This window comes from Triturus cristatus, chromosome 1_2 (assembly GCF_964204655.1).
Source record: "Triturus cristatus chromosome 1_2, aTriCri1.1, whole genome shotgun sequence".
Taxonomy (NCBI): domain Eukaryota; kingdom Metazoa; phylum Chordata; class Amphibia; order Caudata; family Salamandridae; genus Triturus; species Triturus cristatus.
The window spans coordinates 878,808,544-879,096,901 of NC_140580.1; the positions used below are offsets into that span (position 1 = coordinate 878,808,544).

At 44.7% G+C, this 288,358-nt stretch overlaps 1 protein-coding gene across 2 annotated transcripts; it reads right to left on the reverse strand.

The window, feature by feature from the left end:
* Positions 1-34,880: 34,880 nt before the first annotated feature.
* Positions 34,881-174,108, reverse strand: SKI (SKI proto-oncogene). 2 transcript variants are annotated; one of them, XM_085609321.1, is made up of 8 exons: positions 171,622-174,108; positions 56,534-56,653; positions 53,785-53,900; positions 52,971-53,051; positions 51,592-51,878; positions 49,796-50,100; positions 46,871-47,101; positions 34,881-39,586 (listed from the first exon to the last, which is right to left on the reverse strand). In XM_085609321.1, the coding sequence occupies exons 1-8, from the start codon at positions 172,585-172,587 to the stop codon at positions 39,398-39,400; spliced, it is 2,295 nt and encodes a 764-aa protein (XP_085465447.1). In that variant the 5' UTR covers positions 172,588-174,108; the 3' UTR covers positions 34,881-39,397. The 2 variants fall into 2 exon arrangements, with proteins under 2 accessions (XP_085465447.1, XP_085465445.1); XM_085609319.1 differs by having other exon boundaries at positions 51,586-51,878; positions 171,622-174,105.
* Positions 174,109-288,358: the final 114,250 nt, after the last annotated feature.

The following is a 288,358-nucleotide window of genomic DNA, read 5'->3' on the forward strand; positions in this document are numbered from 1 at the left end:
CTTCGGCGTGCTAGTGGCACAGCCGCTCAGCCGCCCCCATTAAATAGTGCTGGGGAGGGCTGGACAGCTGGGAAGCGGGACACCGGAAAAACAGCGCAGGATGGGGGCAGGGCCACAGGGGACGAGCAGCTGCAAGGGAACGGAAAGGGAAAAAGGTGCAAAGAGCGGAGAAATAAGAGAGAGACAGAAAGCAAAATTAGAAATAAATTTGGAAAAAAGCAATAGATAGAAAAAAAGGAAGGTGAAAACAGAGCAGTGGAGCAAAGGGCAAAAAGCTGAAAAACAGGCAGAAGCAGCAGCGGAGCAGAGATGCTCCCCACTGGATCACTAGGGATCGGGCCTCGAACACAGGACCTGGAAGGGTCAGGGGGCAACGGCTACCTGGCGGAGCTGTGCAGAGAGGGAAGCAATTTACTGACAAGTTCAGTTAGATCGCTCCTTCACCACGCATCGCCCACCATTAAGTTGTGTTGGAGAGGGCTAGACAGCTGGGAAACAAGAAGCGGGGAAAACGGTGCTGGGGGGTTGGGGCCACGGGGGACGAGCAGCAGCAAGGGCACGGAAAGGGAAAAAAAGCACAAAGAGAGGAGAAATAAGAGAAAGTCAGAAAGCAAAATTAGAAAGAAATTAGGAAAAAAGCAATAGATGGAAAAAAAGAAGATGAAATCAGCAGAGGAGCAAAAGGCAGAAAGCAGAAAACAGAGGCAGAAGCAGCAGCAGAGCAGAGATGCTCCTCACTGGATGACCAGGGATCGGGTCTCGAACACAGGACCTGGAAGGGTCAAGAGGTAACAGCTACCATGTGGAGCTTACGGCGAGGGAAGCAATTTACTGACAGGGTCCAACAAGTTTGCTTGCAGCAACTCCAATAAGTCCCAATAAATGCATTGAAACATATAGTACATTACACTACAATTGCAATCGTAACAGTCAGAAACACAGTACTGGCATATTTAACCAAGTCTCAGAACAGCAGAAAGTACCAGGGGACAGAGGGAGTGGGTTATGGATAATTTGGAGCCTAGGGAGCCCTTGAGAGTGAGGGAGCTGGTAGGTGCATAGAATGGATTGCCTGAGAATGGGCAGACAGAGAATGTGGAATTTTTACATACTTTGCAGGAAGCACTGGCAATATTTTCCCAGTGGACATACTGCATCGGGTCTGCAGTACTAGTAGATAGCCCTGGATGTCTAATGGCTCATCATACTTGAGGCGAACAGGGGTCAGTTTGCCTAAGACCATCTTCTGGCAGATTAGAAAAATGTCCCACCATGCCACTAAAGGGCACTTAGGGAGGCCTCTAGCCTTCTCCCAACGCAATGTTAAATCCATTGGGTTCAGCCTATTTGAAAGAACTTGCTCTCAGGCAAAGATCAATGGAGGAGACCTAGACTTCCAACGAGAGGTAATCATGAATTTCACCACGAGAAGGGTGCGGAGTGGCCAACCTTGAGGCTGCATGGTATTTTTTAGAGTGCATGTATATTCCCAGTGCTATTGAAGTCCAATGTAGGGTAGTAGGTTTGGTTGTGGTGGTGGACAATGTTATATCATGTCAGTGGATTTGTAGAGAGCTGTTTATCCCCCGTGAGGGTATCCAGGCATAGTCAGATGAAAACGGTGTCTAGCAGTGATCGATGGAGGGACTAGAGTGCTAGTTGAAGAGCCAGGTCTTCAGCTTCTTTCCGAATTCCGAATTCCAGCAGCGACGTGGACGTCCTGATGTGGAAAGGGAGGTTGTTCCAGGACTTCGCCGCAAGGTGAGAGAAAGATCGGCCTCTGGTTCTGCTAATGTGTATGTGGGGTACTTGGGCAAGAGAGAGGCAGAGTGAAGGTGTGTGGTGGATTAATGGAAGTAGAGGCAGTGGTTGAGGTAGGAAGGTCTAGAGCTGTGCAGAGCCTTGAATGCCTTTGTGCGGAGCTTGACCTGGCAACGTTTCTGGATCAGAGCCAGTGCAGTTGTCTCATGTGGGGAGTGATGTGGGTACAGTGACAGAGGTCCAGGATACGTCTGGCGGCACAGCTCTGGATGGTCTGAAGTCTTTTGAGGTGGGCAGGTATGCCTGCATAGAGTGAGTTGCCGTAGTCAAGTTTACTCATGATGAGGGCCTGGGTGATGGTGCCCCTTGAGTCCTGGGGGAGCCACTTGAAGATCTTGCATAGCATGCGCAGGATGAAGAAGCATGAGGATGTGGCAGCATTGACTTGTGAGGCCATGGTAAATTTGCTGTCAAAGATGATTCTGAGGCTTCTGGTGTGCTCAGTTGGGGTAGGTGTGGAGCCGAGCTCTAAAGGCCACCAGGAGGAGTCCAATGCGAGTTCTTCTTGTTTCCGAAGATCGGCACTTTCATCTTGTTGGTGTTGAGCTTCAAGCAGTTTTCTTTCATTCATACTGTGACCCTGGTCATTCAATTATGGAAGTTGTTCCTGGTGTTGGTGGGATCTACTGAGAAGGAGAGGATGAGTTGTGTGTCGTCGGGGTAAGAGATGATGTGGAGTCCGTAGGATCTGATGATGTGACCCAGTGGTGCCTTGTAAGTGTTGAAAAGGGTGGGGCTTAGAGACAAGCCTTGTGGGACTCCGCAGATGATTTCCTTGAGCTCGGAGGTGAAGGCTGGGAGGCATACACATTGGGTTCTTCCTGTGAGGAAGGAGGTAATTCACTTGAGTGCTGCTCCCTTGATTTGAATGTGATGGAGTCTGGCAACAAGCGTATGGTGTGCGATGGTATTGAATGCCATGGAGAGGTCCAGGAAGATGAGAGCAGCTGTCTAATCTCAGTCAAGTATGGGCGAAGATGTTGGCTAAGGTGGCAATTAGGGCTGTTTCGATGCTTGGTTGCCGTGGAACCCGGTTTGTTAGCTGTCCACGAGTTGATGGTGATCCAGGTGTTTTGCGATTTGCTAGTTGACTGCTTTCTCCATGACTTTGTCAGGGAAAGGTAGTAGTGAGATGGGAAGCAAGTATTTGAGTTTGCTGAGGTAATGTAATGGTTGGAGAGGATGTAGACTTACAGCTAGATCAGTCGACCTTGAAGCTGGGGAACCAGCTTCAAATATCAGCAGAGACACTCAACATACTGTGATTCTGGGCAAATCACCTAAACTCCCTGTGCCTAACAAAAATGATTGTGTCCATCTGTAAAGAAACTGGTGCTCATGTAAAGCACTCTGTTACCAGATATCTTCGGGTCGAGTTAGCGCTATATAAAACAAAAAATATTTGTAATGCATGCCCAGAAAGGCCTAAGTAGCGGACAGACCCAAAGCATGTGCATGAAGTTAGATACTGGGTTCAGACAACAGGGGCAAGAGGTAATAGCTTGTAAGAAACATTTATTAAGGGCTGCCACGGAATGGTAGGCTCTGTGCGGTATGAAGTATTGTATTCATTTAGATTTATACCAACATGAAATGAGGTATTTCAAACCCTATGGCCTATTCCTTGTCATAAAAGGCTCTGTTTCTTACCTATCCCTAAGTTGGGTCAGGATTGGGAAAGCGTGCCTGTGATCCATCAAGTGAAGTGCTTGAACAAAGGGAAGAGGCTCAGGGGCTGAATCTGTAAAAGTCCATAATTTGTGTAGAGCATGCCGGACAGTATTATATAGTAGGAATTGGCCTCGGTACAGGTCAGATTCATCATTGAGCTCCTCAAAGGAAAGCATTCTGTCGTCCTCAAAGTGATCACCCACCATCGTCAAGTTTGACTCATGCCAAGAATTAAGGTCTCGGAGCCTGTGGGAATAGGTAAGCCCAGAAAGGGGAGAACCAGAGCATAAGGGATCGTCCTCGTGGTGATAACGTAATGTCACTCATAGAAGACAAGAATAAGAGCAAGAGCAGCAAGAGGGTGTTAAAAGTAGAGTATGTATGTCCCCCGCCTAAAGGGGGGGGGCAACTGTAAGATGGTATCCTCAAGGGAAGCCTTGCAAGGCACTTTCTTAGCCACTGGAGTTTGGCTGAAAAGCAATAGATCTAAAAATGCGGGGCTACTAGTCCCCCTGTGTATAGTAAAAGGTAGAGTTTGGCAATTTCCATTTTCCTTCTACCTGTGTGGCAGATTAAGTCATCATGGAGGCCGTCTGGGTCTTAGAAAAATGTTGGTGGTAAAATTAACAGCAGATTTGCAAAATATTATAGGTTGCGGGCAAGGACCATAATTTTTTAGGGCTATACAGTCAATCAGGGACAGGGGAAGGGATCTCTAGAATGAGATCTGGGAGGAAATGGCTGACACCATTCTTGTCAGGTTACCTTCTAGAAGGTCCTTACCTGAATGATAGACCGGGATGCCAAGATAACAAAACGTAGTTCCCTCCCAGCAGAAGGGGCCTCCACCTAGGTCTATTTCACCCACAGGGGTGCGTGGAACTAAAGGAAAGAGCATGACTTCGACCAATTGACCCAGAGGTCAGAAGGAGCTGTAAAGTCTTCCAAGAGACGCTGTAGCTCAGGGAGAGCAGCTTGGACATCCCCAAGATAAAAGAGGAGGTCATCAGCATGTAGGGACACTATATGTATCCCATTTGGCGTGAGAATTCCCCAGCTCGCCCAGGTCATACGCAGCCTGATATCCAACGGTTCAATGGCAAGAGCGATTAAAGTGGGGACAGAAATTAACCCTGCTGTATATTTGTATTTATTGAATGAAACAATCATCCCAAGGGACATCACGGCGTTAAGAAAGCGTTATTCTGATATGAGAATGATGATTAACCTGAAAATTTTGGGACTGAGACTTCAGTCAAAATGGTAGTAAGTGGCTTTGGCTATGTTTTGGGGAACAGCCATGTTTTCAGATTCTTCCTAAAGGACAAATATTCATGCGTTGGGCAAAGGTCTAAGGGTAGCTCATTCCAGTGGATGGCCGCCAGATTAGAAAAGGACCGCCCTCCAGCTCGAACCTCCTTGATCCGTTTGGTCTTGGTCATGGCCTGATGGTGAGATCTCAGATTTCTTGCGGGCATATAAAATTCAATTTTATCTCTTAAGATTCGAGGGCCATTCTTATGAAGTGCTCTATGAGCATACCACAGGAGCTTGTACTTAGCCCATTGGCGTACGGGCAACCAGTGCAGTTCCCTCAGATTTTTAAATGCCGAGCTATACTTGCTCTTGTTGCAGACCAATCTAGCAGCAGCATTCTGGACCACCTGCAATCGGGAGAAAAGGTAGTCAGGCATGCTCACGTAGAGTGCATTTCCGTAATCAAGTCTGCTAGAAAGTAGTGTCTGGGTAAAGTACTTTCTACAGTTTAAGGGCATCCATGAAAAAAGTCTGCGTGGTGGTTTCATCACAGCAAAGCTTTTTCCACATAGCGCTCGGACTTGGTCTTGCATTGTTAAAGCATTATCAATGAGAATGCCTACATTTTTTTGCAACTTGTTTGGGTTCTGGGGCCACCAGGTATTGTCCCAGATTATGTGTGCTCTACCACAAAGCAGGATCTCTGACTTTTCGGTGTTTAATTTCAGGCTATGTTCCGTCATCCAGGTTGCTGTTTCTGTGAGACAGTTAATTAGATTATGTTTGGTATTTTCATACCTTCCTTCAAAGGCAACTAGCAACTGTGTGCCATCCGCATAGGAGCAGATATTGAAGACCCATTTCCTGCTGATCTCCGCTAGGGAGGAGACATAAGCGTTAAAGAGAGTGGGGTTCAAGGAGGCCCCCTGTGGGACGCGTATCTGATAGTTTGTGAGCTGGAAGAATAAGGGCCTATTTGGATTTTTTGTGTTCTATTGGATAGAAAAGAGATGAACCACTGAAGGGCTTTAGAATATATTCCTTTTTCGTATAAAATATATAGCAGGTGGTCATGGGAAACAGTATTGAAAACTGCTGTTCAGTCCAAAAGGATCAATGCAGTGGCTTTACCTTGGTCCACCGAGGATCTGAGGTTATCTGATACTGCAACTAGGGTGGCTTCTGTATTGTTGCCAGCTCTAAAACCGGTCTGAGAGGGATCTCTAGCAGTTCATTAGTTTCTAAGAAGTTGACCAGTTGTTTATTGACCAGTTTTTCCAACACCTTAGACATGTAAGGTAAGTGAGAGATTGGTCGGTAGCTAGCAGGATTATAGATTTCTAGACCAGCTTTTTAGGTCTCGCGCCTAGCGATGCAGTGCGCAGTACTGATCACGCAGCGAGAGTCCTTTTGTCCGGGGTTCAGAAACGGCGCCTGGAATCGCACACGCTCATGCATGTGCTTTTCCTTTTGCGCTACTCCATTGGCCTTTGATTGCGTCTTTTTATAAGACTACACGCAATTGGCCAAAGGTGGGCGCATTGCTCCGCCCATGGCCTATTGGTGTCTATGACGCACTTGGTGCGCGTAATAGACACCAATAGGCCATGTGGTTTCAATTATCGTGCCCAGACACGGGCGAGATAATTGAAAGCACATGGCTCGCAGTGGCGCGCGCACCACTCGCGGGCTTCTTTGTTTTTCAAGCGGAAGTGAAAGCGAACGCTTTCCCTGCCGCTTGTTACTTATTCCCACTGTATAATTTGCCTTTCATGCCGAGGTATACTGAAGTCGTGGTAATAATAACAATTTAAATGATTCCTAACAGCCCTGCTGCTTTATACAGTAAATATTTATTGTCGCTATCCTGCTCAGTGGTACCCGTTTTATCGAACCTGGCAGGATGAAAGTCTTCACTACGCCCTCCAGGATTGAGACTTGTGACGCCTCATGCACTCACGACTGTCACAGATGCCTTAGTCTGCTGCCGTTCTGCCCGTGTTTTAGCAACTGCCGTATTCTGCCTAAGACTTCCAAGTTGTACATCTAAGAACTTGAAACAATAATAAAACAAATTACCCTTCCAGGAACTTTGGCTCAGTTTTTATTTTCCAAACATTGGAGCCCACTAAATCTTAATTAGAATATTAAGCAAGCTCGTAGATAGGTGCACGTTGAAGCTGATCATGTTGTCACAAATCTGCTGTCTTTTCCATTGAGTATTGTGTTATGTTATGGTAAGTGTGTAGAGTCTTTCCACAATTTGTAAGGTCCCAAAGCACTTTCGAACCTTGGCGTCTTTTATGTTTCCCGGGTTCTTGACGAGCAACGTCAGTAGCCTGTTAATTGTTATTTGGTTGGTAGTCGTATTTAGCAATGCTGAAAGATTGTGGTAGATTAACATATTCTTATATACTCTGTGGCTAAATCTGAATCATTTTTTTTTTTTAACAAACTGGTTCCTTCTTTACCGGACCTTTGAAACATATACCTAGTTAATTTGAAATTGCACTAAAGGTTTCAACATTTGCATAATGTGATGCATTCTATACTGCATGTTAGTTCTATTGATGGGAAAGATACAGGACTTTTTGAAAAATCTTAAATTGTTACACTGTTGCAGAGGTGCAAAAGTGTGTAATTTCTCTCTCTCAAAAATTACGCAAAATATGGGTTGCCAGCATCTTGAATGAAAACTGCTTATGAGGGCTTTCTTGGCTAGGAAAGTCTACGTTTGCTCAGAAAATATGTTTTTGCTGTTTCCCAGAGGGGAAATTAGAGGAACATGGGAGAGTTCACTTAATGCTATGATATGCCACATATTTCTTGTGTCTTTCTGCTCCCCTTCCTCCATTTGTATCTTTATTTACCCATCAATGAATAATTTGCAGTTAAAACGTAATGTGGCACCAGTGGATCCATGAGAGTTATAAGTGCACCAAGTGGATAATTGAAAGATGACCATAGCAGGTATTTGGTACTCCGTATTGTATCGGTTTCCTTCACTAAAACTGATTTGAAAGTAGAGAGGATTAGGTTGGTAGACAGTACGCAAAGAATCAGTTTATTGCCAAAGCTGTAAATGTAAACTTTATTGCTAACAATAATGACAACTTTCCAATGTTTACACATACTTTTTTGGTCTCGCATTATTAAAGTTTGAGCTATTGGTGTTGCATTATTTAGCAATGCCAATAGCTCAAACTTTAATAATGCGAGACCTATTGCATTGCAAATGCTTGTTTTAATAATGGAAATACAATGGTTTCTTTCCATATGTAGGGAATGATGCAGAGTCCAAGAATTTATTAAAAATGCGAGTGACAAGTGGGCTTAGGACTGAAGCAAGTCTTGAGAAAATAAAGTGAGGGTAGGGGTCGGGTGAAGAGCCTGCTTTAACCTCATAGCTTTTCTTGTTCTTCTGAAAAAGGGACCAGGTTGCTTAAATAAGCCTGTGCTTTGGCGTCTGGCGCTAATGTCTCCCTATCCAAATTGTTAACAGTGAGTTGGCTATTGAAGGAGGAGTATATTTTGGTGACTTAATCGGTGAAGTTGTTGTTAACTATCTCGCAATTGTCAGCAGGAGTCATAGTGTGGGACATACTAGCTGGTTTCCAGCGTCCCTTCACTATTTTATATAATTCTTTAGAACAATTACCATTATCTTCAATTTGCTTTGCCTAGTAGTTTTTTTTGTGCACTTTTGAGGGCATTATGGTAGGCTTTCAAATCCTCTTTGTAGAGCAGACTATCATTGTTTTCTTTGGATATTCTCCACTTGTGTTCCAGGGATTTACATCTCCTTTTTAGTAACTTTAAGTCTAATGAGTACCATTATTCAGATGGTGTTTTCCTGTTAGATTTACTTACTAGTCTAGGGGCGCACAGGTCCAATGCATTGCAGATTTCATCATGCAGAAGTTCAGCCTCAGCCTGAGCAGAGAGTGTTTCCGCAATGCTTGGGTCACATGCCAAAAAATGGGACGCAAACAAATCAAGGGTGATAAGATTCCATGGTCTTTTTACCGTTGTTGATTCCATGGTCTTTTTACCATTGTTAATTGTGTGGCCACCTTGGTTAACTTCATTGGCAAGTTGAGGGAAAATAAAATAAAAAGTGGTCAGTCCAGGACAGAGATGTGACCTCGGAGAAGCTGGTAGCCTCTATGTTACAAAATAGAAGGTCCAATGTATGCGCCTAGCCGTATTGGTTGGCCCTGTGATCCATTGTTTTAATTGCAGTATCTGCATGTCAATTTATAAGTGTTTCACCATCTGGTCCATGGAATTTTCCAAGTGAACGTTGAAGTTGCCAATAGCTAGAAAGTGTTCATGTTTTAGTCAAGTAGGGAATAGTTGGGACAACAATTTGGTGCTAAAATATGGCTTGTATCAGGAGGATTATAAATCAAAGCCCCCACCCCCTCTCCCCACGAGTAGTTTTTGATCGCCCCTGAACACTGAAAAAGCCAAGATCTCGTGTTCTCCGGCCCTCGTCAAAGGAGAGAGGGATACATTTATCGACACATTGGGCACCAATAAAGTAACTGTGTGAGTCGAATAATGTGGGGATCCAAGCCAAAATAATGCAGGACCTCTTGTTTAAAGTCTAGTTATAAGGTGCAATCAACAAATCACTGAAGTTGGAAGATAACTGCTCTTTCAATGAGTTTACTTGTAAAAGGTAAACAGTAGAAGGGGTCGAAATTAGCTGGTCTCCAAAAGAGGTATTACCACAGCAATTTTAAGCTCGGAGGGCATAGAAAAAGTGAATGATGCTCTGAATGATAGGGCTTAAAGTGTTTGCAGCATTTAAAGACTTTTCTGGACAAATGGTGTTGGAAGAGCCCATACACTTACTTAATGCCAAAACGTCCTCGATTTCAGCTACAATTAGCTGTTTAAAAGCTCTAAAATTTGAACATTGTGACATATAGGATGGGAAGAGAGGGTATTATAAGTGAAGCAGATCTTTTTTGTATCAATCTCTTCTCTGGCAACCCTGGCTTAGTTGTAGGGAAAAAAATGAAAAAGGGGGTCAACAAAATCTCTGGAAGGGAGTATTTCTTTACATAGGACCTTAGAATATGCGAGTACAATGATCACCTTGAAGAGTTTGTTCGGAGAGTTGGCAGCCAGACCAATCTTTGTGCAAGCGATCAAACTTTCTTCTTTCATCTTTAAGTGGTTATATTTACGAAATTGGTGTTGACACATAATTCATCCTTTTTGTTATATGTCTTGCGCCATTGACCTTTCCCCCTTAAAAGCATGGCTTTTTTGTTTACAAGGGGGAAAACCGAGGTCAGTTTAAAAATGTATAATAAACCAACTTAATTTCTAAAAGGATAAAGGGGTGTTAAGAGTCTTCCAATGACTGGCTGAAAGTTCTAAGAAATTGAGACGTGGAAGTACTGTTAACAATTCTTGAATAGCTGTGCTGCAGTTTCACAGGCAAGTTTTTTTCAGGGTCTAATAACATTCTTACAAAGTTTATTACAGCAGTTGGACAGTTTCTAATGGCCATAAATAACAAACAAAATAAGGCAGCTGCCATCTAGTCATTGAGTATGGGAAACTTTTAAAAGAAAATGATTTTTCTTTGCCATCATAACCGGAGTCAGCATGACTTACTATGATGTTAGGGGTAATAACACAGTGCCCCAGGACGCAGTTGCCATCTTCATAATCTTTTTTCCTCTGCACAGTAAATTATTTTTTTAATTGCCCTACTAATAAAATAAAATAATTTATATAGGCATCATAAGGAGTTATGAATGTCATGTGAATATACAAGACTTTTAAAACTATTTTTGCAGGTAAATAACAAGCATTGCAGTAAACCATTCCTGGATTGACACGCTTTACATAGATTATGCAGTTGTATTAGCACCCTGTAGGGGCAGGAGTGAAATGTGGGTAATGGCAAACAATTGTTTTAAGACTGTTTGATCCACACGAGCGGTTTTATATGATTGTACATACACACACTAGTTTAGTGAATTTACGTATTGATGACCAAGTTGCTGCCATAAAGGTTTATTTAATTGCTACATTGCCCATGCGTGTCAATGTTGTTCCTTTCTTTGTTGTGGGTTTTATTAGTTTAAAATCTAAGCGTTTCGCCAATGTAGTAACAAAGTTGAATTGTTAGGACAAATCTCCTAGCTATAGACAGTTTAATAACCCCTTCACCTTTCTTAATTTGCCATCTTGCATGTAAAACATGACTTCTTTCCTAACATATAACATTTGCAAAGTTCTTTCTGCTAGCATATTGGACGGTTGCAAGAAAGACAATTGTTTTGTCTGACTTATATGACAATGTAATGCCACTTTGGGAATTAATCTAGTATTTATTCTCACACCCACTTTGTTCCTATGAGTCTGTAAGGAATATGCTACTTACCAGTATGCATCTGTTCTTGGCATGTAGAGCTGCAGATCTACACACTATGCATAGATCGCCATCTGGTGTTGGGCCCGGATGTTTGCACTTGTTTTTGTCTTGGAAAGACTTTGGAAGTAACGAGATAGGTGACTCCTCCTTTGGATCATAGTGCGCATGGGCATCGGCTCCATCCTCAGATTGTTTTTCGCTAGCAGGGAAATGATGGAGTTTTGTAAGAAACAGGAAAGATGCCCATGTGTGCTGTATCTAAATAAGATAATACTGGAACAGATAAAGGTAGCCGGGGAGGCGGGTGGGCATGTGTAGATCTGCAGCTCTACATGCCAAGAACAGATGCATACTGGTAAGTAGCATATTCCGTTCGAGGCACATTAGCTGCAGATTACACACTATGCACAGATTGTATAGCAGTATCCCCTCCTAGCGGCGACCACCAGTATCTGTTGCAGTAGTTTGAAATAGTGTTTTGAGTACAGCTTGGCCCACACTAGCCCGTTGTTTAGTTTGCACATCTATACAATAGTGTTTTGTGAATGTGTGCGGTGTAGACCATGTAGCTGCTCTGCAGATATCATCTAAGGGAATGTTCCCTAAAAATGCCATTGAAGCCCCTATCTTTCGTGTAGAGTGGGCTTTAGGAGGAACAGATAATGTATGTTTTGCTTTGTGGTAGCAAACTTGTATGCATTTGACAATCCACCTAGCTATCCAAGATATTGATATGGGGTTGCCCTTGTGTGGTGGTGAGAAAAGACACGAATAGATGTTTGGTCTTACGAAAAGGTTGTGTTCTCTCGATGTAGTAAAGCAGTGCTCTTTTGACATCTAAGGTGTGAAGAGCTCTTTCTGCGACTGTTTGTGGCTGCGAGAAGAATACGGGCAGCTCCACAGATTGATTGGGGTGGAAGGGAGAAATGACTTTAGGGAGGAATTTAGGATTCGTTCGGAGAACCACTTTATTACGATGCATCTGCAGAAAGGGTTCCTGAATGGTTAGTGCTTGTAGTTCGCTAACTCTTCGTAGAGAAGTAATGGCTACTAAGAAAGCAGTTTTCCATGTTAAGAATTGTAGCTCACATTTATGTAGAGGTTCAAATGGAGGCCCCATTAGCCTTGTGAGAACGATGTTTAAATTCCACACAGGTGAAGGTGGTACTCTGGTGGGAATTTTTCTTTTGCGGCCCTCCATAAAGGCTTTTATGGCAGGTACTCTGAAAAGTGATAGATGTTGTCTATTTTGTAGATATGCTGCTATGGCAGCAAGATGCAGGCTAATAGACTTGTAGGCTAAGTTGCATCTTTGGAGTTGTAGTAAGTAGCCTATGATGTGCTGGATAGACACATCTAGGGATTTGGTGTTGTTGTATGACAATATATTACAAAACGTTTCCACTTGGCTGCATAGCATGCTCTAGTGATAAGCCGTCTAGCTTCTTTAATGACGTTCATACAGTCAGGGGGAAGGTTAAGGTAACCAGATTCTAGGACCTCAGGAGCCAGATCGCTAAGTTGAGTTGAGCTGGGTCTGGGTGTTGGATCTCTCCATGGTTCTGGAGAGAGGTGTAACTTCTGGTGCGGTACTACGGAGAGTTCCAGCAATGTGGTGTACCACAGTTGTCTGGCCCAAGTTGGAACAAACTAGGATGAGCGTTAAGGAATGTTGCTGTAGTTTGTGCACCACTAGTGGAATGAGTGGGAGAGACGGAAAAGCGTACGCAAATCTGCCTGACCAGTTCATCCATATCGCATTGCCTTTGGACGATGGGTGAGGATGTCTGGCGGCGAAGCTTGGGCATTTGGCGTTTTCTTGGGTGGCGAAGAGGTCTATCTGTGGTTGCCCCCACATTTGAAAAAACGGTTGAAGAACTTGGGGATGAAGTTCCCACTCGTGGATCTGTTGTGTCTGACGGCTCAACAGATCGGCTATGGTGTTCTGGACTCCAGGGACATGTTGGGCTAGGAGAAAAATGTTCTGAGGTATAGCCCACCTCCATATGTTCTGTGCTAGTTGAGAGAGCTGCAGAGTGTGTATCCCGCCTTGTTTTTGTATGTAGTACGTGGCTGTCATGTTGTCGGTGCGAACTAAGACAGCCTTGCCTGATATGTGTTTTTGAAATGCTTTTAAGGCTAGGAATATGGCTAGTAACTCCAGGTGGTTGATGTGGAGTAACTTTTGTTGAGGTGTCCAGCTGCCCTGCATGGTGTGATGTAGTAGGTGAGCTCCCCAACCAGAGAGTGATGCGTCCGTTGTCATAAATTTTTGCGGAATCGGCTCTAGGAACAGTCGCCCTTTGGAAAGGTTTTTGGTGTTCCACCACTGCAGAGAGCGAGGAGTACGACCGTCTACCAACACCAGATCTGTTAACTGACCTTGAGCCTGGTTCCATTGGCGTGCTAAGCACTCTTGGAGAGGACTCATCTGGAGTCTTGCATGAGGCACTATGAATATGTAAGAGGCTATCATCCCTATGAGTTGCATGAACACACGAGCTGGAAGAGAGTGCTGCGGTTGGAATTTGGTGAGAAGACTTTGCATGCTTGCTATCCTGGCAGGACTGGGATAGGCTAGCGCTCTTGAGGTGTCTATTGTGGCACCGAGGTATTGTTGTGTGTGGGACAGTTGCAGATGGGACTCGGCGTGGTTTACTGTGAACCCTAGGTGGTAAAGTTGTTGAAGAGTGGCGTGAGTGTGTTGTACACACTGATTGTATGAGCTGGCTTTTATGAGCCAGATCTGGGAAGACGTGTATGTGCGGTCTTCTTAGATGTGCTGCCACCACCGCTAGGCACTTGGTAAACACTCATGGTGCTGTGGTGACTCCGAATGGGAGTACTTTGAATTGATAGTGCTGACCGTCCACTACGAATCTGAAATATTTCCTGTGAGCGTTGTGAATGGGAATATGGAAATAGACATCCTTGAGGTCTAGGGTAGCAAGGAAGTCTCCCTGTGAAAGCAGAGGAAGGACTTGCTGGAGTGTGACCATGTGGAAATGGTCTGAGTGTATGTATAGGTTTAGGGGTCTGAGGTCTAGAATAGGCCTTAGAGAGACGTCCTTTTTTGGTATGAGAAAATACAGGGAGTATTGTTTTGTTGGTGCAGGGGAACTGGTTCTATTGCACTTTTTTGTAGCAGGGAGATTACCTCCTGCTTTAGCAGTAACAAATGTTCTTGTGACATTGGACGCTGTTTGGGTGGTATGTTGGGGGGGGGGGGAAGGGAGAGGTTAGTTCGAGACAGTAGCCTGATTGAATTATCTGTTGCACCCACCTGTCTGAAGTGATGTTGGCCCAGAGAGGAAGGAATTGTTGGAGTCTTCCCCCGACTGGAGTGGAATGGTCTGGGGGAAGTGGAGGAAAGTCATTGGGTGGGGGTGGAGGCAGAGCGGGAGTTGTTGGTTTTGCCTCTGCCTTTGTTGTTGTTTCCCCTGTAACCACCTCTTTGGTAACCTCTAGTAAAGGTTGATTGGGTGGGAGCCTTGTAAGAAGTAGAGGGGCTATCTGAGGAGTAGCCTCTGTGGGTGCTTCTGAAGGATGAGCGATGAAAGGAATGTCTGGGAGCTTGAGACTGCAAGGCTACCATAGTTTTGGCTGTGTCTGTATCCTTCTTCATTTTTTTGAGGGATACGTCCACATTGGGGCCAAATAGGTGTTGCTCATCGAATGGCTGATTGAGTACGGTACTCAGGACTTCAGGTTTGAAACCTGAAATGCGTAGCCAGGCATGCCTACGCAGAAGGACACTAGTGTTTATTGCCCTTGAGGCGGTCTATGCCACATCTAAGACAACGGATGGAGGTGTTAGTGATGGTTTTACCTTCCTGTATGAGTTCATTGGCCCTATTTATACCTGTCTGGGAGTTGCTGCATTATGGACTCAAGCTCATCATAATGTGCCCTGTCATACCTAGCTAACAGCGCTTGGGTATTGGCAATGCGCCATATGTTTGCAGCCTGTGACGCCGTTCGTTTGCCAGAGGCGTCTAGGAGTTTAGATTCCTTATCTGGTGGTGGTGCGTCGCCTGATGATTGTGAATTGGCTCTCTTTCGCGCATTGGAGACTACGAGAGAGTCTAGAGGTGCGGGGCCTTTAATGTAGGATGGATCAGCCTTATATTTCTTCTCTATTCTGGGGTTGATGACTCGAGCCCTGACCGGGTCTTTAACGACCTCTGGTGCATGCTTAATGACCCCTTTAAGCATGGGTAAAATTGAGGTGGACCTCTGTCTGTACTCACGGCCCTCTGTGCTGGAGTGATGTCTACGACGTTGGAGTCATCTGCTTCGCAGGTGCTGATGAGGCCTTCCTCGACTCGCCCCTGCTCTGGCACATCAACGCCCTCTTGGAAGATGTCATCGGGGATCGAAGATGACGAGCGAGCCATGGTTCTTCTAGCTCGTCGGTCCCAAATCGTCTTCTTGGAGCGGAAAGAAGCGCAAGCTGGACAGTCTCTGGCCTCGTGCTCCGGTGAGAGGCAGAGGTTGCACACCTCATGCAGGTCGGTGTGGGGAAACTTCGACCACATCGAGGACACTTTTTGAATGGCGTCCTTTCCATGAGCCAGAAGCTGGGGCTCAGGTAGGTCCGAAGGCCTTCATCGACGACCGGAATCGAAGACTTCGAAGTTGTTGAGAGTCGCGTGGATGGGGAAAACGCGATCGAGACAATACCGTTGAAAAGGGAAGGATTGCTCGTCGAAAGAGAAACCTGGTAACGGTTCCGAACTGGAGCACGAGAAACACATCCGAGCCCGATGGCAGAAAAAAACAATCTGAGGATGGAGCCGATGCCCATGCGCGCTATGATCCAAAGGAGGAGTCACCTACCTTGTGACTTTCAAGACTTTCCAAGACAAAAACAAGTGCAAACCTCCGGGTCCAACACCAGATGGCGATCTATGCATAGTGTGTAATCTGCAGCTCATATGCCTCGAACATATAGTTCCTGCACTGCTAGTGCTAGAAGCTCACTAACTCAATACAATAAAGTAACAGAAGCTTAGAAAGAGGTCTTTAAGGCAGTATGCGTTAGAATTGCTTTTACTCATTGCTTCAGAAGATGGTTTAACTAAATTTAACACAACATTCAAGTTGTGCATGAGTGTTGGAAGGGAATGAATATGCTACTTACCAGTATGCATCTGTTCTTGGCATGTAGGGCTGCTGACATTCATATCTGTGCATAGATCGCCGCCTAGTGTTGGGTCCGGATGTTTGCACGTTGTTGTCCTGGAAGAGTCTTCGAAGTATCCTTGGATAGGTGACTCCTCCCCTGGACTACAGTGCGCATGGGCATCCTCTCCATCCTCAGATTGTTTTTCGCCATTGTGGCAGTGATGGAGTAGATACAGAAAGTGATGACCATGCTTGCAGTAATTCTGAGAGCTGCAGCTGCGACAGGCGCCGGGGAGGAGGGAGGGCGATATGAATGTCAGCAGCCCTACATGCCAAGAACAGATGCATACTGGTAAGTAGCATATTCAGTTCGAGGCATGTGGGCTGCTGAATTCATATCTGTGCATAGAATACATAGCAGTGCCCTCTATTAGCGGCGGCTACCCGTGCCAGCTGCAGCGGTCTGAAAAAGTGTTTTGAGAACAGCCTGTCCTACAGCTGCCTGCTGTTTTGACTGCACATCTACGCAATAGTGTTTTGTAAATGTGTGTGTAGTGGACCATGTGGCTGCTCTGCATATATCATGCAGGGGAATATTTCCTAGGAAGGCCATGGAAGCCCCCAACTTACGTGTTGAGTGGGCTCGTGGTGGAATAGTTAATGTGCGTTTTGCCTTTTGATAACAGATTTGAATACACTTAACTATCCATCTGGCTATCCCTGCTTTGGAGATGGCGTTACCTTTGTGGTGTGGGGCAAAGGCAACGAACAGTTGTTTTGTCTTCCTGAATGGTTTAGTCCTGTCGATGTAGTACATGAGGGCCCTCCGTACGTCTAGTGTATGTAGTGCCCTTTCTGCAACAGTTTGTGGATTTTGGAAGAAAACGGGCAGTTCAATAGTCTGGTTCATGTGGAACTGCGATATTACCTTGGGCATGAACTTGGGGTTGGTACGTAGTACGACCCTGTTGGCGTGAACCTGAATAAATGGCTCTTGAACGGTTAGTGCCTGGAGTTCACTAACTCTTCTGAGGGAAGTGATCGCTACTAGGAAGGCCACTTTCCAGGTAAGGAATTGAATCTCGCATGAGTGTAGAGGTTCAAAGGGTGGACCCATCAGGCGTGTGAGGACCAAGTTGAGGTTCCACATTGGAGCCGGTGGGTGACTAGGTGGAATGACTCGTTTGAGCCCTTCCAAGAATGCTTTGATGGCAGGCACTCTGAATAGAGAGAGGTGCTGCCTGGTTTGCAGATAGGCTGATATTGCGGTCAAATGGACACGTATAGAGGTGTACGCCAGATTGCATCGATATAGGTGTAAGAGATAACAGATGATGTTTTGGATGGATGCGTCCAGCGGGTTGATGTCATTATTATTGCAATAAATGACGAACCTTTTCCATTTGGCTGCATAGCAAGCTCTGGTAGTGGGTCTCCTGGCCTCCTTGATGATGTCCATACAGTCAGGTGGCAGGTTGAGATAGCCAAACTCTAGGACTTCAGGAGCCAGATCGCCAGATTCAGCTGTTGCGGATCTGGGTGCTGAACCTCTCCATGGCTCTGCGTCAAATGCGCGGGTTTGATCCGCAGCCTTTGATGCGGCACCACGGAAAGTTCGAGGAAGGTGGTGTACCACGGCTGGCGTGCCCACGTGGGAGCAACTAGGACGAGTGTCAGGGAGTGTTGTCGGAGTTTGCGGGCCACTAGCGGTATCAATGGCGCTGGGGGAAAAGCGTACACAAATCTGCCGGACCAGTTCATCCATATCGCATTGCCCTGCGACTGCGGATGTGGGAATCTGGCGGCGAAGCTTGGGCATTTTGCGTTTTCGCTTGTCGCGAATAGGTCTATTTCCGGATGACCCCACTGCTGAAAGTACGGTTGGAGTACTGATGGGTGTAACTCCCACTCGTGCATTTGGTGGCTGTGTCTGCTGAGCAGGTCCGCCATCTGGTTGTCCTTGCCAGGGAGGTGTTCCGCCATGAGGAACATGTTCCTTTGAATGGCCCACTTCCACATGCTCTGAGCCAGATGAGACAACTGTGGAGAGTGTGTGCCTCCCTGTTTCTGTATGTAGTACATTGCGGTCATGTTGTCCGTCCGGATCAACACGACCTTGTTGCATAGATGTACTTTGAATGCCTTCATGGCTAGGAAGATTGCCATCAATTCCAGAAGGTTGATGTGCAACTTCTTTTGTTGTGTTGTCCATAGTCCTTGCACTGTGTAGTGGAGTACATGAGCTCCCCATCCCTGGAGAGACGCGTCCGCTGTCAGTACTATATGTGGGACAGGCTCTTGGAACGGTCGGCCCTTGCAAAGGTTTTGTGGATTCCACCAATGCAGAGAGTCGTATGCCCGACCGCTCACCAACACTAGGTCCTTTAACTGTCCTTGAGCCTGATTCCACTGACGTGCTAGGCACTCCTGAAGTGGGCGCATATGTAATCTCGCGTGCGGGACTATGAAGATGCAGGAGGCCATCATGCCTATCAACTGCATAAACACTCGCGCTGGAAGTGAGTGATTGGGTTTGAATTTGGAGATCAGCAGTTGTATGCTGTTGATCCTCACTAAATTTGGCTGAGCTGTGGCCGCCAGAGTGTCTATAGTCGCACCTAGGTAACTGTTGTACGTGTGCGGGCTGGAGATGGGACTTTGGATAATTTAGTGAGAATCCCAGACTGTGAAGAAGGTGAATGGTGCGGGACATGTGGCTTGCACATTGCTGGGCTGACTTCGCTTGAACGAGCCAGTCGTCTAGGTAGGGGTAGACGTGTATATGCTGCCTCCGTAGATGTGCTGCCACCGTAGCTAGGCACTTCGTGAAAACCCTGGGCGCTGTTGTCACGCCGAAGGGAAGGACTTTGAACTGATAGTGCTGCCCCTGAACAGTGAACCTGAGGTATTTTTTGTGTGAGGGGTGGATGGGTATGTGAAAGTACGCATCCTTGAGGTCCAGTGTGGCTAGGAAGTCTCCCTGCTTGAGAAGCGGAAGGACTTGCTGTAGAGTGAGCATATGAAAGTGCTCTGAAAGAATGTACTGGTTCAGGGGTCTCAGGTCTAATATAGGTCTGAGCGACCCGTCCTTTTTTGGAATTAAGAAGTAGAGGGAGTACACTCCCGCACCCTGCTCGTGGATGGGTACGATCTCTATAGCGCCTTTTAGAAGCATATTTTGCACTTCTTGCTGTAAGAGCGTTAAGTGCTCTGAGGACATAGGACGGCTTCTTGGTGGTATTGTGGGTGGAGTGGAGGTTAACTCCAGACAGTAACCGTATTTTATAATATCTTTGACCCACCTGTCCGTGGTGATGGAATTCCACGTGGACAGGAACCTTTGTAGCCTTCCCCCGACAGGTGTTATGTGGTCGGGAGGAAGGGAGAGGGCGTCACTGCTTGTTCTTGGGGGAGGACCTGGTGTTGCCGTAGCCGCGTCCTCTGCCCTTTGTGCTGGAGCCACTGTGGAAATGTGGATTTTCCTGGTCAGTTATGTCCCCTATCTTGGACCCCAACGGTTCTATATGCATGTTACAAGTACATGTATGTTCCCTCCAGTTCCAGTTTCTAAGACGCAAACATATGTGTGTCTACCGTCAACATGTTCTCTGTCAGATCCGCCATCAAAGGGCTGGATATTCGATTCATAAATATAAAAGGCCACCGACTTTATATGGCTAAATTACTCCATTTTTACAGTTCAGGCAAGTAGGCCCGATTCTGTCCTCAAAGCCTTTCCCTGCTCTCTGTCTCTGACAGCTTCAGCTTGAGCTCGCATCTGTATCCATGAACTTTGTCCTACTCCCTGTGCAGCTAACGGTGCCTGCCTCGGCCAGTTTTCGCATGCCTGCCAAGAAGCTGTATTTCACCTTCGAATTATCTATTTTGCTCTCCAGCCGATGCATTCCTGTCTAGTGATTTAGGTAAACATTTCCTTTAGCTCACAAGCAAAGGACTCAGCCTTTCCGTCCTCCTGCAAGTGATTCATAGCCCTGCTGCCATGGAAAGTTTTCTGCCCCTCGCATCTCATATAGACACTTAGACGTTTGTGCACGCACACAGTCAGTATAGACTAGATTCTGTCCGAGAGTCCTTCCTTGTGGATAACATAGTTCTCCAAACATAGGATGGTAGATATGATTTGGAATTAGGTTGACTTGACCCCCCAGACTTCTCGTCTCCACATGTAGAGCTAAATGTCAAGTCCCCTTCACCCCCTAGTTGCACGTCAATTACACGTCATGCTGCTGCGCGCGCATCCATGCCAAGTATTATCTTATAGATCCGCCTATGTCTGATAATCCTAACCAATCATGTTTCTTTTATTCCTTATTACGCCTAGTTTCAATTACGTACCTATTTTGTCACTTTTCTTATCAAATGTTACGCCTTCTACATTCGTTTCATTGTAATGCACTTATTATAAAAATACCTGTCTGTCAATAAAGTATTGTACTTCACTTCCTGAACCCTCGTGGTGACGGAACCTGAAGGCCGCGACTCGAGTCGGCCATTTTTGATGGAATAAAGCCCATTTAGAAAACCTCTTATACCACGGATTCTGCCTCTTGTTATTTTGAGCTATTTATTTTATTTTAAGATTCCGTATGAAATTCAGTCCGGTATTTTTATTTACCACATAATGGCGCCCGAACAGGGACACTTTCTCATCTCACGCGCCGGCGGTGCGTTGCAGGCCCGGTCTCCTGCCACAGCTGGACGGACCATAAACGCGTACCAGCAGGATTTCCTGTAAGCTCCCTCCGGTCAAGCGGGGGCGACTGAGGCTGCGATCAACCCAGACGAGGCGGTGAGAAGTGCGAAGTATCCCGACCAGAGCCTAGCTGAGAGAGCAAGATCCGAGGTATACAGAGGCCCACCAGGTTTTCCGAAATCCCGATGTCCAGAGGGTCCGCTGTCCGCAGTCATCGAGTCCTGTCCATTCTCTGAGGCCTTCCGTTTCAAGGAGCTACTCGGTGAGTACCATCGCCGGGGAGGCGTGTTGACGCGCACATAGGTTGTGCCGGTCAAGACGGATTTGGGTACACAAATCCGGTCTGCACTGTTTAGCAGTGTATATGTACTGTTTAGCAGTATATCAAGTATTCCGAAGTATCCAGTTATTGTCAAGAATTCAGCGTGGTGATTAGTTAGGCAGACTGTCATCATTGTCGATCATTGTTATAATGTTTAATGTTTAATGTTTAAAGTATTCAGAAAATGTCTTGCATATTGTGGTATGAATGACTGTTCATTGTTCACTGTTCATTTATTGTGTTCTTCGTATTAAGAAAATTCAAGAGTAAGTATCAGATCAGTTGTAAATATGCCGCTCTTCTCGAAGTTAAGACAGATTACTACTAGAAAAGGGGTGCTTGAAGAAGCAGTTCCTATTCCTCCTAGGGACACTCCAGGGCATTTTATGTACCATAAACATGGCTTAGATGCCATATTGTTTCTTGATCTATGGGTAGATTATACCAAGGGATTACCGGAAAGTCAAAGGTGGCCCATAGCGGGAACCTGGGATGCAGAGTGCATCATGAAAGTGGAGGAAGAGTTATGGAAAAGAAAGGTCAGACAGTCACAGAAAGACGCTGTTGAGTTATGGCGTAAAGAATCTCATAGACGAACAGAAAAAGCACGTAGACAAGAAGAGAGGAGTAAAGAAAGTTCAAATAAAGTTCAAGAAAATCTATTAATTGAGGAAGGTATCCGAGTGAGATCAGAACAAGTAAATAGACAAAGAAATGCTCTTATGAATGGTATGTATCCCCTACTAGCCGAAGGATTACCTAAGGCTGCTCCAGAGATACCAAAAGACTTGCCACCCCCATTATTTCCAATTAAGGTACATCCAAAGGGGCTTCCCAGAACCGCAGAAGATGTTTTTCTTTCCTCATATCTAGATGACGCAGCTCCCGAGTATGCTAACGCCGCACCACATAGACCGTCTGGCGGAGGGGTTCAACGTCAGGATCAGGTATCTGTCCCCGTGCAACAGCAAGTTCCGACACAAGCGTCGGCAAGCACATCTGTTTCCGCATCTGTCTCCGCAGTCGACTCTACAGAGGTATCGACGCCCATAGTTGCTGTGTCACGTTCGACGAACCCATTCACACCCGACGCCCCAGATGGGGCCACGGGAGGGGCTAGCAATACCTTTACACCACCCAGAATAAATAAACTTGTTTTTCAAGAGTCAGCGCATTCACGTACACCTAAATTCGTAAGTGAACGTACGCTTAAAGAACTCCTTGTAAATTGTAGATATGACCCGGTGGTTGGTAAAGAGGATGAAATGGTCCTGGCATCATTACGTATCAGGCGAGCCGCAGAGTATTTAGCGAGGTTACCAGGGATGATTACGCATCTAGATAACATATATCATTTTGTTCAAACAGGACGAGATCCAGGATGTATTAACAGAGCTATGGAATTCCAGAAAGTAGAGATACAGGGGGAACTGTTACGTTTCCTCATAAACTGTGTGATCAGAAATCAAGACCGTCCAGGGGTAGACCCGAATGCAATGCTTACTCTTACAAGATGGAGTCAGAATATATCAGAAGGGAGACACGATAAGCAAAATTGTATAATAGCCATGTGCCGAAAAATACGTAAAGAAATAGAGCGTATTCATGAAGAAAGATTGGGAACAGACGAGTTTGAGCCAGATGAAGTGTCCGAATCAGGGAATTCCGCAAGACAGTCAGAGACCATAGCCTATGTAGGCAGAGGAAGATACTGTGAAAGTACTAGATGTTTTTCTGATCCCATACACTCTGTATGTCCAAATAATAGCAGAACGTATCCGACGCCTGTAATAAATCTGAAGTCTCCTGAACATTCGTTTCAAGCCGCAGACAAGATACTACGAGAACGAAGGGGTTACCACCTCCTCGATTCCATGGATGAGCAAGAATTAGCCAGATCAGCCGTTCACTGGATTGACAGTCCTGAAAAATACGGTGATGAGACCGTAGCACACACGTTTTTTAATCTCAGTACAGATGAACAACGTTTAGCTGGAATCTATATGATTCAGCAACTCCTCATATTATATAAGAGCCAACATGCTGACCCTGGTCCTTTACCTGATATATTAACGGAACTACTCACGAACAGATGGAGAGGTTCTAGTAACAAGCTAATTAAAGAGATATTAGTGTCACGTAAACAGTATGTCCTTTTTGTAAGTCCGGATTCTCTCTCGCTGCCCCACAGAGAAAGAACGCCGTACTATATGGATAGACAAAATCCTTTACGGGAAGTGCACCCAATAAAAGGCGAAGACAATGAGTTTCACCGTGTATTTGTTTACACACCCATATCAAAAATGGAATTATTAGAAATGAAGAAAGTAGTACCTAGTCACGACAAGGACCCAGCGGGTTTCCACCGAGAAATTAAAGACATGTTACTGATGGGAGAGTACACCTTTCCTGATATTATGACGATATTAAAGGTGCTTTTGCCTGCTGGCATTTATGAAAAACTGAAAGAAAAAGAGTGGGAAGTGGGAGACCAAAAGATAGACTGGACAGCATTAGCAGAGGAAGAAAGGGGCCGAACTGCAGGTTCAGGGCTCGGGGATAAAGTTAAACTGTTACCAGGTTTACTAGTACAGGTACTGCCACGTTTATTAACTACAAAAAAGGAAGATTGGGGTGCAATCACAGCCTGCAAACAAAAGCAAGATGAAGACACAAGCGATTATTATGCTCGATTTGAAAAATGTTTTGGTATAAATAGTGGTATAAAAGCAAGTAGTGATTCATATCCACATTTATTTGTGACAAAATTAGTGGAAAATGCATTACCTCCAGTAAAGAATAGAATATTGAAATTCGAGAGTACCTGGCAAAGTAACACTCCGTCGCAAATGCTACAAATGTTACAGTATCATCACAATAGAATTAGGGATGAACAAGAACACGAGCATAGACGCATGAAGGATACAAAAATGAAAATGCTAGTTTCTCAGACAGTACCAGCAGATGGTCACAAAAAGGGTGTGACACATTCTGGTGATTCTGCAGTTCCTGTAAAAGGAACCTGCAATTACTGTAAACAACTAGGCCATTATGTACACGATTGTCCAGTCCTGAAACGTAATATAGCTACAGGTATTGCAAAGGAGAGACCACGATTAGTTAGACAAGATCAGAATGAACAAGGAGCTATGCAGCATGGACAGTCCATGCCAGTTCAGCAACAGTCCATGCCAGCCTCACAGCAACCCATACAGTTTGTGCCAGCTGCACCACCGTTGCCTGCTACTGCCACACAAACCACAACACGACAAATGTATCAGACTGCACAGTATGAATACCCTGAATATCAGCGCTACGCATGAACCAGCCTAGAGAGGGAAGTTGACTTACCGCTTATCGAGATTCCTGTAGATCAAGAAGGACCTTATGTACATAGTGAATTATTAGGTCAAGATAGAAAATTCTTACTCGATACAGGGGCAAGTCGAACAACTATAAAACGAAGTGAAGTTCCGGGGGCACCCCTCTCAGGCTCTCAAAATGTTTCCCTTGGTTTTTCGGGAAAACCTATTGTTAATGAAGTATCACAGCCTCTACCACTTACGATAGGACCTTTGACACGAACTACAGACTTATTACTTACTAAATCATGCCCAGAAAATCTGTTAGGAATTAAAACTCTGAAAGCACTAGGAGCCATAATATGTTGTTCTCCGGAAGGAGTAAGGTTGTTTTTGCGTGATTTTAAAGGTCACTATGTGTCTAGAGACATGGATCCCCGACTACAGACTTTACCAGTACATCTATGGGCACAAGGCCCTACGGATGTTGGCTGCATGAACATTACACCCTATCGAGTTACATTGAAAGCAGGAGTGGTACTACCACGAATGCGACAATACAAGTTACCGCATGATGCTGTAGTGGCTTTGCTGAAAATCATTGATGAGCTGATTGCCCAGGGAGTAGTTGTAGAAACAGACTCCAATGTATGTAATTCACCGATAATTCCGATTCTTAAACGAACTGATCCTACTGCTCCGCCAGTATACCGATTGGTTATTGATTTGCGTGAACTAAACAAGTGTATTGTACCACAATTCCCTGTGGTCCCTGATATATCATCATTGTTGACAGCAATTGATTCCGAAGCAACATTCTTTACTGTAATCGATCTCAAGAATGCCTTTTTCAGCGTCCCAATAGATCCGGAAAGCCAATACTTGTTCGGATTCAGTTTAAATGGGCGCAGCTTTAAATTCTCACGCGCTCCCCAAGGATTCACAGAAAGCCCCAGCATCTACAGCCAAGCATTGAAACGAGAACTTGACAGTATCCACATGCCAGTCAATACTGCACTGCTTCAATATGTCGATGATCTGCTGATCACCGCGAGAAGCGAGTCAGAATGTGAAAAAGCTTCTCTGACAGTTTTACATTTCCTAGCCGACAAGGGGCACAAGGTGTCCCCTTCTAAGCTGCAATTCTGTGTTCAGCGAGTTATTTATCTTGGTCACTCGCTGTCCAAGGAGGGAAGGCAGCTTACACCAGATCGCATCCAGTTAATTGCTAACATGTCAATACCCCAGACACAAAAGGAGGTGCGAGCTTTCATAGGCCTCACTTCATATTGTAGGCAGTGGATCCCTCAGTACGCATTTCTAGCAAAACCACTCATTCAGTTAACCACACAGGAGGCAGCCACATCGACTGTTCTCCCTTGGACTCAGGAACATACACAAGCTTTTGAAAGCCTAAAGGAAGCTTTATGTCAAGCACCTGTTTTAGCAACACCATGTTATAGCAAACATTTTACACTCTTTGTTACAGAACGCGAAGGTACTGCCTTGTCAGTACTCACTCAGGATCAAGCAGGATCACGCAAGCCATGTGCTTATTTTTCCAGTACATTAGATCCCGTAGCTCAGGCTTTGCCTGCATGCCTGAAATCAGTGGCAGCGACAGCTTTAGCAATCAGACAAAGCGATGCCATAGTATTAGGACACCCATTGACAGTTCAAGTACCACATGCAGTAGAGGTTCTTGTGAACCGAACACAAACACAACACTTGACCATAGCAAGACTTACCGGTTATGAACTGACATTGTTTCAACCACACATAGAGATCCGACGGTGTAATACATTGAATCCTGCTACACTATTACCTGTAATTGGAACAGACCCACTAGCTCATGATTGTGTTGAAATTATTGAAATAAAGACGAAACCTAGACAAGACTTGACAGACGTTCCATTGTTAGATCCAGACCTGACGTTGTATGTAGACGGATCGTGCATGAGAACAAGTACAGGAGATTTAGTGGCCGCGTATGCAGTCACAACAGACACTGAAGTTATTGAGACACATTGTATAGATACTTTGTCAGCCCAAGCAGCAGAACTTATTGCTCTAACGCAAGCCTGTATTCAAGCCACAAATAAGAAAGTTAATGTATACACTGACTCACGTTATGCATTCGGAGTTGTACACGACTTCGGCGTGCTGTGGCGAGAGAGAGGTTATTTAACCTCCCATGGTGCCCACATTCAGCACGGGCCCCTCATTCATGCTTTGTTAGATGCAATACATCTACCCACTGCTATATCGATTATGAAATGTAAAGCACACACGAAGGTTACTGATACCATTTCTCAAGGCAATGATTTAGCTGACAAAACAGCTAAACAGACTGCTCAGAATCGCACATTAGACATGACAAAGCCAATAGTTCAGACACCAACACAGTGTATGACAATTAAGGATCCCGCACTTGACGTAATTGACATACAGACACATGCCACAGCAGAAGAAATAAAGAAGTGGACTGAACTAGGAGGGATCCAGACAGATCAAGGGTGGATGACGAAGGAGAAATCTGTATGGTTTCTCCCTGATTCCATGGTTCAAGCCATTATAGCTACAGTTCACAGTCCAGCACATTTAGGAGAGAAGGCTATGCTAGACAGCATTCAGCACATTTGGTTCAATAAACATTTACGAGCAGCAGCTAAACAAAAAGTTCGTACCTGTATGATATGTTGTCAGTTTAATCCAGGAAAGAGTGTTCCCGTAGAGCAGGGTGGATTTCAGCCTCCTGACCATCCTTTTGAAGTCCTCCAGATGGATTATATTCAGATGGAACGTTGTCGAGGATTCAAATATGTCCTCGTAGTTGTCTGCGCTCTCTCCCGTTGGACAGAGGCGTATCCCGTATCAGATTACACTGCCCCGACTACTGCCAAGCAGCTAGTTCGAGAATTCTTCCCACGGTACGGTTTACCACGTGTTGTATATTCAGATAACGGTCAGCCTTTCTCATCCGAATTAATGAAACATGTCTCACTTTTGTTGGGATATCAGTGGAAATTCCACTGTGTCCGACACCCCGAGGCAGCAGGTCTCGTGGAACGACATAATCAACTTTTAAAAATCAGATTGTCTAAAATATGTCAGGAAAAAGGTGTGGACTGGATAGTAGCCTTACCAGTTGCGCTATTCTACATGAGAATGGTAGCACACTCTCGAACAGGGCTATCCCCTTATGAAGTGATCTTTGGTAGACCACCGAATATGTGGGGGACGCCTATACCCCGTAAAATAACTGATGTTGACTGTAATATGCTGACAGATTACCTGGCTTCCTTGATGTCTGCACTACAATCTTGTCGTTCACAGGTAGTCGCAGCTTTTCCCGACAACACCGAGGTGAAACCTCATGATGTAATTCCCGGTGATTATGTTCTCATCAGAAATTTTGATCGGAAAACCCAACTGGAGCCAAGGTGGAGGCTTCCTAAGTTGGTCCTGCTGACGACCAGAACAGCTGTGAAGATCGAAGGAAGAAAAGGATGGGTGCATTCCAGCCATATAAAAAAATGTAATGGACTTCCTCCTGACACAAACAGTACTTCCCGTGTGTCTTCCCCCATTGACTCAAAGCTACCTTTGGCTGAGGCCAGTAGCACCGAACTCTATAAACAGAAACTCAGGTCCAGATCTAAACTGTCGGACGATTTGATTGTTTAAGTCCTCTCCAAGGTGAAGCGGTTGAATCTGTCCCGACATGTATCCCTTAGGTCTGAATCATGTAGAGTCCAGAATCATAATGAAACGACATGCTTATTGTAAATCACTGCGTAGCCACTGTATTGTGACTTTATTAATTTTGTTTTCCTTGAGTTTTTTAATAGTTACTGCAAGTATATTGTTGCATATGTATTATCCTGTTTCTAAACGTACTTTCAATATAACTGGTGAACATTCTTTTAGTGACCTACCGCCACATGAGTTGTCCTATAGACTTGCGCTGCGCAATAACACATTCATTAGTATGTTACATCATTCCCATCAGACTAGTAATGCCACCAATTGTTGGGTGTGTGGCCGACTCCCTCCCTATCAGAATAACAAAGGAGTTCTGCCTTTCTTTCCACATCCATTCACACACAATGGCTCCTGTGGAGCATGGTTTAGTTTATTAAATTCCATAGACCCAGACACAGCCGTTTATCAACAACATTGGATATGGGGAAATCTGAATCTAGTTTTATTCAAAGTCTGTCACCCTAATAAGGAGGGTCACCCCAGTAGAACAGGAACTGATTTAGAGAATGAAGTGTATAAATTAGGTAATTTTACGCCTAATCTTATGATTCTGAATGTCAAATCCGAAGTTGAACTAATTCTGCCCACTATGTCAGTATTTCCAGTTAAGGGTGAATTATGTGTAAGAAAAGTTGGTTCCATACATATGGGCCATAGCCAATGCGTTACTACAATAGAATATAGTGATCAAGGTAAATCTTCATTTAGAGCTTCTCGCCATTCTTACTTTATATGTGGTCAGACGGCATATATGCGTCTGCCTCTAGATTGGGATGGTACCTGTTACATAGCATTCCTTTTGCCACCTGTTTTCCTAGCTCCCCCTGATTATTATCGAAATGTTCATTTAGTACATAAAAGAGAGCGGAGAGATCTCCCAGTTGTCGATTATACTGAGACGGCATGGGACAAGTATGTAGATTTCAATAAAGGTATCTTTCCCTATATAGGTACCATATCAAATAGTAAGCTGATACGCAGACTCACCAAGACTCTTGAAGCTGTAGTAAACGAGACTATAGCCGCCCTAGGCAATCTGACAGAGGAACAATCAGTGATGAGAATTGTTGTTCTCCAGAATCGTCTTGTCCTTGACGTCATCCTGGCCGATAGGGGCGGAGCTTGCAGGGTCATCGGATCCAGCTGCTGCATATTCATACCAGAAAATTCGCCATCTGTATATAAAGCTATAACACGCCTTCATAAGATTGTAAGCCAGATACACGAAAATCCAGGCACTTGGACGTGGTCCGGGTGGTTTTGGAATGTGATATCAGCCTGGGGATGGAGAGTTCTATCCTTCCTAGGTATTGGCCTTCTTATGCTCTTCAGTTGTTGTTTATGCCTACAATGTGGACCAGTGATTTGTGGTCTGTGTGCCACATCATGCATTCCATATCAAAGTTCTCGTTCAAAATGCCGGAAGAAGAAGGAAGAAGAAATGATGCTCCATGAGCAAATCGATGGAATGATGAAGATTGATATCTCTTGAAGGGCAAGAAGGGGACAAGGAGGGAATGTGGAAATGTGGATTTTCCTGGTCAGTTATGTCCCCTATCTTGGACCCCAACGGTTCTATATGCATGTTACAAGTACATGTATGTTCCCTCCAGTTCCAGTTTCTAAGACGCAAACATATGTGTGTCTACCGTCAACATGTTCTCTGTCAGATCCGCCATCAAAGGGCTGGATATTCGATTCATAAATATAAAAGGCCACCGACTTTATATGGCTAAATTACTCCATTTTTACAGTTCAGGCAAGTAGGCCCGATTCTGTCCTCAAAGCCTTTCCCTGCTCTCTGTCTCTGACAGCTTCAGCTTGAGCTCGCATCTGTATCCATGAACTTTGTCCTACTCCCTGTGCAGCTAACGGTGCCTGCCTCGGCCAGTTTTCGCATGCCTGCCAAGAAGCTGTATTTCACCTTCGAATTATCTATTTTGCTCTCCAGCCGATGCATTCCTGTCTAGTGATTTAGGTAAACATTTCCTTTAGCTCACAAGCAAAGGACTCAGCCTTTCCGTCCTCCTGCAAGTGATTCATAGCCCTGCTGCCATGGAAAGTTTTCTGCCCCTCGCATCTCATATAGACACTTAGACGTTTGTGCACGCACACAGTCAGTATAGACTAGATTCTGTCCGAGAGTCCTTCCTTGTGGATAACATAGTTCTCCAAACATAGGATGGTAGATATGATTTGGAATTAGGTTGACTTGACCCCCCAGACTTCTCGTCTCCACATGTAGAGCTAAATGTCAAGTCCCCTTCACCCCCTAGTTGCACGTCAATTACACGTCATGCTGCTGCGCGCGCATCCATGCCAAGTATTATCTTATAGATCCGCCTATGTCTGATAATCCTAACCAATCATGTTTCTTTTATTCCTTATTACGCCTAGTTTCAATTACGTACCTATTTTGTCACTTTTCTTATCAAATGTTACGCCTTCTACATTCGTTTCATTGTAATGCACTTATTATAAAAATACCTGTCTGTCAATAAAGTATTGTACTTCACTTCCTGAACCCTCGTGGTGACGGAACCTGAAGGCCGCGACTCGAGTCGGCCATTTTTGATGGAATAAAGCCCATTTAGAAAACCTCTTATACCACGGATTCTGCCTCTTGTTATTTTGAGCTATTTATTTTATTTTAAGATTCCGTATGAAATTCAGTCCGGTATTTTTATTTACCACACCACGATATCCACCTCGGGTGTTTTTATCATAGGTGGTCTGTGTATTGCCTTTGTTATATGTTTGTTGTGACCCCTGTCCTCTACCTGCTCCCTTGTTTCCGGGGCGACGAAAGGAGCCGCTCCGAAAGGACTGAGTTTGTAGTGCGCCCATGGACTTTGCAGTGTCCGTATCCTTTTTTATCTTTTCGAGGGTGGTGTCAACCTCTGGCCCGAATAAATAGTCGGGGTTGACGGGCTGGTTCAGTATATTGTTTTGTACCTCAGGCTTGAATCCTGAGATCCGTAGCCAGGCATGTCGTCGCAACATGACGCTTGTGTTTATGGCTCTGGCAGCCGTGTCTGCAGCATCTAGTGCGCATTTGATGGAAGCGTTCGTTAGTAGCTGTCCTTCTCTGATGAGCATTTCTGCGCCTTCCTTGAACTGGTCAGGGAGATGTTGGAATATTTGCTCCAGTGTGTCATAGTGCGCTCTATCATAGCGAGCAAGGAGCGCCTGAGTGTTGGCTATGCGCCATATGTTGGCAGCTTGGGCGGCAACTCGCTTGCCAGAGGTTTCTAACACCTTGGACTCTTTGTCCGGGGGAGGAGCGTCACCTGTTGTTTGCGAGTGTGCCCTCTTGCGTGCATTCGCTACGACGATGGAGTCGAGTGGTAATTGTCCTCTGATGTAAGTAGGATCCCCAGGTGCTGATCTGTATTTTTTATCAATCCTGGGGTTTATCACTCGTGCCCTGGTGGGTTCTTTGAAAATGTCCTTGGCTGGTTTGAGGACCCCCTTCAACATTGGCAGAGTCTTTACATGTCTTTCTGAGGATGCAAAGGTGTCCATTAGAAAGTCATCTTCAATGGTATCAGCGTGAAGCTGCACCCCATGGTTATTGGCAGCACGTTCGATAAGAGCATTGAACGCCGCAGTATCCTCCGTAGGAGATGTCTTTGCCCCATAGAGTTGTGGATCCTGTGCATCGAGAGGTGCACTGGGGTCTGCAGGGTCGCCCCAAGTTTGATCAGGGTCCTGCTGGTCATCAGGGTCCGTGTCTACATGGTAGGGGACCTGGTCAGCCATGTAGTCCTCCAATGCGTCTGTATCGGAGCGTGTGGGGGAGAACCGGTGTGGATCCTGGTAGGATGAATGGAAGGGTTCATAAAGGAGAGGTTCCGATTCTGCAGGCAACTTCCTTTTTAGTGGGATCCTGAAAGGGTCCAAAGGCGGCTCCGAAGTTATCCTTCGGTCCTGGAGAATCATCCTGCCAGTGCCGGCGTCGATGATACGCGCCGGAGACGTCTCAGCAGGTGTGACCGTAGGTTGGGTGACCCGAGTCCTGAGTTGGAACATTTTTGGGATTGTTGACGGAGGCAAGCCGAAGGTAATGTTGGTCGGCGCCGAAGAGGCTGCGGGAGCTCCGACCGAACCGGAGCCCGACGTGTCCTGGAGGACAGTTGTGGTTTTGCTGCCTTGCGTCGCACCAGGTCGTATTTGTGGCGCCTTCGAGGCTTTGGCACCGGCCAGGCTCGTAGAGGTGGCCGTAGATTTTTTCGGCGCCGGCGGGTCATCGAGTCGAGGTGAAGAGATCACCGTCGAAGTCTTCGATACCTGAGGCTTAGGTGTCGTCGAGGGAGCGATGTGAGACACAGCAGGCGGTACGGCCCTTGGTGTTGTCGGTGCCGGTAGCCGAGCAGGTTTGTCGGTGCCGATGGCTTTTTTCCGTTTGTCGACTCCAACGTCGCCCGCTTCAAGTTCGGCACCGAAGTCCCTCTTGGTGCGGTCGGTGCCGACGCGGTGCGCTGGCGTCGAAGGCCTCGATCCGACCAGCGCTACTTTCAGTTTCGGTTTCGGTGGAACCTGAGCAGCTTTCGGTTTCGGTTTTGTGGTAGGGAAACCAGCCTGTTTATGTAGTAATGGCTGCCGCTGAACGTCCGAGGCCGGGCCCGAGGGCGGGGCCGAAGAACTGCGGGATGGGTCTCGGGTAAGGCCCGAAGGCGATCCCTCGACCGGAGCCATAGGCTGTGGCACTGGTGTTTGAACGGTTTGAACAGGTAGGCCTTGTTCATCATTGGAGCTACTTTCTTCGGCCCCGAAGGCCTCCTCGTCGTCTCCTACCTCGGTGTCGTCTTCACCTCTGTGGAAGAGTGACTCGTCTTCCTCGTCCGATCCGGGTTCGTGTTCGGAAACGGGACTGGAGGGCAAGACTTCCAATTCCTCGACGTCTTCGGCCTCGCCGAAGATGTCTGTTGGGGCCGGTGCCGCGTGCTGCGCCTCAAGTCTCGCTGCTCGTCGATTCCGCAGAGTCTTCTTGGAGCGGAACCGGGCACAGGCCATGCATGTTGATTCGTCGTGGTCCGGCGACAGGCATTTGTTGCACACCGGATGGACGTCGATGTGTGGGTACTTCGCATTGCATACCGGACACCTTTTGAATGGCGTCCTGGATTCCATCGTCGAAGTAGTCGATGGACAGGTAAATGCGAAAGAAGTCGGTGCTGAAAGTTAGTAAACTAACAAATTCTATCGAAACCCGATCGATAAACAGTACCGACGCGAACTAAAGGCCTTTTGGCCTCGAAAAAATATTTTCCTAACTTGAGCTAAGATAGCACATCCGAACCCAATGGCGGAAAAAAACAATCTGAGGATGGAGAGGATGCCCATGCGCACTGTAGTCCAGGGGAGGAGTCACCTATCCAAGGATACTTCGAAGACTCTTCCAGGACAACAACGTGCAAACATCCGGACCCAACACTAGGCGGCGATCTATGCACAGATATGAATTCAGCAGCCCACATGCCTCGAACTGTGAGGATACATTAATTTGCCTTTTAATTACCGAGTTTAGACTGAGTTGTTTGTCCTTAGCACCGCTTATGCATGCCACGACTGAAGGCAAGTGTACTATTAGTGATAAACAGCAAATATCATACCTAATAAGTGCATTAATTACTGAATGATATTTGCCTAATATGACATTTATTCACCAGAACCTCTACATTGGCATCAATTGAGAAAGGGAAGCAATTGTCCAGGGGGCTGGCTTTTTTGCCTCTCTAATAACATCAATGCACCTTTGGGGTAGAGTTAGATGCTTCATTTGTAAGATCTATTTCAGGACTCTCACTGCTACATTTTGATTTTTTTGTTTCTAGGCGATACTTTCTTCCTCTTTCCATTGTTACGAGTTTTTGAAAGTTTTGCAGTTGTTTGACATCATTTTTATGGCTGTCTATCACAACGTGAAACCCCTGCATTTGTAGATGACTAACATCATCTGTGGTATTGGAGGAAAATGATAAGCAAATATCCTTACCATCTGAGTAACAGTGTGTTCTCCGGTCTTAGGGGTCATGGATTCCTATCGCTTTACAAATGCTCCAGTCTCCTAACTTAAAAAAAATATACACTAGCATTAGAGGTGAAGGAGCTAAATCCCATCAATCGAGCTTTCTAGCAGCGATCTGATCCTTGCTCGTCAAAGCATCCTCCCTTTCTAGATCCTCCATTGAGAATTGCATTTGTCTGTAATTCTCCAAAAGTTTCATCACAGCCACTGCACACCTCTCTATTGCTTTACTATTGTGCTCTTGTATATTAATTCTTTAACAGCTACTTTTCTTTAAGAACCTCAGTCTCATTCTAAGCCTCCAACACACTCTAGATCACCTACTATATGCATTGCTCACTTTTATTCTCGGACCTGCAATCATTCGTTTGTCTATTGCATTCGGCACCTCTGCTTTTTCACCTCCTTTTAAAGCTATTACCATCATGATCTAAAAGGCTTCAGTAAAAAAAAATATGTTTTACAAGACGTTTTCTGGACAAACAATTTTATTTTAGTTAATGCGTCTATACACTGTACATTCAGTCACTGTGGTATATGAGCATATCTATTTTCATACATAATCTCATAAAAGTCCTTTATCTTACAATATTATCTGGGAGTAGATGCGGAAAACCGGGTGGCGGGAGGGAGGGCGCAAGAGGGCTAACAAGGTACACAGCGGAATAGATAAATATGCCAAGTTTTTTTCTTATTTTCTTTCTGTAAAATCAGGCATTTATAAACAAGAAAGCATACATTACATAAAAATAGCTCTAGGATAGCAGGTAAGGTCATAATATTGTCATTAGCAGCAGCATAGGGAAAAAAAGATAAACGAAACTGTGCTGAAATGATATTGACTGTTATAACTGTTTTGGGAAATTATTTTCATCGCGCAAATATCTCTCCCTCAAAAACTTTAAAAAAACATGTGCTGACCAACGGGAATACAAAAATGCAGCTTTTTTTTTGTAATAACAAAATACTTTACATGGAAAATGATGACAAGAAAAATGACAAACCATGAAAACCAACAGGTATGATGCTGAAAACAGAGTGGTGTCTGCTTTTTCGTTCCCCTAACGCAAAAACAGACCACAAATATTTGGAGTAAAACACAACCCATATAAACAAAGCCATCTATTACATAAGAAAAAGTTTCTGCAAAAGGGATAACACCATATGCACTTATGTTACAAGAGCGTACAATAAAAAAAAAAAGTATTTACAGGCTGAAATCACTTTTGTACACTGGCTAAATTCCATTTGAGAAGGAGCGTATAGTGTGAGATAGATGACCTTTCAAGAAATATTATGGAGGTTATTGCTGTTGGTTGTGTCCTGTCCCTTTTCTTGAAGGGCTGTCTTTCTGCGATGGATTACTGAAATGTAAAATGCACAAGTACCTCAGTATCCTCCACCCTACCAATCTTCTGACCGGGTGCACCACCCAGCACCTGCAGAAGCACATTTCCACAAGACATGCCATCGCTGAACCCGTAAAGGGTGGTTTATGGGAAGTATGGATTATCTCACTTGAAGGCTGAAATATTCCACTCTAGCACCTGCCTTTCGAACCCACTAACACGCCCTCAAAGAGGACCATTCATGTTTTAACCATTTCTATAATCATTACTGAATGATGGTGTTCAAGTGTGGAGGTGGGGGTGGGACATGCAACTGGACAGACTCTTTGCTTAGGGTTTTGGGATGACCCTGCAAAGTAGCCGCTTTACGTTCGCCGGACAAGTCACAAAACATTGACTGACAAAATAATGGCACTATATTTCGAGCATGGCTTTATGATTAATCTCTTGAGGCAATTGGATGTGAGGGCTTGAGAAGATAGCCCATAGCCAACACAAAAAAAAGACACTCGTCCTCTCACCTGAATTCCATGAATGGAAAATAAAGGGACCACCTGAGGTAGCAGGACGTGTAGAAGTCATGCTTTACATTACAAAGGTGTCTATCACTTTAGTGTGTTGCAATGCTGCAGTTCCTAGAAATTCCATACAGTGAATTGCTCCTGTGGCGGTCCACAACCTGATATGCTGTTCAACACTGATGCTGAAGTACTGTTATCACCGTAAGACTGCCACAGATCCAGCTTATTAGACCCAACGAAACATTACAAAGATTTTTGATAGCATCTTTACTGAATAAAGATTATCCATTCGCAGCACTTTTTCCTTGAGAAAAGCTACAAATGGCTCAGACCTTGTGGCAGCCTCGAAACAACAGTCTGTGCAACTTTTTCTGAGGGACAAATCCATGACCCCACAAAAATACTCTTGATCTAACATGCACCGTACTGACCTTACACTCACCTCCTTAACCATAAAAATCCATCATTTACCCGTAGGCCAGTCCACCTGTCTCTCCAAACAGTTAACTAAACAAAAATAGGACCTCTTACCCTGTGTGTAACTAATTAAATTTCATTACACATCAAGAACAGAAGCATTGCAAAGCACTTGACACACAAGTGGTTAATTCTTCCTAAACCAGACCCCGGTCTATCAAAAACCTGTCACTTCCCTTTGAGAAGCCATTTTAAGTAGTTTGTCAGTTGCATGTGTAGATAGTATGAATAAAATAAAAAAAATAAAAAACTTGGTAAGACTATAGTAATGCCCATAATGAATACACGTATGACTTATTTTAAATTCCATGCATACGATTTTGTTTTAACAATGGCAGGAAAAAATGGCAAGCCCAAAGAAGCAGAAAAAAGATTAAAAACAAAAAAAACTGTAAAAAAATAAATAACATGTTATAAAATGCCACAAAAGCTCTTAGTATTTTGTATTTTTTTCACCATGCACTTCTGAATGTTTAGAAAGCTCAGACTTTTCAAAGGGGGTGAACTCTATGATGCATGGGCTAAATCTTTAATTTGGATACGAATTAAAGGAGCTACCTGGTTCCAAGTGAACCACCTGTGTATGTCATCCCTTGGAAATTCCAGATGTTATTATATTGACCACCGCTGTTTATTTCTATGAGAAAAGATGGAAGTGGTTATTTCACTGGATGCAAGTACCTACCAAGGTGATTTTTTGCTCTTTACTTTTCTACCTCCAAACCAGTACTAGTAATTTAAGTTTGGCTACCACTTCAGGTTAAAGGAAAAATCTTATAGGACTTGGAAAAAAACCTAGCAAAAATGTGACTGGAAGAACGCAAAAATTCTGTGATCAATATATTTCAATAAAGAGGAATTTTTACTGTCTATGTGTACTTTTTGGGGAAAAGTGATAAACACCGAAGGTAAAAGGGTAGGAAATAAATTATTGGTAGAAGGGGACCATTGAAAAAACTGGGTTATTGTCCAATTTTAGACACAGGGAAATTTGGACACCTTTTCACCACCTCCACGCCTGTCTTTTAACACTTAAAAACAATAAAAAGTCCCTTGTTCAATGAGCACCGTATGTAGCTTATAAGCACATTTATTTTGTCCTTACAATTTTAAGTATTTAAGTATGGTACAAAATTATTTTCACAAGAGTGTATGATAGAAGAGAGATAAATGAGGAATAACATTCAGAGAGGGTTTCTGTGTGTGTTTTTTACAAAGTGCAGTTCTACTCATTAAAAACAACAACATAAAAAGAAGAGGACATGTAATGCTGCATTTCTTTTCCAGTGCCGCGTCTTGCATCTCAGAAAGAACATAAAAAAAATAAAATGGTACTTTACTTAAAAAATAAATGAAAAAGCATTATTCACAGCAGCAAAGTGTTTTTTTTCTTCTTGTCTCTGTAGTATTTGATAATGTTTGCCGCACTTTCAAGGAGTAAAGGCAATTGGACTTAGACGGAATCAAATGATAAATACTGCATTTCGGAAAACTTGATTTAACAAAGAAATTGTTGAGTGGGCAAAACCAAAGGCTGAATTCAAGATTTCAGATGGACTTTTAAATGTAGGTCTCAATTCATCCATTTATGACCCAGTTCATTTATCCTACTTTATTTATCTCTTACAGTTTCTGTTCCATTTCATTCGCCTTTCTTTTTTCCCTAATTCTCTTCTTTCGCACACCAAAGTGCTCATGTCGTGAACACAGCAAGTTCTCAAGTTATGACAGGGTTAAGAAACACTGACGACGGATAAGGCTGAGCAGGTACAGTTTCTCTCTCGCTCTCTCTCTCTCTCTCATATACATTTTGACTCCTTCCTTTACTTGTTCCATAGCAGGTAACGGATCGTTGAAAGAGACGAACAAATTCAGAAAAGAAAAATTCAACATGATAAAAGGCATCAGAAATTCCCATCCAAGCGCATGTGACAGTTTAAGTGGTGGTGGCTTGCGAACAGCATTGCACGGAGATTTGGAGACCAAAAATGGCATCTGAACAGATTTTTTAATTTCTTTTTGTTTTGTAAATGAAGTAATCCCAACGTCTGTAACAAAGTCAGTAAAAATTGTGCACCAGGGTTATTTTTTTCAGGATTGTTATAAAACGAAATCTTGCAATTGGTTTAGATACCAAAGTCTTTATAATGTTTTTGTGTTTTTCACTTTTTTATTTAAATAGCTTATAACAAAAAAAAAAAAACTGATTTTGAAGTGTTCCAGCAAGCGGAAGATCCATGAGAGCTGCAGAGGAGGACGGGGCTGGGGTGAGGCCACTTGAATTCATTGGACGATGTCGCTCGCTTGAGATGTGATGAGTAGAAAAGCGGTATTTTTTTAGTCTTTTTTGCTGTGGGTCCAAAAGTAGTTTGCTTACAAACGGTGGGTGTGTTGCAGGCACAGTACGATTTTGTGCTATGTGAATCGAAAGGAGAGGCATATAATTCAGTGCTTCCGTTGTAACGAGTAACATTTTCTCTCCAATGTATAGTCCATTTTTATGTGTGCCCCTGCACACAGACGCACGCACATACACACACGCACATAGGCAACTCCCAGGCATACAACACGCATTCCCCTCTGCTGTGCATATACGTAGATTCTGTATATGTATAGATAATGTATATATTTAGTCTTTATTTAGTTCTCAGGGTCTTTCGTTGTGTGTTCACTGCTGGTCTGACTATTAGATTTAGGCCACAGTTGAGCCTGAAGTTCGTTCACAACTTTTTCTAAGTGTTCCCGGGCGTCTCGCTCACGGAGCAAGTCGGCACGTAGGTGTTCCCGATCTGTTTCAGCGTGCTGTAGCTTCACCTGCAGGTCCTCGATCTGTGGACAGGATGAGAAGGGTCTGGTTAGAAGGTGTACTGATCACAGTGCAACAAACTGTTAATGTCATTTGTATCAAAAGTAATGGATAATACACGTGTGTGCTAGTACGACCCACTAACTGTTCCTGGCCTCAGCAGACATGTATGGACTGAACTTTACTGTGTTGTCCATCGAAATGCAAAGATCTCAACTTGTGGAACAAGACAAGAGGTGCGTCGTTTGCAGTTTTTGGAGTCAGAAGGAACTTTTTGCCTGAGATGGCGGGGGGGGGGGGGTTCTGGTAACAGAAGCCCAGACGCACGATCACGCTTGTGTAGCAGCCATGAACTCCATATTAACTGACATGCCGCATTCTTTCCCCAATTTATTCAAATCCCACTCTAGGGCATAAGCTAAATGTGCCCCCAAATCTCCATGGTTTATCATGGGAGCATCTGAATATACAGCTTGTAGTCAAAATGTCTAGGGAACAGACCCGCTGAAAGCCGAGTGCGCATCTAATATTCAGTGTATCCAATAGGTCTACTTGAATTTATGAGGCATCAGACTGTCATGACATCACTACCCCTGAGCGATGAACTTTTAACTAGGAACACTGATCCAGTGGTTCAAATTCAAACAACACAGGCAATTTGGAGTTTTTTAGTTTTCTTCTTAACAGCATATGACAAACTATTTTTTTTAAATTTAAGCAGAAAAGTTAATAAATGAATTAATACATTCCTTCCCCGGGCCGGCTAAGTAACCATTAAACGAAAAGACAGCATATCCAAAAATGGATGAATGCATTACTAATTGATATCCACACATGAAGACAATCATGCAACTGCAATATTACATAAAGATAAAACCAAATTGGGGCTATGTTTGTTTCACCCTACCCTAAACTCCTCACTGAGGGAACTCATTCTTCCATATATTTCCTTATCTCATGAATGTTTTTTAAGATCCCAGTTCTTGCTGCATACAAATGTTCTTATTGCTTCACTCTTTTAATTGTGTTCAACCACTGATTAAAATTGAGAACCTCTGCGGCTCTCCATTTCTGCAATATCAGAGATCTTGCAATAAACAGTGCAAGATAATAAAATTGTTACTGCAAAACAGTAAGGTCCTTCCTTTGTTCCATTTTATTTTTTCAAAGATGGAGCGAAAATTTGCATCGATTATAGAAAACTGCTCGCTTGAGGTGACACTCTAGATGTGTCAAACACAAGTAACCTCAACGCCATGTGTAAACATACAAAATGTACACCTGGAACTCAATGTGACAACGCTAGGCATGTCCAGGCACTTTAAATGTACACAGCTGCTGCGTGCCCAGGAGCACATCGTGCTGTCCAGGTAGGATCCGGAAGTCTGATAAGCCAGCACTGACTCCACACCGACATTCCCCAGGCTGCGCAGAGGTGAGAGTCAGATGCAGGTGGCACCCACAGATTCCTCTGCTGTTTAGTCTGGCTTGAGCTTATCTGCGAGACAAGCCGTGTCGCTAGAGAGGAAGTCCATATAATTTCCTGCTGTGTCTCTTCGGATTTGGCACGTCGCACATCAGAACAACCACACCCTTTCCCGCCGGTGACAGTACATTTCACGACCATTCTTCTAGGTCCTTCTGAAATCCTGCGAGTAATGAATTTAGTGGAACGTTTATTTATTTGTTGTAACATGAGACCAAAACCTGGATAATTTATTTATTGGGGGGCCTCCATGAGGAAGCACGATCATTAACCAGCCACAGAAAGATACACCTTTCTTTGGAGGAATCTGTGTGCTACACCATGGAATCATTTAATTCCCTATATGCCTAGATGAAGCGCATTCTAGCCCTCATGGCAACCAGTGCACAAGTTTGTGAGCCAAGCTAATAAGCCCCTTTTCTCAGTTCATTGACAAAGTGCACTGCTGAATTCGGGGCCAGTGTTATTGTACTTAGGGACAGAAGCCTGGCATGCACCCCGATTCAGTAGTCAAGCCTAAAATGTATCAAGATATCTCCCAAGTCCCAAACATAACAATAGTCCTGGGTATACAAGGCTACATCTATGGACCATGCGACGTCTGACTTTCAACAGTACTTTAAAAAGTGGGTGAAAGGATAGGTCTTGGGTTGATTATTCAGTATCAAATTCTCTACTTCTATTAAATCTAGTGGAGAAATGGTGGTTGGGAGCATTTAGCGTCAACATAAAGGATAGGTGAGCATTTTAGGATACTGGTGCAGACCAACAGTGTTTTGCCTTTTGGCCTCTGGAAAAGCACCGGGGGAAGATTGGCTTCCGACTGCACTCTGTAAAATGACCAAAACCCATACTGTCTCACTATTAGTTTCTGTTTTCAATTTAGCTCTGCGTCTGGGACATTTACTTTCTATTTTGTGCGAGCTTGTATCGCGGTTCTTCCTAAACCAGGTAAAGACCCTTTGGAATGTTCTAGCTATATGCCAATTTAGTTAATAAATTATGATAATAAAATTTTTGCTAAAATCTTGGCATTGTCTTGGCTCTGTAATTACTTTCTCTCAAGTTGGGTTTGTCCCAGGTAGCTCATCTGCTAATCATCTTCGCATTATCTCGCACTTATTGTGGCAATTACGAAACAACAAAGAAGAGAATGTTCTTTCATTAGACGCGGAAAAAGCCTCTGACAGAGTAGAATGGGGTTATTTATTCCGTACAATGGAAAGGATGGATTTTGGCAAAGACTTTCTCACCTTAACTAATGGCATGGCATGTATTACTCACCCCCCCTGCGTCGAGTCTCATGCAGCGGGTTCACGACCCCATATTTTAGTGGTACTAGGCAAGGTTGCACACTTTCCCCATTACTGTTTCTACTGGCTTTGGTGCCTCTAGTTATAGCCATATGGTCAAATGCGGATATGTATCGACACCATCGCTAGGGAAATTAAAGCCTTTTATTATGCAGACAATATCCTTTTGTTTCTTTCATACCCCAAATCATCAGCAAACGCCTTAAACTCTTGACTAAATACATTCTCAAATTTCTCTGGATATAAAATTAACTGGACTAAATGTAACGCCCTACCAATGACCCTTGTTACTACTGTAGCCGCTATTGATGGCGTTCCATTCAAATGGCTACACTATAAATTAAAATATTTTGTGATTTTCCTTAATAGCGGCATAAAGGACATGGTCACATTTAATATAAATCCTATCACTGAAAAGACTAAAAGAGATTTTCAACGTTAGACACTTTTGAATTCATCATTGCGGGGTAGGGTGCAAATATAACGTGCATTGGCATAGCCAATAGGTCTCGCCTCTGGGACCTTATAAGTGTTTAGCTATGCAACAGTTGATGTTCCACCAAGGATATTGTGCTACATAATTAAATACTTATAAGGTCCTAAAGGGGAGACCTTTTGGCTATGCCAATGCTTGTTTCAGAAGGGTCAGCATCAACCACAGCATATCTGAGCTAGGTATTTAGGGCAGTTGTATGAGCTAAGTCGTCATCTCAAGCAAACTTTTAAAAATAAACTTGCCATATATTTGTGGATTACCGCTTCACTATCAGGAAAACCCACTCACATTGATGAGTCAATTTGCCTTCTAAATATTTAGGAACCCCACACCACATAATCCGTTTATTAAATAACGCTTGCCCTATGGGGAGAGGACAGGCTCCTGGAGCAACATGCATAAGCTCAACTACTCTTTGCTGGAGTGCCCCTCAAATGCCGCTGCCCACCTCATCTTCACTGAACATAATGTATAATTGAAAGATATAGCCATACTATGTGTTTGCGGGCCAGCAGACATAAAAGAAAGGCTATATTTTGTATTGCAGAACCCAATCTTTCTATTATGTTTATAGTGCTTTAGACATAAAGGAAATATGAGGTCAGGTCTCTCGCTCCTCTGGGCTCACCTGGATTGCACTCTGCTGAGACAGACAGAGAGAAGAACTCTTGCTGCAGAGGTCTGTGTGTAAACTAGGGGTCACAGGTTTTAAATCCAGCACGCCCAACTAGATCTGCGAGATTTGGGGCACCTTACCACATTCGTCAGGAGGTGGAGAGGAGCATCATTTGCATTACGTCACTGGGCAGTCTCTAAACGAACCGGCTGCTTGTCAGTTGTAGTCACTGTCGTACCCGGAGGGGCTCCGTTTCACCTATTCCATCACCAACCCAGGACTACAAGTCCCGAAATGCAACAACATAAAATGTACGGGGGTCCATTACCTACCCAGGCGTGCCACTGCAGAACTTTAGTGATGTGGAGAGAGCGTTCTTCTGCCTGTGTGTGTTTGTGAAAAGAGGTGTGAGTGGGGGCGGCCCATTGACCCCGCAGTGTCGTGGTAGAGAGGGGTCAGGACGGGCTCTGAACACGGCTGCTTACAGGGGAGGTGACTGCGGGAATGGTTTAGCTTTCCTTAAAGACCGGATTTTATTATTATTCAGATAAATCTTCCCCAAGAGGATCCTTCCAGACGTCTAGTGGTTACAAATATTATTTTAATATTAGTGTGGCGCATGTGACCGGATGCTGCGCCTGGGTAGAATAAAAAAAGAGCAGAGTGCATTTACAGGGGAGTCCCAAAAGCGTGCAATAGCCAGTATTTATTTAGCAGTTAGGCGCCCTCTGTGTGCGTGACATCACACGGAGCTCTGGCCGAACGCGTCAGAAAGGGACCTTGTACTGATGAAGGGGATTTTAAAAGACCCATTCAGCAAGAATTAATTGTGCCCTTCTCCATGTGTGCAGCTGGTGTTATTGTTTTATTGGAAAGAAAAAAAAACTTTATTGGAAAGCGATCCCTCTATTAACAAGTAAAAGTCTCTGCATGGTCATCTGCTAGCCTGCGGGTCGTGTGCGCGCACGCGATATAAGGGCAAAAAAAGCAAAAGTGAAAGCGAGAGCAGTCTTCACTTTTCAAGCACTGCACTCGTGCTTGTTGCGCGCCGCTGCTCACTCCCGCAAGGTGGATGCCGTCACAAGCACGAGTGCAGTGCTTGAAAAGTGAAGACCGACGGCTAAAGGTCCTCCTAGAGCAGCGCATGCGCGCTGCCAAGGCAAGACCTAAAGATGAATAAGAATCCAAAAATGCAATTATGTTTTTAGAATGATTCCACTTTCCATCCCGAGATCTTTCTTTAAAACATTAACATCCATTATTTTCCGCTTCATGTGGGGCGGTAGCAGACCTCGTTTAAGTGGTTCCAAATTACACTCCTCATAAGTAAAATGAGGCTTATGTCTTCCCCATTTAGAATCTTATTGGATTACACAACACCTGGCCCATTCTATCTATATGTTATCCCCTCATAGGAATACATCATTATGAGTTATACTTGAACGATCCATACTTCAATCAGACTTGGAATTAGCAATCTATTTCACCAATTGAAGTTTAATAATTCACTAATCCCATCATTTATTCCTCATAATTAGCCTGTCAGAAGGCACATAAGCTTACAAATACTTATATTAATCTAAAATTATGAAGCCCCACTATGGAAAAATGCAGGTATCATATATAAAGGGGTTGATCTTTATTGGCCTCTTGACTAGATATAAAATACATAGGATATCAGATGTATTTACGCATTATCAATCTTTGAACTCATTCTCAAGTTTAGAATAAGAATTTGATTTGCCTTTGTCACAATTAAATAGATACACTCAACTCTTGTCTCTCCTTGCTTTAAGTACAGTAAAAACTCATGACAACATCTCACTCTCCAATTGCACAATAAATTCATATCTGGAAACCTTTCAGGGGTACAGTTTTTGGTCTTTATGCCATTTTAATTGACTCCTCATTCTCTATAGAAACTTCCAATAATTTAAGATTGTGGTGGTCCACACGTTTGAATATGGAATTTACAGGCAAAGAGTGGGACACAATATGAGAAAACTATAATAAAGATCTTAGGGATTCTCGCTTTAAATTCAATTACTTCAAAATACTGCATGGTTGGCATCGGTCTCCAGCTAAGTTACACTCAGCTAAACTAAGTCCTGATTCCCTCTGCTGGCGTTGTGGGACACCGGATTGTAATATTGTTCATATATGGTTGGAGTGTCCTAATATTCGCACTTTTTGGCTTCAGATCGAAAATTATTTGAAGACAAATTATTTTACTACTGTCCCCCACACAAACCATTTGTCACTTTTACATGATACTTCAGAATGTCCGCTCATGCGTTTAAAGGGCTTTCTGCTGCTAACAGCTTAGCAAAAATTAACATTTTATGATTTGGAGGACCAAATGTCATTCCAGCGGTTCACTAATGGCTTGAATATATGTTTGGTTAACTTTGAGAAAGTGATTTATACATTAACTGACAATTTGGTTCACTTTTACCATATATGTATGGGTTTTTTTCTAGGTTTATGATGACTTTAATTATACTTCGCACATTTGCTATTAAGGGTTTGCACGTTTTTTTAACATTCTGAATGCATATAATTCTTAATTTCTGTACTAATACGTCTTTATTTTGTTATATCATTCATTTGTCTTTGTATGAAACTGTGGCACTGGTATTAATTTTGTTTTGCTCAAATCTCTTAATGACTCCTAGACGTTTTTTGTTTATATGAAGATATTTGAATGTTAATCATTAAGTAATTTTGGAAGAAAACTATAATAAAGAATTGAGATTTTTAAAAAACCCCGTGTTTTGCCACTGATGGAGAGAGGGATGGTAAAAGACGAAAATGCAAAAAACATCAGCCACCTATAACAAATAAAATTCCAGAATTGCAATTGTGAAACTATGTCTGATCCTGATTGCCGAAAAGCAGTTAGGGCTACGGGGCTTTCCACAACCTGGAGGAGCTCAACTATCAACTTACAAATCCTTTGAGCGAAACGCGTAGGCAAGCAAAATTCTTTTGGCAGTAAGCATTTAGTAAGAAAGACGACCCAGCAGGCAATATTGAAGGTATAAAATCTAGTTCTTGGCTCTATTACGAGTTCTTTAATTAAATCTTAAGCCTTTTCTGCCCAAATTCAAGATGCCTATGCTAAAAGTATATTTTTTGGATGATTGAGGGTCAGAGGGTGGTGACTGCATGTATGCCATTGTAGAAGGTGCCCTGAGATATGTCACTTATTAATGACTTAGGCTATTTCAGTGGAGTTGATAGGGAGGCTTGCACATGCTGAAAACAAGGAGCTCTGTGTAGCCCCAATATCTGCCATTCAGCAGTAGATGAGTCATCAGAAGGAATTATGGTACAGCAGTAGTGTTTTTACAGCCGACACCATGTGGGTGTGTGGGAGTCGACTGTGAATCCTACCTGAGCAGAGTATTTAGCCCGTAGTCGGCCTGCTTCACAGCCTTTGTCGCACACTCGGATTTGCTTTGCTTGCTCCAGCTCCCGCTTCAACCGTATCCTTGACTCGTTGGCCTCTTTCATCTTCTTCTCATTTTCTGCCCGCAATCGCTCAATCTCCTTCCTTAAATTCCGTTTGGCCTCTGTCGCCTCCCGTAGCTTTTCCTTCTTTGCCACACGCAGAAATTCCAACTCCTGTGGTGGGGCGGAGCAAGAATGAAAAAGTGGTTAATTATTTTTTGGCAGACTGCTGTAATGCCTATGCACTGGCTGCATGACAAAAAAAACCACTGAGAACACAAGCACTTTTACAGAACACTCATACTATTCACTCTCGTGCAACAATAATACTGACTGAATACACAGGAATCAATTCGGAAACAGGAGTTCAGACTGGACCTTTGGTCAAATCAACAATTCCCTGAGCCTTCGTTTTTTGAATCATACTGTAAAGTAAAGAGATGTGAGCTTCATGGAAAGTGCCCACCATTGGCTTAACTCTGTCATCAGAAGATAGCTGAAGTCACCCTTCACCAAGCCTTTGTAGTTCGTCTGAAAGTCCTACGAGCTACAGGAACTTTAGGTGTAAGCCCATGCCAAAGCAACACGAAGTGGCTCTGAACCAAGAATGGAGTCAAAAATATGTAACCATCTCAAGTAATAAAGTTACAATGAAGGATGACAGAAAAGATAAATAAGTATATGTGTAAAAAAAAGGCTTTGGAATGATCTCAAAATGGAATCTCCAAATCAGAAACGATTGCGAGACGTAAGGATTCACGAACGAACAACAGCAAAGCCATACTTTGGTGGAGCACAAAATTAAAAGCAGAGGCCTTCCTCCAGAGGTCAGGATGCACACAAAGTGTCTGGCGGCATGCATAGCTGATGGCATGGAGTCCACTATGCAGAAGGTCTGGCTCTGGAGAGCTTGGGCCATTGAAACACGTTCAATGGCTCTCCGAGGTATTGAAGTGGGCGAAATGCTCAGGACAAAAATAAACACCAGAAGTGGCGTTTCCTCCATCTCGCTATAACTAGCCCATGCATCAGCAGAACTGCTGCTCGGTAACAGTCCACAGCGAGAGCGATAGGAAATCCTGTTCCTTCTGAACAATTTCTCAAAACCCAGCCAGGCCATTGTTAACGCAACCTCTGCAGGGACTTTCACTGCAGCTACTTTTAGAGCCAGGCATGACTGGAAAGGGAACTGCCCTGCTTCACCCCACCGGGGGCTGGGACACAAGGTTACTTTTGTGTTCATAAATTGCATGTATAAAAGAGATGATTCCGCTTTTAGACGTACCACATACCTTTTTATATTACTGCCCGAAACGTAAGTGTACATAAAAAATATAGCTCAAGCCCCCTGCACCTCTTATTTGCCGGCAACACAAAGGAAGCAAAATAACAAAGCGATTTATCCAGGATATCCTCATGTGGACAAACGAATCAGGAGAACAAGAGTTCCTGTGAACTTTCACAAGACCATCCCGTCCCGGTTGCCGTAGACGCACAAGACAGTGAAGTTATAATTGTAACTTAACCTACATAGCCAAAGCGGGCGACCCTGTAACAACAAGCGATGCAGAGTGCATGATAATTGTTAATTGTTTTATGTATGTGTTATGTTATATGTTATATGTCATGGGTTTTGGGGGGAAAAAACAAAATTCTTAATAAAAATCTACTGAAATTTTTTTAAAAACTCCCCCTGAACAACCAGGGATTGAAAACAGCCAAAGTACAACTGGTAGAAGCAAAGACAATAGCAAAAGGGTGAAGCAAGAGGAAAAAGGGACCAGATGTGTTGGGAAGCTTTCTTCATTTAGCATAGCCTACTTAAATTCAATTCAAACCGGAACTGACATCACAGGAAAAGGCTCAATCTCATTTTGGATAGGTCACCTCCAACAAAATCCTATGGATAGACCACCATCTTGGGAATGGCTGGTATACGGTTTGCCCATGCTCATTTCCAGAAAGTAAATTATTTTGTTTGGAAAAAGAAAAACCCCAAGTATGACCTACTACATTCTGCGCTGCATTCCAGAGTGCCACTGATGCCCTTCAGGCTCGTCACTCCAGGCTTTTCACGGAACACCCTTCTGGGTGACCTGAAGTGTGGCGATGCAAGTGTGGTCCAAGCGGACATTCAGCCATGCCCAAGGGTGAGGAGTCCGGGAACGAGCCTCTAAGCAGAGCTTCTTTAATGCTTCTAGTCACCAGTAAGGTCTCCCCTGTTGTCTGGCATAGATGTAGCAGATGGTGCGCTAGACCAGGGTGTCCCAAGGTTTCCTCACAGTGTCTTGGTCTGTTCATTTTCACAGTTAATGATTTGGGTACTTTGTCTTGCCCTCACTGCTGTTCTCAAAATCACTCTCACACTGCTTCTAGATCATCACAGCGTGAGGCTAAAATGTTCTAGTGTCTAAGCAGGGGTTGGCTAACCTGTTCCTTATCCACTAGTTAAAGTATCAGCCCTCAAGGAGATACAAGAGGAATTTTTAGCAGTGAGCCCAGTTTCCATAAATCTCTGAACTTTTTGTAGATTGCTTGCAGTACCATACCACTGAGTAATTTACAGATGAGAGTAATACTTTACTTTGTGACATAAATAGACATGCAATCCAATTATTAGCCGACTTGGCCGACAGTTTGTGCATCGCGCTTTCAAATCCGTTCTATGTAGATTAACAGCAGAGGCACATAAAAACGACCATATTTAAACAAAATATGGATGGAGTAGGCAAACAGACAGAAGTCATGGGTAAGTTCCTTTCATTTACTAACCAGTGAGGAACCAAAAGTCATGCTGATTACTTCACAGTGCGGCATATGTCTTATGATACGAAAATGAAAGAAACCCGCCCAGTGGGGAACTCTTACCTGCTGTAAGCTCCTTTTCGCCTGCAGTGCCGCTCCAAGCTTCTCCTCTTGCTTCACCCGCATTTTTACCACCTCATGCAGGAACTTCTCCTTGGACTCCTTGGTGTCGAGGCCGCTGTCGAGGGCTTGTCGCAGGTGCTCCAGCTCAGCTTCCAACCCACTGCTATGCGAGTCCGGGTGGGACGAGGTCTCTGACGTCGAAGTGTTGATGACGCTGGGGGCTGGCATACTTGGTGAACTCATGTCTTTCGCCGAACTGGACGACGTGAAGGAAGGCGAGGAGAGTGAAGATAAAGATGAGGTGACTGCAAGGAAAGAAAATCTCATGAGGAAACCTGGCAACACCACATTTCAGCTAATCAGATAAAAGGGCAGAAATCATTTAACATAGTTTGATGCGAAAGAAGCTAAACGCAACTTGCCCATCCCCTCTGAGGGCATTGCTACCAGACAATATAACAGAATATATGTAGTTTTAATACCTTCCAATAGATATTAAACTTTTTATGAGCAGGTGTTATAGAACCTAATTCCAAGCCCCTCCACCTCACCCAAGCGACGTAGGGTTACACATGCATTCACCATCCTGTCTACCAGGCTTGTATGCATAATGTGGCTGTGCATATCCTGACCACTCCAAGGATAAAACAAATGATTTTCCTCCCTTTCCAACAACTGCCTGCATAGTGTCTTGCAATTCGTTTTTTTCAGAATAAAATACGGGCAAGAAAGATTAAGAATTTAATTAATGATTAATCAATATAATTAAATGACCCCATTACCACCGAGACACCTTGTTTCCAGTTCAGGGCTTTCATTTAAATTGGTAAAATCTGGAATGTGTAAGCTTGGTTCAGTTCAAATTGATAAACTTCAAAATAGAGCTTCTTCAAAGGAATAAATTGTGTCCCGATGAAATGGAGTCATCTAGTATGATAAACACTTTAAGAAGTTGTTTGTAGAAGCACTATTGATTACTTCAGTTTATCAGAGTCTCTGTGCATGAAGGAGAATATTGATGACAAAGGTCCAAACGCTCTGAAGAAATCTGACAGGTGGGCTAAAGTTTAAACTTTTAGTTTATAATAGATTGCTTTTTAGAACACTGAAATGTTGGGAGCCCCTTAAAGATTATGAAATGGCTCAGGGCCAATAATGGTTGGTATAAACTAACTTCTTCAACGTTCCAATGTTTGTCTCTCAGTTTCTTCTTTTCAATTTGCAACATTCTACCCCTAGTATGTGGAATGTTCTAAGAGCCTTATAGACCTTTTTCTGGCTTGGGCTACTACACCAGTTGTTAAAAGCCATCTCCCTCGTTACAGGTCCTCACCTGCAGCTCGGGCCTACAATTTGGGTTCAGGGCCATTAACAAGCAGTGTAGCAGCAGGCTATAACAGAGGCATTGTCGGTTTCTAAAGGTTCCAAGTATTGTACGAAAGGGCAAGTCTGGCATGAGGAAGATCACAGGGTTTAACTGATAAAGCATTGTCAGATAGTAGCTAAAATGTAACGTCAAGCCTCTTCCTACCAATGCCAGCAACTAAGTAGACTATATTTCCTCAAGTAAGCTGGTAAAGTCCAGGATGTAAATGAGAATGTCTTTTGAGTTTGATAAGCCAGAGAATTTCTGGAAGGATAAGGTTCTTCAACTACTTTCACCTGGTGAACGGGGAACACAACAGCAAGAAATCATTTTCTGTTTCAAAGTCTACTGCTTCTGAACTAAAGCAATTTAAACACAACGGTGCCCACATACACATATATTAATAATAAAAGTGTCCACTCACACTTACATTCCTCTCGAGTTTCCACTTCGATCTCTGCCTCAGACTCCTTCTCTTCCTCGGCGACAGCGACAGGTACTGTGGAAGGCGCCGGCGTCTCGGTCACCTCTGGGTTTTCTGCAGTGAGTCTTCGTTTTCGGGACGGCACTGGGCTACTACCCAGGGTTTCACTACTCCGGGGTGCCGTCGTTGTCGTTGAGCCTGGAGAACTGTGAATGATCTTCTGTTGTGTGGCAGCAGGTGCCAGGGCGACATTGGGTGCCACCGAGTTCTCAAAACTTTTGTAGTTGTAGAAACTGCAAATTCGTAGAAAGAAAATGGGAAAAATAAGTTATGTGGTGTTGTTAATTCTATTCCTCACGCGTTGCCTTAGTCTTGTGTCGGCCCAAAAAAAAAAATTATTTTACGTGTTTATACGTGAGAGCTACTTGTAGTACACGGGACAATATGAATATTCCTTGTTCCACTGATTTGTGGCACGGCAAGGCTAATAAGCATGGTCAATATTTTTAGCAATATCGAGATTTGGGGGATAGACATTTTAAGCCATGGTATTCCAGAAAAAAAGATTTTACTCATCGAAATGTAGCCAATTTTTTTTTTTTTTTTTAAAAGACTAGTAAAGTGATAACAAGCGTTTTTGTAACCACGTGACGTTATAGTATATCTCACTGGCCATATAAAAACAACCATATTCCGTTATTCTAGTGGGTGACTTCAAAAGTGGTAGGATACACTTTGCGGTGAAGAAGCATGCAATACTTTCTGGGTATCATGAAGCACACATACAAACGCCCACACTTCAGGAAAATGACTAAATCCTATGCACTCAGGCAAACATTTTCTAAAGACTCTTCCTGGTTGGGCAAGGGTTAAAAACCACATTTAAAGCTACGACAATCACCTAAATTGTCTTGTAACACTACAGCAAATATATTATTAGATTTGAATTGTTCTGGTAACAAGTCTCATCTGTAACCTAATCCTGCGAGTCTAGGTTCAAAATTGAGCTAAACTTTGAAACATCCAATTCTTTCCCGTATGTTTTCTGCGGAATGCAACATACAATGGATAGCCTGTATGTGTGAGTGTATGTGGTAAATACACAAGACATTAGTCCAAACATTAGTCCAATACCACAGCTACACACAAAAATACACAAAATTATCTATGTACACACACTACATGCGTCGAAAATACACACACACACAGGCGCATCCACACTTCCAACCCTTTAAAGGTTTCTATGCAATGCTGGATGTTACTGAGACCACCATACTGCATCTAAATGGTTAGCTAAAAAATAATCATGCAAAGCAAATGAAAATATTGTTTGAAATGAGCAAAGTGGAAAAAGCGTATAAACATAGATGAAGGAAAACACCTACGCATTATGTTCGGAATGACTGCCCGGGCGCTCAGGGGTCTGCAGGACAGGGGGGCCGGTGCTAAGAAATGATAACTCCTCCCTAGGAACAATCAAACAAAAACATGGAAAAGGTGAGGGTGAAGGAAAAGAAAGCATGTGATGAGAGAAAAAACTCTGGCAGACGCGTTCCCACTCCATGTTAATAAGATGGAAGTTCTCAAAGGGAGGATCTCTCGTGCGCCACTCAAAATACCCCCCAGAGGCGCCTCATAAACAGTTGCATCTAAAGAACTACTGGAGGAGGCTTGTGTCCTGGTGTGCAGTATGCAAGGGTATCATTCTGAAAAAGGTACCATTGATGCTCTAATAAAGACTTTCTATGGCACAATTCAACTGTTTTTCCTCAAAACATGGTTGTTAGATATCGGTAGAACAGTCATATTTACACCACAGACATTTTAAACAATTGAGATTAACAATCCTTAAGTGATTTGGGACATAAATCTCCACAGCTGCCACGAGGCAGGGGGGGGGGAGGGGGGGGGGAGGTGTGGAGATATATATATATATATATATCCCAAACAGTATTGCGGGTGTCTGAAGGGTGTTGGCGCCTCTCCCTGCCGTGAGATAGCGCACGTTATTTATACATATCCAGCATCTACTGGTGATTTTTCTTTAGCTTTAGCCCCCGTTTTCAGGCCACTGTAAAACCCAAGAACAAACAACTGCTCTCTCCATCACCCGCTGGTCAAAGGGTCTCACACATCCAAGAGTCTGAAGGGGTCCCCGAGTATGTTATTGCATTATCAGTTCCTCCAGGCCCTGCTTACCTGTCTCGGATGAGCAAGGGAAGATGGCCGGGAACTTCCTTCTCATTCGATGAAATGGCTGGAGACCAGGGCCGGAAGGCTGAGAGGCGCTGCCGCGGATGCATGCAGCCGATATTCTACAAGTTTAAAAAAAACAACAAAAAAACACAAAGAATTAAGACAAAATTCAGTAAAACAGAGTGAAATAAAAATCGAAAGAATACATGTTAAGAACGCAAGATGACCAGTATTTCTGAAACTGCCCTGACCCTAGATACCTCTATTACACTGCTGTGTGCAATAGGCTGTTAACATGCAAGGTGCACAACATGTCCATATTGTTTCGTGTACAGAGCCTGCTCCTACGAGCGGTGTACAGTGAGTGCCCCTTTTGTAAGTACAAAGCGTCACCAGGCACAAAACACAGACTTCTTTTCATTTGTTGTGTAATGATGTGGTGGTCTGTATGGCCATTGATTGCCCTTACTAGCCTGCGTATCACTGAGATATTCTACTGAGTTCCAAAACAGGACTCTAAATACACACTGGAAAAGAACAATCTGGACTCTGCAGGATCTTAGGATCAAGCTTATCCAGGCCCCTTTTGCATTTTCAGTGGATGAGAGTCTAGACATCTTCACAAGACTACACATCCCAGAATGATCTGGACCTGCAATGAAGCCAGAATAGCAAGAGGCTTTGGAGGCGATTGAAAGTATGGCGAACGTGGTATATCTGCCCAATTTTTAGAGGATATCTTGCATCCACCAAACTCTAAATAATGGCGAACGACCTTTACAACGCGGTCGTTACACTGCGATACATTTACATTGCGGTCATTACAACGCAAGCCATTACGACTTGCGCTGGATGTCGCTCTACACTAAGTAATAGTATGATTTACTATTCCAACACCTTCCCTACTGTTACACACACTGGAGTTGGAATAGTAAATCATACTATTCCTAAGTCGTTGTAACGACTTGAGTTGTAATAACTGCGATGTAACGTACCACGATCTAAATGATCTAAATAACCCATATAGGGGCCATATGTACGCAAAACGTGTTTTGCGATTCTCAAGTTGCGATTTTTAGGGAATCGCAATTAGAGAATCACATAATGCAATGTAGGTGGGATTAGCAAAATATTTTGCGAATCCCACCTATTCCTTATTTGCGAATCGCAAACTGAGATTCGCAAATAAGGAATACCTTACCATTCATTCCTATGGGCTAGAAGGCCCATAGGAATGAATAGGAACACATTCTCAATTTGCGATTCTCCATTAGAGAATCGCAAATTGAGAATGCAAATTCAAGGTTGCAAGGGTGTCAATAGGGCACCCTTTTGCACCCCTGAAATAAACATGTGTGCACATGTGGCACACATATATGCGCTAAGGGCATGTATGTGCGCCACATGGCACTTTGAAAAATGCAAAAAAGTGCATTTTTCAAAGAAGTCGCAAATTACCACCAACCTGAAGTTGGTGGTAATTTGCAATTCCTTAAGCCAAAATCGCACAACTTGGGTGCTTCCTACATTGCATTTAAAGAATCGCAATTTTGGATTCCTTAAATGCATTCGCAAAATAGGGAATCACAAATTTTGCGATTCCTTATTTTGCGAGTGGGTTTTTGTCTGCTACATAGCACACTGCCCAAAATGCGATCGCAAATGCTGAAATTCTGCAAATTTCAGCGTTTGCGGTCTCAATTTGGCTTCCTACATATGGCCCATAGTCTTTCCGAAATACAAGAGAGCCACATCACAAATATACTTCAAGTGTCCTTCTGCTTTTATGCATAACATTGTCTAATCTTCCCAGACAAACACGTTCGACAATACCACACAAGTGATTGCCAACCAGTAGACCCAAAGGACAAGCCTACACGCCTGAAAAGGAAGAAAGTCACTAATAGCTGAGAATCGAAATATCCTTGCCTCGAGATGCTTTGTGCCGGTCAGTGCCTGCAGACAAACAGAGGCTTGGAGGACTTTTTGTTGTGCCTCCTGGGGACCAAACAGACAACAGGAAAAACAGAGGTCCCAAATTCTCAGCAGAGACTTGCCATAGCAGTCCAAGACCAGTCACTTTACACAAGTACGCCAGCATCTTTCAAACCGCTGGGCTCCACGTGCAAAGCATCTTCAAATAAAAACAAGTGTTTGCACCTAGGTGCTCCACCGAAGAGGGACAGCTCATCCCTCACCTCATTTAGGTCCTAAAAAAAAAACACATGCGCTCCCTAAACCAAAAACATATCCAACAATATTAACTTACGGCAATTTCCGGCTATTTCAATGCATTAAAACTCGGCACATGGCCCATTAGGCTGCAAATGTATTGAATGGCGCCAGTATTCCGGAAAAGGGAGGTACACTGTACCCCGCTGGCATAGTGCTGGCAGGGCGCTGGCAGAACGTCTGCCATGGCTACAGGTCTGCGAGCTCGCGGACGGCTTTTCCAAGACCTCAGCTCAGGTTTTTGTCTTGTTAGTGCCGATTGCTTAGCAACTTTCCCTGGAAGCCCAGAGCTGGATTAGAAGTGAAATCCGGTGCAGTTGCTGCCTGCCAGTAAATACTCGGTGACGTGAGACCGGCCAAGAGGGGTGGGGATGATGGAGACTTTCTTGGATCCCTGACAGCACACTGGGGCCTAGTTTGCTCATGGGCTGGGCATGCCAGGAGCCCTCAACTAAACTGAAGGCACAGGATGAAGGAACATAGCTGCCAGGGCACACCACGGGGCAGGAAATAGGAGTACCTTGTTGGAATTCGCCAGCGACTGCAACCAATTCGACTGCTTCTCCTTCTCTGCGGAAGATGGGGACAAAGGGCGCAAGTCATCATTCTTGGGTTTCTTGGCTGCAGGTTCAGAAGAAATCTACAAGAGATAAACAGATTGGTTAATACTGAAAGGTAGGACACCATACGGTTACTGCTAATAGGCACATATGTATCACAGCTCTTTACAAACTAGTATCGTATGCGTTCCCACCATGGCAATGGAGTGGGCTGGAAGCAGCTGAAGGTGTGCCACACAATCCATAGTAAGCAGGCTACTATCGCCACAGTCACAGCTTCGCAAATACACTTGGAGGGGCCCTGCACCAATAAAGTCACCATTTTCCCCACACGTGTTGATGGACCACAGCTGCACCCATCGGGTTTAAGCTCATTCTCCCTTGCACCCAAGAACCGTGGTATCGGACATCATAGTCTAACACAACCACAGATTTAGGCCCAGATAGGAGACAATCACACATGAGGGTGCACTTGCAACCACCATTTATAGATCAGCCTCACCCAAAAAAGCAGACGTAAGAGACACTCAACTTCTAAGGCAGTGGCCACTCAACAATATATCCTTTCGCAACATTAAGTGACAAGACAGACCAAACCCTGCAAGCTAAGACACACATCTTCCATTAACAGAAAAGAGAAATGTGGAGGACTCGAGGCGCAAATAAAGAAAATTTACTAACACAATGCAACAAAGTGAAGCAACAGGTCCCACACATATGAATGAGCTCCACTCTCTTTGCAGAGACAGGCAATATCGGATGCCATCTCAAGCTGGACAGAATACATTTAAAACTCGGCAGAACACTGTGGGACTCTGTTTTCCTTGGTATTTATGTTTTATTTGCAATGGTTGTTAGGCCGATGACTTCACTCACTCACAGCTGCAGTGTGTTCTGGGTAGAGTGCCAAGTTTGGCTTTGTCCGTTCCTCGGCCGTCCTCGGCCAGGCCTGTAAACCCCACCCTTCACAGCATATGAAAAATCTCTCTGGCTGGCTGTTGCATTCCCTCCAATGCATGAAATCATATGAGCAAAAAACAATAGCCAAGAGTGGCTCATAAACTATCAGAGCAGATTTAATGGCCGCACAGAGACTATCGTGAACACTGACTAAAGTAAGACAAATCTACTGGGGGTCTGGCTGCCGAACACATCCCATCAATCACGCTACAGCCCGAACCTGGTGCCATATATCCGCATCAGTCACTGTGAAGTCCACTGGCATAGACTTCCAAACTTGGCTCAACTACATGAACTTGGGCAGCTTCAAACCCCAACTTTCACCAATGCCAAGCCACTCTTTTTATCCTTTTCACCGTCAGGAAACAAATAGCCAAGAAAACCAAGACAGCCTGGTACCAGATCGCTCTCCGAAAGAAAGTGAAACCATTCCTCCCAAAAAACAAATTTGGCACTGGCGTTCAAGCTCTCCTACGCTTTAATCTGGAAGTGGCGATGCCATGCTCCATGGCCTCCTGGACCGCACACTGGCCCGCCTTAAGTCTATCTTACATGCAGTTGCAGATATAGGACCACACCACACTCACCCGGATGGAACTCGACTGGCTCCTCATACTGGCCACCGTCATCTTAACAAGCTTATACATCATCTACAAAGCCATAGCAACCGGCACCCCTTCCTGCATAGCTGACTGACGAGCTCGCCACCCTCGTGGCTCTTGGCACACCCACAGCCAGGGCACCATAATTCTTAAGACTAAGAATGCAAATAAGGAAGAACAAGGCAACCAACATGTGTCTCCATTTATGTACCCAGGAATTAGAACAACATCCCTGTATCAATCAGGACCGCCTAATTATATGCCAGTTTAGGAAAGAGTTGAAGCCACGCCTCAGCACGCAGCACTACATCACAGCGCAGCAACAGGCCACTTCCGCTCTGAGATAGCAGCGAGAGCTCCAGCTACTTCTCGGTGGTATCTTTGCCCAAGACTATGAAGATATCTCCACTACCTTCCCTGTAGGTTTGCGCTACACACATACCACACACACATTCGTGCACACAGCAGTACAGGGCCCACGTCTTGGCCGGCGCAGAGGCCTGCAGCTTCACTATGCTGTGCCTCGGGCTGTGGTGGAGCCTTTCGAAGCAGCCCTTATTCATTTTTTCGATGTGCTTGGGAAGTATTCATTTCCCATGTAATTCAGTGTCAAAACGTGAACCGTGGCTGTGCTAACAACGTGGCGCTAGGAAAAAGTGAGTGCGTCCCAAGGTGCTGCGAGGCAGCGGTGACAGCATCGCCCAGCTATTTGGCAAGCGCCTCCTGATCCCCCGGCCCATTCACTGGGGACGGGAGGGGCAGGGGGAGGGGAGCGAGCTGGAGGAACAGGTGGCAAACTGCAGAGTGAACAGACCTTTTCGAGCGGATCTGCAGGGACACCATTCTGTGCAGGCGAGGCTGATGGACAGCCACCGGGGAGGGGGGGGGGGGGGGATAAAGCTGCCCCCCACGCACACACTCCGCACAATCCATCCAACGGATAATTGTAGTAATTGGATTTGTTGCACGGCTCAAAGGGAAAAACAAATGCTTGGGGCAGAAAAGGGGAAAAGAGTGGCAGTGAGAGTTTAAGGCAGGGCCATTGTGGAGACAGCAGGTGGAAGGGGCACGGGGGCATCCAGAGGGTGTGGGAGTGCCCACCAAGAACACGGACACGTGCAGCGCCAAGAAGCACGACTGGTACATGCACACAGGGATCTCTCTCTACCCTAGCCTGAGGCCAGAACACCGATTGCGCTGCAGGAAAAAGTTCGCAAAAAGTAAAACCACAGGGGCCTGTAACGTGCTGCGCGCGCCTTCAGATGCCCTGCTAAGTTCTGTAAAGCACCAGGAAGAAGTGCAATATGGGCGTTCCACCAGAAATGGCCCGCGGGGCTGGGGCAGGGCAGACTGCACACCCCCTGCCCTTCAGAATCCCTAGCCTGTCACTGCAGCCAGGATTCCCCGAGATCAGGACACATTCTCCACTTCTCGGTATCCTGAATATAAAGGATGAAAAATCCCATACACAAGCTAAAGGAAAGGAACCAAAATCGGTCACTATCGACTAATCCAACAGAACTCAAAAAATGCATTTGCCACAAAAAAAAAAAAAAAAAAAAAATATATATATATACACACACACACACACACACACACACACACACACATATATATATATATATATATATATATATATATATATATATTTTGGGAGTACGTGCTGCTAGTCAATTCTCTGTCCTCCTGCTACGTGCTCTGCTGCAGATGTAAGCCAGCTTTCTCCCGAAATGTGTTATCTCAGTCTCCCACCAGTTGCCAAGCCACGCAGCGTAAGCAGGCCTCAAGGCGCCCAAAATTATCACTGCTCGTGCAGCTCCTGGAGGCAGCATTGAGAGCAGCGACCAGAAAAGGCGGGCTCACCAACTGACAAAGGAGGCCAGGCGCTAGAAAGGCCAAAAAGGTCAGAGGTCCTCATTTTATCCTGCTGAAAGGAACGATCTAAAGGTCTCAAAAGAGTGCTCTAGTAGGCTAGATGTCGTCTGCGAAACCAGCAGTCCTTCTTTCCAACTGTAGCGTCAAAGCTGTGTGATCCTGGGCAATCACTGTTTTGTCAGCCGGCCAGTTCATTAAACTGCAAAGCATAGGGGAGAAGGATTACTCAGTCTAGCTCATTCTACAAAATGAGCTCAGTAGCATGAGAGACAAGCAGTGGATACACGTAAATCCACCAATGAACTGGACTTCAAACTTGAACCTAAGGAATAAAATCATCTATTCTGCCCTATGCTTTTCAATGCAGTTTTTGGGTGCGCAAGGGCAACACTAAATGAAGAACGATGAAACCTGTATGTGGTGCATTACCCAACAGCCCACTGGCTGCGAACCATTCTCTCACCGATCCAATGCGGTATCCAGTTTTACCACTGCATATGCAGCAAGAGTACTGACCTGCACAGAGCTAAACTGGCGCAGTGCTGGCTGACTGCAGAATGCCATGTCTCATCACAAACTCTACAACTCGGCTACAGTGGGTTTTGAACATGTAACTTAAGAAGTACTTCAAATTATTCACCAGTCAGAAATTTTGGACAAAACTGGACCAACGTATGCTCAGAGGACCCACTTAAGTTCAGGTAAGAGAGTTAACTCCTGACGATTCCACCGGCGCTTCATGCTCCTATTCCACGATGGTGAGTATGCATCTATGGTCCAGTGATCTATGTTCACATTCTCAACAATGAAAATTATTGGAAAGGGATGACAATGCATGTGAGGACAACAACCAGAAGTTAGAACTATTTTTGTTGTTGGGCCATGAAAATGCAAACTACAGCAGGTTTTGCTTGTGTACCTCTGAACAGCACAACAATGTTCAATAGATCATTTCCAGCACCAGGCCAGGCTTGGACTGGACATTCTTGGTCTACCAAGGTAGGAACAGGGAGCATAAGACAACTGGTCAGGCCTGGAATAAGCAGCCATCATACTAAACCAAGCTTGGATGGGTACCAGTGCCATGCCACCTACACAAGACTATGGGAAGTAACCTCTGGCAACTATGAGCGTAAGATATGGACAGGCCACTTGGCGACCTGGCCAGCAGTGAACAAAACTCATGCGCCAGTTGTCTAGTAATGGACAGGGCTTCCTTGCACCATGACTAGGGCCTCTGGTAACCTCGCCGGCCAAGGGCATGGCAGCTCTAGCAACTCACCAACACATCAAGGCAGATTTTCCATCAAAGAACAGAGCAAATAGCTTAGTTGCTTCATCTGCAGCTGGTTCATGCAAAGAAGTCTGGGTCAGCTCCGCCAGGAAAGGGTGGATCTTCCTGTTTCACAAGACACACTAGCAAGGCGTGAAAATACAGACACTTTCTCATCGACATCGCAAACCGCAGGCACTGGCGCCGCCGCTAGCCACCGGCTGACAGAAACCTCCAAAGATAGATATGCTGGAGATTATGAAGTGTCAGACAAAAATTGTAAGAAGAAACAACAAAAGAGAACTTCAAAAAAGGGAACAAAAGCAAAGACAAATCTCACCACCCACTTGAAAAAAAAGTGCCTGCCCATTTTACAAGGATTACTGGCCTTACAGACAGCCAAGTTGGGAAAACAAATTTCTAATTATCTATGGCACAAGAGCCCAAGAGAAATTGGGAGGAAATATGGTCTAATGGACAAACTAATGGCTTCAGTTATATGAGTGAAGTCTAATCCATCTTCCACACTAGGCCACATTGTGGGTTCCAGGCAAATCATCCCTGTGTATTAATCCGAATCAGCCTACAAAGCTCGGGGCATGTAGAAACAGGTTAAGGTCAGTATTGAGTGTGATAAAAGACACTCGTTATAGAGACATGATTTTAATGCCAATGTTTGCATGCAATCAATAGAGAGTAAAAATGTTTTTCAGGGTGCCGATCAATGGAACAAATCTACATATTACAGCATTTGATACCCTATTTTAAACAAACAAAAGGTGGTAAACCCCAGCATATTAAAAAATCAAACTGGAGGAGTTTTGTAACAATTCTACCAAACTGCAGAGAAATCTACAGTTAAAATTCAACAAAATAAAAACTGAGTTCAGGAAATCTGGATGTGGCTACAGTAATTTGCTCTGGTGATTTATTTTCAGAATTCTTTCTGAAAAGGTTTGTCCATCACTCACTTTTTATGAGCGCCCAGTATGGGTGCAACGGAAATGTTGGGTGAGACTACAAAACACTGGGTGCCCAAGAAGCAATACCTTCAGGCTGGCAGAGGCAGACAGGCGCACAGATGAGTCAAGGTAGCTGTGACTGAATGACATTTTCCTAGAGTAGACCAAAAAGACATCAGTTCTAACCTTAAAAAGACAGGTTGTAATCAGGCCACCATTTGAAGTGTCAAGAAGATGAAGGGAGTAAGTGAAAGGAAATGTTTTTCTGCCACAAAACACCGAGAGCCGGTGAAGTGGAAAGGAGGCTATGAAGGATCTACTCTTCATTCAAAGAGAGGAATGAACACTAAACCCCACTGAGTATTCTGCCTCGAAGAGCTTTCAAGGGGACAGCATATCTGCTTGATGAACTGAGAAGGCTGATATATAAACAGGCCAACGCCTCCCTCCCAACTCTAAAAGCTGGAAGAACCTACTTCGAAGCACTATTCTAAGAATGCCACCAGTTTGCTAGCAAGGCGACTCTCAAATGCATGTTCCTCAGACTTTGAAGACACAGTATTTTTTTGGTTCTACTACCGAATAGGTTACTACAGCTGTATAAGAAAAGAGAAAGCTATATATGATAAGAGAAAGAAAGTGATCAAGACAGAGTTGTACTGCACAGCAGGGATAAAGGGTTCAAATCTGTGCAAAAGTAAACGATACAGGTCCGAAAGGAGGTACACTGAAAGAGCAGTGTGTGGCTGAAGTACTAGCATACCGAGCTGTGGTCAAAGTCATGAGTGAGGGGCTCTGGCGGAGTTGTCCGAAGACTTCCTTACCGTAGGCGGGGTTCGAGTACTGGATGAAGCGGTCAGGACTGAGGTGCACGATAAGAACTCGCTGTGTGCTTCCAGGGCTGGGCGTCTATATTAGAAATGGGGAGCTCTGCTCGAGAGACATGTGGGATCCGGCCCTGGATCAGGCGATCAGCGCTGAGGCGCTCTGCACCAATGCAATGCAGGTCAAAGAGGCTGTCCACAGGCACGGCTCCCCTGTGCGCCCCAACAGCGAGATGCAACGGAACGCGACACGATAGGAGCGAGGCACATTGTTAGAGCAGCTTTCAAGGGCCCAGCACTTCAATGACCGACATCAATTTCCACAGCAGACCACTTTCATTGTCACGTGTATGTAAGGCCATGTCCTGCCCTTCTCTCTTAGCAGCGAGAACAAATGTCACACGACCCTGCTTGTTGAACCAAGTTTACTTCGATAAAATGCAGGTTCCTCCGTGTGTTGCAGGAGCACTCTTTGAATGTTTTCCTTATTACATTGGTCATCTTTCTATATAATGTGAACGTAAATCGTTCACAGGGGGTTTCGGGTTAATTTCCTACAAAACTCTGCCCCTTATTATTAAAATACTAGTCCAAATGGATATGAAATTTACACTCAAACTGACATGTTTGTGCGGATCTAGAAAATTAAGCTGGCCATTACGGTATCGGCGATACTACACTTTACATTCGAAATCAACTCAGAGAAAAACAGATAATTATCTCCGTTTCACTACAAAAAATCAAACATAGGGATTTGACACTTTCATTGTATGGACTAATAGTTAATGGAAGGCGAGGAGAGATGTGGTGGTTCTTGTACGGTTTCTTTCAGACTAACAAGATTGCCAATTCGTGGGCGGTTAGTTTTCATTGCGGCCTGCCACCAGGGGTCACTCCAGTGCCCATTTCTACTGCGGCCGGAGAAAGGCTAAAAACTCTCCACAAAGGCCCGTCCACACTCAGAACTGGCAAGCACTACTACAGACCCCCTGCTCTCAGGACCTAGGGCGGAGGCGCCCTTACACACTCGCAGCCAACAAACGTCAGGTCCGCGGGAAATACGTCACAGTTATCTGATGGCATGCCACGTGAGAAGGGCAGAATCACTGTAGGGCAGCTACATGGAGAACAAGCCTGTCCTAACAGCACAGAGATGACCACCCGAAAGCCCAATTAAGTTAAAAAAAGAATCTCGGGGGACCTTGGAAGAGAACAATACTGACAACGTATGTTAGAGGAAATGTACTGTGTATAACTCTCTCAAAATAAACAAGTAAACTGCATACCTGCAAGTGTGCTTGCTGCGCCTTAGTGCAAACCTGCTACTATAATGTGCGCAGAGAGGCCTCTGCCTGCTAAGAGGAAAAACCCCGAAAATAAAGAGCCCAGCAGAACAACTCTGAGAAGAAGAAAAATGGCTAACAAAATATAGCGCTCACATTTCAAATGAACATGACTAGCCAATGAGGAGGTAGAGCGGTCTATCCCATAATGCCTGTTACACAATTAAAGGAAACCGTATTTAAGAAGGAATCCCTCGCCCGCCCCTCCCCAAAGAAGTTGTGTGGTCAGACAGAAGATAAACAATACAACCAAAAATGTAGGTCACTTCCTTATTTAACTGCCCTGTGCTTGATTACAAGAAGCTATTTTTAAATTCACTAACTAGGCTTAGGATGAGGAGCACCGGTGCGCGCTCACAACGGAAAACCACAATTATTGTTTATGAACGTGAAGTCTTTGGGAGTTTGACGAGTCTGGGCCAGACATAACATAGCCTGTTTCCACACGGCACCGCCCAGACGCCCCCGGGGCTGACCGAAGTGGTCAAACTTGTGAAGTCGCTCCAGACATGCTGACGAGCTCTTTACTCACAGCCACATCCAGAGCAGAGAGAAAAATAAATGAAAAGAAAGCTAAGATGTCCCACAACTTAGGTTTAGAACAGTCAACTACAGCTGACACACGTCGAAAATATCCAAAACAGTTGGATCCCAGCTGTGGAAGGATGTGGGTGGCTTGGCAGAGGGTATATCTTACTAGGTAAACAGTCAAAAACTTTGTAAACAGTTGAGTGGCACCACAAATCCATTTTTACAGGATCGCGATCGATTGATTGACGTCATAAACATCCGGGCAGCCTGGATAGAAAAAAACACAAAAAAGCATACAGCAGCAGACCGAGGTCAAGCACATTGAGTCCCACCAGTTTCATATATGTTTGCACCAGTGCAACCACTTCCAGCATCCGCTGCTGCGAGATGTCAATTACAGAGAAGGTCCACAAGAAAGGAAGGTGCACTCTGAGTGAGGTCAGTCAGAAAGCGGACGTTATCCAAAAATATTCTTTTCATTGGTATAGTTTAGTTAAAACCGGCACACAGCCAATGCGTTTCGTTCCCTAGTGCCACAGGAACTTCGTCAGGGCTTCTTGGTAGTGTATCTGGACGTGTGTGGCCCGAGAGCAACACCGATGGTCGTCAGTGTGCAGTGTCTCAAAATCGGATAGTCTCCAAGGTCTGCTCCAATACAATCTTGAATATAGTTCACTCCTACAAACCGTAAGTGGTCAGAGCGTGTATCATCATGCGAACACTGTACCTTTGTTCCCCTGGATTCGTTTAAAGGATAATGTGTGTCCCCAAAACCTGGGAAACTCCAGACTACGCACAGTCGTCCGCTTTTGCGAACACAGGACTCATAAGATGTATGGGTGGGTCCCAAATAGCAAATGAACCAGAGAACCCCAGGGCTTTCAAAAAATTCCTTAAAGCGCTGTATTTAGCCAAAGTAGCAGAGGAGAGAGAGAAGCGATGCCACAAAATCACGCATGGCCTTTTGATAACACAGCAACAGGAGAGTTAAGGGGCGGCCAGGCTCAGAGCAGTTACTCTGCATCTTAGTAAGAGTGACCGTCCCACAGCATGGTAGCAGGTAAATTAGTGCAATGTGTTGTCGTTTCTTCAAGTCGATTTTAAGGTGCCTATCGGCACGTTAGCGCAGTGAGGTTTAATCCCTTTTCGCTCAGATTTTTCTATTTAAAAAAAATATATTTTTACTATTTAATTATCATCCAATCCCATTCCCAATGAACTGGTAAAATGATGCAATATTGCCCCAAGGGCAATTATCAACTGCACAGGGTTTGATTTTTTTCTCTGCACTCTGATCGCATCATTCCAAAATCTGCGAGTCAGAATGTAGGATAACGCAACAACACCTATCTATGTTTTAAACCATTTCAATCTGCAAAACTTGAAGTATTGATGTTTGTCCCAAACACATTTCGCCAGTTGCTCGAATTTTGCAAATAATTTGTAATCTGGATTTTTGGCGCAAATTCCGGTTTGCGCTTGTGGATTACCGAGGCATTCAGAATGTTCCCCTCCCCCATATATTTGGCATCAGCATGCTTTCTTTTACTTTACCTTTATACTCCCTCATGTCAGGCAGCAAATAACAGCAACAAAAAAAACCCACCAACCTCTTACACACGAAACACATTTCAATTCATACACATCATATGCCATGCCTCCAAAAGACAATAGCTGCTAACTTCACCTATCTAAATTTCAATGTACACAGAAACACAGCTCTACCATCGACCAGCTTCATTAACGGTGGGTGGTGCAGCATATTTGCACTAGAAAATAGGTTTGCCTCATTTTGTTTCTATCCGTTTAAATTTGCTATTCACAAAACAAAACTTATTTTAGGGAGGATTTACATACAGCTCTCGTCGAATCTAACAAATTTGGTATGCAGGACAGTACACAGTCTTTTGGCAAATCAATCTAAATAATGTTTGCAATTCTCTACTTTCACCTGTCCAAGTTAACTGCTTACTGATGTATTGCCTTTCTAAGGCTGCCAGCAAGAGCAAGTCTCTTAAGGCAGGCTGGGGCTTTTCACTCAGCCTGCAGTATGCCCCTGTTACCCAAAGGCACATTTCAGTGCTACTTTGGAAAAAAATAGTAAATAAATTTTAAAACGATGTAAACTCGTATAATGCTACACATCCAACTGAAGGTTTTGCGGACATGCTAAACCACAAGAAGGACGGTGGAGTTGTTTACCAATGTCACCAAAACCTCCATGGGAACTGAACACATAGTCACTAGTCATGTACTTTAAATTAGAATGCAAATCCTGTTATTTTACAAATCTCTCTTTGGGTAATAATCTCCTTTCTCCATAAAATATGTGTTTTTAAGCCACTGCAAAGGCTGATAAAAGCACACTAATTATGAGACAACTACACATGAAAATACTTGATCAACTTGAGTATACATAGTATCCATGTTTATATTAATACACGATTCGGAAAGGGGTGTTTAATGCTATCGCCAGAGTGTAGGATTCAAAGGGAAGAAGTGCCTGGCCTGGCACTGACAACCGTTCTGATCGTGAATGGATCCCCACCTACCTGTCTTGGTCTCACGAGAGACCGGTATCAAGTAGCATCGTTGGACCAGACTCTCAAAAGTCCCTGTGACATCATAAAGTAAGGTGAGCCACATGACTTGCCGCCACAACTCCTCTGGTCCAGACACGGCAGCTCCTGTCGCAATCCTCCACAAATGACCCATGGATGACGTACACCACCACTGTACTTTCAGGATTCTGCTCATTTCCTAGTTATAGACGTCTGCTTCCTTCTTCCTTCTTCCAGTATCCACCCAGCTTTCCCTGGTCTCATTCACAAGCCCCACCCCCCCGTTCCACCACACACCTCAGTATCAACACAGAATGCACAGTTCCCACACAGTCTGTGCCAAAGAAAGCAGCGCAGAGGAAAGGGCCTTTCTTCCTGCCGGTTCTCCGGCCTGGTTCGCACTAGTTTGATCCACTGGCTTGGCTCCAGTGTTTAATTTTTTTTCTCCAAACCTCAGGATTAGGAATCCTTTTCAAACGCAACATTTAAATCAATCTCTCCAAGTTGCTTTATTCTTAATTATCAGAAGCACACTGCTACATAGTTCAGATGTCAGTGACTTTGGGTACCCGTGGACAGGTTCTGCCTTAAAATAGAGCCGCCAATGTGGGACACTTGCCCTACTCAGTGCTGTCATGAAGCCAGCACCACAACTGCCCCAGTCATGGGCTCCATCATTTTAAGAGGGGGCTGGATGGGAGGGTAAAGCAAACTAGAGAAAAAATTCTCAACTGCAAAACTTATTTCATGAAGCATTTATGCGTTCTTAGTGCCAGCAGCATATAGGTAAATCACCGCCGGGTGAACAAAATCACATATTACCAATTGCCACACATTGAGAAACCCTTCTTCCATCTCTCTTTGGGAATGCCAACTCATACCAAACCTTCTGATATAAGGGATTTGAGCCAATAAACAATTAGGATTCAGTCAAGTCGCTTTTCTTTTTCTTAAAAGGAGGATCGTGGTCCCCATCACTTTGCATTAGGGACCCCCGTTAGTCGACCCACCTGAAAGGAACTTTGAAAAGAGCTTTCCTCATTAAGACATGAACGAGCTACAGAACACAATCTGAATTAACTATGAAATATATTGATTAATGTTTCAGCTGATGCTGCGCTGGAATTCTGCGGTTTCCCGAAAGTACGCTTAACGAACTGGGCACTGCAGTGCACTTAAAATCCGTCTACGCTTTTATGCAAAGTGTGGCGCCGCTACAGACTACATAACACTGGGCCAACTGGGTAAAATGCCATCTGCCCAGGCATCACTAAAGCATGCTTGTTCATAGAGAGGTTCGGCAACCAAAGGAAATGCGGTTTCTCAGCTATGCTCAGCATCACGAGATGTGTAGTAATCATGCTCACCTTTAGCAATAGCTCTCTCGTTATTCCCTTATTTCAAAGCCAGAATTCTAAGTACCCAATGGACAAGGCGGTCTACAGGACGGCTCAGTCAGGTTTCAGCCCACTTGATTGGAGCCATAATGGGCCTGCTCTTCTCAGAGGACAGGAGCTGATGATGTACCTCACAGTGACATTAAAACTGGGCACACAAGTGTGTGTGGATGACTCTCTGCTTTCATTTTTCAAAAAGAGTTCCCTTCTATGCACACAAAGGATAGGCTACAAAAAGCTTGTATTATACCACAACAGCTTGAGCGACAGCTGCACAGAGCGGTGCATGAACTGCAGATCACAGGTTCGAATCCCGGTAGGGCCGATTTAGGGAGCGAGTCGCACAGCTTTTTTGTGAATCGCAGGTACTTACTTTTGACTTAAGTGAGGCTCACTCCTGAAGATTGAGGAGTAAACCAAAATTATAATAAAAATAGGACTGTAAGGCTCCCAGTCATGTTATTTCCATATATAGGGGGCAGAGATGACCAAAGAATGAAGGCAGGTTAGGGTCCGCGAGTGCAAACACGTGATTCAGATTCCTGTGCTGGTATTTGCTGAAAAAGCTTTTAAGGAGGCTATGGTGAAAAATGCAAGACCCTTCCAGTAACCCACATAAGCCGCACAAATCCCATAATGACAGAGGGCAGCAGACCATTACTGCATGGGCGGGAGAAAGCTGAAGGTGGAATATTAATTGTGAAATCCCCCTCCCCCACCACCCCTGTCCCTTCCATCTACACGGGATATGCAGCACTGAGATTTCCATTACTGTCCTAAATGCTCACAAGTGCCTGGACAGTGTGCGGAGTGCTCTATACGAAAACACACCAATGTAGTATGCATGTACCCCTGAACCCAAGCTTTGTTTGCCTCATTCAAGCATCGCTATAAGCAATTGCTGCTATCTACGATCAGAGAAATCCATAAAGAATCAGCAAGGAGTTGATTTCAAAGATGTATTGCAGCATTCACATTTTAGGCAAATGGAAGAAAAATAAAATCATACACCTTGAGAGAAAAAGGGAGACTAGGCCATCAAAATAGTTGTTAAGCATGAAATATAATCCCTAAGGTATAGATCTCATTACTACAGAATGGCACACCAGGTTGCAATGTTTACTTTGCACTTTGAAAAAAAAAAAACACTTTATTAAAACCTATTGAATCTCATTATATATTGGGGGAGGGGGGGTACAAAGTTTGCCTCGCCAGACAGAGCAACATTTTATCTATCTCCCATGGACCACATACTTCATGTTCGAATCCGGAGTAGCCCTTGCTCCAGGACCACTCCTATTTCCCACATCTATAGTGCAAAACCTACAGACTTCCAGAAATACTCAAATCTTCTAAAAGTATATTTTCCTCTTCAAATAAAAGTTTTAAAAAATGTACGTCTGTGCACTCAAAATCTGGAACAATCCATTAGGACCACCCAACGCTGCTCCCGTTTTGGGGAGACTTCAAGACACACCTCTTTAAATAGCACTATACCACAATTCACATTGCATTAACCGTCCACTAACAAGCATACCTCTATTACTCATTGAGTGATTGCTTGCCTTTGACAACACACAGTGCTGCGCTACCTTTTGTCCGGGTTTGAGCTACAGAAATACCACATGCATAAAGGAATAACCATGAAGCATATAAAACTACACGTTCATTTTCACTGACTAAAGTGATCTCCGATAGAGTATGGGAAATTAAACTGTAATGTGAAAGAATGCCCAGGCAACAAACAATTCGATATCATAAAAAAATCTAAAGTACTGAAAGCTGGGTGGATAGCTGCAAATAGTTTAACAAGACCCCTAGAAACACCGGGGTGACGTGTGCACCCTCGAGGTGGAAGGATTGTGAAGCTGCGGGGGAGGCAGGCAGGCTGCGTGGAAAACTCATCTGCCTTAAGTAACCATTATTAGTACTGAAACGTCCCCGGAGCTCGAAGGATAAAGCCAGACAGCCAATTACAGTCTGAGGCTCCGCGAGCTGCTCGCCGTGCCTTCAGACATGAGCGCGCGCGCTCCCCGCGCCCAGCGTCGCACTCACACGGGAAGGGAGGGAGGGAGGGCAAGACGGCTCCTCAGCGCAGGCCTTCCCGAAGGCGGCAGCAATTACTCCCTTTTTGGACTGTCACAGGACTGGAAGAAACCATTTCACGGCGCCCAAGGATGGATCGCTTTTCTAAGGAGAAGCAGCGAGGTCTGCAGCTCTAACTATAATTGGTGTTGGCTGTGGCGGTGGGAGGGAGGAGTTACGGGGGGCAATGTGTGTGCTGTAGTATTATCCACACACTCGGAAAGACGCTAAGCAGTGTAGATCTGGTGACATTACAAAAAAAAAGTCAAGTGGTTTGTAAATGCCAACAGAACCCCTTGTTGGCAGTCTAGATCTATATTAAAATGTTTACCCATTGAATATTTTGTTTCTAGATGATACACTTATTTTGGGAGAATTAGTGCCAAATGAAAGCTGCGCTTCGAATAAATCAGCCATTTCAAACTAACTGGTACAAAAGGGGGTGGTGATGGACGGAGCATCAGAACCAATCAAACACTCACACCCAGTCAACAGATCTGGGTTTGATCCATCACCGTTCTTTAGCCCACTCTGCCACCCCAGTTCAGACATGGCCATATGCAAATCAGTCTGACCCTGTGCCTCATGGGAACAGTCCAGCCCGAACTGCCAAGCCATGCCTTCCCTGGACCGGAAACAAGCTTCCTAGGACCGGTTTCTGGCATTTCAGCCGTCTTCAGCCAGGCTTGCTTGAATCCATGAGGCACAGGGTCAGACTGATTTGCATATGGCCATGTCTGAACTGGGGTGGCAGAGTGGGCTAAAGAACAGTGATGGATCAAACCCAGATCTGTTGAATGGGTGTGAGTGTTTGATTGGTTCTGATGCTCCGTCCATCACCACCCCCTTTTGTACCATTTCAAACTAACTGGCATAGAATGCTTGGGTTCTGTTCAACTCTCAAAAATACATTTCTGATAAAATACTGGACGATGATGGCGAGTGGATATATGAGATTCTGTGGCAGCAGCATTATTACTTAATTATGGTTTCATCTGATTTGCCACAACGTTTTAGAATTTAAACATTTCTCAACAACTGTTGTATCTAACTCAGATGGTTGAAAATAATACGGTAACAAAACGTGTCACATAATTGCAATGTTTGATGCCTAATTTAGCATACCTTGTCACATATTGCGGCTCTCCATGCTGCACAGTCCTAGTAGCCCTGAGAATGGTAGAGTTCTACAGAGTGGTTTGGAGGCTATTATGATGATGAAACCATATGTCACAGAGAACCATGAAATATCCTCCAACAGGGGGTTTTAACACCACTGCATTTTGTGCACTAAAAGCACCCAAACATACATATTTGTATTCCTCATGACCAAAGACGTCCAAGAAACAGAGTCCACGTCCTGAAATGGCACATCACTTTAATTTTAAGAAAACTTTTTCAGTTCATTTACTTTTATAATAGCTCCGGTGGCTTACACCCTAGAATTCAGCTGTGAGAAGAATGCCCGGCCCCGCAACCAAAGTAACAGAAGAGAAAAAAAATAACATTTTCAGAATGATATATAGAGAAGGGTCTCTCCCACAGCATTGCGAGTCTCTTCAGAATTTCGAGGATCTCCAGAAGGGGTTGTTGACATCATTGTCTCTGAGATGAGGCATCAGTGGCATGCTAGAAGGGTTTTTCGGGAGCCTACGGCCCATCAACAGAAACTGATGGCTTCACTGCTACTCAGATCTTCAGCTTCCAAGACTCCAAACTAGATTTCATGCACCTTTACCCACCTGGGCCTACCCATCAGATTTGAAAGGAAAGAAACCACCTTTTCTGGAGGGTCCATTTGAACCAGTAGAGAGTTGATCTTGCCCTGTCTAACTGCCAACGTGGTATTTCTCGTTCTTGTTACTATCATCAGGAGGCCTGTGAAACAGATAGCCCTGATGGTCCCTGAACTCCCCATAACATTCACTATCCATGTCCAGTGATGAATCATATAGTTTACTTTGGAGCAGGAACTAGTTTCAAAACAAATGTGATCTCCAGGTTCCACATCAGGCAGGAAATAATACTATTTCATGGTGCCCCCATTGGAGGTTTACATTGAAATGTGAAAGGACGGGGTTTCAAATATTTGTAGAGCCGTGGAAGGGGAATATCCCAGGGCAGACCATGCCAGTGACTACTCAGGCATTTCACCAAGGCTACAAATCTTTAGAAAAGAACTGGCGGAATAATAAGGCCTTGCAGCCTGGATGAATGGCCACAAGGCTCTCCCTGCTCCAGCTCTATTAATAGGACAGAAAGGAGCGGTTTGTACCAGCTCAGCTCACGCCATGCCCCCTGGCCCACAAAGACACAGATGTTGGCAGCTCTTGCAGAAATGAGGGGAAATTTAATAGGGTCTGGCCCATGGGCACTAAAACAGACAGCATGTCATCCAATAGCAGTCAAGAACAAGGCAAATTCAAGGAAGCTGGGTTTTGAAACACATTTTGCCCTTTTATTGTATTAGCCTTTGTTGAAAGGCAGCTGTTCTATCTATATGTAGCAACAGGCAATATGATTTTACGCCACAACCACAAGGCCACCACCAGCTCGGTACTATACTGAAAATGAAGTCACCAAGCTGCACAGGCTGAATGTTTGCCCTGTGGCTGCAAACCCGCTTTTCATGGAGACAATGACTGCACGTGTTCCTTGATTCTACGAAATACACACACAGGCACACACAATCTGGCCCCATCAGGATGAATGAATCAAGAGTTAAAAATGTGCATTATTACTTCCCAAAGAAGGCAACGTTGGGTACTTGAAAGAAGGGGAAAAGCAGTGAAATGATGTGATGAAAGTCCTTCACATCTGGGCTTTAGAGAAGGCTCCTTCCGGATTGTCTGTGCGACACTTGAATGCCTATTTCCCGACGCGGCTGACAAGCGTTGGAAGGGGCCTGTCTGCCCTCTCTGCTTCCCCACACTGCTCTCATTTCACCCCCAAAACAAAGGCCCTGCCTCCTAAGTGCCATCAGCGTGCGCCTAATTGGATCCGTCTTGTGCTTAATCTCTGTAAAGAGCGCCACGTGTGGCTTCGAGGGCCGCCTTAAGAGGGGATTGGAGTGTAATGAGAGGGCAGATGGGCTCAAAGAAGATTTACAAAAAAAATCTTCATTAGATTCTCAACCGACCTCCCAAATACTGTGGATCCTTACAAGCCCGACTCCTGACATCAGTCCACCATGAATGCATTTAATCACTGGAGAAAATCATCTCCGGCACATCAGGAGACACCCAGAACACAAGACAGAGCGCAACTCTAAAATATTCAAGAAAAGCAGTAGAGCACATTACAAACATATATGGAAGGACCATATTAGGATGTAACGCGCCATGAAACCTCTAAGTGAGCAGAGAGGTCAAATGCACATTAAGACTGAGCTCGCAATATATATACATTTTTTTACCCAAGTAAAGGAGAGCAAAATAAAATGGTACTCAGCTAAGCAACGTGCCAAGTCTTAGTTGGTAAGTCTCAGCCACTCCTGAGGCCTTCCCAAGAGCTGGAAAGTCTGTTGTAATAGCAGGGGCCTTCACCTGAGCACAAATGTGCCTTGTAAATAGCAGCAACATGGCACTGGCAAAAAATAGTCTGTGAATCTAAAAGGAATCTAAGAGCAGTCATGGAAAGGGGGTGAGGTACACCTAAAACATGGAAGCATTAAAAAGGGACTAGTCTGCCACATGCTTATCATATCAAGGTCCACTACTCTGGTAGCAAGCTACATCTACATTTAAGAATGACTTGAGTACACAAGCTTGCCCTGACGTCCCTTATATGTTCTAATTATATATGCAAAATGTTGCCTATATTGTACTGCTTTAACCTAGGTTAACGGCAACTTTGCTTTCCATTTCCTATCACAAAGCGCTTTGAGGTGTCAAATTACAGTGGACCCTGTACAAAACACTCCTTCTGTAGTGGTGTAAAGAAGCTCTGTGGATCATGTGTGGATGGATGCAAGACAAAAGCTATATCTTGCCACGGTTATTTATTTGCTCTACATATTTATTTGCTCTACATATATATAACTTTTTCATCACTGTGGTCCCAACATTGTCTGATAGGCATGAAGTCAGCATCATCCCTGTGGTCCCAACATTGTCTGAAAGGCATGAAGTCAGCATCATCACTGTGGTCCCAACATTGTCTGAAAGGCATGAAGTCAGCATCTTGTTGAGGTTCATCTTCTACACCCATTAATTTTGAATAGTGAAGTCACTGCTCCTTTAAGCTGAAAGATTTCACACAACTATGACAAACATTTGGCGCCTCTCAGATCATACCAGCAGAAGATGGCTTAATAATGAAAACTCAGTGAGACCCCCCAATATCTACCAATAAATGAAACACGCAGAGATCCACCAAGAAGTGAAACACACCGAGATCCACCAAGAAGTGAAACACACCAAGATCCACCAATGAATGAAAGCACCGAGATCCACCAATGAACAAAACTGGATTCCACAAAAAAGCACTGCGATCCTGAGATCCATCAATGCATGTCACCCAGGGGGCTTGCTAAGGCAGAAGTGTTTGAGTTCCAAGCAAATCTTCATTCCTGGTTCAGTTGGAAGCACGCCATTTAGCAGAGAGTCCCCTTCAACAGGAACCATAGGCTTGGCTGACTGAGGGCTGACTTGCAATGCCACTTCTCAACAAGCCCATATAAAGCCAGTGGCGGCTGCTGCCAATCAAAACCGGTAGGTCGGCTGGGGCAGGGGGGGAAATAAAATAGATAATAATAAAAACCACTTACCTTACGCTCTACTCCCGCTGCCGATCACCTTGTTCCTCCTGCTCCTCGCATCCCGGAAGCCAGGAAGTGGATGGGCCTAAAGGCAAAGGCTCCTCACCCAATCAAGATACTGCTCTCTAGCACAAGAGCAGCATCAGAGTTAGTCTGAGCAGCCTTGTTTGCCTAAGACGGCTGGCCAAACACACATGCGCACTTATAAGTGCATAGTACTCCTCCCTGCATGGCCCAGCCCCGCCCCTCCTGTCAGATGTAAGTAACCGACAGAGATAAATAAAACAATAATAACGTGTTTTTATTGTGTACTACCTGCTGGCAGTACGGCAACGCTCCTCTGCCATTACGAAGCAGCCGCCCCTGTATAAAGCTCCGATCTGGCAAGAAATGGCCAATTTAACTGTAATTTGGTTTTGGTCATGGTCAACTGTGCTTCCCTAATAAGACATGAAAAATGAGGGTAAGTCGTGGAACCATGCATGTGATTGAAACACTGGCAGGAGACAATGCTTATGTTTTTGTGATACTTTTTGGTTCATGCAAGTTTGTTTTATTGCTTGATTAACACTGTTGTTCATCACTGGAATAAGGAGGACCAAACGTCATTGCCCAATACACCATCTCCATACTATACAGAAACAGCACTTATTCCTGACACGGGTCTAGCCGCCAGCCATGCCTGTTGCTTCGGGCCGTCATTTCCAGGTTCATGGGGAAATGTGCTCCCTAAGCAGATTTGCCTGATGAGAGGATTTAGTCGACCCAAAGCAGAGATTAAAACCTAGACAGGACGCTCAGTCTTTGCAGAGAATGCAGCCACTGTAAGCCTCTTCCTCTTATAACTCGAAGTATAGCCACTCTCGGCTAAAGCAGACCATGTCAAGCTTATAAAATGTAAACCTTCAAGCGCGACACCTCCGCAGCTTCCCGCCGCCCCTAACCCCCACCACTGATGCCAGGGAAGACCTTACTATCAAGAGACATAATGCTATCAGAAAATCTTTGCAAGTCTCTTGGCTTGCTCACAGACAATCCAGCAAACCCTCACAACAGCTACTAGGAGAACCTTGCTTCGCCTTTCCAACAAGCCTTTGCATAGTCATATGCAAGTATTCATAGACGGTCCCATAGCATCTGTCTCTTATCATTTAGTCCCAGGACACTCACTCTACCTCCAACGAAATCACATATAGCAACCACATGTCAATATCTACCTTTCACACAAAACCAAAGCGTATGACGAAAGCACCTTCATAAAGTATGAGTTTAGGCACTATACAAAATACTCATACCCATGCAAGTCTTTTACTGCTGTCACATGTCCACAGAACGCAGACAAACCAAGCCTTTTGTGCGCCTTTTTGTTGGAAGGGGATGGGCTCTGGGGCAATGCTGCGACACGAATGGCCATTGCCAAGACTTCCTTGCATGCTGTTTCCGGAGGGCCAAAAATAGCCCCATCTTTCCACCGTCCTCTATGGCGCTGGACTTTGTTTTCCAGTCTTGGGCTTCTGTCATCTTTTCAGCCATTTTAAATCCGATCGGATTCATGTCTAATGGGATTAGGGGCTGCAGTCAGCAAATCTTGCGCCTCTTCAGCATTGTGCCTGCTGGCTTGCACCCAACGAGTCGCCAACAGGGATCTAGACTTTTTGGTTTGTTTATTTCCAAAAGATACTTCACCAAAATTTCAGACACAAAGCCACAACCACCTGTTCTCTTTTCCTTGATGAAAATTGAGGAATGAGTTGGGGGATTTAAACTACAAACAGCATCCAACCCAGGACAGGGAAAAACCTTTCACATTCACTCAGTGGTGATGTCACAGCATTGGAGTCTGTGCTGGCGTCAATGCATCTGAAATCTGTTAGGTCATCTGCAGACAAAAGAAGCTCTGTGATGAATTCCTATTCCGCAGCGGATATTGTGTCGTTTTTCAAGAAGAGGACGTCATTCTGTGGTTTGAAGAGAGGCAGAGTGATGCTTTAATGATCAAATCCTGGGAGTTATGCTTTAAAAGCCGAGCGCCCCAAACTCCAGGGCTGCAGCCCACCTGTTCGTCCTGCTGGAAGGCCATGAATCCGCCAGCATCTGGGTTCCGCAAGCCTATGTCGCCCATCCTTTTCCTGATCCCATGAATATTTTCGCAATGAGATAAAAGCTCAGAGGATCCATTTTAAAGCTGCTCTGCAGCTGGAGTGCCTTCCACACCCTTTCCGCAATCTGACAGCAGAGCTCTACAGTGCTCCCATCCAGACAGCACAACGCACAGTTGCCCGATGCTCAGCATTAACAAGCAGATAAAATGTGCTTAATTTCCGGCAAAGTCTATTAAATATGGGTCTCTACACGAATTAACAATATTCTTGGACTACACATGGTGTTGTATGCTTTAACCCCCATCCTCTCTACAAGTTGTTGTAACTCCACAAATAACTCAATTTGCCTTAGTGCAAGTCCAGAAACCAAAGGAGTACTGTCAGGCTTTTAAGTTAAGGAACTACAAAGCGTTATAAGCGAAAATTAAAGCCACAAGAGCAAAGGTGATCAAACGAGCAAAAAGAGAACACAAAATAAAATGATAGCACCAGGAGTGAGAATAAGAGACACTAACTCTGACCTGGGAAAACTACTCTGGCTGAAAATCGAGTCATGGATCCTGTTCCAAACCTCGGTTAGGATGCATAAATTCATACAGGCACAGGTTCCCCAACATGCAGCTTCAGGTCAGTTTAACAAGAAAACTAGGAGGCCACACAATGGAAAAAGGAACTGGAAGACGGATGAGAATTCTCATTAGCAGGGCCTAGAGTTTGGAATATGCTTCTCCTCACTACAGGGTCGGACAGAGAACCAGTTCTAGGGCAGTTCGAAACTGAAAGGATGCACAGAGCACCTCCTAGCTGGCAGCAGAGGTGGCCCCATTGTCAAAGGAGCAGGCAACAAAATATCAATTCGTAACAAAAATCAGTGCATTGGCGCTAGTTAGAACAATACATCAATCCAGTTCCACAAACTAAAAAGGCCTATTTTTGGGACCTGCCTAGACCAACTAATCCATACAATTATCAACTAACACCATGATATACAAAGCGTACAAAGAAAATACAAGTTGATATGGCTCTGATGCCTGGCACTCTAAGCATTAAACAAATATGATTAAAATGTTACAAACTTTAGGATAAGCTGTGTAAAACTGAAGCTCGGCCATAAAAAAAAAAAAGGATGCAGGCCACCGATACGTCTGTATGCTCACAAAAAAGCTTTTTTCAAAGGAGCAGGCAACAAAATATCAATTCGTAACAAAAATCAGTGCATTGGCGCTAGTCAGAACAAAACCTCAATCCAATTCCACAAACTAAAAAGGCCTATTTTTGGGACCTGCCTAGACCAACTAATCCATACAATTATCAACTAACACCATGATATACAAAGCGTACAAAGAAAATATAAGTTGATATGGCTCTGATGCCTGGCACTCTAAGCATTAAACAAATATGATTAAAATGTTACAAACTTTAGGATAAGCTGTGTAAAACTGAAGATCGGCCATAAAAAAAAAAAAACGATGCAGGCCACCGATACGTCTGTATGCTCACAAAAAAGCTTTACCCTGACCTCTGCCAGCACTTACCTACCAGATCGCCGAAACGAAGGAACTAGGCCAAGAGTTTCGTAACCACACATCTCCTTGACACAAATCCCCATGGCCACACAACAATTGGATGTGTTTACCTGGAACAGGCAAGTGCCCTGCCTCTGCAATCTTTCAATACCTACTCTCTTCTATGGGCTAAGAACATATTCCGTGCTGCTTGACTTGAATAGTAAGCAGAGGAAGTGTTATTCTTGGGTTCTGCAGATCTACTGACCTAGCCTTAGCCCCATAGGCGAACAATGAACAAAGAGCACACTCACAAGAGCCCTTTCAAAGATAGATTTTCAACCAGGACAGCGCCAAACTCCTCGCCCCATCCAGCAAGGGCAATGGGTAAACAGTATACGTTTCTCCTGACATGACAGAAGGCCTTAGGGCCAGACGGGTATATGACAACCAGGTATTATGCAAGGTATTAAAATTAAATTCTCAAGACAGCTGCCAAAGCAGCGGCTTTGGAGATTAGGATGGGCACTTGCATCAACATAACCTTTGTTTGACTGATTGCAAAGGAAAAACTCGCAGCCCTCTGGTGGACCACACTAGTTCTATATCGAGACCCTTAAGGCTTAGCGACAGGGGGCAAAGGTAGGTTTGAGTCACGGAGGCTTCAAAAGAAAATCTGTCTAGTGAGATAAACCTTCTCTTTTTAGAACTGATGGCCAGTCTTTTCTGGCTGATGGCAAGTCGATAAAATATACTTAACTATTAACAGGGTGCACATACGGTAAAAATCCAACACAACGGTGCCTATTATATTAATCTGTGATTGTCTACGGGTAGAGTCCACTCCAGTAGTAATTGAAGATTTCATAGGCAAGTTTCACAGACACAGACCTTGCCGATAGCTACATATCATTCTCCTTCAACTTCACCAAAGTTACATAATAAACAACAGAAGTAATGAACGTAACCCCCTGAGCTGCTTCGATCACAGGCTCCAACGAGCAAATACGTGCTTTTCAAATAATGTGTATCATCCAATGGCTTATTACCCTTATCAGCCATGAAAGATAAATTCTCTCCAAGAATTCACAGTGATCAATTAAGCTATTACAAAATTGTGAAATTTCCGGTCAGGCGAGTGGCAAACATGAGGCTAGGCCTAAAATTGGACCATCTTTACCAAAAACCTTGCAGCCTTTCAGATGCAGCAGAAGGTCAGGGGATCTGCACAGTTCTGCCCAAATATCTTCTTAAGAGTTAATGTCTAGTATCTGCTTCTTCACAGACCAATTGTGTGATCCTAGGCAGTTTTGCTGCTCTAGTATAAACCAGCATTGTGAATGTTTAGAAAGCGGTTGACCACCTGCATCATCCACAATATAAAAATGGAACCTTTAAATCTTTAATTATGCTGCAAAAGAGAGCTCTCAATGGCACAAACCAAGGAGACCAGTGGGAGACGGAGGCCGCAAGATGTCAACCCTGGAAATATAGTTGTGTGAACTTAGAAATGATTAATGGCAAGTGATTTAGGGGTGTCATACATTGTCCTATCATTACTGCAACTCTGCAGAGGAATCAATGTATTCTGCTGTTTGCAGTTGTAAGAAGGGTGGGTTCACGGTTAGGGGTTTTGCTCGGAAAAGGACCATGAATTTTACCTTTGTGGATAAACAGGGTCACTATAAATTGTTCCCCCTCAAGTCATACTGCTTCTAATGTAGTGCTGAGGTTGTGATTCTCTCCCCCTCCTGTATTGCCACTTTCCCTTATGTCAGATCGAATTAAATGAACAATCAATTTTTTCTGTCTGCTTTTTCCCCCCCTGTATTCAATCGCGCCACTTCCAGTGGGAACTTGGCTGGGAGCCAGAGACTCATCAATAGGCAGACAGGCTGGCTGCTTGAATAACCTGGCGACAATCGTCTTTTTCTTTCTTTCCATCTCTACTCTTTAATCTGGCTTCATTTCAAGGTTCACACCTGTCTGCCAGACAGAAGTGTCGCATGTCATGAGGCCACAAATAGAAAGGGACGGTCTTTCTATTCAGAAAAGCGACTTTGTTGTTTCTGCTTTTTCCCTTCACCAGAGCATAAAGATTTATCCTTTCTTGGGAGATGTGGACACAAAAGTGAGATTGCCTAGTGAGGAAACAGGATGCTTCAATTCTAATCCCAGCAACCGAACTTGACCGTAGGGCATGACCCTTGGGCAAATTAGTTTGCTTCCCTGGGACTAGTGAAGGACAGGAGTAAGTGCTGGCAACTGCACATATCTACTACATCAGAATGGTGAGTCTAGTTAGATACCCATGGATCAGACCCTTTTCCCTTGCCCTTCCAATGCCTCTTATGTTCAGAGTTCTTGTATGTTTCCGAAATTTTAATTTACAAGATAAATTCATGCACATCCATGAAATACTAGAAGCACACCTTTTAATATTACAGCCCGAGTTTGGGTGTGTGTGGTGTTCACTAGAATGTTGTTACAAAGTGACATTATTTCATGTGACTTTTTTTTTTTTTTTTTACACAAGGTCAAAACATGTCATGAAAAAAGGCCACACAAGGCACCAGAGAGAATGGCACAAGCAGAAATGTGAGAAGTTTCTGCTAATTTAATTTCCGGTTGGTTAAAACGAAATTGAGAAATGTCATGAATTTTGTTGCGATACTGCACTCAATACCTTTAAGATTTGAAGAATATCAAAACAGTGCGCTCCAGAAGAGAAAAAAATGAGAATGTCCTATTCCAACTCACCTTTGTAAAAGCAGAATAAACCCTATCAAAAGCATTTTTAGAAAGGACATGGGTGTTTAGCACAAAGGTGATCCCTCCCAGACCAGTCTAGACATCAGAAAGGCAAGTAGGCCAGTGGAACACTCATGCCACGAAGGGTGGCATGGATGTGCACTGTTCTGCTATTCGGCAAAGCAGGACAACTTATGACAACAAGGTACTGTTAGGAAGAGCAGAGACCGGAAGCTAAATGTCAATATTTGACAAGAGTGGTAGGAGAAATACATTTACACAATGGCAACTGCAAAAAGAGCAGTATCTCTTGCTGCCCATATTCACATTAATATCACCCAGCTTCACTCTAAATTAGAAAGATTAAATAAAGGGTCTACAAGTATGGCCAACAAAACAGGCTGATCTGCACATTTACTAAGATTTAAAAAGTGAATTGCCTTAATGCATTTTCTTAGTAAACTAAAGAAAACGCATAAAACAATCAATCTATTTTCTGTATATAAAGGAAAACGTAAAATATATTTTTTTCTAGTATCTTAAATCATATTAATTTACCCGTGATGATCGATGTTAACATCTGTATAGAAAGTGGGCGAAGAACAAGAAGCAGGCTTTGTGTAGGCTGCGGAGTGCGTGCACGTCTGAAACGTAAGAATGAGCAGGTGCGGAACGGCTACACGCACACCGACCCTGCCTGTGGCGCTCAGCCGGGCGCGCGGCTGATTTATCGCGGTCACGACGGTGCCCTCATAACAGGGGCCCAGGCCGGATGGCGTTTGGCAGCAGGGCGCGCTGGACAATGAGGAGAAAGAAGGGATTTCCACGCTCTCTTTCCCAGGCCTGGGCCACGGTGGGAACTCTGGGGAGCAGGTGCCCGTCGATCCCAATGGGAGTCGTCGTGTGTCCATGGAGGTGGGGCAGCAGGCCATTGTGTGCGGGCCATAAAACTACAACTGACGGTGGAAGAGAATGGGTGGGTGACCGGGAGGTCAGAAAATTTCAATAGGAACCATCTTCCAGGGATGGGGGCGGGAGAGGTTCGGCCATGGCCACCACAGGGATATCATCGCTGAGAAAGGACTAGACGAAGGGAGTCCAAGTCTAGCCTTCCTCTTTCGCTTGTTGTTTACCGAAAGGGATTCTGGGAACAGGGGAGTGCCTGCAGACTGGCTGCGGTTTTAGAAAACACAGCGTTTTCTTCAAGCCTTATAACACTGGTTATTCAATTGCGACATTTTATTGCTTTACATGCGGGGAAAATAATCACAACATTTTTGCAACATTAATACCCACTAGCTCACAGCTATGACATTAAATGCGGTTAAAACCCTATGTTCTTGAATACCACGATCGTGGTTTCATAGCATTACAAATAAGGAGTCAAAGCCTGACTGAATCGATAGTATCACCCCAATAACGAATCACAGTATAATATTATGGAGCCATGTCATGGGTGCACTAGTCGCACTACTGTCTGTAAGCCTGCTCTTGGTACACATCGCGTCAGAAGGGGAAGGTGGGTAGTATTACCTGTGGGGAGACAGACAGACAGACACACACACACCCCAACCCCCTAAAAGAGACAGGAGTGAGAACAGGGCTTTCAGGAATTGTAGCCTTGGTTGGTAAGGCCTCTTTTTGTTTAGGTAGTCAAAACATACTCTTGAGACACTGAACAGATTGATTGCTTGGAAACTAATCCGGCAAGTCGACTAATTTCGCACTGACAATTCTATTTCTGAAGTGGAGACCAGCTGTGGTCAAGTTAGAGTCCATCCAATTTGGCGCCAGGAAAGAATCAGCCGCAGCACATTTGACCTGTTTCTTGCAAAGTCTTCCCGACAGCAGATCCCGTGTTGTCTTTCCAGTTTACCTTGTACCCGCAAAGTCACTTCTTAACTGCCCTTTACACAACTCTCAATACATGTGGCCTTAAGAAATCTTTAGGACTTAGGATGCCTAGAATACTACTACTAACACTAATATCCAATGCTTCTCTAGAGAGGGTAACGAGATTAAAAAAAAATAAATAGCTTAAGTCCCTCAACAACCAATAGACTCAGAGTCTATCCAGACTTTTCTACATCACCCATTCCAGCGATGTTACTAGCAAGACATTTGGGAGGGAGAGAGATGCCTCCCTTAACGAATAGCTGGCTTGGTGCCACTCGTCTCAAAGGACCAAAATAAGACTAGCAAAGTTTTCCATCTCGGATTAGAGGAAATGTTGCCGAAAGAAAAGAAAAAAGAGAGAAAGTCAGAATCAAGTACAGGATGTTGTGGTTATGGGGCCTGCAAGCTTTATTTACTGGGAATCTGAGTTAATTGAAAGGGGATGTTTCGATAAGAACATAGAGGAAACATGGCCCCAACTCAGCGACTCAACTCCTAGCTTTGGCTTCTCGCATACTAAATGCTCCTGTGGGAATTCGCAAAATATTTTGTCCTCAAAAGGTTTGTTGTATTATTGGATTTAATGCTATGTTCAAAGGACCAATTAGTAAAAAATAAGCGAAAAGCAAACCTTTTTTTAAACCTTTCTTAATCTATTAATAAAAAAACTGCAAAATTGTTTTCACAGATTTCTATGCAATATATTTTGTGGGAGAGACTCAAAATGTATGCTTTTTTAACTCTAAATGAGCAATATACAACTGGAAAATCAAATACTTGCTGCAGGAGGATTTTCTGCTCTTGCATAGAACTTGCCCTCTGAAAGAATCTGCCATGGCCAATGAGGGGAGCCAATCTTTCTTGAAGGTGGAACTTAGCGTATGAGATGTCAGAAACACGTTTGCCTCCTTTTCTGAAGGCTGACCTGCTGTTTGATGAGGCAGAGCTCCAACATTAAGATAGCAGCCATATCAGCCTATAATTATCCCCCTGCCCGCTAAATCATGGGGGTTGAAAGTTAAGATGAAGTTGGAATGACGTGGCCTCTTTTATAATGTTTAAGCTCGGGCATCACGAATGACATCAGGCAACAAATTGAACAGAAGTTCTGGCCATAAGGCTTTATAAATTATGAATCTCCTCCTGTGACCAAATAAAAATGAAGCCAGGACTAGTCTTTCTAAAAGTAAGTCCTTGTTTCTGGGTCTTTGGCTCTGCTTCCATCTCTCAGGATTTAGGCATTCCTACCAAAAGGCAGTTGAGGAGTTAGAGCGATGAAGCCCACCAAAGACATACTCTCATTCAAGGTTAATGGGGGGAAATGGGTGAGTGCAATGGGGTGTGTGATAGCCATTTTGTTGGTGTGTAAATGATTGTGGGGTGGCATATTACTATGTTCATGGGAGGAGCCAAGGTCTCCTACTCCTGCACTTTCTCCCAGGGTAGCAAAGAACCTTGCACCTGGCCTGTTTACAGTTGTCCCTGGCAACTTCTTAACTGCTGTAAGCTACTATCATAAACAAGGAGATGCGGGAGGAGGATCTGGGTTTCTGCAAAGAGTGTAGTCAAAAGGTTTTTTCAGGAAGAGATGGGACTGTAGGATGCATGAAGCAGGCCCAAGTCATGGCCTGCCTGTGGTGACCACTCCAAACCTCTAATCCTCACCTACGCAGACACAGTTGCTCCTTTCACCACAGAAATGGGACAACTGGGAGGGCAAATATGGGTTGGAGCTCTCTATAAACTTCATATTTTCCTGCTTATAAATCGATAAGGTAGATAACAAATTCAAGTATGGGCATAGCAGACTCCGACTTTCATTGTTCCTATATTGATTCATTGTGTGAGGATCTAGCCTTATCCACCATTCAAAAGACAAATTCAGTTTGTGTCATGTTTCAAAAAGTGCGTTGCAAAAACGCCCAAAAACTAAACATACCATAAATGGCCACTCCATATCAGCAGCCTGACAGCAGAATTACTCTACAACAATCAACAAGTCCTAACATCTTGGTTTACTTCTTCGCCAAGCTGCTTTACTTACTCTTTCATTGTAACTAACTTTCAGTTTGACTCCTTTTCCCTGTTAATACTCCCCTCCCACTGTTCAGCAAAGCGAAGTATTACTATGCAGTATAAAGCGTTGTACCCACAATTAATAACAGAACATAAAATAACAGCAAATGGTATGCTGGTCATATTCTGCATTTCGACTCTGCAAGATCAGAATTTATCAAGGCCAAATGCAAGGCTTCTGCATGCAAAATGTAAAGTTTGATAGGATTATTAAATACTTCAATTTCAGATGCCCTACTCTGGTTCACTGAGGTAAAGGGAGAATACATTTTACAAGCTTAGCTAATTATTACCAATACATTATTTGTGCACAGGGTTTCAGCGGATGAATGAAGGCCTGGAAAAACAAAGGAAAAACAGCCTAAATTCCTTGATGGCTAATGACGGATGGTGGCTTTTTATTTTGAGTACAGTAGGAGGAATTTTAAAGTCCCAACAGTGATTGGTCTGCAGCCTATGTTTCGTAGTTCCAAGGTCAGCAGCTCAGTCACTGGGCCACATTGCATCCCAGGTTAACATACTGGAATACACGCAATCACCACAAGCATTCTGGCCACTCAGTGGGATTGGGTTAGCACGTATCATGTATACCTACATATCAGGACGTGATCAAATGAAATTGGGGTGAGCAACACAGATTGCCATAATATGTAGAAATGTTCTTTTCCAAAGCCTGACTAATGGGGTGTTAAGAAGGACTATCTGAATGCTTAAAAGGATCAGTGTGAAGGTTCATGCAGACTTCAGGATAGAGGGTGTCACACAATAAGGTTGGATGGCACGGAGGAGGTTTGATCAATCCAGACCCAGTCAATAAAAATGCATTTCATATCAATTAAATTAAATACGTATTTGCAACAAGATTGGTAACATGCATGCAAAACTGTTAAGACAAACAGATATTTTCACCTTCTAGAGACCGAGGGGTCCTCCAGTAATTGAAATATTCAAAGTTATCATACCTACAAAATGTACACCATTTTCTTAACAATAAGGTAAATGGACACAGTGGAATGTCAAACTGGCAGAAAAGTGATGCCACCGCTATCTGTGGATGAAGTCGGAAACAATTATCAGGATGTTCAGTTCAGCAAAATAAAGCTGCCCACTTTACTTTAGTCAAACTGCAGTCCTCAGCCTCTTCACCCCCTCCACAAGTGTGAGGAACCCCTACTTCTCCCTTTGTGCCAGTTCCCATTTTTCCTTTTGAATAAGTGGTGTCTGGACGATTGCCCAAAAATACATCACGTATTAGTGCACATTAGTTCAGTCTAAAAAACACAGTTTTGCAATCAGATGGACTGGGTCGGAGATCGACATTCCACAGTCAGTGAGAAAGATTTCTAAAAAGTTATTCCCACAGTACATTTTTACCTCCATATTATCAGACTGTTTAAATTATTCAACTCTGCTTGCTAGGATTTGGGGGGAAAGGACGTTTGGATGTTTTCTGTTTCATACATTTGTAGCCAGAGTCAGCCATCTAGCAGCAGTTTTCCATCTTGCTTATCATCTTGTCTCCTTGGCTTCCAGAAGAATGCCGAAATGTCTGCAAAAGAATTTCCTTGGAGGCCGGGAGAGTTTGCAACATTCCAGTGGGGAAGTCTTATATGAACACTCGGGAGACGACATGATAACCAGCTGGGGAAAAGCCAAAGCAAGAGCTGAGCATAATGTAACAGAAGTAATCTAGAAGACACCTATCGTGAATGAAGGGGATAGAGCTACAGAGGTACAACTCAGAACACAAACAACACAGCACAGTACCTTCGAGGGATAGAAAGAAGCAGAGACAATCAAACCAAAGAAGTAAAGTTAACAACTTAAATCTCGCTGATGAGGCTTTGCCTATAAAGCCATGTCCTTTTCTAGAGGACTCATCTCCAGAAAAATAAAGATAAATCAAAAGTGATCCAGGGGAGGTCCGTCAAGATGATAACAAGGTCTGGACTAGAAATCCAGGAACAGCACATAAATGAATCTAGATTTGCTTAGTAGAGGACAAAGCATGTGAATCCATTCATTGTATAAATTCATATGATCTGTGCACATGTCAAGGAAAGTTTGTTGTAGAGTAAGTGGTCATAAGAAAAGTGGTGAGCTGGGGACAGGAGGAGGGTGCTGGCTTGTTAACACAGGTTCTCACAAGTTTTATGAAATGACTTCCAGCAGAACTGGTGGTGCAAAACTAACAAAATAATTCTACATGAACTGGTAGAGATCAAGGAGAATCATGGTGTAAACGCAAAGCCAGAGCCAAAGACAAAGCACAGTCTACAGAATTATACTAATCAAAGAAAAGGGAAGACCAAGTACAACACAAAGAAAAGGCAACAGGGTCCACATCAGATGGAATCAATGTATAACATTTGCAAAAAAATTAACACAAGCTTCCAGGGTGCAATCAAAACTAGGAGTGGGAGTCTGGAAGCAGAGTAAAACGAAGTCAGAGCTCACATAATGATTTAAGACACAACCGGTAACTGTTGCCTAACCTTAGGCTGAATTGTGCAGTCTGAATTAATCCAGCACATGGAATTCAACTTCGCTTTTTTTTCTAATTAACAGAGGAGTCTTACCCTGAATAACTTACCCTAGTGGAATGGCTTTGTATGATTGGCCAGTCTCTTTTCTGCACCCTTCTTTCTTTTCGCAGTCACCATGATTGTACAGTATCTGAGCCCACATTTATTTTTTAGAGTTGGTCAGAGTGCTACCTCTAATGCCTATTTCCAGGATGCAACTTGCCCTGTGGCACACTTCAATGCGGCGGCTGCACTGAGTGGAAGGTCCCATTTTAAAAATGTGTTTCCTTAAGAAGAATGCCCCCCAGTACACCACCTTTTGGCTTATTTGCTGGTTTCCATTACATCAGCACCAAAAGGTCTCCCACTTTGAAACGTATTGAAGGGACATGGTAGCAACTGAACTCCCCAGCAAGGAATGTGAGAAACTGAAATCTCTGGATACTGGTCTTGTGTGACATACACATATGCAACCCAAGAGCTGCTAAAGTAACTCATGTTATGTGAAAGGAAGAGGACGTTCTAGGCCCACATTCAAGTCCATCACCCAAAAACAGAGAAGGCAATTAAACCCTAAATTGGCAAGCCAACCAGATTTTGTTGCAAGTTAAATAGGAAATATGCTCTCTCACAGCAGGAAGACGAAAGCAGCTCTAAATAAGACACGTATCTCGAACACTTCGTAAAATAAAAAAAAACATTAAAAGGGAGATAAGGAGGATGGCTCATTCTCCTCATTTCTTTAAATACAGTCATCTAAAAGCCTTATCGGGCATTCTTAGTAAAGATAACCGTTTTATTAGATTGGTTCACACCTAAAACTATACTGAACAAGGAATATATACAAAAAAATAAAAATACCAGGTGGGTTTGAAGACAAGTTCATTGTGGCTGAACATTTAAGAGTTAGGTTTCGCTGAGCCTTCACTCTGCTTAATGCTAGATGTTTCAGTGGTGTCTGGGAGGACTGAAGGGTGAAGGCTGCCAATTTTCCATGCAAAATAAACCCTCCTATTTGTTCAACTTTCTCTCTCTTGCCCGCTCTCTCTCTTTCTGTACAAAAGCTTCATGGTTCAGTGCAGTGCAATAAATTATACATTAGTGTTCCGTTCTGATGAACTATGCTGAGATGGAACCAGACCCTACCGAGCCCTGAGGGAGGGCAACGCCTGACCAGACAGCGGGCGTGGGCTTAAAGCGGGCATCCAGGCCTGAAAATATCATGTGGATTTGAGTAAGAAAGAACGGACGTGCCACTGCTTATAGTTTTGGCGAGAACAGCCAAATTAAACAGAATAAGGAATGGAAAAAAGTTCAAAGCCATGCAGTCGCTAAGTAATACATCAAAAGGCATGCAGGGCAGGCAAACTCCTGCTTACCCAGCAGCGCGCCTCAGCTTGTTAAAAAGCAAGAAGCAGCAAATATCAGGCTTGAGATCTGGGCCGGCGCTCGGTGAGGACTGGCGGGGGCACCTGCGGTTTTAACTTAGGGCTGGAAAAAATGCAAGGCCTTGTATGGACTTTCTAAAGGGTTACTACCCTTTCGGCTACCGCGCGTCCTTAGCATGGACCCAGGTTTTGGGATTTGGAAATTCTGCAGATTTTAACACTGAGGAAGGGCAGTTTAATCATGGTCTAGATCCATTGTACTCTTGTCCCTCCGTTTTGACCTCTTGGCTGAATTAGTCTCCCTGAACCATTTGGACAACTCAGACGAGTTAAAAGAGCCAACCCTGGGGCAAAAACTACTTTACAAATTGTAAACGGCAAACCAGAATGTGATAATCAGTAGCACTGGTTACCCTGGAAGTCCAATGGCTGGCATACAATTCTAGATCTGAGCCTCGGATATGGGAAGACCGGTGGTTTAAAAAACATAATAGTCACAACTTACCCCATTAGTGTTAGTTAGTATAGAGCTCTGTGAAAGGAGCTTGAGTTTCCCCATTATACAAAGACAGATTTGGTGTTCGACAAGGAGATCAATGCACCACATTACTCACTGAAAAAGTGACATTGTGCACTCTCTGACTCCTGATCGCATGGCTTGGTTGACTATTATCCCACCCAAAGCCCCTTAATACCTGGTTTGCTGCTACAACTATCTGACAACCATAGTGTTCAGCAATGTAGGGATTGGAGAAGAGATGCACACAACCATCATGTAATTAGTACGTCATGTTATGGTCCGTTGGGTAGCAGTTTTACTTTTAAGTGGCATGGAACAGGAAAGCAAAGACTGCCAATTTTATTACTGTTCACAATTAAATGTAATTTGGGGTAATGCATTGGTTTTTAGATCACTACTTCACTGGCCCCCACTTAGATTTTTAGAAGTGCCTCCCTGTCTCCAGGTGTAAGCCCGCTCTCTATCAAACCAGGTTTTTAGAGAGCGAGGATTGCCTATGATGAAGCATGACACCTGGTGGTGTGCGAGGACAGTCCTTAACATTTTTTTTAATGCCCAGCACTCTACTTAGTGCTTTGCAGGGATACGGTTACAATATGTAAGTGACCAATATTTAGGGTAGCTTCTTTTGTGTGTGCATTTGATAAGTTTGGAGGCCAGCTCAACCTGAAAACCATGCAGCCTCTAATTCCCTCTCTTGCATAATTCCAAGGGATTGTGTGTCTATGTTCTATAACAATACCATGATTTCAATAAGTGGCAAAAAAATAAAAATAATGCCATCATCCTCCATGAACGCCATGAAAGACAAACGTTTTTTCCTGGTTTAGTGTACAAACCCATCTCGGTTTACGAAAGGAGTTGACATTATAACAATTTTTGGTCAAATCAATAATGGAGTATTTAAATATCAGGGCCAACCTCAGTGGACATATTAATTTGTTCTGTATGTATTGACTGTTACAATTAATGATGCGGTTTTCGAAACGTTAGGCAAGAGCTGTTAACTTGTTCTGTACATATTGCCTGCTACAATCAGTGATATTTTTCAAACGTTAGGCAAGATCCCTAAACAACGAGGATTTTTCAAAATTGAAGACAAAATACTGGAAAGTACAACCCATACATCTGGCAGCCTAAGACTAAACTGTTTAAAAATCCAGCAAACAAAACACAGCGGTTTGTCTTCCAGAGACATGAGTCATGGAGGAAGCACAAGCCTGCACCAGGTGAATTTAGGGAATGCCTCAACATTAACGGGTGGGTTGCCATTTCCCCATTGGTAAGACTTGAGGTTCCAGGCAGTTTAAAAATGTACAACTGATCGGAGAAAAGGAGTTCACATAGCAGCAGAAATAAAGACTGGAAAAAGAAGAGACTAGCTTTTGTTGCACCTCAAAAACAGTCAATGAATTGAAATCTATAAATTGGTAACCACGGAGCCCATAACGTCTGTGACATACATGGTATTTGAAGACCCGGAGAAAATTTGACTTTTAAAGCACGTAAGTAGTTATTTATTCAAAGATACCTAGTATACAAATCTTTATACTACAACAGATACAAATACTAGATTTTCAGAAAACCAGAGTTCCTCAATAAGAGAAGCATGCTAGTCTCAGGATTCAATATTTAAAAGGAGCAAGAAGTGCAGCCACTGACCATCCAGTTTCTGAAATTCAGAACTCTAACTGGACTGTTATTACAAGCAGACCATATAGACACATGCTAGAGAACCGGCATTCGAGTGATCAGAAACATATTTATTGTAGAGTTATTTTAATAGTCAAAATTTCTGGTGACAGTTTTGTATAAAATGCTTACGGTGCAGAAGGCTGGAATGAGATAATCTGGCAAGAATAACTGAAAATAAACTTCCTAACACAGAAATCTGCAATACAAACTTCAGCTCCTGCATTCTTTTTCCAGTGGCAGGCATGTAGATGATAGCGGCTTCAGGAAACAAAAAAAATAGAACTTCAACATTCTAGAGAGATTTTGTGTCTACTCACCCAGAAGAAATAAAAAAATAAACTTTTTGTATGCAGTGGTGGACACTGCTGATAGAGGTTGGTGGTTTTTGTATCCTGTGACAACCTTCTCAAGAAAGCTTGCCTCTGTACACAAGTGCACAGTACATTGGGCAAGACGTGAAGACCCAAGCATGGTTACCCCAGCACCACAGAACATCCCCCAAAGGAAAGAGTAAAATACTGCAATGAACAATAACAAGTATTTGACAGCAACATGCATCCTATGAACATGAATGTGACCTTCTCTAATGACAGAAGTACCTTTTAGGGGTGCAAAAGGGGAGTCTTTTGTGGTCCATCATTGTCATTCAAGTGGGAGATGTGGGGCTTGGTACTGAAGCCCAATGGAGTACTTCCATGGAAGATTTGGCACAGATGTTTTCGTATCAACACCACTGTAATTAGTTGTTACTGTATAGATGAGATGATGAATGTGCGTCACCATATGCGTAGTGTGTGGATTTAGTAGTGGTGGATGGGTCTGAAGATCTCCACAGCACTGCAAGTTCTTTACACTGCACTTAGGCGCATCTCTAACTAGTTGAGTAGAGCCAGGGTAAAGTACAGACACCATGCTTTTTTACAATGATGTCTATACTATTTGCAAATGTATAGCACTAGTCACTGTCCTCGTTTTCGGTCTACGGGCCCTCTGAGAAGGCCAACAACCATAATGGAGAAGGTTGTGTCTCTTCTTTTGATGGCATTGGTCAGGGTGTTAGATCATGAACTTGGGCAATTTACAGCCTGAGTGAAAACTCCATGGAGGATGCATCACATCACCAGCCATCCATCATGTGCAGATGGGGTGGGAGGTCTGTCTCTAGGCGCTACTGCTACAAATCAACTTTAGCCAGATGGATTTGAGCTGATGCACAATTCGAGAATTTTAAACTGCATTTATCCCCTCCCGGGGGCCCAAAAAAAAAAAGCTGGGGAGGTCAGTTGAAACTGCAGCTTAAAGAAAATGCTGCTGTCTAGAGTTCCCCTCTCAGTCATAACCTGTTTGAGGAATGTGCCCTTTCACTTAAAGAAAGGAACGTATATATCGTCCGATCTTTCAGCCTCCCCTTCACCAACTCCCAGACTCCTCCAGCAGACAGGTCTGCGGGAAATCCAGGTAGGTCTTCCGAAATCAGAACACATCTAAGAGGTGATAAAGGCGGAAGGGAAACTTCTACTTTCTGCAGCATCCACGGTTCCCTCCCCACAAAACCTTCCAATCCCACCACACACCCCAAGGCTCAAATACCAGAGCAAGGGACAGACTCAACATCCTTTCAAAGGATAAAAGAAAGAGAAAACAAACCCCGCAGTGTAATGAAGAAGAAACATTTTTTTTAAAAACACATCCCGTCCCAAGCAGGGCACCAATTCTGCTTTTGAAGCTTGCTTTTAACATTTCTCTGTAGGGCGCAGGTTTTTATTTTTTTAAAGTAATCTCCCTTTAGCCAAAACAGACAGATTTGTCTCAATAGCCTGTGGGGTTTCAGAAGGAATGCTGCTCCGAGCCCTTGCGTAGAGGGCGGGAAGCAAGAAACTGGCGGCCACTGGTGTCATCTCCGCTCAGTTTCATGTAAGACTCTTGGTGAAAAATCACTCTGCTTCAAATTGATTTTTCTAATTTAATGTGAACTAAAAACTGGGAGCCATAGCAAATTCTGTCAAAAATATACACTAATAAGGTAGAGCACAGCTGCAGGACTAGAAAGGTGACCATATGGACGTCAACTGGTGCAGTCCATGTCACATAGTTTGATGGTAAGGGGGTTAGGGGGGGCTACACACGCCACGGGCTGACGGAACTATTGATTTTAGCTTACAGAAAGGATCAGAATTTGTGTGTGGAGTCCACTAAGTCTTTATTTATGGTAGTGATGAGGAGAAGTTTTGGAGTATTATGCACTAGAATTATCTTTTAGGGCTTAAATAAAGACCCTCAACCTGTATCCCTGTGAAAGTTGCTTGTTCTGTAGAGGATGACTTCCTACAGTCAGAAAGTCAATGGCCCAAACATGATGTCCTACATATGAACTGAGAGCCTAGCGAGGGGCTTATAACGGAGACCTTGCCTCAGATGTGCTTGTGGGACTGACTTGCTCAATATGTTCATGGAGGGTTCCGTTGTTGCCATACAGTTGTGTTCATGTGATCCCGCACCAAGGGCCATCTTTTTTTTAAAAGCTTGGCTATTGCTCCAAGCTTCTTGAGCACTAATCAACCCATGAAACAAAAACATATTTACGGTGCTTTTCAGGGGCCTGCTGGTCTTTACTATGCCCCTCTGATCCCTCACCCGCACCATAACCTTGAGTAGTTTTAATTCCTAATCACCAGCTTTTTTGTTGTTGTCATTTTATATAGCGTTAACTCGACCCAAAGTTATCAGAGCGCTTTACATGAGCACCAGCTGCATTAAAGGTGGACACATTCATTTTTTGGGCACGGGTAGATAAAGTGGTTTGCGCACAATCACAGGATGTTTGAGCCTCCCGCCAGACTCCAGCCTGATTCCCCAGCTTCAAAATCGGCCACCCTAGCTGTTAAGCCACACCCTCTCCCCAACCTTCCTCGCTTTTACATAGCTCTCCCTCTCAAATCGGTCAAATTGCAAAAGAATTCAGGGTAATTGCATTTCCAAGGACCGACATACCAATCTGAACAAGAAAAATACAATTTCACAACATGTTGGATATCGCAACCAGCACAAATACTAGGAAGAAGCAAATCAAAATAGCTGTCTAGAACACACTACTAAACAGAACTAGAGCAGACCAAGCAAGGGCTTGGATTCTTGGCAAGGACTTGGAAGCACAGAGAGTAAAAAAAATCTGAGGGGGGCCAAACGTTACAAAGGCAAGAAAGGAATTGGAAAAAACACATTATACAAACAAGATGAAGCAGTCAACATTGCCGGACTTGGGCTGACTGCACTTTGCGACAATGTCAATAAGTTATCAATTCTCTTCTACTGAGGATCTCAACAGCAACACAGAAGGGCAGGATAACACAAATAATAAGCTTATGTTTAATATTGGCTAGATTGAGAATAGATTTAATATTGGCCCGACTGAGAATAGCAATACATGGATTGCAGGAAGGTGGCTCAGTGGTGGATACATGGTTCAGAGATACACTTCAATGGTTAGCTGCAGAGGAAGTGATCATGAATAGACCACTTATAGACCACATAGAGCCTGGGGGTAAAGTCACATGAAGACAACTGTTGAATCCCACGTCCCCTGATGCTCTTCCACCATAGAGACATAGCCAATGGCCTTCCACCATTGAGAGATAGCCAATTGTTTTAAATAGGGGTGCCAATTGTCGGTAAGGTACATACCTTTAGACGGTTGGAAACAGATGTGGACTACCATTTGAAAAACTGACTTGACCCTCAAACTACATATCAAGGCTAAAATATATATTGCAAAGTTTACTGTTTAGGTGTATCCAGCACAGTAATAGTCAACACATAAGATGTAACATTTTACTTTATTTAGTCGAAAATTGATAAATTAAATAGTAAAATAGCAAGACACAAAAATAGGGAATTCAGAACAAGATGCTCAATTTTTCATTTTAAATTCTGTATCAGTAAACTTTTCAAGGACCCTCCTCAGCAGACATACAGTTCCCTCCTGTTTCTTCAGTAATTTTCTGGCAAGCTGACCAGGCGAATTAGTGAAGAACAGGGAGAAAACACCATTCCAGAAAAAGAACCTGCTTTCACCTCCTCAACACCCAGGGGATCACATACATTTCTTTTCTTGCTTTCCCATACAACATTTTTTCTTCTGCTTCTTACTCTCCCAGGTCTGGCAAGCGAACAGTGTTTTTTTTTCTCCATAGAAACCGACATAACAGCAGATCTGAGCCAGCCTCCAGCCCAACAAACGCAACCCAGCCCCAGCAGAAGACTCCAAGGTGGAAAGCAGCTGCCAGGGCACATGACGACAGAAAGGCTGCCTTTCTTCAACCATCCATTTCCGCCCCTACTTCTTTTTACTTTCTCAAATTTTATTTTCTCTCTTCTAAAGAACATACCAGAGCCCCCTTGTTTTAATAGTTTGTATCGTATGTGTGATAGAGCACAAAAGTTAAGTTTAGCAAGGACATCATATGTCTCTACATGTTTGGTCAGTTTCAGTAGAAGGTCTTTGGTGAGCGCAGATTCTGTGAAATAGCCAGTACTGCACAAAAAGGCATTTTTAGAAAACGCGAGGGGTTTGCAACTGTTCTTGGTGACCTGAAAGCAAATAGTCATTGGTGCACAAATTGATAGTCACTGCAAAAGCCCTAATCCAGTCAGTAAGAAATGACCCCTTCTTCCCCCTCCCAGTGATGAATCATTGCAGCTGCAGTTAGCCTTGAGGTGTAATTTGAATTTTGAAGGCACTATAGAGCACCGGTCTGGGTAGGTCCCTCGGGTACTGGTAGAACAGTTCCCCATCTCAGTCCTTTCAGTTAGCAGTAAAGACCAAGACGGCAGGCAGTGGGTACGAATTAGCGTGCGCTACATAGGTTCTCCCTAACACCAACTATGCAGAATTATCCAAATAGCGGCAATCTACCCTATCCCTAAAGTATGATCAGAATCAGGCCCTATATGGAAGCAAGTACACAATAGATTCCTCATAGTTTGGCTACAGATGCACGGCCTACTAGGAAGGAGCTAACAAGGTATTGCACTGCAAGACACATTCCATTAACATTGAACTTTCTAGTGACAGAGATGTTGCTATCTCTGCTTCACTACAGCGCAAAGGAAAAATGGGTTTTACTGGATTGTCTGCCAGCATCAATCCATCAGAACAATTCAGACATTAGCAGGTCAATTCTTGCCTCTTATTCGTACCATACTTTTCCTTAACCATTAAACAAATCTAGCAGAACAGAGTCTAAACCGTTGTTGAAAAGAGGTCTGCATAGGCCCAAGAAGTGAGCTCCTTTGTAGTGTTATCTGCAGCCCTTCCCTCGTCTGTCCTTCAGACCACAGCCTGGCTGATGTTATGCAAGAACATTTCAGGGCTGTGGGGGGCACTGGCTCATATGCTAATACTTTCCATATGACCCATGAACAGATTACAGCGCAGTCCCTGGAGTCCGATCCGAATCTCTGAATAAAGGTTAAACATATCCGCAGCTTCTCGTTCATGGTTGGATACAAGTGATTGAGGATACCCAAGTGACCTAAAATAGCGTGTGAGACACGCCAGTAAATACAGGAAGCGGAGTACTGCAATATGGGTGGGGCAATGAAAGCGACTCGTTGACAACCCAGATGTATAGAGGGTAGGAACCAAACGCTGAGGCACTGGGGTGGCATTCCCTTGTTGGCTAAGCACAGAATGATGTTCATGTGAACATGCTCAAATCTTTGGCTGCACTACAAAAAAATTCCAACCCACCTATATTTAAAAAACAACAACATTGCATTCTTACTAAATACTATAAAGATGTCCCAGTTGTTTGGTGAGGCAACTGTTACATTATGACTTAGGCATTTTTTTTTTTTTAAACACACTGGCAAAGCTAATCGGTTTCGTTTACACACAAGTGCTGACAAAAACAATTTAAATAAATTCATACTGCAGTTCAAAACAAGTGTAAACAATAGGATTTTTTGCAAATAAAATGCATGTATGAGATAACAAAAAACTGTATAAAGGCATACTTTTTGTAAGTAAAATAGTCCCTCCTGCATGACTGTGGACAGATTCACCTATTCAATAAAAAGGTACAACTAAAATACTGCTGTGGGCTGATAAAAGATGTGATTGGCTATGTCTCATACGAGTGATTGGCTATGTCTCATACGAGTCACTCAATGTCCCTGAGCCAAAGAAGCACATGGCTAAAGGAGGCTAAATGAAAGACGCAGCTCCATTACACTTGAATCTTAAAAAAAAGGATGTATAAACAGATACTACTGAAAAAAAAGACTAGCTAACCAGGTCCTCCTAACCCTACTTGTCTCTGCACAGACAGTTGGCCGAACCTCAGGTACGTGCTGGACCACAGGCACAAAAACATACAGCGTAGCCAAGGTCGCAACATGACAAAGAGCTAAAGGTTGCACAGAAGACCGAGCTGCTCATCCTCACCCTGTGCGGGTCCACAGATCGCAAATTCTAAGAGATACCAAACAAAAGCTCTTAAGATATACTTTGGGGCAAATACAGTCACATCAGGAGACAGCTTGACACTGAGCCAGTGATGGCACCCAAGGAAGGCTTACTAAAGTATAGACTTTACCACAGAACTAATCTACTGAACAAGTCTTGCTCAACCTCCAACCCATGGTTTGATGGACTTCTGATTCACATGACCTTCTTCTTCCTTTAGTAAACCAAGATTTGATAGCGACAAGAACTATTTACCCTATTTTCAACACGCCTAGAGCGGTTATGGCTCTCCCAGTCAATTCAGCTGAGGTCCAAGAATGTGGGTTTTGGAACCCACCCGTACTTCCATCCATCAATCACAATGTAAAGTATTGGTCGAGTGGTTCACAGTGTCCAATCGCCTTAGTCACTGTTGGCACAATGAAAGAACACCACAAGGCGGGTCTAACCGAGGCACGTGTCGTGCTTCAGGGCCGGAGGAGAGCTCCAATCGTGATGCTGTGGACCGGGTGGTGCGGAGGCAGATTTGTGACACAGAAGGAAGCGGGGTAAATATAAATGGGCTTTGTGTTACATGCCTTCTGCTGCAGGTCTCCGTGGCTTGATTACACTGTTCTTCCATCCCAGCTTCTTAGATCACAATCCCCCCCCCCCCCTCCATCCTGCATACTTGGTTTACGTCCACGAAGTAACCGCAGCAGGAGATAAACAAAACATCCCGCCATTTTCTCCCACCTCCCAGCCTCTATTTTGTCTGAGGTTGTGGTTCGAAAAACTGCAGACAGAATTATCTCAGGCATCTCTTTACAGACTGTACAGTCTGTCTCCTCGGACCACCGACAGACAACTGTTCCTATCCCGCCCCCCGTTCTGTTTTACAGCACAGAAACAAATTACTTATATAACCTATAATTAAAATGTACGTAGTATTGTTATGAATCCGACTGCATGATCTTCATTTTCTCAAATATCTATTTTAGAATTGAGCATCTTCTTTCTATTTGAGAACACATTTCTCCAAAGTAACAATCTCGGAGTGTTGAACGTATCTGAAAAATTCCAAGCTTGGCCTACATAGTTATTATGTCTACAGTGTCACTGTACTTGTCTTATCCTTCTTTTACGATTTTTTTTTCTCCCTGTAAAAATATGTAAGCGGACAATTTTTCTACGAAACTTAACACATAAGCTTGATGAATGTTGAGAGTGCATAAAAAGAATCGAACCATCCAAAGTAAGAAGCCATGAGTCAAGCTTTGGTACATTTGGGCAGGGGCAGGTCCTCCGCTAAAGTGGAGGAGTGTCGTCCTACTGCTCTCAGAGCAGGAAAAATAAAATGAGAATAACGTAATTATCATTTTTATTTTTTAGTCGGTTCGGGGCTTTGTTAGGGTTGGGCTGGTGGTACAGGGGGAGGAGAGGTGTGCACACTCAAAGTGCGCATGGCGGTTGACCGGCCATCTTGGGATGGCCAGTCATGCGCACTTTGCATGTTCCCCACCAGGATGTGTAATGCACAACCTGGTGGGGAACATGCACAGGCTTCCCTGGCCCCGTGTGAACACTCAGACCAATCACAACACTGCATTGCAGCGTTGTGATTGGCTTAGGGGATCCTTTGTGCTTCCTCCTCCGGGACTCGCCAGAGAAGTGGAGGAGAAACGTGGCCAGCTGAGGAGGTAAGTGGTATTTTATTTTTGTCCCCCCGCATCCCGTGCCCCTCCATGCCATTACCTTAGCCGCTACTGCATTTGGGCGTTTTTAAAGCAGATTTTCATTGTAGTCTAAATATGATTTACTTCTCGTTTGGTCAAATCTTGGGAAGAAATTGGAAAGAAAACAGAGCACAACCCCATTTTTTTATATGAAAGGACATTTTTATATCGTCACACACTGGTTTTAATATCCTATATTGTTTTTTGCTTGTGTTCAGCTCAAAATCTGCACACAAACAAAAAAGAATAAGCTGACTGATGTCATTTACTTGGTCTTTCAACAGAACATTCAAAATGGGCCAAAATCTGGGAGAAAGGCCTACTGTCTCCAGAGCGATGATGTACCAGTTTGATTTGGCAACACAGCAAATTTCCACAGTCTCCTCTCCTCCCCTTGCCAAGTCCTCGCATCCAACTGCAGCTGGAGATGTCGTTAGAGAGAAGAAGAGGCATTTCCTGTGCTCTCCCCCATACATTTTCCTACATTCTTGGCACAAAAAAATTAGGGGTGGAGAGTGCAGGAAGCTTGGCACTTCCCCAAAATCCCTGGCCGAGCAAGCAGAAGGGGCCCAAACGCCTCTGTTGGGGCCGCCACTTTCTGTTGACCAAGCAGCTTGAATTTATCTTTCCTATAACCGACGAGTGGCAGAGTTACCCTAATTCAAGAACATTATCATCCCTGACCCTTTCAACCCAAAACCGAGAGAAACACGTGAAAATTAATATTCCAAGAAATGTTCTTCAGATCTGTAACTAAACGTATTTTGACATGCAGTGAAGTCTTTCACAGTGGCATACTTATGCTAGTTGCCGAAGACTTCATTGCTTGCCACAAAACACTCTTCTTATGATATACGTGAGTTCCTAAAGTCTAAAAGATTCAGGATTATGATCTGTTGGACATACTAAATCGCCCAGCGTAGAACAGTGGCGTACCGAAACTTGAGGAGGGGCCCCTGCAAAGTACATGGAGGGGCCCCCTTTCGGACTTACTCAGGAGCTCTCAGGCCATGGTCCGGCACTGTGGGGCCTTTGTTATGTCACTGGTGTAGAAGACAGTGGGAGGAAATGCTTGGGGTATGTTCTTCTATTTTACACACAAGAGGCACATTGGGGGCAGTGGGACTCCTAGGGAGGCTTTGTTCCAACACATGGGTTTAAAGATTCATTCTTTAAAGGTCTTTTAACCCTCGTGTAGCCAAAGAAATTGGCTCAGACCATTCTGAATTTTTTTATTGGACCAGAATGACCACAAACAGCTTTGAAGAGACACTCGGCAGACAGAGTATTTCATAGAAAGCCAAATGGTCCTCCTACATACAGTTTATGAGGACAATCACACTTTCAATCAGCTGCAGAGTAATGAAACACACAGACAATGTGACTCTGAGCACCCTGTTGAACAAGTGCCCGCGCTAAGATAATAACAAACCCATCAACACCAAAACCAGGGTCAGGAAGAAGGAATCCACCGGCAGTCACTATTTCCGAGCTGAATATCGGGAATAGCTTAAGGCCATCGAGGCTTCTTCCCTAGTAGTTAAGGCCTCAGTTCCTGGGATGACTAGGGAAAAGCCCTCGTTCAATAATCCTTAAGCAGATCTTTCAGATCCTGAGCGCAGGAGACGGGATGAGAAGGTCTTTGTAACCTCGGCAGCTCCCTGCTCGTCCCTCATCACCAAAGGCATTGATCTGTCAGCACTGGAATGGCCTGCACTACTACAAACCCTTGCCCAGCCGTCCTAGGTACAGCCTGCAGCCAAAAGCTGCTGGGTTAACCTCGCTGCTACTGCAACCTGATCCCCAGGTCCTTACCTCCCACCTGTGCCTACAATGGATCAAAGTCCTGCCCAGACACAGGCAGCCCATGAGAAAATAAGCCGTCTGCCTTCATGCACCAATACATTCTTTAAACAGACCAAAAACGCCATGCAATTGCCTGCCCTGGTTTTGCTTTAAAAAGATGCATTAGCTTCGCTGTTTTTGTTCGCCTGAAACATTGGCACTGTGCCATTAACAGCACTGCAGATGGGTAATGGACAATATGAAGCAGGCAAAATGAGTAATTCTAGCCTCGCATGTCAGGGGTGTCCAGCATAGCTCCAGGTGGGCCAGGTAAATCCCAGAATTTCAGGATATCCATTTAAGAAACCTTTACATACACTGATCTAAAGAGAACTCTCCACATAATCGACGATTGTACTGAAAATGGGCATAGATCTGGCTGTCCTCAAGCCATGCTCACCATCCCTAATGTGAACACTGTCCAGCCAGGAAGAACAGCATTAACAAGATTTTGTCTAACAATATATATATATATATATATATATATATATATATTTATTTTTTTTTTTTTTTTTTTTTTAAAGGCAAATAAACGGCATTGGCCCACTTGAGCAGATATACACAGTGGTTTCTGCTCAATATTAGAGAAGCCTGTATGAAGCGGAAAGGCTGAGAATAATGTGTGAGATCCCCAGAATACTGGCGCATCTAGCAGACGTGTGTGTGCGTCCAAGCCAAAGTTGGCAATCACAGGTCTGGTGCTTTGACAATGGGAAGAGTTACAATAGAAATCCTTAAACCGTGATTCAGTTTGGAACCTCAGCAACATGCTGGCCACTGAGAAAAGAAATGTGTGATTGAGCCCTCTATGCCCCCTCCAAAGGTCAAAACACAGACATAAAAAGGACAAAGACAAATATGGAAGGGAATTGATATCAAGCACAGAAACAAATAATAAATGCTCCAATGGAAGTGTAATCTAAAGACTTGGTGAAATCTTTGATGGAATGATTCAAGTATTTCACATATGAATAAAGTAGTCTTATGTTGGGTGATGGGAACTTTGTGAACACTCTTATCACTGTCAAGCGGCCCTGTGTCATGTGTTGCACCTTCAATTTGTCCTATGTTCATTAACAGCAGCACTTTGCATTCTGGAATCTTTAGCCCCAGGATGCTTAGTGCTACTGAGTGATTTGAGTCACTTGATTTACTGAACATGATGGTGAGCCACATGAGACGGGGCCCATGAACTGACTGGAGGCGATGCACAGGGCGGTATAGTAGCTCTGAATCCACGTCTCTCAATTTCCAAATGACTTTGGGAGGAGGAAACGGTTGCTGGACAGTGTACACATGGATTTATTTATCAACATATTGAATCCTATCCGTTGCATAAAAATTGGGTAGCATAATATTGCACCATCCTGATCATTAGCAGAAAAATACAAAATAAAATAAATCAGTATAATTTCAGGTTTGTATACAAAAGAGCACAGAACATTGACACCAATTACCAGTGTGCTCTCTGCAGTTTACAAGTCAATTCTCATACAAAATTTGCTGCTGAATGCGTAGATAGATAGATAGATAGATAGATAGATAGATAGATAGATAGATAGATAGATAGATAGATAGATAGATAGATAGCAAATACACAGACAAAGTGTGTATACCTCTCCCAGGAGCCACAGATTTGCTGGCCAGCACACCCATGAAACTCACACCAGAGTGATTCGAAAGGACATGATATTTTAATCACATTGCAAAAGACAGTTAAGACAAAAGACCTGGTGACTATAGACCTCACTAGTAAAGAGTTGCAGAGGCCTACGTGGCACTGCAGCTTGCGAACTAGAGGCACGAAAGAACAAAGTGGGGGAAGTTGAGAACCAATAAAAATTCACATAAAAAAAAAAGCTATGAAAAAGGTAGCAAGTGGTGACTGAAAAAAAATATCACTTCTGTTCCGTGGGTGTTTTTTTCCACAACAGACGCTTATTTTGAGCAAGCCAACACTGCGGAAAAATATAGTCCTGGGAGGTACAAGCTGTAGCTTTCAGCTGCTAAGCAAATGTTTCGTTCTCAAATATGTTCTTATTGGAAGGACTGGTCGGCAGGCCGATTACTCTTCTGACAAGGGTGGGGAGAGCCCATAACAAATGACCTGCACTCCGAGGCAGATCTGCTAAGGATCTCTCTCTGATCATCGTAAAATATCATGACAACGGGGCACCATCTAAACACCATAAGGTACTTCCAGGAGTCTTTCCGTCCGACTGAGGGCAGGCATATATCCTTACACAAAATGTACAGTATTGTACCCATTGGCTTCATCACACCCAGTTCTTCGTGCCATCTATCTGGTGTTGCGGCTCCTTCTACAGATACCGAAGGATGGCGCAAGCCTTCGGGGACAGTGGACCTTCTCAAAAGGTTCAACAAGCAGGCGGGCGGCTGGAACTGGGATCACTGGTAATGGTGCCAAATTGTCCAAGCAAAGAATTTCCATTCTGTCAGTAAGGTAAGGCCCTGCTTGCTCAGGATTCCACATAGGGAAATCCCTGGGGCAGTCGAGTCCCAGCCACAAAAAAGACTGGACCAAGACCAGTACTTATGGATATGCATGCCCACCCAGTCGTCTGCTGGCCTTTCAGAGGTATAGACCAGCAGGGAGAATATATATTCTTTCCCTACATGCCAATGAACGCCCTTCACTGGCATTGAACTTTAGCCAAAACCAGAAAGAGGACGAATAAATGTACTGACTACTGCTGAATCAGGGTGGACTTGAACACGTCTAAAACTAAGACTAATAAATTATCAAATGATTTTGGCATAGACACAACGTGGAAAACTCCTAAGACCTGGCATTAGGATACCCTGTATTATCTAGAGAATTTAGAAAATAAGATTGTAAACCTCTGCAGTGGGCTGTGACCCTTTCTCCCATAGCCCACATGCAACTTGCAAATAAAGGACACAGGAGTGTGCAGGGTGTTTGCATTCCCATCCTGTGTACGTGGTTGACAAATCATCTCTCACATGGTGTTTTTAATGTTAAGTTTTTATTAACTGAACATTACATTTTTCATTCATTCATCTCTCACACTTATGCTCCCGTTTACAAAATGTAGCTTCTTGGCCGTAGAAGAGTTTTTTCCAGCTCTACAGTATTGACCCGTGACCTCGATGCTGTATACAGATCTCCGCAGCAGTCACTGAACCCACAGCTCTACTTGTGACGTGGTAGTATTACCTTTAGAATTCACTGAGGCGAGAACGCCCGTGTAACTTGGCCTAGAATCTGTTCACCCTGACAGTCGGGTTAAAGGCATATACCGCATACACTGCACTGCTATCTGAAATGCCAGCGACTAGAAAAAAAATAGGAAACAATTAAACTCTTATTAAGCCAGTTCTGAAAGTTCCCAATCCACATGGCTCACTCAGCTTTAGGACGCCTGTCCTTTCCCTGACCCCTCGGCCCGGCCCGCACCACTTCAGATCAGTATCTGTACAAACAAAATGACCTTTCATTTGTGGCGCTGAAGCGCTTCGAGGGCCTGGGAGTGAAGGGGGACAGTGGCATTTGTAGTCACAGACGTAAACACGGAGGCACAGAGCAGGAAAAACAGGCTCTCTCGCGTGCAAGCACTTCGTAGAGATGAATGGCCTCTTGAGGGCCGCAAGAGAGCCTAGGCCCAGGCGGGCCTGCGCGCACGTCTCTGCTGCAGGCGGAATATTATTAGCAGTCTTATCATTAACTCGTTTTTTCATAGCGCCTTACCCCCACGTCAGCCGTTTCTGGGCGCTGTAAATGACAGCTGCTACTTGCACTCAAATGAATGGCATTCTCTATGGATGTGTTGAGAGGAAAAGGGCAAACATACACAGGGGCAAGATCAGGGATTATGGCAATGCATGCCCACACCATCATCTGTAAATCTCACCCTGTGGCTGCTTCCAAACCTCAAAAACGTTACGATCTATCTGCACAAGAAAATAAACACCCTCGTTCCTCCCATGTACCTAAACGGAAGATTACGGGATTTCACTGATCGTCTGAGAAATGTCTTCTTTTGGAACTATCAGACGCTGGCAAGTAATCACGGATCTCAGCTCGCGAGAATTCAGTATAAAGCCATGGGGAAGGGCACAGAAAAGAGAAACTGTCCAGTGAGATCATCTCATGCGCTACAAAGGCAGCACCACAGCAAGCTTCCCGTAAGGACCCTCCCCAACAGTGCAAGCATCTGTGAAGGTAGCAAGCCTCAGCAGCCCAGCTTCCATCACAGAGTAGCACCAGTGCAAGCGTCCTTAAAAGTACACCACTTAAAGCCAAAGCAGTGCAAACGTCAATCACTCAGAGCACCAGAGTAAGCTTCATTTCAGGGACCGTGCTTAAATCCCATAGCAGTGCAAGCTTCCATCACACGGACTAACACCAGTGCACGCTCCATTCCAGGAACATCATTTTAAAGCCATAGCAGTGCAAGCCTCCATCACAGTGAGTAGAGCAGTACCAGAGCAAGCTTCCTTAAAGGCACATCATTTGAACCGCAGAGGAGGAATATATGCATGCATCACAGGTCAGAGTAACACCAGTGCACGCTTACTTAAAAGTATACATCACTTAAAAGCCATTGCAGTGCAAGCATCAGTCACAGAGAGTAACACCAGTGCAAGCTACATTCCAGGGACAATCGCTTTAAAGATATAGCACTGCAAGCGTCTATTACACCGAGTAGATCAGTGCCAGAGTATGCTTCCTTAAAGGTATATCACTTGAGCCACAAAGCAGTACAAGCTTGCATCAGTGAGCACAGTAGCACCCGTGCAAGCTTCCTTAATGTTAGATCTCTTAGACGGCATAGCATTGCAAGCTTCCATAACACACCAAAAGTAGTGCCTGTGCAAACTTCGCTAGGTATATATATATTTAAACGCGACAGCACTGCAAGCTTCCATCACATAGCAGCGTGCGCTTACAAGCACAGAAGAGGTACAGCACAGACCCCAGCTGTGGACACTGCACTGACGGTTGTTTATGTCCAATCTTGTCTGGAGGTACCACATGAGCATAGTGAGGGAGCAGCTGAATTCTGTGCATGTGCTTCAGACACAAGTGATTCGACAGGTGCCGGCAACTGCAGTACTTTTTGGTGGAACGAAGTAGATGGTCAATGGTGACATGGTAGAAACAATAGACCCATTTTCTGTGGGCCGAGAAGAAAGTGCCCTGGCCCCAAAGTTCCACACACATGCTACCTCACCAACAATCCAGGGGTCAAGGGTTCTCAGACGGGACAGCATGATGTCACCAACTAAATGTGGGCCGTAACCAAACGAGCCACCAAAGGAGGATACTTTGCACTCCCAAAAAAACACAGCACATTATTTATATAATTTCTTACCATACCTTATAGGAAGAGAGGGGATCATGAAATTTCCTTCCAAGGCCTTGGAAGAGAACACCTTAGCACAACCACAGAACATACAAAGCCTTGGTCTTGGTAATGTGCAATCCCCCGCATTTCGAAAAGCTAAGGAGTGAAGCCATTGAATATTTTTCATCCCTATTAATGTTCACAGATATGCAGGTACCCCCGTGTACATAACATACAGGGGCCATTGGTGCGGCAAGTGGAGTGACACCGGGTCCAAGAGGCTTTCAGGGCCCACCGAGTCCTTATTATTGCCGAATTGCATAACTCATACAGCACCCCGGGACCCATTTCCTTCCTTACACAAGGGCCCATGTCCCACTGGCTACGCTACTGATAAAAAGAAACATGCAAATGATTTAAAAAACATATGAGAGTCGTTTAGGAACACAGACATGATAACGCCCTGGCATAGAAGGAGAAACGCGGACAATGGCCAGCATTCAAAACCCTACATGTGACTGACGCTGACCCAACGCCACTAGCGTTTCAGAAGAAATCTCCCATATGGAGGGAGAAAATCGAGGATCAGTTTACAGTGTTCTGGTATATTTTGGGAGTTCAGGTCGTTTCTGCACGTTTTAGATCCAGATGGCCAACAGTGACCGCCTCCCTCCTTAACACCCAGCGCCCTTTGCTCCTCCTTTCAGCCGCGCAGTGCGTGTAAAAATTCCTGCGTGCTATTTGGAGGCAAGGTCAGTGCGAAAGGGCATGGCTGGGAGCCAGTGTGTGATTGAGCCCGAGCTGCAGGGAGCGCGGATGAGAAGTTTCTCCAGTCTAGCCAGGAGGCTGCGAGCCCAGACTGCGGCTGTTCTGGGCTGCGGCGCGCCCTCCCTCCCTCCCTCCTATCCTCCCTCCCCAGTCTGCCAGTGCTGTCTGCCGCCTTCGGTGGAGCTGACGCACGATGCAGAAGAAAAAACACCTTCCAGCCGCAGCAGAGGAGGCCCTGCTGCAGTGAGCAGAAGAACAAACAGGCACGGGGCCCTCTCAGGGCCTGCCCGGTGTGCTCGTAGCACGAGCTACGTCAAATAGGTACGGGGGTCGTCTGCCTGTCTAGGTTGGCGGTCACCCGTCGTGCTCCCCACCTGGGCACGTCTGGGACTCAACCCATCTGTGTATCTATGGAGATCTCCCCAGCTCCACCGATCTGTCTGAATTGGACCGTGTCCCTCCCTATATGCATCTTTATCTGTTAATATCAGTTTCTGCTTATATTCATACCCGGCTCGTCTCTTTATCGGTCACCATCAACCGATAATAGCTGTCGTCTTCCTTTGTTGGTGGTGATGGCTCGTCTACCAGTCTCTGCTGATCCAGAATCATCTCGAACCATCAGTCAGTCTATCGCAGTTAACCCATACCTTTTCCTGCTGATTACCTAAATATATATATTCACCCCGGTCTCCCTGACTCAACCCATTTTCCACATAGGTCGTTATGTTGCAAAGCCATCACTTTAGGCTATTAGGCAGGCTTTGCAGCCTGTGACCTTCTCAGGTCCCTTTAAGTGCAAGTGAAGTTGTCTGTAGGGTCAGGGGCTTAACCCATACCGGTGCTCTGTAGGGTGGAGATACCTTAAACCCCGCAGCCTACCATGCAAGTGTGCCACGTGCTGCTCCACTGTCTGATGCTCTGCTGAGGGATGGTTCAAGTTGAGCAGCCCTCCAACTAACCAACCCAAGTCAGCTTTGGTAGTGATGGTCTGTGGTTCTGGGAGTCTCCACTAATCACTGCTGGCTTGATGGATCGTGCGCTCTTCCAATGACCAATGCAATGCGGGTGTGTGGCCTAGCCCCTGCCGTGTGCGCTTTCCACCCTCCTGATTCCTGTCCGGATTGTCTGTTCCTTCGTTGTGATAGAGCAGGTGCCGTGATAACAAGAAAAGGTTAATTGTGAGTCAATCTGCAGCGACCCATCTCGCAGTTTACTTACATCACCCATGTAAACTATCTACAGTATCCATGTACACACAGTATCCATTCTATCACAATCCGTCTGACTCTGCAAACAAATCACACCATGTCCCACTGACATTATTCGCAGTGCCATTAATGTACACTGGCTCGCCCGCTCTTCATTAATGCATATCTTAAGTGTGCTACCCACTTTCACAAAGTACAGAAACACTGTGTAGCAAATACTCACCTATGTAGGTCACCTACAGTGTCTACCCACTTCATTAACTAAGTACATGATTCACACATGGTATACAAGCATGTGAAAATATACACAGATATACATACCTAGTAGTCAGTGTTCATACATTGCTTATGAACATTTAACCATGAGCGCAATTGTCAGTCGCTCTCCCCTTCCCCCACTATATAATGCACTCAGCTGCATCCTAAAGTGGTATGTGCTGCACTTTAAATATTTAACAGATACATTTGAGCAGCCTGGGGAACTGAAGAAAATGCAGGGGGGAAATATGATAAAACCTGCCATTTAGAGTGAATTTTGAGCGATAGTGCTCTTAAAGAAGATGCACAAACTGACTGGAATGCTATGCATAGTAAAATGATGTGAAAAATGTATTTGGTCCAGCCAGCGTGGGACCAGAACCTTTTACCTTCTGAATTTAACCATATGCACTCAGTAGGGATACATACGAGTTGCCTATTTCTAATTCTTCCCCCAATTAAAGAACTCAGAAGGTCAATAAACCACCTAAGGCAAAGGAAAACCAGATAAAAAACAAGCTTCACCGTAAAGGAGAAAAAAACAAGACATTACTTACTCCCCTGTCAATTACTATTTCTAAGGTATTTCCACCTGGGAGCAGAGCATACTTGAAAGCAGTTAGCCATCCTGCTCTATTCCCTCTGCGCAGTCTGTGACAGAAAACAAGGTTTTGAGTGTATGAGGGAGGGTCTAGCACTGAATTAGTCTCCTGGGCAGATAGATGCTACCAATATTTATATATAATGTACAGCCCATGACAAGGCACTGAACTGCTTTGCGGGAGCATGGCACTCACAAGCCCAGTGACAGTGGTTAGTCAAGTTTGTGGATTGAAGTCAATCTGTTTCCATTCAGTAACATGTAATTTGGAATATTCTTGTCATGCAGATTAGTAGGAGACGGTGTGGATTCTAATGCAATGCTAATTTTACATACTTGAGCTGACCAACGCATTTCATTTGCACCTTCTGTATCTCACCACTCCCCCCATTCCTGAAAAAAAAATCCACCATGATTTATGTTTTGTAAAAACAGAAAAAATTAAGTCCAGAATGTCACCATTTCTGGAAAGTGATGACCAAGAGCTTCAGGGATACACCTTTCTGGTCCCATCAAAGAGGCGGTAAAGAGCTTGGAGACAGAGAAACCGTAATCCGGTTTAAGGTCCCTTAGGGATAACAGTAGACAGTCAGAGCAGTGAGGAGATGCAGAGAGTTTACTGCCAATAACAATAGGCAGTGCAGAATGCGATGGCACAATGCCTAGTCTAAAAAATTTAGAAGTTGGCATACAGGTGGCATAAATGGGGAAATTACACTATTTCACACCATGCTGCTTCAATCATCTCAAAAGCTAAAAAAGCAAGGTTCCACATACTTTTCAGTTCTAGACACTAAAACGGTATTCTGGATCGTTCTCAGAGATTTAAGCAGAAGCACAAAAATGTCCACCACTGGTTGGATTCCAAAAATACATCTGAATGATAAAACTCCGGCCGTCTACTTGTACCGACCATCAAGGAAATCTCGGAAAAGAAGCGGCTGCGCAAACAATTAAACCCCAGGACAATTTCTTTCAAAGAAAAATGACTTGGTGAAACATGTTTCCGCTTGCTTTGTGAGACAGGAACTGCCGTCTTCTTCGCCTGAGCACCCGCAGCTGCATGCCCTGGTCTCAGGACGGCGGTACCTCTCTGGCAAGCAATATACCGTGAGAAGGAAAGGCACATGAGGGTGGTGGCGGCACATTCTTAGCTCAGCTCTGAGGTTTGGGATGTGAATACGAGTTAATGGTGACGTAAAGGCCAGCAAGGGGCTCTATCTTAGTGTATAGGCGTCAGATACCAAGATCTGCGCATAATATGCAGAACTGAAATCAGAGCCAACTCAGACGTTCCTCCACTCAAGGTTGAATGCGAGCATGTTGCTGGCATAAGCAGCACCGTAGAGATGGACAATACCATCGCTTCTAGATCTCACAGCGCAGGACGACTGAGACCGGGGCCATGGACTTGTCCCTAAACTCCCTTCGTTCTTAACTTGCTGCCTTTGACCTCGAAGAACAGGGTGGCAAGGTCAAAAACTCCAAAGGGCATACCCGGTTGAAATGTAGTAGATGTTCGTGGGGGCACCAGGTGGGCCCACCCCAGTTAACCCCGTCCACTAACTCCAACGGCACGGGTGCCGTCCAAAGGGCGGGTTTTAGCAATGACAAAAGCTAATACCGCTTCGTTCCCGCCCGCTGCAAAAATGTGTGACCGGGCCAGCGACGTTGGCGTGTGTTTGCTTTGCAAAACCTGCGTGGTGCCAGAGCCCCACCGCGTTACCTCTGACCGAGATTTCCAGCGGCCTGCCTCCTCCCGCACAGCGGCGGAGCTGCGGCGGGGCCAGGCTGACAACTCAGTCAAGCAAGGGTAAGTCCTTGAGGCGGTGTTACGTGCCGAGCAGAGGAAGTGATTAAAAATGAATGCAGGCTGAGAGATGCAGAAACCAACAAGGGTGTGCCCGTCAAACACACTTTCAAGCTGTCTCGTCAGCAGGTTTCTCCCTCCCCCTCGGCTTCTTAGAACACCGGCCTCATGGGAAGCTGTTGGGGCATGAACTCGGAGCCTTCGCGCCGCTGCGAGTCACCTCAGAGGCGCACAGGAAGCCACCCGACGCTAGAAATGCCCTGGAACTGGAGGGCTGGGTGGGAAGCTGAAGAGGGCGCCATTGCCGCTCACCCATTCAGACCTCTGCAGCTGAAGGGCTCCGTTTTCTCGGAACAATTACGAGTTTGTATCAGTTACGAGTGCGCCGTCCTTGGAGCAGATTTCCAAGAGTCCAATTGCTTCTTGCTATCGCGCAGTAAATATAAATGAGCTACTTTTTTCCAGACAGCGCAGAATACTGCGAGCTGTCTCTTCTTGGGCGCTCCCATGTTTTTTTTGCCGGGTAGGAAATAAGCCTAGAGTTAGACAGTCCTTTTTGCCCAAGTGCAGGCACACCTTTAACCTCAATGCAGGATGTATCCCTATGCCCTACAACTGCTTACATGTATCAAATATAATTTCCCTTGCCTTTTTGTTGGGACAATATGCACTAAATGCATGTTTTCCTTTAAATGCTTTCTCTTACAATAGAACAGAATATTCACAGATTTAAATAGTATTACATTGCAGCAAACAAAACAGCAGTTCCTTTTCAATTACTTTTATGACCTCATCTAGCAGTATTACATTGTACTGCAAAATTTAGCTAGTTTACTACCCCTATGTGGAGCGCTCAGGCACTTGCCTACATGGATTGCTCACCTACACTCAAGCAGTACAGAATATTGTCAGCAGACAAGCAGAATAGCTTAATTTTTTGACTCATTAGGCATTACTGGAAGCCGCCTTTAGTTCCTCAAGACGTCTTCGTAAAACGCAGTCATGCTCATCATCCAGTTTAAAGTGGGTACAGAAAACTACTTGCCCTGCGGTTGCACGCGTACAGCAGTTCCTACCAGACTTACCAAAGTGTCCAATGATCTGAACCTGCTTCTAATCACCAGCAGGGCTCAAACACAGGGAGAGTTATATGTCCTTATAGACAAGAGGTGGCTAGCCCAGACACTTTGGTTAATTTGGCTAGAATGAACAACTCGAGTCCTGGCCTGAGATGTGGTGCCCATAGTGAGTCATCGGGTAACTTTATGAATCTGAGCGGGAAGTTTGATTAAAGTTTGCACTGCTAAATCTACTAGCCCAGTCTGAGGAAATATAGATGCAATCTGAGCCAAGGCTGATTGTCATATTATTCACAGACAGGGTCCACATAATAAACTCCCAATAAACCCACTGCCTTCCCTAAGGAGACAATAAAAGTGCACCATATAGCAAAACAACCACCTTTGGGGGTTCAGTGCGTGCATTTCGATTATTCAAATTAGCTGATGTGGGGTCTTTTTGGATCAAGTTGGGATTCAATCAGACGCCAGTAGCTAAAGTGGTTTATGTAAAGTAGCTTCTTCAGGAGCCCCTTCACGTTAAAAAAAAAAAAAAAATCAGTCTGAAATAATTACATAAAGTGGCAGGGTGCTCTCAGCGGAGCATCAAATATCCCTGGTTCTACTTAATGAAAGATCTGAGGAGGATCTAACACTATCAATCCAATTTTCTAATGTCAGCCTTGATGCCCTCCCCCCCCATCCCCCACTTTTACTGGGCTATTTTAAAGCTACTTCTGTGCATCCAACAGAAGGGTCTTGACCCACGACCTTTGCCCTTCTCAAGACCTCTGACTCTTCCATGCACCATCAACTACCTCTGGGAATTCTATTTTATAGCTTGGCATACATTCCTTACAATAAGTGACAACTCCTTCTGCATGGTACCAGGAGGCGCTAAGTATCGCTGCACTGAAACTGGTTGGCATCAGGTCCAACCCAGGCACAGCACGGCGGTCCTCTGTGATGAGGTGAATACCCACAATACTTTGATGACACCCAAATCAGTGTCCATTTTCCTGTCTCTGGAAGAAAATGGACTGTTGAGAGGTTCCCTCTTTTTAAATGTATGTGCAACTAAGGTTCATACATAGCAATGTCTTGAACTTGCTGGTGGAGAAGACCACCCTTTGGTCTGAGTGTACCCAGGCACATTTACACTGATCGAATGATGCAGAAGAGGGCCTACACACAAAGGTTTTTTTTCTCCAATACAAGCAAAAACGAATGTATAAATCGTGTAAAGTTTCGCAGACAGCAAAAGCTCATGTTTTAGAAGGTGCACATCTATTGGAAGGACAAGCATTAATTCGTACATGTTTTGATTGAAGGAAAAGGGCATCCCATCCAGATCGGGAAACTGCTCAATCATTATTAGATCTTACTTGCTCCATAATAGAAATAAGATACAAGTTAAGGGCACTGGTTAAAATTATGAGCATTTTCTAGCTCAATCAACTGGTGAATTATATTTTTCTGTCTGTAGGTGCTCCTTCAGGGGAACACTAAGGAAAGAAAGCCAATCAACCCCTTGAACAGTGCAACATTTATTTCTGAAAGTGTGTTCTACATCTGTGGCGTCTTATATCCAACTTATGGCCATCCGACCGGCAAGTTCAAGGAATCAGGATGGGTACAACACCCCAGTGACATAAAAGGTTTTTGGGGAAGCCTACTCCATTCCCAAAGGCTTCTTCATCATTCCCTGTGTAGTAACCATCCACCACTCTCTCCTGGGAACACAATTACAGAGGCCTATTCCACCTCCCCTGCCCACTCAGCACTCTGAGGCAAACTAAGCGAGGTTAACAGTGCGATACAGATAATCAACACAACTGACTCCATTACAGGAGTCACCAGGAATAATGAAGTGCGACAGGATACACAAACTACAGTCATTCCACTAACAGGGGAAAGATCTCAGGAACCATGTGGTGGGTCCTTGGATATCCAACTCTTCTGGACTCTTTAAGCCTTAAATGCAACTATCTACAAAATGAAAGCCTGCAGAACTTTTGTGATCCATTACACATGGCGGGCTCCAGAAAGTAACAAAATAAGCTTTCTTGGCTTCCTGGACAATATTATGTTGGTAACTGGATCAATGTGAAAAATTACTTGCTACCAATCAGAATACAAGGTGACGAGTAAGTTACCTATGCATTTATACATGGCCCCAAATAAGGGTTGGACATGGCTGTTTTTTATTCTCCATTTAAAACAAAAAGCATCTAATACAAGTTTGTTCAGGGCTTCCATCTAAGTAGAAGATCTAATAATGTGATTCCCTAATTTCGCTAATACCTCTCCTGTACCATTACGAGCAAAAAGTAAGCATGGAGGACAACTAAAAATCTATTTTTTTTCTAGTTCCACAACAAATTATAATTTTTAATCCCCTAAAATATTTTAAGTCAAACAATAATAATTTGAAAATAACAGAAAAACCTGATGGTTAGGAGGTGGGGCAAGTAAAAATAAAGAAAATGGGATGGACGAAAAATGAGAGAATATAGAAGAATGTTGACAGAATAGGATAATGACAATAGAACAGTAGAAAGAATACAATTGGGAAAAAAAGAAAGGACTTTAACCTATTGAATGATTACAGCTCTTTACTGGGAAGAGATAGGAAAGCAGGTAGAAAGGATCAGAGGAAAGAAAAAAAAAAAACAGAGCCACAGCGAAAGAAAACAAGCTAAATAACCCAGAAAAAAATAGCCATCAACAACAGTCTAGAAGATGCACATTCCGCTAGGCCCCAGTGTGGTCGTAAACATGAGCTACGACTTCCTTTGTCAAAAAAGCGGATTTTTCTACATTTCTTAGTCATGTGTAATCTATAACAGACTTACTCAAACCAAGAAAGCCAAGTTTTGAGCAAGCACTTGATCAAACATTGGCAAAGCGATAAGCGGCAGTATATATCAGCTGCTCCCTTCCCTCAAAGGCAACACACCACACCCACAGGACCCTCACCCATTAGGCTAGAGACCAGATTATTACACGTCAGGAGGAAGTGGGCGGATACTCAGGACTGTCATTAATCAATGCTTACAAGCTGTTCGAAGGTGAAAGCACAAGAACAAGTGTGCAAATGGGCATCAGCGAAATACCGAGCGCAAAGATAATGTTTCAGTGTAGTCCTTCACCAAGGCAATATGAACAGTCACTTCACAACTTAGGATTTACAAACTGTGGCAAATGGACTCCATACTCCTCAGTATGGCTGTCTACACATCACAATCAAAAAATGCATTTCGGCTAGGTTGTGTGCTGCATACACAAATACCACATACATACATATATACATACATGCAGTGTACCACAAAAAAATTACAACATAGTTGTCCAAAGGATGTGAAGCATTGAGGCATTGAAGTTTTGGAGTGTTATGGAAGGTCCATGTTCTTTGATGGCACTTAGTTATTTTGCTTCATTTTCACAGCTACCAAGATGTGGTGTCAGGAATCCAGTGCGTTTTTCCTTGTGCCCCCGGTGTGCCGTAAAGTGGGCTACTGCGTCTAAACCGTAACCATGCAGTGGAGATACTATTGCAGAGGTAGTCAGAAGTTTAAAAGTGGGACTTTCAGACTGATTCAATGAGGACCAGATAAAACAAATATACATTGTGCACCTTCTAGCAACATTTCTGAAAATTTGGAGCACATGGTAAAATAACAGAACGTTTCACATTTGGTGGAAGCACAACTTGTCTATAATCTGGGTATCTGTTTATTACATCAGCAATGAACACAGGAAGTGTGTTACTACTGTATACCTTAAAATCATTACTCGGGCTTACCTTTCATTTTTTGCAAAACCTGCAACTTGGTTCAACGAGTTTACAAACAATGACCACGAGAAGGGAAGACAGAAGTGTTATACGTGACAAATGTTATCGGTCACCAATATAGCAACCTTAAAAAAAGGACATTTGACAGATGTACTCCTTAGGTCTTTAATTTCATAATTTCAGGTGCCACCTTCAGCTCAGAAGTAAGAAGTGGATTACTTTAGGCTATGAGAGAGACACTCCGCAGACACAACTTACGATTTTTCGACACGGTTCTGCGCAATCTCCATTGTGGGGTAAGGCATCTAGAACAAATCTTTCGTAGTGATGCATAGGGTGTGAAAGAATTTTACTTTCACAAGACCTCCACATGATGGCTGTGCAACGTACAGAAGTCAATTGCTGTTAGTCACTTAAGCTTTCAGCTTCCCCACTACATGAAGGATCTGAGGTCATCATGTCAATGCACCGGCGCAATGGACCTAATTAGCTTTTCCCCACTAGTGTAAGCTTCAAAGACTTCTGAAGATCAGACTGGCCAGCTCTTGCTTGCCTAAGCCTTTGCCACTTCAGAAATTGGCTTTTCACCCTCAATTTTTAAAAGGGCGACAAGTACAGGGGGCTAAGATAAGACACTATGGACCCTCTAATACGTACCTATCATGTTATATGATCATCACTGAAGCGGAGAGGGTCCATGGAGAGCAAGGACCTAGTAAAATTATTAGCATTTCAGAGACAATGCATATTTCATGGCTGCTCTCTGTTCTGATGCAGAGGACAGGCCTGGGGTTCCAATGACATCAGCTGGCTGTGGAGAGGCGGCGACTGAATGCCGGCTGGTGTCGTGGCAAGTCTCTTTTCACCGGACGCAAGTCGCCATTTGTGGTTTAACATACCACCATAAAGGTCTTTTCTTTACCTCTCTCTATGAAACTTCCAACACTTAACAAAAACTCTCAGATCCCTTAAGCACAGAAACCTCACATCAATCCACAAAACAGGCTTTTAAGAAGCCATTAGCTACTTAGAAGAACAGATGTCTAATGTGGCAAGCCTCCGTTTCCGAGAAAAACATACTTGGCTTAATATATATTGCTCTATCCTCAGCAAATTCAGGGAAGGCGCAGTAGGGGGGGGGGGGGGGGAGGAGGATTCTAACGACTGAGCTACATCATTTGGAATAATGAGATGGTTGATAGTTATCCACAATGAAATGTAGGTACATAACAGTAGTAACAGTTGCAGAAGTAGGTAATAGCCTAAACAAAGCTCTTGGTAGCCAATAGCCTAAACAAAACTCTTGGTAGCCATTCACGAGATGTATCTGTGAATAGTTTGCATGCCCACAACAGTACATAGTCATGCCACTTGGCAACATGTCAGTCCACATGACAGAGTTATTTTTCAAATTTAAACTGTTGATCCATCTTTTGAAAGCTTCTCTATTTTTATCCCAAACCGAGCATGTGCCTGAAGTTCTATCGATACTGTAGTGATTTAAGGCACGGGTGGGTCCATTTAGAGAGCTTTAGCTCTATACTTTGAGAACACAAGAAGCAAAATCAGCAGTAGGGATTGTGAAAGGGGCAGTAAAGGGCATGAATGTGCACCATTTATTTATTGTTTTTTTGAGATCACAAGGCTATCCAGATGCCCAAGTCTTGTCATGCTCTTGGTCGCAACTCAGTGAGCGCGTTCGATCACGAGTCCCGGCAAAAAAACTGGCAGGTATACCCAGAGTTCTCATCTTCTCTGTATTTTGGGTGATGACTGAATGGCGGTGGTGTTCAGGTGGGGTCCGATGAGAAATTCCTCCATCGTGGACAGCAATCGACTAAAGCCCTCCCCAATTAGCACCCACTTTTCACATGAACGCTCTGCACAAAGACGCACAAATCAAATTCTCTCTCAGTGGCAGACTTCTCCCCGCCCCCCAAAAAAGCTAAAATGGGTTATAAAAGACAAGATTGAGTGCCGTGACATAACCAAGATGCAGCAAAAAAACTACCTAAGAATACAAGAAATCAACCATAATATCAGAAACCATATTCGCATCACGAAGACGTTAGCCACTTTTTGTAGCTAGGTAATCATATTTTTTGTCTTTTACCATTGAGGACACCCTGTGGCACAGTTTTATTGTGCTCCATAAACTGAAATGCACTGAAAACTAGTTAATCATTTTAGCAGCTGGATTCATTCTACCAGCTGATAGATTATCAGAGGAACATGCTAGCCACGGAGAGTGGGTGGGAGGGGAGGAGAAGCAACACGGAGAGTGGGTGGGAGGAGGGAAGAAGCAACACGGAGAGTGGGTGGGAGGGGGGAAGAAGCAACACGGAGAGTGGGTGGGAGGGGGGAAGAAGCAACACGGAGAGTGGGTGGGAGGCGGGAGAAGCAACACGGAGAGTGGGTGGGGGAAGAGAAGCAACAAGGAGAGTGGGTGGGGGGAAAAAGCAACACGGAGAGTGGGTGGGTGGGTGGAAGAAGCAACACGGAGAGGGGGTGGGTGGGGGGGAAGAAGCAACACGGAGAGGGGGTGGGCGGGGGGAAGAAGCAACACGGAGAGGGGGTGGGCGGGGGGGAAGAAGCAACACGGAGAGGGGGTGGGCGGGGGGAAGAAGCAACACGGAGAGGGGGTGGGCGGGGGGAAGAAGCAACACGGAGAGGGGGTGGGCGGGGGGAAGAAGCAACACGGAGAGGGGGTGGGCGGGGGGAAGAAGCAACACGGAGAGGGGGTGGGCGGGGGGAAGAAGCAACACGGAGAGGGGGTGGGAGGGGGAAGAAGCAACACGGAGAGAGGGTGGGAGGGGGGAGAAGCAACACGGAGAGGGGGTGGGTGGGAGGGAGGGCGAAGAAGCAACACGGCGAGGGGGTGGGTGGGAGGGCGAAGAAGCAACACGGAGAGGGGGTGGGTGGGAGGGCGAAGAAGCAACACGGAGAGGGGGTGGGTGGGAGGGCGAAGAAGCAACACGGAGAGGGGGTGGGTGGGAGGGCGAAGAAGCAACACGGAGAGGGGGTGGGTGGGAGGGCGAAGAAGCAACACGGAGAGGGGGTGGGTGGGAGGGAGGGCGAAGAAGCAACACAGAGAGGGGGTGGGTGAGAGGGCGAAGAAGCAACACGGAGAGGGGGTGGGTGGGAGGACGAAGAAGCAGCACAGAGACGGGGCGGGTGGGAGGACAAAGAAGCAGCACAGAGACGGGGTGGGTGGGAGGGCGAAGAAGCAACACAGAGACGGATTGGCTAGGAGGGGGAATGAAGCAACATGGACAAGATGGAGAAGAGGTGGCTAGAAGGGGGGAGTGGAAGGGGAAGAAAAAAATAGTACCTTGATCACACACCTCGCAGCGGACGGACACTAATCAAGAAAAAGCAATCTGAGCTTGGTCCATGTTCCACAGAAAGAAAAGGAAGTGATTCCCGGCAGGCATTGGTCGATTAGAAGGCAGTAAAGAAGATTGACAATTAAGCTAACAATGAATAGTAAGCAATAGGCAAGCTCCAAGCCCTTTATTGTAAACAAGAGCCCTTGCAGCGACAGCACATGCGCAGTCGGTAGGCGCAACTTAAAAAGGAGCCATGGATTGAGGATTCTAACCAGCGTCTGCCTCAACTTAAAATTACTAAATCATGCATCACTGTTTGTAATCAGAGATCTGTGGTTCTGTGGTAGAGACAGGGTCTTATACTATGTTAGCATGGTGACATCATGCAACAAACTGCGTTTCACTGACTTGGAAAAGTTGGCAAGCTCATGATAATAGGTCAAAGATAAAGATTTTGTATCTTCTCTACCCGGAGGATCTAAGTCCCCCTCGTTCTCTCTATGCGCTAACCCCTCCACTTATGATGCCCACTGTGTGCTTACATGCCCACGTGGCATGACGCATGCAGAGGAAACATGGATCATGTCACACCCACGTCCATTCTAGCTTTTTTCTTATTTTACTTTGCCATTCCAACAGGACTGACAGACGTTTTTATTTCATTGTTTACTGTATTACTTTATCGTTAAAACATGATTGACGGCCATTTCAGAAGGGTAAAATAAAAATACAAAAATAAAGTGAATGGGAGAACAAAATCCGAAGCAAGCAGGCCAGTAGCACTTTGAAAAACAATATATTAAAATGATTGACAAGCCAATCTTCAGAACTGGCTCGTTAAAGGCGAGAATTGTTGACTTTGCCAATGTTTGTCTATTTTAAGACCACAAAGAAGTTTTTTCGATTATCCTGAATAGCTTTTCGAGAACACCCAGTAAAAAGAAGACACAGCCAAGTGTCCTAGAAGCAAACCTGCTGTAGAGAGATAACGACCCAGGCCCTGCTGATCCTCTGAAAGAGTTGGTCCTGGCAGGGGTAGTCGAGGTCATGAGAAACTACAGTGGCAGTACATGAACAGGCAGAGACCTTTTGAACCACCACCAGCCAGTTGTGTGTGCGTTGGGAGGGGGGAGGGGGGGGGAAGAGATTCAGAACAGAAATAAGTGCCCACTATGTATGACCTCTAAGGCGCTGGCAGGTATAAATCAATCACTTGTTTGCTATCTCAGCAACTACATAAAGGAAGGTCACACAACGTCTAACACTATTGTAGGCAAGCCTGTTCGAATCACACATCTTAGCAATGATTATATACTGAGAACACTACTGCACACCGATCAGACTAGGTCGCCTGTGGCTTGGCATTACAAGATGAGCTTTGTATTTTGTGAAGGTGGTTTGCATGTTGGGGGCTGGTATGGTCGGCAGGATGTTGAACCAAGTTTCTGAAAAAGACTAGTGCCACATATCCCCGATAAGTCCTGTTTATCAACCTAGCCCCCCCCCCCCCTCGTACCCCAACCATGACGCCTTTCAACTGGGAGTACCTTACCTCTCTCCCTCTCCGTTTCACTCTAAAAGGTGCGCTACACTAAACTCAGGGCCACTGGAATTATGTAGCAGGGGAGGGACAAATTATGCGGCAAGGTCCACTAAGTCATGTAGAAAGAAAAAGAAAATGATGCTGTATAATGTGGCACATTTTGTGACCGTATTACTTCATTATTTTGCACCTTTTTTGCACGTGAACACAGTCCAGACAAAGGTTTCACCTAATTAGTACCAGTTTAACATCAAATCCAACAATAAGAAACTGAAAGGCGAGCAGTCAAATTTTGTGTTTCACTGTACAGCTGCAAGTTAAGTAGATTTTGATCCATTCGAGCTAGGGTTTTTTTGTTTTAACTCTGCTGATTATGTGGTAAATACGGTAAATTTATAAGTATTCGAAAAACACTGACTATAGAATCACATAATTCCAGTAGCCCTGACTTATTGTCTCTTCCTCATATTTATTATTCCAAAAGATGTACAACATCTGCACAGATTTCCTTTCCTTGACCCACATAATATTCCAGGACTGGCCTGCATCCTTCAAGGAATGCCGCCAGATCCCATGGCATGTCAACAACAAAATCCATAAACACTGGCCAAAGTGCTGATGCCGTCCCATTAAAGCTGCGATTGTTGATGAAAACACAGTTACTGGTCTCTGAAACTAAAAGGTTTGGGGGAGAAAGACAGATGACCAAGTCAGGATTTGATCAAATACAGCAGCAGGCCTCAAGATGTCAGGGTCTAAGCCCTACTTTGCACAGGCTAGCCCAAACCACCTTCTCTCGCCTTACCCGGACAGCAATGGGTTGCACACAGAGGCGCTTCAAGAAACACACCCATAAATCTGCTTTGCAATATGCAAATGTGCATGTGCGACTCTTTTATTCCCCTTGCGAGGCTATCAGGGCCACACTGTTCCCACAGTCTCCGTGCCCAATATATTCCCCCCAACAGCTCTCCATCGGCAGGCCGGCTGTAAATCTCAAGCAGAGCTGACTCCTATTCTGTGGCCCATCAATGCTGCAAAATGATTCACACCCGACACATTCCCCCACTCCTCAAAACCAAGCCCACCACTTTCCTGTCCCAAAGCCCCTCAGCTGGCAGCCATCACTGCACACAAGGCATTCATTGGTCATGGCTGGAGAGGGGCCCATGCACCTGGCTCGCCAGCCTTCCGATTTCTCGACGGTACAAAGTAGCTCTCTCTCCTTCAGGAAATTCTGGAAACATTTCGTAAATTTCTAGTTTTTCACAGGGGACATTTTTATTGGCAAGCTGTTTTATCATGTGAATGTTTTCGGCTATTCCTATTTTTTTATGCAAAGCCCAAAAAAAGTAAAGCAATTTGTATTGTTGTGCTCGTGGATAAATATACACAATATTTTAGTTACACTTCCCGGTGACAACACTTTCACAAACGACCACTCGTGACTAGTGATGTTCCTCTCTACCCGCTAGATACCGTGTAATCAAATATTCCCACGACCAAATCGTAAAGCAGACCCGACACAGACGCTGGCAACCTATTTCTCAAGCTACCAGCACCGGATAATTTACATGACGTCAACCCACGTCAGCCGTCGATTACTGCAGGCGAGGCACCGTTCTTGGCAAAGCCGGGGAAGTGTCCACGCATGGCACACCCACAGGGCTGCCTGGAGCCTCCTGGAGCCGTGTTAGCACCACGGGCCCACTAATGCCCTTCAAGTGACCTAGTGGGTAAGTGGCTGGCACCTGGTTTTGCAGCAAATAGTACTGTGAACCCCCTGACAACTTGGCACAAAAACAAGGTCCCAATCACACATACACTTTACCTTGTCACTTGGGTTTTACAAAGCCAGCTGTGTACTTTCCAATAACTGGCAGAGCCGTTGAGCTTTCTGCGGAACCACACATTTTGCAAAATTACATCACGAGCAAAAGATGAATGTGAATAAAAACACCACGAGTACAAGAGACTGGTCTTTGGGGACATGAGCCGGGTGGAATTGTTCGACCAAGTAGCGTGTTTTGTTCACAGGAGGGAAGCGCCGATCTCCTCGGTTCTCCGTCTCGGTCTGCGAGCATTTATCCCCCCGTCGGGTGGAAGGAAGCAGACAGCCCAGATTGATTATGCAGGTAAAGCGGAAGACAGACAGATGATGGAGTCAGGTGCATAGAGAAACATGGTGACAGCGAGACAGATGGAGACTGACAAACGGTACTGATAGATTATCAGGGTAAAAGACATAGGATAGGAGAACGGGTTGCTAAAGAGGGAAGGAAATATGGATGCGATATAGAGGATACATCGATCGGACTAATCAAGACAGATATGCATAGGATTAGACCTATGGAAAACAGGCAGCTTTCTGAGCCCAGTGGGAAAACCAGTATTCCTCTACATCTCTTAAGGGGTTCTCTTAAGCCTGCGGCAGTTTTGTCATGTTAACCAGGGAGGTTTGCACCTGAAAGAGGCAGATTCCTGACGACCAGTGTTATGCACACCAAGGGATGCATTTATATAGAGGGCAAAGGGCTGATTGTCGGAGAAAAGGTCACAGGAATGCGTCGCAATTCAACTTTCATTCTGGTAAGTGTGCTGGGGGTGGCCCAGTTGGAGACTGGATCCCTCCCCTTTGGGAGAAGTTAATCTGCCCTTGAAGGAAAGTGCATGGCTGAAACGTGGTGCGTGGAGAGGGCTGGCGGCTGAACTACAAGGCATTGTTTGGGACAAGGGGGTGGCAGGCGGTGTTCAGAAAGGCTGGCAGCAGGCACAGGTGAGAGCTTCTTGGATCTAATTAAGCCACCCCCCCTGTCCATGGCCTGCCTGTTCCATCGAAATGGCCCCTCTACAGCAGCAGAGTTACCGGGACGGTGTTTCTCAGAAATGGCCCTTTAACCTTAGCTTTGATCCACATTCATATTTCGCAACTCTGGTGTAATGTCCTCCATGTTGATAACTCTAAAGCTGGGCCATTTCAAAGACATGGGTTTTGCACTCCAAGTAAAGGGAAATCCCCACATTTGCTTTTTGGGATGATGTGGTCCCTGGCAGCGCCCTAGCTCATCACAGCACAGCGGTGCACTACAATACCAGGCAGATGTGGCCTAACTGGATAGAGCTGCAGAATTTGGAAATGGGGAACCAGATTCGAATTCCGGCATCGGCTTAATACTGTAACCCTGGGCATATCACTTCACCCATATCTCCCCATACCTTTAGAAAATAGTTCGCGCTGTATAAACTGCAATTATAAATACAAATAATGAAATAATCCTATCAATAGTTTTAGCACCTGGAAGGTTCAATCTGCGTAAAGTTGCCATCTGCCAAGCCAGGGTCAGAAGCTGCAATACCGAGTTCCGAGACAGAACAACGAACCCTTAAGCCAAAGGTGTAGTGCACACCAGGCCAATAGCGCAGGCTTCCACTGTGTATTTGGACGTTTGGGATAGTGTGGGGTCTCCTTGAATGGCCCAAAACGCCACGGAAAACTGAGCTAAAAGTAACTTTTTTAACTTTTCAGGAACTAGAAACGACGCTGGGCTTGCTATCAATCAACACAACGCTTCCCTCTCACTCCATATGCCCCATCGGCGTGAGGCTGCATTAAGCGTTTTTCAAGGAATTGATATGTTTTAACGATGGAGTAGACTTTACGCACTCCGGCCCTGGCCAGGCCCCCAGATCTCTATACTGCAAGATCACGGAATTTCCAAAACGTATCTCCAGAGTGTGCATCGGGAGCGCCACGAAAAGAGCACACTCTCAATCAGCCCCGGGACCAATCGCCGGGGAGCAGTAGGCGCTGTGACCGGCTGTCTGGCACAGCTAATCGGAAGTGCAGGAGGAGGTGGTGTTTCCGGTTGCCCCGCACTAGTCAGGGCTTTATATGAAGTCAGCCTCTTCCACTTCCTGCCCGCCCATCCCTGGCTGGCTCGAATTCTGCAATAAGCGGATGCGCAAGAATTGCATGACATAACGCAGAATGCTGTTGGGGTTCAAATGTTAGTTGACCCAAAACGGGTTTACCAGTCTATGAACAGGGATCTTCTACCACGGCCCTCCAGTGTTTGTTTCCAAGCACAATTTCCCCTGTGTACAGAAATATGGTTTCAGGGGACGCCATGTCTTAAGGGTCACCACTTTAAAGCCAGCGCTTCTTTTTAACACCCTGATGTATTCTGTGAGTTGTAGTCGGAGTTCTATTCAGGCCCAGCCCACAGCGTCACTGATGACGAGTCACCTGGTAATCTTTCACAGACATGCGCACGCGGACTTCGGCTCCAAGGGTACACACGCACGCACTTCAGCCCCAAGGGCGCGCGCACACACACACGCGCGCTTGCGCGCCAGTTCAGCCCCACGGGTGTAGAGGCACACACTTAAACCCAAAGGGTGTGTGTACACACCCACACCACCACCCTCCCCATCTCTTGGCCAAGGTAGGAGCCCTTTTCTTTTTTTGCTTTTCTCGGGAAATTGGCGATAGCCCACTCAGTTACTGCTTTACATCCTGTGGCATGGAGTGCTGTTTATTCAGTGATGAAATCAGGACTACAGGTACCAGCGTCCAGTGCACACCCTGAACTGGATGAGTTACGCTGGGTTTTTTTTACACAGAAAACACCGGAGCTCTACAGCAGCCATGCAAGGCCTGCATGCGAGGCTTTTATATTTAAATGTGTTGAGGGAGGTCGCCAGAGACCAAGTAGGGTGAGAGAGGGAGGCTCGTGGGTGTGTGACGAGGGTGGTGAGCGCAAGGCAGATTAAATAAAGTAGCAGAGTGGAGAGCTAACACCGGAGTGGGTGGGGTAGATGGGACATAGACGAAAAAGAGGCAGAGGTGAAACTGTGTGGTGAGCAGAGGGGAAAGAGTGCCAAGACTAGATCTATCTTGAACTGTTCTGAAGGGTTGTGACGAGAACAGCAAGAACAGATCTAAAAAGAAAACAATCTGGATAACAAGTCAGCAAATACACAAATACATATATATACAAAAATACTCGGATTTGTAGAGCGCGGCTAATCACCCGTGAGGGTAGTCAGGTACTGTAGGAGGGCCCTGGAGGGGGTAGTAAGTGATTTGTCCAGAATCACAGGATATTGAACCGACGTCGAGACTCGAACCTGGATCCTCAGTTCCAAGGTCGACAGCTCTGTCCGTTACGCCACATCATCTCCCTCTCAAACAGGTAAAATTGATTGTAGACACAGACCAAAACAAAATTTGACACAACTGCTTAAAAAACTAAGAACGTCTCCTAAGACAAGAGAGCAGACATTGTGTAAAGAACAAGTAAACCAACCGGACCTAATGTAATGCATGAACAAACCAGGCCAACCCTTTGGACAGCAAGGAGGAGGAAACCTGATATTACTGAGAACACACAGACAAGCCTAACCATAAATAACTCTGAGCAAACCCAGTTCACCTCGAGTAAACCATCTAAATTAACCCAGCCATGCGCCAACTATCCAGGCACCCTCTGGCACAACACCAAAATACCAGCCTAACCCACCACCCCCTGAAATTATCTAACAAAGATCCTCAACGCTGTGTAATGCACAAATTAGACAAAATAACTCAATGGGCTGCATAAACATAAGAGAGTGACCAGATTGACATCACGAATAACACAAGCCCAACCCTATGGAGATCGCCCCAACCTACATAATAGATAAAGAACCCCACCAATCACGTGGAATGCAAAAGGCACTCCAACCCTCTGAACACAATGAAATCAGCAGGACTCTGCAAAATGCCAAAAAAAAACAGTCACAAACTCCTTTTAACACACAAACACATTCATTCCACTCAGAACTGAACCACTCTGACCCGGTGAAACAGAAGGCCAGCCCACCTCATAGAAGACAAAGTACTAGATGGGAGTCCCACAGTAACCATGACGCATATAAACCATTAACAAATCAAGTAATTAAGATTGAAAAGGCAGCTTCGCCATATAATCAGATGATATTTGACAAACCAATGAACCACAACAATGCTCACTTACCATCAGTTACGCTAGCACTGGCGAGCATTGGTGTCAAACAGCTATGAGAAACAGATAAAAAAGGCTTCTTAGCTCTGGCTACAAACTGCAATAAAACTCTGGACAAAGCCGGAGTTGATTGCTGCACTGTATGTACATAGCACAAACAGCCCTACGCCATTCATAAATATTAAAGGCCCTGGAGGGCTAGACAACACAGCGTAGAATCAAATATCCAATAACCTCGCAGCCGTGTGATCAAGGAAGGCATGTGGCGAACACTAGACTTCCCTCCTCAAGCCAGACTAATGCATTCAAAGGTCTCTATAAAATATCGATGGGTTAGGTTACCAGGCTGTTCTCCAGCGTGTCCTTCACTCTCCTGTTACTTGCGTCACTGGCAGGGGCACTGGTTTCCCTTTATAACAGGAGGGGCTCCTCCCCGAGGTTATGGGCAGGTGAGATCAGAGGCCGGACTGGCACCTTCCTTTTTCTCTGTAAGGCCCTCACTTACCTGGAACGCGTGACCATGAATATACTGCTGTTTGTCCTCCCTCCCTCTGCTGCAGCGTACAGTGCAAAGTGCAAGCATATCCTCTGCCCAACCAGAGGCCTCAAAAAGGAGACTTCCAAAAAGGACTGCAATTCAAGTATGGCTGCTCTATTGACCACCAGGTTCCTACCGCCCTCTCCATGGCCAACACGGGACAAAAACATGCACGCCCAAGACTCAGAACTTCCTGGTCAAGCTTAAGAAAGCAAACCCTCTACGATTCTCTTTACTTTACATCTTTGCGTTGTTTACTACTGAAAAGGTTAACATGACGCCAAAAATACATGCTGGGTTACTGACAATTTTTGGGATTATCCCAGCTCTTCAGACATAGTGGTTGCCCTTTGCCAACTTTGTTTTCCTCATTTGATGCCATACCCATGGCAGAGTGTGCGCTATAGAAATGCCTAATAACAATTCATTTCTCTCTGTAACATAACATGTGTATTTGTAAAGAGCACGTTCACCACTACGGGTATCTTGGCGCTGAATAACAGATGTTTGTTGTTACCCAACTCAATGGTACTCATTTTATCGACCTCAGATGGATGAAAGGCTGAGTGGACCCGCCGGGATTTGAACCTGTGACCATGAGGTCGAACACAAGCCCGTGTAGTAGACGCATTAGTCCACTGAGCCACCAGACCCGGTGTAAACTCCAGCATGACTGCTATTTTCATGCTCTGTCTTCAGGGAGACCATCTCCTCTCGCTGCTTCTCTCAGTACTTTGAAGGGGTATTTTGGTGACCCAAGCACTATACAGTCAACCCATAAACTCGGAGCATCGTCTTTCCTTTCACCTTTACCAGTCACTCCCTTGTCTTCCCACCATCTCCTTTCACACCCTCAGCCGTCCCTTTGCACTGAAGCAGATTATAGCACCACACTGGGGCACGAGTAAGAAAACAGGATATGGCATGGCAAGCCACTGTAGCACCTGCGAGTGCAAGTCATCACAAGACATCAGCCAATCAGATTTGAGAAAAAGCGCACGACGCGTTCCTTCACACATTATTTAGATGAATTAAAAAGATAATCTAAGACAACTGTGCCACGAGCCAGCTTTATCAGTCGTGGGCAAACTGGACAATTTCCAAGCCCTCCACCTTTCCGTGGGGGCCTGGGAGAGCGAACCTTCTCTGAAGCTCAGTTAGTTCCGTGCATGTCTGGATCACAACCCTGAAAGTAAAAGGCAATATTCGCCATTACAAGACTTGAATAGGCAAAAAAAAGTGCAATAAAATTCAAACTTCTTCCAAACAGGGTCCCTAAAATTGTTCTTGCCCGGGGCCACCAAATTCCTTAAAATTACACTGCTGCTGGCCGGCGCACAGTGAGTTTTACCCAGGTAATGACAAACGAGTATGCAATGCATAGAACAAGCCCAAGCCTTCCTCTCAGGTGCGCGCCCCCAGCTCAGCCAGCAGCAGTGACGCATCGAGCGTATGAATGTCATACTGTGCGGATCTGGCAGTCAGCCACGAGCAGAAGGGGAGGGAAAGCCTGGGGCACATCCTGCTCCTGGTGGGGCGCCCTGTATGCCTGTAACATAAGCTACAAATAAAGAGGCCTTTAGGCCATGCCCGAGTCCAGCCTGCTTGCTGTGGCTGAGGAAGCCAGCTTTAAAATATTACACCCAGGCCTCCTCGAGAGCAGGCAGTATGGCGGCAGCCATTTTGTACAACGCAAACAGTTTCCAGATTTACAAGTGCTCCATCCTGCGAGGAAGGCTGCCATGCCTCGCTAATTCAAGACAGATGTGGGAGCAAGGGCTGGGCTCTGCGTTCCTAAACGCAAGGAAACGGAAGGGTTCTGTAATCTTAATAAAAAGAAGAGTTCTCTGCAAGGCGAGCACATTCTGGCTATTGTTATGAAGACTAGTTATGGTTGTCTATTTTGTGAAACATTTTTCTGGCAAGCCGGGAAGCATGTTTCCGTTACTTTGAAAATGCAACTAAGCGTAATTTGCACCAATGGGCGGTCCGAATCGGAGAGGGGCACAGAGGTTCGCTGGGAGGCACGGTCTTAGGCGCGTGCATGGTGACCGTGGAGCCAAGATCGATGCTTTCTAATCCCAGCTCCCTCGGTCAGCTGTATTGAGTTATTTTAGTCAAATAATGTCCTCGGCTCTGTGCCTCACCTGGTAAGCGCATAGTAACAGAAACAATGCTGTCACGTAAATCCATAGCTTTTTTTTTAATCCATTACCCAGATCCAGGCAGAACGGCCATATGCAAATTAAACTTGACCATGAGCCAAAAGAAGTCAATCCCGAGCCAACAGGCCACAGAGCGGTTTTGGGCCTGTCTGGGCCTCTTGTCACGTGCACCATGCGTCCAATATACTGCGAGCACGGGGCCCACGTCGTGGCATACCCTACACCACAGTCCTCTCTCTCTGGCTGAGAGTAACTGAAGCATCACATTGTTGAATTTCTTGTCAACGCCTAGACATGCCCATGTACATAACTTACTCGAAACGGAGGGACCTTTTACAGCTTACTAACTGTGATTGAACCACAGCACTCAATTTGTGTATCAACTAGTTAGTCGTGTTCTTGGGCTGAAAATACCGAGCACGCTCACCAAGCTAGGCTGTCTCTCGTCCCAGAAACCAAGTACAAGAGCGGACCAGTCTGTGCAACATGTGTGATTACCAGGTGACCTGTCAGCGAGAAACTATTTTGTAATCCTGAGCGTTTATTTTTTAAAGAATCTACTGCATTGTGGGAGTTGTAGTCTTGTCTATGTCATATTAACCAACTAGATTAACACATGCAAATATTGATTTGTAAAACGAAATCGCAGGACGGGGAACCTGGTAGTGTTCCCCATCACACGAAGCCATCTGGTCATTTTTCAGCTGATTCCGAAACGCTGACTCTCACCGCCAGCAGGGCATCATTTTCACGTCGCGCGTTTTTTTCGGGCTTTCGCTTCAAGCCTTGCTTGTAGTTGGAGATCGATGTTGACGAGTTACGACCTGAACGCCAACTAACCTTTACCTTCCTGAGCACACTGTTGCATAGCAAACCTGAAGCAATCTGGATTGCTAAATAAATCTGCAGTGAATTTTATATTAAAATATACATTTTAATTGTCTACGAAAGACAAGCATTTCCAGACTCTTTCGACACCTGCCCCGGGCATACAGCGAGTCGGGCGCGCTGGGGAGGGAGGGTGCGCCGCACCTTTGGAAGGGGAACTCCCAGGCTTGGAGCTTCTGTCGCGTTCACAGCCAGAAGAATGCTTTTTGTGGCCGGGATCACCCGCCCAAAAATGAATATGAGCATTAGGCAGCGCATGCAGCGACGGTGGACCACTGCGGCTTACTGCTGTGGCATGGCTGAAGCCACAGTAAAGGCAGTGGCACCAGGCAGGCAGCAGCGAGTGAAGTCTGAACTTGCCACTTCATTAGGAGGGGGTGCCCTGCTGTTCCACCTCGCCCGGGACTGTTTTCCCTCTAAAGTTCAAGCTGTGTCTAATTTGTCTGTTCTCTGAAGTCGCCCAACAGCCAGGCCCTGCCCTGCCTCCAACCCCACAAAGGCAGGCAGGCGGAGGCCTGGAAAGGCGTGGGGAGGGGCCTGCCCTCTTATACAACTCCTGCTGCACTCCCCGACCCCCTGCCTGCCCCCAGCCCTTTCACGGGGAAGGGGACAAACAAAATGGACAAGCTGAACTCTTGACCCCTGGGTGTCCAGCACCCAGCCAGGAGGGAAACAGGCTTGTTGGAAGGTGTCTGCCACAGGAGGATAAGAAGAGGGGGGGGGGGACAGAGAGGTCTGACAACAGTCTGCAGTTTGTTTCTCTAGCCCCCTCCTCGCCCCTCCCCATCTAAAAAATGTGTATTGCGCTCGTTTTTACGATTGCCAGATGGTAAAGCCCAGTGCCCCTGCACCTTCCATCAGTGAGCGCTGACCGTCTGACCTCACATAAAACTGCAGCGCTCAAATCTCGCCACTTTCTAGCTGGGAACCTTGTGAAATGTTATATGCAAAAAAGATGTGCGGCTTCAGAGGGGGGTATATTCAAAGCAGTCTGCCTGTTTACAATCGCGTCGTAAATTTACCAGAAGGCCTGGGATTTAGTTCATCTCTGTTTCTCGTTTTTTCTAGCAGAAAAAAAGATTAATTACATAAATTCTGAAGCGCAGCACGTTTCATTTATTTGATGCGCTCGCTTGTCGCCTGGCATCAAAATAGAGCCCAGAAAATAGTGCACACGAAGGGTGGACTTAAACAGTTTAAATGCGACAAGAATCTGACGATAGAAAATGTTACGAATAGTGCACCTCTTGCCCCAATAAAAGATACCTCACACCAAATAATTTCGAAAACGAGCACAGTTAGTACCGGGGGAAAAGACGCTGCCTTACACCAGGCCGAAATGTAGCTCAGTGGGTTTAGGCCCACTACGCAGGTCCATGTACGGTCTACATTAATAGCAGGTTAAGAACGACAGACACACACGACACAATTAACACCACTGTTCTTCTGTGAACACCACAGTGGCATGTCTATTGCTTCAGCCCCAATGGAGGACGAAATACATACTAGTGTTAGCAGGCGAAATCAGTCATGATCAAAACAGCGCAGGTGCACTTAAGGCCACACACGCAAGTGGGGCAGAAGCCAACTTAAACAGAACGAAGGCTGTCCGTGTTTAGTAAATGCAAACGTGCGCGACAGCCTTTCTACTTTGAGTGAGACCGACCATCTTGTAGCTGCACACTCCCCCAGTTTACAGCTTTCTCCTCTTTATCGCGGCCTGCACTCCTACCTTAGCACACTCGGTGACCTTCCCCACCAGTGCTAAACTAGATTTACAGCAGGGCGAGCAGCTCCTGCCTGCCCCCTCCCCCGTACACAAACATACCAACACGCTGTAAAAGTTCAGCCTGGCTGGCCTTTTTTTTCTGTTTACAGTCACGCCCCTGCTCCGGCTTCTGTCTTGAATAGTCATCACGCAGGGTAGTTAAGTTTTAATTGCTCCGAAGACCTCCTAATGACCAGTCACAGCCTATTTTAATAGCCATGGCTCTCTTCGTGACCCCAGAAAGGCCAGACTGGTCTGGAACCTCCTTCAAAGAAAGGGACCTAGAAAGGACACTTGTTGAGTCGCGGCAACGCATTGAAACCGTGGGTTCATCGGTATCAGATGTTTACTGCATAGGTCACTACTCACACACAACTCTGCATTCTGCTTCCGGTGTCAAAGGATTCTCTAGGTAAATTGAGAGCACTTCACAGTGTACCCGGAACAGATAATTGGCCATTTCGGCATGTGGCACCCTGCTAGCCCGCACTCTATTAAGGCTGGGCTCATGAAAACAAGATGTGTGGCTTGGAAGAAGGCAGACCGGCGAGAAAGGCCTTGACACTCCTGATGACCCGGGGCCTCTATCTTTATCCACCGAGGTAGCTGGCGTAATCTATTTGCTAGGAATCTAAAAGGTCAAAGGTCAAAGGTCAGACCATCCTGCTGATTCCCTAAAACGGGTTTGAGGGGAGATAACTCGGTGGGTCTACAGGTCCCTGCAGATGATAATTCGTTCTCCAACTGTTTGAAATGTTGAGGATTTGTGTTGCATCTAGTGCGTAAACACGGGCTTGTGGGGACTCTAATCTGCGATGATGAAACCAAACGTCGGTATGTAAAATTTGCTGAACCTGTCGAGTTGTCTTCTGATGAATGACAGGCAAGCAACACCAGGCCTCAACCGGTCCGCCAACTCTCCTGCACAGCACACCCCAGGCCTTTCCCGGCCTCCCGCTTTTTGTCAACTTCTCAGACACAGAGGATGCTCTATGGCCCTGATAAAATATGGTAAATATCGAACTCTGCGTGCTATGAGTCGAGTAATTACAAGTTTAGGTTTAACTGCCTGACCCCCAACAACACTGCAGACCACAAAAAGAAAGCAAGCCGGTGGGTACCCCCTTCCCAACATGCACCAGAAGGGGTGTAGTACAGGTCTGCTAAAAGACTCCTTGATAGACCCCGAGTGGCCAACCCTGACCTCTCTTTTCACAAACCACTGCAAACTGGTAAAGTTGCTTCATTTCCACTGGGCCAGCACTACAAGCCCCATAATGCAGCTTGTTACGCATCAGTTCTGGACTGGAAACATGGTGCCCAATTTGGCATGGGGACACCTGATCAATTTAACACGAAATAAGCAACTTTTGATCGCACTAGAATTTGAATCAAACCAAGTAGTAATGCGATGTATTTATACAACAACAAGCTACTCCTGCACAGACACACACGCCCACACCCAGGAACGCACTCAGATATTGGTGAATAATTCTAGAGCCGCGTGATTCATCTTTCAGACTTGAACACTTTCTTCGAAACCTTTATTCGGATGTAATCCCAAATCCAGGCCAAAGGTGGTGAAACATGGGGGTGGGGTAGTTAAGGGCATGAATATGGCACAGGCCTGTTCTCTGCGGGGAGCACACATGTCTAGGTGTACTTAGGCCTTAATTGCTCTGCAGCCCCTCCTAACAGCCAAAATACGGCCCCCTTTAGTAGCCTTAGACCCTTCCGTGACCCCAGAAAGACCAGACTGGTCTTGTGTGTCTTGAAAGATAGGAAACAAAGATTTGGCCGAAGAGCTAAGTGTTCCAGAGACAATCTTACAAGTGAGGGCGCTCAGAAGCTCTTGCCAGAAAGAAAGGGTAGTTCCGTCAGGGACTTAAAGGGCAGATCTGTATTTAAAAGCGCGCTGAGACAACATGTCGTCATCACTAAACCAGCCGTCTGCTGCCTCGGAGCTTGAGACCAGAGATGCGCATTAGACACACAGAGTCATCGTGCTGAGAAACAGAACGACAAAAAGCCAGGGACAGACGGGAAGGTAGAGGCCAATTAACCTGTGGTTAACAGAACTGTTGTCCGGCTCATAACTTGCACAAGTAATTCTAGTTGTAATTGCACTTATATGTTCTAGTCAAAATACAGCATGGAATTTGCAGGTCATTCATTTTGAGAAAGAACATTACAAAACCTGTAAACAAAAACCAGACAGTAGACATACAAGAACAGCAGTATAGAATACAAAGGTTAATGCTGGAGACCTGGTAGGATTTTCAGGGCTGGTGGCAGCCATTTGCAAGCTTCTAAGAGATGATGTTTCAGGGGACTAGACAACAGGCAAGTACAAGTATATATTCGTAACCAAGTCGGATGCATTCAGCACCCTCATCGTGCCGAAATAAGTTTCAAGAGTATCCCATATAGATCCCAAAGCACATTGGCTTTCCAGATCACATGATCCCTGGAGGGCTGCACCAGGGCCCTGTAGACAATGAGTTTCTGTGAAGCCTGTGCGACAATTCCTCCCCCACCTCCCTTGTGTGAATGTGTGAAGCATATGTCTGGATGGGAAGAGAAGATGGGAAGAGAGTTTGCGGATGGGAGGATGGGGCGGGGCGGAATAACATCTCACCCCAAAGTCAAAGATAAGTGTCGGGCAACACCTACGCACAGACCCTGAGAGCGGAGTTTTTATTACCTCCCCTTCATAGTAGGTTGCCGAAACCACCTCCAAGTTCAACATTTGCTCCTGTGGGCAGATAAGACAGACTTTGTCAGGGAGGCCTGCCTTTTTTTACAAGCCACAAGTCACAATGTCATCAGCCTCTCTACCGCGCCGGGAATGTATTTTTTTCCTTCTCGTCTTCTGTGTTTCCAGATATATACACATCCTGTGCGGTTATCGCTCTGCGGCCCCATTCATCCCCTCATCAGGCTCCAAGGCTGTCGCTGTAATGAGCTACATTGCTGTCTCTCATAAATCCGCTTGGGGCAAAGCAGTAAATTCTTTGCACAAATGGAATTCCTGCCGCACCCCTCCCTTCCCCGGCTTTTTTTTCTATGTGAGCCTCTTTCCCCTACGACATCTGGTCGGCAGAAGGATTACACACGATCTTATTCCTCGTGGTCATATATACACCCCAGTGGCGCACAGCAAAACCCACAGGGACGTATCCGACAGCAAGATAAAGGGAACAGTTATTACAGAAAATGATAAGAAAACTCTCAAGCCAGAGGAGCTAATTTTCATCACCCTTACAAACAAAAGTCCCCAAAAACACACAGAGTGGACAGAAGACCCAGAGTACACCAGATCGGAGGTGGAATGAGCTGGGATATCAAAATCCTTGACGTCAATAATTTCAACTGACCAAATGCATTTCAGTTCTTCATCAATATACTAGAAAGAGTCGAGACCTTTTTCCAAGCCGATCAGGTTTCCCAGCAAAAATTCAAAGATTATTATGTTGATTACATTTTGGAAGCCTGAGCTACTTCACTCTCAAAATCCTCACCAACACAGTAATCCTCAGATCCAAGGATCCGGTGTTGCCCGAATCCACCAAGCAGAAGATTGTCGCTACACTCAAACATTTTTGTTTGGCCAAACAAGTTCTCTCTTTTCAAAATGTGAAACAGAGGGCACGGCATTTGATTCTATTGTACTCCGCTCCCTGATTTTAGGTTAAATATTTTTAACGACTTTCCAGATGTTTGCAATTTTGTAGTCCATATGTATCAACAAGTGCAAAATTATACTGTAGTTTATAAACGTGCGTTTTTATGCCGCTAAAAAAAGCAGTCATGGGTGAGTCAGAAACAATACCTTTTGTCATGTCTTACCCGAAATTGGACGTCTGCCCATCAGCCGCATTTTTTTTACCACTTTGTGCAGAAACACAAAATGCCATCACACTGTAATACAGAAAAGCCTAAGAAATGTACTTAGCTCTTTCTTGGACAGGGTTTGTGGATGACTGACAATTCCTGACCAAAGTAGTGAATTAGCCAGAATGCGGTACATCTCCAAAAATGTAGACTCAGGTACACACTGGAAAACCATAGGTGGGCACATCGTTGGCTCCATGAACAACCATGAGTCTGAAAACAACACCACAGTGTGATCTCACAGCGTCATTTCCCCTCAGTGAAACAATCTAGTGTGACAAGGATATGTATGTAGGCCTTTGGAATAAGATGGGGTTCGGACCGGCCATGCTCGCCCAAGTAGCAGAGGTGAGCTGTCTGCGAATTAACAAAAGGTGTGTACCTAGTGGGGAGGGCGACGGATGCAGGAGAAAAGACTAAGGGACGTCTCTCGCCTAGCATGTAATGTGCCTTCGTTTCTGGCATCCAGGAATTCAAGTTGTTCTGCCCGTTGCTGACACTTTACGCTGAGAGTATACCAATCAGAAGGGACTGAGAAACAACATCTTTGAGCAGTATGCAGAGTACTGCCAGCAGCAGGAAATCTGCACTTGGAGAGCGGCCTATATTTTCCTTTCCACGTCTGTTGCTTTACTTTGCTGCCTTCGTCTGACATGTGAAGAGGTGGTGGTGTAGGTGAAGAGTTGGCTTGTAAGTGGGTGGATTTTAATGCATGCGTCAGGGTTAGAACCACATGAAAGGGAGCGCAGCAGAGCCACATGTGGATCAAGCTGCTATGCTGACAATACAGCGTGTTTTTTCTTGTAGGTGGGCTTTACATAAATTCAATTACTAAGCAAAAATATGAATTTTAACATTCCATGTAGGAAACAAAACCGGTTTTCAATAATCCCTAATCCTTAAAAATGACAGAAACAAACTTTACAACCGCAGGCTGTGCACTCTAGCAGAAAAGGGGCATTACGGCAGTTCGGTAGAGCTCCATTTCCATTAATCAGATTTGCATTACAACCTTCCAATGGTACTCAGTTGTCCTACTTTTCTCCTACATGATCAGCTGTTTGCCGGCCCTGCTATCCTGTGATTATGGGGCAAAAGACAATTGCTAAAGCTGTAGTAAAGGACAATAGATTTCAGTGTCATGCTATGACTGCCTAAGGAACTTTTTTTAACGATGTTCACCCGACTGACTCGGACCTTTCATGGTTTCATCTACTTCTCCAACATGGCCTCCCGCTACTTCCAAAGATGGCTGAATTTGGAAACAAGACCAGCAGCCTACCGTTCGTGGTAAAGCGTGTGTATGAGATGCATCCCTGTACTTCCTACTGTTTTTTCAATTTTTTCTAATGCACTACTCCGCTCTAGTACTTTCCTGTTACTACTAAAGTGGCCTTACGTAAAAATAGGTATTATATTTGTCACCCTAATCTGCGGTAGAGAAGAAACATTCCCCTGGGCCCTTCAGACACTTCCCAGACTACAGACACAAATAGGAACTGTGGCTAGGCGCATTGTCATAGAAATGTTAGAGTGGGGCGAAATAAGGTAACAACAGCAAGTAGCTACCCTGTCTTCAAGGCTATGGGAGTGCAATTATAAAGCATATTTAACCATAACCTTAACACAATACAATCTGACCAAATGTGGTCAGACTGGCACGGGAAAGATTGAACAGAGTCCTAAGAGTCCTTTGCTGCCATACCTCTCCATAATGCTATTTTATGCTCAGCAAGGGACACGCATTCACTCCTGGCTTCTTGGGTCCTTGAAGAGACACACTACACTTTAAGCAACCCTCCCAGATGGTTCTTCCCCTACAGCTGAGGTTTCAAAGCCCTCGGAGGTGCCACTTTTGAAGCCCATTTGCAGCAGACTTTTTGTGAAGAATTGCAAAAAAAAATCTAATCAGAACGCTATTCAGACAGATTGAGGCCAGCAACTACGTTTATGTCGCTCAGAAAGAAACACATGCACGTGTGACAAACATGAGCCTAAGGGCATGAGAAAGAGACAGACGCCTCTGTAGATGCTGAAACAAGCACTTGTAGATCTGAAATCCAGACCGCTGGAGCTAAAGGCGAGATACGCTACCTTAAAAAAGCAATTCAAATATACCTGTTAATAGGGGCGATTTACCAAAAGTAACAGTACATTTCACATTAAGTATTTAGACTATGTTTAAGTCAATGTATCAAGTAGTTCATCTTGAGGGACCACTTGCCACTGCCTGTGGGAAAATTGGCCTACAACCCTTTAAAAGTTTGCAAGACTAAAATCACCAGTGCACAGGAGAAGTTTCCTAAGATGGAGCAGTGTAAAAACATTTCTAAACATAAATTATTGAAGGACACTGAACAGAAAGTGCATTTTCCTTGTTGTTGAAGCTAGCGATACCATTAACCCAATTTTGCCATACACTAACAAACTCACAAGAGGCAAGACAGCAGGAGGTGCATTACAGACCAATTGTATTGGACACCTCCCCGCCCCCCCCCCCCCCCCCCCCCCCCCAAAAAAAGAATACATACAGTCTAAAGATAGAATTAGATCCAGGACAAAAAAAGTTACATACGGTTCAGGCTGTGATGCCAAGTTAAGAGCCGACCAGAACATCGATGCGGCAGGGCTGCCTTGACATTTATCAGTAAGTGTCAATAATTTGGAACGTCAGCTGCTCCACCAGTGAGCCGGTGTGATCTGTGGCAGAGTGGTGGTCTTGCTCACTTGTGACACTGATTTGTAACAATGATAATTTTAAACAGCGGGTAGCGAATACCTCCTCTTTTAGTGGGCAGTGTACACTGTGTGAAAGAGTAAACATAGCCGCAAACCTATGTCATCCAGCGCAGGATGCACAGGCAACCCAGGGCACAAGAATTCTTATGAACTTTATACTCACAACTGAGCACCCTCGGGAATAATGTTTACAATAAAGTAATCAAATTGCAGATTCCCACTACAAATCCAAGGTCTGGTAGAGAGGGGCGGAAGTAGTGACCAGGTGATGACGTTGCCACCACTTCTACAACAAACTTGACCTTGAGGACAAATAAAATGAAAACTTTCACGTTTCCTACATTTGAATCCAGGGAATGGCCTTGGCAATGGGCGTACGTGGGCCTGGCATCCTCGAGATCAGCTTGCTCGCCCAGGGCGCAGGAAGAAGACAGATGAGGCTGTGGCACATCAGCCGGGCGCCCCCAGTGACCTCTTCCTGTTCCGGAGACGGTTACATAAGGCCCCGTGCGTCGGAGATTATCGACACGCGGGGGCACAGAGCGTGGAGCCGCCGCAAGTCAGCAGTCTTTAAAGAGATTATGGGTGCACGGCGATAATATTTTATCCAGACCGGGCCGGGGCTCCCCAGATTATTGCAGGATTTAATGTGCAGGGTCTTTACATGACGCTTTACTATGGCAGCTATACGGTCTAGGAACACTAGCAACGCTGGCAGAATACAGGAGAGATGCACAAAGGGCTGAAGGACAAGATCACACGGTTGGGTCAAGCACAGTAAGGGAAGCTGGGAGAACTGCAATCTCAGGAATGTACAGTCCACAGCTGACCCACTAGATGTGCGGGGGCGGGGCGCAGGAAGAAGGCTGTGGGGACAGTCTAGTGTGCAGAGTGGTAGTGTCTGCAGTTTGAGGCAATGTCGAGAAATAAACTAAACGAGGAGGAGCATTTAATTATAAAGAGAGCAAAAAAAACGGCGCTTGGTGGGAGGCTTGGGAGTGTGCGTGTGTGTATGTATAAGTGACGTCACACAACATGGGGACAAACGAGTAACTCAAGGAAGAAGGCGGCGAGACCAATCTTGTACACCCTGGGACCATAAACCACCGGGCGCCATAAGCGCACTATCCACGGGGTGTACAAAACAGCGAAGGAGGCACACACGTCATTTCAGTGCAGGGACGGGCACACCAATGGGCCCACTCACCAGTGCGTGCATTAACCAGCGAGCGCGAGAGGATCTAAAAAATGGAGTGTTGTTCTGTGCTTTTGCAAGCCTCGTTTTTGTGGACATGACATGGAGCTAAAAGCTGGGTCTGCATCTAAACCTTTCTTCCAGGAGAGCAGCGCCCTAGAGGCCTCTGGGATGCTAGTCGAAGCGGAAGTGTTTATGTTCAGAGAGCAGCTGTCAAACCTAAGGGCAAAGAGGAAAATGGAGGCCGCACATCTGATGCAGGCCTGTGGAGGCTGGGTCTGCAGTGAAGGCCTGGACGCTGGAGAGCAGGAACTGTGGTGTGCATGCGAGTATCACTGTTGAGTGGTATGAGCAAGCTAGGGATTTAAACTGGCCGTGTGCATGCTTCGTGCGCGTCTAGGCGATCGGGTGTGTTAATATGCACAGACACTATGCATGTTAATTCACCAGTTCTTACAACTCGAACGGTGACTGTCAGAACATTTATTACTAACAATGTGTGTCAAAAGCCCTTATTGTGTGAGAGAATGATAGAATGACACACACATATTTTATATTGTGTTGGGTGTACGAAGAATGTCTTCAAAGTGGTCGATTCCACACACCAGCCTCATTCGATTGTTTAAACGCACAATCTTGGATTTCCTCTATTTTTGAAAACCCAAACACCACTGTAGCACAAGGATTGTGTTCCTTAGAATGTTATTATTTTTAAACGGGTCAAGGTTAGGATAGCCCCGTTCACTCGCGTGTGACAGCCATAAGTTAGAAACAGCTCTGATTGTAACTGAACAATGAAAATCCCCATTACAGAACTTACAGATCTTAAAATGGCGGTGTTTGTCCATCTACAGGAGTAAGAGGTAAAAGTGGAACTCCACAGCAAGCCCCCAGCAGACTAAGCGCAGAACAAAAGCATCCCCGGTTCGTAAAACCTGGCAAGCGAACAGACACCTATTCCCTGAATTTTAATAGCTGCATTGATTTTCTTGTCCTGCTCTCCTGGGAAATCACAGATGACCCCCGGGGCAAGAAAAGTCACCCACACCACCCCATGCCTACCCTCCAGCTAATTCTGTGCTCACGGGGACGTCTGGAAGGGTCCCTTTTAACAAAGCACAAATTTGATTTTGAGGCCGACCCCAGAAATGGCCCTGCTCCCTTCCCCATTGTTTGGCAGGCTGCATAATTTGCATTGCAGATCAACCCTTGCAAGCTGCTGCCCCCTCCTCCCTGCCCCCTCCCGTCTCAAATAACTGACCACTCAAAACACACACGCACGGCACCCCCCCCCCCCCCCCGCCACGTACCCAGATCCGCCACCTATGCCCATGTTTGACTGACAAGGGAGACAATCCAGCAATCTAGGGGAGCCGAGGAAAAGAGGCTCACATCAAGCAGAACTATGCAAAGACTTGAAATCAACTGGGCCCTCTAAAAGTTTAGAACTGACAAGACGATCAAGTTTAGACAATCATCTATTTGAAGTCTGCATCAACACCATACACTAATAAATGCAAGGCCGATATTTATTTACACCTTATTAGATGGTCTTACACTTTAGATGAGATCTTGTTGTACATTAGTAGTTTTTCGAAGTCGCCTGGGATATGTATATATTCGGCAAGGACAGCCAGAAACACCTACCTAGACTGTCTAGTCTACTACAAAAAGGAAGACTTTACTATGGGCTACTGTCTCCATCTTTGTTCCTCCTCTCACACTACAATTCTGTCTTGTGTTTTTTCCCCATTTCATAGTCCGATATTCTGCAAGTTTGTGGCTTCCGTCATGTGAAGGATTTGTTTAATGTGCACCCTTTGGCAACAGATATTCAGCTGGTGGTAAAATAAAACCTATGTTTAACTAAATGGACTTTCCTTCAAGATCCGCTGGGCTCCTATGGGAACATTTCAAAGAACATGTGAAAGAGGAAGCTAAACAAGAAACTAAAATGGTGAATCAATAATGAGGGTACTTACTGACTACACCGGAACTTTTATTTGCCGATAAGTCTTCACCAATCAAGCTCTCTTTTTTTTTTTTTTAGCAGATGCTAGTGAATCCAGCCGCGACAAATCATTGAACACACTTTCCCAACAAAATATCACAGGGTCAGGCCAAGTGGGCCAGGACTAAATGCACGTCTACTTTTCGTACACCATGTAATTCCAGGTGAACAAATCTGTGTGTAAAGTCACCACATTCACATTTTGGTAGATCATACAAGATTCCAAAAATGTTGGTCACCTATGGAAGAAATGATAGGTACTCGGATCTCGTGGTTGCTCATGTGACACATCACTCTCCAGGTCATAACTCTTGGAAAAGACCTCCTTTAGTGGGTAGGCCTGTCGGCTGGCAATCTATGAGGACTCTTCCCCGGAACACAGTGAGGGCTCAGGCATGTACAGCACCTCAATGAAATCACCTCGAGCTGCAAGGCAAGCACGTTTGGTGCTTTCGTTACAACAGGCCTGCCAGAAAAAATGTGCTCTGGGTTTCTATCCAAAACTGTTTTCCTCTCTTCAGTCTATTATACGCAGAGGCCTGTACTTCAGAGTGCCATGGTTCTCCTTTATGAAAACTGGGGCAAGGTTTCTCACTTTGCAGGCAAACAAAAGGTCTCCTAGAAGCAAAGCACAGGTGTGGCTGGAGCGCAAAAACATGTATAAAGGAATGGCTGCTGTTATAAAGAGTTTGACCCCACAAACTATACTAAGAATTGTATCAGTAGCGCCCATCCCATGACTGAGTGACCTGCACCATTTCATCTTTAAAACCTTCAGACTACATGCACTCTGCACCCTGAAAGCAAATATTTGATAATAACATGCCCATGAAACGCGGTCAGCAGCTTGACAACACCCATTGCCCCAAAAGATGTAGACAGGTGAGGGCCACCGTCGGAGCTAGTTCATGGTCAACACAGAAGAGTCTGATGTTGTTTCATAAAGTCAGCCTATGCTGGACGCAGTGTCTCTGTACAAAACGATCACCCCACAGTAGTCACATGACCCTTGCGTCAAGGTCAAAACCTGCACACAGATGAGAAAAAAAATGTCCTGACTCTCCGGTCAGCAACCTCTGCCTGGCCAGAAGCCGACCAGGCCTTTGTTCGACCTGTGAGTAGCCAACCAGAGCTGCTGGCTAGGGAGCATATCTTATTTTATACTTCCCTCTACCATCTAGTTCGGGTATGCCGTATCACTGGCACACTGACTGGTCTCAAACATCATCTTTCCTCAAGAACTCGAGTGCCTTAGTGCCTTATTTCACAAATGGAATTTGTTGGGTTGTATCACTGGCATGGAAGCTATTCATATTGCTGCAAAGCCTAGCTAGCATGCAATAGGCTAGATAAACCTTCCCCACCAAGTGGAGTAAAACCAAACTTTGAGTACAGTGGTTTAACAAGCTTGGAGCTTTACGATGATGTACATTAATGTTTGGGCTTCTCCACTATGAAGGAGACTACAGCTCACTAGGATTTCTTGAAAAGTCACACTGCCTGTCGGAACCAGCACCGAGACCGAACCATGCACTCAGCCCATAAGGAAGGAGGAGGTGTACTTTACAAGGAGTAACATTCAAAGGTCCCCCACAACAGCCTAAACTACTTCTTGAAAGAGTTGTCCCCATTAAATTGGGTTGCTTTCAAATTAGGGGGGGGGGGTGAGGCAAGGAATATCCTCGTAGACTATTGGACATGGGCAAAGACCCTACTTCCCGACCCACGCACTCCACTAAGGTGAAGCTTTGGTTAGCATTCCACCTGGCAGCCCAACTCTTTACTTCTGCAGCCTGCTCATTTTGCGATAAAATGTTGATGCACTCCTTTTGGTACACAAGCAACTCGAGAGATTTTTGTTTAAAGGCAGGCAGCTGGGGATGTCCACTGGCTGTGTTGTGCCAGAACAGCCAGGTCTGTTTAACTTTCAACTTGCTTTGTATGAACCCTTGTGACCAAGAGGTGGGACTAGGCATCTATCGACAATGACCCTGGGTTAGTTCTAACGTCACTAGTGGCCACTTCTGCCTTCATTGGCACTAACTGTGCTCACAAACAAATACTGTTCACTCCGTGCCATTTCGGGTCATAACAACAGACTGGCTGGAGTCCACCGCGTGAAAAGTTCAGTCACTGTTGCTACACAGATTAAAAATTAACCAGGAGTTTGTAAGGGTTTATCACCGTACAAATGTCCAATGTTTGACGTTCAACCTTTACAGCACAACCATGTTTACCTCCAATGCATAAACTTGAAGCAAGAGAGTGAGGGAGAGAGAGAGACACACAAGGGGTGTGTGTATGTGTATAATGAATCATGATCTCTATACTTTAGGAAGCAGATAGTGGGAGCTAGTAGGAACAGGAAACAACAAATTGTGTTTGTCACCTAACATAAGTGATTGTGGTTTGGTGCGCTCAGCTGATCATAAATCACCTAATTCACTTAGGTAAGGATGTCCAACTTGGGTCGAGAAAGGTCTAATCCATGTCATAATTTCATGATAACCACCGACTATGTAAATCTGCTCTCTTCTGTTGAATTTAATGTCAATGTATCTTCAATGGGTATCCTAAAAACCTGCACTGATCCAGTCCTCCTGTATGTGCAGGGCTCTCTGCAAGAGCCAGCAGGCGTCTGCGAGCTCCGCTTCCAGTACAAGAACAAGATACCACTTGGCCAGATTTCCTGACAGATACCAATATTGAGATGACACACTAAACTAGACTTACTGGGTCCAGCTGTATATGAATAAAACCACCTTTCTTTTAAGTGCTTGGACTCTTTGAGGAGTGTCTAAGAAGCAATGGTCACTTTTATTATCCAGACAATGCTAAATTGGCAAAAGGATAGCAAAACACAGATGTGTCAAATACATTCTCTAGCAAGTCTACTGTCCAACTAATGTAAAGGACAAATATGAATTAAGGCAGCAACACAGCGTACACAAGGGCTGGGAAAACTGGGCACAGCTGCTAGATGGACCAAGAGGTTGGATGGCACGGGATTTGCAGCTATTATACAATGAGCTTTTGAGCGGCAGAGCTTGGCAATAACACATGCTCTGAAGCTCACCTTCAGGAGCATGTTATAGCACTGTACAAAACATATTTAAGCACATATCTTAAAAAGAAATATTCTGCATCCATTTACATGATAGATGGGGCAAGGAGCCCATACATTGCAATTCAAATTCCAAGTCTCTACTATAACACAAGTTGAATAGCTGAGGCTGAAGCAGAGATAGTAGAGATCTAGGTTGAATTCGCCAGAGCAAACTCTTCTTTCCTCCTTCTAAGTTTGACAATATTAGTGAAACTGAGATGGCTATTTCACCTGTGGTTATTTGGCTCTACTCCAAGAACGTTCGTTCATCAGTACATTCAGGGTATGCTAGAAAAAGAAAGTTCTGTTTCAAGAGCACGCTACGTACATGGTCAATATTTTTCCTGTATGACTGTTTTGCCCACTTTGTTGCAGTTTGTTTTTAACAAACACCTTAGTTCTTGCTCATAACTGAAAGCATCTCTTGGATGGAGATACGTCGGCACCAGTCCATAAAGTTCCTTTGGGTGCTGACTGAGTTGAGGCAGAAGTGACAAAGAGGATTTAGAGACTTTGTCTGATCTGGCTTTGGAGACACTACTATCCTAGAAGCTCTGCAGTGGCGTGGTCTACCTGCTGGGTCTGCCCTCGAAACTCACTAGCGCGAAGAAGATGTGGTCTCTATATCTGTAGGAATAGGTTGAAAAAACCCAAGTGGGACACCACTAGCATCCAGCCCCCAGAACCTTGGCTGCCCATGCAAGACAGGATGCAACTTCCTTCAAAAGCAACCCCTCGCAATACATGTTGTTGGAACTTATGACAGAGATAAAATGGCTCAATAGGGAAATTGAAACTTTCTGAATCAACCACATCTCAAGCAAGTTAGACTGTTCTTTTAATGTAATTTGCTTTTGTGGGCACATTACATCTATCCGTTTCCCAAGAGACCTTTCTACCTCCATTCCTCATTTAGAAACGTTAAGCAAGCCCGTGACAATACTCAACTTGTGAGAAACCACATAGTGGTTAACGCAACTGCTGCAGAGATCTTCATGCCATTTGCTGGTCATGGGTTTAAATGCTGGTGACTCAGCCACCAGAGGGTATTAAAAAAGGGGCACTTAAAGTAGGACTCGTCTGGCTTTGTAAGCCGTAAGTGTACTAAAATTGTAACACCCGGTTTGTTGTATGCTCAATCGACAGCAATTACAGAGATTTGCCATAAGAGACCATTTCCTGGACACAACCCAGGACAGTTTAGGTTAAACGAGGACAGGTGAACCCCAGACACCTGAATGGCGACACTCCCTCCGCAGCTCAAGAAGAGACATGATCTCTAAAGCAATCACCACGGTCTGCTTGACAGAGGAGAATTGAGCAGGCGAGGCTGCTGGCAGGTTAGGGTTTCCCACTATCACCAGGTGTACATCTGCTTAGGTTACACTCTAGAAAAGGAAGTTTTCTTTGTCTAACCGCGTGCAAGACCTGTAACGGCTGCCTTTTTACTGTGTCCTCAGCAATGGAATTCTTGTGAATTGTCCTTCTCGGTATGTTGGTTTACCAAATATAAAATGTAAGTGCATATTACATCGCTGAGCCATATCACTCTAAACTGGGCAAGAAAATGTGGCAGAGACTGGCTGAACTATGGGAAAATTAACATATTTCCAAGAAAGTTGGGTCCCTCTAAAAATTAGATAGGAATGGAAAAGCTAGTTATGTATCAAGTGACTGACTCCATACCTGGCCAATCCGCCTTTCTGAGGCCCTAGCCTGTGGAAAGAAATCACTATCGGCCCGCAATTCAAGGGAATAACCAATAAAGGGAAACAAAATAGGCACATTACAAAAAGAACTGCGTCAACTGTGCATGTTGACAGTGTAGCGTGTGGGGGGTAATTATCTATGCCCTAGACTGCCTAACTGACTTAAGTGTAGAAGTGTGATACAGATCTCCAGAGATGGTGAACATTGGGAAACTGTACTGTATTTTTAGCTAAAGAGATTAGCTGCAAGGAGATGGTAGATTGTTAAAAGCAATGTATACTGTTGCAACAAACCACAAAGATAGTGAAATATCAGGCAAAGGTTCCTAGGAGTGCTTAGCCTGAATGCATTGCCATTTTTCCAAGCACACTTATGCATCTTTGAGGATCCTAGGTCTAAGGCGTAGCAGTCCAGGGCTCTCCCAGCCCTAAACCTTCCTCTATAATTTGCCACAGAAACCAAAAGGCAGAAGAAGTGAGGCTGTTCTGCATTACAAAGACAGCAAACACATGAAACACGGAGAAATTCTCCATAGCGGTAGGCTGGCATGATTATAAACAGGTTTTTAGAATAAAATCTGCTCGCAGACAGCCCGCAGGGGCATCATGATAAATTTGAATTCTTCAGATACTTTCAAAAGCCTAAATAATTCCTCTATAGCTCTCACCGGCTCCTCTGGGTAATCTGTAAATACCAGTGCCTCAATTAGCTGCTTAGCAGTACCTACACATTACCAATCTGGCTGGTTGCAGCTTGCAGCATGTATGTACAAGCTGGTCCCCTTAGATTTTACAGTAGCAGCACCTCAATTCTTTCCCGTCAGCACTGGGAGTCCAGACAGTAATGCGCTTTATGTCTTTCCACACAGATGCACTCAGAAAAAAACACCCTGGGCTGCCAGTGTGTTAGTGCTAGACAGGAAGGGGAAAGTAAAGCCTTGTCGAACTACAAGTCCTGTGTGCATTACATCTTACAGTGCTTAGAGATGGGATGTAATGTACCCAAAAAAGACACAAAAGCTATTGGCACTTGTTAGTCCATTTTATACACCATCGTGCAAATCTATCCCCAAAAAACACACCAGATTCCAAGCATAAACGTTAATTGCACATTATGTTTGAATGACCCACTTGTGTCTGAATATGTTGCGGACTGCAGAGGATCCCAGAAAATTCAGACCAGTTAAAATCCTTGACAGCATCTGGCAAGGGCACAGGCAAAATGATAAAATGCCCCTTGAATTTGGAGGCTCAATCTACGTAATTCTAGAACAAACACTGCGTGGCCGATTTGCAGACGCAAACCATTAAACATGGTGCCGAGGCCTGCTGCATAGTCTGTGCGTTTCTCCTTTCTCGGTGTTTTAAGGAGTAAGCCATCAGTAAAAGGCCCCCGAGAGCTGAATGGCATTAGGCAGCAGCCATGACACTTGAAAAGGACACTTAGCCCTTTAAATATCTCTCGTCAGCAGGCCAGCTGACATCTACGCACCGCCGTCCAAAAGGCGACGTAAGAGCCTGGCAACCACGCGGGGCTCCCCGACAATATTTGCAAAACAACAAAAAAAAGCATCCCCCCCACCTTTCCCTAGACATGTAACTAGACCTTGCATCCACACCGCCATTAATATTCAACAACCTAAAACAAAGGCGGACAAAGGGACGGTAACCCCAGCGCCCGGGGAATTCATTCCCTCTTTCGATATTTCAATTCACCAGCCGCCCAAATCCAATCAGCTGAAACTGGGGGGGAAAAGTCATTACTCCACTGGCTGCCCCGGCCCAGGTCAGGGGCCGGTGGGGCCGTTCTCACCATAAATTCACGATTCGCCGCCGGAGCCAATGGCAGCTTCATGGGAGGGGGCCGTGCCAGAAGAGTTATCATGAAGAGTGCTGAAAAGAAAGGGGCAAAGTGGGGAGGGGTGGGGGCTAAGAGGGCGAGGCTATCGTCGTGGCGAGACACGGCCGTCTAGCGTGGACTAACCTGACCTACCAGAAACAGAGAGGTGTCTTAAAATATCACACAAAGGGGCAAATCCTATATTTACCAGAATAATGCAATCTGCTTTTGACTGAGTAACACTAAACAATGAAATATTTGAACATATATGCCTATATAAGTTAAAATCTATATATCTATCCATCTGTCTTGTTCACTTATCATGCAAGAGCCCATGGTCAGAAAGACCTCACCTCTCAAACTGGTCATAAACCATATGCCCAAATGCTAACCCAACCTATGTTTTTGGGGTTAACTGTACAGCAAGGAGTCCTTTGACCCTGTGTTATAAATATTAATGCATGACGAAATCCACTTGTATATCCGATGTTTGATTAAAATGCATCACAACGCCAACAAGATCTGCTCGGGGCTACAGATAATCCATTTATTGTCCTTGAATTATTATTATTTATTTTATTATAGACCTATGCAGAAAATGAGGCCTGGTCCTTTTGCCTTCTATTGATCGGCGTGTCTGAGGCCAAACTCCTCAAAAGCAGGGTCTTGGCAGGTTGGATTCTGCCGTGGCTTCTTTTCACAGAGCTTCATCCGCTTTGATACGGTGACAGTCTTCAGGGCTTTTGCACGTCGTGATCGCTGGTCACTCAAATGCAGGATTTAGCTAATTTGCGGAGGCAGACCAGAACAAAAAAAAACACCACACAGAGGCGGCGACGGGACAGAGCACTGCCTTAAAAAATAGGCATAAGAAAGATAAAAAATCACACAATGCTCTCCTGCTGCTATTTACCATCTGGGACCCTGAATGGGGTGATGGGGCTGCGTGCGACAGTCCCGCGGGGGAGGGGCGCGGCGTATATTTAGTATTTTTGTGCGGAGAGGTCATGTGTCAGTGACCCTAGCCACACACCAGAGCGCAAAGCCTAACTGAATGACAAAGGAGCCCATCGCTGATGCAGCACAAACCAAGAGTGGGGGGTGGGGGGGAGCCGAGCCCCCAGCAACAATATATACAGAGAAAAGGCAAGCAGGGTTTATGTTTGGGTGTTCGCACTTGCTCCTATTTCAGCTCACGTTTCTGTTGCGAAATGTTTCTTTTTGAGAACATAGAATTCAGTTGAAGTGGAGAAAAGTCCCAGCTCTGACCCGGCATTTGGACAGTCTTTCCACCATTTCTGTCCCCCTGCCCGGGGTTCAACGGAGGCAGAAGAGTTAATAACAGCGGCATCAGCAGAGAAAGGGCTGGTCCGGTTTACGGACCAATTGGGATGTGGAGGGGGAAAATTCCCTAGCCGAAAAAAAAAAATTGGATGAAAAACTTACAGAGGTGACGTATTGCCTAAGATGGGGAGGTTTGTGAAAGGCACACTAGTGAGTGAGGGTAGCTTGTCAGAGGGTGGACAGGAAAGATCTTGCGTTCGAACTGCTCAACAAGAGAGGTCCGCTATCCATAAATTAACAAAATTGCCTACTGTGTGACAAGCTGTAGTGTGCGTCAAGAGACTGGGGGTGTATGAAGACCGGGGGATGACATTTCCACATGATACGTGGGCAGAGACCACCCCACTCCACTTGCCCTGGATGATTCACCCAGGCCCTACAACTCCTGGAACGCGCTCTATACGCCTGAAGTACTGCTTAAGCTTCAGTTTGGGCAAAGTGCATTTGCTCGATTATCACTGGCTATATATACACAAGGCATTCCAAATTGAGTTCAAGTTCATCATTTCAAAAACATCCACTCTTAGTCTTTTTAATGCTATGTAAGGAATTAAACCATTGCCACCAACATGGTGAAGTTTCTACCTTGCACTAAAAACCTTTTATTTAGGAAAAACTAAATTCATCAGTAGTGAGACAACCACTCCAAAAGATTGATGTACAAGGGATAATTGTTCACAAGATAGATTCAGAATTTCCCACTAATACTGAAGCACTACTCTACCATAAAAAGGCCAGAATTCTACTCCATGTACTGTGTGGCTCAACACTTCTAAGCTGCACCTCGCAATCAAGATGCATGATGGGATACCAATTCAAAGTGCGCATGCGGCCAAACCTGCCAAGCAACCAGACTGGTAGGCTGCTGAGCGAAGCATTTCTAATGTATGCGTCTACAGACTTCAGTGCAGGCACTTATTAAATTATTCAGCCAGCTATACCTTCCAAAAGGCAGGGGACGTCTGAGACGACCTACAAAACCAACACTCCTTGGTTTTACCTAGGGTAATGCAGCCTGCAACAATACCATTGTTTTGTGTTAACATAAAATAGGGCCCACACTTAAAGAGGTACAGAAAAAAATATTGTAATAAGAAAGATACTATTCTAAACTTATTAATACAACAATTAGTAAATACAAACAACCACTATTGAAGTAAAAGCATTTGAAGACCATGCTTTAGATGTGCACACTCTGGATCTGAATGCAAACAGACCCCATAGGTTAGATCTAGACCGTGCTCATGCAGACTACATACCAAAACATCACATGTGCATGCCCAAAAACCCTGCTCCCCAGACCAAGGCAGACAGGCCAGACCTAAATGGCATGTTAAGTCCATGCCCAGACAGGACTCTCCACTTTCGAAGCAGACATCCTAATCGAAGCTTCCATCAATTTTACAGTCTGTCATTCATTGTTCAGAGGTATGGGGTTATGGCCCTGCAAACTTAAAAGTGTTACATTGAATTTGCCAAAGAAGACCTATCCAGTGTGATTGTGGTCATTACAGGTCATGACTCGCACGATGGCCCAAGAGACCCTCTTAGACCAGTTCCACCGTATAGATCTGTTTTGCCTCCAGTTGGGCACAACATTGATCTATTTACAGATATTTTCAGTATGCTATGGGTGATCCTCATTAGGGTGACAAGAGTGCCTGGAAGAGGCAGCCTGCTGTTTCTCTTCCCTTTATCTAACATAGCCAGATATGCTGATATTTGTGCTAAAAAAGCTGGACACCAACTCACGCCAGCCACATCGAACCCCAAGAAGTTATTTTTGCAGACCCTCAGTATGAATACACTATCAAGTTTGTATTCTCCATATTTTGGTTTTAAGGGTTATGAGAAATGTACAAAAAAAAAAAAATTCGACTGTATTTGAAAATTATTTTCAATGGTCACTCCTCTTGTAACAAAGGCAAATTCTGACTTCTACAACAGCTGTTTGACTGGCACACTCCTAAGCCTGCCTTGAATCATTCCATTTAACGAGCATGTGGAGTGGTGAGGGCCGGAGGAACTAAGGACAGTGGTCTCCCTGTCTAGCAGTTGAAAAGCCATCTGCTTGTGGGTGAGGGGAGCACAAGGGGCTCTCCCCATGAAACCAGGATGGGGCTGCCTTTCAGATGGTCCAGACAGGCTGTGTGATTGATGAACAGCTTCGTAAAACTAGGGTTCTACAAGGAACCAACAACGACAAGTGCTTGGCCTACAAAGTTCAAGCCTTGCCTGCGTTCGTACACCTTCCAACATACAGCCTGTTTACATAGAACGCAGAGGTACAACACTAAAGCTTCAATGAGAGCTAAAAAGTGAGCTCTAAATATTGGCTCACAAAGTAATGTCTTTCAAATGGCCTGCTGGTCAGGAAAAAGGGTCGACCCAGAAGCCAATGCTCAGAAGGAACAGGGCCCACCATGCAGTCAACACTCAGAAGTGTAAGGGCAAGCCAAAAAGTCAATGCTCAAAAAGAAAAGAACCTACCAGGGTTACAATGCTCAGAAAGAAAACGACCTACCAGTCAGTCACCCCTGAGGAGGGAAAAGACTGACAAATCAACACTCAGAAGGGAAAGGGACTACCAGGCAGTAAAAACTTAAAAGGGAAAGAGACCCCGTAGGCAATTCTCAGAAGAATAAGCACCTACTGGGCAGTTATTACTGAGAGCCGAAAGCATTTACCAGCCAGCCAATGCTCATGGGAGAAAGAGTCCATCAGGTAGTTGATCTTTTGGAAGGTTGGGGGTCCATCAGGCAGTCGATTTTGGGGAAGTTGGGGACCCATCAGGCAGTAGATGCTCAAGAGAGAAAAGGGCCCAAGAGGTAACGGATGCTCATCGGTAACATGGTCCACCAGGCAGTCAACACCTGACGCCATACCCTCAAAGGCAAATGACCCACGACAGAGTGAAAACCACCCCAAACAGACCACCAGACAGTCAATGCTCCGGATGAGAAAGGGCCCAGCTGGCAGTAATCAAGCCCTGTAGGGAAAATGCATACAAACCATGAATAATATCTGAGAACAAATGTGCTATCTAGGAATCAATCACCTGGAGCCGGGAAGGAAAAGGGTCTACTTGCCAGTCACTAACACCGAGGTGGCAAAGAGCCACAAGGGACTCAACATCCCTAGAAAAGGAACTATCCTGCCACGCAAGAGAAAAATCACAAGAGGGAAGTGTCTGAAATCGACCAGCATCTGTGCTTTGGTTATCTCACAGCAGGCTATAATTAGCATATGTAACCATGCAGTGCTCTAAATCTCAACCAAAAGTGGCAAAAGCCTGGAAACTGCAAGAGCCACCGCTTCCGGGAATTAAGAGATTCAGAAGAAAAAAATGGACACAGGCTGTTCTTTCCTTATTCTTTGGTAGGGTACCAAGTAAGTAAAAAGAAGCAACCAGAAGCTGCCTTTAGGCTTGCCACCGCCTCTCAGTGACATTCCTGTTGACTCGGGCGACTGTAAGACATGCATTTGAACTATCCCTGAATGTTTACTTAAACGTGCAAATCAAAAATATACACGTATATTTTCACAGAAATTCCTTAGTATCCCAACACCACCAACCAACCAACCAGCTCGGTGACATTCAGAATATTTAGCGTCAAGAGTTTTCTGCACTTCTTTAGCAACACCAATATAAACCACAAACATGTGGAACATGGGGACTCCAAAAGAATATCAGGGAACCTATTACACTTACTTCTACTCAATCACATAATCTCTTACATAGATATCACTAACTGTGCAGTTCTATCAACTTAGCCCCAACGCTTTCTCACACCCAAGCCAACAGCCGTGCCGGCATCCACTGCCTCCAAGGGTACCTAGAACCTAATCAGTGAATAATTCCTTCTGTGTGCAGGTCGCGAATATTTGGCCCTACTGCCTGTGGTGGAGATTGTCTCATTGACCCAACAAGTCCTACTGTGATCAGCAGCTTCCTGTTGTGTTCATACGCCCCCTCGCAGACCCCATCATCAGCCACCGTACTCTAGTCTGTGTTCACTGAAAATACTTCAACTGCGCATCTTCTCCCAATAAAGGAGGCCACAGACTCGGGTTTACATTTAAACCAGGACGGATCTTCACACGCAAGGCGAAGAGAGAACACAAAGCAACATGTCAGCAAGGAAACAGAGGGACGTGTTGTGAGCCGGTGTAAACTAGACGCACAGCTATTTCTTGTAGTTCTGTTTTGTCTTAGCTTGCTTCTTTGAAGTACTGGGCCACAGTGAGGAGGTTCCCCTAGGGCAGATCTGGCTCCCGAGCCAGCAGGGCGCCTGCTTGTTTGGTTGTGATTCATTGCTCTAGGAGTCTTCATCCACATGGCATCTTAGACTTCTCTGGCAGGTTCCAGTCGGCTGTCGGGGCCAGCGATGCATCGGTTCGCTAGCAGCCCTGCTCCTAAAATCCCCCACTGTCACAGCTACTGAGGCAGGAAGATAAATAAAAATACACGAAGTGCCAGTGTGTACCCGCTAATGTTTCCCACATACACTTTAACGATGTGTGTACCCTCGAACACGCTGAAAGGAGCCCTCCTACCCCCTAAGGTGGCTTATCCACTAAAACCCTTAGATTACTCACATGAAGGTAGTGTTTTCAGTGGCGCCAACCCTAGAACATACCCTCTGCGGCTGTAGCAGTGGCCTGGAAAGTTCCACCATGGGCCTCTCCTCTTTTGCCCCTGCAGTAAGCGGGTTCGGAAGGCCACGTTTGACCGGTAAACTGATCCGAAGAGGCCTGGAAGTCACCGAGCAGCCGCGCACACGTACTACCCAAAGATCTCACTGCTACAGGGAGCCCTGGAGGTTCAAGCGCCTCTCGGGTTGCTGAAGTCTGAAGCGGTGAGTAGCGCCGACGATTTGTAAACTCTCCTGGCGGCGGTGGGACACATTTGTGGGACAGGAACCCGCACCTTCGTACCTGGCACTGGGGATTTACTGAGTAAATAACCCTTAAAATCAGTTTCTAAACAGCTTCAACCTTATAAAAACTGTACCTCGATGCACAGGGAAGCCAAGGAGAACATTCCAGTGACATTACATAGGGACGGGAAACTGCCATTACAACGCGGCCGTTTCCACGCATAACCATCACCACGCATGCATTACAACGCATGCGTGGTTACAACGAAAAGCCTTTACCACGCATACCTTTACTACGAAATTCGTAGTAAAGGCATGTGTGCTAAAGTTAAAAGAAAAAAAAGGGGGGGGGGGTTGGGGGGTCTCCCCCCCTAAAAAAAAGCGTGGGCTTAAAAAAGAGGGCTTGGGGGGGCACCCCCCAAAATAAAATATAAAAAAACTGCACCTGTTTCCGCCATTTAAAGAAAGAGATGTGGAGGCAATCGGCGTCATTAGAGGAAACAGAAGGACACTTCCGCTTCCTCTTCATGATGTGGAGCTTCACCAAGGAAGATCGAGGAGAGGTAAGGGAGAATGAGGGGGTGGTGTCGCGCAGGGGTAAATTTAAAGGGTAGATTTTTAGTGTGATCTCCTTTAACAAGAAAATGCCATTAACATGCATAATTTAACAACAAAAATCATTGTAAAAGTTTGCGTGTTAAAGGCATTTTAGTGGTAAAGGATATGCGTGGTGATGGCATTCGGGTTGTAATGCATGCGTGGTAAAGGCATGCGTTACAACGGAATGCGTTGTAAAGTCATACAATCCATAGGGTCTGCACTGGTGACGACAAAGCAGAGGGTGGTTAACTTCTTATAAACAGCAGCACACACTGAACTGTCTCTAGGAGCTCAAACTAGGCCTTATTTCCTACTCAATTACATTTATTTCACGGAGCTTAAGTTGAAGGCAGTCTTTGGCTGTGCCCGGGCTCAAATCCGGGACTGATGGCTTGCACTCAGCTTTCCGCTGCAGGCACATTAACCCACCAACTGTTTTACCTGCTAGGAGATTTAAAATATTTCCAAGCATTCTTATGAACACGTAAAACTTGCTGATCTGCACGATGTGTGCAATATTTCCAATGCAACAAAAGCTATCAAAAAAAGTCTCCAGCTGTCACTCTTTTGCAAAAAAAAAATATATATATATATACAAAATACAAAAAAGTGTTACCCCTATAAGGAGCAGGGTAGACATATTTCGTTAAAATGTCTGCTGCTTTTCTTAAAACAACACAATTCCTATTTCGGAAAGCATGTTTGTTACCTTTCAGATCCAACAAAATCCAGTACCAAAAGGGAAAATCGCCTACAGTTTCATAAAATGCTACCACTTGCCACCCGCCCACTCCTTGAAAAGCGCTGCACTAACTGAGATGGAGAAGAAAGGCAGAAAGGGTTTGTAAAACCCGGTTAGACTACTAAAAAACACCATCTCTCAACCCAGAAAGGAACAAAATCACAGTTTTGATCGTTCTGCAGGAGAAAAAAAAAAGATTTCACAAATTAACAACAAAACTGTCAAGTAATTAAGGCAAAGGCATTTCACACATGAACTTAAACTGCTAATTAAAAACCTCTCGCTTAATTTATCTCATTTGCATATCATTCAGCTCACTCTGTAGTTATGGAAAGAAGAGTTGGGACAAAACACACCTCCCTAGTTTGGAGACTGCTGTAGGTAAATTGCCCACAAATGAGAAACTTCCCATGCTGCACAGCATTTTCAACAATATCAGTGACAGGCATGTCACTGCTCAAAGCCCAACTGATGTCCAAAGATTAGGATGCCAGTCATGTGCATAGCATTTGTAAAGCGTGCAACTGGCATTACTATGGCGTCGTAGTGCTGAACCTATCTGAAGCGACTGCGGACAGATTTGAATGTTTGAAGGAGAAGTGTGGGGCAGCAGTAGGCCCTCAACCACCCTTCTTCTGATGTCCACACTTTTCTATCAGATGTTACATTAGCACAGAGAACATTGAGTGGATCACGAATTTAGATGGATTCCTAGTGTCTGCATCAAAAACAAACCTGGAAAATCCACGGTTGGCACTACTTTATGTATACTTTCTTTTCTTTTAAAGGATGCAAAGCGCAAAAAAGATTAATAAACTATTGGTATAAAGTTGCTCTGCCCACTTAACCAAAACACAAGTGTTGGTCGGATTATACAAATACATGAAAAGTAGCCAATGCCACCTCTTTTACCCTTCCTCCATGCTACATTTTGAATCTGATCGCAAATAAGATCTGAGCCACAATTGGCTAATAAGATGCTTTCATCTGTTTGCCTTAGATGTGCAAGAACAGGGGAGCCCTAGCTAAATCCACTGAAATAACTGCATGGACCTGCGTGCCGATTTTCCACTAGCACCCTTTATCATTCCAGATCTATTAACACGCTGGATTTAATGTCCACTGAATAGGTGATCGAAAGGGTGCTTGGTGTGGTGGGTCTGTCACGGAAGTGGAGGAGTGACAGCCATTCTCTTCAGAGAGCACCTCCAACGTTTAAAGGATAAATACTAACACAAAAAATCTGCAAGCACCTGTTCAGCTGACTAACCAGAGGCCTATTTTTGGGAAAGGAATCTCTCCTTTCATGCTAAACACCCCTCTCTTTCCTTCTGCCCACAATATTCATCTTTCCCTGCTCGACTGGCCTCCTCTTCACCATTTTTATTTCTTTATCACTCTTCTCTAGCCTGTTAATCCCTCAACCATCACTTTCTCCAAGCATTTCTTCATCGACTATCTAATTTCTCCACTCTTCCCATCTCCACATCACTGATTCTTGCCTCTTTCACCACATGCCTACCCCTCCACTTGAACCTTACTTAGTTTTAGGTTTTACTGTCTCTGTTATCGGATGCCATCTCTTACTCTGCCTCAGTTCTCCAAGTTGTCACTTCTGTATACCACCATATGAATCAGCTATTACCTCCCCCAGCACTGTTTTGCACTGCCTGCCCCCACTCATTTACTGCAAGTGTATCTTTACACTACCGTCTCTCCCTTTTCTCCTAATCTCGCATGGCTGGTTTTCCTGACTGTCTCCTTTCCTCCATGCCCTCTTTTTTGGCTCACTGTTCTTTTGCATATGAAACAGGACATCCCCTCCCCCACCCTCATAATCCTACAGGGAACATACTTCCTCCCCCACAAACAGACAGCCCATTCAGCAAAAGGGAAATCCCAGGATGCACTGCTGCAGAGCGGTCGCAGAAGGAGATGAGGGGAAAAAAAGATAAAATACTACACCCAAAAGAGCAGAGAAGCAACCAAGAGCCAGCTCCAGTGATCTGATTTCAGTAATAACAAAGGAAAATATGGACATGAACTCTAGACAAAGAGTCTGTTCTTTCCTCGAAGAACTTCTCTACAAACTACAAATTTTCTCTTCTATCAAGAGAACTGAAACTAAGGGTAGATGTATAACCTGGGCGATAGGAGGCCTTTAACACCTAAATTAGTCACAAAGAAGTAGGATGGCCATATTTTAAACACCAAAAAAACGGGACATTCCATAAACACAGACGTAGGACTACAATTCTGCATTAACAGTGGGGCACAGAACGACTTAATTGACAGTGCTCACCAACATAGAAAATACAGATGAACTATGGGAAATAATAATTTAAAAAAAACTTTTAGAAACACCATTATCTGCATTAGGTTAGCCTGCTAACTAACCTTCCGCTGGAACACATGAGCTCAGTTGACCCACTCTGAAAACCAAGACTAAATATGCTGAAATTTGCCAGACAAGTGAAAAACCAAGAAAGTCCTAGCACATCTGGCACGCCTGGTCACCCTATAAAAAATGATACACTAAAGAATGATAATTCATAGTGTTTTTTGGAAGGTGGTGGACACAATGAAACAAGGCCCCATATATGATACATATTTGGGATAAAATGTCAACAGCGCCATGTGGCCAATATCTACTATGCACATTCACAGCAGTTTTGGCTTCCTAAATCAAAAGGTTTGACTATCGCTCCACGACCGCAGACCTCAATGAAGTGTCCTGAGCTTTAGAGAACTACAGAGTTTTCAAATCAAACTCTAAAAGACTGATAGAGCAGGCCTAATTGGCTACAATACCACCACTGCGCAAAGCTAATCTTAGAGCCAGTCACAGCTCAGCTACTAGCCTGACATGCGACTGACTTTTCCATCCTATCTACCTGTCAGACACACAGGCATAGACAAGAAAGATGGGAATTGAAACCAAGAGACACAAGTACTGGAAGCAAGACAACACAAAGATCCCTTCACTGCAACATTGAGAGACCAACACTGAATTGTGAAGACACTTACATATAGAGTGGCACATGGAGATAGAGGGATATGGGCACATGCACAGTGAGATATACACACAAGCAGACCCTGGTGGGCATACTACCTCAGGGAGGCATGAGCACAGACAAATTCACCAGAAGCTCAGCACAGTAAAAGAATGCCATACACCCTTAGAGCTAATAATAGGCCACACCATTAGCAAACGTTGCTCTTTAGAAAGGTCACCTGACATAAAAAAACATCTCAAGAAGGAACCTCAGCTCTGATAAAAGGCATGTCGGACTGATGTGGAATTTTAAAAATGTTGTACATTTTTGAGAAGTGTGCTGTTTTTAACCTGAAACTGTGCAAAGAGTTGCTTGCTGCTCAAATCCTGGGCAAGTCCATAGCGATCACTGTGTAGTTTAAGGAACTGAATGGCGAAGAATATTCAAACCAGTTGAATTCTGCAAAATATTTGCTCAGAGAGAAAACTCTCCATGCCATAATACTGAAGATTTCCCAGTGCCTTTCAATCTATTTGGGGCTCCAGAAACTTGAACACCCATTGCCACTGTGCATCAATTCAGAACCCCTATCTCGAAGACCACCGGGAGGCATAGTTGTTATGGGTCTCCGCATTTCTATACAATCCCCAAAAGCATGTGCTATACAATGGCACATGGCAGGGGCATAGGGTGAACTTTTCTCACCGTGCTTTCAATTTCCTCTACCAACCTGCACAGGCTGGGCTGCCTGCCTGCTGCTAATGGCAAAAGATTTAAAAATACGATAAACTTGAAATGACAATCCAAAGATGGTGTGGTTCTCCCAACAGAAAGTAACATTGTTTGGTTGTGGGGCTTTGAAGTTCAATGCACAAACCTAGCCCTCGCCAAAACTGCTGGAAGTATCCCACTGATAATCATTCTAATGCCTCAGGACAGAAGCCTTTGCTGCCAGCGTGGATCTACATTTGTTAAAGAGACAAATGTAATTGTGGATAGGTCTCTGGTCTATTAGGAGACTATATACAGCAGGTACATAGTTTGAACTCTAATCAAAGTAACCCTACTGAATGTTATAAAAAACAATTCTTAGATGGGTCTCTCTTGTTGGGTTGCGCCTGAAACTTTTACAATCTTATCTCTTCCTTCACAGCACTAGAAAGCATGACTTATAGCCATAAAAAACCTAAATAAGAACAAAACTCAAGCTTCTGTCCTGCCTCTACTCTTCACAGCGAGCATATCAAGCACTCCTGCTGGACGATGGAGGAGATTGAAATGTGCTGCGCCTTTAAGTAAAGAATGACATTTTTAAAAAAAAGAAAAAGGCGATCATGAACAGGCATGAATGGGTTGGCATACACACACCTGTTTAATATTAAAATCAATCACTCAGAGCTTTGCGGTTTCAGCTTGAAATTCAAGTTCCTTTAGTCATCCATACTCTTTTGTTTGGGTGTAAGGAGAAGAAACAAGGAGTGGCGCTAAACAGCCCCAGGCTAAGAAACGTAAAGACGTGAATGGAAGCAAAAAAGAAAATAGGAGTCAAACAGCACAGAGGTGTTTTTGATCAAATGCCAGAAGATATAAAATGGGAAACACCATGGAATGGTTTGGAGGAACTTAACCCTGACAAAGTCAGTCTTTCTGATCTCTTTTTCTAATTTGTGGATGGTAAGTCCCCTATCCAAAAATATTTTATGCATTACTGTATTTTATACACAAATCCAAAACAGATAATACACTCTACCAGTAATTTATGAAACAGGAGTGAATCTGAGATCCAAAACATACCACCACACTGACCAGCTATCTTGATCAGACAACCGTAGGCCAGAAAATGTGGACCATTTTTAGGTCTCACCTCTCAAAACACCAGTTGAGTGCAGCATCAATATTTATCATTTATAGTTAGGACTTCCCGGTTTTCATTTTTACAGATAAATACAGGTAGAAAACATTGTGTTTCCTGTCTGTATTTATTTTTAAGAGCGGAAAAATACATATAATTTGACTTTTTTCAGTGACTCTCCATGCTGAGATTAATGACTTTCAGGCCAATAGCTGTACATAAGGCTCAATTAAATAAATTAGTGCATACCTGAATATGTATTTGTGCCATTATGCAAATTTTTACAGTGGGTTTATTGTTTTTGGCTGCGTAATGTGATAAAACCTGACAACCATCAAAGTATGAATCCAAGTTTATCTGTTAAATAAATGGGGAAATATACGAGTTATTAAATAATCTGTTCACAAAACACAAAATAAATATGGATTAATACCAATAAGATGGCCTAGAAATAAATATGGATAAATACAGACAGAAATGTTAAAAAAATAAATACCATGAAACCGGTAGCCCTATTTATAGTGCTCATTGGTTCAGCCCACAGCTCATCACTGGCTCGCTTTGTTATCTATCTCATTTTGTTGCTTCTTATATTGTCTTTCCTTCCTCTTATCGTTTTTGTCCCTCCCATGGTTCATAACTTCTTTACCACTTTTAGACTGGATGACTTGTATTCCGCCACTGCTAACATACAGAGCACTACTTTTTCTTTTAGCACTCCACATGGTTGCCTTTGTTTTCCTGCTCTCTCTCCCCTTCCCCCGTGCACTGTCTCCCCCTAATACCCAAGCCCCAGACTCTGTAGATCTCCCAACGCCAGCTCATAATTTCCCCATCCTCCTCACACCATGCTTTTTTAACAACACCCCCAACTTATGTTGTATGCTCGACACTCCCTTCTTGCCACTGCCACTCGTCACCAATGTATAGCTGCCTCCCTCACCCCCTGCTCTTTCTTATTTGTTTATTCTACTTTTTAGGAGAGCCTGGTAGCTGTAATATTTTTACTGGCAGTTCTTTTCTGGAAGGCATTTTTGAACGTCTTTTTTTATTAATTATAATTTAAGCCAGCTTTTTGTAATAGTATTTCTTGTTTTTTGAATGGCTGCTGCATCATGACATGTGTGCACGCATGACTGGTAACACATGCAGACATATATATGTATATATCATCATGCTGGAGTTCCACTATCTGCCTTAACATATAAATTTACATGCCTGATGATGCATGCGTGCACATGCATCATTGCACTTTTTTATTGTTTGATGTTGTTCAGCATCGGCAATATGCTTTTTTGTGTGTTTTTGCTGATACTGTTCAGCAACAAGCACTGAGAAATCTAAAATGGCAGCTAACACCCACCAAAGGCGATACCTATTGGTAGTGGTCCAATGAAAGAGGACTATCCAGGTTGGCAATAGCAACAACTATTATTAAAAACCAAGACCCTCATTACAATTTGGCCAGTAATCCCAAACTGCACGAGTTCTGCAAGAGAAAGACATCACTTGGGTCAATGTCAGAGCAGGAAAAGGAGGGCCCTTCATCTTTTTTTAACCAATAGGAAGAGGAAGGATAGTTCTTTGGGCAAGTTCACAGTTCTGCTGTCAATACTTTACCACCAACTGAGGCCTACTGTTCTTTATATCTGTGTAAAAGTGCTGCGCAAAACACAACACGTTTTTTTCCAACTGAAACACGGTGGGTTTTACAATTACTTGGTTTGACCTAGTCACTGCCTCCATTTGCCACTAATGAGGTGCACGTGGGCGTACGGCCCCGGAGTGTAATGGTCTGAGGTGTTCCACAAGGAATGTGGAACCGAGAAAAAAAAAAGAAATGTGGGCCCTCCTGGTATGATAGAAAAAACATATGGTTATGTTCTTTCTGAGGCGACAACTGCAATAGTTAACCTCTGCAACGGAACTTGCGGAGAGCTCCCTCGAAAGACACTTCAGTTGAAACTTGCATAATTCTCTCTGTGGAGAAACTACTTTTCACTTGTGCAATCCTTTCGAAGAAAAAAACACGCTATTACCACTCTGGTGCCACCTAAAGTTCAAGCACCCTCTGGGGACCATAATCTGGCCGGCCCCCCACATCCCCTTGGATAGAGCACCCCTGCGCGCACACTGTTCATTAGCTGGGCTCCAGGCCTGCAGCAGCCATAATTGAGCACAAGACGTCAGTGGTCTGTGCCAGGCGGCAAGGCCTGTTATACTTAACCCAGACTTCCTCACACTCAATATCCTGTCTGCTGCATCAATGGCCTTACTCAATGCGCCAGCTCAGACATTACACCAGCCCAGCACGGCTAGTGAGGTTGAGGAAGCAACCCCCTTGTCCCCCTCCCTCCAAAAAAAGAGTCTGAGCAATGACCTATTCTAACAAGAGAAACCAGCAGACCAGGTGCAAAAAGTGAGTCAAGTGTAAGAGCAGCTCGGCTCCCCCATGAGAGCGAAGGGGCATTGCCCCGCTAAAAAAAAATGCCCCAGAGCAGCTGAAAAATAAATAGGCAATAAAGTTTATTTATTACCATTTTATTTTTCGGCAACCTGCCCTGAATCGAGTGTCAGGACGCAGCAGGGAGTAAAGTGTGCACTTATGTTTAAAGTGTGCATGTCTCTTTGGCCAGCTGTCTTGCCAGACATGAGCATTTGACGCTTCTCTAACCTAGCTGTCTTCGACAGCTGGGTTAGAGAAAGCACAGGTCTCAAGCGCTCTTCCGAGCGCTGAGAGAGGACGCTCCCTCCAATGCTGTCGCTTCTCTCGTACTGTTTAACAGCATGAAAGCAGCGCCAGAATTGGGTAGTACAGTTTGCTTGGTCCAGAGCTTCGAGGAGAGAAGACACCCAGGGGAGAAGGACGTCGTGAGGCAATTCAGAAAGGTAATTGGCATTTATTTTAAGATCATCTGTATTTTGCCCGCCCTACCACTCTAAATAAATGCCAGCTGCCACTGCACAATCGGCTACTTGAACAACTACCTTTGTATCTAAATAATGGCTAAAAAAGAGAATAATAATAGATGTTAAGCAAATCGTGTCGTATCTTATACCGAGTATACTGAACAGGATCAAAAAATTATAAAACATCAAGATGATCCACCCTGCACGACCCTGAAACCCATCTAAACCTTAAACACAAAATAATTGTAGTTAAAACTACCAATGCCCACTTGTGTTTTATCAGGGCGTAACAGTTTGGAATCGTACAGCAAACATGGAGATAGGACTACAAGCGGAGGGTGTGGAGAATATGCTCAACACTTTGGTTTTATTCAGTATGCAATGACCTATAGGGCTAGAGCTTTTGTTTGCGTGCAACTTCATTTAAAAAAATCTCAAGCACCATAGAGGACACAGAAGGACAGACCCCATTTTCGGCACTCTCCAGTTATTTCTGCCATCGCAACAGAGGCCTGATGCCCCAAGCAAGCTTTCATCCATGCCATCTGTTTGCCATTTCCATTAGTAAATAAACCGATGTCTCTCACGCTTAGCAGGCCTATATATATTTAGGGAGTCTACAAGCAAGGCCAGATGCTCCCAACTAAAGGGTATGCAGTAATAAAATGAATTTACTGCACAGGCACTGAAACATATCAATGTATTGCACCGTAATATCTTCACTGGCCTTGGGGCACTCTGCACCACGGAGTAAAGACAGCACATCTCACATCTGCCAACTTTCACTACATCCTTGGCTACACCGGATAGGGAGACCTCAGTCATCGTTGTGAACTACTCCTTGTGCCCGAGACTGACAGCCCCCCAAATGCTAGCAGCAGAGGGCAACTTGATTTCTTTTTTCCTGCCACTGTGATCCTTTTCAAGTTGAGAAGACACACAAAATGGAGATAAATCTTTATACCTAAATCTTGCCAACTTGCCATGCCTCTCTGTACATTCATGGATGCCTAAAGGGACGGAAATACCCATGTATCTGATGGTGGAACTAAGCCCCAACGTGCAATGGTGCTTCCTTCTGTGAAATACCTAGTATGTATACGTATGTTTAGTAAACAATGGTACAATATCATTTCAGGACACTATATTTTTGGGAATCCCTCTTAAAACCACAAATAGAATGTAATCTGGATGCAACTCAGCAGCGGTGTTCTGAAGGTATGTGGATACAAATTCCACAGTTGTACCAAATGCCAAGCAGGACTTCCAAATCTACTGGCAGCTGACATCTGCTCCAGCTCTTCTGCTTTCTGATTGGCTGTTGATGAGGTCATGCCATAGCAGGACGAACAAAAGTTCATACACACTAAGATCTGCTGTACCACCCTTTCAGCTCTCGCCAAAAGGCATCTTTCTCCATTGCATGTTTGTTAGAAATATAGACAAGGAGTTACACAAGTAGACATTGCGCTTATACAAGATTTACCAAGTCTGCATAAAAAAAATGTCTAATCTTAGTAAATCTCCTAATGACGTCCCCACGGTAGACTGAAACAGCAGACACAGCTCTGAATCTGATAGACAAAAAAAAAAAAAGAATGGCGATATAAAACATGGCTTTCAGTTTCCGCATTGAAGAATGCCCATGCCATCAATGCAAATGTATATTCCCCATCCTCATGCGTAAATCACTTGAATCCTTTCACATTCTTTTTTTTTTTTTTTTCACTAAACCGACTAGAGGATATTTTCTCTAAAAATGACTAATGGAGCCATTGTATTGATAATGCCTCATCCGGTAACTCCACCTGAATAATTTATACCCTATGGTGGAAATTATGTACACAGAATGAGCTGCGAGGGAAAATAACTTGTTCTTTTGCATTATAGAGGCCATGAGTTCTTGTGAGACTATCACTCTTTTTCTGCTCCTAACCAACAGGACCCATACAAAGCACCCAGCCTGGAGTCTATCAGGGAAGTACCGTGTCTGGCTAACCATTGGTACCTGCAGAAGAAAGCAAAGGTAACACGAAAAATACAATGGGCATGTTCTTAGAGAGACTTCAGCTACAGATTCAAAACAATGAGCTGAAGCAATACTGGAAATATAAAGTAAGATGTGCAATGATTTCCAGTCACTGTGGATGCTGATAAAAGATAATGTCTTGGAGACCCACCCAAAGCACAGTCCAACGGAGTATAAAAAGAAAGCAACGTTAGTGAAAAGAAGTTGTTCAACACTGAGGGTTTTTGGTAATCAATGCCAGCCTGATCCCTTCTAGCAAAGAATGATACGACCGTAGACACTGCCTGGATAGACTCAGACTCATAACACATGCAGACAACCACCTCACAGAGACAGCAATGCAACATGCGGGACATACACTATCAGCCATTACACCCAGATCCAGGACGCACCACCACATCTACAAAACAGCAATCCTAGCTCGAGATGGTTGTCACAAAAGACCAAAACTCCATCATGATCACTTAAAAGTACAAATGCTAAGTCCTGAAACACAGGCCAGCAAATATACCCACGAGCACTCCAACATGCACGTAAGTGCAACCAGGAGATGTAGCTGCCATTGCTGTCTCTAGGCACAGACCCTGTCTGCAAACACACCGACTATACAGATCACACAGGCATACAAGATCCACAGGAAGTCGAAGCACATTGAAGCCTCTTGCAGTCAACATTCTGACTCAACAAATTGCAAAGAGAAACCAGAAGACACATGGGCTACTTACTGCTACCTTCATATAGCCACCACAATTAAGCCACCAGCCAAAGCATACTTCAAAGTGCAACGGAGACCAAGCTATCACTACAGACACGAGCCAAATGCAGCTCTTTCAAGATGCATATTTAAAATCAACAGACAAAAGCCACTGGGGACCACACATTCCACCAGACATCAATCACATCCAACTACACCCACATCCTCAAAATCAAGAACCCAGGCCACATTTAGACAGAATTTCTAGCATGGGTACTGGATCTTTGAGGCATACAGGTGAAGCAACCCAAAGAGAAGACCGTCATGCACCGGCCTCAGCCATCCCATGCTGTACCCATAAACAGACAATGGAGTCACTTCTAGACACCATGACCACATGCGCACACAGACATAAAATGTATGGGGGGGACACAGACACAACCACTTCCTCTAGACAACACCACACCCAGACCAACAAGCCCTTGTCACACAAACAAGGCGATCACTATAAAACTGTCTGCAGAATTGGCCAACAAAATCATGAGAAAATCATGCAATGAGAAGCATAAAATGCATAGAAATTCTATATTTGATCGGTTAAAAAGGTGATGGGGGATCACAGTGCACAGTAAACTGGTCTCTTGTTACCCCCTCCCCTCCCCCCCCCCCCCCTTTACCGAAATCTATCTAACCCGTCACTTTTTTTAACACACGTAAAAACTTGATCATCAACCGCCCCTCCCCCTCGCCAATTCAAAGGCTGCCATTTCAGCCCGGTGATTAGCAAGGGGGAGACGAGCCATTAAAAACACATCCACCTCCAACTAGAGCAGATAATGGGCCTCATTACGGCTAACGTCGCCACAATGGTTCTGACACCGTTCCGAGAAACTCCTGGGGAACTTGGGAAGGAATCCATTCACTGAACATAAAAAAATAACCGAGGTAATTGGCCTCCCAAGACGAACGGAGTTAAATGCAGCTTTTTTCATTCCCTCGGAATAATAAACCAAGATGCTTTACAGAGGAGTTAAAACACTTTCAGACAAGAGACAAAAACAGAAAAAGATATCCCCCAAGTCTAGCATAAAAGGTTGCCGCGTTCGAATTGTCAGACTTGCATAAATGGGCACTGTATACCACAAAGGCAGCGGTCTCCTTTCTGATGGGTGAGGGGATTTGGGGGAGGGTTGACGCGGGTAGTAAAGAGACTTATGTTCCCAGGGAAATTAGCAAAGCATAACAGCAGCAAGGTGCAGACTGGAAGGGGTTAAATCGGGCTGGCCAGTGTGCTGGGTCATGTTTCTTATGGTGGAAGCTGCTTTGAAAAGTTACGTTTTACTCGCCAGCCCCTTCCCCAACTCGGACATGTCCACGTCAGCAGCGCCCGCCTCCCCCCGCAAGCTGTGCCCAGGATAAAAAGTCGGTACCCACACTGGCAGCCTGCGCAGGTAGCTGGCACAGGCCGCATGTCTAAAATAAACCCTCCTACACCGAGGTCTGGCCAGGCAGACTCAACACTGGGTGGCATTTAAAGGGCTGTCTCGGAGCCGGACAGGCAGCCACAGTGATGTAAACATGCACAGGGAGAGCCCAGCCTGGCAGCAGGAGGCCAGACAGTCCTGGGCTGAGCACACACAGCTCTTTACATGGGCATCTCGAGAACACAGGGCACATTATGCTCCATTCCAGGCACGCCTATCTTCCAAGTGTGAGCTCTTGAATTTAAATGGACTATTATCATGGAGGATGTGGAGATGGCCCTGCTTTCTTGAGGGCGCATTATATAAGACTGGACTGGGGAAGGCGATGGATCCCCCGTTCACGATCTAGAAATAGAGCGCCCCTGCTTGCTGCTGGGAAAGGAGGTGTACTTCTATATGGTGGGGGCAGACTGGCGATTATGATGGATGGAAAAGAGGGCATCGCATTTTGCTAGGGGAAATGAGTGTATAGTTTCTGGTTGGGAGCAGCTCATGCTTTTCAGTAGGAATGAGCTCGATCTTTTAGTAACGTGCATGGCTGACATGATACTGAATTCTCTAACAGGGGAGTTAAGAATGTATGATGCTGTTTGGGGAAATTCCGTGTTTTCCATTATAGGGAGAAAAAGAGTGTATTCTTCCGGGGGAAAGTGACCCTTTTTAAAGGGAATCGAAAGTTTTTTGATGAATCAATATTGTTTTCTGTGGGAACATGCCCCGCTCTTCTATAGGGTTATGGGGGATAGTTTCACCCTTTAGAGGGAGTGGAAAATCCCTCTTCCTATTTGTAGATTAGGTACCACTTCCTCGAGGATGGAAGCAGAGGTGGTGCATTTTGATGCCAATGTTGGGGGTCGGCCCTTGTTTTCCATAGGTATGGGTGTGCGTTCAGGATTTCCTCAAATGAGAACTGCTTTCAGTCTCATTTTACTTTGAAGGGGGGGGGGGGGAAGGGGGCCATACAGACGTTGCTTTGTATTTTAGACAGAGTGATCCATTGATGCAAAGGGAAGTTTAATTACACCAACTGCTCACTTCGAGAGCCCGCCTCCACCATATATTTCTAAAGTGAGAATTGTTTCTAGTAAATTATCTGAGCTAAATAGTGTTTTTATTTTTAATGTAAAGATTATACACGATGAAGTGGGGATGTGCAGCACTACTATAGGGACACGTGGTACTGGCCAGTAAAAAAATAACCCATACCCATTGACAGACCTTTCTATTTTGTGCTGCGGTGAGAAGGGGGAAGGGTTATTGTTTCCTGCAGACAGATCCATGAAAACAGACTTCCAGTTTCAATCGATACCCAGTATACAATACAAGTCACCCAAACAAGGGATGGAGAGGCACAGACGCCCCAGCTGCTACACTGATAACGGAGAGATTTTAATCCAATAGTCTTTTTCGTGCTAGAGATGTGAGCAGTTTCACGGTTAAAAAAAAAATTATGAATCCAAGTAGAGTGACGTTTTTGCAAAAAATACACAAATAAAAGCACCATGGTCGTCCGCCCACCACACAAAACTTAACTAAAATAAAGACAGAAAAACAACACAGATTGCCACTGAAAAACAAACAACGTGTTACACATGTGTTTTATGTTACAGGCCTTAATAGTCTGCGTGGTTGTGTACTTCTACTCTAGCAAGCGGTGTTTTGTTGTCAGTGTCTATTACCTATGTTACATTAAATATTTCATGGTATACTGCTTTGTCTTGTTACATGAATTAGGTACCTGTTTGTTTACCAATATTTACCCTCGAAAGAAAAGGCATTACCCATGCTCTATAATCCCAGACGATTAGAGGTTACGTTATTAACCACCTGGAGATAGATTGCACACTCCGTGTCCCCCCATAACCACTTCTCAAGACTCGATATAATGTGCACGTATGCTCTAGCGAGAGACGGACAAAATAATATTCTACCCACCCATTCCACATAATCATGTGACTCCATCACATACTTCCCACTCAACACAAGCAAAATAAATCAGAGACTGGCATCTGGGGTGACAATAGCTGCTAAGAGGTCCATGACACACGTGACTTCCTCATTCAGGCAGCCCCGGCTTTTAAAACCAACTCCACTTTTCACGCTGCGAAAAGTGAAACTACAAGTCCCACAATGCAACATTTTCTACAGTTCAAAAACGGTTACACCTTGAGATGCCACGCATGAACCGTAGCATGGATAAAAGCCACTTCAAAACCATCACACTCAGTTTAAATCATATTAACGTGCTCCACCTGTCCCATCTAAATCCATTTTCTCCTCCCACAAGCATCCCGCTCACCTTGCTCTGCGGTCTCCTCTTGTGCCTCCTGCCGTAGTCGTACTTCTCCTTTATCTCCTCGAGTCGCCGGGTCAGCCGCTCTCGCTCGGCCGAGTCGCGGTATTCGGTGGAGAGCAGCAGATAGGCTCGCCAGTTGGCCGAGTCGAAGCCCCAGTGGCAGGTGCGGTTCTCCTGGGCTTGGTGCGAGTGCGCAACGAAGCGCTGCGGTGGGAAGAGCAGCCGACAGTCCAGGCACTGCACACAGGCGGCCCCGGGGGCCCGGTACAGCTCGGGCACCAACAGTCCACGCGCCCGCCCGAAACACTCGTGGTACACGCGGAAGCTGCGCTCGGTCACTTCCAACTCGAGGCCCGGGGCCGCGCCGGCGGGGCCTAGCAGGCCCGGCTTGGACCTGGGGCTCGGGTAACAGCCCCCACCCAGAAGGGCAGCGCAGAGGCGCTCGGCGTCCGTGCGGGTGATGAGGCCGCAGGACGGAGCGGAGAAGGGCAGGATGCCCAGCACCTTGAGGATCTCCAGCTGCTCGGCCGAGCACCGCGAGCAGTAGACGTGCAGCCGGTCGCACACCGCGTTGATCTGCTGAAGCGAAAAGTCCCGCAGCACCGAGTTGAGGATCTGCGGCAGGCACAGGCGCTTCTCGCCGCCCACCGCGAAGCAGGAGATGGGCTCGCCTTCCAGCACCGTCTCGCAGCGCTCCGTCGAGCGGTCCGAAGGGAGGAAAAGGGGCCCGGGGACGGGCAGAAGGCACGCGCCCGGCTGCCCGAGACCACCTCCGCCGGGCCCCGGAGGCAGCTCGGGTTCCGGCGGCTCTTTGCCCCCGGGTTCCTTCTTGAAGAAGTCCTGGGCCCAGCAGCGGGCGGAGAAGGTGGCCGGTCCCCCCAGGGAACTCATGGAACTGAGGTGGAACTGTTCCAGGGTCTTCTGCAGGCCCGGGTGGGGCTGGAAGCTGACTCGGCTCACGGCCTCCATGTCAGAAAAAATGGGCTAAAAACAGGCGTTCCCCCACCCAAAAAGCCAACAGCCGCCGCAGGGGGTCCTGATCAACAACAAATAGTTCAGCAACTCAAGCAAAAAGTTGTTTGTCCCCGTTTACTGTGTCCTCTTAGGCTCAAGTCTTCTCACAGGAGCCTGCCGTTCAAGACCAAATAGAAGTACTGTCCAAATGTCTCAAATGATGCACTTCCCAATGCAAAAATATCGACATCACCCGATTTTCTCCAGAATAATCTGTCTTGTACCCAAATAAGGTTTTGAATCCAATTGAAAATCAATAAAAGCGAAGGTGAGTCGTTTCCCAAAAATCTAATGTGCCCCCTTGCAAGCTGGTGCTCCTGTACACTTAAAAAAAACAAAAGTTTTCCAAAACTGAGGTTTTCGTTATAAAAACAGTGCTCTGGTTCTTAGTTTCGTGAAAAGTAGAATCACAGCATAAGTTCCCTTTTGCAAAGAAGTAAAACAAAGTGTTGCAGTCTAACTCTTCGCTAGTGAAAAAAATAGTCATCTTCCACGGTTCCAAAATGTGATTTTTTTTCTTGCAGGAAACATGTCCCCGTCACAATTTCCTATAACATGCAAGAAAGTATCCTCCTTTAGAGACGTAGATCCTCTTGTTGGGGGTGAGGAAGAGCTCTTGATCCGTCACTGTACCACTTTCAGAAGATGAAAAAAGGTAGACTTTTACCATCTGGCACAGCGGAAAACATAGTTTTTTCCAAACTACCTCCTCTTTCCAGCAGAGGAAAAGCAGTACACCCGCAATCCAGGGTAAAATCCAAGGTGGGAATGCAGAGGCTTCTTGGCAATTCTATCTTGAAAAGGGAACTCGTATGTCACCAGTTCACGCCTTCAGCAGTTTGCAGAGTCCCCTTCCCCTAAGTAAACTGTGACAGCAGACAGACATCACAGTCCGTTTTACAAACGGCAACGTGAAAAGCCAGAAGATTACCTGGCCCACTTTTTTTCTCTTCACTTGCACCTCTTTTGCTTCAGTGCCATCCGTTCAGTTCTTCTTAGGGCACATTTCCGATTCTTCATTTAGAACTACCTTTTTTCCACACACAGCGCACCCTTCTTTGGTAACCACTCTTCTGTTCGTTTATTCCTATTCTGGCAGCTTTTCTCATGTGCCAGCCGTCAAGGACACTTCAGTAAAAGCTGCTCTTTCCCTTGAATCCTTTGACCGATGGCTGAAAACTGCTGTCTTGTACTCATTTCCTGTTCAAAAAAGGCTGCTCGGTGTGCTGTCCGGCCAAGCCTCACACTTTTCCAACGAGGAGCGGGCTTTAAAGCACAGCAGAGTAAGATACAAATGTGCAATTCCAATAAAAAATAAGTTTAAGTCCGTGGGGGTGCCTGCCCTTTTCCTGCCCCCTTTTCAGTCTGCCTGGGTCCTCCTTTGGGGGTGAGGGGGGTGTTGTTTCCTTCAGTCTGCAGCACTGGGCTGCACAGACAGGCACATCCTCGCAGCTTGACTTTCCAGTTCAGAGTGCCTGGCTGGCTAGAACTGAAAGGCTGTGTCTGCTCTCTCTCCCACCCCTCCCTCGCTCCTCCTTCAACCCACCACCACCCTCCCCCGCCCCTCCAGCCCTGTCTCTCCCCCTCTCCCCTCTCCTGTTTGTTGGTGTCTGCCTCACTCATTGAATCCCAGCCAAGAATGTGACCAACTCCCCAGGCTGGCTCTTCCAGGAACCAGCCCCCACTCCTCACAGCCCTTCACCTCCTCCTTCTGCTGCTGCCTCTGCAAAGCCAGGCAGAAAAAAAGCCCTCAGCTCTGTCTCGGGCAAGGACTGAAAAAAGCTTTTGGTTCACAGAACAGCAATTGATAAAAACGCAGGCAGGAGGCGCATATATACTTTTATATCGTTTTTGCCAGCCCAGTAAACCATAAAAGCTAGGTATAATAATCGGTAGTCTCGATCTGTGTATCGCAATTTCCAAAGCGAAGTATTTGTGTCATGGTTAACTTGAAAATAAAGTATATTATGCAGATTTTTTTCTTTTTTATGCTTTGCAGTATGAGATTCTGCACCCTAAGTAAGAACATACTCTTCACTAAAAAGATCTGCAAGCACGTTAGCCCAGAAATCACGAGACACTTTCTATTCTTTTTACTCAGTATTATTATAGTTCTTTATTCGATTTAAGATAAATCATAAAAGCATTCACAATGTTAAAAAAGAGTTAAACATATCAAAATGTCTTCCCTATATTGATATCTCCACTAACATTATAATCCACATCCTAGGTTAAAAGACATTACATACACATTTTAGAATAAAAAAACTCTAAAAACACCATAAAAATTGTTAAAGATCAGACGCGCTCAATTCTGATTATTACAAATCCCTCTCGAGGTTCTTAATTTATATGCAATCCTTAAATAATTTACAACACCATGGAGGGTGAGGACATCTGAGGACATTTTTAAAAATAGCAAAGCAACACAAATCTGCTTAATACCAGTATTCCTGAGTAAAGTCTTTAAAAACCTTCTCCTTGGGTAAGTATAATATGACCAGATAAAAAGAAAAGAAAATGAGAGGTATCGTGTGGAGACAGGTCGTCGCAGCCACAGGGTCCTCTCTCTTCTACATTTCTCATATAACCCCCGGAGATCCCAGGATTTGGTCTATAAAATTTAATCTTAAACAAGTTATTAAGAACCTTTCATGAGGACTGGTCAAAAGGATTAGATAAGGTGCTATAGTCGGGGTAGACTTCACTATAATATAATTTCTTACAGACTCCTTTTCTAATTCGGTAGTCTCCCGTTGTGTCTGACTGAGCTTTAAGTACAATATTTTGATGTCCGTCTTGTCTTTCTGGCTTATAGTGACTATATCGGAGAACAGGGCTGAGCGACCCAAGTTATGAAAACCATCCCTCACATATTTTAACCAAGGGATTTTCATAGTGTGGTCCAGTGTGAGACAATCCTGGACCACCATCCTTGTCAGTCCAAGCTCTTCGCGTAGCCAAATTTTTAACCAGAATACTAGGGGTTTAACTGCTATAGTATCCAAGATATACCCGCCCCACAGTTCTTCGTGCGCAATAAATGCAGGGGTACTGCTCGGTATCCTCAACAAATGCCTCATGTATTTGTTTTCCTCCCTTTGTAGATTGTTAAGCTTTACAAATCCCCACACCTCACTTCCGTACAAGACCTTGGCACAGCAGATTGCATTATACAATTTTAAAATCACGTCCGGAGTCCAATATCCTAGTCTTTGACCATAATTCATAATTGCACCTGTAGATTTAATCAGGGACAGGGCTTTATTGTCGAGTAGATGCTTAAAGTTTAATCGGCCGTCAAATGTTATTCCTAAATAGGAAAATGCTGGGACTTTACCTAGTATGTGTGTCCCGATAGAGAGATTGTATGATTTCCCTTTCTTATTTCCCATTTCCATCAAACATGATTTTGAGAGGTTTGGGGACATATCCAGACTCTCCATAAACCTCACAAAGCCATCGATTAGCAACTGCAACCCATGGGGGGTACGGGCTAGTAACACTGTGTCGTCTGCATAGAGCAGAACAGGGACTGCTCTTTCCCCTCTCCTCGGCAGGTCTGTCTTGATATCGCGCAGGGCGGCATCCAACTCGTTGATATACAACGTAAACAAGAAAGGTGCCAGAATGCACCCCTGCCTGACCCCACTGGAGCATACAAATTTATTTGTGATGTCCCCCCTCCTGAGTGTACCGTACCGCGGCGGAGGTGTTGTGATGCAGAGACTGCAGGATGTTAATTATAGGTATGTCTACACCCTGGCTAGCCATCAGTGACCACAGTTTTCTCCGGTTCACGCGGTCAAATGCCGCCGTGAGGTCCATAAACGCTAGATAGAAGACCCCCCTCCTTCGCTAATGTATATTTGGCCGTGATGAGGTAAAGATTCAAACATTGAGCTACTGTGGATTTACCGGGGCAAAACCCATATTGAACGTCAGTGATTATATTAGTGGATTCAGCCCAGTCCATCAGCCTATTTAAAATTACCCGACCCAAAACCTTTGCTGCTACGTCAATCAAAGATATTGGGCTGTAACATTGCGGATTGTCCCTGTCCCCTTTCTTAAAAATGGGCACGATAATTGCAGACGACCATGAACCTGGCATAGAGGAACTAATTGCTGCATTTAGCAACCTTGTCAATAGAGGCGCCTATACCTCTGGATTGCATTTAAAGAGGTCGGGCGGAATCACGTCTGGTCCTGGGGCCTTATGTCTAGTAAGGCCATCTATTCCAGCCCTTACTTCTGCTAGAGAAAAAAAGACCGGTCCGCTACTGGCTAAACCAACTGTTGATTGCAATTCCTCCTGTGTATCTATGGTATGGTTATACAGGCCTTGAAAATACTGCCTCCAGTGTTCAGGGAGAATATTCGCACTTAGCCCAGATTTATTCGGGTCTGAGAAACAAGGACTGTTGATGGTCCTCCAGAACCGTGCAGAGTCCTTCAACTGGGTTGCATCCACAAGCTCCTCCCATGCTAAATGCTGCAACTGGCCTTTACGATTTTTTTACCACTTGCTTACAGGATGCTCGACATGCGCGCACCCATTCCCTATCCCTAGGCTTCTGCTTGAGTGCCCCCTTCAGTTTCCTCAGGGCCAGCAAACAGTGACTGTCAAACCACCGCGGGCTATCCGTTATACGTCTCGATGTGGTTGACCAACATGTTGCTGACCCTTATCGTGATATTAAAAAAAGCCTCCATCAGATCTGCTTGATTGGGAAACAAGGAGACCCTACCCACAAGGAGCCTGGGTATTATGTGCTGTAAGGAAACAATAGCTCATGTGGATTAATACTTATCAATATAGTATGTATTCTAAAATAATGTTCAAAAAAGAAAAGGGGATTACGAGAGATGTCAGAAGAAAAGGCAAAGCCATACACGTTCGGTCTTTTTTGTGAAGAATGTTCTTCGTTTATATTACTAGAATATTTACACAGGAAGTGGACATAAATACACAATACAAATTGACATTAAACATGCAAATTACAAATTACAAATTAGTGTCCCAATGAAAAAAACCTAAACAAACAAATAACATAAAATGCGACATACAAACAAGGTTTCCATTTCTCTTTACAAAGGCAATCACAAACAATTAATAATTCAAATTAGCAACACTTAAATATTATAAGTGTTGATTTAGTGATTTGCCTATCGCGTCAACGGCGTTTCGACCCTATTCCAATTTAAAGGGTCTCGTCAGGACTGTCTAATATAGGGACACCTTATCGTCCAGGACAGGTCTAGCGTGTAAGTGTACAGTGACACCGCGCTCAAGGTGAAAAGATAAAGTACTCACAGGTACCCAGCCGGGTGCCCTGTGAGAGAGGACTCACACGGAGGCAGTTGCCCACTGTTATTCTGTACGCTTTTGATTTAGCGCGATGTAAGGGTCTATCAATATACAACACCTACGGAAGCTCCAGACTGCTGTGTAGCTGTTGCTTCGTGTTCACGAGTCCAGTCAACTCTTACATCGCGCTAAATCAATAGCGTACAGAATAACAGTGGGCAACTGCCTCCGTGTGAGTCCTCTCTCACAGGGCACCCGGCTGGGTACCTGTGAGTACTTTATCTTTTCACCTTGAGCACGGTGTCACTGTACACTTACACGCTAGACCTGTCCTGGACGATAAGGTGTCCCTATATTAGACAGTCCTGACGAGACCCTTTAAATTGGAATAGGGTCGAAACGCCGTTGACGCGATAGGCAAATCACTAAATCAACACTTATAATATTTAAGTGTTGCTAATTTGAATTATTAATTGTTTGTGATTGCCTTTGTAAAGAGAAATGGAAACCTTGTTTGTATGTCGCATTTTATGTTATTTGTTTGTTTAGGTTTTTTTCATTGGGACACTAATTTGTAATTTGTAATTTGCATGTTTAATGTCAATTTGTATTGTGTATTTATGTCCACTTCCTGTGTAAATATTCTAGTAATATAAACGAAGAACATTCTTCACAAAAAAGACCTAACGTGTATGGCTTTGCCTTTTCTTCTGACATCTCTCGTAATCCCCTTTTCTTTTTTGAACATTATTTTAGAATACATACTATATTGATAAGTATTAATCCATCAGATCTGCCCCTCTTACCTCCAGGTTTAAGCAGTCACTAAAATCTTTAGCCCCATTTTTAAATAAAACAGCATTAAATTCAGCTGCGTCTACCTGGGCCCATCTAAGCCTCCTACCCTGGTCCACAGGTCTGCCTATCCCTTTCCATCTGACTGCCCTGTAACAGATTATGGCACTGAATTTCTAATGTCAGGGGATTGCGGTCACTAAACGCGCTATGTTCGATGATACATTTTATTATGCTACTCTCTAATGTGTGGGATATAAATATGTAATCAATCACTGAGTGGCACCCTCTGCCTTTATATGTTGGAGGTACAAAACAACCAACCTTATTAGTGGCCATATCCATTGTGTGGGTTAACCCAAAAGCATATAAAATGCTTGTTAGCACTTTTCCCGTTTGTGTGTTCCAAATGTGGACCTTTAGTAAGGGGGCATGCTAACCAATCACACTTAGCCACCTTTAGATGAGGGCACATATGGCAGTTGAAGTCGCCCACTAAGATCATTCGTTGTGTTATGCTCCGACCAGCTATTTAGCTCTGCTAGACTATTTGGGCCCTGAGCAACTGTCTAGGTGGCATTGTAAACATTTATTAAGGTGACCCTAAATCCTTTCGATCTAAAGGACAGCCCTTGTATATTCTCGGAGTTACACGCCAGCTCATTCCAGCTGCAGCATAACTTCAGGGCAATGAACACTAACAAGCCCCCTATTGCACACCCTGCTCTTGCTTTAACCACCAGACGAAAGAAGGATTTATACCCTTCTATAAAAAAGTTATTCTCCGTTGCCCATGTTTCCTTCCTGTAGGCATATTCTATCAAAGCACTTTACAAAATTAAGCCATTGGGTCACCCTAAGCTTGCTTGCCAACCCTGCTATATTCCAGGAGATGATCTTTGTGACCTGGACCAGTGTCCACCTCTGGTTCAGGGGGTCCACTATCTTTACTACCAAGATCTACTAGCCTCACCCACATCTGGTCTGTCTCGTACGGGTCCCTACAGACCTTATGTGGGACTTCTGTTGGTTCTGCGCTCGAGTCCCTAATCATGGCTGGGGGTATAGGGGTTTCAGGGAGACTGCCCTCACATTTACTGGCCGTCAGTCAGTCTATTTCATTTAGATATCCTAATGGGGTAAAAACATTAGATAGCTCCATTGTCCCTCCCCAAGGGTTCCCGCTTGTACCAATAACACCGGTAGATCCTAACACTGGTCTATAAAAGAACCCTAATGGCATGGGTTTGATGCTGGTCCCTAAATCAAATAACCTAGCTGTGTTTGATAGGATCCCCTGCACCAGCCCCGGGCATCTGAGGGTGACAATTAAACAATCCCCACTATAAACGTTTTGAGACCTACCTATCCATGAGACCCTGCGGGCCATGAGAATGTGCCTGTAGTCTTCCTTATGGAATCTAGAGAATTTGCACAGCCAGTGAGCTACCTTATTAATTAGCTGCTCAGTGGTCTCTTTGTGCTTAAGTGTGTAAACTGGCACACCTGTTAAAACCACAGTGTATGGGGTACAGGCTGGGGGGGAGATTGATAACTTGAGATGCTTCCCTCTGGTTGTTCACAGAAGCCCCCTATCTACTCTGCTGTCGGTGATTTACAGTAGCCCTGTTTTCTATGATTAACTCTGGATTAGAAGGATGTGACTCCATGCCTCTTGTGTCGGCAACTCGGGTGATCAGGTGATCTATTATGTCTCTACCGCTCCCCCTCTGTATGGTCCCTCCCTGTGAACAATCAGTACACTTGTGTCCCCCTGCTCCCTGCCTATCCCCGTGCGTGTTATGCCTATTGTGTAATCCAAGGCCCTGGAGTATGGGGGTATCGGGAATAGCTGGTTCCATTCTGACCTGTTGGGTTGAAAGACTCCCCGCCCCCCCCTCCCCCATGTGCGAATCTTTTCTCGATTGAATGCATTGTAATTTCTCCTCGATTTATATTTAACTTATTCAGTAAAGGCTCTAACATATTGGCCATCAGTGTTTCTAATCTGGACCATTGATCATACTCACATTCACAGACTCGCGGGAGCTGGGGGTGTTCCTCTATACAAAGGTTGTCTACCTCCACTGACTGGTCAAGGGTATTTACTCTAGATGGTAACTTCCTCGCTCTGGTCTTCTGCTTAGGCTTATGAACGGCTCTTCCCCTTGTACATTTAGTCATTGAATCATTTATTGCTGATGGGGTTTGGGCGGCACCGGGGTTAATTAGGCTAGCCCTCTGTGCCTTACTTGATCTGGTACGAGCAGCTCTTTCCTCTCGACCACAAGCTGGGATTGGGTCCAAGATTATCAGGGGCACTGGGTCTTCACTGGGCGCGACCAGAGGGGGGTTAATGCTAACTGTGGACTTCTTTTCCCCATTACCAATACTGTGTTTCCCGGACCCTGTCTCAACATTTTGCTGACACTTGCTCCCAATAAGGTTCCTTCCGCCTGCCTCTTCTTGCCCCTCTTCCCCCTCTCCCGTGCCTTCTCCACTCCACCTCCTTTCTGCGGGCACGTGCTCTATATCAGGCGTAGCACTTGCGGGTGATTTCGCCCCACTCAGCCCTTCCAGCGATGATCTCTTATGGGTCACTACAGTGTCCATTGATAATCTTTTTTTCTGTTAGGAGGATTTCATGCGTCAACACTGACTCCGCTCGAGTTAAAAAAGCATCTAAAGATCCCACAAGTCCCCCTCCGCCTGATTGCATATCCTTCCGCTTAGCCCGTTTCGCCATATGTTACTGGGAGATAAGGCAGGAACAGACAGATAGCAGAGCCAACAGTACCTTACGGGGCAGATGTTCTCCAGTTGTAAGCGTCAAGGGGGTGGCCCACTCTGGTCTCCCTCGGGCTCTGATGGGCACAGACGGGCCCGCCCGTGGTCCGGGGCTTCGCCCAGCGCGCGCGCGTTCCGCAAAGCGGGAGCCGCGAGAGGTTAAGTAGGCCCCCCTGGGCGGGCGCAAACCGCGTCAGCAGCAGCGCCTCTGGGCGCGATGGCAGGGACTTCTGGGGCTTGTGGTCCGGTGTCACTGTGGTGCTAGACGAAGCTCTATTCTTTTTACTTTCGAAACGCCATTAGTCAGTATAACCTAACGAGTTAGTGAGCTGACTGAATCGGTATCATTTTGGTGCGGGTTTTAGCTTTAAAATGGTTTCGGATGTATCGTCTTGCAGATTTAAAGTCCCAAAATACTGATTGCCTTCTGTCTGAAAAAAGATGCCAAAAAATCGAGACCATTGCTGCCAAATATTCTCTAAAATATATTGAAATACGTGTAGGCAAAGGTACATACCTCTAACAATTCCACTATCATGTTGGCAGGAGTCAGTCCCTCTACAGCAATCTAAGGATGATGGTCAAACTGGACTCCACTTGAGTGTATGACTAATAAATAACTTTGGTTTGTATGCTCTACTGTCTGACCTACTCTTCATTTGTATGGAAGGCTGAGAGGTGGTCGCGAGTGACCCGGGTGGCCCTAATCCGGTCACTTCCTTCAGGTGGCGCCCGAACAGGGTCCCCATCGGGTGAGCGACCCTTCCTTGCCCGCGGACGGGTGAGGGGGACGGGACCATGTCGGATCGGACGGACGGATGGGCGGACCGGGGATCCCTGCACGTGAGAGTATGGTACTCACAGCTGCCCCATCTGTCTGGCCGGGCGGTGTCTCGTCCAGTGGTCATCCCAACTGGGGTACTGAATGGTGAAACCCTTGGATCTGACCTTTTGGTCCAAAGAGTCGGTAGTGGAGAATACATTTGTTTGACCTGTGTGCACCAGTTGAGTTTGCTTTGGTTTTGTTTCTGTGGCTATGGCGCCATATTGGTTTGTGTTTGGTATGGTCTGAGGATCGTTTTTGGACAAGCGCTTGAATTAATTTGAGTTCTTTGTGAACATGGTACCACTTTGGTTTGGATTTGGTGAGGTATGAGGACCAAGTTTGGTAAGATATTTGCAAATATCTGCTCGGCATAAATAGTGAACACGTTTTCATTTAAAAATGCCCTGGTTCAGTAATTTGTTCTGTGTGAGCTGTCGTCGTTGTTCTACTGATGCTTGATTGGAAGAGAGTCAGCCTACGCCTCCGGAAGGCACTCCAAATTTTGAAATGTATGTCAAACATGGCCATGGCCCTATTATGTTTAGTACATTATGGCACAAATATACGAGGGACAATGCCGATTTGCAAGGGTCGTTGACGGGCACTTTTGATGAGCAAAAGCATAATTTTCTGCAGGATAAATTCTTTGCGAAAAGAAGTAGGCAGTCAATGTTTGATCCCCTTAGAACATGGCAAAAGGAAGCTAAACAGACTAACAAAAGCAGAAAAAGAGGCCTGAAAGGGAAGGATACAGACAGTGACTCAGAAAGCTGTTGTGTATGTTAGAGAGAAGACTGAGAATGGGATAGAGTGTGTTGATAGGAAGTTTTGATTGCAATGTGAAAAGTCTTATGTGGTTTGAGAAGAAAATGATACATTTGTGGAGGAATTGTTAGACACCCGACCTCTACCTCCACATGCTCAGCAGAGAATATGCCCTGCCATGCCACAGTCTCAATTGTCTGTCTCTTCAGCCCCTGCTGTCTGTTTCTTCTGTTACCAACCCAGCTGCCTTTGCTGCCGAACCTGCTGTCAATTCTATGGCTTCGCCTTCTGTGCCTGAGATAACTGCTAGTCTCCCTGCTACGCCTATTGTCGATGTCTCTCCTCTCTTCAGCCCTTACACCCACAACACAGCCATTAACAACGTTGGTACCTGCTCCTTCTATCACTCCTTCCCTTTTCCTTCATTCCCCAACAGTACTGGGTAGCGGAACACCTGCACGTGGATCAGGGGACTGGGCAACGGCTAGGGAGCGATTGGGATGGATATTGATACGATCTGATGTGGGAGAGGAAGAGAAAAGAACGGTAGCCAACGCAGGTAGCTCGTAACCCCATTTACAGTGTAGAGGATGTGTGGGAGGTGATGAAAGACTATGAGCCTTTTGTCCAGCAGCATGCCCTTAAGCACATGTCGGCTACTTTGATTGGGCTTTGGGAGCAGTGTTTTAATGAGGCAACGCCACAGATTATGTATGATATTAAGGATCATGTTTATATAGCTGACTAGGTGCCTGGTCAGGTATTTGGTAATGTTGCAACAATGGTTGCTTACCGGAGAGGTCGCTTGATAAGAGCCCGAAGATGGTGTCTCAGTTCCCGATGAAAGAAGTGCACCCCATATATTGCCCAGAAATCCCAGATCAACGAGATCAGCATGATGTCGTTATCAGACCAAAGGTAGAGGCTCGGTTCCAAGACCAATGGGTTTATACTCCATGGAAGAGAAGTGAGGTCTTATCCCTTAAGACTCAGTTACCCGACCCTAGGAAAAACCCTACCGCATATTATAAGGAATTGACAGAGGCCGCTTTGTCGACCGTGATAATGTTAGCAGATATTGAAATGTTCTTTGGTTTACTGGTGCCCGTTGACATTTGGAGGCAGGTCCACACACAGAACCACGGTGCCAAATTGGGTGGTATCTGGGATCAAATTATAGCATGGGATCAGGAGAGGAAGCCTGGCGAGAAACAGAGGGCTGAAATACTAGCTTTGCCTGGCCGAATTATCTCTTATATGCAATCTCTTATTCCACTGAGAAGGGTAGATTGGGACAAGTTAACGGCATGCTGTCAGAAGAAGGATGAAAGCGTGTCTGATTTGTTTCGCTTGGTTCTAGGGTGCATTTTTGGACTTTAGCGGACAGAATTTGTCAGCGGAAAGGGGTGTCCGATTGCTTGTTAACAGATTTGTTATGAACTTGCTCCCAGAGATTGTGGCTCGGTTGCAGGCTTCGGAGATCACTTGGGCTAAATTCTCCCCTTCTGTAATATTGAGTATGGCACAATATTATGAACACCGGAAGAACGAGAAGGTGGAAAAGAAGCACAAGGAGTTGAAGACAAAGGTGTTACAGCAGGCGTCTAGGGGAAATGGAAGGGGATGTGGTGCTGGTCCGGCCCGGCAGCTTCCCCGTACTAGCAGGAATGCTGTGCCCGTAGGGCCGAATCAGTGTGCGTACTGCAAGGAGTAGGGGCACTGGCGTAGTGCGTGTCTGGTGTTATTACAGAAAGTTGTGCCCCCAGAGAACGAAGTTCTCATGGATGGGGCCATGAAGAAAGCGATCAGGATAAGGTTGGGAAGGATAGGACATCGCAGAGTCACTCAGACCAGAACTATTTTAGTGACCCTCAAGGGAAACAGTATTACCTCGACGATTATGATCTGGACAAAGTGACAGGGATGTCTCACAGCTAGGACAGTCAGGGGCAGGGTGAGGGACAAGCCCAGATACCTGTAGATCAGCGCAGTCCTTATGTCACCGCATATTTGCAAGGCTCAGTTAAGAAATTCTTGCTGGATACAGTTACAATGAATAGCTCTGTTTCTTGTTCGCTGGTCCCTGGGGCAGCTCAGTCTGGCCAAGATAATGTTTCGGTAGGCTTTTCTGGTGTGAAGATTGTGAGCCCCATTTCCAAACCTCTTGCCTTGACTATCGGTCCTTTTACTGTGGACTTGCCATTTTTGTTAACGTCTAATTGTGGAGAGAATTTGATGAGCTTAGATTTATTAAAGAGGCTACATGTTACAACTTTTTGTTCCCCGGAAGGTGTTTACATGACAATGGGCCCGAATGTAGGTAGCACTAAGCAGTGTCTGTCAAAAGATGCACACCTCCCTGCTGAGTTTAAAGATGTGCCGCACACGTTGTGGGCCACTGGGGATACAGATGTGGGTCTGTTGCAAATTACCCCAATTTCCATTAAAGTTAAAGACAATGCTATTTTGCCTCATATTCCTCACTACAAAATTCCACAAGCGGGAGAGCAGGGTTTGCTGCGAATTATACAAGATCTGATTGAGTCAGGAGTGGTTGAAGAGACAGCTGCAAATGTGTGTAATAGTCCTATTCTTCCTATTCTCAAAAAGGCTTCTCCAGACTCCCCGCCCCCCCGTTGACCACCCAGATGTTTATCGTTTTGTGATTGATTTGTGCGCACTTAATAAAATAGTGGTCCCTCAGTTCACGGTGGTCCCTGACATTACTTCCCTCTTGACGATGATTCCTTCCTCTGCTAAATTCTTTTGTCATTGATTTGAAAATGCGTTCTTTAGTATCCCGATCCATCCTGACAGCCGACATTTGTTCAATTTTACCCTAGCTGGCAGAAGCTCTAGATTCTGTTGCGCTCCACAGGGCTATACTGAGAGCCCCAGTATATATAGCCAAGCCTTGAAAGCCCAATTGGACTCCCTCACGCTTTCCCCAGGTAATGTATTGCTTCAATATGTGGATGGCATACTAATAGCTTCTGACACTGATCAGGGATGCAAAGACAGTACGGTTAAGTTGTTGCCACATTTGACTCACCATGGACCTAGTGTCCCTTTCTAAATTTCAATACTGTCAACAGGAGGTCACCTATTTAGGTCGCCTCTCTTTCGAAGGAGGGTACGAGATTGACCCCTGAGCACATTAGCGCCGTTGTTAAAATGCCTTTCCCTAACACTCAGAGGGATGTGCGCACTCTTATTGGCATCACTTCCTACAGTCCCCATTGGATCCCTAATTATTCATTACTAATAAAGCCCTTGCTTTTGCCAACCACTAAAGATGTGCATGAGCCCTTGCCTTGGACGCCTGAATGTCGGCATTCTTTTGAGCAATTAAAAGTTGCGCTTTGCTCTGCACCTGTGCTTGGTACGCCTGATTATCTGAAGCCGTTTGTGCTGTATGTACACAAGACAGCTGGTTGTGCGCTCTCTGTTTTTAACACAGGCCTTTGGAAGTAAGCAACGGCCGTGTGCTTATTTTTCTGCTCTTCTTGATCCAGTTGCCAGAGCCCTCCCGAGCTTTCTAAGAGCGGTCGCGGCTATGGCCGTCTCCATAAGGCAATCGGCTGGGCTTGTACTTCATACTTATCTCAGTCATGGTCCCCCATGCTGTGGACACCCTTTTGAATAAGACCAAGAAGCAGCACCTTACCAGTGCGCGTCTAATGGGTTAAGAGGTAACTCACTTGGCCCCGCATATCACGATTAAAAGATGTGCCATTCTGAACCCAGCCACATTACTAGCCCTCTCTTCTGAGAGTGAGGAAATTGACATACATGATTGTATTTTTTGGACAGAGGAAGAGATGGGTAGACCAGACTGATGTTCCCTTATCAGACCCCCAAGGGAAACTGTATGTCGATGGCTCTTGTTTCAAATTATCAGATAGCACCTCCACTGCAGCGTATGCCCTTACTACATTGCATACGGTAGTTGGGACATCACAAGTCCCCGATAAGTCCCCTCAGGCAGCTGAACTGGTCACCCTTACTAGAGCTTGTGAATTGAACGAGGGACTGGCTGTTATTATTTAAACTGACAGTCAGTACGCCTTAGGGATAGCCCATAATTTTCGGCAGCTCTGGACAGAGAGAGGGTTCGTTACTTCCCATGGGACACGCATTCAGCACGGCCCTCTTATACATAGGCTTCTGTCCGCCTTGACACTTTCTAAGAAATTGGCTATTGTGAAGTGCAGCGCCCATAAGGCGGTTACTGATGATGTGGGAAAGGGGAACGCATTTGCAGACCAGACAGCTCGAACAAAGATGAAAAGGATATTAGTAGCTGGTCCCGCCAGGAGGGTGCCCGAGGTCACTATATTTGAGGATACGCTAGACAATGTGAAAGAAATCCAGAGTGGGTCAACGGTCGAGGAGTTAGCAGTATGGCAGGAAAGCACAGCACGCTTAGATGAGGATGGGTGTTGGACAGATAAGTCGGGAAAACAGAGATTGAAGTTACCAGACGCGTATATCCTCCCTGGGGTCACTATGGCGCACGGGCCAGCCCCCATCAGTGCAAGGGGTATTTGTAGACAGGTAGATCCTGTATGGCAGAATGATAACATTCCCAAAGTTGCTGCTCATCTGGTTAAATACTATATGGTATGCATGATGTATAATCATGGAAAAAGCACCCCTACACCCCCTAGTAATTTTGAACCCTGCTCCTTCTCTTTCCAGGTCCTTCAGATGGATTTAATCGAAATAGAACGAGCCAACAATCTGAAATATGTGCTAGTGGTTGTTTGTGCATTCAATAAATGGGTCAAGGCCTACCCCACTAAAGAGAATACAGCGATGGCGAAGGCACTCCTAAAGGAGTTCTTCCCTCGTTTCGGTTTGCCTTGCCCCGTTTGATTTGGAGTGACAACGGAAGCCACTTAAATCCAAAGGTTATTCAGTTGGTATGTGTGATGGTCTGCACATCAAACAAAAATTTCATGCTGCAAATCACCCCCAGTCAGCAGGTCTAATTGACCAGTACAATGGTACTCTCAAACTGAAATTGACAAAGATTCAGGAGAGCACAGGATTGCAGTGGCCTGATGCTTTTCCTTTAGCTCTTTTGTCTACAAGAGCTACAGCTCACTCTAGAACAGAGTTGTCACCGTACGAGGTCGTGTTCGGGCGATCGGCAAATGTCTGGGGCGTCAATTGACCTTGACGGTTTTCAGAGATCGAATACCCTTCACTGGTGGTTTATCTGTATGAGTTGACTAAAAACTTGCGTTCTATTCACAAACAGATCCACAAAGCCCTACCACCAGCACCCGAGGGGCCAGGACACGATATTTGGCATGGGGACTTTGTGCTGACCAGACACTTCCAGAGGAAAGGTAGTTTGGAGCCCCAGTGGAAGGGGCTTGCGCAGGTGCTCCTCACCACCGCACCGCCGTGAAGGTGGCTGGCTGGCTGGCCGGCAGGCCGGCCAGCCAGAAGAACTGATCCATTGCCAACACTGCCGCAAGGTGCCCGTTCCCTTTACCCTATGACCAATGGGTGCTTGATGGAGCTGGTGACTCTGAAACTGAGCAGGTGCCCCGGTTCTTTCCTTTCTCAGATGCCCGGCTGATGTGGGCACGAATGGAGGAAAAAAACGACTCCGTGTTGGACGAGGCAGTGCCTCCGGAAATCAGGGCCATCCATGAACCCTAGTGTACTGACCCATCTGTGCTTGAGCCCCAGTCCATTTGCCCTTCCGTGTCTGAGCCCCTGTTTGCTGACCCCTATATTCCTGGAATAGCTAGGTATAATCTGCGCCCCCAACGGAGGAACAGTGCACGAAATGAAAAGACAGATTAGCAGGAATGGACTCGATAAGTCATGCAACAGTAGCATAGGGAGAGATGAGATTGGTGCATTGTTCGAACATCGGACAGGATTGATCAAGTGTTCTCTCCTAGGAAACTGGGTGCCTTATTCTGAGCGACATGGGATTCTTCAAGAAAGAGCTGGTACGACCGCTCCACCGCAGGTGTTCAACAGCGCCAACGATTGATGAACAATAGGAGTGAGGCTCTCACGGACACTGGGAACATTTGCCCCTTTCCTTCTCTTCTTGTCATTGGCTCCATTGCATGTCCTTTCCTCTTGTTAAATGTATCAATTTGGTCGGCCCATTGAGGAGGAGGAACAGCCCTTTGCAGCCCCATGTTTCGATCTGAGTGGGTCTGGTTGGTCTAGTTGGTCTACAAGGAGTAAAATTAGTTTTCGCAGTAATTATTCTGATTTCTCTGATAACAGTTCTTGGAATAGTATGGTTTCTAGAAAAGAAATATCCTGTGCACTCTTTCATTGGTACAACACCTGTTCCCCCGAACACGTTTGTCACTTTGGCCACACATAAAGGTGAACACAGGAAAACGTACGTAGATGATGTGTTATTGCAAACACTCCACCAAGCCCACGATACATCTAACGTTACAAACTGTTGGATATGTTGACTTCAGTATCATTCTCGTACTATGAATATGACATCTGCTGATTATCGCACAGTGTTAGAATATATACGTGTCCACCAGGGATTTACCCCAGGAGGACAAGGGACCCTGATACATTATCCCCAATAGCCTGTATGAATGTATATGAAAGAGAGAAAAATGTAACATGGCTTCAAAATGAAATGTTGGAATTCCAGGGATTTAATGTCACTGAATACTGTTGATCATTCCAGATGCGCAATATTACTCAAGATGAGGCAATACCAGTGCCAGTAGTTAACACAACAGCTGGATTTTGTGTTCGAGGGTTTGGGAAGGTGAAAGTGGGGGAGAGTAATTGCAACTATACATATACATTAAGCACGAGTAATAGCCCGCCTTTGCTCCCACTGCATAATACTCATTTTGTTTGTGGATCTCAAGCTTATGTTTGGCTTCCTAGGGGATGGTCATGTGTATGTTACCTCTTTTTCCTTCTTCCTCCAGTGTACATAGCACCATCCAATTATCATAAGGACCATCGAGAACAGCGTAGGAGTGCCCATCTGTCCCGAATTACAAGGGTTATTAACACAGACGACATTGTTCAGACAGACACTACTCTGTAGCAGTTCACAGATGCTATGAAGGGTATTTTGCCCTTTTGGGGCCCTTTGTCCAATAGCCTTAACATTGGTCTACTCACCAGGGCCGTGGAAGGAGTCATTAACACCACAGCAGGGATTTTGACAAATATTGCAACTGAGCTCCAGGCTTGTTGCTCTTCAGAACAGGATGGTGTTAGACGTCATCCTTGCTGATCAGGGAGGGGCCTGTTGCGTCATCGGCAGCAGTTGTGTATATATACTGGACTACGCCCCTAATGTGTAGGCTGCTATGCAGAAGTTGCATAGGCTTGCATCTGACATCCACCAAGAGAATGGTACCTGGACTCTCTCTGGTTGGTTCTGGGGTTTAATAGCATCCTGGGGTTGGAAGATTCTTATCTTTCTGATAGTAATTGCAGGTGTAATTTTCACATGTTGCCTATGTGTACATTGCCTTCCTGCTTGCTGTGCTTACTGTGTTGGAAAGTTGACACCCATACATGATGCTAAGTCTTTGACCATGATGATGCAGGCTGTCCACGACCTAATGTCCTTTGATGGGGGTATTTTTGAATATTGATAATGTGTGTATTGACATATAATAATGGTCCTCTTAATTTGCACATTGTTATTGGTTTCCTGGCACTAGATAAAATTGCTAGCAAATGCTAAAAGGAGGGTCTGTTGAACTGAAAATGTATCTAGCTGACTCCTTCTAGTATTGTGCGAGTTAAGTTAGCATTTGCGGCACCATTTTGTATTGAGCTGCCATTTTGCACTATGATTGAAATGAAGCTTCTGTCTCATACTGTCTGCCTCAGCAGAAAGCAGCCTCGATTGTTTCTCTTTATTATTCAAGGTTGAGCTTTGCTGCACTAATGAATAGATCGTTCTGTCACTGGATGCCTTTCCCAGTAGGTAGGCCTGCTCCCACTCTCGGAGAGATGGGTACGGGCAGAGTAACCTTGAAACTAAGATAGCATATACCCGGTCTCAGGATCGTAGCTCGTCCTTCTGTACCACCTTTGTTCATCAGCTCTCAGACTGGAAAATTCCAGTCTGGGTGAGTCTTTAGGGGTGCTGAAAATGTATATCTTGTACTACCATGTTGGCGGGAGTCAGTCCCTCTACAGCAATCTAAGGAGGCTGGTCAGACTGGACTCTACTCGAGTATATGACTAATAAATACCTTTGGTTTGTATTCTATACTGTCTAAACAACTCCATTTGTATGGAAGGCTGAGAGGTGGTCGTGAGTGACCCAGGTGGCCCTAATCGGGTCACTTCCTTCATAAGGACCCTTCTCAGCACCTGCTTTTTCTTAGAACTGACGGTGCTGAGCACCAGCAGGACCCGGCCCAATTAAGGCCTTGCAGTGTCACAAAATACAAGTGGATGGTATTTTTCTGACACTTCGGAGTTTTCCCCAGGTAAATTCCTGCTAGTCAAACCTCATTAAATCATGATATATTACTGTTCAGTAATGTCCTCCCTGTATCTCAGAAATACAACACTGTTAGTAGGTGGCTAGAAATGTGCTCAGCAGTGGAACCCCAAGGAGCGTATAGGAGCTGAATCCCTGCATAATGTGCACTAGTGGAAGGGAAGAGGAAGGTAGAAGGAAGCCAGATGGGGCTTGTGCCCCTGTTCTATTTATCGTAGTCCCTTTCTCCCCGTGTCCCATCACCTCTGTTACTAAATGTATGAGAAGGTGACACAGAAAAATCAAACATACACTACACCTTGCCACATATGTTAATTTGTCCAACCACTTTTGATTGCAAAGCAGTGTTGTGTGGTTAAAATGTTTAAATCTGGCCTGATATGTGTATATAGCTCTATATCTAAATGTACATATAAACGCACATACATACACAGTCCAATATAAAATTTTAAGCAAATATACGTGTGTGTGTGTGTATATATCCCATTGGCGGTTGCTGCTGGGTAGTCATAGTTAGTACCACATCTCCATTGATAATGGATTTTTTGGTTTGCTAATAACTTTGGAACTGATTTGACAAACCTTCATGAAACTTGTCAAAACAGTCTCGTCCACCTTAGCTCCTCTTTGCAAAGTTTCAGGGTGATCCATCAAGGGTTGAGGGGGAAGGTCCCAAAGCACATTTTTCCCTATTCATCTATCCATAGGAAAATTGAACTGCGATACCGCAAAAACTGCTGGACGTAATTACACAAACGTTGGCAGAAAGCTTGATCTTGGTCCAGAAAGCATTCTCTTTGTGATTTGGTGTAAATCCTCTCAGTAGTTTTTGAGAAATGAAGGCTGAACATGTATCCTCGAAGCTAACAGGTCTTGAGATAAGATGTGATTGGCTGCCACCACCTCAACAAATAAGTGACAGTAGCCATTTTAGGACTAGAAACAATTTTGCTTTAAAAACCTACAGATGGCAGGCTAGGGATACTCTTCCCCTCGCCCCCCACCCCCCACCCAGGCCAAAAACTGATTTGTTTTTAATCATCACCTCAAATCCATGCACTGCTAATTAACTGTCATATAACATTACTCACTACGTTTTGTGGTCTGAGAGCATCACTACAACATCTGAAATAACATAACTGATGGCAACACTGCGTGTCTGGGGCCCAAGTTATAGTTACTTTAGAGAAAGAATTAATAGTTTCTTCAGATAACTATGACTGGTGAATTTCAATGCTTGTTTATTTAAAACTGTATGTTTTAACAGATATTTTTACTTAACTGTAATGCTCACTTTGACCTTTGTTCTTTTTAAGTGAATTTATAAGGCTTTTTTAATGTAAAGTAGCATATTATTACAATTTTTGAAGAAAAAAAAATATATATATATTACCGTGATCAGGAACAGAGTGTTCGAAACGCGCAGGAGAGTTACAACCTGAATAAATGCTTTCATCAGCCAAGTGGAGTGCTGCGTGGTTTATCTTTGCGGGTAATATTTTTGCAAGACTTTGTCCCTGTCTCGCCGCATGCACTGACTATAAAGGAGCTCCCCTCGCAAAGGACTATTTGCGTTTGAATATATATCTTTTGTAGGTGGCCCTACCTGTTTTATCTCTAGCCCAGTGTGTGCCCCCCCTTTATTTCACTTTTAGACAGGCCACTGTTTGTATCTTTTTCCTTTTATATACTCCCCTTTAGGGCCAATATTTTGTTAATGGACTTTCTTACCTAGCAACTGGGTAGCACTTATATTTACTTATGTGCCCTCTTTTACATGCTCTGTTATATGCTTATCTCTTCATTGCGTCTCTGATGTGAGTAAAGTGATGATTGGCCTTTGAAAGACATTGACTACTGCTATGACTAAGGAATTAGTCAAAGCAGGGCCAGGCCTATGTGGGGTGGAATCTGGAATTATGTGACATCAGGTATGGAATTCAGGGCTGGTGGTGCAGTTGAGAGCTAGTCTTTGCGCTGATGGTTGGGTGGTCCTGCGGCTCTATGCTTATATTAATATATGCCTTCCAATCATTAAAGATTCATGTGCTTTTTCCTCGGGCACACCTCCGCAAATACCTACGGGTAAGGTTGATAGTTCTACAATAAAATCATCGACGAGATCTCTTGCCCTTGGTCTTTTTTTTCTCCACATTATTTACTTTAATCTAACCCCTCACTGGGGCTGTTTTGACTCCCTCCTTTTTGGGGGGGAGGCTGGGTGGTGAGAGTATCTCGCCCATAGATTTGTTGTCGGGCATACATTACGAGGGGCCCCACAGTAATGGTACTATTATTGCCTTGGCTACTGTTATCCTCCCACTTAATTGTTTATGAATTTGCTTAGTTAAGCTCATAAACAATGTCTAAATTGTTTTCCCTCGTTCCTGGTAGGTGCCACTTTTAGGGTTCATGTACCCTTTGGCCTCCTAATTTGGAAGCTGCAGGAGGGGACTTAATTTGACCGTTCGTTCCATCATTCACTCATATTCATGTTACACTTAAATCAACGGGTCATTTATTTAGTAATATTGGAAATCACTGTTCTCAAATGTGTATGTTTATTAGTAGATATGCCCTGGATAACTACATATCTTTTACATTTCCGGTATTAAGGACGCGATTATTAAGAAGCGCTAAGATCCCGCACAGCGCTTACAGTTCGATGGATATATTTTAAGCACCACTATCACGTACAACATTTCCTGGTGGGTATCTCACACACACATATTCGGTGTTTGCTCAAGCATCTATCATGATACTTTTGCCCCTCTCACACTGCTCTAATCTTTTGACTCCAATGATAAAGGATTATCACTAAAGTGCCAAATGCCCTTAACGTCTCTAGTAATGGACATATTGTCCAAGTGTGATAACTAATAACACCCTTTTGCTTTCCCCACATTTTGTAGAGCTTTTTAAAAAAAAATGTTTTATTTCAATATAGTTTTTATTGCTTTTTTATAACATATAACATGTAATAGTCATCGCTTAGTCGTTACAGGGCAGCCCGAGCTGACTGTGTTAGGTGTAGTACATCTACGGTTGATGTATGCTTGACTGCCCCCTTTCCACTGCCACCGTAAGGGAAAAGGAGAGAGAGTGAAAGGGGGAAAGATGGGAATTAAGGTAGAGAGAAAGAGATAACATACCAGAAGTTTACTATTTTCGTCGCTAGTGTCTTGACCCAGTGGGGGTGTGCTTTTCGAGCCGTTCTGTTAGTGCTATTCAAGGCGGATCGTATGGGTCAAGGAACTTGTCCAGGGACGCCCACATTCCCCTGCAGGGTTGTCTCCATGGTGAGTTTCGTAGGGAAGTTGTGTCAGCACCTCTAAGGTACATCACCCTATTGAGCCAGCCCTTGAAGGTTGCCTTGGAGCTTTCCATTTGGTGAGTACTATTTTGACTGCTGCTGTTAGTAGGAGATCCAGTAGGTCTCTGTCCTGTTGTGAGTCTACTTCTGTTGTCATAAATGCCGTGGTTAGGGTAGCAAATTCCGCTTTTAGTGTGCATCCTAACATTTTATTTAAGAAGGTGAAAATCTTCTCCCAGAATTTTTTAACTTTGGGACAGTGGTAAATAAGGTGTGCCAGGTCTCCCTTTTCCTTGCCGCAATTCCAGCACTGGTCATTGTCCCTCAGGCCCAGGGTCGCCAGTCGAGCCGGGGTTCAGTAAGTTTTGTGTAGGAGCCAGAATTCTGTCTGTGCTAAAACCGGGGAGATTTTGTTTTGCGTGGGGGAGGTCCATAGCAGATGGTGCTCTTTCTCGCTGAGTGTAGAACCGATTTGTGCCTCTGTAGGAGAGTAGGGTCTGCTATCCTATGGTCACCCCAAATTTTTGCTTTTTGCTTCACTGGTTTTTGACATATTGAGGCTGTGGGCCTGCCAATCAGACCCCCAGCCTGCTGTTCTCTCTACTAAATTAAAACTATGCACCCTAGGTGCATAACCAATTGGAAGTGGATCACCCTGTCAGCCCCTGTACCAGTGTACACTAGGTACCCAGGGCATTGGTGTACCCAAGGCCTGCCAGGGGCTGAAGCATGTATTATGCCACTCCGGGCTTGGCCTAACAATTTGACACAACTGACTGATCACTCAGCTGGGGTAAGTTGGTGTAACCATCTCTTACTTAGGTGTAGTATACCTATACCTAACCTTAAATGGGACACATGTTAACCTATAAGTCACTCCTATGGCAGGCCTTAACAATCCTGAAGGCAGAGTGCTTGGTTCCATGTGAGATGGTGCTCTGGCATGAGCTGAGCCTGTCTGCAGTGGTCGGAACAACTTCCTTCTACTGTTTCCAGATATCGTCATACCATATACTCTTAAGTGCATTATGAACCTCGCGGTTAAATGCTATCTTTGGTTTGGCTTTATCAAAACATGTCGAGTAAGGTGTCATACGAATTGGAATACTAACCCCTCGCCAATTCTGGAGACGGGGTTAGCATTCCACCCTTCTAGAGGGACACGACATGTACAGTACCTGAAACCCGGGTAAAATCAGACATAGCCTCAGCTCCACAAAATGGATGCTGCCACCACAGACACAAGTCTGCCCTCCTGCTGCTGGGAGTCCTTCCAGCTTGGCAGGTGTGGACAAAGGGTTTCCTGCCAGGGGAGGTGCGTGCACCACCCCAGACAGGATTTTGTGTATTGGTCAGGTAGGGCTGAATAGAAACCAGACATGCCTGTGGCTCACAAGGAGCCTCGGTGCATATGCCAGTTCAAACCGGTCCTGGGGCACACCAGTCCCGGGCCTGGGGCGAGCTGGACAAAGGATTGGGGGTGTAACCACCCCCCTTCCTGGTCCCACCCATAGGGAGGGACCTAGCAGGTAGTCCGGCCCCTAGAATCCGCTTAAAGGTAGGAGCTGTGTCCTAAGACTTCAGACATCCTGGAATCAACTTAACACTAAGAAGAAGACGGGAACTTCGACATTCTGCTGCACAGAAGACTGAAGGAAATCTCCCCTGTGGTCAGGGAGTGACCACCTTGCTAACGCAAGCACCATCCAGCGAATCGACGTCTGCTTTGCCGCCGCCTCCCGCCGCCTCCCGCCGGAGCCCGAGCCCAGAGACTGACAAGACCTGGACCTCCAGACCTCTCACCGCCCGATCCACAGTCCCTGAAAAGAAGAGACCCGTGGAGGCACCGAGACACGTGGAGCCAGCCATCTTGAAACGACCACGACAAGCTGACAAGTGCAACAACCGAGGCTCCCTCCATGTTGTGCTTTGGGATCTGAGAAGCCCAACCCTCGAGCAGCATCTGCACCAAAGGTGAGCCCTCCAGCATCTCCACGATCTGCGTGGGGCCCTTCTGCATTTTGATACTCGACGCGCCTAACCGGTTGCTGGCCCGCTGGCTAGTAGCCATCTTGGCGACAAACTTTACAAAATACTGGTTGCTCCAGACTGGCCCTTGCTCCCCTCCAAAGGAGCAGTCCCTCTGACCTTGCTGGTCAGAGCCATCAGCTTATTTCATCTCCTACAACAATTGCTTTTGCCAAGGCTTGTTTGCTTCGATCAAGTCGCCGACACCGCCGAGCCTGCGTGGGACAGCTCGTGAACCGACTCCTGGATGTCGTCAACCTCCAGGGACCACGTGGCTACAGAGACAAGCTACACCTTTCTTCCTGTTTGCACCCGACATTGCCTGGTACCCACCTGGTGCCACGCTGGTCACTGGCTAGTGACTATGAACACTGTCCCCTCTGCTTACAGGTCTTCAACATCTCCGATCCACCCTTGGATCCACTGCATCTCTCCCGGACCGACCGCCTGCAGCATCTTTGTCTTCAGGCTCCACGGAACAGATAGAAGAAACCCGACGCACTTCGAGGCCTATGCACCCGCTTCCTGTGGGTGAGGTAAAGCTGGCACTCCGGTGCCCAAGTGTAGTATTACATCTCTAGTGCCTGTGTTCCAAATCTTGAGTTCCTAGTCCATCCGGAAGATCCTCTTTGCAGTAACTTTGTACTTTTTACGCACCCATTGAAACCTATGGGAGCACGCGTGTGACTATTTGCTCTGCACACGCCACCCGTGGACCTCCTGGTCACTAACTGAAGTTAGCTCCTTGTAGGCCCAGCGATTCTAGAGGCCCTAGGCCTTTTCCCTTTTCTGTTCGTGGTACTTATACCACTATTTTAGTATATGGTTTGAGAGGCCACCAGGGCCTATCCATATAAAGTGCAACTTCTGTGTATTCTACTGTAATCTTGTTTGAGGATTTGTGCTCCTGTGCTCATAAAGAGACTAGGGGTTACTTTGAGAAATAAATACATATATATTTTGAATATATATCTGTGTGGTGTCCTTTCATTGGTATAAAAGGGGGTTGCATTTGGTAAGACAGCTGGCTTAACACGCTTCACGAGTTTAGCCTCAAAGACTGCTTAGCCTACGCTACCACTAGGGCAGCTAGTCCAAAAAGGTTGACTTACAACCACACCATAAGGGTTGCTTGGCATGGTACAAGGTGATCACTTTACCTAGTGAGCATCATATACCAGGCCAACTTCTCACAGCCTCCCAGTATGTGAGTGTTTTGTCATTGAGTTTAGTTGAGCTGTCTCGTAGTAGTCTGTATAGGTGTGATACCTGATGGCCTATTCTGTTGAGATTCGTCATGTATTGGATGATTGAGGGCTTGTGCTTAGTGAGTTTCGCTTTTGCCAGGGCTGTTTTGATTTTAAGGAAGTTGTACACTTCTATGTCTGGTAGATTGTGCCTGCTTTTTAGCATGCTGAAGGTGGAGGGTCTTTCCCCCTCTTCCAGCTGAGCTGCATAGGAGATATCTAGTATTTTCCTTGAATCTATAGAGAACGGTTTCCGCCTGTATTTTATCTTTGAGTTTGCCCACAGTGCCTCCCACCTTGAGTTTTTTACGCTGTGTTCCATCTTTTGGTCTACCTTTAGCAGGGCATTTCTCGTATTTTTGAGTATTGGGTTTGCGGCCTGTGTCTGTTAGCTGTGAGGAGAGCTATTGGCTCAAGGTTGTTTAGAATTGCTCTCTCAATTGTAAGCCAGACCGGCGTGTAGTCCTGGCTGGGCAGGACCCAGTAGGCCCCTTGTTTGGCTAAAAAGGCAGTTTGGAATGTTATGAAGTCAGCCACATTTAGTCCCCCCAGTATCTTGACTAGTCTTAATTTTTTAAGGCTTATCCTCGCTTTTTTATCACGCCAAAGGAATTTGTTTATCATCTTGTCTATTTTGCGGTGGAAGTCGTCCGAGAGTATAAGAGGGAGCATATTCGACAGGTAGTTGACCATTGGCGTGATCATCATCTTTACTGTCTCAATCCTCCCCCACCATGTTATAAATTTGGGCGACCAGTCCTCCAACAGTGTCTTTGTCTTTGCTAGCATTAGTTTTTCATTTTGGTCGAGTGTACTTTTGAGGTCATTGCCAAAATGTATACCTAGGTATTTGATGAAACCCGTTTGCTAGGCTAGGCCCGATTTCCCCAGTATCTCTCTAGTGGTGTAGATGTTAAGTGGCTTACATTCTGACTTATCCTTGTTTAGCTTGTACCCAGAGTGGGTTGAATACTTTTCTATGGTCTCCATTAGGGCCATGATGGAGGATTTTGGATGCTCTGTGACGATAAGAATGTCATCCGCGTACATGGCTAGTTTGACTGTGCCCTTATTGATGGTGATCCCTTTCATCTCCTCATTGGCCCCGATATCCCTGATCAGAGGTTCCAGGGCCAGCAGAAACAATGAGGGGGACAAGGGGCAGCCCTGCCTTGTGCCACGCTGTAGGGTGAAGGGTTCTGAGACCGCCCCATTGACTACAATTCAAGCTCTAGGTATTTCATATAAAGCCATAACTTTCCAAGTATATGATTCACCCAAGTTGTAAGCCCGCATGCACTGCTCCAGGAAGTGCCAGAATACCCTGTCAAAAGGTTTCTTGGCGTCTAGTGTAATGGTCACAGCTGGTTCGCCAATCTTGGCAGCCCTTTCCAGTATGTGGCACAGGAGTCTGGTGTTATCATGTGACATGCGTGTCTTTAGAAATCCTACCTGTGCGTTGCTTATCAATTGTGGTAGAACCCGGTTTAGTCTTGTAGCCAGTATTTTGGCATAAACTTTGCAGTCAACATTGATTAGTGATCTTGGCCTGTAGTTTTGAGGCAACTGAGTGTTTTTGCCTTCCTTTGGGATAACTATATTTGCTTCCGACATGGTTTGTGAGACAGCTCCCACCCCCTCGCACTGATTGAACACTTTTTTCATAGTTGGTTGCAGGTGTGTTAGGAACGTTTTATAGAAGATGGCCGTGTATCCGTCCGGCCCAGGTGCCTTGTTGTCTTTGAGAGACTTCACCGCCATCTCAATTTCTGCTGAGCTTATCTCCCGTCCCAGTGTCTGTGCTTCCTCAGACGTTATCTTTGGGAGGTTTAGTCTGTCTAGGTATCCTGTAGAGCCATCTTCGTTCAGAGATTGGTCCTTTCTGTAGAGTTCTTGATAGAACTCACTGAATGTTCGTAGGATCCCCTTGTGTCTTGTGTGTGTGCTGTTTTGTGAATCAGTGATTGATGAGATAGTGTGCTGTCTTTGTTTGTGTTTCAGGTAAGAGGCTAGGATCCTCCCTGCTTTGTTCGCCTCGCAGAGGTTAATTAATTTATATTTATTTATCCACAGACCGGCCCTCTCACTCAAGATTTTGTTGTATTCGTATTTTTTCTTTGTGAGCTCTGTTAGGGCGCAACTGTTCTTTGAGTCTGTTATGTGGGTTGCCTCTAACCTTTTGATATCCTTTTCTAGTTGGTCCAAATGTGCCTTCGCAAATATGTTAATTTTGGCCTTAATATCTATTATTGTGCCCCTGATTGTTGCCTTGAGTGCGTCCCGTACGGTCTTGGGGTCCGTGCCCAGTGGATTATTAAGTCTAACGTATTCTTTAATGGCTTCTTCTATCTTATCTTTGTTGGTCTGATCTGACAGGACGTCGCTATTGAATCTCCATCTGCGTGGAAGGTCTTCGTTGTGTCGCCCGCACATCAGTAGGCTGATGCACGAGTGGTCTGAGATAGTTCTCGCCGCAATGTCAGTGTGTTCTATTAAGTGGGTGTTTGTGCCTGAGATTAATATGTAGTCTATCCTGCTGTATGAGTTGTGCGGGTTGGAGTAGAAGGTGTAGTCTCTAGTGTTGGGGTGTTGTAGTCGCCACGGATCTTTGAGGTTGAACCTGGTGCATATGCTCTTTAGTGTGGTGTGTGCATTTGGAGGTAGTGAGTGGCACTGTGATTGTCTGTCGAGTGTGTAGTCAAGTGCTATATTAAAGTCGTCTGCCAACACTGTTAAGTCATTTTGCGGAATTACTTCCAGTCTCTTCGAGATTCCCTCCCAAAATTCGGAGTCATCTGTGTTTGGGCCGTAAATGTTCACTACATGTATTCTTCTCCCCTTTTCAGTTGCGTTACAAGTATCCTCCCTGCTTCATCGCATTGTTGGTCCTCTATTGTTAACTTGGAGTTCTTGTTTATCAGAGTGATCACCCCCCGCTTTTTCCCTGTAGCTGGAGAGCAGGCCACCTGTCCGATCCATCTCGATCTAATTCGTTTGGCAACATCTAAAGATAGCCTGGTCTCCTGCAGTAGGAACACATCTCCTTTTGTCTTTGCTAGGTAGTCTAGTATTTTCTTCCTCTTGACTGGGTGGTTGAGGCCCTTGACATTTAGAGAGACTATCTTTAGGTTAGACGCTAAGGAGTTTGGGTTGTTTTGCAACATTTGCTTACGAAGGGTGTTCGCTGTCTTCCCTTACCCTCCCCTGTGATTTGTTCGTACTCCTCCTTCTCATTCTTGTATTTTGTTTAGTAGGTGGGTAATATCTATGTCTCCCCTTGTTGGGTCTTCTGTACCTCCCACCAGATCTTGGTGTCCTGTTCCCTCTTGTATGTAGGAGTATAGATAGAAAGGTTAAGATAGGATAGAAGACAGTGGATAAGTTCCGAGTACATATACACGACAGACAGTACAGACATAACAGATAATCCCTCCCCCTTTTCCCCCCCCCCCCCTCCCACCCCACCCTCCCAGTTCCAAACCATCGTATTCTGGACGTGCGACGGCAAGGTCCCCATTCCGCCCCCCCCTGGGATAACTTGGCTCCTTATGTTAGTGATACTAACACTGTTACACCTCCCCCCCGCCCCCCCAGTGCCTCGCTCTCTGCAGTCCGTACATATGATATGTGCGTTTTTGTTTTTTTTACCCTCTTGGTTCTTTCGTTCCCATTGGTTCCCCCCCCCCCCCAAAAGGATATAGTGTTAGGTTAGTCTCTCTTGATTCCTGTCAGCTGATGATACGCTCGTTTTAGACACTGTATCTGCTTCTCTTCCAGTTTTCTGGTGATGAAGCCATCTTTTTGAGTTAGGTACGCTAGGTCATTTTGTTTAGTTTCTGAGGTAACCCCTTTTTTATATAGTCCTGAGGTAGTATCCCGTGAACTGAGGTAGAAACGGTTATGTTCCTGAGTGTACATTTTTAGTCTTGTTCCTCCTATTTCTCCACTCTTGGCTCCGGCGAAGCTCTCCTCTTGCTCGTTCCTGCTCGTGAAGTTTCCATCTCTTGATTAGACGGCCCTTGTAGGTATTTGGACAGCTCTGTAGGGTCTTCCAAGACATGCGTTTTTCCTTTGTCACTAATTCTGAATCTTGTAGGGCCTACAAATGAGAAAATTATGTTCGCTTTCCTTAGTTTGTCCCGCTGGGCCAGGAATCCTTTTCTTATGTCAACAGTGGGCTTGGAGTAATCCTGTGTGAGGATTATCCTGTGTCCGTTCCATTGTATGTTTTGGTTTTTCCTTGCCACACCGAACATGGCCTCTGTATTTTGCGATCGGAGTGGTTTGCATATTATTGGGCGTGGTACCGCCCTATTCGTGGCTTTATAGACTGGTATCCTGTACGCCTTGTCTAGTTCAAAAGGGTGGTCAAATTTGAGGTTCGTTATTTTAGGGATCATGTCTTCGATAAAGGCCATGCACGACCCTGTTTGAGGAGCTTTTTCTTTTTTAATTGCTAGGTTGACCTCATTTTCGCAACTTTGGGAATACTTGTATGTGTGTTTAAGCTAGAGGACATCTCTCTTTACTGGACACTGATTGGTGTACCTAGTTGTGTTCCCAAAAGTGTCTTCTAGCATTATATGGACTTTTTATAAAATATTTATGTATAGATTTTGATCCATGTTGTATTCTGTTCCCTTTTGTCTGTTTGACAGTATCTAATGTGTTAGTTCATATCTCCGTGGTTCTGTGATTTCTTTGAACACATAAGTTAATTATAGATATATGTACATCTGTTTTCATGTCTGTATGTTGTGTATTTAGTTATTTGACATGTACTTATAAGTCCATATGTGCTGTCTTACAGCACTGAAGAAGTCCAGTGTTCTGGACGAAACGCATTGGCTGTTTTCTGCTGTACATACCCATCATATGTGAATTTGACTGAATAAAAAGAGGACTTGAATAGATCTTTGAAAATCGCATTGAATTGTTTGGTCACTATGGTATCTAAAATATAATTGTTGCATGGTGCACCATTTTTCTTGTGTGAAAATCACTGACACCCTTAACAGAAAAACTCTCTAGTGTGTCTTGAACCTTCTAAACATTTTCTAACCGCTCTGAACTTCAAGAGAGAAAGCCTACTTTAACAGGCCTCCAAACTCTTTTGTGTGATGGGTTTTATTCCTGTGTACACATTTTAACTCGGATGTTCAGATTCCGTTATCGAAGGACCACCCCGCAGGATGACTTACTATACATTTATAGTATGTGATATTATATTTTTAAAATTAGGCCTAGCCAAGACAGTAATCCAGTGTACTAGTGTCTATAAACCGAATGGTCTATACTATCAAGATCTAAACTTGATCTGGGTCAAATGGGTGGAGGGGACATAACATCCACTATTCTCTCTTGAAGGGATGCTTGGATTCTCTCCTAAAGTCACAAAGGAAGTGGCTAGAGGGTACACGTGCCCCCAAAAAATGTTCATTAGAGCCACTTGCGCTACAAATTAAGTGGCAGTCGGGATTAGTCAAGCATTAAAGTCCTCCAAAGGAGAGTTTGTCCTCGCCTACTTAAAGACGTTTGCAATTATAGTCCACGAGCAGCATACCACTTTTGGGCCAGATTCACAAATGATTGAATTTTGTGAGTGATATTTTTTAAATGTCGTACCCTATATATATTACCTTGAAGTTACGCACTCACAATATCATATAATTGTAAGTGAATTGGTCTTCATCTTAATCCCTTCACATAACTGAATACATTTTAGCAAAACATCTGGATAATACTGAGAAGGAATGGTCCTTCTCAGTATTATCCAGATGTTTTGCTAAAATGTATTCAGTTATGTGAAGGGATTAAGATGAAGACCAATTCACTTACAATTATATGATATTGTGAGTGCGTAACTTCAAGGTAATATATATAGGGTACGACATTTAAAAAATATCACTCACAAAATTCAATCATTTGTGAATCTGGCCCAAAAGTGGTATGCTGCTCGTGGACTATAATTGCAAACGTCTTTAAGTAGGCGAGGACAAACTCTCCTTTGGAGGACTTTAATGCTTGACTAATCCCGACTGCCACTTAATTTGTAGCGCAAGTGGCTCTAATGAACATTTTTTGGGGGCACGTGTACCCTCTAGCCACTTCCTTTGTGACTTTAGGAGAGAATCCAAGCATCCCTTCAAGAGAGAATAGTGGATGTTATGTCCCCTCCACCCATTTGACCCAGATCAAGTTTAGATCTTGATAGTATAGACCAGACAGGTAGATTAGACAAGACTATGTCCTGAATATAGTATTGGCTGGGGAAGTAACAGGCCACATCGGACCTTTGTCCTATCATGTCTCTCCCTCTATGTGCCTGCCATCCTTGGATGGAGCGAGATATGTGTTTTTAAGCCAAACTGAGTGAATCCAAGCATGTTACCATTCAGCTGTGGTTGGGGAGAGAAGAGCGGAGTCTGGTCAACCATACATCAGAGAGTGGGTCAGCCCTACATCGTAGTTGGGACTCTGTGCTTCACTTTGGATGCCCTTGTTCACACAAGCTTGAGGTGCATAAAACCGGAAAGTATGTTGATTTTTTAAAAGCATAAACTTCTCTTCTCTGAAATCCTGATGACTAGCATGCTGGGTTAGAAAAATAGGTGTGGTTTTGAAAAAGGGGGAATTCTAGCTAAAAAAAGGTACGTTTGGTTTCCTCATACAGTCTCCAAAGGATGAGGAGCAGGTAATGTTTCTGCTATTGTATCTGAAAACCATTTACTTTCACTGTACCCATAGTATTGATCAAAAACAGAATGAACAAATATAAATTACCCAATAAATACAAAGGAATAATGTCATCCTAATTAAAAAGAGAATTTTGCAAGAAAAAAAGGCGAAACATATGTGCCAAATACACAGCATATTTTAGTCCTAGTGTTACTCCTTTGTATTGCCCCAAAACGTTTTTATGCGCGCGATTACATTTTGCTTCATGTCGCACTGTCTGATTAAATAGTAGGAGGCTGCTACACCAGAACCTAATTAAGAGGGGGCAAATTATCACAATTCCTGTATGATTACATGCATCCCAAATGCGCTGATTGCAAATTCTGACTCATTGTGGTTACAATACTCCAAAATAAATTAGTTGATGCAAAATAAAATAATGCTTCGGAAGGGAAGACGTTACAAAACGAGGGTTGCTGATTGGAGTGCAGGTGTGTCTGTATAACCTGCTTTCGCAACAGGACTTCGCTGTGGGAAAGTCTCCAAAAAATGAATATGTAAACTTGCAATGAAAACAAATTTGAATGTGTGATATTATCTGAGAATGCTTTCTCCTAAGCCAAACCACATCGGCTAAAAAAGTTTAATCTGCGCTTTGCGTTTAAAGGGAAATTCTCATGCATCTAGTTTTAAGCCAACTCACAGAAAAACGCCTTTATCATCGCAGGATTGGCAATTTAAGGACCAGGATGAAGGTTCCATGCTGTATGGACACCACTATTAATTTTACTTGTCTTCCGGAACGACTTGGGACCTTATGACCAAGATCAGATTTCAGAGTTTAAAATACTGGACATGGGGGCGCACCAAAAAGTCTTGCATGGAACATTTTCACCCGAGAATTGTATAAGGGATGTTGTTTCTGGTCTTTTGCAGCACCTATTAGTAATGCTGCCTTTTCAGGAATCGCAAAGAATTAAGTGATTGGGATCGCCTTATTAGTATAGCCTGGTCTCTTTAGTGAGGTGTCGATTAGACCCAATAAATAAAAAAAATACTGTAGGACTGATACAATCGCCACCCCTTAAACGTGGCCTGATCAAGTGATGGAGTAAATTTACAATTGAAACTGCATGCTCACGTGAGAGCAAGCCCCAGATATAGTTAAGAAGGGTGGATTTTTATTACATCTGTAACTTGACTTTGCAGCACAGCCGACACACCCAAGCCTATGACGTGTCCTGCCTGCCCTACTTAACATACATTAATTATCAATGGAAAGGCGACATGAATCGTGTTAAGTGGGTCACTCGAAGTGTGTAAAACAGTGCTCGAAGTGCATTAAAAAAGTACGGGAACTGTGTGATGCTGTGCCGAAAGGGGGCGGGGTCAGTGAGCATGGGGGGCAGGGTCAAAGGCATGGCTAAAAAACAAAATATTCGTTAACTTTTTTCGGTGTTTCACCTTCAAGTAACTACATATAAAATAAGGCAAAGCCTAAATGAAAAATAAATGCAAGTTAAGTTAAATGGGGGGAAAACGCACTATTGCACATTATGAAACCTTTATTAGTTAATGCATTGTAGAGGTCTGTGTCTGTAACCAGAGAGCTACAGAATTTAATCCTGGTTGGTGCAGTGGAGAATAGTGACTTGTGTATGTTTAGTGCTGAGAGGTCTTTGACCGAAAGCACGGCGAATATGCAAGTCATTATTTTAAACTTGCATTGCACACAATATATGATAGGCTGCTGCAAAATGTACAAAAGAGTTGAAGTTAAAAAAAAAGTGCTTTCAAAAGACATATTTTAGAAATTCTCAGCCTGTACATTGTCAATTTTTTTTATAACTGTTCTTTAAAAGAACATACTTCACAGCTCACCTTGCAGTACCACTCAAAAAGAATACATCTGTGTCTTCAGGAAGCTTCAAGTGGTTCCATCATTTAAAGCCAATCCAGGCTTCCAAGCACCTATTACATTTGCAGATTGACCAGTTGTGCACATTTGCATTCCTTTCAGGCAAGCAGGCACCCTGGCAAGAAGGCTTGTTTAGATGTATGCCCCTCCCTATGTTCACAGCACAGGATGCTCCTTGCCCTAGAGTTTAACTGAGGCATGTCAAGTCATGGAGTTAACCATCCTTGGACAGTTGTCTTTTTACAACTAGTAGAATTTTTTTTCTTTAATTAAAAAAGTATGGGCACGTTCTACCCCTCCGATCCTGCCGTCTTCGACCACTGGTGTATAAACACTCTTTGCTTACAAAATTATGAATGAATAAGTGGGTGCCTGGAGACATGAGCATATGATGCATAATGAGTTATTTTCTAACTTTTGCATTATTTATATTACTCTTAGAATCACTGATGAAGGTTCGGAGTGAAGACTATGCTTTATGACTTTGTCAGACTACACTCTGAAACAGTTCTCTATCTAAACATGCTCCATGCGTGTTGTCCCATTTTTGAAACCAGAGATTGTGCTGGGTACTTGTGGCATCAAATAATGCTTTGATGAGGGGTTGGCGATTACCAATCTTCCTGCCCTCCCCGAAGAGTGAGCCACAGTGGTAAACGTGCCTGCAGTCTTCTGTGGCCTCTCCGAAGAACAGAAGCAGGACCAGGATTGTGGGGCAAAGAGGGATGCATGTGTAGCCTTCGGTGCCCTATGCAAAAGTGGCTCTATAGGGTATGTTATCTATTCAGTCCCTTGAAAACAATGTTCTGTATAAGTTTTCAGACAGGTTTATATTCGGAAATACGATGCTGTCTACTCATCAGAAATGATTATTAGTTATGAATAATATATCACTAATGAGAAGTCTGTGTACGTTGTTATTAATGTGTGAAAGCTTGCTTATATACATCAGATACATTTCACAAGAAACCCTTCTGTTGGCAAGAGAAAAGTGAAAAAAACAAAGCAGTGGTCAATGTTGCAATAAGTCATGAGAAAACTGCAAATATAAATACAAAAAATTCAAAAAGGCAACATTGATTGTTAAATAAGTGGAAAAAAAACGTTTATTGCGAAATCTGACAGCGAAAGATGGTCAATGTTTCTTCTTCACGGATCAAAAATCAGGAGGGATCATCATCAGGACAAGATGTGTAGATATTTGAGAAGTTGCCAACATTCAGTGACAGAACTGCTGATGGAAGGGTCCAAGAAATTAAATGTAAAGAGAGTTCATTATAGTGAGTCACTTGGTCGCCCAGTTGATTAAATCTGTGGCACTGCTGCCTCTCCCATGCCTACTCTTTCTTGTTGAGTCAATTGTTAGCCTCCAGAGTTACATATGCAGTGCAGTACATTTTCTACTATAAATATCACAAGACTAAATTTGATATTAGGGAGCAGTTGTAACCAAGTCATAGTGCGTCTTTACAGGCCCTTCTTTTCATGTTCCTCTCGTCTGCAGCACTGAATCCGCAGGATCTAGAGCCCCTATGGGGGGTTTGAGGTTGAAGCAGCTCATACGTTTGGACACGTTAGAGGCTGCAGAGCCTGCATCATGTACTGACCCCACCGTCTCTTTGTAAGATATCACAATTTATCAGATTTATTATTTTGCAAGTATTCGTGAGCTTGGAACCAATTTTTGAACCATCCGTGCTTGTGCAGAATCTGCAGGAGAAGAATCGACCCTGCAGCCTGACCTGTAAATTAATCTTTTGTCAGTCATACTTCCATGAGCCTTTATTTCACCTTAGAAATTGGTCGGTGCCACATTTTACCTACAAAACCATCTAAGGAATGTTTCTTCTAAAAATCATCTGGTCTCGTCATCCCCTTTGCCAATCTTCTTGTGATTGACTTGAAATGCCCTTTCTGGAGTGAAAATGCCATGGATCATCTTCCTATATAATCTCAAGTCTTATTCTTTCCAGCAAAGTCTCTGTACCACCATCTTTGGGTTCTTCAAGCGAAAACCCGGTTCAATCACTAGAGGTGTAGATTTACCTGCGATGTAAAGCCATCTTCAAAGTTGATCTTCCAACATATGGTTTGCATGAGAAACCAGGTATTTGCACCCATTCTGCCTGCAGCTGATGCTGGGGCAGAGGTTGCATGGCTACAGGAAATGTTTTCTGACCCCATCTTGGAAGGATACTGACACTGCTCCTTAACTTACTTGAACTCCTGCATCTTCAGGCATGGCTCAGTGGTGTCATATTAGGTGTAATTTGTTATTTATTCGAAGTAGAAGGTCCTTCACTGGATACATTAGATGGGGAAAAGTAACTTGATTTTGTTGGTGGTCTCTTCCTACTGTCTATTCGAATGTATTTGTATATCACAAGGAGGTAACAGGACAATCATGGGGTGGTTCGAAGGCCACTTTTAGTTCGCTTGCCTCAGTGGAATAGGCATTGTCTGGCCTGTGCTACAAATTAACAATAGTCTTACTTTTAGTGATAGAAGACAACACATGGGCTAGGATTAACTAACACAAAAGCTATCCACTGTTCCAATATTTATGTTTTAACTCAGTTTGCATACTCTGGCATACTGTGCTTAGGACTCTGTAATATTAATTCTCATGTTAGTGCACTAATCGGTTTAAAAAAAAACAAACATCAGATAATCCCAAAAGGACTGCACTATATGATGCAGAAGTATGGGGAGAAATAGCAATGTTTGGAGAGGACTGGTACAGTCCTAAAAAGGAATTCAGAGTTCCTGTACCTGCTACCTCCTTAGCAATACCAAGAGCTCTTCGAGAACATACTATCTTTATCCGGAAGTAACATCTCTGCAATTACAAAGACTGCTGTTGGAGACTGTGCACTTGAAGGCAACTCAAAGAAACACTAGTTTTGAACTTCTCCTATAAGTTCCTTCAGAGGCCTGGTGATATCTACATGAGAGAGAGGATTAGAGAGCGTCGTCATTCTAGAGCACTAGGTCATGTGAGGAAACTGGTTAGCAGTGACCCAGATGTTCTTCAGAAGAAGAGCTGTGAATCCATAGGCCTGTCTTTGAACAAGAGTAGGGGAGGAAAAAGTGTAACTGGAATCCAATTATCCTTTCACTCAGGGCTTTAAGTGGTCCGGGTCCCTCCGGTCTTAGACCTGTTAGTAATTAACAACATATTGAAATGGGTCCCTGTCGAGCTGTATAGACAGGTGCTAACGTTTAAACATTGATCGATTTCTGAACAATGAGCATAAAAACCTTAAAATAATCCAGGTCACCGATTTAGTTTCTGTTTATATTTCATATGTTTAACTGAATGGCGCAGTCCCAAACAGTGTTGGGTATTTCAATGATGTGTTTCTGTTTTTCCTTCTGATTTGCACATTCGTCTTGTATAGTGCATATATCGACATGGGTCGCCTCCAGGTTTTTACAATGGGCCATGATTGAGAGCTCTGGATTTGAAGCTGAAAACAGTACAAGTTTCTCAGAGTGCAAAAAAGTGTTCAGACTACACACACGTCCAATCGTTGGGCTCTCTGAAGAGCGCACAGAGCAATGGTCACACATTCCTGTTTCAATTGTGCGTTTGTGAAAATGCATGTGAAGAAGTTATACGGTTGTCAAAATATTGACAAGGCAAAAGTAAAAGAAAATGTATTCCTTTAGATGAGTGTTGCATTGTGTATTTGTGGGGTAGTGAAGTGAAAGAGATGCACACGAGGAAGAATATACAAGAGAGAGCAGTAAGAGGGTTCCGAAGAGGAAAGAAATGTGGGAGAACAAAGGTTTACATGTCTAACAGAATAAACATAACAGGAGTGATTGAAATACTCGGAAGACCACTACCCGTTCCACAGGCACCAGCAATGTTTAATTCACAATCTTACAATTTTAGAACTGAAACATTTTTAATATTCATTAATTCCCCCAAAAATTGTTTTTGATTTATCTTAAACAGCTAACAACCATTGTCATGGCCAATAGTCCTGGGTGGTTTTAGGTGCCAGTCCATAGTTTTATTATATATCTAGATGAAATAACACAAAACTCAGAGAGGAACTAAAATACTGGTCGGGTGGCACACCATGGGACTAACAGAAATGTAGTTTGTGTTTAATCCACGCCCTTAATTACGTAGAACGCACCTCTTTTAGAGGCACCCAACTTTTTTGCTCCCACTTAAAGTCCTGCTTTTTCTAGACACTGGGAACCAACTGTAGTCGGAAAGTAGTAAGTAGGATTAGAGACTGAATAAAGCCCATGTGAGCAGGGAAGCTGGCTATCTCAATGGCTCTAGTTCCATGTCTACTGGCGAAACTGATGCATCTTTATGGCCTTCATAATACATAATGGAATACCAAGGAGGTCCTACCTGGCATAACTCTCTGATGTAACTTATGTCCTCAATTCTAGCATGACAATAGTGGGCAAAGGGTAAACGGAGGCCAGGTATTCTAAAATGTAATCCGCACAGGGTAAAATAATTGGAGAACTGGGGGAGTGAGTAGGTATTATGTAAACCTTGCTGCGTTTTTGTGCCAAATAAAGACAACAGAAGCAACACAATGCACTAGCTGAAAAGGAAGAAATTAGATGTTGACCAAGGTATCATTGGAACGCCTATGGTAAAGGGAGTTTTTCAAGAAAGGCAATAGGTTAATGACATCTAGGTTGAAATAAATGCTCCTTCATTTATCTATCAAAGTGAGAAACTGTCAAGAAATTTGTAAGCTCTAGCAATACATGTACCTGATAAATCAACATGACAAAATGAGCTGGGACACAGGCCACCTTCAGCCCTCGTTTAGCCATGCCAGTGACTCCTATACTTGGTCACCATGATTTCTGCATTTGAAATGCTACACCCAACAAACTTGAATCCCACATGGTTAGAAATTTATCATATGCAATAATTATCGATCATTATAAGTTAAGGGCTCAGAAACTGGGCAAACATCCCGATTTTGGTGCTTTCTGCTGTACAATGTGCATGTCCTGGTATTCACAAGGCATTTTTTCCAGATAAATCTCTCCAAACGTTCACCTGCCACAATATATCCGGGCAGTGAGTGCTTAGCTGGTGACTGAAGCTCTGTTTAGAGGCCTGCAGCAATTAAACTTTGGCACGCCCAGTGCCAAAGCTAGTAGTTCTTAAATCCAGTTCATGTCACTTTAATCCCCTGCCAGGCACTCCCTTCCCTTTATCTCACTCCTGCAGGTTCCTGCTATCCTCCTTTGTGAACTTTTTTTCCATCTATATTTTCCTCGCTCTTTCCGAATAGTGTGCTTTTCCCTCTCTTGCTCTCAGTAAATATCTGATAGGAAAAATTGAGTGCCGGTCTCCAAAAATAAGTGCCTGTAGACCCCAACCGGCATCCATAGGTTCAAATTAGGCACTGTATCAGTGGCTACTGATTTTAGCTTAGTTATACGGGGAGCTAAAATCTGTGTGACTCAGTATTCCAACTCTTGCACAAATGAGGGTTTATGTGGGGGTTGTAATTTCCAGACATCTCTTAATTAAGGTCTTGGAGGCTGCTATAACACCCTCAGAAGGATGAGATTCTGAGGTGGCTCTTCAGGACTCCAGTCTGTGAAAGTGCTGCTATCTTGCATCAAGTTCTAACCCTGGTGCATTGAAAGGTGGATAATGTACAACTGACCTCCGATATCAATGCATTTGTTAGAAACCTGTCTGATGTGATGCATTCAACCATGTTTTTACACTTCGCAACAAAAATAACAATCTTGCAACCTTTTGCCCCCTAGAGCTGTTGGGGACAGGACTGTTTTGGTAGGAGGATGCAAAATAAATGCTTGTGAGCAGAATCTTCTCTGCTCCCCAGACATTAACCAACAAACAACATCTCTTAGAAAGGGGTCGTCTGTTTCACAAATATATGAGCATTTTGTCAGCATAGCTATTTTGGTGTATGTTTTTAAATACTTATCTAAATGTACTTCAAAATATTTCCAAAAAATGACCAGTTCAGGACTGTGGTAACTATTGCACAATTAATGTTTATTCGAAGTTCAAAAACAAAAAGTGATGGACGGAATGCTGAACAATTTCAAACATTCATCCCCACTACAGAGATCTGGGCCTAAATCCATCGGTTTTTTTCTCACCATGCCATTCCAGTTTGGAGCCAGCCATGTGCAAATCAGTCTTGACCCTGTTCCACATGGGAACAGCCCAGCCCGAATTGCCATGCCATGTACTCCCTGGACCGGAAACAAGCACCCTAGGACCGGTTTCGGGGTATCACTCATCAGCCAGGCAGGCTTGACTCCGGTGGCATGGTGAACGCGGGACCCATGTCTGGGCTTACCCGTCCATCTTGGGGCAACAAATACGAAAAGAAGAATTGATGGACGTAATGCTGATCAATTTCAAACATTCACCCCCAGTACAGAGATCTAGGTCTAAATCTATTGTTTTTTTGCTCACCATGTCATTCCAGCTTGGACCAAGCCATATGCAAATCAGTCTTGACCATGCTCCCCATGGGAACATTCCAGTCTGAACTGCCAAGCCAGGTTCTTCCTGAACAGTAACCAAGAATCTTAGGACCGGTTTCGGGGTATAACCTCTCATCAGCCAGGCTAGCTTGACTCCAGTGGGAAGGCACACAGGGGACCCACATCTGGACATAACCGTCCCACTTAGGGTGACAAATGCAAACAAAAGGCACAGAATGCTGGGACCTGTTTTGGGGTATCACCCCTCATCAGCCAGGCAGGCTTGCCTCCAGTAGGAAGGTAAGCACAAGACCCACTTTCTCACTTAGAGCGACAAATGCAAAAAGAACAATTGGTGGACGGAATGCTGAACAATGTCAAACATTCTCCCTAGTACAGAGATCTGGGCCTAAATCCATAATTTATTTGCTCACCATGCCGGAACCGGTCCTAGGATGCTTGTTTCCAGTCCAGGGAGGACCTGGCTTGGCAGTTCGGGCTGGACTGTTTCCATGGGAAGCAGGGTCAAGACTGATTTACATATGGCTAGGTCCAAACTGGGGTAGCATGGTGAGCCAGAAATGATGGATTGAGGCCCAGATCTCTGTACTAGGGGTGCATGTTTGACATTGTTCAGCATTCCCTCCATCAATTTTTCTGTTAGCAATTCCAAGTTTTACAGCATGAAGCATAAAAGTACAGTAGTGTTTGGAAGAACAGCCTCATGTTAATATCTATCTATATTCTATACCCACACACGTGTATTTGTTAATATAAAAACACACATATGCATCGATTTACGCTCACACATCTTCATCCTTTGGTCTTTTTAAGTGGCGTTTCATTGTGCTTTTTGTTTCAGTCCAACCCAGCATCAGTCAGTGAGTGAACCCACTTCAACTGCTGGCAGTCTTCACTATGGCTGCAATTTTGCTTGTGCACATGTGCTTAGCTGCCGAAAACATAGCCCACTTCAGTGCCAAGCCATATGGGCGAATCTGTGACTTCAATTCTTCTTTAGCATTTATTTTTGCAATTAGTAATTTCCTACTTTTTCTTGAATGTATGCCCACTACCCTGAAATGGTGGCATTTTACTTTTAATGCTTTGTAGATTGCACTGGCTACTGCCAGACCTATTGGTTTTGCTTGAGCTTTTTTTAAATGTGAATTTACATTCTGCTCATCATAGTGTCGTGTACGCATAACACAGTGACTTAGGTCGTTGTTCTATACTGTATAGGGCAGTTTATACAGAATAAAGTGAATTGAATAACGTCCAATACAAATGTAATGCACTCAAAGCTATTGGCCTGGGAATTCTAAGGGTTCCGGTTATAAATTGGTTTGAGACCAACTTATTGTTGTCTTTTTCAGAGTTAAAGATTTTTTTCTTATTTGCAACCTAAATAATGTAATTTACCTTTCTTTTCAGATATAATGTAGATGAGGCATTTGAGCTTGTGCAAATTCTGGTTGCAAGTACACAAATGATTTGTAGATCTTGGGAAAAGTTACATCCATTGCATTTAACAAATTTATGGATGGTCATTTGCAACAGTGTACTGAATGCTTATGGGTTCCGCCAGAGGTTTTGGGTGAACACCTGGGCCAACTGTGACGCATGTGTGGTTACAGCTTGACATAGGACTTTTACTTAAGTCCTGTATAAACCATTCTCTATAATATTTATTAAATCACGTTCCGTAGGAGTAGAAAGATTTCTTTCCGCATATAAGGAAATTGCTAGGATGGGCCCTTTGTTATAAGTTCTGAGGAGTCTGTGTCTGCATCACCCCTCTGTCACCGGTGAGTCCCGAGCTGGTAGTGCAGATATTACTAGTGCAGCCGGCCAGTGGCACCAGGGCCTACGAGTGTCAGTGGTTCACTGAAACCCAATTATGGCTGGTTTTCTACACAGCTGGGGAATTGGTCTTGGAATTTCATTTGCTTGGATTATGGTCAATGCCCCCTTTGATAGGCCACTGTTCCCATCACAATCCCACATGTGGCATGGGAATTCAATAAGTATGCTGTAGCCAGGTGCATAACAAACTCCCACATTTTAAATAAGGGAGTCTATGCATATTCATAAAAAAGGGCTTCTGCACATTGATTATTCATGACCTTAAAAAATGCATTGGGGCCAGCTCCAGGATATATACATAAGGGATGATTCCTCAGTCTTCAGTTGTGAGTGACTGCACTGTGTTGCACTGGAGGCCAGCACCTGGAAACTATTAACTTAGCATATGGCAGAAAGGTATATTATTAATTTATGTGACAATTACAGGAGGCTGTACATCGCCTTTTTGTGCCCTGGTAACTTCGTTCAAATGTAGGAAATAAACCCTAATATAATTGAAAATAGACTGCAGGTATGCACCCTGCAAACCATGCGTGAGTAATGCCAGAAGGAATTACTGGGAAGATCCTGATTCCAAAGCAATTGTCTATTTACCTACTGATGAGCTCATTTGAATGACATGTATTGAATTGTATTCTAATTGTATTTATATAGGGCTTACTATCCCTGACGAGGCGTTGAAGAGCTTTTCGTGAGTAGCACGATACCCCAGAACCTAATAAGCATTAATGGTTGATCAGTATAGTGAAATTTGAGTTAATTTGAGCGGAGGACATGTGAGTCTGTTATTTGGATTGAAAAGGAGAATGGGGGGATAGAAGAGGGTTCTAGAAAGTGCTTTTTGGGAGGCCATAGTAGTAAGATGAGGTTTGGGATGAGTATAACGAGAGATGGAGGGGGGAAGAATCTCTAGAGATGGATTAGGAAGATCGTAGTAGTAAAATGAGTTTTGGGTTGAGTCAAAGGAGGGATAAGTGAGGGAGAATTTTGAAGGGTTGTTTGGGAGATGATAGTATTAAAATGAGGTTTGGGGTGATCCAAGGAGGGATAAAGGAGGGAAGTGTCTAGAAAGGGTTAATTTGCAGATCATAGAAGTAGAATAAGGTTTGGGATGAGTCAGAGAGTGGAGATAGAGGATATATTGAGAGAGGTTTAGGGTGAAATATAGGGTAGTTCATTGGAGAGAGTTAACTTTTTTTTAAGAGTAAAGTAATAAATATATAGATACACAGGTACATATTATACATATGTATATCAAGAAATACCAATATCTAGTTACATGCATATAATCAAATTAAATGTATATACACAGGGATATGCCATACATTTGTCTTTGAGAATGGTGGTTATGTAGGAAAGAGCCAACTCTTGAGCAGTCTTCCGAAGATAAGATAAAGCTTGTGATTCCCAATGTGGGTCTCGCCTATTGTTTCCGCAGAAGCGAGATGCAAGGTTCGATGACAGGACCCAACTTCCCACACCCACGAGAGCCAGCCCAACAAAGATAACAACGGCGGGATAGGGAAGAAAGGAAAACAAAACAAGGAAAGTGAGAAGGAGATGTGTCACCGTCGGACGTCTCTCACAGCGTTTGGATGCAGCGGGTAATCTGTACTTCCTGAACAAAAATAAAACACAGGAGTTATTCTATACCTTTAACAGGGAATGCTACCTATACTTATGTATTTGTTTGTACATATGTCTACTTGTTTATAGTCCCTCTTCCTCTAATATAGTTAGTCATAGAAAGGCAAAGAACAGAAAGAACAGTCTGGCCGTAACTAAAAAGAATAGAAAGAAAAGTATAGTTTGTTTAGATCAAGTATTTTATCAACATATGCCTTTGTTATGTAAAGATGAAAAACGAAACTAACCTCAACATGTGTTGTAAAACTACCCAGTTAAGCCCAAATACTCACATCCAATATAAACCAGGAAAAAAACATATTCTCCCATACTTGATATAAAAACACAAAAAGGTGCAGGGCTTACAGATTTAATAATTAGCACCTTGTAACATCAGGATACTAATAATGTGTATACTTTGTTTTTTTCAGCCAATGAGATGTACCAGAAACATAAACAGAATATCTACTCGCTGTGGAAGGCATGCATCAGATAAGTTATTTATATCTGTTATACCATATATTACATAAACAAGGTACCGTCCATATTTCATGTAGATTCTTTGGTAGTATTTGTCTTTTTTCCTCACGTATATCATATGACAAAAATAAAATGAGAGATGATTCTTGAAGGAATGACCAGGTATGGCAGAGGAGAACTCGAAGAACTGCAGCGCACGGCGAGGAGCCGACAGCAACCCAAAAGCAGAATGGGAGCCGAAACAAAGGATCGAAAGCAGAACACTCCGGCACCCGATGGGGGATTACACTGGCGCGTCCGAATTCTAGGGAGGAGCAGGGAATCAGGTAAGTGCGGATACTCTACCGGTCTCGGCATACACTGAACGCGGAGCACGTTTGTGATTGCCATGGCCCTTAATATACGGGTTTGGCTCCGCCCCTCGTACATGTGCGAGGAAGAGTGGAGTAAACCCAACACCAATGCAGAGGCTTTCTAGATAGCAGGCAGGTTAGGAAACTGGGTGCACACTTATTTATGCATTTTTATAAAGCGCAGACTTTACCCGAAGGTGTCAGAGCGCTGTACAATAGAACAAGTTACGTTACATGAGAGAAATGTTACAAAATAGAACATACAAAAATAGCAGGACACAGAATCAAACACAGCAGGCAAGAGGAACACAATATCAAACACAGCAAGCAAGGAATGTACAAAAAAATACATTAATATAACAAATACACAATGACTAACAAACTTCCTGGCGGGGTCTGAGAATTAAGGAATTAGTTCTGAAAGTGTCTTTGGAATAGAAGAGATTTGAGGTCCGCTTTGAAGATCCGGGTGGAGGTGGTGGCACGGAGCAAAGGAGGAAGCGAGTTCCAGATTCTCACCGCATTACCTGAGAACGATTGAGCCATCAATTTTTCCCTTTTGAAGGATAGGAGTGATGTGGTCACTTCGTTTGGACCCTGAAGTGAAGCGAGCTGCTGAATGGAGGACAGATTTAAGGGGGACGAGGTGAGATTTGTGAAGGCCAGTCAGAAGAGAATTACAATAATCCAGTCTAGAGAGCACTAGTGATTGGACCAAGGTTTTTAGGTCTTTCCGCAGGAAGAACCGACGAATCCCCCACAGAAGGCGCAGCTGATAACGTGCGTTCTTGGCAATGGAGTTGATGTGTGAGATTAGGTTGAGTCTTTTGTCAAGTATGACACCTAGGGATTTAGCGCAGTCGACAATGATGGGTTTACTGTTGAGTAAATTCAGCTGATCCATCCAGGATTGAACAGGAGGCGGGGAGAGAGAGGTAGATAGGAGGAGGAATTCCGTTTTGGAGGGATTGAGAATGAGTTGGTGAACTAACATCCAGTTGTGAATAGAGTTGAGAGTAGAGTTGAGTAGTGAGAGATCTTGAGAGGAAGACACCTTGAGGTAGATTTGGGTGTCATCTGCATAGAGATGGTAGAGGATTACAGATTTGCTTAGGAGGTTCCCTAAGGGTTCCAGATAGAGATTAAACAGAGTGGGTGCAAGGATGGAATCTTGAGGGACGCCTTGACCAATCACCAGTGGAGACGAGAGACTGTTTGCAATCTTGATCATTTGGAATCTGTCCGAGAGGAATGAGGCAAACCATTTAAGCACTGTGCCATCCACGCCCATTCTCTGTTGAAGAGTGTTAAGGAGGGTGTTGTGATTAACAGTGTCAAAGGCTGCAGATAGGTCAAGAAGAATCAGAAGGCACGATTCCTCCTAATCGAGTATATGCAGCGCATCATCGATCACTCGCAGCAGGGCTGTTTCAGTGCTGCAATTTTGAACAAAGCCAGACTGGAACACGTCAAGGAGATTATTGTCCATAATGTGTTGGGAAAGTTGTTTTGCAACACAATTTTCTGTGATCTTTGAAAGAAAAGGGAGATTGGTGATGGGGAGAAAGCTATTGAGGTTGTTCGCATCTTCGGAGGTTTTTTTAGAAGGGGGTAATCTGTCCTATTTTGAGGACAGCTGGGAGGGATCCTTGACTGAGGAAGAGATTAACTAGCCTGGTCCAATAAGAGAGAGTATTGGTATAGAAATCAATGGCGATGACACTAGGTATGGGGTCAGAAGAATGGTTGGAGGGTTTGGTTTTCGAGGATGCATTTGAGGAGGTCATCTTCCGAGATGGCGGCAAAGTTCTGCCAAGTGACTAAGAATTTTCGCTCCTCAATGGGGGTGGGGTGGGTGACCTGATCCACCAGTGATTTGACCTTTTCATCACAGAATATAGCAAATTCAGTTGCTTTCTTTGAAGCATCCTCAGGTTTGATGGTTTGGGGAGAACAGTTTGGGGTTTTGATGAGGTCAAAAAGTTTTTTGGGTCTGTTTTTAGCCGAGTCAAGGAGGGATCTGAAATGTGATGCTTTTTCATGGAAGATGTGCTTGTGGTATTTGGATCTTGCTGAACGTAAAAGAGGGAGATTGGAGGTGGATGGAGATTGTCTCCAATGTTTCTCCAAGATTCCAAGGATTTTCCTTTCGACATAGTGAGCTTTATTGAACCAAGGTGCTGAGGGGGTGGGTCTTTTCCTTTTGCTTTGGAGTGGAGTGACATTGTCGATTTCGACTGCAAGAATTGAGAGGCAATGGGGAGTGAGATCGTTGACATCTGCGTTAGGCTCTAGACTAGGAAGTGAACGCATAGCAGAAGCACACAGAGATCAATGTTTTTAGTGTTGCGGAACCAGGTAGAAGCCCTTTTAGGTTGGCCGAGAGTTATAATATGCGAGAGGTGAAAACGGAAGGGAATGAGGAAATGGTCTGACCAGTCTACATGGATAAGGGGAGCAATGGTAAGCTGGTCTGGTTTAGAAATAACAAGGTCCAGAATTGAGCCCGTGGCATGTGTAATTTCCGAGCAGTGTTGGACAAGATCGTTAGCTGAGAGAAAGGTTGCAAGCTTGTTGGCAGCCGAGTCTTCCACGGAGCCCCAGTGGAGATTGAAGTCACCTAGGAAGACCTGCCTGTCGCTTTGTGAATATTGGTCACTAATGAAGTCGGTGAGTTCCTCCATGAAGGAAGAGCAGTTACCGGGCGGGTGGTAGATGGCATGGAACCTGAAGGGTGAGCCGTGATGAACTTGAAGTTCTAAGGATAGGTATTCGAATGTGCGGAAGAAGATGGTTGGAAAGGCTTTCATTTGAAGGGAGTTTCTGAAGATAATCGCAACACCTCCCCCGATCTTGTCTGTTCTGTCATTTCTGAGGATAGAGTAGTCGGTAGGTATCAGAAGATCAAACAAAGTGTGAGAGGAGTCATTAAACCAGGTCTCAGTGAGAAAGAGCATGTCGAGATTGTGGTGGGTGATAGTGTCAGAGATTTCCAGTTTGTGTTTGGTTGCAGATATGCAGTTGTGGAGCATACAATGTAGCTCTGACACAACTGTTTTGGTGATGGAACGGTCTTATGGAAAGTTTCCTATTGTAATTGCATTTATAGATCACTTACTACCTCTGATGAAGCATTGTAGCTGTTTATGGACTTAGCCAAAATGTTGCCGTTAATCGAGTGGAATTAGTTATTGTTATATATTGTTGGGTATTCGCGTAAGATTGTGCTCCCAGGAAACTGCTTGAAACACTCACTCTTGATTCTTGTGGTACATTAAGTTAATGAGAGGTATGCCTGATTATTATTAGTGTGAGTTCATGCAAGGGATACATTTGGATAAGTCGTTAATCTACAGGAGCGATAGATCTTTTTAGATTGCAAGGAGAAGTTACCCAGAAGGAGAGTTTATGGCTTGTGATAAGTGGAAGTGGGAAAAGAAGATAGCATTGAAGAGGTTGGTCATTGATAGCCTGCAAATGAATGGTTACATAGAACGATAATTTGCGATTTATGAGGGGATGTATGGTTAGTTTGTAGAGATATAATAGACATTAAGACAGACAGGTATGCAACTGAGTAGGCTACACTCCGAGGTAGTTAAGGCATGAAGAGGATGGTGTGTAAGGCGAGAATTGTTCGATAGAAAGGAAGGCTAGCAGAAAATCACTAGCAATAAATCAAGGTCAGTTTTCATGTCGAGATTTAGTAATATATAGGGGGTAGGTTTTTGAGATAGGATACAATCTGATGTGATATATGTTGTTGCTTCTTTGGCTGTCGAGTTGGCTGTTGAAACAGACTCTCTGCTTTTAGGTTACATAGATATTGAATATTATTTTGATTCTTATGACCTAATACTTGGATTTTTGGTAAGAGGTACTGTGTACTGACTGTTCCTTTAGGTTTTTCAGTTAAGATTTCAAGGAGTGGAGGGGGGGCGTGGCTAGCGCCCAACGAAGATGGCGGCTAGTCCGTAGCTCTCCGGTGCTGACGAGAGCGGAGATGGAGCGGACGCAACAATTTCTGCAGGCATGGACTCAAAAATTGGAGGACTAACCTTTTCACATCTTGAGGCGTCGAGGGAACTGCCTATAATACCGTTTAATGACCTGCCGGCGATTCTGCTCGTCATGTGAGTTGCGGCGCGGCTGTTCTACGCTCGCGTCCTCCATTTTAAGTGCTCCCGCTGACGGAGCCTTTCTTCTCTTCAGCGCGCTAAACGCAGCTTATGGCAGCCGCTTGTAGCATTTGAAATGATTTATTTGCCTCTTTCAACGTGACACTCTAATTCACAACCCTTCTTATATACAGGTTTTAATTCGACTTGAAGAACCCAAGGTCGCCATTTTATGAGTCTCTGTGGACAACTTCACCGCATGTGTTTTGCTCCACCCTTTTATGAAATGGCCCTTATCTATTTCTCTCAGCTGTACTAAATGTGACTGTCTTTTCATGCTGACATTGTATTCTTTACACCTGCCTATGACATTTTGCAACAAATGAGAATCATATTCATGGCGTGTCTTTGCTGACACTTCTTTGCGGCATAAAACAGATTATATATATGTCAAGAATTCCTGTCATACAAGGGAAACACGCCCTTATGTAAACAGGAGAGCTGTTACATAACTCAAGGGAAACACGCCCTTATGTAAACAGGAGAGCTGTTACATAACTCAAGGGAAACACGCCCTTATGTAAACAGGAGAGCTGTTACATAACTCAAGGGAAACACGCCCTTATGTAAACAGGAGAGCTGTTACATAACTCAAGGGAAACACGCCCTTATGTAAACAGGAGAGCTGTTACATAACTCAAGGAAAACACGCCCTATAAAGGGAGGAACCGGGAGGTACAAGGCTGTCGGATATTGTGTTTACACCGACGTACCTGCTTCGTGAAGAGCAGTGTTCCGGAGTGGTGCTCCTGTAAGGCAAGAACGGAGGTAGGTCGAGTCGTTACTCCCTGGGCCGTGTCTTGCCCCATCGTCACCTGTGAAGGACCCGGAAGCTCTACCGGTCAACCATTGAGCTTCGCTTTTTGACTCGGCTGAGTCCAAGCGCAGTGGCGCTTTTGCTGGTTGGAGTCGTAACTCCCAGCCCGACCAGAGACACAGGGACTGCCAGCTGTAACGCACACCAGGAGGTGTTTGCCGCGTTACAGACTCGGAAGTCCACAGGATCGATCGAGCGGCTGCTCTCGGTTCAGTCTTCTTGCTTGTGATTGGGGTATCGGTGCAGTCTGAGGAAGAGGTTGAGCGGCTGCTCCCTTCAGGTAGAGACCCCGGCTGGGTGTTTCCCTGACTCCTCGATTCTCCCCAACACTCTTCGTGCCCCTCACAGCCTACCGATTGGCATTGTCGGCCATTTCATTTCTGCCCTCTGTTGGCATACGCCGGGATCGGCGTATATGCAGAGGACGGTTAGGACCATCCGTGCTGTGGGCTGGTAACGTACTTAGCCTGGAGGATTCCAGTGACTATAACTTTTGTTTGTTCTTTGTATTTTATTTGCCTTCATTAAAAGAACTAACCCTTCACAAGTGGTTGCGTCCTCATTGTCGTGTCTGTTAAACGATCCTGAGACGTTCAGGGCGTTACAAAATATCCGACCTTAATAACACTAACTGTCTCCCGGTCGATAACAGACATGGCAACACTTGATGATGTGCTGGCTGCTTTAGCGGCCATGCAAGTTGAAGTGGCTGCCTCTAGGCAAGAAACAGCCGATGTAAAAGCCAGACTGGATGCTATCCAATTGGACCCGCTCACGCCCAGCACCTCCCTCACGAACCAGACCCCTGCGGTAGTAGTGGAAATGCCGGTAGCCATCCCCTTGGCAACACCAGAGAGGTACAGTGGGGATCCTAACACAGTGCAGGTATTCCTCACACAAGTGGCGCTACATTTATCGTGCAAACCAAAGGCGTTCCCCACGAGTCAGGCTCGTGTGGCTTTCCTTATATCCTATTTGGCTGGAAACGCGGCACAATGGGCCGTACCTCTGGTGAGCAGGGACGACCCCCTCTTATGTGATTGGGGTGCTTTTCGCGAGGAATTCCTGAAGGTATTCGACAGAAGGGCTGACTCGTACACGGCGGACCGTGAAATGCTTGAGTTGAGACAGGGATCCAACGACCTGGTGCAGTATCTCAACGCGTTCCGAAGGCTGGTTGCGGAAACCAAGTGGCCTGTTGCTAAACAGACGGCGCTCTTCCATCAAGGGCTGTGCGATGAGCTCAAGGACGCCGTGGCTCATATTGACCCTCAACCCAAGACATGTGAGGGCCTTATCAACCTGGTATTACGGCTGGAACATAGGCTAAGTGAAAGAAAGGGGGATCATGGGAGAAAAGGAAAATCCCTTCCATCCTATGTGACGGTGGGAAGTCCTGAAACTTCCACCGCATCCAAGGGAGAACCCATGGACATCAGCGCAATACGAGCGAGCCTCACAGCCACGGAGAAAGAGTCACGCCGTAAACAAGGATTGTGCCTATATTGTGGCAAAAAAGGCCACTACGTACGTGAATGCCCTGCCAAACCGAAGACGTCACGTTATCGGGCCAACCGGTCGGTAACAGCCGTGGTGGACATACCGGCGGAAAACTAGAGGACTCCAAGACCAGAGAAGGGGCATCTCGGAGTCACTCATCCATCCCTTCACTTTCCAACTCGGTCACTAAGGGACAACGACACCTGTTTATCACGGTGCACGTGGGAGTGCATGACCAGTGGATACCCGTTGTGGCCATGGTGGATTCAGGGGCCACTGGCATGTTTATGGACCACAACGAGGCATGCAGGCTAGGGCTAGTGCTTCTTCCCAAAGCAGTACCCGAAGACGTCTATGCGGTAGACGGAAGGCGATTGGTGACGGGGCCCATCGGACAGCACACGGGGGTCCTTCCGATGAGATATGGGAGGAACCATTTGGAACAAATCGATTTTAACATCATCCGAGCGCCCCAATATGGCGTCATATTGGGATTGCCGTGGCTACAGAAACACAACCCCTTTGTGGATTGGCCAACACATCGCATCGAAATGACGTCACCGTATTGCATCCTGCATTGTGGAATAAGAACGGAATCCCTTGACGCAAATGAGAGCGGGAGTCAGACGGTGGCTACAGCGGCAGAAAAAGATGTGGCTCTCCCCCAGGCTTATCACAGTTTTGAGGATGTATTTGATGAGGTGAAGGCGGAAGTGCTACCACCACATAGACAGTTTGACTGCCAGATCGACCTGGTGCCAGGGGCCAGCGTTCCCAGCGGCAGGCTGTATGCCCTGACGGAGCCTGAAAACGTGCATCTCCGGGGGTACCTGGATAAACTCCTCAAGCTAGGATTCATCCGCCCGTCCAAGTCTCCGGCCGCCTCGCCACTCTTCTTCATCCCGAAGGCTAATGGGGAGCTGAGAGCCTGTGTGGACTTTAGGGCATTGAATGCGATAACCATAAAAAATCGGTACCCCTTGCCTCTCATCAGTGTACTTCTGGAACAGGTCAAGAAAGCTCGTATCTACACCAAGTTGGATTTGAAAGGGGCATACCATCTGGTGCGCATGAGGGACGGAGACGAGTGGAAGACCGCCTTTAAGACCAGGTTCGGCCTTTTTGAGTACCTCGTCATGCCGTTCGGTCTGTGCAACGCCCCGGCAGCCTTTCAGTACTTTTTGAATGAGGTATTCAGAGAGGAGTTGGATATCTACGTGGTCGTATATATCGACGACATCCTCATCTATTCGTCCAGTGTGGAGGAGCACGTACACCACGTCAAAGCTGTGCTCCAAAAGCTGAGGGAAAACATGCTGTTTTGTAAACTCAGCAAGTGTGACTTCCACGTCACATCCGTGGAATTCCTCGGAGTGATGCTGAGTCCAGAGGGACAGGAGATGGCAGAACGAAAGATCAAGGCGGTGAAAGAATGGCCGGTGCCCCAAAGCGTGAAGGACGTCCAAAGTTTCATTGGCTTCGCCAACTTTTACAGGCGGTTTATAGATGGATTTTCAGGAGTGGTGGCCCCAATCACACAGCTACTGAGGAAGTCCAAGGAGTTTGTCTGGTCCCCTGAAGCGAACAAAGCCTTTGAGGCCCTGAAAAGCGCCTTTGGTAAGGCGCCGGTGTTGGCTCACCCCGATCCGGATCTCCCCTACGTGGTGGAAGCGGACGCGTCGGATGTGGCGCTGGGGGCTATCTTGTCCCAACGCAACCACGACACAGGGGTGCTTCATCCCGTTGCGTACATGTCCCGCAAACTCAACGACGCCGAACGCAACTACCATATTGCGGAGAAGGAGCTTCTCGCAATCAAGGACGCCTTCACCGAATGGAGGCATTGGTTGATGGGGGCAAGACATGTGGTATCGGTGTACACAGACCATCGGAACCTACAGTTCATGACGGCCACTAGACACCTTTCTCCCAGGCAGCTGCGGTGGATGATCTTCTTTGCGGGGTTCAACTTCCGCATCACATATCGGCCGGGGACGGAAAACCGGAAGGCGGACGCCCTGTCCCGTCAATCTGCAGTTAAGGAACCATTGCCTGCAACCGAGCGTTCCATCATTTCCCCGAGGATGGTATTGGGGGTTATCCAACCGGATACTTTCCTGAGGGGAATAAAGAGAGGGATCAGGTCATTCGCATGGCGGAGGTGGCTCCTCAGTCACAGAGAATGGCAGCTGAAGGACGGGATACCCCTGAAGGGCAGGTGCCTATTGATACCCACGCCTAGGCTAAGGAAACAAGCATTCATCTGGTGCCATGACTCTCCATGCGCAGGTCATTTGGGCTTTGAAAAAACGGTGGCTAGCATGGGACGGCATTTCTGGTGGCCAACCATGAGAGTGGATGTCAGGAGGTGGGGACAGGAGTGTCCTACGTGTGCTACCATGAAGGCCGACCATGGCCGAACCCAAGGGCTCTTACATCCACTTCCGACCCCGGATAGACCATGGGATAGTATATCACTGGACTTCGTGGTGGGCCTACCGGTAGACCAGGGGATGACGGCAATACTGGTGGTGGTGGATTACTTGACGAAAATGGGGCACTTCATCCCCTGCAAGAGAGTCCCTACGGCCGGGGAATTGGCGTCACTACTCCTAAAGAATGTGGTACGACTGCATGGATTACCTGGGGTGATCGTGTCGGACCGGGGGTCGCAGTTTACTGCGCAATTCTGGAAGACTTGGTGCACTGCGCTGCATGTTAAGACCGCCCTGTCCACCAGCTACCACCCTCAAACGGACGGCCAAACCGAGCGCCTGAACCAAACGCTCAAACAGTATCTGCGATGTTTTGTGGACCAGGGCAGGGAAGAATGGGTCGACTTGCTATGGGTTGCAGAGATAGCCTATAACAACGCCACTCACAGCTCCACACAGTCATCTCCGTTCTATAGCAACTATGGCCAACATCCTAGGTTCTTGCCATTTCTTCATCCGTTCAGAGAGGACAGGATTCCCGCCACAGCGGACAGGGTGGCACACATAAAAGACACGTTGATGCGCTCAAGGGCTGTCCTAATAGAGGCCAAGAGAAGATACAAGGCTGCGGCAGATAGGAAGAGAAGGCCCGGGCCACTGTACCGCACTGGAGACTACGTCTGGATATCCACAAGAAACATGAGGTTTCGAAAGAACAGTGTGTTCCATCCCAAGTACATGGGCCCCTATCGAATTACCAAGTGTATGGGTCCCGTGAACGTGAAGGTGTGCTTGCCCCAGTCATTGCGGATACACCCTGTCTTTCATGTATCATTGCTCAAACCAGCACCCTCCAAGCCGTCTGGGACACCTAGGCCGGTATGCGTGGAGTCGGAGGTGGAGTATGAAGTGTCGGGCATACGGGCGTCCAAATGGCGCAGGGGGAAGCTGTGGTACCTGGTTGCGTGGAAAGGCTATGGCCCGGAGGAGCATTCATGGGAACCGGCTGAAGGGGTTCATGCTCCGCGCTTGGTCTCCTTGTTCCATCGGCGTTTTCCTGCCAGCGCTGGACCCGTGGGGAGCCGCTGAGAGGGAGGATGTACTGTCAAGAATTCCTGTCATACAAGGGAAACACGCCCTTATGTAAACAGGAGAGCTGTTACATAACTCAAGGGAAACACGCCCTTATGTAAACAGGAGAGCTGTTACATAACTCAAGGGAAACACGCCCTTATGTAAACAGGAGAGCTGTTACATAACTCAAGGGAAACACGCCCTTATGTAAACAGGAGAGCTGTTACATAACTCAAGGGAAACACGCCCTTATGTAAACAGGAGAGCTGTTACATAACTCAAGGAAAACACGCCCTATAAAGGGAGGAACCGGGAGGTACAAGGCTGTCGGATATTGTGTTTACACCGACGTACCTGCTTCGTGAAGAGCAGTGTTCCGGAGTGGTGCTCCAGTAAGGCAAGAACGGAGGTAGGTCGAGTCGTTACTCCCTGGGCCGTGTCTTGCCCCATCGTCACCTGTGAAGGACCCGGAAGCTCTACCGGTCAACCATTGAGCTTCGCTTTTTGACTCGGCTGAGTCCAAGCGCAGTGGCGCTTTTGCTGGTTGGAGTCGTAACTCCCAGCCCGACCAGAGACACAGGGACTGCCAGCTGTAACGCACACCAGGAGGTGTTTGCCGCGTTACAGACTCGGAAGTCCACAGGATCGATCGAGCGGCTGCTCTCGGTTCAGTCTTCTTGCTTGTGATTGGGGTATCGGTGCAGTCTGAGGAAGAGGTTGAGCGGCTGCTCCCTTCAGGTAGAGACCCCGGCTGGGTGTTTCCCTGACTCCTCGATTCTCCCCAACACTCTTCGTGCCCCTCACAGCCTACCGATTGGCATTGTCGGCCATTTCATTTCTGCCCTCTGTTGGCATACGCCGGGATCGGCGTATATGCAGAGGACGGTTAGGACCATCCGTGCTGTGGGCTGGTAACGTACTTAGCCTGGAGGATTCCAGTGACTATAACTTTTGTTTGTTCTTTGTATTTTATTTGCCTTCATTAAAAGAACTAACCCTTCACAAGTGGTTGCGTCCTCATTGTCGTGTCTGTTAAACGATCCTGAGACGTTCAGGGCGTTACAATATAATTCATATCTATCTCCTTTGACCACCTCAAAAGCTCTGTGTCCATTTATAACATTGTGGCTGTTTTATGGATCTGCACCTGATCTTATACATCTTTATGCATATGTGTGTATTTATATTACATTAATGGTTTAGGTTTTGAGCTGATGCAAGGTGCGTTACTATTGTTATTGTTTTAAATAAAACTTTATTCTAATTTATGGGTAGAGTAACTAAGGATTTCTCTCAGCCTAAATCTTCCACACGAAGATTTTTAATACGCACCAATTCACGTTATAGCTGTTTATCCATGGATGACTCAACCAATACCTCACCTAAAGGTGCATCGACATCTACTACTTCTTCAGTTCCTGGTGCTACCAAAGCATCGAGTAAAAGACTGAAGAAAGATCCTCCTTCGCCTCCTAAACAACCTACTTCAGTCACAATTGACCTCTTGCTAGAAGAAATCAGGGCCTTGTGTCCGTTTGTTGAAGAGACTAATTCTAAACTACAGCTTCTCTCTGATAGATGGTCAAATGTGGAAGAACGTGTTACGGCATTGGAACACAATGTCGATTCCTTAAATTCTTCTAATTCCAAAGTTGACTCCTTATGTTCCCAGATGTCATCGTTACACAAACAAATTGAAAATTTGGAAAACAGAAGCAGGAGAAATAATCTTCGCATTTATGGTTTGCCTGAAGGAACGGAAGGTACAGATCCCATTGCCTTCTTTACAACATTCATCCCAAAGCTTCTCAAGTTACCGGAAGGTACCCTTCTTAATATTCAGAGAGCTCATCGGTTGGGCCCGGCATCATCATCTTCGACGATCTCTTCTTCGGGAAGAAAGCCAAGAGGAGTGATCTTATATTTTCTAGAATACACTGACCTGCTCAAAATTTTCTCTGTGGTCAGGGCAAATGAATCGTATCACCTGGTCAGGGGCCTCTTTATTTTTTTCTCAAGACTACGCTAAATCCACTGCAGATCGCCGCAAAGAGTTTCTAGCATTATGACCGCAACTCCGTTCCATAGGTGCACGATATGGCCTCTTTCATCCTTGCTTATTTAAAGTGACCATCAATAACAAAACTAGTACTTATGAAGATCCACTAAAGCTCAAGAGTTTCCTCTACTCCTATCACGCTGACTGTATGGATACTTCTTCATCAAACGCCAAATAAGCATTTTTTGTTTCTGACATGTCTTTGTCCCAACCACAAGCTTTATTTCTGATGTTGATTTGCTTGCAGGTTGATAATCAGTAAACATAGCAACCTTATATTAATCTCTCTCTTCCACTTATTTGATTGATCCCCTTTTTCTCCTCACAGATATTTTCGTGTTATTCCTCCACATATGTTCCAGCGTCCGTTGGTTCTGTTATCCTCTCCGTCTTCCCGTGTGGGCTTTGGACACGTCATTGTTCCGTGTGGCCTCACATCCCTTCACCCTTCGTATGTCCTGGATTGTATGTAAGTCCTTGATCTATATAGTCTTCTTTTCTCTCCTACCATGTTCTTTTTCTTTTATCTCTATATTATTCTGAACGTTTTCCCTATTTCATATTACTCTTTTACATTTCAAACTCTATCTATCTGCTGTACCTTTCCTTTTCTTTTTTCTCTTCTATCTCAGTTGAATTATTTCTTATACGGTTGGTTCGTTATTTGGCACAGTATAACTCTTTTAAGGTTTTGTTTTAATCGGTGTTTAGTACTTGTATACAGTCTTAGTTTATGCCTTTAAAATGTGTCTCATGGAATGTCAGAGGTTTGCATTCACCTATTAAGCGACAGAGTTTTGACTCATTTAGTTAAATTGGGAACTGATATCGCATGTTTACAAGAATCTCATTTGACGGCTGAAGAATCTGCAAAACTTAAAAGAGGATGGGTGAGGGATGTCCTTTTTACCCCAGGTGATGGTAAACGTACTGGAGTCATTATTCTCTTTCGTAAATCCCTTTCTTTTAAAATATTGTCGCAATTTGCAGATGCAGTTGGTAGGTGAAATATTTGTTAAATTCGTGGTAGATGACGCTCCAATCTCTTTGTTGAATATTTATGCGCCCACAGTGGGCGATTCCTCTTTTTGGACTTCCCTTGCCCAGCAAATCACACAACATTTCGATGATAATTGTATCCTTTGCAGGAGATTGCAATGAAACAATAGATCCTTTCCTTGATCGAAGTTCGTCAATCCCCTTTGTCCCTCACAAATCTCATAAACTTTTTACACAAACAATTAAACAACACAAACTTATAAATGCTTGGAGACTTTGTAATCCTACATTGAGGGAATACTCTTATTATTCCCCGACACACCATACTCAGTCACGATTAGATTATTTTTTTATATCCCATAATATATCTCAATCATTAGTGGCAGCAGACATTGGCTCTATCTTAATCTCTGACCATGCCCCTGTTACTATTCATCTTGATGTTTTGTTGAAACCTAACTTGTCTCGAAAGTGGCGTTTTACCAACGCCCTACTTCTAGACTCGGCATTTACGTCCTCCTTTGCTTCTTTTTTTAATGAATATTTCCTTTTCAACCAATCAGATACTATGCCTTTTCATGTGGTGTGGGACGCCTTTAAAGCATCAGCCAGAGATTTTGTTATTAGATTTGTCTCGAGAAAACGAAAAAAGGCGCAACAAATCACTAGTTCCCTATTATCCCAAATAAAGAGATTGGAGCACTCTTATTATTCTTCTAAATCAAAAGTCTGTTCGTCTGAGCTTATGAAGGCCAAATTCCAATTTAACCAAGATACAACTAATAATGCTTCTAATTATTTATTGAAGTCTAGTGCAAAATTTTATGGTGGCCAAAACAAAGCTGGTAAACTACTCGCTAACTATTTAAAGGTCAAACACAACAAACTTAATATAGAATCTATTTTTGATGCAAATCACAAATTGAAGTTCAAAGATGATGATATCCTTAATGAATTTCTCCAGTTTTATAAAAACATTATATACATCTGAAACTCTCTCCGGATCATTCCATTTCTCAATTTCTGTCTAAAATCCATTGCACACCCGCCACACGTCCAGATCTTTCACTTTTAGAAACTGATCTTACGCAGAAGGAGCTTTTCACTGCCTTAAAAACACTTTAAAAAGATAAGGCCCCTGGCCCGGATGGATTAACCGTGGAATTCTTCACTCACTTTGCACATTTACTCATTCCTAAATTACATACCCTCATAACTACTTTCTTACAAGCAGGAGGATTGTCTGGCTCTTTCTCGGACGCCCTTATATGTCTTATACCTAAAGATGGCAAGGATCCACAACACTGCAAAAATTACCGTCCTATTTCTCTCGTCAATATAGATTATAACATTTTCTCCAAAGCCCTAGCATCGTGTATGGAATCCCAATTGCCTGACTTATTAGGGAGCAGAACAATCCGGTTTTGTTAAGGGCCGACTCCTTACGGACAATACTCGCTTATTCTTCGATGTTCTTTCCAAGGTTTCCCAGATTCCTCATTCCTTAGCAGCGATAGCTTTAGATGCAGAAAAAGCATTTGACAGAGTCGAGTGGTCATACCTTTTTCATACACTTGAGTGGTTTGGTTTTGGTCCAAAAATCATTGCTCTGATATCTATTTTGTATTCTAACCCAAGAGCAGTTGTATGCGCAAACAGCGGTGTTTCTTCCTATTTTCAACTTGGTAGGGGCGTCCGACAGGGCTGTCCACTTTCTCCGTTTCTTTTTAATCTTGCTTTAGAACCTTTTCTATTGAGAATTCGTCAAAATGACAATATTCATGGTTTCACCTTTAAAGAGACTACCGTCAAAATGGCAGCTTATGCTGATGATGTCCTTCTGTTTCTTTCACAACCTCAGCTCTCCCTTCCCGCCTTTTTAGAAGAAGTTGATTCCTTTGCATATGTTTCTGGATATAAATTAAACAAGGATAAATGCGAAATTTTGCCTCTCACCAAATATACTTTTAAGGCTGACTTTGTTACTTCGGGTTTCACATGGAGTCCCCAATACATTAAGTATTTAGGTCTACATTTTACCTCTTCCATTTCAGGAAACATGTCACGATGTAGAGATAATTGCACACAAAGGTTGCTCTCCTTAACAGCGAAATGGCATCCGCTGTACTTGTCTTGGTGGGGCCGCCTGGATACCATAAAGATGATGCTTTCACCTATAGTTTTATATACAATTTCTAATATTCCACTTTCTATTCCCTTAAAATATTTTAAAAGATGTAACTCCATTTTATCCTCCTTTTTATGGAGTAACAAGAAATCGCGCATGTCTCTATCAAAATTGACTCGCCCAAAATCAGAGGATGGTGTGAACTTCCCTGATTTCCCTACTTATCATAAATCCTTCTTATTACATCAGGCTTCGGGATGGCTCTCTAAATCCTATATCAACTGTCCTCTTTCGGTCACGCTTGAGCAGTCCTTTATTTACCCATTCTCATTCCAAGAATATCTGTCTTTCACGCATAAACCCCAGTCTGTGTCCACTCCTATAATTAAGCCTACATCTAAGATTATACCGTCTCTCACTTCCTTGGCCCCTCCCGATTGGACTTCCTTTCTCAATATTACTATATGGCACAACGTCTATATTTTAATAAATAATACACCTATATTTTGGAAATCTTGGAGACAACGAGGTCTGATTTGGGTTCATCAATTATATGTTCAGGATAAGATTATATCCTTTGCACTCGTCAGCAGCTCTTTTGACCTGCCTGCATCTTTTCGTTCTAAATACTCCCTCCTGATACACGCTATTCAAACTGCCCGCACGCAATGCATAGCTCCTCACCACTCTACTCCGACTGCGTCTGTCCCTGCGGATAAAATCCGTTTTCTCCTCCTTCATAACTTTAGGGCTTCCGCTATATATAAACTTTTACATAGTTCACCTATTCCAAGAGAGAAAACCAAAGTAGAACTATCCTGGGAAAATGATCTCGAACTCTCTTGGTCCGTGGAGTTTTGGGATAGAATCTGGCTTAAACTTAGGAAGTCCTCTAGAGCTGCAAGTACCATACAGACACTCTTTTTTATATATAATAGGCTCCTGCTCTCTCCACTCTTAATGCATGACATATTGACCTCTCAGATCAATGTTAGACCTGCTCTTCACCACATGCTGATTTACATCACCTACTCTTCACATGCAAATCTGTTCATAGTTTTTGGGAAAAAGTATGGTCCCAAATTAATTAGATTTTTGATTCTTCTCATCATTTCTCTGTTTCACATATTTTCTTGGGAAGTCTATCCCCTATTTGGGAGGATTGTAATTCCAATGTAAACATAATAGACTTATTGTTAGCAGTTGCTTTTCAACAAATAACTAAGAATTGGAAGGATTTTTACTAAACTATCGTATCAAGCATGGTGTTATGCTGTTTGCCACAACCATAGATTAGATACAACATATGTGTACCCGATGCACATGGCATTAAAACGCTTAGATTTATGGACGCCTGTCACACTCTTTATTGATGCTAGTGCCCGACAATCTCTGTCTCTTACTCCTTTCCAACAGGAAGTGACTAAACCTCCATGACTTCCTCCTTGTTGATATTATTTAGTTTAATTATATTCAATTTGTAATTGATATATTAGCATTGAGTATAACTATCTCTTTTGCACCGATTTTTTCATGTGATGTTGCTATTTGACTACACTATGTTTATTGGACTTACATCCATACCATTTGTGCTTTATCAAAATTGAACTGCTTCATTATATGTAATATCTTCATTTTTATTAACATTGTACGTACTGCTTTAATGTATTCTTTTATCTCAATAAACTTATTTTGAACTTAAAAAAAAGATTTCAAGGAGTGGACCATCTCTGGAATTTGCATCAGTCATTCCATTATGTGTTTGTTTGGGATAGATGTATGGGTGTATATTTCTAGGGTGAAGTGTTTCTCTCTGATATAACTAAGGGATTGTTTTTTTTTTTTAAACAGACTTTTATTGAGTTTCACAGGGTAACATATTCAACAAAGGGATTGTTTGTAAAGGGTTTCTACTGATTAGGCTCTTTCCTAATCTTATAAAGTCCCTGAGGGGCAGCTGTCTGTAGGCTGAGAGGTCAGAAATTGAGATTATGTAGACTGTCTGGCTGGATCACATTGGGAATAACCAGGCCGTAACCATTCTTCTGAACTCTAAGTGATTCTCAGTGACTCTGTGCTTTGCAAATAAGCTTAAACCGAGAAAGTAATACCACCAGTCTTTTCTTCCCATAAACAGGAATTAATATGTGCAGTGCCAGCCTGGAATGTAAATTCTTCAGTTGGGAGTATTTGGTGATTTATTTGGTTGAATGAATTTTGGTGTCTTGTTATTTATTGCTATATGAGTGAAGCATAGTTACTTGAAGTTGAGCCTTCTTGCAATTGAGAGCCATTGTCGATCCTTCAAGATTGGAGAGATGAGGGTCTGTATGTTTACATTTAGAAGTCGCATTGCTGCTGAGTTTTTAGATTCTTTGCAGTTTTCTCATTTTTGTATTATAATTCTTTACCATAATCTAGCTTCAAGAGGATGAGTGATGTTGTTGCTTGTACCGTGGAGAGATATTTTATTTTTAAGTGTTTCCATTGAGTATTAAGTTGATAGAAACTGGTTCCTCTAGCCAGAAAGATAAAGCACCATAACTTTCCCATTTATTGCGGTTTAGTATTTCCATTTTTAAATATTTTACTTGAGGTGATTCCACGTCATCCATAAATCTGTAGTTATGAGACAGGTGTTGAATTTTGATGTTACCATGTTCTTGGGGTTTCAAGTTTGAGAAGTATCTTTGTAGTTGTAACAGAAGAATCCAAAACTGTTGATAGGTTTTAGTAGGGGTTTCATGTATCTGTGTAAGACCATTCAACCTGTCCTCACAAGTCATATGGAAAACATTATAACAATACGTGGGATACTGTCCATGATATACAACAAAAAATCAAATACATAAATATTAAAATAAATAAATGCTTACCCAAACCCTCTATTCCTAATCCCAAAAATCTTTCCTATTTCCTGTTTATGAAAACTTTTGCTGTGTTGTCTGAGGAGCGATGCTGTGCGAAGCTCTGGTCCTACCACAATGCAAAGGAGTGTAGACCAGTCAGCTCAACACATCCCTTGAACGTGACCAGCTATGGCCCATTTCTGCAAACACCACATGCGCAAATCCGCACCTTACTTACCCAATCTTGTGGCAGGTCTCAAGTGAATTGTGGATGAAATGTGGTCATTGGTGTTAGGTGGAACAGAGCACGGCTGCATCAAAAAGAGTGGTACATGTGTTTTTTAAGCTTGTCCAGCTAGCTTATCCCAACATGTGGAAACAGAATCACTAAACCACCAAGCAGACCTTATTAGGTGGTGTTCAACTGGCCTTAAAGTGAAAAAGAATGTGAAGAAAGGTTTTAGAAAAATCCAGGGACAAACTAGTGCATATTGGCCCCCTCCGGTGTGCACAGAAATGGTGAAACTAGTGATGATACCTGACCAGGTTTGACCCATGATGTTTGTGTTTGAGATGATCTAGTCAAGTCAAGCGTAATAGATATCCCATTTTATCTTCTTGAGTGTTCGCGGCTGGAGAAGGGTTAATTTGTAATTGCTCAATTGTAGCTAGACAAATGTTGACGCATACATGCATCAACGTATTCAAATACAATATACATACATGAGGCGGACACACACAAAGAGCCACATCTCAAAACAGAGAAGCAACACAAAAACGTTTGCACACAAATGCAAGAGCCACTCATCTACATGAGCACAGAAAGAAGCCTGGCACACACATACACAAAATCCCCAGGGCAAAGCATGGCACACATCTACAGTCATGCATGAGACAGGCAAACTTGAAAAAGACACAAGCACACTTGAACATCTGCTCATTCACAAGACTAATACATATTCAAGAGCACACATATACACACTTAACAGAAAAAGACACCAAAAGAAGTCATACTCAAAAGTAAACTAAAGAGCCTGGCACATTAACACAAACAAAATACACATATCCAAAATCCACAAATACCAACACAAACAATAGGCACACACAGCAACACAAGAGTCACACACAAGAACCACCCACCCACCATGAATCATGCATGTAAAGCCACAAACACCAGCACACAATCACAATAGAGCTACAATAGCAGCAAACGTAGGCCCCACACATAGTAAATTCTGTCAAACAAGGGCTTTGGAAATTACCAAGTGAGTAAATAATGCCAACAAGTGCCACCACCCTAAAAAATAGGGATAGAGATGTAGATTTTAGTGCTTACTGGTAATTAACATGCATTGCCCCCCCCCCACCCCCACTAAATTCTGGCATGTTTGTCCTGTCCAAATATACCTGGAAAAAATTACAGGGGTATGCTTTTTTGTACATTTGATTAACTCCTCAAGGGGGGAAGTCCACATGACTCAGAATTATGATATATAAGCTAACTCGGGTTACTGCACATACCAGAATTCAAAGCTAGACACGTCCTCGACCCTAATAAGAGTCATACACACCATTACACTAGGGTTACAGTACACATATTATGAGGACACCTCGTTTGCAATGTTGGGCTTTCTGGGAATTGTAGTCTCAGTGTTGTTCAACTGAACCCATGGAGCTATCAATCCTAAAAACAATGTTCTGTTCATGCGTAGGACTAGAAACTTGGTGCCGTCCATCTCTCCTCCGCCCCAGAGCTCAGCTTAGCTCCATCAATTAAAGCCTTATAACAGGTATGAAACGATTGCTAATCAATAAACATTTTGTTACCGTGACCCAACCAAAGCATCTCTCAAGAAAAGATGGTTGTCATGAATAACACCTCAATAGGCCAGTCACTGGAATCTAGAAGAAGGTATTTATTTATTTATTTTAAAAGTTTTATCCAGCGCTAGCTTGACCCGTGGGTATCAGAGCGCTTTACAAATACACAGGAGATAAAGGTTGCGTTACATAGCATGATCTAAGGAAGCAAAAAAATATATAAGCAAAAACATAATAATTAGGCAAACAGTGAGGGGGAGGGTAGGGGAACACACAAGTTTCCAGGTGACCTTCTCTGAAACAGAAAGTCCTCCTACAGGATCCTACCATATGAAAGGTAGGTTACCCAGGGCCATGACCAGGTCACACATGCAGTATACTCAAGTGGGTCAAGTTCAGACAGAAGAAGAAATTCTCAGAAATGCTAAATACACATCCCAGCTGTTGGGAGTTTGTAAATGAATCTTTTGTGGGTCATAAGACCTTCAATGCCTCATTTATAATAAATATATGCCACAGCTCAAATCCTATCAGCTGGAAATATGAATCACCTATATTCAATTTATCATACCCCTTATAATTATTGATTGGATTCCTGGACAACACTGTCTTGTAACATCCTTAACTTCCTCTGCTCTTTCAGTATGTAAAGCGCTATTATATCTTATATAACAGGTTCCATGCTACATAAAACCACAAATAAATAGATGGTGTCATAAGGTAAATCTACAGGCAGGCAGGCTCATAAAAACTAAACACACTGACACCGAATATAAACCTATACAAAGGTAGCGCCTACAATCAATCATTCACGGCGACAGAGAATACAGAACAACACACATAAAATCGGAAACCCACAAAACATAATACTCTTAAGCTGGTCTGTGACTGAAAACTCGATTGCGAGTAGTCGCCCCTCCCACTGTGAGTCATTCATCGTCTCAGGGCGAAGGAATGAAAGGCTGTGGGAGGGGAGGGGTCGGCAAGAGGCAAAGAAAAGCCGAGAGGAGGGCCCGCACAACAGAAAGTTCTTCCACTGCAGGGCTCCAAGGCCAGGGCTTGGAACAGCCAGCACTTGAGCAAACTTCTGGAGAGAGAGAGAGAGAGGAGAGGAAAGACTTGGGAGGGGTGGGGGAAGGAGGAGAGCTAGAAAGAGAGAGGAAAAGGCTGAGCAGGAGAAGAGATAAGTCCAGGAGACGTGCGGTGGAAGGACGGGAGATCGTAGGGAGCAGTGTTAGGAGAGAGGGAGAAAAGGGAGAGACAAGAGGAAGAGGGCAGAAGCAATGGGCTCTTAGGGATCAAAAGTGGAGGATAGAAGGAAAAGAGGAGAAAGGGTTCGGGGAAGCAGCAAAGAACGGAGAAAAAGGGGTGACAGGGTGTTGCTGATGAAAGGAAATTGAAGGAAGATTGAGACAGTACGAGGGGAGAAGGAGAGAGTGGAGAGGCCGAGAAAAGGAGAACGAGAGAGGGAAAGGGTTGGTAGAAAGACAGTGAAAAGAGCGCAGAAAAACTGAAACCACAACAAACGCAGGAAGAGACAAAAAAAGGAAACTTATGGGGAGGAGATATGTAAAGAATTGGGAAACGAGAGAGGGGTGAAAGGGAGTTCGGGCAGTGAAGGGGTAACTGCTGGGAGCAAAGCGGAGGGAAGAAAGAGAGCGGGAGAGACCCATGACACGGGCAAAGAGGAATAGGAGTGAAAGGGGAAAGAACGGTAGAAAGGGGAGTTTGGGTGAAGTTGAGAATAATTGAGGAAGGACTAGAGAAAGAGAGGTGAGATAAAACGGGAGAATAATGGATGAGAGGAAGATGTGACGAGGCAAGGATGTAGCAACGTCCAGAGCTACCTCTGGAGCCGGGGAATTAGGTTCGAGTCCCGATGTCCGCTCAACATCCTGTGATTCTCGGCAAATCATTTAATCTACCAAAATAACAAAAATCTATCTAATTCTTCTGTAATGTAACTGGGCTCATGTAAAGCGCTCCGATACAGCCGGGTCGTGTTCGCGCTATGTAAACTGCAAAAAATACATTAAAAAATGTGGCCTAACAAATAGGAGAAAACGAGAAAGAGAGAGAACAGGGAAACTGGGAGGAGCGCAGGTGAGATGTAAAGGAAGAATGGTAAAAGGTGGGAGAGGATGGAGAAAGAGGGCGTGGGTGCAAGACATAAATGGAGAGGGTTGGAGAGAGAGAAGAATGAGGAAAGAAAGTGGGAAAGAGAATAAGAGCAAGTGGAGAAAATGAGAAAGGTGCAGACCGCTGGGCGCAGAGAATGTATGCGTGAGAGAAGTGAAGGACAGTTGAAGACCCCTAGGGGGAAAATGAGTGTGAATGTGGGAGACACGTGGGGGGGGGGGGGGGAGCGAGAATATGTGCCTGCGTGAGGGGAGCGAAGGGGCATAGACAGAGGAAATGGGGACTATTTCACAATCACGCAGGGGATGAAGCTTGACTGGGTTCCCTCTGAGAGGCCCCGGACCCTTAATTTGCATTTTTTTTTAAACTGCTTTCTCGCTAGGAGCAGAATAGAGTGCCCATGCAGTGCTATCTTTTGCAAGTTAAGACCATGATTTTAAAATAAAAGAATGTGCAAGGATTTAAATGACAACCGAGGAACCGGAAGTTCTGTAGGGTCAGACTGTCTCCTGGCCGCCAGTCTTTTAAGCTGACGTTATTTCCGTCAGTGAGCGGAAATAAATAACTTCAAGGTGTCTATATTCACTGCTACAGCAAGGTGGCGCTGCACCAAGCCACGGGAGGACGGACTCTTTATGAAACTGGGTTATTTTTTGACAGGCTACATCCTTTGTCAAGAACAGTTGGGTTGTGTCATAGTCGGTCATGTGTCAGGAACATGTAGATGTTGGTAAATCTCCTCTACTAATTAAGTGCGATGCTTCATTTGTAAAAAATTAAGTGTCATGGCTCAAGTTATTCCACACACGCCCACTGCAGCTGGCACTACCCCATGCCACTTTTAACTGCAGGTTTAAGTCCTAGTTTTATCATGTTTTAACCAGCGACGGCTCCTCCGCTATGGTGGAGGAGCGTTGCCCCCTCTGCCGGCAGAGGCAAACGGAAAATAAAATGCTGATCAATTTATTTTTCGTCCTGTAGCCAAGTCTTGGGGGGTGGGGCCGCAGCATTGTAGCAGTGGGAGGAGAAGTGGTGGCCACTGCCATCAGTGCGCATGACGGTTTGGACGGCCGTCTTAGGACAGCCAAACTGTCATGCGCACTGACATGTCTCCAACCCAGCTATGTTGCTGGGTGGAGAGACAAGCAAGCACTGACTGGCTCCTAGCTCCTGATGGAGCGCAAAACAAGCCCACTCGCCCAATCCTGACACTGCTCTCATGGGTATGAGAGCAGCGTCTGGATTTGCCGTAGGAGAGTCTTTAAGCTTCAGCCTGTGCCCAGAGGGGCAGAAGAGCAGCAAGCAGAAGACTGGCAAGTATGTTTTTGTTTTTGTAAATTGTTTGTTTTGTTACAGGCCCCCCCTCCCCGTGCTGCCTCACCAAATTTCCCTGACACCAACCACCACTGGTTTTAACATATATTTAACAGTCAAATGTGACACTAATGAAATCTATTAAACAATACACACACGGTTGATTCTCATAAATTCGCGCCAGCGTTTACAAATAAGTGCTGGTGGCAAACACCAGCACAAATTAAGCACTGGTTAATCAGCGAATATTTAAAGTTTGCTGGAAATCGATGCACCTGTGACGGCGTTTGGGCTTTGAGAGTCTTTCAAGTGTAGTTGATAATTTCAAGGTCACGTGGCCGCTGATGAGGAAGCTACATGAAAAGAGTTTGGGGATCACAGATATTGATTTCCTACTTCACTCTCGGCAAGTGTTTATACCCTCTACGTACAGAGCATCCTCGGCAAGTGGTAAGGTTGGGTCTTCCTTTCCAGCATGATGAGGACTGAGAGTCTCATGCCAACGATCTGTCCATTATAGTTGGGGCTATGATACCAGCTCGGTGGTCTCATGGCTTCCATCATTTGTTCTAATCCGTATGTTGTCTGCCATGCAATCAGGAGATCGAAGTCCTTATTAATTTCCATGATCCTGGCCAAATTCCATTACTTCTGTGCCTCGTCCCTTATTTTCCAGCTTCCAGATTCAAACACTATGTACAAAAGTTGACCAACTGGTCACTGAGAGGACAGCTAGTTAATTTAGCACCGGCGATCCATCTTGTAAATGTGGACGAGTTGTGTAGGCAGATCACATCTGTCAATCATTAGGCTTTAAGCCTACAGGTGCTGTTGACTGTCTATCAACCAGAGTAAATACAATGCAACCAGTGCACATGGCAAGAGCAGCACATCAACGATCAATAAAGGGTTAACTGTTTTAGTTACGACAGGGCACTGTAAGCCACTTAATTGTCACAAGAAGCTTTCTTGAAGCTTCTGCAGTCTGAAGGACGCTATTATTGTGCAACACAGGAAGTGAGTTCATCATTTCTGACTCAACTGAAGAGCTTAGTGCTCAATTCTCCATTTCCATCACTTATGCAGATGGCCTGGTTGCTACAGTGCTGAAAAACGAGCCCTGAAATGTTTCTAGTTGACTGAGGCAGATTTTTTTTGTTTGATGCGGGTTTAAAATACTTTATCCACTTTCCTGGACTCATGGTGTTATACTAAATTGGCTTAACTTCTACAGATCCTCCAGACTCAGGAACAAATCCATTAGAGTCTACCTGGCTTCTGTTGGTGTTTAGAACAGATGTCTTTGTCAATCCTCTTTATTCAATTAAAAACTTGTTAAAGATTATCTCATTGGCTTAGATCTGTCTGCTCCTCAATGGACTTACACAAAGTCTGTCTGGCACCTGAAAGTGCTTTTAATCATGCACAGAAAATATTTCTTTGAGCAATGAACTTCCTGGTTATCATGCATGTTAAAACAAATGTATTTTGTTTTGCCCATTTAATTCAGCATCGAAACAAATATCTGTTGCATGCTCTTCCTTGGCATTAGCCTGATAGTCATTTTCAATTCATGCTCATGGGATATCCAATTTTTATTTGAATCATGCAGTTGCCTTGTTTTGTTATTTTTCTTAAAGCCAATAATCTTTTCAGAAATTGTCTTAAATGGCAGTGGACTGAACCTGCTTCTATTAATGCTTGTTGAAAGCCAGCCACTTGAGCTTAGATGGAACGGGTTGAGTGGAAATTAAGTAACTCATACCAACTCCTTGTGGTAAGAACAATATGGTTATTCTGCGTCCTACACTTTCCAGGTATTATATTACCATGCCATTACATATTTATTTTTTTTGGACTAGGAAACTATTTCACAATCATGTTTGTGCACCCGTTTCTGCGGGTCTTCCCTTCGTTTCAGGCACCTTTCCCCGGATAACTTTCACCTACATTTCAGAGGCAAAATGTGTCTGGGGAAAAGCCAGAAATTGAGGGTTTTCCTGTACAATTTGTAATCCAAAATCTGGTGGGTACCGTAGTTTCCAGATTACGAAGAGGCACGTAACGAAGCACCAAGTGTTACCAGAAAGGCTGTTTATTTTCTTTTTTAAGGCATTTTATTGATTTTCAAGTTACAGGGAGCAAAAACACTGATATTATTAAGCAATAAAAGGGATTACACATTCCATAACTACACATAGTCAAGCCCACGTAATCTCCATGATTATTAATTATCTCTTGCTTATAAATTATTACTAATGGTCTTAATCAGTTTTCACCATGATATGCGAGTTTTCTTTTTATTGTTGTGTCTGATTTCTTCCTTAAAGAGAAGGTTATCCTGCTTGTGTAGTTCCCAAGGCCTATGGAACTCGACTGTAGAGTGCAGCTCATGTGCTCTACATCCGGATGATTTAGAAAAATTGTATGTCTTTCTGACCTTAAAGAAGGACTCGACAACTGTGCATAACCTATAAGGGATTCGAAGCCTCTGTTACGACTGTATTGGCATAATTTATTGTTGGACATTTAAAATTGTCAGCTCAGCCATTCTTCCACCATATAAGTGACAGTTCTACTTGGGAAAAGGCCTATTTTTCAGGAGCTCTACGTGTTGCAACCTCCTTTTTTTCTAATGCACCATCTAAAAACCCACTGCTTTGACAATTACTGTAGTACGGATGACCTGGCACATTAAGGTTTGCTATGGACCTCTTTGCTATTGACTACTTTTCCTATATCCCACATCTCCACTTGATATTTCTTAATATTATAGTTTTGAGCACGTCTACAATGGATTTATATTACATTTGAAAACACATAGCAAGCCATCCTCCTCTGTGAACTCCAAAGGACTGTTTCATATTAGAGATTGATAAAAGTGGAGCTGGGGTACAGCGGTATATGGGACAGGAGCAGAGACTTGTGTGGAAGAGCACATGCACATCTGCTGCAACACTTTTTTTGATACCTTTTTTGCTGACACCGTTTTCTACGTACCCATGTTATGTTATGTTATAATGGCCTTGTAAAGCGCACGGCTGCCCCAACAAAGGGGCGTCTCGGCGCTGAAGACAGAAACTGCACAGCTTGTAGCAAAAAAGACAGCTTACAACGGAGGGAAGAGGAATGTTTTAACAGCTTTACGGAAAGGCAGATAGTTCTTTATACTGCGGATGGAAGTGGGGAGCGCATTCCATAGTTTCGAGGCCAGCACACGGAAGGAGCGCCCTCCAGCACGGACCCTTCTCACTCTAGGGACAGCCACAAGATTCTGTCCCATAGAAAGAAGTTGGCGGGAGGGGAGGTAAAAAGTATGCAGATTGGCCAGAATACATGGAGATGAAAAATTAAGGATTTTGAAATTAATGCAGAGGGCCTTGAACTCTAAGCGTTTGGCCACAGGCAGCCAATGGAGGTGACGAATGGCATTAGAAGTAGTACAGCTCCTAGGCAGGCCAAGGAGAGCTCAAGCTGGCGCATTCTGGACCCTTTGTAGTCTGACAATTTCGGAATTGGCCCCCAAATAAAGGGAACTGGCATAGTCCAGTTTTGACAGGATCAAAGCCTGGACGATAACCTGCCTGATTGGGGGATCGAAGAAACCCAATAGTGGTTTGAGCCCCCGCGATAGCCTAAAACAAGTCCCTGCCACCTTCTTGGTTTGGGTTTGAAAGCTAAGGGCGGTATCAATCCAAATCCCCAGGTTTTTTACCACCTGTTTAGGGGCAGGTGCCGGCCCCAGCGTGGCAGGCCACCTGTGCTCACTCCACAACTCTGAGTCTCTCCCCACCAGCAGTACTTCAGACTTGCTGGCGTTGAGCTGGAGACAGTTGGCAGTCATCCACTCCGCGATGGCCTCAAGATCGCTCCGGAGCTTACAAGCGTACCGAGTGATGTCGTAGGAGAGTATGACTACCAACTGAGTATCGTCTGCATACGATACTACCGTGAGCCCTCTGTTCTTCGCCACCGTCGCCAGTGGTTGAACGTACAGGTTAAAGAGGGTAGGGCTCAAGGCTGAGCCTTGCGGTACCCCCTGCTTGGTGGCATAAACTCTGGAGACAAAGGGAGGGACGGCTACCTGGAAGGACCTCTTGGAAAGAAAGGAGACAAACCAATCCTGGGCGGAGCCCACTATGCTCACCTCCAGAAGACGCCTCAACAGGATCTGGTGGGAGACCGTGTCGAACGCGGCACTGAGATTGATCAGAATCAGTCCCGAGGTACGACCCTCATCCAGGGCCCATCTCAAATGTTCGGTAACAACAAGAAGAGCAGAATCCGTGCTGCGACCAGGACGAAAATCATTCTGAGAGGGGTCTAGTATGTTGTTTTTCTCCAGATACCCCGTCAAGATTGTATTGACGTAGACCTCAGAGACTTTAGAGACCCAGGGCAGGAGGGAGACCCAGGGCAGGAGGGAGATGGGGCGGAACATCTCCGGTTTGGCAGCGTCCATGTTAGGTTTTTTTAGCAGGGGGACCACCCTAGCATGTTTCCAGGTGCTTGGAACAACAGCCATAGAGAGAGATCAGTTAATCAAATGACCCAATGGAGGAATGAGCACAGGTAAAATTTTCATCCAATAAGCCGGCTTAAGAGGATCAGTCGGGGAACCAGACTTGACTTTTCTGCATAGCACAGACAGCTTCTCATGGGAGATGGCAGGGAAAGTAGTCAGAGTGCGTGAGGTAGGAGGATGAGACGCAGAGTCAGAACCTGACGCAATCTGAGGTAAGGATTTATAGATCTTCTCCACCTTCTCAACAAAGAAGGAGGCTAGAGCATTGCATTGCTCGTCTGATGATATCAGAGTAGCAGTCGGGGCTGTCGATGATTTCAGCTCTTTCAGTATCGAAAATATACTTTTAGATGGATTCGCACTGCTCTTGATCTCCTCCGCATAGTAGGTTGCCCGTTCCAACTGGATAGACCTATGATATTGCTTAATCGCTGTTTGATAGGGCCTCTTCAGGTTAGGGTCATAGTTCCTTCTCCATGCTCTCTCCAGCCTTTTACACTCTTTGCACATGGAAGTGAGCTTGGCATTGTACCAGGGACTAGATTTGGTACTGCGGCTTTTAGACCATTTTGCTGGGATAAGAGAGTCGAGGGCGCCAAAAATCCAGTCCGACAACGATTTATCGGCAGAATCTGGATCAGCTGGAAGACTGGGCACGGATGAGGAAAGGAGGTCTTGGAGTTGCGCAATGTTAAGTTTATGCAAGGGGCGCATAAGTGTGCACTTCTGAGACACCCTGCTCGTGGGCACAACCCCAGAGAGTGTCATCATTATGAGATAGTGATTCGACCAGCACATCGGGGAGGGAGAGTGGACAGTCAGGAGGGCAAGATTAGTAAAGACTGGGACCAATAGATGGCCAGCGGAGTGTGTGGGACCTTGTACCAGTTGGAATAGCTGACATGCCGCAAAATCAGCCAGAAAGTTACCCATGTCAGCATTCTGAGGATTGTCCAGATGCAAATTCAAATCCCCAAAGATAATGAAATTTTCCGCTCTCATGGCTAAAGGTCCTACAGCATCGATAAGAGCAGTTCTGAACTCTTTGGAAGGCCAAGACGGGAGATAGATCAGTAAGCCCGACAAGGTGTAGTTGGCGTTAAATGAGATCCCAAAGTGCGCAGCTTCGCACCCAGCAAGGGACTCCCTCACAAAGTTGCACGGGTAGGAATATTTGAAAATAACTGCAAAGCCACCCCCTCTAGACCCTCTGTTGAGTGTCTTGATACTAAAACCCGGGGGGAGCGCCAAACCCAGTTCAGCCACATTATCATCGAACAGCCACGTCTCGGTTAAAAAGAGGGCTTCCGGGGCTTCATCCTGTATCAGGTTATAAACATCTGCGTGGTGTTTAACTAGGGAACGACAGTTTAGACTGAGAAGTTTTATTTTGGGGCTAGTGCTAAGGACGGAACCAGGGGAGACAGGGGACGCCCAGGAGTTGAAACCACAGTGTAGACAGCAAAAAGGCCCGTCTGGAGTGGTACATGGAGGATTCTGCAGGGGCATAGACCCCTGCGAATGGCGAAGAGATCCGCTACAGAGTAGGTGACCATACCTCTGATGAAACCATCAGCGTGTCTGTGGTCTGGCGACGGCCAGGCGCGGACGGGCGCAGGCGGGTCTGCCTTTGGCGCGCCCGCTGCGCGCTCGCCAGGGCATTGATTTAAATGGTGACCCAACCCGGAAATGCCTCAAGTGCGCGCCAGCCCAGCTGGCCCTGAGAACATGCCCTCGCTCAATTGGCACGCTGCCGTGGCAGAAAAGGGCGGAGATCAGGGGAGAGTGGGATATCCCCCGGCTGTAGTAAGGGTGAAAATGTGAAGCTCCGAAAATGAAGGGTCGTCCCATAAGTGCACACAAGGAGGCAGAGTATACGGCAACACAAATAGCAGTTTAAAACAAGTGGTTAAAAGCTGAGACAACAAACCTCAGCACTATCCGCTGCACGCTCGCCAGGGCATTGATTTAAATCAAGGAAAGAGCTTGTAGAATTGTCGTAAGTATCTGCCTTTTCCAATTTTTATATAAATTTGTTCCTCCACTCTCAAATCTCATACTCTGTATCACCGAACCATGCGGCATCTGGCTTCTGGTGGTGCTCTAACAATTTGTAGGGCCACTAAATTCGCACAATTGACCTACAGTCTTGATACAATTGCTGACACACTGGGCCCGATTCACAAAGGTAAACATAGATTTTTGTGTAAGTTTATGATTGTTTGTTATTCACAAAGTTATTTGAAAGTAGCAGCTTTACGAGTGCGCAGTCTCCGCACATAAAAATACCTATCTTTTTATGTGCAGAGACTCTGCACTCGTAAATATGCTACTAATTCACAAAGGTAAACTTACGCTTCTGTGTAAGTTTACGATTGTATGCTATTCGCAAAGGAATTTATGAGTAGTATCTTTGAGTGTAGAGTCTCCACACATAAAAAGACCTATTTTTTTATGTGGGTGGACTCTGCACTTGTAAATATACTACTCGTAAATCCCTTTGTGAAATAGCAAACAATTGCAATCTTGCACAAAAGCGTACGTTTACCTTTGTGAATCCCGTCCAGAGTGTTCTCTTGGGATATCCACATTCTAAAGTCCAAATAAATCAGGACACACATATTCATCTAAACATCCACTTTCAAACATTCATATATGTATGTATTGTACATGTATCTAAGCCAAGGGTAGTACCCTATTTATTAACACTCTGGGGTGTGTTATGTATCGTGTAAGGGAATCATTTGAGGTGATGAGACCACCTCCCCTCCACATAGATACATTGATAATAAATAGCATATGGTATAATATAGAAGGGAAGAAGCTGTAAGCAGTGATTTATCAAGTCAGATAGGCTGTACTTTGTCAGGAAATGTGATCATTGCAATGGAGTAAAAGTATGAAGGTATGTTTTTGAGAATAATTGTTATATCGTATAACCATTAAGTCGTATCTCATTTAAATAAATAGTGTTATGCAGAAGCAGTGGGTGCAACAGGCTATTTATCACCATTGCTGAATGTGTGAAGGGACTTGGGACAAATAGGCAGGGCCTCAACTTGGTCACGAAGCCCCTCCTTCCACAACTGTAATAAAGACCTAATGTATACCTTACTTTAATCTCTAGTGCACGTTTTGCACTATTAATGGTAAGAGCCCTGTGGGGTTGAGATTGTCAGCAAGAGTTTGTGAATTTTAAAAACGAGTTGAAAAATGCGCCTAATGTACAAGAATTTATACCAGCAACTGACCACTGGCTCACAAACAACATTCAACATTCCATCTTTCATCACGCTGCTGTGTGCAGATAGATACCACAGGCCCCGTCATGATTTACTCTCATTTTGCTGGTGCACTTTGCACAGCAGCTAATTTACATTGAGTGCGCTAACTGTGACTGGATGATAAAAACCTACCGTATGCACCCAAACCCAGTGGCGGCTGCCGGTCAAATAAACTGGTGGAGTGAACATATGAGGCTAGCTTAAAATAAATAAATAAAAGATTAACTTACCTCTGCCCTAGGAGCTCGCAGCTCTGTCTCCTCGTCAGTTACTCCAACTCCCCTCTTCCAATCGAGGCCTTTCTCTCATACTGCACAGGCAGCATGACAGAAGCACCAGGATTGGCTGGAGCGGACTGGCTTTACGCTCACTGAGGCACTGGGGACCTCAGCTTGCTCTCCACCTAGCTGTCTTAGACAGCTGGGTGGAGAGGTTTAAACTGCGCATGTCAGGCAAGATGACCGGCCAGACAGAAAGCCAAAGTGTGCTCTACAGTGTAAACTAGTGGCGTGAGCACCGCCACCACTCACCTGCTGCCAGTCAGCGGTACATCCCCTCCGCCCCCTTCCGCCCAACACACGGCTCCGGCTTGGGAATGCAGGGAAAAGTAGAATGGTAGTAAATTCATTTTATTACCATTTTATATTTTGCATCGATGGCAGCAGGGGGCGACGCTCCTCTGCCCTAATGGAGGGGCCTCCGCCGCCGACTGATCAATGGCCCTGCGGCCAAATGTCACCGGGTCGCTTGCCGGAGAACTACTGGCAAATATGTTTGAACACCTATATGATTATCACTTTTTGTGCGTAACTCCGAACCTTCAGGAGTTAGACAGAAATGTGTTTCTCAATGGGTTCGGAAAACAACCATAGAACCGAAGCAGCACACGCATACTACAGTCTCGAGCCTAAATGCGATCTAACATGCATACAGCGACCCCTGGCGTCTACATTGCCAAACTGAAGTGTTCCTGTACAAAACGTAAGCCTAAAATAGATCGGTTCTCAGGTTTCACTGCTGTCTATGGCGATTTCCCTTTCAACAAATTGAGCAAGCATCCGGAAATTCTGAATTCCAAAATACAAACACAATACTGATACCAATCGTAAGACAAACAACAAATATTATTTTAAGGCAGCATAACCCATGCTCGTGTTAAATCACATAGATGGATGCCTTCAGAAGGAAACATGCCCGCTTAAACGAGAATGACTCGAAATCAATGCAATCATCGATCAAGCACATTTTACTAAGACCTGTTGTGTTTGTCTTTTGAGGCGGGAGTAATAGGTCGGCAAACGTTTCTTTGAATTTCAATAGAAATGTAAAAACAATGGTAAATCCAAAACCTGTCCCGTTTTCCTAACATCATGAAATTTGGCCTAAAAACAAAACTTTTGGGATAAAAAATTTAGACTCTCAGTAAAACGTTTACCTGAAATAGATTGAACTACACATCTGAGAATATGAGCTATTTATTGGTTGGGGTCCTGGAAAATTCCACAACCCCGGTCTAAACTCAGGGCCACCAGCTCCACGCGTGCCACTGGAGATGCTGCGCATTGCACCTGTCCTTCTGTACAATTTTAAGAGGATGTTGGACAAACTGGACTATGTAGGCATAAGATAAACCTTACACTGCTTTACAGCTGCCAGAGAGGCCTGTAGGGAAAAGCAGATCATCCTCAAAGGCAGATGTTGCTGGTGAGAGGCAGTCCACCATGACTGGAACTCGATTTCCATGCCTGGGCCCCAAGACCGACTCCTAGCTGGCTAGTTTCCAAGTCAATCAGAGTGAACCACAAGACAACAAGATAAAATGCATGAAAACATAACCGTGTAGGATGATGAAATAACACACGCTGTGTAGGTTCGAGTGGGTCTTCCTACTTGCCCCATGACCTGCATGTATTAGTTGGGACCGCTGATTAAGTGAACTTTTAGGGACCTGGAACCCATCATCTTGCAGTGTGCTGCTGGAAAAGAGGGCAACGCTTCTGTGTCATGAAGTAAGAGAACGCACAGAGGCAATTTACAAATTGTGGCAACTGTCAGAAAAACTGGGGAGGTCTCTTTGGCCAGCAGAACAAGCTTGAAATGTCGCCAGTCGCAGTTAAGAGGCAGACACATATACCAATACAATGCATTTGACAGTGCTTAATTCTAATAAATACATAAATAAACAAATAAATACATAGATAATTAAACAAAAATAAGGGCAGGTGCCCAAAATGTTTCTTAAGAGGCCTTCACCCACTTTCACCATTGGTACTGCCCGTATCCAGTACTGGTGCCACCCAAAGCTGGGTGTAATACCTGACGTGCGTTTCAGGGGTGGATGGGGGTGGTTGGTCTGGATGCAGTGGTGAAAGTTTAACAGTGCATCCAGACACCCAGAGCCCATCCATACATGTTTGGGTGTATAGATACAGTGGCAAATACATTGTTTACAACCACATCGAGACATCCAAGCCGCATACACCACAAGCAGGTAGTGGTACTTTGGGGTAAATAGTGGATGGTGTTTGGATGCGGGGTGTACCACTGTTTACCACTATTTACAGACATTCAAACTCATCCATATTAAGCAAGTAGCACTACCTTCGGTGGATGAGGTTTAGATGTCTCTTTCAGTGGTAAGTTTGGACCTTTCAGGCCCCAAAGCTATAAGAAAGGCTTAGGTAATACTCGTTTTTAATGTATATTGAAATAATAATTACTTGCTGTTCTGGTAATCTGTAAATTAGCCACCCAAGACCACCTTGTGGCAGACTGTCACAAGCTTCGGTGTTGAGAATTAAGTGCCGGTGTTGAGTACTGGAAACCACTGGCTCAAATTAAGCACTGTCCATACCCCGTCACATCTAAGCAGGTGATTGGATCTTGGGAGGATGTGTTTGGATGTCTGGATGCATTGGTAAGGGAGGCAGTGGTAAACAGTGGTTTACCACCATATCAAGATACCCGAACCCAATGCACCCCTAGCAGGTAGTAGTGGTACCTTGGGTGGATGGGGTTGTGGCAATCTGTGCTGTCACCCCTGAAGTTCCTGCGATCTGCAACATCAATAGGTGTGATTTTCCAAAATACTTCTGACAACTAATTTTTTTTTTTTTTTTTTTTAAAAACCTTTATTTTCAAAAGTCAGGACACAGCTATTCAGCCGACAACCCGGAGGTTCGGCAGCATCGATATGTAGAAACAGAGATGCGTCCCCAGTACCGTGAAAGGGGAAGTGCAAAGGTTCAATTTTAAGTAAACACAAAAAAACACAACAAACCCCAGCAAGGCAAGAACACTGAAAGCCCATGGTGAAGCCCCCCAGGGGAGGCCGGACCCCACTCATCTACCAGTTACAGTACAGTGTAAAGAGGAAGAAGGGGAACAGCAGAGGCCAAAAAAGTCCATAAACCATACTGAGCTGGAAAGAAGGTTAGGAGGAAAGCTGTTCCTCGGGAGGATCCAGATCCGGGGCAAGACATATTCCCCCCCTGTATTGATTCCACCGCCCCCAGATGGCGTGCCACTTCCGGGGGCGGCCTCTAGCGCAATAGACCGTCTTCTCCCTTAACATACTCCAGTCCATATTTTCTTTCCACGCGGTCAATGTGGGGGGCCCCGCGGAGCCCCACAATCGCGCGATATCTCTCTTAGCGACCATGTTACCCAGAGTCACCCATTGGGTCTGTGCCTCATCGTGGTCAGTGGGCCCCCAGACATTCAGGAGGCAACACCGCGCTTCCGGCTGCATAGCAATGCCCGTCACCTCCCCCATCACTGCATGGACTCTCCTCCAGAATTCCGTAATGACACCACATTCCCAAATGATATGCAGGAAAGTACCCACCATACCACATCCCCTCCTGCATAGGCCGTCCTCCGAGAATCCCATGTGAACCAGCCTTGGCCCCGTCACATACACTCGATGCAGTATTTTAAGCTGCACCAGCCTCAGACGCGACGGGATCGCGACCTCCTTAGGAGAGGAAACACCCGACTGCCAATCCTCATCATCCAACTCGAGGCCATCCCTAGTCCACTGGTCCCTCAGCCCCAGAAGCATGTCCGCCCGGACGTTGATCAGTTTCTTATAGATGAGCGAGATCGTGCTCTCGGGCATATGGCCATCAAGGACCCGGTCCTCCAAAGGAGAGGACTCAGGCACCTTCTCACCCTCTACGAGGACTGATCGGAGGGCGTGACGCACCTGAATATATCGGAAATACTCGGAGGGCCCCAGCTCATACTCCATCTGCAACTCTTCAAAGGACTTCACCTTCCCCTTATTCAGCACATCTCCCACCCTGGAGATGCCGATCAGGTCCCATTTATCAAACCCTTTTGTGTGCCAAAGCCTTCCCAGTCTCTCCGATTCAAACAGCGGGGTAGCGAGGGTGAGCCTATCCTTCCAGCCCAGCGAGTCAGTTGCCATCTTCCACACACGCACTGCCACACCAGTGGGCCCCGTGAGGGACGAGTCTAGGGACCGCGAGTACAACGCCCTGTAGTAGTTACCACCACGCAGCAACCACCTGTCCATGGCATACCCAGGGCTGAGGGCAGGGCCATAAAACCCATGATTAATCGCGCTCAGCTGGGTGGCCCAATAGTACCGTCGGATGTCTGGGAGCGCAATGCCCCCGTCGTACCATGGAAGCGTCAACTTTGCAATAGCTATTCGCGGCCGCCCATCCCAAAGCAACGTTCGTTGGAGGCCTTCGACCTCCCGAAAGTATTTGGCCGGAACCCAGTCCAAAGTATTCTGCAGTGCGTAGAGGAAGCGGGGAAGAGACATCATTTTGAACAGGGCCGCACGCCCAACGAGGGAGAGCGGCAGCCTCCGCCAGCCTTCAACATCCCGCCTCAGGCGTGCCGGGGGGGGAGCAGGTTCTTCTCATATCGCACAGCAGAGTCCATGGAGATAAAAATCCCCAAATACACGAAACCCTGCTGAGCGACCTGTATCGAACATGTTCTAGGGATCGGTGGAACCTCGCCACTAAGAACATACAAATACGATTTACTCCAGTTGATAACAAGACCCGAGTTCCTACCAAAAGATGTGAGTACGTCACAGACCACTATAAGTGATTTCTTGGGTGAGGCAAGATACAGCAGGATATCATCGGCATAGAGCGAAATACGGTCCTCGTGTTCAGGCGACCATCTAAGGCCCGTATATCCGGGTGCCAACGTATCCACGCAGCCAGCGGCTCAAGGGCGAGGGCGAACAGCAAAGGCGACAGGGGACAACCCTGCCGAGTACCCCTCCCAAGCTGAAACGGAGTCGACGCCCGACCATTCACCACCACACTCGCAAGTGGCCCCTCATACAGCAACCTCACCCAGCTCACAAAACCGTGGCCAAAGCCGAACTTGGTCAGCATGGCCCACAAATATGCCCATTCCACCGTGTCAAAGGCCATCGTGGCGTCAAGAGACGCCACAATAGCTGGTTCACGCAGCGTGCCCGCCCTGGCGATTACACCATGAAGGCGCCGAAGATTTAACGCTGTGTTTCGGTGCGGGATGAAGCCGGATTGATCCGGGTGGACCAAGTCACCGAGTACCCTAATCAATCGGGTCGCCAGGATTTTAGCCAGAATTTTCGGCTCTGCGTTAAGAAGTGAGATAGGCCTATATGAGGTGCACTTATCTCGGGGTTTGCCCTCTTTGTGTATAACCACGATCGTCGCCAGTCGCTGGTCCAACGGGAGGGTCCCACTCCCCCGCGCCTCCACAAACATGGCGCGCAGGTGAGGGGCGACCCTATCCGGAAATAGCTTGTACAGGTCGACCGGCAAGCCGTTCGGTCCCGAGGCCTTGCCCGAGTTTAACGCGCGGATAGCCCCCGCCACCTCGTCAACCGTTATGTCACCATCTAGATCGTCCCTATCTATATCGGAGAGACAGGGCAACTCGATATCACGGAGGAGGTCACACGAGTCCTCGGGCGGCCTATCCGACACTGAGGCATAAACCCTACAGAAATAGTCCGAGAAACACTTTACAATCCTCTCAGGTTCCACAATCGCCTCTCCCCTCTCTCCCGTCAACTCTGGCACAACTCTATTGACCCGTTCTTTTTTGTCCAGCCAAGCCAGGAGTTTCCCTGCCTTGTCACCAACATCATACAAACGGCCCTGCTGTTCCCTACTGAGGGTCTTAGCGGCGTTCATCACCAGGTCCTTATACTCAGCTTGCTTCAAGCAAAGCTCATGCAGTGAGGACTCTGTAACCTCCTCCTCCAGCGCTCCCTCCAGAGCCGCGATCTCCTCCTCAACCTGCAGAACCTCGCCATCTCTCCGCCGCTTGGCAGCCACTACTAGGGAGAGGGCTTCCCCTCGGAGCACGGTCTTAAATGCTTCCCACAGCGACACTGCCGAGTCCACGGATCCCTGATTGTCCTTGAAAAAATTATCTACTTTCTTTACCAGCGCGCTGCGCATCTTGGGGTCTCGGAAATACCACGGGTTGATAGGGGCCACCCTTCCTCCTCCCTCCCGACCTAGATCCAGCCGGATCCACACTGGCGAATGGTCAGATATACCACGCGCCATGTGCCTCGCCTCGGAGACCAATGAGGCATGCGCAGCCTGAGTGAGTAGGTAATCAATCCTGGAAAGACTACCATGTGCCCCGGAGTGGAACGTGTATTGGCTCTGTGTGGGGTGCCGGAGCCTCCAGCAGTCTATCAGGCCAAGCGTGTCTAGGAAGTCTGGAAGCCACTTCTGAGCCCCCCCTGTGTCTCTGGGCGGGTATCTATCCAGCAGGCCGGAGCCAACAGCGTTGAAATCACCTCCCACCACAAGCATACCCCCCGGGAGATCCAGCAGGGCCCTACCCAGATCTGTGAACGTGGAGGCCTGCAGGGCCGGCGGGACATAAACCGAAACTAAAACCAAAGTTCTTCCTTCCCACCGCCCCGCCACCGCCACAAACCTCCCCCTATCATCGACAATGGTGGAGTCCACCTCAAATGGTAGCGAGGCTCTGACTAGGATGCCCACACCCCTGGACCCAGAGGAGAATCCCGAATGTGCTATGAATTTATAACCCTTCCTATTCAGAGCATAGCACGTATTACCTATAAGATGCGTCTCCTGCAGCAGGGCAACATCCGGCATTGACCGTTTCAAGAATTGCAAAACAATCCCACGCTTAATGCGATCCCCCAAACCATTAACATTCCAGCTTATAACACTTAAACCCCTACCCCCCATCCTCAAACGTAAAGAGGCCCACCCCACACCCGAAGAGCCACCATGGAACAGTCCTGGAAAGAATCACCATGCCTTGCAGAAATAAACCCCCCAACAACAAACCCAAAATCCCAGAAACCCCCCCCACCCTGCACCCCTGCTGCAGCTTACAAAGCCCCCCCAACTTGCAGTGTGCCTGTCGCCCTACAAAACCCAAAATCTACAAAAAGTACCCTAAGGGAGGAAAAGAGCACCCCTCGTCCTCCCGCAGCCCTCCGCTTTGACTGCACTCTATTCAAGTCTTCAAATATAGCCAAATCGAGTCAGACCGGCTCCGAAAAATCAGCCCTGCCCATCCCGGCCACTGTCCCCATCCTCGGCAATGTGGCAAAGCGTCCAGCCATTCATCGGCCATAACAGGAGAGTCAAAGAAGAATGTCCGATCTTCGTGCACCACACGTAATCTGGCAGGGAAGAGCATGGCATACTTCAGATCCCTCTCCCGGAGCCGCCTCTTCACCCCCAGAAAGCCCTGTCTCTGCCTCTGCACCAGCTGGGTGAAGTCCGGATAGAAATTCACCGACGCGTTCTGGAAGGGGACCGGGCCCGTCACCCTCGATGCTTGCAGGATAGCGTCCCGATTTCGAAAATGAAAGAGCCGATCGACGATAGGCCTCGGTGGGGCACCCACCTTGGGCCTCCCACCCGGCACTCTATGGGCCCTTTCAACCGCAAAGAACTTTCCAAGACCCTTAGGCTGCAGATGATTAAGCACCAAGTCCTCGACAAGCAGGTCAACCGAAGCCTCATCCGAGGACTCCGGGACCCCGATGACGCGCACGTTGTTGCGCCTGGCCCGGCTCTCAAAGTCCTCCAGCCGGCGGGCGGCGAGATCACTCTCGGTCCTCAGCTTACGAACCTCGATCTGCAGTTCCGTGACATCATCGGTGAGGCCCGTGGTCTTGAGGTCCAGGGTCCTAACCCGTTCATTCGTTTTGCCCAAGTCCGCACGGATCAGGTTAACATCCACCAAGATGGCATCCACCTTATGCGCCAGGGCATCAAACTGTCTCCCAATCGAAGTCTGCATCCCTTCGAGCGCGCCCATGACATCCTGTAGTGAGAGCTCCGGGGCCAAAGGCGAGGCCGCCTTCTGGGTATCCGGCGACTGGCTCGACCCACTCGGTGATCCCTTCTGCAGAGCATAGCGGTCCATACTATTGACTTGGGTATAGGCTCCCCGCCTGGTAGACTTAGCCTTCAGCCGATCCACCTCTGCTTTGCCCAACATGGTTGATACCAAGCAGGTCGGTTCAGATAAGACGGGTCCCTCTCAATGAAAGGAATCAGGAGTGGTCAGTTCTGCAGTGGGCCACCAGAGTAGCCTGCAGAGCGTCCATAGGGTAATAAAGCCACCAAGAGCTCTCCAGGGGCAGGGCTGACAAAGGGAGAGAAAGCGAAAGTGAAAGGACGGGGACCTCCGTCCGACAGTTCACACCTCGCCTGGCCGTTGTTGTTCAACTAGAAGTCGGGCATCCTGCCAACTCTAGCCCCTGGCATTCCTCGGAGATAGGCCGCAATCTTCTGCCAGGCATAAGTCCGGTTCCCGGTGGGCGATCCGACCGCGGGTAGCATCAATCGCCTCCCTGACAGGTCATCCACACGATGCCATGCATACCGACAGGATTAGAGACAGGATAGTCGGCGGAGGGCGCGAGGGTCTCGGGAGCTCAGAGCTCACGCGGCCATCTTGGTCAAGCGCTAGGCTCCTCCCCCGACAACTAATTAATATTGTATATTACAGTGTTGCGTTCGTGCTGTAGTTAATTTTGAAATTTATATGATCCTCCCTCATTTTGGTAGCAGAACGTTGACAGGTATTTCACCATGTGGGCAGCAGCTCCAGTACGAGTTGGACTAATTTACCTAGATGATCCTCTCACCACTGGGTTTCCTGCTTGGGGTAGGCCTCTTTAAGCGAATGTGGGTGGAGTCAGACAATAACATGATTGGCATGGCACCAGCACGGTTATCGCAAACCAGTGAAAGCACAGTGCTGTGCAGGTGACGTCACCCACACAGGGGAAATGACTGTGCCTTGGTGGGCAGGAGAAGCAGGCAGCATGCTTACACTGAGGCCTCTCCGCTTTCTTGTGTTCTTTAGCTGCTTGGGCTGGTGTACGCGGACCCTCAAGATGGCTTGCCTGCAAAATAGGTGCCGGTCTCCAGAATGAGTGCCGGTGAGACCCACCATCATACGCCGGCTCAAATTAACCACTGATGATTGGTTAGAATCTGGATTTTATGGCACATGATTTCTGGTGAGTATAGTTTGTATTATGCATTGGAAGTACAGAAGACATGGGTCATGTGGCCAGGCGGGCTTGAGTGGTATGGCAAGTAGTTGCACCATGGTCTCGTCACAACCGATGAGGTGTACATCCAACATTTTATCCCACTTTTGGGGGACTGTAGTTAAACCTGGCATTAAAAATGTGCCTAAAGAGTTCCTATTCTTATTTTCCAAAGAAGCCCTGTTTGGTCGACCTGGAGCTGAGGATAATGAATGATACTAGAAACTTTAGAGTCTTCTCTTTGAAATGTTGTGTCCCAGTTCTTTTAAATGTTATTTAACTATGAGGCCTCCACAACATAAAGCAACATTTTGGTACCTTGTTGGTTAGAGCATGGCCTAGCTGTTCTACCACTAGCAGCTTGCAGATATTTTCAGCAAAATTGGGCAATGTCGTACTAGACGCGGATTTATCTTTCAGTGATCTTTAGTGGGCGGAGACTTCCAGCTTGACAACGCCCCCTCCAACACAAATGAGTCAATGGCAAAATACTATTACTCACTATGGGTTAAAGGTTGTGTCAATTAACAGTCTCCATAAACACGACGATCATAAAACTTCTAGCGATAAAAAAATCAAACAATAAATGTAAACAGTTTTGAGAGTCATGAAAATAGTTGCCATGCTAAAAGAAAATGTGCAAAATAACAAGCCAAGGAAATTGTGCAGATAATGTACCATGCATCTATTTACAAATGAGCCATTCCCTGTGATGTGATATATCCCAAAAGAGCCAAATATCACCCAGGTGCAGCTCCACAAGCGTCCCATCCACTATCCTCGCGCCCTCCGACGGGTGAGTGCTTTCAGCAGAGTCAATCTAAGGCCACTTTTAAAGCATGAAATTGTCTCATACCACGGAGTAAAGATGTCCTAGGGAATGCGTAACTTTAGATTTGAGGGCGAGAGTTATTCCCGTTCGCCAAACTATTATGTAGCCTTTTCTAGCCAAGATGCTTGTATCCCTGCTTTACTTCAAGTGTCTTAAGTTGACTGTGTTGTCATTGGCCCTTCTGATCGTAGGAAAGCTTGCTGACTGAAGAAATGTAAGGTGCATTAAAGACACTATAAATCTATTTCATAGTAATATACAATTCAGTATTAAACAGTATTGTAGGGGCTGGCTGGTGGGAAGTCAAGGAACCTCGGTGAAATGCTCCATCTAAGTAAGGTAACCCATAATGGCTAGGACAAATGTATAGGACCAGGTGATTCCATAATTGAATCAAGCTTAAATATGCTCCTTAGTGGAACACAATTTGCCAGTGTTTGGGGCATCCAGTGGTTTTCTTGCAGGCTATTTTAGTATGAGCACAGACTATACACACTTGCGGATATCACATGAATGTTTGTTGACTATTATCAACCGAAGTAAGAATTGGTCAAGCGTAGTAGAGAGTGGTCGGGAATCATAGTGTCACATAGGTATAGCTCCAGAATAGAGATAACAGTTGTTCACCTTGATAAACTATCTAAACTATGTGGTATTTTCCTCAGTAAGAGAAAGTTCTGTGGTGTCTAGACACCAAAGCATTAACATTTGCCTGGAAGGAACGAGAGATGAGGTCTTTGAAGACCTCGTCTTTGGCGATTAGGATTGATACTGTACAGTATAACGAGGGTTTTGATCAACTGTTTTGGGAACAACGAGAGATATAAAGTAGACGTCTATGGAAAGGTTTAACCCCCAACGAGCATATGATTCTCACAGTGTAATTTCATATTTGCCATAGGTTCTAGTTATTGGTCTGCACTTGGATGGGCGTGGTTGAAACCTCCCAAGTAACAATGTTGTTATTGAAATGTTGCTGGAGAATGGTGTTGTTTCTTTCTGCTGTCATAAGGCGGCTGGTGAGATAGGCAAGAATGTCATTTTGAGAGCAAATATTTGTATGACAACTGCACCAGGAGTTCATTGTCCTGCACTTAAGGTGTTGGCCCATGCTAAAAAGATGATTATTGTAGTTAAATACCTTAGAAACCTGCCTCAATTTATTTTGTCCAAGTGTTCCAGATGTTCCTGTTGGTTAAATATGCGAAAGGATCTTCAATCTGGAAGAATAGTTATTCAAAACACCTGCACACGTTTGAGAACTTGTGTAGTCCATTCTGGGGCAGACCTGGTTTAGCCCTGTGAACACTAATTGCACCTTCCCCAGATCAATTAAGATGCCGTAGGCTTATATTAAAAAGTTTAGATATTCAACCTCAGTGACATGGAAAGCACATTCTTCACTATTGGGAAAATTAACTTCTGATGTAACCTCAACAGTACCTCTGTTGCATGTGCTCGATGTTCCCACATGTTATGGGAGTAAATCCAAATATCATCAAGAATTCCAAGTTGTTTCAAAGCCTCACTAAATACTTCATTTGTAATGGTGTTGGGAAGTTACAGGTGCACTGTGCAACTCAATATGCATACTAGACTTTTAACTGGAGGTCAGTGAGAAATTCCGCTCCCCGATGGAGTTGGGTGAGTTTTGGCTACTCTACGTTAAGCATGTATCGCAGAGTTCCGGCCAAATTGCACCAACCGCCGCGTGGCGTGGGTTTTTCTCGTACACTGCTCGCCAATGGTAAGTTGGAAAGCCAGACGAGATTTAGCGCCCCCAGCAGGATTTTCGGTCGCTAGGAGGGCACCCGGAGAGATTCCCCCAACAGAGGCGGTTGCGACAAATAGCTGTCTGAACGCTGCCGCTCTAGTAGAAAATCAACTCGAGCAGCAGCTAAATCAACTTGAGAAGCAGCGCCCTCTGGCGTGCTGCATGGTGCCTTTCACACTGATTAATCAGTGCAGGACATGCACCCAGCACTAAAAATCAGTGCGAGCAGTGCAATGTGCTTCATTTTGCCCGTTCGCGAAACTCCACGGAATCTCACAGGGTTTTCACGTAACTCCGTGGAATTCAGCAGAGTGAAACTGTGAGTTCCGCCCACTCGTACTTTTAACATGGCTAAATTCTGCGTAAAAATGTTTTTCGCTCATTCAAGCTCTGCATGCAGTGTTTGCATGCTCCTCTGAGGTCCGTCTTATAGTCGAGAATGGCTCGTCTGATGTGGTCCAGCAGTCTAGAATGATTGGTGGTAGGATCTCCTGCTAGCAGTAATTTCACTATTATTAATACCAGGACCAGGGCTGTCGCAAGCTTTTGTGGGGCATGGGGCATAGAATTTTGTGGAACCCTCCCTGCCATTTGGCACAGCAAACTTGCCAAGAATCAACTGTTTTATATTGTAATTTCTACCCTCATCCTTTACAACCCCATACCTTCCCTCTCATAGGCTGTGCTTAAGGACCCACTTAAAAGCTCCCTCTAGCTTCCCTTAACTTGTAACACACCCGTTCACACCATTCTGCATTGCTGAATAGTGGCCAAATGTTGTGTTTGGCATATCAGTTATTCCTGGCTATTAAGCCAACAGATCTTTGCATTTAGGGACGCACAGTTTTGCTCTGCTGATTATAAATTTGTATCACTCCACGCCGTGCATTTTTGACTAAAAAGTCAGGGCTTCTTTGATGGTGTCATGAATACAATGGTGTCACTTGCATCTCTCATCTCTTCATTGCACCAAACTCTTCCTGTAACTCACATATTCCCTGGTCCTGTCCCAGGCCATACATAGTCTGCACCTCACTGTAGATCAGATTTGTTATAGTTACATATATCAGAATATGTGAATTCAAAAATAATAATTTCATAGCTTTTAAAATTTTTAAAAACACACATTGCATTGAGTCTGCCACTGTCCATTTTTTATGTGCCTGTTCCTTGCTGGCTTTTCATGGAGCTCTTACCTTTCTTACCAACTTGGGATCCCAGAGAAGAAAGAAAACACTGTCCTCACACGCCTGCTCCAGCTGTTAAGTGAAGCTTAGCTTGGGAGGTTAGGGCTTTTCTCCTCAACAAAATAAGTGGTACATTGAAATGAAACAAGCGCAATACACAGAGCCCCAAAATCATCCAACCACTGCCAGCAAAACAACTATTTTCCTCTTCACACCAAAAAAACAAGGCCATGGGCACGCACTGTTATCTTCTTTTTAGGTCTCGAAGACGGAGAGCTTATAGCTGTCTATTTGCAAAATCCTCTGATGGACCATATCATTGACTTCCAGTGGGTTTAGAGCCAGCCATTGCTGCCCGTTGATTGGCTTTGTCCAGTGGCGTAGCTAGGCCTTGTACCCTTCAGGCAAATGTAGGAGCAGAGGGAGGCCTTTAGGGGGTGCTTGCATTTCCTGCCGCCGCCCCAAATCACGTACCACATGGGGCTGACCGCCCCCCGCACCCACTTGACACTGGCTTTATCTTAACTCTCATTTGTTTGCTTCCTATTTGACGGCTTGCCTTCCTCTTCTTACTCTTAAAACATAAATAAAAGGCATTGTCATTTACAATGCCAATAGCTAAAACTCGCGTAAATGTGAGACCTATTGCATTGCAAATGCTTGTTTTTCTTTAAATTCATATTTTGATTTTTGCCGATGCTACGCAGCATTGGCAAAACAATAGGCCAACAAGGCGAAATCTTCTAGCTTTGTCAATGCTTATTTAAATGAGCTATTCTTCTTTTACTTCCCAGCTATTCAGAGCTTGAGGGTTAGGCCCTGTAAACATGAAAGGCAGGGGTATAATAAGCCCAGGTGCCCTCCTCTTGTGACCTTATTGACATGGAAAGAAGTGCAATCTTTTTCTTGGCAAAGAAGTTTCCAATGTCGCCGGTCTCGCAGTGCAATCAAGGCCAAGTCCTGTCAGCGACTGACTGTGATTCTGGACAGTCAACTGATCACATGCCCTTGTCTGTTAAGATTTTTTTCTCAATCATAATCTCCCTTTTTAGCTCTCGCTCGCTAGGGGTATTGTTCACAATAAGGGAGCTAGGACATTGCTTATGATTTATTGTCTTCATTGTCACTCTTCTTTGCTGCCGCCTAACTGACCAGCATCACTCATTTTTCCTTCTGAGGAGCATGCACCAAGTACAGATTGACTCAACATAGTTTGTGTCCTTCCACTGATCACTCTGTGATTGAGGTACGCGTTCAGGACATTTCCTCTGTTTCTAGCTCTCATTCTGCTTTCTCCAATTGTTCTATTTTCAACTGCATTTTCTTAACATTGTTTACGTATGCCTGCATCTTTGGGCCTATTCATACAGCCACAATTAAATTAAATTTTACGTCAATTGGATTAAGCTGTTTTAAGGTAGAAATGCTGAACACATTTACACCTTCTTGATGGCAGCCACAGCATGCCTATTTTCTTTGCCTTTCAACCATTCATCCCCTTTATGCCTCACACCTTTGCATTGATTTTAAGTTTGGTTAATTGTTTAAGTTACTCACACCCACAACTGCACTACTCTATTCCACATACACTACTCTACTCCACTCTGCTCCACTTTGCTCCACTCCACTCTCCACTACGCCACTCAAATCAAATCAAGTCAAAAGATCTTTATTCGGTTACCATAAAAAATAACCATAAAAGCACAGTGCAATAGACAAGTTGTTAAAATTCCATTATAAAATCATAATCATGTCGTGGCTCCATTAAGCACAAATTTGATACATAGATAAAATCAGATTATAATGGATTTACGATAATAAAAAACATTTTTTTTAAAAGCTGTAACAGCGGCAATAACAATTACATCTTCTAAAAATTGCAGTGCCAAACAAGAGGGGAGACATTGTCTCAAACCAAATTTCTTTAGTACTGGAATAATCCATCTCCTTCTTGGTATAGTATAGTATTGTATTTACAGAAGAATAATATGTGTATAGTTGACTGTACAGAAATGTAATTGCACGGGCATTTGCATAGGGCTTTTGACCAGTCGTTTGATTTGAGGAAACTTAAAGATCTATATAAAATATTCAGCCTGAAGCGTGTCAACAAAAATTGGTCAAAATCACCAATATTTAAATAAATATACGGTTGTACACTTGGGGTCAATAAATTAAGATGGTGAGCTTGGACCGTTCATTTTTTCAATTCGGTTATAGCTCTAGTTTCAGCTCGCTTTAAGATATTTCCTAGAGACTGTACACAAAGTTTGTGGCTCGTTAAAATATACTATGTGTCCTAACTTTAGTAGAAACATTTTAACATATTCTAACCATCTTATGTGTTTGACCCCTTCGATCCTCAAAACGTCTGTTAAAATATGGCGATTAAAAGTGGTTTAATCTGCGTCCAAATCCTGTGCCACAGAAGGACAGGCTGAATCTTGAATGTGTCCTCTAGATATGGCATGCCCAATTCCGAGTGACAGACATAATTTGAAGTACTTTCCGGTACTGCCAAAAGAAGCTTAAAAAACATATTTTCTGCAGTGTCTTTACATCGGCATACTCCACTCAACGCCACACCACTCTATGCGAGAACACTTCACTCCACTTTGACACTCATGCCACTCTACTCTTTCTCACTCTATGCCATGCGCCTTCACTTTAAACCACTCCACTCTATGCTACTCTACTCTACTCCACTCCAATCTACGCCACTCCACACAATGCCACTCTAGGCCACTCCACTCTCTGCTACTCTACTCCACTCCAATCTACGCCACTCCACTCAATGCCACTCTAGGCCACTCCACTTTTAGTCTCCTTATGCCACGCCACTCCACACCACTCTAGTCCATTTTATGCCACTCCCCACACATTTTTTAAGCAGTGGGTTTCCTGTCTACAACATAAAGTTGCTATGAATTCTTCAAAAACGAAAAGGTAGTGAGTGGAGTATAAAAATATTAATTGGAAATATATGTAAGATGTGTATTATCTAAATTGTTTGGATAAAATATGTTTGCATTTTCATGGAAAAAGTGCATTCCCACTCTTAGAGACGGTATTTTTCATAGTTCAGAAGAGCTTATGCGCAAGTCTTCCAGGCTTCTGTCGCCTTTTTCGAGGAACTAGAAGCACGGGTTACGCATTTAATGAGTAATTTAAATTATAGTTTAACAATATCAGCAGTGGTAAAACAACTACACGTTTTTTTACTGCTTCTGTGAAGAGGCGAGCTGTGGGGAAACAAACACTCTCCCTGCAAGGGGCGGGTTTGTTTTTTCAAGTCACGCACCAAAGTCCATGGATTTATGACCCTTTGCCGCATTGTGGAGCCAGATTCACATACAGCAGGGAGAGATTTTATTTTACAGCTTTGCTAACGAGCCCATTCGGGCGTCAGAGAGCTGCTTGGAACGGAGCAAGAACAATTATTAAGAAATTATCTGAATGAACTTGAACGACTTTTGGCGCCTTTTATTGCTGATCGGTAGTCTTACAGTAACGTCAGTATCTCTCTCTTTTTTTATTTTATTTTTTAGATAGCAGCCTATTTACCACTGTTTATTTTAAATCCTGCTGCCATGGCACCTCCTCCCTTGAGTCTATTAGTTAAAGAAACAGCCACGTCTCTTCCCCTGCACTCCACACGTAATTTATCATTAATTTACCGACATTTCACACCATGGAAACCAAGATAAGGCAGCATCGTTGCCCAGGTGTCACAGGCTCGACAGGGGAGTGTCCTGAAGCACTAGCACACATGCACGAGCACGAGCGCGCCTCTGCTTGACATACGCAAGCATCGATCATTCACTATCATGCTGACTACAAAATATAACAGAAAGGCTCATCCCACGGTATCAGCGCCCATAAATACAGGACTCATGCAATCTACCTCAGAAGCATGAAGTGCTGAGTCAGTTCTGCTAGCATTTTAATCTCTCACCATAGATTAGACAAATCTCTGCGAACACCTGGGCTGGGATCCAGATGGGAAGCGTCCCAAAAAATAGAGGAACCTGGGGAGTGTGACCATTTTTACCAAGGCAACCCTGCCCGCTACCGATAGCGGGAGCTGTCCCCAAAACTCAAAACAGGCCTTGGCCTTACGTATGGCCCGCCCTATATTACCCTCCAGCATGTCACTAGGGTTGTGGTAGATCTGAACTCCAAGGTAAGGCAAGCAGCTAGTCTCCCACGGGACCCCCTCCGCCGGCTGCGTATCATCCCTGAAGAATACAACTTTGTCATCACAAACCTTCGAGTGATTTGTTCAATATTTGCAGATTACCTCGTTGCACATATCTGCATTTCTTTCAGGCAAGCAGACACCCTGGAAGGAAGGCTTGTCAAGCTGTCTCCCCGGCTTCAGTTCCACAGCACAGGAGACGCACTGAATGACACTTCAGCAGAAGCATTTAAACTATCAGAATTAACCATCCTGGGATGGTTGTATTTTCATAAAAAGTAGGGGAATGGTTTTTTATAAATCAAAAAAATATGAGCACACCGTGCCCCTCCTATCCCACCCACTTCGACCTCTGGGTGTACCCTTGCAACCACCTATGGCTTTTGATGCAAAACCATATCTACTAAAATGGGCAAACATTGCTTTACATTAAAATATTACACATCCTTGAAGGAGGCACAGAAGTAGAAGAAAAGATTTCTCTCTCCAAACGTTACTAACTTTGCATATGTACTGGTCTGTACAGTGCACATACAGAGTGGTTAAAGTTAAAAGTAGGCCAAAGCATTGTTACCCATCCAATACAAAACCTATGCTACAGTCACATAGGTACATTTGCAAAGGTGTCTGCATAGCGCTCGGCAGCATGATTGTACGTCATGCTTCAGAAGAGAGAAGCATTGTCATATCTTCTTTTTAGATATGGCACTGTCCTTCTCTCTCCCCTTCACACAACACAACACAGTAACTTGGGAGGTGCTACTAGAAGCTTTTCCATCTTTACATTTATACATACATATGGCGCAGTTCTTTGTCATTTTCACTACGCAGCATGGAGGTATCTTTAATCTATCAATAATTACAATAATCCTCAGTTTACTGACACCTACATAGTGTGAGAAGTGTGCCTGGTATATTCTGTCCACTAGTTATAGTGGGCACCTTGTACCAGTCCAAACAACCCTTATTGATGAATAGGTTTAAAGACAACCTTTATTGAAAGCTATCCTAGTGGTAGATATGGAGAGCAGCCTTCAGGCTAAGTCTTGAAAGAGTGTAAAGCAGCTTGGTTTACCAGATTATAACCTCTTGAATCACTAATTGAAAGGAGAACCACACAAGGTATATATAAAATATAAGATTTTATTTCTAAACACTCAGTACTAATCTCTTTATGAGATTAGAGTCCAAGATACACTATAATACAGTTCTAAAACGACAGTAAATGGCACAATATACAATGGACCCCAGGGGGGGACCAAACCATATATTAAGAAAGTGGTATAAGAACCACGACTTGACTAGACACAGTGCCTAGAGCATGTAGAATCGCTAGGACCCCAAGGAACCACCCAAGGTAGTGACACAGGAGAACCATGGGAGACGCGTGCAATGTGAGAACACAGGCGCGAGCCCTGTACTATTCTATGGGAAAGTCGCGGTTGGAATTTTAGAAGTTAAGGACACTTAGGAGAGGACTTTGAGCAAACCCCTTTAGACGTAGGGGGTTCTAGGGCCAACACCCATGGGAGCACCGGAGTACTCGAGTTACCTCACCCAGGGAAGCCGGGTGCATAGGTGTCAAATGGTGTCGGGAATCCTCGTTGATTTCAATGGCGATCTACTGCAAAGTGCTGCTGCCGGGTAGAAGAAAAGTTTCTGGTGTGATCCACGCCTGGATCGAAGATCAGAAGAACCTAAAAACAGAGGGGACAGAGTCTGGGTCACTTGCCAGTGACCAGGGGCACGATAGACGAATGCTCACTGATGTTGGGTGTTTCAGGTGCGAAGAGGTGAAGCTTGACTCTGCAGCCACGAGGACCAGGAGGCGTTGATGGCAACCAGGAGCTGGATTCAAGCAGTCCCACAAAGGATGTCGAGTGCTGCGGTGTCGGTACTTGGATTGAACCAAACAAACCTTGGCAACAGCAACCCACGCAGGAAGAAAAAAAAAGATGCTTTGGTGCGGACCAGCAAGGTCCTAGGGACTCTCCAAGCAATGGAGAGTCAGGGCACATCTGGGGCAACCATGGAAGCCCAATTAAAGTTAGAGTTGCCTTCATAGGGACCCACCAGTCAATGGACCAGGGATCGCGAAGGGAGCTTGAGAGGAATCACACAATACCAGCCCACGGGACACTCTGTGAGTGTAGGCCAGTCATTTTCGGTGGAAACACTGCTTGGGATGTGGACTATAAGTAGCCCAAAGCACAGCCTCAAGGATTGATGAGAAGCATATGCACTTGCAAATGTGCACGGTGTCCAGGGGTTCCGGTTCCACAGTCCCCACGAGGGCTACGGATCTCAGCTTTGCTGGGAGCTTAGATCGGCCTCTGGGAAGTCTTGGAACCCACCTCCTGTGTTGCAAATTCTTTGGAGTCCGGCGGGAGCTTCGGAGATGCAAACCGGTCAGATGCGTCTTAGGTGCCTGCCTTTCAGGGGAGTAACTCCTTTACTTCAAGGGAGATTCTTCAGTCATCTAGCGCCTTGTAGATTGTCGAAGTTCCAGGATTATGTATCAGAGTTTCATCCAGGTAAATCTAAAGTCCTGTAGCCAGGGGTTCCTATCTTATACCCAAGGAAGGGGTAGGACAAACTCTAGGGACCCACCTATAGGAGGGTCAGGAAAGAGGGGTGGCTACACCCATTAACTTTGTCCAGTTTGAGCTGGACTATGCACAGGGACAACAAATGTGCCCCAGTGCAGACTTCAAAGCACTCTTGGGGTGCACCCACCCAGCCCCAATACACCAAAGCCTGTCTGGGAGGTGGTCACACCTCCCTGTGACAGGAAACATATTGTCCAGGCCTCCCCTGCCGGAGTTTTGTCCAGCAGCAGGAGGGCAGACTGGTGTCTGTGGTTGGCAGCATCCATTTTGTGATGCCAGGGCTCTGTTAGGTGGTACCGGTTACCGGTTCTGTTATGGTTCGCCCTCTAGAAGGGTGGGATCATACTCCCACACCAGTTACTGGTGTGGGGGTATGATTCCAAGGTGTTTGACACCAAACACAACATGTTTCCATGCAGCCATCCCAAAGTTAGCATTTACCACAAGGTCATAATGCACTTAAGAGTATATGGTTTGGCTGCATCACAAACAACCCCGGAATAAAGGTTCCGAAAGCTGCAGAGGGGCTCTGCCCATGCGTGGACACCCTCTCACATGAAACCCAGCACCCTGCCTTCAGGATTGTTAAGGCCTGCCATAGGGGTGACTGATAGGTTTACATGTGCAGTGATATGGAGAGATATAGGTAACCTATATCTCAGTAAGGAGTGCATACACCACCTTACCCAGGCTGCAGTAGCAGACCTGTGGTGTCATTTTGGAAGGCTTCCCAGGGGTGGCACAATACATGGGGTACCTATGCCCTGGGTACATAGTATACCATATACTAGGTACTTGTAAGGGTACCCCAGAATCCAATCTGGAGTGTACCTAAAGTACTGGTAATCAATTTAGAGAGGCAGGAGCTAGGCTGAGGCCCCCCAGCCAGACTAAAGTCGAAAAACAGTGAAACATCAATAAAAAGTGGGGTGAACTATAAGAAGCAGATCCTACTCTCCTACACATAGGTTATGTTCTGCATCCAAGACGGCATGCCCCTGAGATAGTGAGCTAGGCATGTTTGCAGAACCTCTCGTTCATTTTTTCAATATTTTTGCCAGGAATAAATGGTATAGTGCATACAGAGTCATTTTGATGGTGCCAGCCAAGGACAGCATCTGCATCTCTAAAGAAGGTACTTTTATCCACATTATTATTTAATTCTGCCCCAGCAGCTTTCTGTCCAGGCGGCCCTCATTGGCCCCCTGTCCATGCTTTCCCCAGCAGATTATGTGCGGTCTCTGTCCATGGCATTCCCAGAAGCCGTCTGTTACTGTGTAGTAAGTGTCACTCAGTCACTGGTGTCTCCTATGGCACACTGTCCCTGGTGTCACCAATGCAGCAGTCCTACCAACACACACTGTGCCACCATGTTTTACACAATAGCTCCTTCCTTCACGCGGTTATCCTGTGAGGAGTCAATATCCAATGGCGGATCAAAAGCTGTGCTGGAAACCCCAATATAAAGTGGTTTTCCATCTTGTGTTTAGAGCCTCTGCCCAACCAGTGTTAATTAAGGGTGTGAAAAGCCACAGGACATCAGCATCAGATCTGAGAAGACTTTAATTTATTATTTGGGAGTGTGCAAAGATAGAAGTGGCTCACAAGCAGTGCTTGTCGCAAGGACCACCTCTCCTTTCACAGGATGAAAAGTGTTTAGAAGTTAGCAGGTCTGACAATGGCCTCTAACTGCTGGCCCTAGTAGGTGTCCGTTCTTACTGTCCCCTGCGAGTCATCCCCCTCTCCGTTCCAGGGGGGACCTCCATCACTCCTACTGTGTTGTCCACTGAAAGCCTCCGTGCCCCTATCCCGAGAACTCTGTGTCCTGTTGTCTTGAACAAGCTTGAGTCCCTGAGGAGCCTGGCAGCCCTCATTCTCTGCTGTTCTCAGAAGGTATCTATCACTGCTGTTTCTAGCGAGCCACTATCTCTGCTGTCTCCAGAGGGCGCCCATCTCAAGTGTTCACAGACAACCATCGTCCTTGCTGTCTGCTGGGGGCAGTCTTCTCTCTGTCTGCCGAGGTTCCCCATCTCTCCTGTTCACAAATGACCCTCCTCTCTCTTCTGTCTTCACAAGGCCCCAATCTCAACTTATCCCAATAATCTGTTCCCAGAGAACTCCACATCTCTGCTATCACCAGACGGCCCCATGCCCACTTATCCCAGACAGCCCACCTTTCTTCTGTTCCCAGAGGGTCCTGATCTTCACTTATCCCAGAGGGCTCTTATCTCTGATGGTGTTAGAAGACCTAATCTCTGTTGTCCCCATGTCAACGTACCCTAGAGAGCCCTCATCTTTGCTGTTCTTAGTGGCCCTCCATCTCCACTACATCTAGAGGGTCCCACCTCCACTGATCCCAGAAGGCCCTCATCTCTGCTGTTCACACATGACTCACATCAACAGTGCTTAATTTGAAGAAAAAAACAAGTGTCATGGCTCTCATCAGGAGGCCACTGCTGTTTGCAGCACCCATTTCCCCTGCCATGCTGCCAGTGATAGTAATAACACCACTACTAACCATCACACTCCTAGAAGTGTGACACTTAGGACGATTTAAGGCCCCCAAAGATACAGGAATGGCTTGGGATAAAGATTACACTCGTTTTTAATGTATATTTAAATAAAAATTAACTGTTGTTGTGGTCATTTCTAAATTAATCAGACATTCCCACCTTGTGGCAGACTGTCACAAGCACTGGTGTTGACAATTAACTGCTGGTGCTGAGCACCAGAAACCACCTGCTCAAATTAAGCACTGCACATGACATGCTCATACTGACTTCATTGCTACTGTCCCCGGCAGCTTCAATCAATTCTTACCCACAGACCGTGCTACTTAAAATCACACATTTGAGAAATAAAAGAGGGATCTTTGAAGAGATTGTTATTTTTTATTTGCTGAAACTTGAAACAAAAAGTTGATATATGCTAAAATACAGACTGACTGGCCTCATGCTAAGCCTTCAGTTTGATACCCTACAGAATTAAACAGTGAAGTACAACACAGACATATCATAAAAGCAAAGACTTTAAAGATAAAAGCTCTACATGCATGTAGTGTTCACACTCCCAACTGTGCTATCAGAAGAGGATCTCATAACATCTTCTTAAACTCTCATGTTTTTTTATATTCTACTATCAATGAGTCGGTTATTTTCTCACAATCCTGTTCACGTTGAAGATACTCTTTTTAAGGACCTCTCTGTCCTGACTGGACCGAGTAAAGATTTTAAATGATATTGAAGAAAACGATATTGTCTCACTCAAAAAGAGAGACAAATGTAAATGCTAAAACACATTTTTTTTCGAATACGTTCACACTGGGCATTGGTGCATCGAGTGGCCGGGTTGTAGTACAACGTTGTGGTTGTAGGGAGCCTCACTGTTTGCAGCCAGTTGTCGCACTGCGTTTATGTGCTAACATAGGACTACCTGCAAGGATGCCGCAAAGGATAGCGCTTTGTATATCGAATATATAGCGACTGCATGCCTGCTCGCCACAGCGCAGTCATATACTTCTTTGCAAGATGCAAGGGCAGAAGAAGACCCATTTAAAGCCCCCATTTCCATCCATGACTAGCAAGGAGTTAGACTGCAGTTTTAGTAATTCCCAAAGGTATTTGCGAATTAGACTATTATTTACATACTTTGCAAAGTCGCAAATTTGCTCTGCGCTAGCTTTGTGAATGCAAAATCATTTCATTATCACAGCAGGATATGACTAATATTTTTTAACTCCGACAAAGATCATACTGAATTAAAGTACTTTTGTTTTTTAAACTGAAGGTTTTTATATCCCTAATATTGGTTCTAAGTAATTACAGCTGATAGAAAGAATACTCTCTTGATTAAGGGTATTTGTTTCTTGGTGGCGTGTCTCTCCTTTGTCGGTATCAATCACACATTTTATCTGGTCCATGGGACCAAGCAGAGGTTGCTCCTCTGTTTCAGCGGAGGAGCGTCGCCCCACAAGCCAAAGCTGAAAAATAAAAAGGTAATAAAGTTTATCTATTACCATTTTATTTTTCAGCAACCAAACTGAACTTAGGGACAAGGCAGGGCCAGTGCTACTGAGTGGCAGCAGGGAGCTGTGTGCGTTAAAATGTGCATGTCTCTTTGGCCAGCTGTCTTGCGACGGCCAGCCAGACATGCACATTTTAACTGACTTAGAGAAAGCACAGGCCTCCAGTGCTCTTGAGAACACAGATCTGGGTTGAATCCATCATCTGTCTTTCACCACACCAGTTCAGACACAGCTATATGCAAATCAGTCTTGACCCTGTGCCTCATGGGAACAGTCCAGCCCGAACTGCCAAGCCATGTCTTCCTTGGACCGGAAACAAGCATCCTGGTAACCCGAACCCGGTCCTAGGATGCTTGTTTCCAGTCCAGGGAGGACCTGGCCTGGCAGTTCGGGCTGGACTGTTCCCATTAGGTGCAGGGTCAAGACTGATTTGCATATGGCCGGGTCCAAACTGGAATGGCATGGTGAGCAAAAAAACAATGGATTTAGGCACAGATCTCTATACTGGGGAGAATGTATGCCATTGTTCTGCATTCTGTCTATACTGGGGTGAATGTATGACATTGTTCTGCATTCTGTCCATCAATCGTTCTTTTTGCATTTGTCACCCCGAGTGGGACGGGTATGCCCAGACGTGGGTCCCGTGCTCTCCATGCCACTGGAGTCAAACTATCCTGGTTGATGAGGGCTGAAATCTCTTAACCGGTCCTAGGTTGTTTGTTTCCAGTCCAGGGAGGACCTGGCCTGGCAGTTCTGGCTGGACTGTTCCCATTGGGCGCAGGGTCAAGACTGTTTTGCATATGGCTGGGTCCAAACTGGAATGGCATGGTGAGCAAAAAAAACGATGGATTTAGGCCCAGATCTCTGTTCTGGGGAGAATGTATGACATTGTTCTGCATTCTGTCCATCAATTGTTCTTTTTGCACTAAATGTGATGGAACACGAAGAATGGTTTCGACATTATACTCAACAATTGACTATTTATAGGGCAATTAGAATTAAGCCAAACGGGCCCAGGAGCTGTATTTAGTCATCATTAAATTGGCTAACTTCCTGCAAAGCTTCAAAGATTGAGGAGGAAATATGTCAGGATTGGAAAACTCAATATAATCTTCAAAAGTGTCTGCAGATGGTTTGCATAGTTGATTTTGAATGTGTTAAAAGTTGTCTTTTGTTTAAAAATAAGCAGAAGAGGTTATAAAAGAATGCAAACAATGCTAGTCATAGAGGGCCTTTCTGATGTTTTTCCCTTTTGATATCTAAAATATCCAATGTTGTATCTTTCACACAAATTGGTTTCTGGTATATATTACATTTTGAATATCTTCAACAAACAGGGGGTGAGAGTTTCCGCATATAAAATGTCAGCTTCCTGGGCCACAGGTATGATGCTACGTGAAGTTAAAGAGAGTAATAACGGAGTTAGTGTAATCATTGATGTTTTGATTTGAACTCAAGCCATGTTGCTCTGCTGACACTACAAGCTCAAAAATCAGAGTACGGCTGGATGTCAAGACTTTTAATTTATGTATTTCCATCTGCATTAAGTAGTGAAATAAAACAATTCGATGGAAACAGCGAGCACCCTCTTACTTTTTTCCAAGAGCACAACCATATTTACTCGAGTCAAACAATTTGGAAGCGCGCCTTCATAAAGAGTGGAAGAAATAACTTTCAAGAAGATAGATAACAATAGATCTGTACCAACTTTGTACATTTTTCTTCAAGGCCACTATTTCCTGCAACTGTATTATTTGGAAGTAATGCAACATACGCTCAATGATTGAGATAGTGAAGGTGCAAAATCGACTCCTAGCTGATCACCTTGGGTAAATATACCCCCATCTCCATATGAAAAATTATAAACCTCTTGGATATGTAATGCTGCATTATGCTGCCCTACAGGTCTGTAATATGCTAGTCTCCCCTAAAGCAATGACCTCTGTTTCTTTCAAAATACCCCCACCTGCAGTTTAGAAGGATTGTCCTTAGTTAAAAGAGCTCAAATCAAATTTGTTCCTAGACACACACACACGAATATGCTTGTTTATTCTTCCTAACCTTTCCTGTGATGTGCGTTGTTCAAAGGGATTCTTATAGGGACTCATCATGTTGTTTGTTCGTCTTCACTTGCTGGTGTAGTGTGATCAAAGAGTTTGTGCACAGCACCCTTAATGATGCTGCCAAGCCATTACAAACTAGGAAGACGTGGATGCTGCCTTCATTAGTCTTTGTGTATTCTTTTCTGCTAACCTGCATGCTGCACTCCTTTCTACCCTGGGAACAAGAAAACTGTTCTAGTGGTGTAATGATGTCATAAAATAGATGGTCTAGTTCTCTCAGCTTACTGCAGTATGGTAGGCTGAGCTTGTACTTGACCAGACACTATCACCGGGTTCAGTGATGTTACTCTGCTTTTAAGGTAATTAGTGCCTCCATCCATTCCCACATTTTCACCCATACTGTGAATAAGCTCAGGAGTAGCAAATGAACTATACACTGTGGTGTGGTAATTCACTGATGAGTGATAAACATATTGTAGATACAACAGAATAGCCCTGATCTGGATGGGCGACAAGTAGTCTCCTACATTTTTAGGGAACTTTTCATGTAAGTAAGAGTGGGTGGGGAAGCCCGGTGTCATGTTTGTGCGTGGTTGCGAAACGCAATGTTTCCGCAAGACTGCCAGGGATTGCCACGGCTAGCACGCTCCTACAAATGAAAGAATACTACTACCTCTTTGAGTGAAATGTGATCCATCTGCTCTGTGCATTGGCTGAGTCTAATGTGAGTGATGGTGCAGATATCCGATGTCCGGACATGCACGGTCCAGTTCCACATAACTATGCTGCGTACCCTGCTCCATTCTGGACACTGGTATGCTCTCCCAAATGGAAAGTCAAAGTTTTTTAGATATCGCCACCTTGTAAATATGCACCTTACTGCTGCAGTCCTCTGTGGCAAAGGGGCATGTAACAGGTGTTGCTGTGAGCGTTCCACTGCAAAACCTATTACTTTTTGACGCTGCCCTAGATCTACAAGGAGGTGTAAATCTGTGGCAGCGCCAAAAACTATCGCCAGGCGTTAGAATGGCACACAAGGAGAAATGCTTTTCTTTCTCCTCATTTTTGCTTTTTCTATGTGTGCTGCGTACTGCAGCACACATAGAAGTAACAAATAGCCATTATGGATGGTTTATGTGCAGGAAGGGACCCCTTCCTGTACATGAACAATCATTCCCTGCAAAGCAAGCAGCCTTGCACTATGATGCTAGGGTGTCTGTGTTGGCGCTAGGCAGCTAATTGTAGTGCCAGCTATATGAAAAACACAGGGGTGCACCGTATTGTAGTAAATACGGCGCATCCCTGCGTTTTGAAAATGTTGGAGTGTGGCGCTGCCAGATGTTGCACAGCTCTGCGCTCCGAAATATTCTAGTAAATATGCCCCTTCGTTCTTACATTGCAAGTGGAGAGTGTGTCAGCGAGGGTCTCTGTAGAGTCGCGCTGACAGCTAGAACGTGGTTGGCGCGGGGTCCCTTGCACACCATCAATTGGCATGTTTGCAATAGCAAACATCTAACATTTTTCCCATGTCAGCATAACATCTGCTCTTTATGAGTCACCATTCACATTTAGGCCCCCTCGCACTGACTATGCTGTCATGTACAGAGAACCACAGTTACCACTGCACTGCTTCTTTAGCATTCTATAAACAACTTCTGAACCCTTCAACAGCTGTTGTCAACTCAGAACCCAAGACCAGTATCCATTTGTGAACTTGTCTCCATCCAGACTTGTTCCCATGAGCACTGGGTCTGGTACCCTCTCTGGTCCTACACAGGTAGAACTCACATACAGCGCTTCTTGGCCACAGGCTTAAATTCCCTCTTGCCCATGCTGTAGGAGCCTTGTTCCCTGAACACTGGACTCTACCAAGGGAGAGGTGTGGCTCTGCGGCCAGAGCGGATTATTGCGGGGCACCACAATGTCAAGTTGTGTAACAAATGTGCCATTAATGCAAGCAAGGACCAAGGCCCTGGGAGTGCGATTAGATAATGAAATACAGCCAGAAATAGGGATGCAGAGTGCCTCCAACACCCTTGTATCCCAGTGTCCATGCACCTGCTGCACAAATGCCATACATTCACACCGGTACACCTGCTCCTACATACAGGGAAAAACGTCCAGCTTTTGGAACTTGACAAACAACTTGAGGACTACACCTGGAAAGCTGGACCAGCCTGAGCTTTGGGGAGTACTACTGAGAATTAATTATATGCATTTTTCCTTCTCCTGCACCCCCACAACTCTGGGCTTGTTTGAGAGGAGTTTGTGAATGGCCTAAAACCTGTGAGTCTGTGGTGTTCATAATCCTCAAAGCAAACCATGCCTTGATCCACCCACTCCTCCCTTACATGGGTTTGCCTCTGTGCGCTTATACGCAGCCATGGCGCACACTCAATTAAGCAGTAGTAAAGCCATTTGCACCTGCCATGTATCCTTTTTTGGATTCCAGTCCGGTGTAAATCAAGTGTTTTTGCTGTAAACATGGGTTCCCACCATAAATGCATTTGTTTATCAGGCCTATGTTGTAGAAATAATTTCGAAAGCCAGTGGCCTTTGGATAACTGTGGCCCTAGCAGCTAAACTGCTCTGCTGAAGAGCTTCACAAAAGCGAAACACGTGTCGGCTGTAGAATCAGGACACAATGGCAATAACAATTGTTTGCCTTCTAAGAAAAAATAGCTATCACAGTGCTTCAATGAAGGGGCTGCAACTTTTCACACATGGACTACATTGACCATAATGCACTTAGAGGGCTGCTGAGCCGGGCTTCATCTGCAGCCTGCTTCTGAAGGCTGCAGGGATCTGCCACTTTGTTTTGAATGTAGGTTGTTTTACAAGACTAGTTCCTCTTTTGATGCAGAAATTGATAACTGAAGATAGAGGAGACATTTCAAAGCCTCGGGAATAAGCTTAGAGCACCCAAAACGCGTCAGACTCCAAAAACTTATAACATCGGCTGGAAATCCCCTACATTTGCACCAACCCTTTATTCTATAGCTGGCTCCCAAACACATCTTGGGAGGCTGGGCTCTACACTGCACCCAGAGAGGAATTACAGTGGAATTTAAGCCTCTTACCCCGCGCCTCACTACCCTGTGAGGTCAGAGTTAGCATGTCACCTCTGTGGCTGTAAATCTGTGCAACACCCTCCTTCCATTATTGAGACATTTTATAATGTGTATTATTCTGGGCACAGGCAAGTGCAATGAGCTCATATGTGACATAAGGTATGCGAGTGGTTCCCACCCGGGAGAGCTGAGCTCTGCTAACACTCAAACGACTGCCCAATCCCCTGCCGAAAGAAAAGCGAAACAGAGCCCCAGGCTCCTTGAGTCTGTTTATATCCCGCTTGACTGCAAAACTGGAGGTCACACATTTTCTACAGCTTTTCTTCAGTGCTTAATTTGAGTCAGTGGAGGACACAGGCAGTCATGTTTGGTAAACAGGGCCTATTTTTCATCATCATACTTTAACCCAGAAGAAGAAAGGGAAAGGAAAAAAAGTGAGAAAGTAGGAGAAAGAGAAGGGCTGGAAAACAGTGAAAAAAGGACAAAGCAGAACTGAAAAATAACCTGCAGGAGTGAGATCACGAGAAAGAAAGTGTAAGATGGGGGAAGAAAGGGACATGAGGTGGACTCAACACTTGGCAAGCTTGGCTGAGCAGTCCTGCACTGTAGAAGCGCCAGCTGCGAGCTCCCAAAAAAGCCTATGGGGCCCTGCATGTTTTACAGATTAGGCACTGAACATGATCACATTTTTGGTGAACCACAGCATATTATTATAATTATAATTATCAAGTAGTCAAGGAACATTTGCAGTAGCATTTGCAGAAAACGAACATACATGTGGAGGATACAATAAAGCATATCAATATGGTAAATCAACAAAGGAATCAAATCGGAATTCAATACAATAATAAGCCTGATTTCGTGATATGTAGTCTAAATGTATGTAGTGGCTGGTCAGTGCTTAATTTGAGCCGGTGGTTTCCCGTTCTTGGCTCCTGCTCTTAATTGTCAACACCAACACTTGTGCCCACATGGTGGCGCTGTCTCTCTAATTTAGGGCTGAGCACAGCAACAGTTGCTTATTAATTCAACTTACATTAAAACTGACTAATACCTGCTGCCCAAGCCATTCTTTTAGCTTTGGGGCCTGAAATAGTCTGAATTGTCACAGGTGTGGGAGTGTGGTGCTCAGTAGTTGTGTTGGTACTGTCATTGGCAGCGCCGGCAGGGGAATGGTTGGCACAAGGTGCACTGGCCTACTGAGGAGGGCCCTGGCACTTTTTTTTTTTTTTTTTACAAATCATGCACTGGTGGTGGTGCTAGAAGGTTAGCTTGTTTGGTCATCAGGTGTTCTCCCCTGATTCACCAATGGCTGTGTCGAGGGTTAGTTGTTGGGGGAGGTCTATTGATAGACGAGCAGCAGTAATGTGCTGTAGAATCCAGGCAAGAGCGCTGCATTGCCTAACTCTATATCAAGGAGGCATTCCATGGGCATTGTGGTGGGTTTTCTCACGCAACACCCATAGGTTTTGACACATTCCAAGATTTACAAGGATCTGTAAACCTGGGAATGCATCAAAACTGTGCGCCTCCCCAGGGGAGGCGTAACGAGGAGAAATAACTTTATTTCTTCTCGTTTTTCCTCTTTCTATGTGTGCAGCACACATAGAATGAGGATAATGCCTCCATTGATTGTTTTTGTGCAGGAAGGTGCACCTTCCTGCACAAAAACTATCATGGCACCAATGCAGACACCCTTGCACCATGGCCTGCGTGGCGCTAGGCACCAACTTAAGCAGCTGCGCAGGCAGAAAGGACAGGAATGGCCGTATTACATTAATACGGTGCGTTCCCGCCCTTTTCTTTTGAAGCAGGGCTGCGCGGCAAGAAGCCTTCCGGCGCTCCCCTGCGCCCAAAAGTTGTAAATGATGCCCTTAGCATCAGCGACTGATTTGGACAGGCACAAACCGGTTCTGCCTCTTCCTGTCGTTGCCCCAAAAAAGGACTGACTAAAGACCATTTAGAAAGACCAGCTACAATGCAGTACCCTTACCCGAGCAATAAAGAACAGTGACAAAACAACTTCCCAGTCTCATTAAACATTCTAAACATCGCAGTCACAGGTCATTTGATTTGCCAACGTCCCACCAACGCATAATAAACAGTATTTTAGAAAAGAAGCAGGAATCTCTAGGCGAGCAGGCCACCAAGAGGACCAATACATCCCATTTAATCATGCATACTTCCTTTATTTTCGTTGGAGAAACACAAATCATATTTAACAGCCCTCCTTTTAATGGAATGGATTCCTAGCTGCACATAACTTTTTCCTCCTGTTTTTAAATAGGAACATATGCGCCGTTTCTTGTGAGAGAGCTGGTTTCTTGGAACGGTTGTCGTATTGCTTTTGCTATTTTTACCCACCCAGATCTATCCTGTTTCCATGGAGACTCATCATAACATTGGAGTGTGGTCCATACTGACGTAACCTTGCTTCCCTCCTCTTTTTCTGTTGGTGTGTTTTTATCCTTGTATTTCCAGATCTGCGTTCACTGAGCATTTTTCGGGTGAGTTTGTTTTCTGGCTTATGTCTGTTGTTGTTTCTTTGCAGTTGACCACCTCATCTTATGTCTCTGGGGAGTGCAGGATTGCTGGCACTCTTACGGGAGAGCATACGCTGCAAGAAAGACGAGGCTCTCGTTTTTTCATGGAATTAGTTGTGGTAGTGAAGTCTGGAGTTCATGATGTGCACTTAAATGTTTGCTCTTTTTCTGATCCTGAGAAAATCAGTGCAGTTCCTTGTGCCTCGGTGTCTCTACCAAATTTGGGAACATATGAAGATGAACTAATCCCAGGTATTAAGTGCTGTACAAATAAACATTTCTAAGTAAGGTGAATGCATTTACATGAGCCCTATCACCCTCAATACGCGCCCCTTGTTTATTTCACTCCCCCCTATCTGAGCTCTCCAACCCATTGCTCCCCAAACTACTTTAATAGCACCTACTAGTCTCTTCCTCAACCCTCTCATTATGCTTACCAGCAGCTTTCACTCTTACTAATCGTCTAACTGTCACGTGTATAACTAATGCCTCAATTGTCTACTGCCTCCTAGGCTAACACTTGTTCAGCTTTTCTTTCCCTCAATCAACCTCCTTACCTATCTCTCTACTTTTTTTCATCATGGTCTTTCAACCACCTACTGCATATATTATTCTCCTGTACTACCCAATCAACACACACCTTAGCCTGTCAGTATTGCAAACCCACTGCTCTTTCAAATATTCACATTCTAACATCACAAACAAGTGGAAATCCAACAAGCATCCTCACTCTTTAGTAAACCATGCAGCTTCTTCAACAACATAAGAAAGTTCCCTCATCTCATATTCTCTTTCTCTTTCATCAACAGTTAGCAACAGAAGTATCAACATTATTCCATCAGAATCAGATAAACCCAACCTCTACCCTTGGTGCAACCAACGCCACATAGGCTAAACAACACCTTAACAGGCTTTACTCATAGCTCAGCTATAGCACACCATGCCATATCAATTGAGTCTCTAAATAGCACAATCCAGGAAAATACAGAGGCACATTCTCTGTAGCAGCATTCAGAGCTCTTACAGTGGATACCTTCCCTCTCTCCATCACTAACATATACTTCCTCCACCTACGGGAGAAAGAAAAAAGACAACTACTTATAATCAATCAAGGTTCTTACCTCTCCTTTGCTGCATTCCAAAGCGTCAACTTTACATGGGCACACAAGCAGTTCACAATATAGTTATCTAAACCCAAAAACTCAACTGCCCCAACATTACAAAGCCTCATACTCACCCAACCAGGTAACCCCTGTCCAGTATTTCTTTGAACGGGACAGATATGGTATGAATCCCCATGAACTAGGGACTCCTCCTAAGACAACACACTCAACAGTAAAATCTACACTTACCAAACCTCCTCTACCTCGCTAATGCCGTGCCTCCCACCTAAGCTGTATGGTCATCAATGCAAGATCAGTTTCCAAAAGCGAAGAATACATCCATGACCTACAGTCCGACAAAAACAAGACCCTTTTTCCATCACGGAAATCTAGCTGGGAGGGATTCCATACTCCAGCAGGCCACTAGGATACAGATACTTCACACAGAAACACCAAAACAAAAATGGAGGGGTGTCTAGCATTAATATTAAGGAAGACATAACCTTCACGGAACTGGAAGATACACAGATATCCAGGTGTGAATCTCTACTAGCAAAAGGCAACTCTACCCCAATGTTCTCATGCAGATTTCTAATAATATACGGGACTCCAACAAAACAAGGAGCAGTCAAAGATGCCTTTCATGGCCCCTTATCTGATCGTGCCATCAACTACTCTAACTTGTGGATCGTTAATGGCCTAAACATTGATTTGACAAACCAGAAATGTTACAACCTAATGCCATCACACTTAGGGCCTGACTACAAGTTTGGCGGACAGGGCTACTACGTCACAAACGTAACGGATATCCCGTCCGCCAAATTTCAGTTCCATTACATCCTTTGGAACTTGTAACATGGCAGATAAGATATCCATCACGTTTGTGACTGAGTATTCCATCCGTCAAAATCAGAATTAGGCCCTAAGTCAGTCAGTCAGTCAGTCAAAAAGTCTTTATTCGATTTGCATCATAAAAGACATACTACACATATTAGACAATTCGACTACAAAACAATTCATGTACAATACAAAAATAGACTGTAAAACCTTTAAAATGGTAGATAAAATAATGAATTAAAAATGATCACATCATGTTAAAAAATACAATAAAGTGCAAAGAGAGACGTGCCGTTTATGCCATGGACCAAAGTAGATACTATTGTGTGGCAGCAGGAAACAAAGATTACAGCTTCAGTTTCTTGGCCCTAAGGATCCATGCCCAACTAATAAATTTAGCAACACCTATTACTATAGGAGTGGAAGTATCGGTTTTCAAAATTCTACTAGCGACCTATGCAGAACGAGTGCTCATTAGTCTGCATGCAGGTCGAAGCCAGATACGTCTGGGAAGTTGATAAGTTGGGCAACAAAAAAGGAAGTGATCCATGGTTTCAATCTTGTCAACACAGAATGGGCATTTATCACTACCAAGAGGACTCCAACTTTTGGTGAGTCCTCGCAGTGGTAGAGCGCCCACTCTGAACTGGTGATACAACTTACGATCTAGGAACTTCAAGATGGTATCCCAGTAACTTTCAAAGACAGAGTCATCCTTAAAAACTAGAAAAGAAGCAGTCATTGTGGAACCTGTAAGGGAAGCACATCTCCTATTCTTAATGTAATTCCAGTACGCATCCTTAAGCACCTTTTTTGCCGGGAAAACTTCTGTATCAGGGTTAACCCATAGATCACGCATCCCGAGATCATATAACAGGGTTTTGATGCTAGACAACCAGGGAATCCTATGCGACCCCTCCAACCCTTTGATCTCCAGAAGGGCTTTTGCATAGTTAGATAGTTCGGGGGTCGTCCACAAGCGGCGCCAGAACGCCAGGGGTCTATACCCTGCGCAGTCCTCTATAGGCTGAATTCCCAGGTCAAACAAAAGAGGGATGCGTGGAGTGGATTGGGGAAGCCCAATAGCTGACCGGAGGAATTTATTCTGGGCAGTTATCAATTTGGACAAGTTATTAAAGCCCCAGATCTCAGCTCCATATAAAATTGCAGGTAAAATCTTGGAGCCGTAGATCTTCATGAGTGGGGCTATTGGTTTTGTTAAAGAGTGTTTGTGCTCTTTCAACAAAGCTCCTCCCAATTGGGCATGCTTGAGCGCAAGAAGATCCAGCTGGTGAGACCAGCTGCACGTCTCGCTAAAAGTGACTCCAAGATAAGTAAATACTGCCGTTTGGGATAAGTTGACACCACCCAAACACACCTCCGCCTTAACCCGCCGAGGGCCACGAAAAACCATAAACTTGGTCTTCCCAATGTTTATTTCCAGCTCATGCTCGCGGCAAAAGGTCTCGAAGCGAGACAGGGCCAACTGCAGTCCCTGTCTCATCCTCGAGATCAAAAGGGTGTCATCCGCGAACATGAGCAGGGGAATCTTCATTCCTGCCAATGTAGGTGCATCTGTAGGGCTATTTAAGAAGTAGTTTACAACCCCATTGATAAATAAAGAAAACAGGGTGGGTGCGAGTACACACCCTTGTCGTACACCTTTGGATACTTTAAATCTATCGGTCAGTTCCCCGGGTTTACCCCATCGGACACGGGCGTACGTATTTTCATGTATGGTGACCAAAAAAGAAACCAGATCTTTTGGCATGCCCATGTCCAAGAGAACTTTCCATAGCTTGTCCCTCGGCACAAGGTCAAACGCAGACCTTAAGTCTACAAAGGCTGCATACAATTTGCCTCCCCCCAGAAAGACAACCTTCCAATACAGAAGTACTACCCTAAATACTTGGTCCAGGGTCCCAGTGTGGGACCGAAACCCTGCCTGAAGTGGAGACAGCCCTAAGTCATTCCCAAATCATCTCTGGACCAACTCACTCAGCCGGACACACACTGGGCGCTATCTTCTGCAATCCAGGGCTGGTAGACGTCACAGAAATTGCTCCTTTCCCTTGGCACAATGATTTCCTCATCTCAATGAACCATACTATCCTAATAAAAACTCTAACCAACTTCCTGTCTCATATGACAACATACAGACAATGGGAAACAATTCTCTATGGAGAACCTTGTGGACATCCTTAAAACACACACACATAAACCAGATAGACTCAACAAAGGAATTATATGACTGGATGAACAGTGCCTTCAACCAATTTATCTCTGAAAATATCAAAACAACAAAAAAGGAATAAGAAGAATTCTTGGATGAACAATGCTATAAAAAAGATAAAAGCACATATATGTACCCTTTAAAAATCATTGTACAAATCCAAAAGTCTACGGGACAATCTCGCCTACCAAGAAACAAACTACTACTCAAGTGGAATTACCACACTCAAATACCACTCAAAAGAACTATACAAAATTGTAAATATGCCCCAAATGACCTATACAATATTCTATCAGAATGGCACTGTCCAGGTTGAACAACAACATCAGCTCCTCAATCAAAGAGCTTCTGCAGCCAAATAAGCACTGTATGAATACCTATTAATTAAAAGGAAAGGCATGCAGTTTTTCCAACCCCCCAAAAAGTAGCGCATTGGAGAAAAACTCACCCACTCTGTCCTCTTTCAATGAACTTTCTCTCACAGAATTCCAAGGGATAATGGGATCAAGTGATCCAGCAGACGTACCGTCAGATCTTTGACGTTCAATTATATTCAAACAACTTCTACTATCAACCTCCACAGAAATCCCTTTACTAAATATCGTAAACAAGCCCCTAACCAAAGCCACATTTCCTTCAGAACTTAAAACATCTTACATAAATGGCTGCTATCTAACGACAATAACTTGGACCCAACAGCTGACAATAACTACAAATCCATTTCCAAGGACCCATGTCTTGGAAAACTGATAGAAATTACCCCCTTCATTCAAGATCTCAATTCACTTGGAGTTAAACTAATAATCTGACCACTGAGCAGAAGAAGCACTGATTGGCCCAGATCTCCATTTGGGACAACCTGAACACAACAGTGGATAAGGAGGTTGTGGCAGCGCTCATTCTTTGGACCTATCAACAGCCTTCAACACCGAATATCATTAAATTTAACTGAGCAGAATACATAATATTGTTATCAAAGAAAAACTCTTTGACTGGATTGACTCTTACCTTAAGGACAGGTCAAGATCATCTCTATTCCCACCACTCTACTCCAAACAACATCTGGAGAGGGGTTCCACAAGGATCAAGTATCTCTCCCCTTCTGTTCAGTCTGTATATCATATAACTCCCAGAACTCATCAATTCTTCCAGCTTTACAGGCTACAACTTCATTAAAAAACTCCAGTTAATCCTCAAACAGGATAAACCAACTGACCTTCGACTCTTAAAATTAGGTCATTGTTCCAAAGCCACTGACCAATCGATGATAGAAAGTCACCTCAAATTCAACACCTCAAAAATTGAAATACTAAAATGAAGGGGTTGGTAAAACAGCAGCCCAATACCTCAGTGGCCTGAAGAACCAGGAACTCCACCAGCAACCCAATGGAATATATGATGTTATCCCGCAAACAAACACTCCGCATACCATTACAACAAATTTTTCACCACGCAAATTCAATGACCCCGCAAGATATTACAACGCATCAAATACAATGAAATTTGTATGTATACTATTAAAAGTACATTTACCCCGCAATTTAAAACACCGCATGCTATTACAACGAAAAATAAATGTGAAAATATGTTAAAATAAAAAAATTAGACACTTAACTACTGCCACGGGATGCCATGAAAACAGGGGTTTTGGGTGAGTAAATAATTTCTAAATAATGTAATTTAAATTAATACTCAAGTATTATTTTAAAATTGAACTTTTCTTAATATTTTTTACAAAATGTTACTTCTCCACTGGGACGGGATAGCAGTAAAACAGGGGGCTTGGGTGGGTAAGTAATTTAAAAATAATGTAATTAACATTAATATTCGCGTATTAATTTAAAACTGTACATTTCTTAATAATTTTAACAATATGTTACTTCTCCACTACTCTCAAACACTACCCTGCACGACCCCCGACACTACCCTAAACCCTAAAACACTACCCTACACAAACACCACAACACTACCCTAAACCCTAATACACTACCCCCTGCACGACCCTGCCCCAACCCCCAGTCCTGTCCCTACACTGAAACACTACCCTGCACGACCCACGACAATACCCTAAACACTAAAACACTACCCTACACTACACAAACACCACAACATTACCCTAAACCCTAATACACTACCCCCTGAACGACCCTCCTCCTACCCCCAGTTCAGTCCCTACACTGAAACACTACCCTGCACGACCCCCAACACTACCCTAAACCCTAATACACTACCCTACACTACACAAACACCACAGCACTACCCTAAACCCTAAAGCACTACCCCCTGCACGACCCTACCCCTACCCCCAGTCCTGTCCCTACAATCAAACACTACCCTGCACGACCCTGGACACTACCCTAAACCCTAAAACACTACCCTACACTACACAAACGCCACAACACTACCATAAACCCTAATACACTACCCCCTGCACGACCCTACCCCCAGTCCGGTCCCTACACTGAAACACTACCCTGCATGACTGTGGTATGTAGAATATTAGGTCTATATCTTTAAAGAACCTTGTGTATGTAATCATCTGTAATATGTTCTGGAATATGCAGTCTTTCAGGCATTACTTGTCAGGCTCTTGCTCTGTACAGTCGTGAGTTCATTCCTGATGAATAAACTTTCTTCTGGATTTTTACTTATATATTTGGAATTTGGATGCTTCCTTTATTTGCCACACTACATTATTTGGCGACGATCCTGTGGCTTAATTGCGCAATATTAAGGAATCATGGACCCACCGACCTAATGAACTTTTCTGCTCTGGATTATATTTTACAAAAAATTCCCAGAACTGGATTTTGAACTCCTAACATTGTTTTGGGGAAAAACAGACGGATTTGAATTTCATCTAATTTGTGAGTACATATTTCTCTATCTACTATTCTTCCGTCCCGTTGCCCATAGTGTTCTAATTCAGCACCGTTTTTGCTGCGTGTTTTGAAGCACTAACCGCATTGTTGATACTTGAACTGGCTCTGGATTCTTCGGCACCCGCTTCGCTGGATTCTTTGGCACCTGCTTCGCTGCATTCTTCGTCATCTGCTTTGCTCTGTCGTTACAGAGCGCAACGCAACCATGTTGGTTTACGTCATCAAACTTCACGTCATGGTACATGCCCAACTTACTTCGGAAAATTAAGCAACATCTTGTGATGTCATAGCGTCTTTCATGCAAATGGCAGCCATCTTAAATTTTTGGAAAGCTTTATCTTTATAAACTCAGATGTGTACGAAGTTTGTCTTCTCGTTTCTGTGATGAGCACACAATTCTTCTTTTGAATTTAAAACGTTGATATTTCTTCATCGAGTTATACATGATTCATTACGGTGACTTTATTATTTATTTTTAATTTATACTTAACCTTTATTTCTTTTCAGGTTTTATTATGGCTGATTCAACTAATAATATTTTACATCTGCCTACATTCTTACAAGATCCAGGTAAACCTACTACACCATGGCACAAATGGCTAAGAGTTTTTGAAAATTATTTAGAAGCCATTTATGCTGAAAAGTACTCAGCTTCAAGGAAAAGAGCATTATTATTTAATCATCTGGGTACTGCAGGACAACAACTCTTTGACAATTTACCTGTAGTCCCTGCACCCAGT

Excerpts from the sequence above, each read along its gene's own strand:
- SKI (XM_085609319.1), bottom strand. The coding sequence starts at position 172,587 with ATGGAGGCCGTGAGCCGAGTCAGCTTCCAGCCCCACCCGGGCCTGCAG. Across the intron at positions 56,654-171,621 it reads AGAGGAGACCGCAGAGCAAG|ATTTCTTCTGAACCTGCAGC; the intron begins GTGAGCGGGATG and ends TATCTCTTGTAG. Across the intron at positions 50,101-51,585 it reads AACTCGAGAGGAATGTAAGT|TCACCTCATCTTTATCTTCA; the intron begins GTGAGTGGACAC and ends CTTTCCTTGCAG.